We start from the raw sequence: 288,358 nt of genomic DNA, 5'->3' as shown, positions 1-288,358 counted from the left end.
GCTTTGCAGCAACTTTTTGTGCCTTCATTTATCCCAGCACACCAGTAAAACTTTAACTTGGTAATGTTTGTTCAAAAGAAGTACCTGATGGAAAAAACATGTCTCACATCACAGTCTTTTGAGAAAATGTGTTTAATGTCATTGTCATTAACGAGGCTCTTTGCTTGAATGCAGTAAGTGATCCCAGTGGAGTTGCCCTTTTACTACAGCACATGATTATTCCATGGAATAATTCCATTAGGAATTAGTTCAGTCCATTAGGGTTTTTGTAAGTTGCACCAGAGTGAATTATCTTTAGAGCTCTGACCCACATGACTCTTGTGCCCTTTCAAAACTGAGTGCAAACTTTTGTTATTTAGGGAATTGTGTCTGTGAACTAGAACTTCATCTGTCAACATAATTAAAGCCATTTTTCTACATTTGGATAAAGTTTGTCCCTCTATGTTACAAACTTATAAATGGTGAATAAATCCAGCACCTTTATAAGTAAAGAATTCCAATTTACAGTTACTGTTATAAAAGGTTTCTGGGTGCATCTACGCTTTCCACACAACATTAACACCACTTCATGGTTTTAATATAAAAATATTATCTGGTTTTTAGAAAGATATTATCAACTAATAAATGCAGAAGAATCATTGTGGGTTATACACTTGCAAGTGGTTAAAGTCAGCTCCACCTTCACTTACCTTACCTTTGACCCTTATTTTTTATTAATTACTTTAAATTTGACATAATTAGCATGAGTAATGAGTATTGTTTAAATAGATTGTTTTTTAGTAGAGTACTTTCATTTTTGTACTTTAAATAAAATGTAAATAATCTGTTTAGAACTTTCTTTTGTAAAATATTCGATGTGGTACTTGTAGTGGAGAATTTGTTTTAGGCCAGTGCTTTCTTTTACTTGGGCATTGAGTTGACCTGACCCTTGTTGCCAGGTGTTGTTACAGGTTCTTCCTTCTTCCCCAAAACAACACATCATTCAGATGTGAAAACCTTACTTTTTTATTCTGTGCTGTAATACAGGGATTCATCAGACAAATACAAAATGATAACAAATATACAGGCATTCAAATATAAATATGGTATAACCTTGTGGTTGTCTTTTATTATACAAAAACACATGAGTTAGAACATCAAAATGGGTGAGGTGACCGTATTAATTTACATACATGTCATGAATAAGTGAAGCAGATGTAAACATTTTCTTTTCACACATTATATGTTTAACTATAGGACAGAATATAGGAGGTGCAGAGTGAAGAACAATGTATTAACTAAGGGGTAAATACTACAGACCACAGCCTTAGTGAATAGTGATAGTTTGTTGTTCCCTTTTTTAATTCAAACTCAATCAAAATGTTTCTACAAGAATAACATGATTGATTTATTTTTTCAATGAAAATGGATCAAATAAATCTAATTGGGAGTGGTTAAAACACTTCATCTTTCCTATTCCTGTTCTCTCCCCTCCAAATTCTTTATCGGCTATTCTACTGCTGGTAAAAACAAAACAAAAACAAAATCAGTTATAAATACATCATATTTAACATATTTCAAGTATAAATAGGGCACTAAAAGAACAGAAAAGCGTGTTAATGAATGACCACTGTTTGATGGTTTCAGTGAATGTTATATGTAACATCTAGTACAATGGATACAGCAAGTTTAGATAATTAGCCAACATTTTTACAGACATCTCTGTGCATGTGACTACACAGATGTCATGTGACAGCATATATTACACGGAGGTCAATGACAAATGTTAGATACTCTCTTAAATTACACCCAATGCTGTTGGCACATGAATTTGTGTTTGCACTGAAAATGTTAGGGGTGGACAGATGTGGGGAACTTAAATAAAATTTTAACATTTGTTGGTTTTATAGGCATTTAAATAATTTTTTATTTTTTTTATTTATTTTTTTGCACAATAACATAGAGTTGGTAGTATTCTTTCTTTGTTACTTTTTAAGACAAAAGGTGGTTTACTTCAGAATTATGATTCTTCAGATTCAACAGAACTATTTAAGGCCACTGAGTTCTTTTGAAAAGACACTTTGGCTTTTGTGCATTAATTTGCAGGGTTCCTGATTTCTTCTTTAATAATCTTGCCACAATGTGGCGTCATAATCCTCCTCCATATCCTATTATTCTTCTCTTGTGTTGTAATCTCTGCGATAACCAGATCATTTCCTGGAGAGAAGCTGGTTTTCCAGCTCTTCGAGACGAGTAGTCATTGCAGCCAGTAGACATTAAATTAAGGAATAATAAGGATTCTAATTCTGTGTATTCATGGCTGAACTGCCAGCAAGTTCTTTTACAGGTTAAAATTACAAACTCCAAGTGCCCTGGTAGCCAAAATTACAGTTCGACATTATAACTGTAGTTTCCTATATTTGAGTCCAACTGGGGCCTTTTGTTGCATATCATACCTTGTCTCCTTGCTTGTGTTTTCTGTTCATATCTTCACTGCAAAATATAAAGGATAAAATGCCCCAAAAATAATTTTAATTAATTGTTGATATAATGTATGAAATTGGCCTCTGCGCTGGTTGCAAGACAAACCTAAAAATGCTTCTTGAGGCTCTGAGAAATTGAGATGTGTTTTGACATTTGGAGAGAACTTTAACTGATAAACAGAGACAAATAATCAACAGATGGAGTGATAATGACATAACTGAGAGTTGCAGCTCTAGGTAGAAGCTCTTTTTATTTTTTAAAGGATATGTTTCTGTGTGAACTTCTCCAGGCTGCTCATGGTGGCCTGCTGAAACTCCACCAGACTCTCACAGGCACACGGGTCCTTCACCTCAATCTCCCCCTGACTCTCCTCTGCTGAGGAACAGAGAGACAGGAGACAGAAAATTTTCACATTTTATTCACAGTAATCAAACATTTGGTCGCAATGATAATGTATTAATTTATGCTTTGTGACAGATATTACTGTCATTTCAACACATTTGCTTTAAAGATGCAGTTGTTAGGTACTAATTGGAGAAATGTATGTTGTAATTTATACTGTCCAGCAGTATGTGAGCAATTCAGCACTCTTTCTTTTCTAACAAATTTTCACACAGAAAGCAAGTAAAAGAAAATCTAAATTACTTTTATTTTCAATGAAGAGCTCTTATTAAATGTGGCTTTATAGTTTTAGTACTGTATGTTGTAATCTGAATGTTTTGTTTTGTACTTTTGTAATGTAATTGTGATGGTCCAGTTTTATCAGTAGATGGTGCTGAAGAACAAGCAGTCCACAGCAGAAGCCACTTGCTCTCACACTGGGAATGGATTTAACTTGAGTAACTGAGTTAACTTTAACGTGAGTAAATCTAAGTAAATGTCAAATGTTTAAGATAATTTAATATTATTAAAAGTAAACAAATACACTTTACACCGAGCATTAAGATCTTATTTCTGCTTTTTTGTAGTTTTTTGTTTTGTTTTACACACATTACTTATTCATTCAGTTACATCAAAATTGCACAGATGTTTAATACTTTACTTCCCCTCCACATTGGTACTTTTTGTTTGATGGTTTAGTAATGTTTTACTTTATACCAGGTACAATTTGAGTGCTTTCTATAAAACACAGGTATCAGCTGTTAATACTTTGGATTGAGGTGTTTTGCCCTTTATATGGCTTCTGTAAGTTGCTGTTAAGTGTTTTCTGCACAGACTGATCCATTTTTGTACCTGGACAAACATTAAGTTTGAGGTTCTCAGCAATGGTGCTAATGGCAGTAAAGTCAGTGGTGTAATAGAAATGTTTCTCCACAGGTTCAGATGCAATCTCACGAAGTTCATCTTCCACAGCTTTTCCAACACCAACAGCATACATGGTGATACCTGCACACAAGTGTCAGCATTACATCACAGTGAATAGATTCAGATAATTACATCAGCATTGTTTAGGTGGAAAAAACCCTACCACTGGTTCAGTCTTACCTGCTTCCTTGGCTTTCTTGGCGTACTCTGTAATGTCATCCTGCGAGCGTCCATCTGTGAAGACCAGTCCGACTCTGGGGATGTTGCGGCTGAAAGGACGAGCTCCCTCAGCCTCTGAGAAACTGTTCTCCAACATGTGTTTTAGGGCCAGACCTGTCATTGTACCTTTCTCCATGTAATCAACCTGGACAAGGGCAGTAGCAACCTTTTTGAGTTCTGTAGCTAAATTGTTAGATTCTTACTTTGTTAAGGTTGTTTGTTGGAATGCTTGAGTCCTTATTTATGTACACCAGCAGCAGGTAATGCATCTGCTATTAAGACATAATTTATTAATGAAGACGGACCAAAAACTAACATCTTACTTTCATTACTGCAGCTTTGATCTCATCGGCTGTGTGGTACATGTTAAGAGGGAACTCTGTCCTGACCCGGCTGGAGTACTGTACCAGACCGACTCTAGTACCATGGGCAGATACATCCAGAGAGTCCACAACCTGGAAGAGAGTGACAGAAGATGTGAAGATGTGACATTCACCACAAAAAGGTACTCCAAAAGGCTCTTCAATTATCATTAGTTTGTGTGTTGTAAATATGTTGCCGATCAAATATCTCAGATACATTTAATAACCTAAATGCAAAGCAAATGTACCTGAAAATGTAAATCCAATACTCTTCTAAATTCAAGAGTTATGATTTAGAAACACTTTAAATTTAATAACTGAACTCATAGCGTTAGACTGGAAGAAGATTTCTTGGCCCAATGAAGCAGTAAAAAGATATAAGAAATATGAAATTTAAGATTTCCTATTGCGGCATCAATCCAAGATAATTTGTTGTTGATACTGTATGTAAGGTCATGTGTAAATAATGAAGTCATGTCCCACCTGGTTGACAAACTTTTTGACCAGTTGAAAGTTCTGAGGCCGGACGCTCTTCGAGCCGTCAATCAGCAACACCAGGTCAATGTTGGCAGACTTGCAGGCTGAAGGAGAATATGCATTAGTATCAGCAAAACTGATTTCAATTTATCCCAAGCATTCAGACACACAATGCTTTGGAAGAAACATTTATCTCACAGCTTATGCTTGTGACATGAGCATTATTACCAAAACAAAAGATCATTGTGGCCAGTTAGAGAAGTGCTCCGCAAGTATAAATCTTGAATGGTTGATGAATGAGTCTACACTTCCACAAATCTCTGTATGGTCCATAAGGTTATTGGTAGAAACATCACAGAGGAAAAGAAAAATCAAGAAGAAGATCATATCTGTCCGGCCAGTTTCTCTGAGCCCTAACTGAGTTGCTTTTCTCATCGGAGTGAGGTTTGATTTCTATTCATCTTTATTTTATCTTCCGAGAAACAAAACACTCCTCTTTCTAACTCTGATCACAATCTGAACTATTGATTGACTTTTTCTTTTGTAAGGCTCAAACATTAACCTAGGTGTCACTGAAATGATCTGATTCCAGACAGATATGTGTCTTTTTGGATCAGTACATATCAAAGCTTAACAGCACAGGTTAGCTACAAACCAAACACAGTAATGATACACAGTTCACTGGAACAAATGTTCTTTCATCATCAGAAGGTGCAAAGCTAATCAAGTAATATATTTTTAAAAAAGTAATAAATATGTCTGTGCAAAAGTTTTTACTTTTGACTCAAAGACAAACGTGATGATGACACTGATTTCCTGCCTAAATCAGCACATACAATGATCAGCCACAAAATTAACACCAACTGGTGGCTTTAATATAGAAAAAATGATATGGTCCTAAATAGCAATGCTGTATTCTGAACAAATAAAAGCTGATGTATGATTCTGGGTTAACCTCCTGTTAGCACATGAATTGGTTAAAACAAAATGTAAAATCTAGATAATTTGCTTAGTACTCTTACTTAAGTAAAAGATTTGGAGTGGCACCCATGGAAGCTTTCTTTAGACCAGTACTTGACTTGACTTCACTTGAGTAGTGACTTTGTGTACTTCTACCACCTCTGCATACAGTGTATCACATGATGGTATGTAACTGCAGGGTATCAGACAGTTGACCTACTGCCACAGCTTTTGCCATCCTCTTGCAGCAGCTGTCCCTCAGGGCAGACACAGTAGTAAGATCCTGGGGTGCTTACACACTGATGATCACAGCCATGCTCCACTGTGTTACACATGTCCATGTCTGCAGACACACAGTTGATTAATACATACATTACACCTGCGCATATACACACTCACTTCAGCTAAATATAACATTTAATTATAATTTTTTTTAAGCTTTCAAAACCCAGAGACATTATACTGTGGATATAATTTCACGCATGTTTTCATGGATTTTCTATTTCACCCTTCTCATTCTACCTTTCTTCCACAAAATCAAGGTCTTTGCCAGCAAAACAAACTGCAAATTGCATTTTTGGTTTTTCCCATTCCAGTGATGACACACAAATGGACAATGTGGAAAGTTCACTAACTTGTGCAGGTCTTCCTGTCCTTGTTGAGTTTGAATCCTTTGTTGCAGTCGCAGCTGAAGACACCTGGTGCACTGACGCAGATTTGTTCACAGTCGTGCTTTCCCTCAGCGCACAGGTCAATGGCTAAATGACACACACACACACACACAGACAAATCTTTTTCTTCCTGTAATAATTATTGCAGTGGATCATGTGTGTATATATTTCAGAACTAATAGAAATTGTGATTTCTTTAGTTAATGAACATTCTCCATTTTCCAGGTGAGGTTTTCTAGTAATTGAGAAACAGCAACTGGACTTCTTTAATGTTATTTTAACATGTTTGACATGTTTGTAGCTTCTCCAGTCTGAAGAAAAATGAAGAAGATGATAATGCACATGTTTGGCACAGAAGATAGATGATGGAGAGAAGATTGATTGAAGCCATCTGCACCCAAGTCAAAAATCTTCCCCTTAGGAGAGGCGGAGGATTCAGACACAATCCCATTTTTCCTGCTGCACTTTCACCTATCACTTATGCCTAGGATGATTAAATCCACTTCACACATTCACTTAGAGGAGTTCTAGGAATCGAGAGGTAAATCACTTTCCTACCCAGACCCTCTTTTGATGACCCTATTCAGGTCAGGTGAGAAACCAACTGTACTCAGACTGTAAATTCTACTTGATGAGTAATATAACTTCTAGAACAACAAAATGTCCATTTGGCAGGACTGGATTACTTATTTAACAGACAGCAAGGAAAAAGAACATTTAGTGCTCCTGCTGTAGGACAGATGCATTTAGAACAATTTCCGTTCACGTGTTTGTCTGTTTGTGTACACCTGTGTTGGTGTGTATCTGTGTGAGGGCCTGACTAACGTGCGCAGGTCTTCTCGTCCTCATTGAGTGTGTATCCTTCGTTGCAGTCGCAGGTGAAGGTGCCCGTGGTGCTGACACAAATTTGTTCACAGTCATGTTTTCCCTCAGTGCACAGGTCAATGGCTAAATAACATACACACATTTAGTTAAAGTGTGTGTGAAAGACATGGCTGTTTCATTGAATCAATATTCAAATCAAAGAGCATTTTTTACAGTTGTTAGATTGAAAAACTTCCCCAGTTAGTTTTTAGAGTGAATTAAACAAATGGAATAAATAAACATGTTTCTTTGAATGAGAGAAAATTTTACTACAATAAGAAAAATATAAGGGATTCTTAAAAATAATTCTGTGATATTCAATGAGATGCCTTTTTCACTACAGACCTTTAACTCTGAAAATAGAGCTGTTTTTGAAAAGCTAAAATAGGAGCAGCAGTAATGTTGGTATATACTGTTTAACCTTTTATTATATAATGCTGTTGTGATATTTGGATTAAACAACAGAATTATAGTTTATGTAATTCAAACAGGTTGAATGTGTATAACTTCAAGCACAAAGCAAATCTTTGTTGTTATCTGGTTATAAATTACTATAAATTCGTACGTTTCCTATCAATAAGACCTTGTACTGCCGGTGTTACTGTGGGAAAGTTGTGCGAGATTGCTGTGTGTGCATCATGCATGAATATCTACAAATATGTTGGTCCCTTATTTTCCCATGCACACAACATGCACTATTGTTACTGTATTGTGATCACACATTATATTTGTTTCTATGTGACAGGAGTATGTTAAAACCCATATATCTCAATATTTAGAAGCTGAATCTACAATTTATTATAACTGCCTGTCGAGCCTGGTTTCTCTATAATTCAGTAAATTCTTCAAATTTTTACACAAAGTGCCTTGAGGTTTTTTCTTGTTTTTCACTGGGGTCTCAGCAGATCACAGCAAAGCTCTCTTTAAACATTGCACCAATAAAGGTGCAGGCAGACATAAACTGTCACTTTCAGTGATCAAAGAAATGTGTCAATGGATTATCCTTCTAGTATCCCTACACAATATTAACATCATTATTTGTTTAGGCCAAATGTCAGCGATGACGGAAGGTGAAATAATCGTCCTTAAATCATGCATGTGTGTTAGTTAACAGGCATCAGAAAACAAAAAATTATATATTTTGCATACATGGTCTTTGATGCTTCTCCCATGTATGAACAACTTACCTTGGCAGGTCCTGCCGTCATCCAGCAGCCTGTACCCCTCATTACAGATGCAGTGATAGCCGTTGAGCACACTCACGCACTTGTGATCACAACTGTGGTTCCCGAACGAACAGTAGTCGATCACTGAGGGGAGCAAAGCAGCGTGGCCATAAGCAGCAAAGTGTGAGGATTTGCATCTATGTTCTTATAGATCTTAACAAGTAAAAGTCCTCACTGAACTTTTACTTTAAGATAATAGTCTACAAGATGTATTTGTTGTTTATGACTAAATGATGAATGTAAATTAAGCTGTAAAGAATGAATCTGAATTTATGTTATTCTTGATGCACACAGTGTATTTGAATGTTTTCAAACGGAACTCTTCTCTTAGAATAGTAGGAGAATGGAAATTGAAATAGATGATTATTTTTGCAGAACAAAGTAATTGTTAAAGTATCTACAGGTACTTTTTTTCACAGAGTGCAGCAGTAGGAAAATAGTGCAAACCCACAATAAGGTTCGTGAAGAAGCAGAAAACTCAGGAGCTTGTGAAGGTCTGAATCCATTTCAGCATGAATAAACATGGCATGAATTCAACATGGGAAAACTAATTTTACATAGGAACTACAGCAGCTTCATCTGAATCAATCTAGACCAATGATAGATAAAATATACAGTATCAGAGACATACTGCTCTACTCTAATGCCACGACTGACCCTGTTAAATTTGTTCTGTTTTAATTTGCTATTTCTGACTTGGAGCTCTTCAATGTCACATCATTGGGAATGAAACTTCCCAGCGAATGAAGCAGAACAGGAGTTTTATATAATAATTTTACATGATCAGTGATGATGAGCCTGGAACAACGTTGCACAGTTTAGAATGTCCGACTTGAAACAAATGCAGACATACATTAAGATAAAAGGAATTTAGAACAAGAAAACAACAATGTTCTTAGGTGAGGCCCATTGTTTTGTGAAAGTAATATGACTGTGTGCGTCTTAGCACATGTGTGTGTGTGACACTAACTTGAGCAGGTCTTCTTGTCATCATTCAGTTTGTATCCTTTGTTGCAGTTGCAGGAGAAGGAACCAGGAGAGCTGACGCAGATTTGTTCACAGCCGTGTTTCCCCTCAGTGCACAAATTGACAGCTGAAACACACATATTGCAAGACACACAGTCAACACAACTGTTATGAGTAACTGTTGGATTAGAAACGATTTTTCTTTTTGTGAGTTTGTGTTGTCTTTAGGTTTCTTTTCTCCACTGCATGATTCACTGCAATGTGGTAACTATAACTAAATCTTATGAGTAATTTCCCCCTTTAGCCATGTCAGTAATGTCTTCTTCAATTGGTTGTTTTTTTATAGTTTAAATCACATTGTGAAAAGTACAAATGTTAAGAAGGGCATCCCCAGTCCAGTGAGGTTAAAAAAAAACAAAAACCCATACTTCAATGTTTCATGCCACAGCAACAGATTGTGCAGGAACACTAACACCAGGGCACATTGATGCCAGGTTTAAATATAATATAGATTTTCCTCCAGTTTCCTCCCACAGTCCAAAGACATCCATGTTAGGTTCATTGGTGACTCTAAATGCCAGTAGGTGTGAATCTTTGTCTCTCTGTGTTGGCCCTGAGACAGACTGGAAATGCAATGGATCTGACACAGGACTCTACTCACCTTCACCTTTTGGCCTTCCTTGTACCACTCACACACCCTACACTTTGTCAATTCTTATAGCAGCACTCCCCCTCTCTGTCCCTCCTTCTCTGTCTCTTCCTCTTTTCACATCAATCTCTGCTTTTCACTCTTGTTTCTTCTCTCGCCCTGTTTTCCACAGTCACTGCTGCCTGTTTTCCAGCTTTTATTTTGTTCCACTTCCTGTCATTTCAGCTACTTGGGGCGACTGTGGTGTAGAAAGGTAGAGCGGTCGTCCACCAATCTTGCAGTTGTTGGTTCGATCCCGACTCATCCGGTTACATGTTCAATTCAATTCAATTCAACTTTATTTATATAGCGCCAATTCACAACAAAGTCATCTCAGGGCACTTTACAGAATAAAGTCAAGATTATAAAGATATATAAAGAGAACCCAACAATTCCCCCTGGAGCAAGCCACAGGCAACAGTGGAGAGGAAAAACTCCCTTTAACGGAAGAAACCTCCAGCAGAACCAGGCTCAGGGTGGACGGCCATCTGCCTCGACCGGTTGGGGTGAGTGGAAAGGGGAGAGAGAAAAGAACAGAGCAACAAAAAGCAATAACAAAACATCGGGCAGATTGGTAGGACCAGTAGCTGCACGCTGGAAGACACACAGCTTCAAAGCCGGGGGACACCTGCAGAAAGGGACAGAGAGAGGGGGACAGAGGAGGACAAAGACAACTACGGGAGAGAACACACAGAGTTAATGACATACAGTGGTGAGAATTGCGGGGTGAGAGGAGAGGAGAGATGGTCAAGAGGAGGAAAGGAGCTCAGTGCATTGGGGGGTGGGTCCCCCAGCAGTCTAAGCCTATGTCAGCATAACTATAACTAACTATATGCTTTATTAAAGAGGAAGGTTTTAAGCTTAGACTTAAAAGTAGAGAGGGTGTCTGCTTCCCGAATCTGAACTGGGAGCTGGTTCCACAAGAGAGGAGCTTGATAGCTAAAGGCTCTACCTCCCATTCTACTTTTGGAAATTCTGGGAACCACAAGTAGGCCTGCATTCTGAGAGCGAGGTGGTCTACTGGGATGATATGGTGCTATGAGGTCTTCTATATATGATGGAGCCTGACCATTCAGAGCTTTATATGTAAGAAGCAGGGTTTTAAATTCTATTCTAAATTTAATGGGAAGCCAATGGAGAGAAGCTAGTGAAGGTGAAATATGATCTCTCTTGCTAGTTCCAGTCAGCACTCTTGCTGCAGCATTTTGGATTAATTGCAGGCTCTTTAGGGAGTTACTGGGGCATCCTGAAAGTAGGGAATTACAGTAGTCCAACCTAGAAGTAACAAATGCATGGACCAGTTTTTCTGCATCACTTTGAGACAGTATGCTCCTAATTTTGGCAATGTTCCGTAGGTGGAAGAAGGCTGTTCTAGAGATTTGTTTTATATGTGAGATAAAGGACAGATCCTGATCAAAAATAACTCCAAGGTTCCTTGCAGTAGTACTGGAGGCCAGACTTATGCCATCTAGGGTAACAATATGGTTGGACATCATATCTCTGATATTTTTGGGCCCAAATACTATGACTTCAGTTTTGTCTGAGTTTAAAAGTAAAAAATTGTGGGACATCCAGGCCTTTATGTCTTGTAGGCATGCTTGAAGCTTTATTAACTGATTATTTTCATCTGGTTCCATAGATAAATATAGCTGGGTATCATCAGCATAACAGTGGAAATTTATGGAGTGTTTTCTAATAATGTTGCCTAAAGGAGACATATATAAAGTAAAAAGTATTGGTCCTAACACAGAGCCTTGTGGAACTCCATAGCTAACCTTTGTGTGCATGGAGGATTCATCATTAACATGAACAAATTGAAATCTATCAGACAGATAGGATTTAAACCAACCTAGTGCAGTTCCTGTAATTCCAATTTCATGTTCCAGTCTCTGTAATAAAATGTTATGATCAATGGTATCAAATGCAGCACTAAGATCTAACAGAACAAGTATAGAGATGAGTCCATTATCTGAGGCCATGAGAAGATCGTTGGTGACTTTTACCAGTGCTGTTTCTGTACTATGATGAACTCTAAATCCTGACTGAAACTCTTCATACAAATTATTCCTATGGAGGTGATCACATAATTGTTTTGCGACTACTTTTTCAATTATTTTAGAAATAAAGGGGAGATTAGATATTGGTCTGTAATTGGCTAAAACACCTGGGTCAAGACAGGGTTTTTTAAGTAGTGGTTTAATTACAGCTACCTTATAGGCCTGTGGTACATAGCCTGTTTCTAAAGATAGATTGATGATATCTAATATGAACGTATCTATTAAGGGTAAAGCTTCCTTGAGCAGCTTAGTTGGAATAGGGTCTAGCAGACAGGTTGTTGGTTTAGACGAGGTAATAATTGAAGTTAGCTCAGAGAGATCTATGGGTAAAAAGCAGTCTAACAGGGAGTGGGGCCTTATCCATGATTCTAGCACTGCTGTACATGAAGATCTATCTGTAATTTTTGGGGGGAGGATCTGGTGAATACTTTCTCTAATAGCTACAATTTTATTCATAAAGAAGGTCATGAAGTCATTGCTGCTCAAAATTAAGGGAATAGTAGGCTCAACAGAACTATGGCTCTTAGTCAGCCTGGCTACAGTGCTGAACAGAAACCGGGGGTTGTTCTTGTTTTCTTCTATTAATGATGAATAATATGCTGTTCTGGCATCACTGAGAGCTTTTTTGTACGTTTTTAAACTATTTTTCCAGGCTAAATGAGATTCTTCTAACTTTCTGGAACGCCACTTCCTTTCTAACTTTCGTGTTTCCTGTTTTAAGGTGCGTGTTTGTGAACTATACCATGGAGATCGCCTCTGCTGATTTACTGCCTTCTTTTTTAGAGGGGCAACACTATCGAGTATTGTACGTAGTGAGGCTGCAGAATTGTCAACAAGATAATCTACTTGTGCAGGAGTAACATTAAGGAGACTACTTCCCATTGTATTAACATATGGTGAAGCAAATGATGAAGAAATAATTTCTTTAAATTTGTTGACAGCTTTTTCACTTAAGCATCTGCTCTAGTGGAATTTTTCCCTAACTGCTATATAGTCCGTTATTGTAAATTCAAATGTTATTAAAAAATGGTCAGACAGAAGAGAGTTGTGAGGACATATTGTTAAATTATCCGTTTCAATTCCATACGTAAGGACAAGGTCTAACGTGTGACTAAAACAGTGAGTGGGTTTATTTACATTTTGGGAAAAACCAATTGAATCTAATAATGAATTAAACGCAGTGCTCAGGCAGTTACTGTCAGCATCTACATGAATGTTAAAGTCACCCACTATAATGACTTTATCTGTACTAAGCACTAAATCAGCTAGAAAATCAGAAAATTCAATCAAAAACTCTGAATAAGGGACTGGAGGACGGTACACGATAACAAATAATAGCGGTTTTTGAGTTTTCCAGTTTGGGTGTGAAAGGCTAAGAGTAAGGCTCTCAAATGAGTTATAACTATGTTTAGGTCTAGGGTTTATTGATAAGCTACAATGGAAGATTGCTGCAACTCCTCCACCTCGGCCTGTGCTTCTAGGAACATGATAATTAATATGACTTGGGGGGGTTGACTCATTTAGACTGACATATTCTGACATGTCAAAGTGTCTTTGAGCAAGACACTGAACCCTAACTTAGTTTCTCCCGGTAAGCATTGGCCAGCTGCATAGTGGCTACCCCATCGGTGTGTGTGTGTGTGATTGTGAGTGTGTGAGAGCTATATACGTGCAGACCATTTACAATTTACTTCATCACTCCTCATTGCTTTTTTAAACCCTGCTCTCCCCACAGTCCCCTGCCAGATTGTCTCTCTGCACTCCCTATGATCCCGAACATTGTGGTTTCCTGTTTGAAACCATTCCTGCTTGTTTCTACCTGACTTCTGTTTGTGGACTCTCACTTTTGGTCTGAGGTTTGGATTTTGTTCATCTGTATCTGTCCGTCCGTGTGAAGTATTGGCGTATTTGATTGTTTGAGCTTTTGGTGGATTGTTTGAGCTTTTGGTGAATTGTTCCTCCCTGCTTGTCAGCTTCTGTTATCCCTGTTTGTTGACCTCTGTTTTAAGTTCTTAGTTTGTAATTTGGTGAATCCTTCCCATTGGTCTCTGTTCATGCACACCCTCACTCCTTTACTTGGGTTGATTTCTATTTCCTAGCTTCTCCTGCCTTGTGTCCTCTAACCATGGTTTTTGTTTAGTCATTTGGTTTGCATTAGTGCGCTTTCTGTCCATTTTAGGAGGGATTTTCTGTTTCCTTACCACTTAATTTTTATAAAATCTCTTCTACCATCAACCTTCCTCTCACCGTCTTGGGTCCTTATACAAACCCTCACAGGAGACCTGTCCAGGGTGGACAGCCTCTTGCCCTGCAATAATTATTAATTAATAATTAAATAAAAGTAGTTTTGATGGTACTGGATTCATCTTTAGCACGGTATAATTCCACTTTAATATGAATTTTTAAAAATGTTTTACAGAGAGAAGTACTTTAGATGAACGGATTTCAAATTTTAAAAAGTTACCGCTGCTGTGCCATGTGCATAACCTTTTTAAGTCACAGAGAAGAAGGTAATATGTTTGGTCAGTGTGAGACAATCCAAACCGAGACTTTCAAAAAAGTGAAAATTGCTTTTTTTTTTTTTTACCTGCACATGTTTTTCCGTCCTCATTCAGAGTGTATCCAGGCAGACACTGACAGCTGTAGGAGCCCGGAGAGCTCTCACAGATTTGCTCACAGCCATGATCTGACTCCAGACACAGGTCTACACCTACAGTACAGACAGTATCATCAGCAGCAGCCATACTGTAATGACTTTCAGTGTAATTAAACTAAAAGGCTCTTTGTTACAAAAATGACTTCTGTCATAACAAATAAAAACCATAACCAAAATATATCTTGTAGAATAACTTGTAGAGCCTGTAGAAAGGATTGATTTCAGGACATAATGTCACCAACTTTTGGAATATTTCCTGTGTATTTAGTCGTTTATGTTGTCTTCCTTCTCTTTTTCATGTCCTACAGAGATTTCATCCCAGTCTAGAGTAATAGCACCACAAGGAAATAGCACTTAAGAGAAAGCTGTTTTGAGAAAGTATTAGGTTCTGAGTTTTTTTTTTCTCTCCTTAGGCTTCATAGTGTTTTTAATTACATGAAGAATGTAGTGTTGTCCTGGATGAAGCCAACAAAATGAAGTTTTAGCTCCAGAGACGGGTTATGTTGTGGTACTTGAAAACTTAATCCATTGGTGAAATGAAACATATATTTTTAGATGGAAGTTTTAGAAAAATGCAACATCACATCCATAAAGAACTACTTTCTCATATTCACATTCTGTGTTTATGTGGTCTTTGTTTTCACATTTAATTTTGTACCATTTGTGCTCATCTGTATATATTCTCCCTTTTTCAGATAAAGTGCACTAAACCCGAAGCAAGTCGAAGTAAAGCTTAAATTGTTTTTGGTTGCGGTTAATTTGTGTTTCAACAGCCACTTTTTGGCATCCTGTTCATATTCAAAATTGCTTTTAGGAAACAAAAGAATTAGATTTTACATACATTGGTTATTTCCTGTTCTGCAGTCTTACCACATAGCTTGTCCTGGAACTGAAGTCCAAACTGATGAATGAGCTCGAACGACTCCACCTGGAATACGTGGTCTTCGAAGGGCGGGGATGCCATAGCCCTAAGTGATGTCATATCAGCTCGGGCTACCCCCACAGCGTAGATCTCAATGCCTTTCTCTCTGGCTTCAGCTGCCACCTCGGCAACACGGTCCTGAGGGCGTCCGTCTGTCACGATCACAGCCACATTAGGAACCTCAGGGTGAGAAAATCCCAGGATTGGAGATGAGGTTCATGGTACAGCTCAATTCAGAGAATCAGACTGAACTGCTTAAGTTATCAGGCAAAATAAATTAAGTATGCCAAAATGAAATTACAAAATAATCATGTCCCCGATTTTTATAAACATTTGTTTATAATGACTTTATATACACATGTTTAGTCATTCATTCGATCATTTCAGTTAATTTGTTGGGCAGCCTTTTAGCAAATCTTCATAAATGTAGGGCTGAATGGTGCCTCACCATCACGCCTGGTGGTTTTAATATAAAAATATATGTTTTTTAGGAACATATTGTGAACTCATAAATGCTTATGCATAATTATATGTTAACTATCCCTATTAACTGACCCATATTGTTTAAATAATTAACATGTTTTAAACAATTTTTTAATATAATGTTTTTATAGTGGATTACTTTTACTTTTGTACTCTGTGTAAATAATCTGCATTGTATTTTTATTTGAGTTGATTTATTTGAAGAATTTTTATTTGACCAATACTTGCACTTGAGTATTGAATTTGTGTTCTTCGACCATTGTTTTTGTTACTGTTTATGGTTTGCTTGCACCCTCTATATGCAGTTTCAGTACAAGAGGATGCAAACCTAACCCTAGACATAACATAATAAAAATTGTTAAAATCTATATTCAAACATATCAAACAATGAAAATTTAACGAGTGCAAATGTTTACATCCACTGTAATAAATGATTTTAAAATTAGCTGTAATTTCTGATGAAACATTTGTAATAACTGTTTACTACATTTTAATTTGATGGCAAATGGGCATTTTAATCTTTTTTTCCATTTTAAAACAAAGGTGTACTAACTCTTGCACATGAATGTATATGATATCAGGTCTTTAAAGGTATCTGACCTACTTCACAGCGTTCAATCGGATCTCAAAGCTTCCAGCAGTAGGATGTTACTACTACCACTGCAGAAAGGAAGGATATCAAATATACTGTGGGTGGACTGCACCGAATGCACACAGTGAGAAAGTTATCTCCCAGAAATTGAGCTGAATGTCTGTTTCAACTACTCCACAGAATATGGGTGCATACATGAATCACCAAGAAATAAATTCTAATGTATCAATACACTTTCCAGCGACATGTAAAATAGCATCAAAGAAAACACTGAAACTAGAACAAGGTAACAAAAACATGCAAAACAATTAGAGAAAAATAAGGAACAAATAGACCCAAAAAGAAACCAGAATAGGATGTTTAAAACTATGGGATTTCCTCCTCTGTTGGAGGGCTTTTACATGACTGTGCCTAGGGTCCATTGTCTAAATGATTTTCTGTAAATTGTTTTTTTTTCCAGTACCTTGGGCCTGTCTCCCTCCTCTTTGCTGAAGGCCACATTCATCACAAATCTGATGGCGAGCCCGGTCATGGTTCCCTGAGCGAGGGGAATGATCTGATTGATCCCTTTCACCATGCTGTCCAGGTTACTGTGGGTCTTCAGGGAGAACTCACTGCGGACCTGAAGAGGAAGGAAAAAAAGCAGAAAATAAAAGTCCATCTATTGTGTCTCTTTACTGTAGGCAGAGACAGGTATTGTCCTCACCTTCAACCTTAATTTAAAAAAAATTACCAGAAAAGTGAGGGAGTATTTCACTTTTTTTATATTTTGCTCAGCATTTTGTTGCAATAAATAACCGTTGGTTTAAAAAGGTTAATATAAAAGTTTAAAGGCAACTTCACCAATTTTCAACTTGCTATGCCTCTGGTTTAGGGTGTAAATGTATAGCGCCAATTCACAACAAAGTCATCTCAAGGCACTTTACAGAATAAAGTCAACACTATAACGATGTATAGAGAAAACCCAACAATTCCCCTTTGGGTAAGACCTAGGCAACAGTGGAGAGGAAAAACTCCCTTTAACGGAGAAAACTCCAGCAGAACCAGGCTTAGGGTGGACAGTCATCTGCCTTGACCGGTTGGGGTGAGTGGAAAGTGGAGAGAGAAAAGAAAAAGAGCAACAAAAGCAACAACAAAACATTGGGCAGGTTGGTGGGACCAGTAGCTGCACACTGGAAAACACACAGCTCCAAAACCAAGGACACCTGCTGGAAGGGACAGAGAGAGGAAGACAGAGAAGGAGAAAGACAACTACGGGAGAAAACACACAGTTAATGTCATACTGCAGTTACAATTGTGGAGTGAGAGGAGAGGAGACAAGGTCAGGACCGCCACCTAGATGGCCCTAGGTGGGGCCACATCTGGTGGGATGGGATTCGATCCTTCAACCTAATGCATCCCAACCTGATGCTCTCCCCATTGAGGGTGTGAATGTACATTAGCATTTTTAAACTTTGCCCTGAATTCCCTATATTTAAATATTTCTCTGCTTCTATCAGAAAAGCTTCTTCAGATGACATCACCCAGAGTTTTTCATCCTTAGGAGTTCAGATGATGTCAATTGGAGGAGCTCTGGAAAAAGGAGGTTGCTTGGGGTTACAAACTTTATAGTAACATGTACTGCTCAAATTAGAACCAAAATTTAGAAGTTCAGAGTCAGTGAAGCCATACTTTAAGGCTGTCTGCAGTCTGACAGCCTGACAGGTTGACCTGCTCATAGCATGTTGTATACAGTAAAAGAAAATGTCAACACAGAGATTGAATGGAGAAAGGTGAAAGGATAAAAAATGCTAAAGATGAATTTAAAAAAACTCTGCAGATGAATAATCAAAAACTTTAGCACATATAAAGATGTGTACCTGGCTGGAGTACTGGACCACTCCCACTCTGGTTGCTTCGAGTCCAATGTCGAGGGTGTTGAGGATATCAATCATAAACTTCCTCATGGTCTCAAACTCATGTGGCCTAACGCTGCGAGAGCTGTCAATGAGGAAGACCAGATCCACCGGACCAGACTTACATTTCTGATCTGGGCCTTGGAGAAAACAGAAAACCGTGGATGGTTAAATGATCATTGAGAAATTTATGCAGAATTCAGTGCTACTGGCAGGAAAATATTAGAAATCTCCATCCAAAAATATATATTCGATTCTCCGAGTGATTCATAATTGCCACTATGTCCCTTGATTAACACGAAAACACTATTTGTGACATAGTCCTGATTACACCATCTGGCAGAAAGAAACATGCATTAATCCGCTGCTAAATATAGTCTCCAAAAACTCCCCGCTCTATGAGAGTAACATTTGAGCGATGGTGACTAGAGGTTTGAGGAGGTAACTGAGCCTTTTTTTTTAAATGGAAAATACAAAGGTGCTACTTCACTTGTGAAGACTATTTTAGATACTATTCTTGACATGGAAAACTTTTTCTTTTCTGACGTCTGCCCATCCTTGTATGTGTGAGTGGTTTTCAATTTTACAGCTGAGGTCTTTCTCACACTCCGCCAGTGTAACTTTCACATTATTTACCACCTGAGCTCACTTCCCCATGACTTCATCTGCCACAAGGTGCCTGGTTTTGTCTTTAATGCTTCATCATCACTCTGTAACATCATATTGGTTAAAAAATAGCCGTCATAAATGAGGTTGAATGCAGTGTGGCTTTACGAGTTGGAAAGAAATTGTTCGATCAATGCACATCCAGAATTTAAATTGGAAATTAAAAAAGAAGAGACTGTGTCAGTGTAATTAAGCGAGTGAGATTGTTTTGGAAGAGAGTATACTCTTAGCTTCAAACAGACATGAGCAGCAGCTGCCTGTAAATAGGGCCACTTCGTTGTCTGGCCACATATATCAGGCAAACCTTCAGCTGCAGATACACAAAATACAAACTGAACACAAAAAGGAAAAAGTTCTCAAAACTTAAACCACTTGAATACTAAAGTGCGTGCTTGGTGTCATGATGTCGAGGAGGCAGACTGACCTGCTGTTGGCATGGCATTAGCGAGGACAGCCAGGGACAGCAGAATGAAGCCACACAATGCTCTGAGCTGTCTCATCTTCATCCTTATGATACCGATCTACCAGACAGGTCGCTCTGAGCTGGACTCGACTGGAAGTGGAACTGGGTCAGACTCTGAGGGGGGAGAGTTGGCGAGAAAGCAGAAAGAGGTTATTTGTGGTAACACGATGCTGTGTTTCATACAGAGCTAATATGTAGAAACAGGTTTGCTGAAGTCTTTCAGCGAGACACTGACCTAGTTTTGCTTTAATGGTTCTGTTATAACTGATTCTGATCCCTGATACAAGTTTTCATATAAACAAAAGGAAGCCAAATGTTTGAGACATCTATACTGCATTTACTATTGTTCACTAATGGCTGAATAAGAAGCAGTGTAAAGCGCTTTGAGTGCCAATTGGCAGAAAAGCACTGTATAAGTGCAGACCATTTACCATTTACCATTTACCATTTTCTGGAATGCTCTGCCTGAGAACCTAAGGGCACCACAGACTTTGGACCGTTTCAGGAAAGCATTTTAAAGTGATCATTACCATTTTTATATGTTTTTTTATGTTTTATTTTTGCTTTCAATCTGCTTGTGTAGCACTTTGAGATTTGTTGACAAATATAAATAAAATTATTTAATATTATTATTACTATTATTACTATCGTTATCATAGGTTTTAAGGGCTATGCAGAATTTATATATATTTTCTACTGTCCACCGAGAGACAGGTTTTAAACACTGGTTTGATTGAGTGACTCCGGGTGTAAGACAACTTTTAGGATGTAATTAAATTTAATATTTGAAAAAGGTGATAGAGTTACTTAGACTTTTGTGATTGTGCAAATATACAGGGATTTGCCTTTATTCCAAATTCAACTTTTTTTTATGGTCAGAACAGGAACAGACTGTCACGTATACGTATGAACTTCAAGTTTGGTAAAAACCAGCTTGAAATATCGTGAACTATTCTTTTAAGGCCTCCCTCCCGGTTCGGATTTGTTGGAACCCGCTGGGGGGCCGAGCAGAGCGGTGAGCCATGGGTGTAATATGAGAGCACAACTGTTTCCTTATTACATAGACCCAAAGCAGAGGTCAGTTTATGGACAGATGGCGTTTCTGCATAGGACTGACAAAAACTGTTTGGGAGGGTTCAGAGAAAGTCTGCAGGAGCTTTGCAAAATCCTCTTGACAGATCAAAGATACAAATTTTGTGATTTTGTATCATACAGACCCCCCAATATAAGTGTTAGGCTACATCTCAATGTGCAAAAACCATAATATGACTCCTTTACACATATGAGGGGCATTAGTTAAATTCTTAAATCAGCGATTAATAATAGGTTACTCACCAACCACGGTGGCTAGTAATTTTCCAAAGTTACTAGCCACTCAGCATTTTCACTAGCCACAATTTTGGAATACTTTAATATTACTTATCACAACCACCAAAGAGAGCCCCTGCTGTTCATTGTGCATTCAATGCAGCATATTATTTTGTGCATGTTCCTGAACTCCCTTAACCCCTCGCACCGAGCTGTTGTTTCTTTAATGTAAATCCCATGCACAAAGGGAAACAATCCACAAAGACAAAATGTCCACTCCAGAGAAATATTCTTTCAGCTGTTTGATTAGTTTTGATCAGCATCAGGCTTAAGGCACTCTGCAAAAACAATATTAAGGTCAGAAAACCTCAAAGTCATGTGCATATATCGTCTGATAAGTCAATAATGTAATTATTGTGACTATCTCTAGTTTGTTTGTTTATTTATTTATTTATTTATTTATATTTATTTATTTATTTTACACCTTTTATGTTTCTACAAATATCAGTTAACATCTCCACCATGTTCTGCACAGGGACGTCTTTTTTCACCACAGAGACACATGATATTTAGTTAATCAGTAGCCCAGAAGCACAAGGCAACAGGATTCAGGATCAACCAATGAGCAAACATTGTGTGTGGGTAGTGCTCATAGGTGTTTGAGTGTCTCGTTGCAATTTTTCAGGTGGATTACACCTGAAAAATTGGATCTTAGACCAACACTTTCAGTGTTGGTCCAGTATTCAATAACTTGGTCCATTGTATTGCACATATTTTTTTTTTCAAACGTTGTGATGCTGTTGTGAGTTTGTTGCAGTTTATACATTCATTTATTCCTGCCATATGTGTGTAAAGTGATAATGATGATGACAGGCTTGTGTTGCACAAAGACATTCCAGTCATTCCCTGTCGAAAAGATTCTCCAAACACCTGGATGAGGTGCGCAGCAATTTTTTCCTAACAAAAGGCTGTGTGTGTGTGTATACACACACACGCACACACAGACGCACACACAGAGAACCTAACCCGCTTGTGTGTGTGTAGCAGTTTTCCTGTAGCTCTCAGCAGATAATGATAATGTTTGGGAAAGTGTTTACATTCATGGTCAGTTCAAACAGGTTATGTGAAAGCTGCCTGTTCCTTAGAGATGGGGGTCCTACAGGGGTTTGTCTGTGTCTGACATGCAGCCAGAGCCTGTGATCATAACTGGCTCACGTTGGAGCAATGAGTCAACAAATGAAGTAGAGCACAAAGGCTCTTTTCTCCTTTTCTTTCCTTTCCCACTTTCTCTCATCTACTGCATCTCAGCCTCATGTTTTCAGGAGCATCTCTGTAGTGAACAGATGGTCAGCCAAACATTTGGAGCAGGTTATTCATGTTTTTATGTTTTTAAGAGTCATGTCTTAATACAGTTTGGTAATAATCTGTTTGGACTGTTTTGTCTATAGTAATACAGTGGACAGAGGTCCCATGCAACATTTATTCTTGATTTTCTTCTGTTTACTTCAAACAAAATATAGATTTAACTTTATCTTCACACCTATGTTTATATCTATAGACATTTTCTGTGCCAGACATCAGGAGGTTAGTTTACATTCAGATCCACACATTCTATTATTTTCTGAATATTGTGAATGTACAAAGAGCAAACAGTACACTTTTCTCCTCTTTTAAATCCTGTCTGAGCTCTAACCTAAACCCCTAAGCTACATCCTGCAGTCAGTCATATTGTTATTGGCATACAGTGATTTCTAAGAGTGCAAGTTCAGTTCTGTACAAATTCTCAGGAAACCATGAGAAACCCTGAGAATTTGTACTGAGAACCAAACCAAAAGATGTCCTACAGAGAGTAGAGAAAGGAATGATTCTGGAGAAAGAGAGAAAACCATCTGAACCTTGAGATCAAATAAAGACACAGGAAATGACTTCATTAGTAACTGTTTGACTACTGTTAAAGTGTGTTTTACTTAAAATACTACACATTATACTGAGAAACTACTGCATGAAATTATAGCCTAATTACCCGAAATTGAGAGAAAATGTGCTTAAGATTATAGATCACAAAGGAAAAGCACCTATGAACATGTAAGGGAGCAGTTTCATGCCACATACTAGACATTAACCACCCTCACAGTTTACAGAGCTACTTGTCAGAAAGGAGCAGGAGACGTTGTTGACGTTGGCATGAATGTGAGATTACAATGACAAGTGAGACACCTACTGATTCTCAAAATGTCTTTTCTAGTCCTGGCAGTAAAAATAAACCACTGTATTTCCTCTTTTTGTTGCAGCAGAGCTTCAGGTAGGGAAAAAGGTCAAATAGTACTCACTGCCTTTCAAACAGAATTAAAGAGTAAGGAACATTTTAATGCAACATTTAATGTGTGATGGTGGAGCACATTTCAATTATTTCCTGTAAACTTTATACTTATGCAAATGTTATGCACTGAGCATGTACGTAAGGAATAAAACCTGCTTTAACATTAAAAATCTCACTTGAAAGTATACTTAAGTACAACAGTGGGAAGTAATAAAATACATTTACTCAAATACTGTACTTATGTACAATTTGAGATGTATTTAAATTTTTCACTGTTCCACTACAATTTAGAGTAACGTATTATATGTTACTCAAGAGCTTTAGTTGCTCTTTGCAGATGTAGATACAAATATAATGATTGAATAAATACTGATTTGCTCAACACCAGGGAGATATTTTATCAATGTGCTGTTAATTTTTTCATTTTCCATGATTTTCACTTTTAAGGAGTTTTTAGAACAAATCTAGTTCATGTTAACATTCATGTTTTTACAAGCGTGTTTTCTTAATGAAGTACTTCTGTTACTTCTGAAGTACTTCTGTTGTTTAACTTTAGAGCATGTCCTTAGTACTTAAGCTTGACTAAAGAAGATGTGATATTTTTAGTCGGGTATTTTTTGGCAATTACTACTACTATTACGTTAGCACTTTTACTTTACTTTAATATTTAGTTTGTGCACTCCTAAAACCAAGGTTATTATAGTTGAAACTGAAGCTTAAACTGAAATTTTTCAAATGAAAAACTAAATGTATTAACTGATATTAAACAAAATTCTTTATAAAGACTAAAACAAAGCTATTAGGTCTTCAGCGATCAGCGATCAAAGGAACAGAGAAAAGACAAATCAACTGCATTTCACCAACTGGTGTTTGGTGTATCAGGCCCAATTACAACAACTTTAACAACAGCACATGTCAAACCTGGATTTCCTGTCAGTGCTGCCCCACAGGGAACAGAGCGTGTGGATGTATTCTGCAGATTTCCTCTGCACTGGCCCCCGATGTCCAGACAACAGCCAGTGGACAGAAGTACCTCTTACCCAGCATCAAATGTTATTCACACAAAAATTCTATCGTACAGCTTGGCACGATAAGCCACACGAGATGGAGAGTAATTTATCTGATTTGTCAGTTAAAGGACAAGTCTGCATCAGTAATCACTCCCCTTTACAGAAATACTATTCTGGTGTCATGTATCATCACCTCTCCTACAGCAGTGAGTGATGATACCAATATTTTAAAGTAGTCCCAATGAGTCTACTATCATGTATGTCTCTTAGGAGACTCCGAGTTCAGTCAAGAAAAAATACAAATCCGTCTGGAAAAACCTAAATTGTAAACTATTTGCACTCAAGATTTATTTGGAAAGTAGAGTTTTTCATCTGCTTTGTCCATCATTACAAGAATTCAGAATAATTTTTCCAAATTTGAATATTCAATTAAACAAATTTGATGTGACACGAAGGATAAATTTTCGTCATTAAACCAGGCAGTGCTCATGAGGTAGAGAGCCATCCTTTTTCAGTCAAAACAGATTATTTTTCAGCGTGTTTTGGATCAAAACACGCTGAAAAAAATAATCTTTCCTTCACTGCTCGATTGATCCTCTGACATCTCATGTCAACTGAAACTAAACAAAGCTCTTTTGCAGAGATTTTAAATCGCAGGTATTTCGCCATCTGTCAGAGTTGGCAGTAAGTAACACAAACTGTAGCTTATATCAGAAAAGGTCACAATGCCTGTTATTTTTCATTTTTCTAGCTGCTGACTGATAGAAAACACAGGCATCTTGTTGAGTCCCACTGTTTGCTTTCACCACATTGCAATGTTCCTTACAGCCTCTGTCAATGAATGGAAAACAGAACCCGTCATCCTCTGAGATAAAGGTGGCTGAAAATAAACACGAGTTTCTGCATCTCAGAGGGAACAAACCTACCCACTGTGTTACAGCCTTATCACAAACAGCAGGTCATGTAGTTGCCTATTTTCAGTGTGGGAAATTCACTTGTTTTCTCTTAGATTATACGGTGCAGCCGCCGGCCAGGTTATCCTAGCACAAAGACTGGAAAAAAGGAGAAGCAGTAAGTATGTCTCTGTCCAAAGATACTAAAATCCACCTACAAGAATCAGTAAAACTCACTACATGCCACTGTCATTTCTTTAATCTGTAACAGAAAAAAAAACTGTAAAGATAACAAAGCTGTATTTAGTGAAAGGTCAAAACAGCCGTTGGGATGCCCTTTGGCCACGTTATCATTCTATAACAGGGAGCACACACTTATGGCCAATTTAGATTCACAAATAAATTAAGTGTATGTCTCTGTGGGAGGAAATTGTTCAGTGGACAGGTTAGCAAATGTCCAATAGCCCTTTAAAAACAACCAGGAGTTGACCAAAGTGCTTTACAACAAATAAACACAATATCTAAGCAAGCAATTTACAAAAACATAAATACAAGTAAGTAATGAAAACAACGATGAAGACTTACTAATCAAGCAGAAGTTGTTGCTCTTCTCTTATTGGTTAGAATGGCGAGCCTCACCCTAAACTCTTTTAGAAGTTAAATAGCTCCACAACAGGAGAAAATCGAAGAAAACTGTTGAAAAATGCTGCAAACAGTATTTTAAAATAGAGCTGTAAGTCAGCAAGTAGACAACAGCAAGCAGGACTTTTACAGTTACTACATGCTTATATATCATTCAACAAGACTGTTGAGCTGTAGTCCTGTCCTCCATAATTACAAGACACTGCTGAGGATTAATGAAGAATGTCTTTGGGGGTATTGTGGATTTATTTTTCATCTGGTTTTTATGTGTATGTAGCGTCTACCAAGTTTTCTGAATAAATATTAATAAATAGGAAGAAGGAGCTGCCAAGCCACAAGAACAATAGTTTCTATTTTAGATCAATTGGATAAGTCAAAACACGGTGTCAAAGAAACGGTCTGCACATATCTGCAGTGTTTGCCACAGAGAGGTGTGTGTGAGAAAGTGGCAGTTTAGCAACAGGTGATTATCTCCTTAGCCACACAAACTGAGAGATACAGTACATGTACACACACCTATAGCAGTGGTGTGATAACAGATCCGGGATGGAGTGCAAACATATCTTTTTAATCTCTCTCTCTCTTTAATCTTTAGTCTCTCTTACTGTAGACTGGGTGTAATGCACCCAGGAAACATTGAGCTCTGTGGTTGATTAATTGACTGATGGACTCATGTTTTAACTTTTCCAGTTGAAATCAGAGATGAAAGCAAAACCTCCTGCAAGCTAACTGAGCATTACTGCAGAATTTGGAACATGTGGATGGACAAAGGAGAATCTTAGCCAAGAAGCTACAGGATGACAAATTATTGTTAAGGTCAGCTTCCAGTAAGAGCAATTATTTGTTACTATTAAGTGAATGTTATAAAGTTTGATTCATTAACTGGCATTTTCTCTTGTTGTTACCTCATGGTAATGTTGTCCTGGTCTGTAAACAATTAACAAATAAAAATATGTGTTTGTTAATTGTGTTTGGGATGAGTTTATACAGATAGTGGACCCAACAGCTGAGAAGAGTCTGATCTCAACAGACCATCAAGCTGCAACACAAAGCCAACTTGATGTTAAAATTGTGTGTTTGTTAGTCCAAATAAGTCAACATCACCCTTATTGTGTAGTGAGTTATTGTGCAGCCCTATGGGCTGTTTCACCATTAACTCTGCAGTTGCTTTACAAACAGCTGTGAATGCAGAGTGACCATGAGTGACCCCCTTATAATATCTGCAGAGACGACATCATCATGGATGAGCTGGACACTGTGGACGATGGCAGGAAAGGTGAGAGAATGAGGATTTTGTTATTGATTTAATAGAATTATAAGAAAATGTAATTAATCTTTATCTGAAAAACATCTGGTGGACATATTTTTAACAAATGTTGGCCTACATGCTCTGAATCAGCATTTCTTTGTCCCGCGGCCACTCATCTGCACAGGTGGTCAATATAGACAATATTTATATGAACCATGTGTTTTGGAATCATGGATGGTGTGTCTGACTGATGGATTTTTAATTGGTTTTGGACACCAACAGAGGTCTTTGCACATGCAAGAACAGCTGTCAGTGCAGCTCTGCTGGAAGATGCATCTCTAATGATGTTTCTGGTGCTGATAAAGCATCATTCAAATATTCTCACAAATGCTGCAAATGCAACATAAGACAGAGTCAATGAAATCTGACACCCTCACTTAATGCTTTTAAGATTTAAGCTTCAATTTGTCCCATCAAAACCAGTCTGTTTATCAGATCTTTGTTGCGTAAACCCCAAAACAAAGGCCGAGCTCATCATGAATCAGAACTGTAAACTGGTTTACAGAGGTGGTTGTTAGGATTCTGTCTATAACACAGTTCATGATGGTGAAAATATCCAGTCTCCACAGACAGAGCAACTTTGCTCACTGTGGATGTTGGAGTAGCAATGGGTCATGAATGCCTTATGTGCATTGTTAACCCTCCTTGCTGTTTAGGTCTATCTGCAGTGGCTCCCCAAACTGAGTAATAAACCTGACTGAAATGGACCATACCAGTTTTAAAACTGTATTCTGGGGAAAACAAAGGAATTTAAAAAAATTCCCACTGTTACCCTGTAGTGATTAATATCCAACACTCTACATGTATTTATATCCTATTTACTTGTGTATATTCTATACAGCCATGTGACTCATGACCCTTGAGAAGTGCCCAATGACCTCTTTCGGGGGTCATGACCTTGAGGTTTAGAAGCAGCGACAGATGACAGATTTATGAACCTGTTGTTCATGTCCTGTTGTAACATTTGTAGATCTCAATTTGTGAGAGGCAACATGACTAAGGCATGAACTAGGACCTAGGTAACACAATATTTCAGTCACTATGCACTAGTGTCAAGGCTGTACAGAGTTTGAGCCTGACAGCAGAGATCTTGTTCTGTTTCAGACAGTTTCATACTTTAACACATACTTTCTTGCACTGAAGAATGTGACATCATAACAGCCATACTAAGTATTGGACAAGTAGATGTGACTCTTAGTGTCATACTTTAAATACAGAAAACTCTGCTAGGTAGTAGGGTGGGGTGGAGGGTTGGAAATGGAAGCAGAGGGCCTTCAAGTGGGAGACAACATTTTGCTTCCAATTTAAACTGACAGTCGATGTTTGTACCATTTTGTTCAAACTCCTTTTCAAAAAGTACTGGGGATGAGTGTTTGCTAAATTAATCTGGAAGGCTATAAATTAATAGGTAGAAAAAGACACACATGTTCATCTGATGTTTGCTTTATAACTGTGCTAGTCACATGGCTCTGTGGATGGTAATGTTTACATCTCCATTTTGGTGTATTTTAAAAACTATTGAGGATGGACCTTACTGACTTTGGTTATTCCTTAACCTTTTCTATAGGATTAAAAGTTATTATTTATTGAAAGTAAATTAGGATAAAATCCATATTCCTCCTAAGACATTTGTGTCTCATGCTAATTAACAAAAATTTGTGCGCTAAGATGCAAAACTAAACATTGCAAGAAAACGATTAAGATTAAAGCAGCAACTGAGAGAGTGGGATGTGGAAAAATGAAGGAAAGAGTTATTCATACAGTGTAGTTTTACTCTATGTTTGATTGACATGCTGGATTCACACTGGGATAAAAATGCATCAGCTTTGTAGCTGAGAAGTTATGGAGACAGACACATGAAGACCATATGTTAATTTACATGAAAATCATCAAGTTCTCTCTGATGCTCTCTAATATCGGATACAAGCTGAAGGGGCATCTTCAAAGATCCTGCCCCAAAGCAGGAAGTGCTGTGCTTGAAGAGGGAAACAAACAGCCGCCTCCTAAGTCTCTTATTTTTACTCACATGACTGCCTTTTGTGGTCCTGTCATAACCACTACAGCCACTAGTGGGCACCTAAAAGTACCACGTTTGTAGTTAAATGCTTGCACGGACTTAGTGAAGCTGCAAATATGAGTAGATGTCTCTAAATGTAGATCTGATGACATTTAATGTTCTTGAAAGCCTATTTACCCTCATTTAGCTACATGTTAGCTTCAACCTTTTCAAAGACACTGAGAAGCTAAAGAAAATGTATTTTCAGCCACTGACAGTGGGAACGAATCAGACACAGCCGCTAAACCTGCAGAAACTACAAATTTTCACTCATAGCATAAATAGTGAAAATCTTTTGACCCTCACAGACCTTATTTTAGGCCTTTAAAGCATGCATTCAAAAAATGCATTGATTTAACAAACGAAGGGGGGCCAAAATGCTAACTGATTTCTGGGTTTGGGGACTCATTTCTGGGGCACACACTAAGGGTCTGTAGGTAAATTGGGGTTTTTGAGTGACAGCTGGAGCCTCACTGAGATGAATACAAAGCACTTCTTGTTAGTAGCTTCAGATTGGAACCAGATGTGGACTCTGCTACTGTTCGACTGACTGTCTGACACCTTCCTGCCTGTCTCACTGACCGGCTTCCTGTATGTCTGACTGACTCTCACTGTTTGACTGCTTGTCTGTATGTCTGGGTGGGTGTCTCAGACAAAGTTTTACTATTATTTCATTTCACAATACAAAAAAAAAACTGCAGCAGCAGATGAAAGTCTCAGAGCAGAGCTGAGAAGCTGTAAAAGGAAAAACCACAAAGCCACAAATCATTGTCATTCCATTATTGACCTCTCTGGCTGTCAACAGCTGTCATTCACTGTCACCATGGAAACATGTCTTTTTGGCACTTTACTGTGAAACTTGCATTGGACAGAGAGCAACATTTAGCCTGTCCTGACCTTAAACACCACTGTAAAACGTCTTTGTAGTAGACTGTACACCTACCTGTCTGTCCGCACAGAGCTTCACCTCCAGCCAGCCAGTGTGAACCCAAAGCATCTCTAACTCACATTCACATCTATTTGTTTCAACAGATATTTTTCGAGTTTTTATTGTCTCTTATTGGTTTTCTTCGGTGAAAGTCTATCATTATTTCACTTTATTGCAGACACTCAAAGAAGCAGCAGAGCAGAAAGGTCAAAAATAAAAAATAATAATTGATAGGACTAGTTCTAGTTCTGAACCACGCAGGACTGGGCTGTGAAATATAGTAAAAAGTGGCACCGAATGTCTAAAGATCAGTTTATTGTCATTGAAGACAGAGGAAACAGGAAATCATCGAGCGATTAATATTGACTTAAAACATGAGGAACTAATTAAGTTTCTGCTGATCGATTAATCAGTCAACACAGGGCGACCATCTAACGGTGAGATCGAACTCACATGACTCTGCTGATTTAAACAGCTGCTTCACTTAAAGACTTCTGGTAAATTAATGGTCATTATACGTATTTTCCAAATTGTCCCTTTCACTCTCGATCTGCCAGAAACGATGCACCAGCCAGGATTGTCCCAGGCAGACGCGGCGCTGGTATACCCCCCTCCTGTGTCCCCTGACCCGGTCAGCCCTCTGACTCACCTGGGGACGCTGCTGTCCGGACACGACGCAGCGAGCACCGGTGGATGGAACAGGTAGGACCTCCGCAACAAAACAAGTCACAGTGTCTTGATATAGACAGATGATGTCACGGTGTGCAGATAGTTTGTGCAAAGACGCCCCTACCGAGCTGTGAGCAGCTTCGATGTGAAAATGCGTTCAGGGTCGCTCCGTGACCTTTCCTCGGTTTAGCTCACTGGTGGAATGAGGTGGTGGAGGAATGAGGTTGCAGGTATTAAAAGAGCAGGAGGAGAAGTATTTGAGAAGACTGAGACCCCACCCCCACCGCATTTGTAGGCAAACTTGTGGAGAATTTTTGAGAGATGAGGTGGGGGCCAAATGTCTCTTTAACAAAGTCTTACATTTTATCCTATTGCACCCAGTTGTTCTCAAAACGCTGGGTACGTTGAGTGTTGGTTTAATCCTCTTCAGTCATTGTAACACTGCTTCATTCAACACAGTTCAGCCATGTTGAGTTGTTTGTGTCCCCTCATTATTACTTTACATCAAAATGAGCCACAGAATCTTCAGCCACAGACAGAAAAAAATGCTTTTAAATCTACAGTTCTACCCAAAACATTATAATCAGCATCTGGTTGTGGATATGTTACAATTTTTGTATGAGACAATTTATCGTTAGTCTGTGTTTGTTTTCACTAAAGTTTTCAGCCTTTATTCAAACAGGTGCTGCTTACTGTGATAACTTGTTCAGGTTTACATTGGTAATCACTGACAGTGAGAATATATTCGATGGAGCAGAATCGATAACCATCCGTTCAGATGATTTCACGTGGAGGATCTGGACAACCAGACAACATCATCTGATCTGGAGGCGGTTTTTAGCCAAAAGCACAGAGACATTTTAATACAGGGAAGTTTAACAGCATTTACTCCTCAACCGGAGGAATGTTGGCACATGGTGAATCTCTGTACAGAGGACAGAGTTCCATACACTTAATAAATTAGTCAAAGAGGAGGATGCTGTAAATATATGTTGATCTGCTAGTTTTAATTCAGGACATAAATGATCTTGGATGCTTTGTGTGAGGCAGCAATTTCCTTTGAAAATTACGACTTTTGTAATTAAACAGCAGTATCCATTACATAGCAGATGTTTGTTATGACTTTATTGAGACAGATGGACTTGCTTACCATGGGAGTGATAGTGAGTGTCCCTCATGGCCACCAGGGTCACTGATTACGGCTTGAGTGTCAAAATGTGTTTTAAAATCAGCCTGTGTAAGAACAGAAAGCACTCATGTGCAAAAAAAGTCATAGCAGACATTTACCTAAACGTTTGATAAGAGTTTTAGTGTAGAACATGATCCAAACAACACTTTCTGTCTGACAGGGGGCGAGGACAGGTTGGAGTATTCACTTACTTTGACAGTTTGTCTCAGGTGTTGAACGCTTTACAGTGTCTTATCCCTTTTACATTTTTAGAGCACAGAGACCTGTTAAAAGATGTTCACTAACAAACAAAATGAAAACTGTAATTATTACACTTTCCACCACAACCGCCAAAACAAGTTTGGATCAGAGGAACATTCCTGTCCTCCTGGTCTGTCCTCAGTCTGTCCTGTGTTCCCAGTGTAAAATACCACAGAACTCCTGACACACTGACCTTTGACCTGTGACCTTTAGAGAGAAGGTCCAATTTAGAGTACTGATGGCACCCCCATACACACACACACGGAGTCTGTATAGTGTGAGCTGTAGAGGTGTGTGCAGGGTCAGTGAGATCACACCCAACCCTCCATAGAGCTGAGGGGAGCTGCAGCTGATTATTCTCTCTGGGTTCAGCAGGTTCACATAGTACATACCCTGGTTTGCTATACAATATTGTTTGCTTCAAATAAATAGTTTGTCATTTCAGGAAAGGTGTGGATTCAATCTGTGACAAAAAGTTAAATGAGAATGATATTTATATGGGAAATATGAAGCTGCATCATAAAACCGATTCTCTCCAAAAGGCACAAAATCCAAATGAGCAAATTAAAAGGTGTAACAATAAGTTCAGTTTGCATGCATATTAGAGACTTGCAGGGAACCATTCAGATTTAATAATAACCTGTGTGTCAGCTCAAATAGAAGCAACATAAAAGAGGAAAACAATACTTAGTAGATCAAGAGTTTAAATGTATCAGGCCAAGTAACTAAAAACAGCGAGCTGAAGCCTGTTTTACATATGAACTCTGGTAATGTCAGGAAAATTCAGCCTCGGACATTGTCTGAGTGAGACGTGTCCTCCTGTTTGCTTTCAGCGCGGGTTCACAAATCTGAGCCGTGCATATTTAAAAAAACAAATGTTATATCACTTGACTACAATGGCAATCGTGTGACAGAAGTGTCAACATGCCCATTTGATCGCTTTGAATCCGCCTGACAATTTGGCACAGAGCATGCACCATAATATGGACATTGTACTAGAACACAGTTGGGAGCATCTTACTCAGAAATTTGGATTCTTGCTCTTTTCTAGTTAAGTCAGGAGAATTTCAGGATTCCTGTGCATGTGTGAAAGGGGCTTGAGAGATAGAATGGGACACAGAAGAAGGGCCTTTTGTAGGTGGACCAGCTGCTACTGATTGGTCAGGAGAATGTAAACCGCTGTATGTCTACATGTCTCCTTCCAGTCCTCTTCTTCCAGCCCTGGGGCAGTGACTCTGTGTCGGAGCTGCTCATTACGTGGTCACTGCTGAGAGAAAACACACTTCATGTGACAGCTGCTATTGTCAGCAGAGGTCCTTCACCTGCTCCTCAGCTGAATATTCAAAATTTAATCACACAGATTCTGTTTGACTCTAATCACCAACACAAAGTTTTCCCACATTCAAACAAATACACAAACATGTTTTTAATGTCTAATAATATGTGTGTTTAGACTTATGAGTTATTAACTCATTTGACAATTTCTGTTATTTTCTTGGTAAATTATATAAAATCTAGCAAGAAAAGAAAAGGTTTTTGTACATGTCATATTTGTAATAGAACAGCTGTGAATTTGTATCTTCAATGTGTCAGAAAAAAGAGAAGCGAGAAGCCGAATAATAGTATAAGTTCTAAAAATTACTGTTTAATATGTGAGTAATACAGTCCTGTCGTATCCTTCCATTTACCCATTGGAAACTGTCTTTATTTATCTCTCACTTCTGCTGATGGCTGGAGTGTGTGGAGATGATACTGTGACTGTGACTGTCTCAGGTGTTCTGTGCCAACCTTAAAAAAACTGATACGTACACTGAACTCAGGTTTGCTCGTGTTAAATCAGTTAATCTTTGATTATCTCTATCATCATGTAACGGACATGATCATTGGGATTAAAATAGAAAACAAAACAAAATTAACAGATTCACGTTAAATTCCTCTGCAAACCAGCTCAGGTCACCCTGACCTTTGACCTCTTGCAATCACAATCAGTTCATCTTTGAGTTTGAGTTGACATCTGGACTTCCTTAAAATATAATGCCTCAGTCTGCTGCTGTCACCAGCACGGCGAGAGGCACAGGCTCCAAAAAGAATCAGGTTTAAGGAAATAGTAAAAGATTATGTTTAGGGAAAGATATTTTAATGATATGTGGACATTAGAAATTTGGTTCAGAAATTCATGTTCCTAACTTTTACGTTCCATAAATGTTTTAGTCCCTTCATCATCTCCAATATCCAAGTTTTAATGAGAAATGTTGGATGTTAACAGAGCAAACATTAGCCAGACATTATCCTGCCATCAGCTAGTTCAAAGCACCACTGTCACCAAACACAACCTTAGCTGCTGCACACACTGATGTAAATGGTAAACGGCCTGCACTTATAAAGTACTTTTCTACTTATTGGTACTCAACGCGCTTTACACTGCTTCTCATTTACACTCACAAAAACACACACACTCACAGAGAAGCTGCTATGCAGCTGGCCAACTCTCGTCTGTAACAACTGAGTTGGGGTTCAGTGTCTTGCTCAAGGCCACTTCGACATGTGACCAGCGCTGCAGGGAATCAAACTAAGAATTGCGGGATTGGTGGATAACCGCTCTACTTTCCTGCACCACAGTTGCCCCACAGCTGATGTAGAAATGCCAGCTCTCTTAATGCCTCCATAACCCCTTAAAATACACTTTATTAACTGCTTTTGTTTGTAACCAATATCAGAAGACTGGATTCAGCTTTTCAAGGCAGTCAGTTGCTGGTAACAACAAGGGAACCAGCGAGAGAAGCCAACGCAGACCAGAGCGTGATTATCCTACACGCCAAGGTGGCTCAAAAGTCCTACGGCAACGAGAAAAGGTTAGGTGACACTTCACGCCCAACACAAAACTTAATAGATATAAATGTGAAACATCCAGTTTTTACAAGAGATGCAATCTAAAGGTCACATCAAGTATGGATTAATCTTTAGTTTGTTTGGTCAATTAATCGATGAATTGTTTAATCTATAAAGTATTAGCTCATGTAACATCCAGTACCCAAACATTTACTGAATGTCTTTAATGCTGTAGTTTAAATGTTTCATTGCCTCCAGGTTCTTCTGCCCTCCTCCTTGTGTTTACATCAGAGGCCATGGATGGAGAATCATGCAGGACCATCTGAAAGGTTCAGAAACTCTTTCGAGTTATTCCATACTTGTTCCGTTCTCTGTTTCTCTGTTGGCTTTCACACGTTCTGTTGATTTGTTTTCCTCCCATTCTCCCATCATTCCTCTCCTCCTGGCGTTTTCCTCCAGCCGCTGGTTGTGGGGACTCTGTGTATGGACTGTGTGGCTACATGTGTCTGGACAGCTCCAGTCAGTCTCAGGCAGACATGTTCAAACTAGTCTTCGATGAACAGCCAAACTCCAGGGTGAGAGACCTTTTATGTGTCTGATGTGTCTGTCATGTTCCACAACTGTCTGCTGTGTTTTCCTGGATAGTTTTTGTCAAAATCTATTTCCTGAAATGATAGAAATACCACTTTTTTTAAAGTTTAAACTGGCTCTATTATTATTATTATTATTATTATTATTATTGTTGTTGTTGTTTTTGTCTTTATTTCTTTTCAGGCAACAGTAAATGAGTGATGGGTTATGCAGTAAGTTTATGGTTATGGGACCTTCTTGTTCCCAAACAGTGGATGAAATCACATCCTCATGCATGAAATAGGTCTTTAGCGTAGGAATTTAGGGTTTTAAGAGCCAATGAGCTTGTAGCGGTGTGTTCTGCACACAAAGCCACATTCGCACAGCTGATATGTCTGACAAGAAGTTACAGATGTTCTTGCCATTCTTAAAACTGTGGTCTCTTATCATGCACTGATTCGCTAAGCTGAATAGTCAAGGGTCTCTCTCACTAACAGACTGATGGTGATTCAACATATTGAATTGTCCGAAAAAACAACGAAGGGGGGTCCAGTGAGTGCCAGCTTTGGCACTCATTGGACCCCCCTTCGTTGTTTTTTTCAGGACCTCAAGGGATCATCTGAGGGCCATGAATGTTCCAACTATGCCATATATACAAGCATAGTACTACTCACTACTAATGGTTTGTGGAAAGACTGTAACAGATTTGTTAACATTCAGAATGTTTTTGATAGAGATGTTTGTATAAATGATAAACCAAGTTAAATTCCAAATAGCACCAGTCTTTCGGACATCATGTTTCTAAAGTGACAACATAGTTCTTTTATTCTCACAAATGTGGGATTTATTTCTGCACCCCGAACCAGGTTAACAATAATTAGAACAACTATTATTGTTTCTAAATGTGGAACCAGTAGCTGCAGTTGAGATAGTGATGATAAACTGCTGCTAAACTCAGACCTTAAGCCTGCTATGTGTGTTTTCCTAGACAAGACCTCCTTTATTGCTGTCGACTATTGACTCGAAAAACAGTCACACAGTAAACACAATGTGTGTTCGCTGCTGTGCTGCTTTTTTACTTCATGGGAGAAGAAACTGACGTCTGCATTATTATTCTGTGCATCAGTCTCAATGTCATTCAAATACTGAAAAAGGTGAAGTAAAACTGGGGAAAATAACTAGTTTGTTGATATAACCTTTACAAAATTTAATCTTCTCATCTGCCCAGTACGTTTACATTTACATTCAGTCATTTGTCAGACGTTTTAAATCAAAGCAACTTACAAGTGAGGTGCAAATGCAAGAACGAGCAGCAAGTTGTTTTTCTTTTGATAGATTGAAGCGCATAAGGGCGGAAGAGTTTACTGTTTAAAGTATTTCTGAAGTCTCCTTCTTCTCATTCTCAGTTTCACTCAGACTTGGATTAAAGTTTCAACTGAGATGACACGTCCTGCCCCCTGCCTCATACACACTGTCTCTTTGTGTCTCTGCAGCAGATGTTTGCCTGTGCCAAGTCCCTGTTCATCTCTGATCAGGACAAGAGGAAACATTTCCGCCTGCTGCTGCAGCTTTTCTTGGGCAACAGACGGGAAGTGGGTTCTTTCCAGAGTCGGATGATCAAAGTCATCTCCAAGCCCTCGCAGAAGAGACAGTCTATGAAAAATGCAGACTGTGAGGGACATTCATAATGTTTTAGGAGTTATTTAGTCGGTTTGTAATTAACTTTTAATGCAACATGAATGATAAAATTTGCATCTGTTAAGTGGTGCATCAGCCAGTAAAATGCACATTCTTGCAGGTAAAAACCACGTTGTGCATTGTGTTTCACTTTTCTCTGTTCTGTGTTTTCAGTGTGTATTTCTTCATGCTCTAGAGTAGCTCTGTTCAACCGTTTACGCTCGCAGACGGTCAGCACTCGTTACCTGTCGGTGGACAGAGGAGTCTTCATAGCCAGTGCCCGGCAGTGGACAGCTCTCACCATAACCATGGGTAAACATGCACAGACACAGCTTGTGTGTGGACTCTGTGTGCACAGTTACTCATTCGCATGTAGATGTATGCCTCCGACTGATCGCACTGAGCTTCACAGTACTCAGAAACTTTATCACATTGCTGAATATTAGTTCACATAAATAAGAGTTTGGATGGACTCGAATTGTCCTCTGCTCTTTTCAAGTTAGGTCTGTCTTTTCTTGGATCCCCCTCAGATTGGGTTTGTCTTTTTCAGGAAGTCAGGTTTGCACAGGTTTTCAGAATAGTTAAGATGCTGGAATCAGTGTCTTTCTGCAGCAGGAGTCAAAGAAACTGATATATGAATGATTAGTGGCATCCAAGTTTTAACTCCACCACACGACCACCCTGCATAAATCCAGTCACTGTGCCAGTGTTCAGTATTCACCAGTGTTTCCCTCATACACATCTGAAAAAGCCTGTTCAGTGATCTGTAAGCCTATTTATTTAACACAGTTCTCAGTGTCCACGGACCCCACACTACTAAGACCCAAACCTCACCCGTTCGTCTGTCTACACTCGCTGCTCTCTGTAGGCAGGCCCACACAAACCACACAAATACACACTTTTTTTGCCTTCATTCATCTGTTGGTTTGAATGTTGAGTCTGTAATGACTTTCTGTTGAGAGATCTAAGATACCCATTAATATACAGTCTATGAATATTCATACAGAGGTGTGTGTGTGTTTGTGTGTGTGTGTGTGTGTGTGTGTGTGCGTGCGCGTGTGTGTCTGTGTGTGTGTTTCATCAGTCGAGGACCATCATTCAGACCTTGGGGACTTTGTGCTGAGCGAAGGTTTTGTCTGTTACGGCTGTGTGGTCCGGTTAGTGTGCACTGAGTCTGGAGTAGCTCTGCCACCTATGGTAACACACACACACACACACCTACATGCATTAAACACAAATGTGCAGTTTGTGTTGTTTATGTCCAGGTCAGAATAATTTTGCCTGTTTGCTTAGAATCTGTTAAGCCCCCATGTCTTTGAAGGGAAAGCCCTGATATGATGACAACATGCTAAACTTCTACCACTGACTGTAATTTCCAGGCACAGCTTTAATCAGTACTGGATTTGAATCCTGTTAGAAATGCTGTGCTGTTGCTTCTTCCCACAGAAGATCACTTCCTGTAGCTGTCTGGCCTGATTATTTTATGTGGTTAAATCGCAGCTCTGATCCTTTATGACTTACAGATGTGATCCTAAAATGTTGTTACTGTTGAGCTCGTCCTGATCTTGAAGTTCCACTTGGACTAAGCTTTTTGCAGAATTCCTCACATTTTGCTGAGTAGACCCTTCTCTGTACCCTCTCCAGTTGAGGAGATGAAGGCATATCTGCACTCTAAAGCTTTATATGTTTTTGTAGTTGAGGCCCATTGCTTTGTTTGAAGACAAAAACCTTTTAACTTGCGTGCTGAGCATTTTGATTCGATGGTTTGACCACGGTGAATGTAGACGTACAGAAAAACCGCCTCAGCTGAATCAGCTGCTGCACAATTACCTAAACATGAGAATACAGGGTGTGTCAGAGCATCTGAATGTTTAGATCAGCTCCAGGGCTGGATAAATAATCCGTTATACAACCTTCTGCAATGAAGCGACCACGCTGTTCATACATAAAGTATTTATATCAAAATGGCTCAGCAGTAACTTCCAGTTGTCAGCATGCTGTAGGAGGCTGTATCTCACACAATTGGCATGTGTTTGATTTAAATTGCATTCCATAAATTTTCTAAGGTGCAGTAGCTTTGCGGCTTTGTTATTTTAACCGCCCGACTGCTTTCACTTCACTTGCTCTTAATATAACTTCATGAAAGAAGTCACTTAGACTTCTTTCATGAAGTTATTTTCATAGTCTTACAGTCATTGTTTTATAAACTGTTAGAGGAGTTGTGTTTTTTAAAGAGACAATACAGACTGAGTGTCGGGCAAATATTTTTCATGACTGAACCATGTGAGTAAACTCCCATATTACCATATGAACATGTTCCTCAGAAGGGAGACTCCCCATTCTTGATCTATTATCCCTTATGTGCTGTCAGTTCATTTGCTTTAAAAAACTAAACTCTAATAGTGTTTGCATATTGATAATTAAATTCTAAGTATTTCAATAAACTGGGGTTCAAGGGCAAATGTTTCTTAGGAGATCGAAAATCATAAGGCACAAATAAGCCAAACTCAGTGTATTGGAAGCTGACTGAACAAAACCTGACTGAAAAAAATCACCAAGTGCAAAATGCCACTACAAAACTAATAATTATCATCAAGGTGTGAGGCAATGGATATACTATAAGTACTATATACTTAAGATACAAGTTGGATGGACTAGATGGAGAGGACAAGAGGGGAGGGATGATGAGTAGTAGGAGGAGGCGACTAAGGGGAACTGCAAGATTCAGGTGAGTGATGTCAATGATCAGACCGATGTAAGTAGCCGTGATGTCAGTAGCCCGGCGTCCAGAAATCCACAGTCCAACACCCGGTACTGTCTGTCCTATGATCCAGTCCAGTCATAATACTAAACGGGAATTATGAAAAGTTGGGAACATAAAGTGAAGTTGTGATCACAACACAAAAAAAATATAATTGATTATGCTCATAAATTATGTTTGCATTCCTTTGATTTCTAGTTATTTGTTTTCGTGACTCTTGTTTTTTTATTTTAAAATTTTACCAGGTGATTTGTAAGGTCAACAAGCAGCACGCAATCTTAGACGTGGACGAGCCGGTTTCTCAGCTGCACAAGTGCGCCTTCCAGTTCAAGGACGACCCACATGTCTTCCTGTGTTTATCCAGCGACACCATTGTAAAGTACCAGGTGAAGCTGCCTCACTCTGTCCCTCTTTCTGTTCTTCACTTCCTTTTTCCATTCATCAACATCCTCCCTCTCTTACTTGTTCTTCCTCTGTCCCTCTTTTGAACATTTTCTTCTCCTTCCCTGCAGGCTCAGCCCAGTAACAAAGACCCTGGCAGAGTGGTGCTGAATGATGGAGCCTGTTGGACCATTATCGGAGTGGAAGCAGTTGAGTTCACTTTTAATCAGGGTACAGCCTTCATCCAGACACCAGTTAGTCCTTTTCCCATCATCACTGGGTTAGAGGTGAGTTTTACAAACTTTGCTGTTAAGCAAGTCTAATTTAGAAACACCAAGCAAACTATTGTTTCCTGCATTGAAGGTTCTGTGTGTGTGTGTTTGTGTGTGTGTGTGTGTGTGTGTGTGTGTGTGTGTTACTGCAGGTGAATGGTGGAGGACATGTTGCCATGCTAGAGATCAGTGGAGAAAACTTCAACCCTCATCTCAAAGTCTGGTTTGGAAACAACGAGGCTGAGACCATGTTCAAGTGAGTAAAATGGAGACAGAAAGAAGATGGTGTGAAAGGAAATGAGGAGGAAGTCTGCAAAAGTCTGGTGGACAGAGACTAAAGATGAAAAGAGGGAAAGAGGTTAGAGTCTTATGTTGTAGTCATAAGTTAGGAGACGGTCATGCTGGCTTACAGGAACCGTCCTCTCTCTAACTCCTGTGTGGGAGTCTGGGAGTTAAAGAGGGGGAACTGCAGAGACTTGTCCCCTCACAGAATCTCATGTGCATCATGAAGAAAAACAGTGTCTATGACGTCAGAGTCCACCTCAGATCCCACACCTGAAGTGCTGCGATATCATAAGTCAGCGTCTCTGACTAGAAGCCGCTCACCACAACGTTCTCCAAATATTCTTTCCATCTGCAGCAGCTTGGCACCGTAGAGCAGAGCTGTGTTTGTGTTACACAACGTGCTGTTTGTGAGAGAGGCTGCAGAAAATTAGGAACATGATACTTCTCTGGAGTGCAGGTCAGAGTGAAATACCTATATACAAGGTGGAGTATATAGAAGGGCACTAAAAATGTCTGCTAGTCAGTCACAGAGTTAATTAAGAATTTACAGTTTTTTAGTTTTAGAAAAGCCAAAATAAAGTGTGGATTATTCAGTTTAACCTTTAGCAAATATTTTGTCATGCCAGCAAAACAAAGCATGTTCTGTAAATTAGCAATCAGTTACATTTCTTACAACAAGCCATAAACAGAGAAAATTAGCTCCTATGTTCATCACAATATTAATAAAAGTTTAGTGAATCTCATTAAAAACGTGATTCAGTGTTATTCAGACGGACCTTTTAGTCAACAAATAATCTGTAATTCTTTGGATTGTGGAAAGTCCACGTAGGAAGGCTTCAGGCAGGTCAGAGCCCTGTTCCTATAGAACTTCCTGCTGGAAGTTCTGTTGGGTCATTGTGTAGTTTTGTCCTTAATTGAGGACATTATTTTTTTTATTTAATTTTTTTATTGATTTTGTAACATGAGACAGGGACGTATCAGAGGAATCAGTTCTGAACTTGAGATGATGTTTTCTGTAGGTTGTGGTGGATCAGTAGTTAGCACAGTTCTCCTGCAATTAGAAGGTCTAAGGTTCAATACCAATTCATCCATCCAATCATTGAGTCTTTCCCAGCTGCCATTGGGGGAGAGGCAAGGTCCACAGGAGGAAACCCACACAAGCACAGGGAGAACATGTAAACTCCACATGGAAAAGCTTCAGACAGTCATGGAAACAAACCTGAAACTTGCTGTGAGTCAGCACTGTCCAGTCCACCCTGCTGCTTCCCAAAATTAATTTTCTGTTGTTTCTAGCAGCCAATTACTCAGAAACAGCAAAATTCCACTAAATGTTTTTTCTAATAAAATCAAAAACTTTTGCAGAGAGAACTTGCAGAGTCTGTGACAATTGGCTTTGGATTCATCACTGAGGGACTTCTTTAATGTTTGACTAGTCATGTGATCATGTGTTTAGGACTTACACTGTGATTCTTACTCAGACCAGTGGACGAACGACTCACCTTCAACAGATTGTTTCATGTTCTGACTGTCTTCTTCTTTGTTCTTAGGTCTCCTAAATCTCTGCTCTGCGTTGTTCCTGACGTGTCGGTCTTTAGTGATGGCTGGCGCTGTCTGCGTCGCAACGTCACTGTCCCTCTGTCTCTCATCCGGTCAGATGGCCTGACTTATCGCACATCCTTCAGCTTCACCTACACCCCCGAGCTCCACCTGCCTCTGTCGGTCCGTGGAGCAGCAGCAGGAGTTGGGAGGACGGTAGGGGGGATGGACGAAGGACAGGAGGACGACGCCCTGTTAGAGACCATCCACCAGGAGTTCACTAGAGCCAATTATCACCTCTTCATGCAGAGTTAGATGAGCTGTCCTCATGGAGGTTTGGATTCTGATCATCAGGTTGAGATTACAGATTTGTGTGTATCTGTGCTGCTCCTGCATCTGGGAACCGTTTGCATGTTTAGACTGAACTTTAAAGGCTTATGTCTGGATCAAGATGACTCTTTAACACTTTAAGGCACAGGAAACTATATTACAAGAAAATTATGAGACATGGAACATGGTCATTTGTGCCTGAGTGGTAAGCAAGGGCCTACATGTAGACCGTCCAGACAATCTCAACAATCAATATCTTCATTGATAATTGTCACTTTATCCATTTAATACCATGAAGGAAACACATTTCACATGTTTGTTTAAACTCCAAGATTAAATCCTACATAAGCTGTTATAGAACAAATGGCTTGTTGTGGTTCTAAACTGAAACAGTAATTTGATGCTGACATCTTGCTCTGCATTTGTTTCTTTTTAAGCTTTAATATCAGGTGTTTTCTTTGTCTTGTTGGAACTCGTCATTCTGCCGTGCATCTATCAGAAATCTAAACTATTTCCATTGTGACCTTTATTATTTTTATAAATCTTGTTTTCAAGACAGACCTGCCCAAGATTCACTCATCTATGGCAAAACAGCTGTTTTAAAACATTAAGAGAAACCAAAATGAAGTTAAAAACAATGGTTTCAAGTTCCCCATTATCCAAAATCTCTTTAGACTCAACCACACTTACTTTCTTTTTTATTTTAATTTCCTCTTGAAGTTTATTCCAAGTAACAGGAGCAGAAATCTTAAAAGCTGTTTTACCAAATTCAGTGTGAGTCTTTGGGACTTTAAACAAGAAAAAAAGATCATATCAATAACCAGCACAAACAGTCTTTATAAGGACCCCCAGATACGAAGGCAACATCTTTATGATGGCCTCATATCCAAACATCAGCAAGTGATGGTCAACCAACCAAAGAAAAGACAGCTGTCACTGGGTAAACCATGGGGAACATTCAGGACAGGCTGCCAGTCTGTGTTAGCTCATATCTACTGTATCTTTACCAAATGTGGGCTTTTGCTTTCTGCCTGTTTTGTATTGGCATATTTTGTTACACGACCGACTTCCTGTTGTCATATTTGATAAATGTGCAGCAGAGCTGAAAATTATCTGTCAAGTTATCAGCCTTGTCGACCAGTCGCCTTTTTTTCTGCCATTTCCATTCTTTTGCTACTGCTATTAAAATACTGTAGGTTTCCACTACATGTTTTATGTCAGTTGCATCAAACCCTTTGTGCACTTGCCCTTTTCCTGTCTTCCACACCATGATTTCATGGCAGCATAACTTCAGTGGGGATTGTTTCTTGTGCAGGACTCTTTGTAGAACAGATTAAGCTCAGGAAATACTTGAACCTGCTGCTTGAAAGCTTTGAGAAGTGAAAAAACGACACTGAAGAACATGGTACTGTACCTCAGCTGTGGGACTCTATCCCTGAGCAGAGTGGGTTTAAAGCATTTGTGCTGGAACACCACTGGGCCAGACACTGCTCTCCACACCCAGACCTGCTCTATTTGCTCATTGTCGTTAAAAACAAATTACATATAGTGCAATGAATATTATACAGTAAGTTTGTGACTCTTCACTCACCACTGTTGCACCACTGGAACCAGAGGAACAACATGAATATATGGTCCAGTTTAACACTGGACGATGAACTGTGAATGCTCCAAAGTAAAAACAGACCTACAGAGGCTTAAAGTGTTAGTGATGGACAGAGTTAATGCAGAGAGCTGGAGGATGTTTTTTCTGCCGCACAACGAACACGTGAGCTGAGTCTTGTGAGAGAAGGCAGCAGTCAAATGGCTTCTCATTCAATTCTTTGTAAAGAGATGGAAGCTGAGGGCTAACGTGTGTGTGTGTGTGCGTGTGTGTGTGTGAATGTGAATGTCACTCTACTCTAACTGCAATAATCTATGTGGGTTTACAGTGAAACAGCAGCACGGGCTTCTCCCAGATGATATCTGTGAATGTTTAAATTACATGAACATCAGCACTTTAACAAGTGATGGAAGAGTGAGTAGATTTCTAGTTTATTGAGTGTAGTCAAAATGCTGAAAAGTTAAGAAACAAAATTAAAGAAATTGTCTAATTGTGAGGACAAGAGAAAACAGTGCACATTTAAAATGTATGGAAATGTTATGTTTCTAAAATATTTATTTTAGAAATTTGTTTTCATCCTTTATTAGAAAATTCCAACAGTAGATAATGCAGAAATGTTCTGTTGTGAGGTTTATTATCTGCTTCTAAAAGTGACACAAGTTGTTCAGGAGATAAAGCTTTTAAAAGTAATTGTACTTAAAGTAACTTGAGCTTCCTTTCAGGAATCAAAGGTTTCTTTGTATTTGGCTTCGTCTTTTTAGTCTGTTTATCACATATGTGATAAAGTGCTGGTTGCAAAGCAGTGTTGACAGAAATCCTCTGGTTCTTGTCCCAAACACCAACACTTCATTTCAACTATGTCCCTTTAAACCTTATCATGTTTATCCAGTGACTCAAAGTTTCTGCGGAGAAACTCAACAAACCAACAATGTGGATATCACCCGACTTTTCCACACTTGTGTTTGATCTTTGTAAGTTAACAGTAATTAGGTTTGTGGCCAAAAGCAGAGGCAAAGAGCTTTTTTTGTTCTGACCAAGTGAAGCAGGAGATAATCACAGCAGCATGACAGAACATCCCAATTGGAGGCTCTATAATAAAACCAAATCTCTACTCATACTTGTCATTATTTACATGGACACTTATCTTCAGTGCAGTTGTGTTTCTGCAGGTTTGTGGACTTTATTTTATTGTAATGATCATTAAAAATAGATCAGTGATATTTCGTGATTCAGTACACAAAGCTCACCTGTCCTGACTGATTTACCTTTCTCTGAATACATTGGCAGACTCGTGAAAAACTGCGGACTTTAGAAGAAAACCAGAGAAAATCCACACAAGCACAGGGAGAACTGCAAAGTCCACACAGAAAGGCTGGGATTTGAACCAGGGACCTTTTAGCTGCGAGGTGGCTGTACTACCCCCTCCATCACTGTGCAGCCTGCCTCAATAGAATGTCTTTTAGGACAAATTCATTCTGATCCAGACCTGTCTGTAAAAGTTGGGACAGTATCAGGATTTAATTGTTTATATTAATTTACAAGCCAAGTAAAGTAGTCTTTTTTAGTCTTTTTTAGTCTTTATCCAAACTTTGAAGTATAATTTTTTTAAATATCTGGTCGCTCATCCAGCCAAACCTCCAACTGCTGCTGCGTTTCTTCACCTTCTTTTGAGACCTCATGTGTCTGATATTCTGAGGGGAACAGAAATGGCATGCTTCCCCTTCTTCCTACACACTTTCTCCTCTTCCTCCTCATCTCAACAAAACAAACGTGTGAGAGGAAGGAGACGGGTAGAAACACAAGGCCATACGATCGCTGGGGTCCTAATCTCTATCATGTGGGAGAAAGTTCACACTGAGAGGTTCACGTGCCCAAAATATCAACGCCCACCACATCTTCCCCTCCATCCTGCTGAACGAGGAGCTAAATGAAAGAGGCCATTCTTAGGTCTCCATCTATAAGAACACACTCATTCTTCATTCAGACTCTTGACCTCTTTCCACTCTGATACATACAGAAAGCTGCTGTTTGAATGCAGTCTTTCTTTACCATGTTAGAGAAGGAAAATCTGTCAGCTCAAAGTCAAGAAAACTTTTAGGATTGTTATCTGTCAATCAAAATGAAAAAAACCTACAGTATTTAAACGACAGTTCTGATCCTTTAGTAAAATCCAACATGTAGATCATATTCATGTTTGATCTACAGACTTTACCTTGGTATAAATGGAAAAATTAAAATCTGTATCTTTGATCGTCCTCATTTGAATCTGTTTGTTAGGATTTATCAGTTTTACATGAAAAATCAAGTAAATGAACTAAATGAACTAGACTGAATGTGGAATGTGGGAGAATTATCCATATTACTGCATCTGCCCCCGGTCTGTGATCTCAGGCTTTTAACTCACCTTTAATTGTAAATGGCTGCTTATCTAAAGCACTTGTTGCTACTCATTTACTCACTCACACACTGATGGCGGTGCTATGCGTGAACCCATAAAGTGACACTGGTGGATAAAAGTTTTTCTTTGCTGTTAATGGGTTTTAGAGCGATGTTTCATGAAATACATAGAAGAGTTTCATCTTGGAATTCATTTTAGGATTTTCAGTCAGACAACTAAGATTAAAATTCCTCAAAGTCCTCAGAGAGAAAACTCACATTCTTCTCTCTGAGTCTGTTTACAGGAGCAGGTTTATACGCGGCCTCGACCTCCCTGCAGATTCAGCACTCAAATCCTTCGCACTGTGCTTGAGGGGGCCCCTGTCTCTCTGGGTCCTCTTTGTCCATTAAAGCAGGATAAAGGAGTCCACTGTCCAACTCTGCTCTGCTTTACCTCAATCCTCTTCCTGTGTGTCATCACCTCAGCATGGCTGTAATGGACAGAGAAGGCTTGGAAGTAAAGTCAAAGTTATAAGAAAGGACTAAAGTCCTCAGGACAAGTAGGTGAGAGCAGTGTCAAGCTTGTATAACAGCCAGATAAGACAAGTGCAGACAGTAAGACACTGTTTGTCCAGCCAGAGATCAGCATGACATCAATGAACGACCGGTTTGTCCTCAGAGACAAAGACAGAGCTCATCAGTGGGCGTCTGCAGTTTGCAGGTGTTGGGCTGCCGGTGGTGACAGCAGCTGCCAGAGAGGAATCCTACTGCCAGCAGAAGGAGAAACATGAGCAGAATGCTAATAGAGAGGAGCTAAAGGAGCATGGGAAATATGGAAGGAATGCTAATGATGCTTAATAGAGATTATACCCAGGTGGTGGCAGTAGACGTGTCCTGGAACAAACCAGTACTGGGCGAAGATGATGGGAAACCTTTTTCAATGAAACTGTTCTGGGACTGACTGGTAAAAGCTGTTTTTCCTGGACTCAGCTTCACTTTAACCTGCTGCTCCTCTCAAATAGTCTGTTGAGAGGTGACACACATGTAACAGCATCAAATGTGCTTAACATTGTCCACTCACAGCAATGAAGTTCTGTGCTGCTGTTACCTTTACATATGTAAACGTGGCATTATGTTGCTATTGAAGAACGTGATTAGACCTGTCAGCAACATAAAAAAATGAAATTTATTTTGTTCTACATTGTCCAAAAGAAGATACTTTAGTTTGGAAGATATGCATATTTAGAAAATGCTTTTTGAGTCAGTTTATCAGAGTATTCAGATAATGTTTGGTCTTTAGGAATACAAATTTGATTTGACATTCATATTTTTATTGGTTAATCTGCTGGTAGCTGTTGGTGTCTTGTATGTCATGTAATCCTATACGGAATTAACCATTTTGATGGTACGATGCAAAAATAAAAAAATCATATCCTGTGATTCATACAGTCATGTGCAAAAGTTATTATAAGTCCTAATCATGTTATTTTCTGTAAAAACCTGAAAAAATGATCTAATCATAGCAGGTCTCAGATAAACAACAACATTTATTTATTTTCACTGTGCCATTATTTATTCAACAAAAATGAAGCAAAGAACACAAAAACACATCCAGCATTCCAGGAAGACCCTCCTCACTATTTCCATAAGGTTCAGGAGGGAAAGTTGCAGCCATGTGCTGCTGATCATCAGCCTTTGATGAACTGATCATTAGCAGGTCTGAAGAGTTTTGTCAGTTTGCAGGTCCGGACCATTCAGGTGTGTGTTACCACGATGTCAAGAGGGGGGGGGGGGGGGGGGGGGGGGGGGGATTGTGTAAATCAGAGGAAGTCAGGCTCATGTGCAGAGTGAGATTTTGAGTAGAAAGAACTCACCTGAGTGTACGACCTGGTCAGCATTAGGCCTAAGGGTGAGATGTGTTGCTGTGTTTGTTACATAATGTTTCCACCAGCTGCAGCTCACAAAGTCTCTGTGCACAGTTTTGATTGTTTGCATAAATGTTCACTGTTTGAAAACCTTTGAAATCTGGTTGCTTGTGGTAAAATCCAACAGAATCCTCAAAGATTGAATGATAACTGTAAAATCCTGTCAGTGGACACAAAGGGCAAGGCGTCGTCTGGCAAACAGATGTTTCTGAGGAAAACGTTTAATATGTCTCATTGTCGATCAATTTTTGTTTTTAAACTGCATTAAGTTATGGTTTATGACGACACTAACAGTTCAGAAACATGCACATTACAAAACACAGTGACAATGACAAACAGTAAAAACACAAAACCACATTTTGACAGCGTCTGTAGGACAGTGTGTGTTTGAGTGTTGCAATGACTTTTGACCTGCAGTGGAGTTGCCGAACTTCACATCCTCTTGCAACCTGCCAACTGAATACCACACACACACACACACACACACACACAAGGACAGAGGACAATCACAGATAGACACTGATATAACCAGATACACATCCACAAGTGAACTCGGACTGAATCTACACACACACACACACACACAAAGAAAAACAGAATACACACACAGAAAACACAGAACAGTGTGTTCCCAGTGGAGCATCTGGAAACATACAATCCAACAACAAGAGTTCAGGTGAGTGCAGGGTGAGTTAAATGTAAACTCAGGCTCACAGCCAGATGGATCAGTACAGTACATGTTCCTTCAGCCCTGCATTCAGCTTCATGGTGGTGTGAGTTTAGAGGCTTGTGCTGAGGATCAGAGGAATATTTTTCATAACTGAATTACACACACTAAGCATAAACTGGCCTCAACGTTCATTGTATGTGTGTGTAGAAAAGTATTTATCCAGTGCTGATCCAAAATGATCAAATTAGCATAAGCATCAGCATCTAACTTCAGTAGTACCACAAACTGCAAACCCATGTGTGTCAAAAAGTTTAAGCTGTAAGAAATAATCTAAACCAATTTTCTTGTGTTGCACTGATATGAGTGATGCTGTGTTTTGTGTTATTTATTAGGTTTATAGTTCAAACAGTTTTAAACCACAGGTTTGTGTTTCTGGTTGAAGTAAAATCCAAAGTAAAGTTTGAGTGTTGATTTTCTGTTCCTCTCTCACACTGACATCCTATCTTCTTCCTTCCTTCTCTCTACACCAGTGATGCATAGATTCCAGATTTTAAAAAGGTGGAGACCTGTATCACCTGAGACACACGTTTAAGTGGATTAATCATTATGGTGTAGAGAAAAACTATCAGAGTTCTAAGTGGATTAATAGTGTGGAGTATTGTAGGAGGAGTGGGACAGACTGGAGGTCAGAGGAAGAAGTTGGGGGGGGTGATGCTGGACAGGAGGGGAGGAGCTGAAGGCAGAGTGGGCTTGTTAAAGGAGGTTCTGAGGCCAGCTTGGGACTGCCAGGAGGTGCCTGTGTGGAGGGTATGACCTCAAACCAGGTTTTTCCTGTGCAGTTCATTCTGACAACAGCTTCAGTTCTTCATCTTTGTTTCTATTTTTTTTATTGTGTTTTAAATGTTTGGTAAAATCAAGGCAAGATTGACAAAGTATATTCATTTACCCCCTGAATAGCAAGCAGGAAAGATGGTCACTGACGGCTCCACAGGTTTTCTTCCTAAAGATGTGTTTTAAATGATGTTAAAGCTCTTTGTGGTGGAGGTCACTGTACACCAACTGTGACATGTCTGAGGCTGCTCAGTGAAATAAACTGAAAGTCACTGAGCCCAAATATGTGTTAGAGATGTGGATCTGATGGTGTGTGCAATAGTGGGGGTGAGTAGTTAGACAGAACCACAACCAAAAAAGAAAAAAATCCATCCCGCATGACGGTGTCATCAAATGATGTGACTGAAGCCTTTAGAGAGACGTGTTTGTCTTCAGTATGTCAGTGCATCTACAACACAGAGTGGACAAAATGTCATAACACAATACATTTATGTTCCAACATCTGCTACTCTCTTAAACAGTTTAAACAGAAACTCAGCTCTCTTGGATTAGACTGATTTAGATTTAGCTGCTGTACCTAATAAACTGCAGTGGGTGTGACAGTACACTGTGGTTGGGGGACGAGCGGCTCACACGTAGATTTGCCAGAAAGACACAAGTGTGTTTGTGATATTGTGTGTTTAACACCTGCTACAGCTCTATCCTCACACACACACACACAAACAAACACACACTCACTGGTTCTCTGCAGGAGACTTTGCTCACATGACCACCCTGATGCTGCTCCACCTGACAGAAATAAAGCGCTAAATAAATTTGTGTGATTGAGCTGAAGGAAGAACACACTGACCGTCTCATTGGGGTGTTGGAGTGCACGTGTTTGGGATAAGGAGGCTGTTGCTGCTTTTTTTTCACAGTTTTTCTGTAGCTCCTTTCTGTAGCTTCCAGGTTCTGGTCTTATCTTGTCTTGATTACTGCAACGCCCTGTTAATGGGGTTACCAGTATCCACAATATAACTCTTGCAGATGATCAAAAACACGGCAGCTCGCCTCATTTTTAATCAGCCAAAAATGATTCATGTCACACCACTGTTCAGATCTCTACACTGCCTTCCTGTAGCTGCTCGCATCAGGTTCAAAGCTCTGTCTCTTGGCTGTGATCACGTCAACAGCTCCTGCTGACCTAAACACCCTCATTCAGTTCTACAATCCGGACGGGAAGGACTGTCTCCATCAGTGAATGATTCAATAAAAGCACCAGTTCCCACACAGTATGAGCACATGAATTGAACTTTACATAACCCGATATAACTCACAGAGACACAGTTTGGATGGACAAATCATCCAGAACTTGCCTATGTATCGTCTTAGACACTGATGTTAAACATCTGATGAGGTCTAGTTCTCAGACGTCACAAATAAAAATAAAATTCACAAAAATAAGACAGTGGTTATTGGAAATACAGTGTGTGGTTTACGCGCAGAGACTTGTTTTCCTTGTGTATTTTCTATTTGAAAACATTGATGAAGTGAAGGCTCGTTTTAGAAATTCTTTAAAATAATTAAATAATTAACAGTATTTGTTTATGACCATTCACTCCTGAGTGTTTCAATGACCCACTCTGAGCTGATGCCAGTGGAGATTCATCCAACCAATGACAGAAGTGAAACGATGGAGAAGAGGATGGAAAGTGTGTTGTTTGTGTGCAGAACTGAGGTTGGACACAAATAAAGAGCCGCGTGGAAGCAGAGACCCTAAAGTGTGAGTTGGCTGATCAGGGTAAGTTGTAACTGTCCTGTTCGTGTGTTTAGTTGATTTATTTCCTGTCCTTGATTTTTATTTTGTTGCCCTTGCTGTTTGGTATCTTCACCTTCCTCGCTTGTCCTGACTTGTTTCACCTGTTCCCTTGTTCTTTTCTACCCAGTTCTCCCCACTGTTCTATGCCAGTTCTTTTTGTATTCTTGGTCTGTGTTTTAGTTACTCCTTTTTGTTATGTTGTTGCCTTAGTTTATCCTCCACCTGTCTGTTTAGTTCCTGCTCCCTGTATTGGTTAACTCTTGTTTATTTCTCTCTGCCTTACATTTAGTTGGTTATTATTTATCCTGTCTGTTTGTTTCTGTTCGGTTCTGTTCATTAGTCCTCGTTTCTTTATCCTTTCACTTGTGTGTTAATGTTAGTTACGGTTTTGTCTGGTCCCTGGGTTAACTCTACATCTAGTTCTCTCTAGTCTGTGTCCTGCTTGATCAGTATGTGTGCACCCCCATAGGTTTAGTAGGGGTTGTGTCAGATGTCCTCCTTGTATGTGTATAGTCTGTTTTCGTTGGTCCCCTAGCATAGTCCCAGACGAAGTTGTCCTCCCCTTTTGGGTATTTTGTATTGGGTATTAAAATCCATTTTCTTTGAAGATTCAACTCTTTGATTATTTCAGTTATTCCAAGTGTATATTTGAAATGTTTGTACAAATTAGTATTTAACTTCATTTAAAAATGTTATTTCCTCACTATAATAAACAGTTTGGTCATTGAACAGAACTGATCTAATTTCTCTAAGTTTGCTTAAGATGAGATCATGTGGCAAAAAGTGTTTGTGAACATCAGCATTAAAACTTTAAAATAATTAATAAACAATATGTAAAAAATATGGGCTAAATAATAAAATGCAGTATATTATAAAAACAAATGAAGAAGAATATATCATACAGTGGAGGTGACAGTCCGTGCTAAGCTTAAAGGTTTTTAGTCTAATTTAAAAAATGACTCTAAAAGAGGGAGATTATTAATTATTAAGGTTAATCCAAAAGTGCTCGATATGAATAGGCTCTTCAAGCAGCTGATCTTCTCTTGACTCTATAGTATACAGAACAGTCCTGAAGACTGAGAGCGGATGAGTCCAGATGGACTGAACAGGTCTGAGCTTTACATATGTTTAGTTGTTTCATCGTTTGCATGTTGTCATGTTAATGATGATCAACACAACATTCTGCATTATCTCATCACCTGTGGATCACAGGAAGAGAAGGAATTCTTAACTCATCTTCACGTACAAACTAGTGCTGCACACAGTTGCTCCTTGTAAAGCTTCTTTTCTTTAAGTGACAAGTGAGCTGAGCCTAAGGCAGTAAAAAAGAAAGTTGTGTTTAAATCTTGTAGTAAAACAGTCAGACTCAGTTATCGACTGTGGAACTGCTAAAAATCATTTTCTCACATCTTTAAAATGTCAGGATCTGCCCCTGAACACAGCACCAAGTTCAGCTGGATTCAGTTTTCATATTATTATTGAATCATTTACCTCACTTATACCTCACTTGTAAGTCGCTTTGGGTAAAAATGTGTGCTAAATGACTAAATGTAAATGTAAAAGTAAATCTTAATGACAATAGTTTACATTACCTAAAATTTACTGAAGACTTCATGAGTTCAGACACTTCACAAACCCCCTACAACACTTTAGTAGAACTTGGTATTGGTGAGTACTAAAATATAAGTACTTGTACTCTTGTAGTCTGGGAAATCAAGACATATCTAGTGGTTTTGATGGATCTTTGTGTTCACTTTTTTTTGTGGTGTTTCCATTTCTGAGGTGGTAGAATAATGTAATACCTGCTTATTTCATCCTGATTGTCAGTCACTGTCACAAATATGAACCTCGTTATGACCCATTTACCTATGTTCAGTTTGACTCTGATCGAGTGTTTGTTTGCATCATTAAAGCAGTAAATTCATCAGTGTGTTTGTTGTTCATCAGGATAATTCAGAACTTAATTTACAAAGTTAAAAATTGGACGTAAGTCTGGTTTGTTTTGTGTCCTGGCTGGGGGGGTTTGTGCCTGATAAGGCGTCGCCCTCTGCTGATAAATCACTAACATTACAGTTGTGTAAAATGGTTCACACTGCACAGAGGCTCAGACAAAATGTTTTAATACTTTAATCCTGGACAAGACAAAAATGCGAAGCAGGTATCAGTATAATGTGCTCCAGCACATAATGTGCTCCTTCAACAGCAAACTGGGTCTTCACTTGTTTAACTTATTTCCATTTAGACTTTTTTCTGGATATTTTCCCAGTAACTTAAGTCAACTTTTTATGTCTTTGTAATGTTTTTATTAATTGCAGTAGGTGATTTGCTGTATAATGACTTTCTAACTTTCTCTTATTTAAACAGGTTCACTTAGACTTTAAAACTCATTTTCATAAGAGAGCAGCATAAAGAACTCAGTCACAACACAAAACAAACTCATACATTCACCAGGTTTCCCAGGTTTATTTATGCCCTTGGCTTGATCCTCCTGTCCCACTTCCTGTTAGTCTGTTCTGGTGTCTTTATCTCCCTCGTTTGTCCTGATTGTTTCACCTGCTCCCCTGACCTTTTATACCCAGCTCTCCCCACTGTTGCTCACGCTCCTGGATCTTACCTGTTTGGACACTGATCTCGCTGCGGTGCAGTTTAGTTCCCCTTTTGTTACATTGTTGCCTTAGCTTATCCTCACCTGTCTATTTATATCTTGCTCCCTGTATTGGTTTAGTTCCCTCTGCCTTACACTTAGTTTGATTATTATTTATCCTTGTCTGTCAGCTTCTTTTTAGTTGGGTTCATTAGTCCTTGTTAATTTATCCTTTTACCTGTGTGTTAATGTTAGTTACAGGTTTGTCTGGCCCCTGGGTGTACTTTATATGTAGTCCTGTCTAGTCTCTATTCTGTCTGTCTTGAATGTGTGCACCCTGTTGGTATAGTAGCTGTTCTGACGTTTTGCCTGTATGTCTATAGTCTATTTCCCTGCTCCCCTGGCACAGTCCCAATCTAAGTTGTCCTCCCCTTTTGGGTATTTAAGTTTACATTTGGATTTATGTTGTTTAGTTACTTTGTGTTCTCTTATTCCATCTTTGAAGTCATTGTCCTCCTTACATGTCTTCCTGTGGAGTGATTTTTAGTTTTTCACCCCTCCTTAGTTCCTTATAATAAATAACCCTTTTATGCTGTACCTCTACTTGCCGTCTCCTTACTTGGGTCCATGAAACCAAATTACCTGATTGTGACACTGCACTATTTCAGCACAAATACCAAACTTACTATTTAAGCAGAAATAAGTGAAATTCTCTCAGTGGTCCAAACAAATTTTTTTGGACAGAATATCTCGGCACAGATGTGTATGAGTCTGTATCATGTGTGTCAGACTTTCTTCACAATAAGATACACTGTAGCTTTAATTGAGACTTCGCCTGTGTGTCATCAGGGAGAGTGAAGAAACCAGTTTTTGTTTTGTTTCAAAAAGGTGCTGAGACAGACAGGAAGAGACATCTTCAGCCACTGACAATTAAAGCTCCTTTACACAGATGAATATCCCTGCTGTCAGTGTGGGAGCCTGAATTTGTCAAAATAGTTTAGTTGTTCTCCAGTCTTTACTTAGATTCCCTCCATGGTTCAATCAACCACAAAATAAAAGATAATTTTTATAGATAGAAGATAATTTTATTCAGTCTGGTGTCAGAAGTAGGAACCTTAGTTCATTAGTTTGTTTGATAGGGAAAATGCACACTGAACATCTGTATTGATACAACAGCAGATTAGAAGATGCTGGATCCTCTCAGTCCCCTCTGGAGGAGACTCTCGTCCTGATGCCACTGTGAATCCGCGGTTTAAAACAGTCAGACATGGGAGGTGGAGCGAGTTCATTTGGCACCTTATAAATGAAGCAGGCACATTTAAAATTTAAAAATTCTTAAAGCTCAACACATCATGTTTGATTTCACCAGTGAAACATTTTAATTAAAGTGTTTTTCATTATTGTAAAGTGATTCTATTATTTATTATGTGTATTTACACCTGTTACTTAATATGTCACAGACATTCTAGCAGCTCCACATGTTAAAAGTTGTGAGAAGTTATTTTTCCTGTTGTTTCACATGATTTTTCATATTTATCAGATCCTTTGTGTGTAATTGAACATAAACTGTAATGTAATTCCTCCCCCTCCTCAGAGCATTGAATCTCGTGTTCACATGGGCTTGATGAGATTTTATGATTCCAGAACTGTCAGGAGGACCTGCTGGACCTGAGGGGGTCATCAGGTTCACCAGGTTCTGAGTCAGTTCAGTTGGATCCACATCGTCCTCTTGTTCCTGAATCTACCTCTTGTCTTCTGACATGGTGTAGTTCTTAGACTCAAGCACTGGGTGGTGCTGGTGCGTGGAGGGAGGAGACAAACTGTCTTCACCTGAGGATGAAAGTGCACAGAGAGGGGTGAAATTATTGTAGTGGTTAATGTATAATATATGTTAATTATAATTAATCTATAATATAACATATACATTGTATTACATGTAGGACTGTAGGAGCACCTTTAATTTGTATGCTTGTAGCTTGTTTATTGGAGACGGGAAGGGTATGTGTGTTAGTGATAACAGAAAAGGCCTGGCTTATGTCCCAAAGTTAAACAGTTCTCACGTATTACTGGTAAAACAATACAGATATAGAACCTTTGGCCTAGAATAGTATAAAAACAGGATAGGGTGTTTGTCCCTGAAAACTTTTGCTAAGGAGGAGAAAGTTGGAGGAGGGGCAGTTCAAGTATGTGGGAGTAGAAGTTGGAAGAACTGGGAAAATAATAGGATGTGTTGTGACCTGAAGGATATTTTTGGTTAAGAGTATAAGAGTCTTGGTTTCTGTTGGGGAGGCGGCTCTATTTGCTCTCTATTTGCTTTTCTTCGCTCTTTTGCTTTTTTCATCGTGTCTGATTACAAACTGGAACCTCTGTGTTCCATTGTACAATAAATCTATTTTGTTAATATATGGACACAACAACAGGTAATTAATGATGATGGTCCAGAACCATCATCACCAGTATAGGAATTTGGTGCGTGTGTGTGTGTGTGTGTGTGTGTGTGTGTGTGTGTGTGTGTGTGTGTGTGTGTGTGTGTGTGTGTGTGTGTGTGCGTGTGTGCGTGTGTGTGTAATGAAAAAACTGCATTACTTTTCATTTCTGTAATACCAAAAAAAAAACTCCTCGACAAAAACATCAGATTGAAAATAAATGTGAATAAAAATAACTTTTTTGTCTCTATTGGGAGAAATTTGGCTTGGGCAGAGGGAATGCTGCATAACATTTAAACAGTATGGTGAGGACAGGACGTAAAACAAACATAAAATATGTAACATAAACAACCTCAATACATAAAATGCTCAAAATGCAGTACAGTTAATAATGATGGGCTTGTGCGAATTTCCAATTCATATTCCGAATCTATGCACACGCTCCCACCCATCAGTCCCACACCAACCTCCCACAACCCTTCCCCCACCCTTCCCCCCACCACACACACTCACTGCACACACAAAAAATGCTTTCACTTCTGGTCATTTAAAAGTTTAACTGAAAGAGGGATTAAGCATTTTAGCTCTAGTGTATTATTTCTTCTTTTACTTGTTCTTGTGTTTAATCAGTGAGTGTCAGCTTTCAGATAAAAATGTGCTGATAAGAAACTGTGAGCTTGTATCAATAAATGTTTCTGAGGAAATCTAAAATGAGGGAGTGCTGCTGCTGCCTCAGGTTAATGTTTACATGTCAGCGCCTGACTGTAGATCGGATGTTTGCCATCGGCTTCACCCACTCAGATTAATGAAATGTTAATGTTTTTATTACTTCAGCAGACACAGATCCTCAAGTTTCTTCAGTAGGAAACAAAAACATGTAATTTGAACTAAATCAAAGATAACATGTCATTCATTTATCCATTTTACACACCCAAATGCAAAAATTTAAACCTTGTGTTTGTGAAGTTTTGTATTTATTTGAAACTATGGCATCCAGGGTCTGAGGCTGTTGCTCAGTCTGAGACAGAAAGACAAGTCCACATGAACCTCAGTGCAGAGCTGAACAGAAGCACTTTAGAAGTGTGTGGTGAATCAATGAAACAGCAAAGCAGGAGATCATTTAATTTAAATAAAATCAATCAAACAACACTGAGTTCAAGAGACTAAAATGAACCAGAGACGTTCAGTTCAGGTTGAAAGGGCTCAGACCATGAATATTCCGCAGCTACAATGAGAAATAATGTCTTTTTTAATGTTATGGATGCTGTTTCTGAAAAGCATGTTTATTCTTTCTTGTCTTAAGAACCTGAACCACAATCTATAAACTATATAACTATAATCTGTAGTTGTTAAGTACTTTCATTGTTCTTAACTTGGAGCCTGTCGTGTTATTCCAGGGAGCGTTCACAGTAATATTATCTATTTACGTGTTTGAGTACAACACAAACACTTAATTTTAAATGTCTCTGTGTTTTTCAGATAAGGTTTATTATACATTACATACAAGATTTTATGATGACATGTGACAACAGGTAGTTCTGAGGAAATGTAAAGCAGGGAGTGGCTGCTATTCTCAACCGTTAATGTTTGCAGAGTTCTAATAAAGGGTGTGTTTACTTCCTAAGTGTAGATCTGTTTTTTGTTTGATGTCTGAGACTTTTCATGCATCACCGGTCGCATGTTGATCCTCGTTTCTGTAAGGGGTTTGGTCTCATCAGCACAGGGAGAAGATCACCAATGTTTCAGCTCCTTCAGTGTGTAAAGCAAAGTTTGAATTAAATCATCTTGACAAAGTTCTACATCTTTAACATTTTTCCATCTGTTTTTTCTTATTGACATCACGGTCCCTCAGTCTCTCAGTCTGTATGATGGAGACCTTCCTCTCTCCTTCTCCTCCCAGTCCTCTCCTCATTTCATGAACCATCTACATTCTCACCATCTAATCAAATGTTGGAGTCACGATGGCTCATAGTGACTGACAGTCATGCACGGAGAGGATGGAGAGACAACACAAACTGATAGATCTGACTGATCTATGAGGACCTGCAAGGTCTCATTTTTGTTAATGTAGAAGTTGTTGTGCACAGATCAGCTACATCTCATCACATGAATTCAGAGCAAACATGACAGGCCTACTGAGGATTAGCCCCATTCACTATTCTGTAGAATTTGATGCTTTTGCCAATAAAATTGTCCAAATTGAGGCGGGGATCAGTGTCTTGCTCAAGGACACTTTGATATGTGACCGGAGGAGCCGGGGATTGAACCAATAACTGCGAGATTGGTAGACAACCGCTCTACCTTCATGCACCATAGTCGCCCTAAAAGTTAAAGTCCTCAAACACATTTTACACACAACAGCTGTGACTCAGCTGCAGTTGTCCATGAATCACAGAGCACAGGGTCAATGGTTCAACTCCAGGCTCCTCATGGTTACACATGTCCATGGGTAAGACAGTGAACCTAACGTGACCCCTGTGTGTGCTCCTCACTTTGTAAAAGCATTTGGTAAAATGTTTAACTGTAATCTGAACTTTTGCTCACTGACACTTTAAAAATTATTTTGTATTTTGGCCTAATCACAGCCTCTTTTTCATTACTTTACATCCAACAATAGAGTTTTAGTTGTTATCTGGGTCCATCTGTGAAATATGATTCAACTGTGTTCAGTTCACATATCTCAGTGCCCTCTACTGTAGCTGGTTTATGAATGTGATAGTGGTAAAAGTATTTAGCATCAGCTTTGATTCTGTTCAAGCTGTTTCATCACGGTCTGAACTGCCTCAGAGGTGAATATACATGTAAAGAGTGCACATCGGGTTTGATTCAGATTTGGAGAGCAGCGCTGCCGACCAGGAAACTGGTACAGGCTGAATGTTTGGTAACTGTGGCTCTGAGTTTGGCTCCTCTGGGTCCATATATGCAGAGGAACATGTGGCTGTGAATGTGACATCATGTGTAAACCTGCATTAGCCTGGAGCCTGAGACTAGTTTGGCTGCTGCGTGGTTTACTGGGAGATTGGAAGACACCACTTTAACTACAGTATGTAGCTACTTTCAGTTAGAACGACAACAAACACCAAACATGTCCTATAGTGTGGGTTATATGTTTCTTCACATGTGAATCATATTTCAGATAATCTCTCTGTGCCAGTTCTAGGCCCAGATAAATGTGGAGGGTTGTGATAATAGGACATCCGGTGTAAAACCTGTGCCAACTCAACTATGCGTGTAGATTTCCTCAGATTTCCTGTTCACGTGTCAGTTTAGTGTCAGCAGTGTTCACACATGAGCTGAACCATGACCACATAAAGATCTGCTCTGACATTTGAAGAAATCTTTAGGGTTTTAAATGTGAACGCAGCCTCAGAACAATATTTATCAGTTTATCACTTTAGTCTTGTGCAAAATATTTGCTATATAATATTTTCTATATGTCAGGAGCGTCAGATTTGAGTAAGATCACCGTAGTAATAAATAATATTTACATCTCAGACAACCTGATTTTATGTTAGGATTAATTTATGTGCTGCAGGAGCCAAACATTCATCAACTGTTTTTTGTTGTACTGTATATATTTAGTCATAATACTCAGTATTTGGTAAAACAAAAAAAGAAAGTGTCAAACAAAAAGACATCAGTATGATCCTCCCCCACACCTTCCTGTTTTCACCACCGCTGTCTTCAGCTTTCTGAAACTAACTCTTCTTGCAGTAAGTGGCCCTCTGTGCATAGCTCAGATGTGGATTCCTCTCTGCTGATGACTTTTTCTGTTTGCACTGAAAACACTTTAGATAAATCCAATCTGTGATATATGTGTCTGAAATTGCTCTAAAAAATTGTTCTAGAAACGAATGAAAGAAAAAGGAATTTTTTGTTGTACAATAGACCAAAATCAGGTTTCATTAGGTGATTTGAAAAAACTAGGAGCACCAGACTGAGGATTTCTGACTGATCTGTGGCTCAGAAAAGAACTTCAGTATGAATTTGGTCAAATTATATATTAAAGAAGAGACTGCTTGGTGTCATCTGAGCTTTATTACTCTTTAATCATCTCAATGAAATATATCAGTACATTGTCTGCATTATAATATTTCAAAATGTTTAAGTAGTTCAGCTAAAGATCAATAATTACCCATTTCAATGATACCTGAAGGATATGATTTGGTTCATTTGTCATTTTAAGGATGTTTCTGCATTATAATCAAAGTTTCCTGTCTTGTAAAATATCCAATTACATCATTATGTAGTTCACCATTTTACATGTTGGTCTCTGGGTCTGTAGATAAATCTAAGTGGGTTTTCATTGTGTGCACTGTGTTTGATAGATATGTGTAATGCTCTAATTCACAGAACGGAACTGGGGTCTCTACAGGCCTTCACACCTTTTAATCCGTATGTCTGATGGTAGTTCATCATTTAGGTAAAAGACTCTGTGAATAGCAAAATGTTACTATTTGTATAAGTATTCTGATTCTTTTTTACATGTATTTTTATAATACAATATTTCCTTTTTTTTTTTAATGTTGCTTGATGTGATTAGAGTTCCCAGCAATCTAATCAGTACTAATCAATGTTAAATAACCGTCCTTCACAGCTCAGGTGGAGGCAGTGAATGCAGCATCCGTCTGATTCCTCATATGCTGGAACAGACCTGCACAGTTTTTCTGCATCATCAGTGTTGATCATCTGTGGAAGTTGTTGGTGCTGCAGATAAACAGGGCGTCGTCTCCATCCTGTTGTCTGAAGGTAGATCATGATGCTGCAGACGTTTCTGTGCATGAACTAAAGTAAAACTGAGCAGTAAATATGTTTCTGTCTAAGACCCACAAAAATGTATGTTATAGTAAAGAACAGTAAAAACAGAACTGTGCAGTGAATCTATTGCTAAAAAAGTGCATCTTTTTTCCTTTACATGTACATTTCAAATGTTAAATGTTAGACATCTTAACAGTTGTGTGAAACACTCGTCAGTAAATATGCGTCAAGTCGCTTTACCTGAGAAGGAAGCGACTTTTACTTTGAAATACTGTTCCTTTTATCTTGTTCTAGGCGTGGCGAAAGACACAAATCGAAACCGAAGTAATTGAGCGTTGTGTGAGGAGCGTCAGAAGCTGATACATCCAGATGTTAAACTGATGCTTATGATTAATGCTGAGATGTCTTCACCAAGTATGGAGCTTGTTCCTCTGCTGTGTCTCTGTCTCCTGACTCGGTCTGGATCAGTGTTTGCTGATGGAAACGGTAAGAAGAAGAATTATTACCGATAATCAGATCGAATTAGATCCATTAGAGATTTTAGTTGAAGTGAAACCTGCAGCGGACTGAAGCATGGAGACAGTTTAGCTGCTGCGTAGTTTAGTAGGAGGAAAACGGAAGAAGCTACAACGGTGTCATCATCATTTAGACACGTTTTAAATCAATGGTACAGCTACAGTTTGATTTACGTCTGACATTGATCTCAATAATCAGTACATACCAATGTTAAATTATCATCCTCAGTGAATGCAGCATCCGTCTGATTCCTCAAATGCTGCAACAGACCTGCGCAGTTTTCCTGCATCATCAGCGCTGTTGTCGTTTATTCTAGTTTATCATCTGCAGTTCCAAGTTGTTGGTGCTGCAGAAGAACAGGGCGTCATCTCCATCCCGTTGATCGGAGATGGTGCTGCAGGCGTTTCTCTGTTCACCACAAACTCTGATCAAACCTGAATGAGCTGCAGAAGTTTAGAGACTGGATTTTCTGTTTCTAATGAGATATAAACATGCCTGCAAGTAATCCTAGAAAAAAAGCAGTATGGTGGCAGCTGGACTTGCTTTTAGTTTTCAAAGACATTTCGCCCACCATCTTGGAGGCTTCTCAGTTCGGTTTAACTGGGGGCAGGTTTATGGGGCATCGTTGGTTTTGCCTCCCGTTTTTGTTGGAGACTCATGCCATGATCTGTAAACGGCTGTGGAACCATCTCAGAAGTGATGAATTCTGAATTAATTTGAATTTGAATGAATGAATTTTTCTGCAAATGTGTGATAAGTGGTGTATTAGTCTGTCATAAATTGCTTTCTTAATGGTAAATGGTAAATAGTCGCTTATATAGCGCTTTTGTCCAAAGTGCTTTACAATGTGGAATCCAATTCACCCATTCACACACACACTCACACTCACACACCAATATTTTATTTTTATTTAAAAGTGATCACCTATGAATAAGAAGAAGAAAAAAGAGGCATATTTTTCTTCAACACTCTTTTGTGGCCATGCAAGGTGCTCACCTGACCCACCGGGAGCAACTTTCAGTGTGGTTCAGTGTCTTGCCCAAGGACACATGTAGCAGGGAGTAGGGATTGAACCACAGACCCTGTGGTACATGGTCAACTGCCTTACCAACTGAGCTACAGCTGCCCATTTTGCTCATTCAAAAGTAATGGTCCTCCCTGTCAAGAATGCAGACAATTGCTGTCCTCAAAGGTGTTAACCTTGTCTTTTAGATGCAAACAGAGGTGTCCTGTGGAGCAGACTCTCCTCTGTTGTGCCATGTGTTTGTGAAGTTATGAAATGTATAAACCAGCCTCCCTCCTATCACTTCTGTGCTGGTTCCACAGCAATTTACAGACCAAGGCATGTGTCTCTAACAAAAAGGGGGGCAAACTTTTTGTACTTTTGTACTCAATAAAACATATAATGTTTGTTCTTTTTATTTTTATTTTAAAATGATCACCTATGAATAAGAACAAGAAAAAAGAGACATCTTTTTCTTCAACACTGTTTTGTGTAGCTTCCTCTTTCTTTGTCACACACTTTTATCACTTTTACCAAGCGGAAATTTGTGAGGTTGCACTTATATGAGTGCAGAGAAAAAATGCTAAACCAAATACATTTGGTTTCATTTCTACTGTAGCACAGTGATAGGAGGAATTACATCTTATTTTATTCAATGAACTCCAGTTGTAGGGGCTCAAGCGTCTTTCAGCAGATAACTGCTCAGCAGTTCCATGTCCAGCTGTGTGTTTCTTATTAAGTTATTCACAAGTGAAAAGATAAAAGTTCTAAAGTTTATTTAAAGTATGAAGAGATTAAAGTAATCTCTTGTTGTTGTGATTAACCAGAGAACTTTAGTTGTGTTCACACCAACCACAGAAAATAACTGAGGTGGATGAAACAAGAATTCTTGCTTAATTCTCCAGTGAAGCAAAAACTCTTGAAAACAGTTGACCTGATCAAGGGCAGCCTCCAGGAGGTCAACATACCTTTGTCAAAGCCGACAATCAAGAGAAGATTTTGCAAAGACAGAGAATTTACCTCATGCTTGAAACTATTTGTAAACCTTAAAAACAGGAAGGCATTCTTAAATCCAACTAAGCTGTATATAAGTTGGTGAAAAACACACTAAAAACAGACAGCAGAAGGCCTGACAGAACATCACCATAGAAACAAACAGTATCTGCAGCTGCCAGGCAGGAGGTCTAGAGGAAGACCACACCTGAGAACAGCCGAAAGGAAAAGAAGAAGAGGCATTTTAGGCATTTGATGTGAAACATGAGTAAACATAAATGTGTTAAAAGAGAAATCTTACTAGTCACTACTCCCTTAATTGTTTCTGTGCATGTTTTTGTTTGTCTCCCAGGATCAGATGGCCCCCTTATAGTGAGAGAAGGGGATGATGCAATTTTACCTTGTTCCCTCAGCACTAAGGAAAACATTGTAAAAAAGCTGTTTGACTGGAAGAAAGATGGTCAGAAGGAGGTGTTCATGTATGATTCTGGTGATCATTACAACAATGGTCGTGCAGGTCAAGATGACCAGTTCAAAGGTCGAGTCTTACATTTTCCTGAACAACTGGATTTTGGTAATGCCTCCATAACCATCAGAAACACCAAGGTGATTGACAGTGGAAACTACACCTGCGATTTCCCACGTCTTCAGCCAAGACAAACATGCCACATTAAGCTGGTTGTTGGTGAGTTGTTCAATAAACAATTATAATGATGCCTGTTCACTTATAGACTGTTTCAAGTATTTCATATTGGCTCAAGTCAATTTGTCATTAAATATTCATAACACATCTGTTATGGACACATTTTTACATGTTTTTCAGGTATAAGCCACTATTTTATTGCTGTGTTCATGACAAATAGTTTTAACCCAGGGACCTGGAAAGTAAAAAAAAAAACTTTCACCTTGTTCTCCTACTTGTAGCTGAAGAGTTACAGACCTCAACCAGTGTTTTCAAATGAACCACAGCTGATTTACTTCAAAGTAAAATCCAACATTTACATTAATACGGTACATTTATACACATAAGTTTATGTAGGAGCCCTAAGTTAATGAAATGAACATAAAGTATAGTTGGTGCAATTACTCATCATTAATGCTATTTCCTAAACCAGCTGGAAAAATCCCATAGAATTTACTCAGTAGGCAGAGGAGGAGTTTGTGCCAGATGTGTTTTCTGAATTTTGGACTATAGCTTATACAGGGTCTACTCATATCTATCTAATAAACAGGGTAACAAGTTTTCCCTTTATTACCTGTCTGCAAAGTTGATAACATCACCCTCTAACATATTTTTCTCTTTTAGGTCCTGTTTTAACCTTATAGGGCTCATTTTTATTGTGAGCATTTTTGTCTGTTAATACCTACACATTCCAAACTGTGTATATTATTGACATCACACAAGGCATTAAATATTTCCATTGTATCACTGTAAAACAAACATTCAGAAGTTGCAACTTGTGTGTCCATCTTACTTGCAGCTCTGAGTATAACTTGATACAGCATGAACAAGAAAAAAATTAAGGGTTTCTTTTCAAAATTTATTTACTTCATATTTGAAAATACAACACTTAAGTAAAAATTAGGGCTTTTCGGGTAACATTTTAAGGATTATTCCTTTACATATAAGTCTGTACCAAATTCATGTTGGATGCGGGCTAGAGAGCGTTAAGAAACTGCAGTTCAGAGAATCACCAGCAGATGACAACAGACCCCAAAAAAATCTCCAAAGTTAACAACTAACGATGAAAAGTCTCATTTTAATGAAAAACATTCCTAATTAATAACACTGACTATTAAAAGATGTTCTCAACATTTAGATAATAATTAACATATATAATATCATTACATCATGTCTACTTTCACAGTTAAAACTGTTATATGATTGTCCCACTGCCACAGGAAGTCAAACCGCATTAACTTCCATATATGGTCAGGCAGGTACCCATATCGGCCATAACTCACAGGAGTATATTGGTACTGACTTTCTATTGGATAAAATCAGCTGTAACTAGGACATGTGATGCTAGGGTAAAAATGCTCTTCTATGATTGGCTGATGGAGTTAACAGTTTGTTAGTTACATCATCTTTGATCGTAGAAAGATACTGATTGGTTGGGTTTGTTCGTTACTTTTTCCTGATTTAAGAGCTACTAAATGTGATTGGTCAGTTAATTTTTCGAGACCTTTTAATTGACCGAAATAATGTTTTGTAAGTTTTTAGGAGCAGTTTCAAATCTAACCACTTAATAATAATCGTTTTTTTCTTCTGCATTAATTCAGACAAACTTGATTTATTCGGTTGATTGTTTTTCTTCTAAATGAACCTTTTCTTTTTCAAACGTGTTTTAACTGCAACGAATTGGGTTAGCATGTAAGTTGCTACCTGTTTGATGTTACTGTCGTAAAGTAAGTTGTGCCGTAAATCGTTTATTGGGTTCCGGTTCTCTTGAAACAAAGAACATTAACGTTTTAATCAAGGTAAAATGTGTCCAAATCGACGTATACAATCAACATGGGACTATATATTCTGTATATACATACATATTTGTTTTTATTAGTCATATATCTCGGGTCGCACCCAACCTCCGCGCCTCAAAACATTAAAAGATAGAACGGAGGAGAATATCCCAGGTAAGTGTGTATTTTTGTGGACTTGACACATACATCTGTTGTAATTTACATTAGTCTAATTAAAAAATATATGGGAGTAAGCTGTAGTAATAGCGGTTACAACTTGTGCAAATTTTGTGCTCATTTTCTAGATGATTTTTTAAATTTTGTTACTGAATTTTTTTAGGTGACCTTGTTGCTTAGCGACTTTGGGTAATGTTTTGGGATCGATGCATTATGAGAGTGTGCATGGAAAGAGGGTTCGGTGGGAAAAAAAACACATAGTCGGGCTTAAGTTTTATCAGTGACAGTTCATTAGCTAAACGTGAGAAGGACCAATGTCAGAAATGTTTAATTAATTTGTGTTTATTACTGAGTATATACAGACATAACAGAAAGATCCGAGGTGAGTCCTGATTTTGATGATCTAAGGCTTTATATAAAGCTCCAATTTACAAACAATGTTCAGTGCAATTAATAATATCTGCTATTCTATAAGCTATTATAAATACGTTTGTTTAAATTTTAAGAGTACTCTATTGTTCTCGGTTGTGTACAATAAACATTTATTTTAAAAAAATTAAGTTTTATACTTGTCTTGAGGAAACCTTGCTGTATTTTCATATAAGTCAACTGTCACACAGTTTGTGTGTTTCTAGCCAACCATAGCTAATGTGGTAAATAGGGTGGCTACAAAAACAATTCAAGAGTAAGAATAATTGGGATTGGCTAAACATAAATGTTTGTGTTCAGTCTGAAATTACTTTTATTTGTGTGAGCCATCACCATGTCTTCACTTTACTGATCTGACTGAAGGTCAGCTCTATAGAGATAATGACAAACACAGGACCATGTCCTGTAGTGAAAAATAAAAAATGAAATAAAAAACAATACAATTTGTCCATTTTTACCACTCAGTCCCCCTCCTTTTTAGAGAAGAGGGATGAGTTGAACAGTTTAATAGCCACTGGGAGAAAGGATCTCCTGTGTTGTTCTGTGGAGCACTTGACTGAGATCAGTCTCTGGCTGAAAGTACTCTTTCTGTGCAGCCAGCACACAGTGGAGTGGGTGGGAGGGATTGTCCAGGATTGAGAGGAGTTTGGACGACAGTCTCCTCTAAGCCACAACATGCAGAGGTTCCAGCTCCTCCCCCAGAACAGAACCAGCCCTCCTCATTAGTTTGTCCAGTCTGTTACTGTCTGCCACCTTCATATTGCTGCCTCAGCAAACCACAGCAAAGAAGATGGAGCTGGCTAACACAGACTCAAAACATTTGCAGCAAGGTGCTGTAGATGTTGAAGGACCTTAGTCTCCTTAGAAAATTCAGCCTGCTGTGTTTTTTCCTGTATATTGATGCTGCATTAACTGACGAGTCCAGTTTATGGTCTAGGTGAACACCCAGGTATTTGTACTCCGCAACAGCTTCCACCCCCTCTCCCTGTACAGAGACAGGAGTCACAGATATCTTGAAGTCCACCACCAGTTCTTTTGTTTCACTGATGTTGAGCTGGAGTTTACAAAAAAACTAGGTTGTTGCTTTAGTAGCTTTTATGATATAGGTAAAATATTTTCCCATTTGAATCTTTATGTTGTGTGTTTTAGGATGTTGGATGAATTTAAATCATAATCCTTTAACGAACATGTAGTTATACATGTTAATTCAAAACACTGAATGGCACTTGGGTACATCTGAATTATATACTGCAATTAAGTACAACCTGTCTGTCATAAATTCAACCTTTTAAGTAGAAAATGTGACATTTCCTTCGTATATCCCCCAGTCACAGTTAAAAGTTGTTTACTTTTTTTATTCTTCCCATTTATTAACATGAGGGTGGGGGAACACTACTGAAAATCAAGACTCCAATACAAACATCATTATTAACTAACCTCAGTGTTAAAATATATAATTTAATTGGGTCTGTGTCAAAGACTGAACATTGCAGGCTTCCTAAAAGTTGACATTATGGCAGAATAGTTTTATTATATCGCCTGCATGTATCACAGAGCTAACTTAGTTAAATGAGTTAAGTTAATAACAGAAATATATAAACTTTTAAAGACTTTTTAATTGCTTTTAAATTTTACACATTTTTGCAGTTTATTTTTTCTGCACAACAAATGTAGCATAAAGTTTGAAAGTTTGTTCTAGCCTCTTTACTGTTTAGGTATCTCTGTCATGATGAAAAATGGTGTTTGCAGTGTTAAATAGTTGTAGAACCTTTTGGTAAAAGTCTAAAGTAATTAACATATTGCTTTTTGTCAAACTCAGGACAGTCCAACCAATGCACATATTTTTTTTTCTCTTACTGTGTTATTGGCTATTCATCAATATATAAAATCAGAGAAGGGAAGAATAAAATGAATACGCGTTCTTTATAAATTCTGCTAATGGCCACAGGTGCAGCTCCGGAGCCATCTGTCACGTCACTTAAAGTCACAAAGGACTGGGGACTGCTGCAGTGTTTGGTTCGAGGTGCTTCTCCAAAACCTAAACTCCAGTGGCTGGACAGTTCTGGAAACATTGTTCCTCCTAAAGAACTAAATGTCACAGAAAGAGGAGGCAGCTATGACCTAATCCTCCAAACTGCTGTGAACAAGACTGACAACTATCGCTGTGTAGCCACACAGAAGGAAATCAACCATCAGACTGATGCTGCGATCCATGTGTACATTCACGGTACTGGGTTTCTTTCTGTTATTTCTATGTTTATATTGTTTAAATTGTGCATGTTTAATTAGTTTTCCAGGATCTTTACCTGTTTTAGACTGAAAACTTATCAAATTGTGTTTAAAGGAAAAATAAGTTCAAAATATGTTCACAAGTTGAAAATGTTCAGAAAGTCAGGTTTGTAGTGAGTCTATATTACATTATTAGCCTACTAACAGATTTAGAAAGAGTTGGTACAGCCTGATCCTGAGGATTGACATGACATTTACATTTAGTCATCTGGCAGATGTTTTTATCCAAAGCGACTCACAAGTAAGGTAGGGAGCAAAAATCTAAGTCAAGGAGAAAACATGAAAGCAAAGTCTTGTCAGAAGAAGTGGTTTTTTTTTTTTTTTTTTCATGAAATGCAAGTGCAAGAAAGAGTAGAAAGGAAGTTGTGTTTTGTTTTGTTTTTTGTATAGGAAGGTGCGGAAGAGTTCTGTTTTCAGCAGTTTCAGCAGAGTGAGGTTGCTAAGCATGCAGTGTGGTAGCTTGTTCCACCATCTTGGGATCACTGTGTTTTGCTTAGACGTAAGGGATTGTAGACCTGAATGAGGGAGTTGAGGTAAGCAGGAGCTGTTGAGTTGATCACCCTGTAGGCAAGAAACAGAGCTTTGAACCTGATGTGAGCAGCTACAGTAGGCATGGTAGAGACCTGAAGAGTGGTGTGACATGAGTCATTTTTGGCTGATTAGAAAAGGGGCCTGCTGCTGCATTTTGGATCACCTGCAAGGGTTTAAATGTGCATATTGGTAACCATTACCAAAGTGTTGCAGTAATCAAGATGAGATATGACCAGCGCCTGTAAAATGGGCTGTACATTCTGTGAGGTAGGGTCTGATCTTCCTTATGTTGTAGAGGGCAAATCTGCATGCCTTAGAGACTGAGGAGATGTGGTCCTTAAAGCTCAGTTAGTCGTCGATGATGACCCCCATGATGATGGCCGACTTAGTGGGGACAATCACTGTAGGTCCGATGTTGAGGCAGATGTTGTGTTGTGTTGAAGGTCTGGCTGGGAAGACAAGTACTTAGGACTTGGAGAGGTTGAGCTGAAGATGTCTCTCTTTTATCCAGACAGAGATGTCTGAGAGACAGGCAGATATGTGTGATAAAACAGTGGAGTCATCCAATGGAAAGGGCAGGAAGAGCTGTATATCAGCACAGCAGTGATAGGAATGGCAATGTGAGTGGATGATAGAACCCAGGGATGTAGTATAGACAGAAAAAAGAAGAGGACCAAGAACTGAACCCTGGGGCATACCCCTGCCAGAATACCTTGAAGATTCGTCCCGATAGGTAAGACCGAAGCCAGACTAGAGCTGATCCAGAGATGCCCAAGTCAGAGAGTGTGGACATCTAATGGTTCATAGTGTCAAAGGCTGCAGATAGATCAAGTAGGATTAAGACAAAAGACTAACCTGTGGCTTTTGAAGCTCGAAGAGATTCCACGACAGTTAGGAGTGCCGTTTCTGTGGAGTGACCCCTCTTGAAGCCAGACTGTTGACATCAAGGAGGTTGTTCTTGAAAAGAAAGTCTGGGAGTTGATTGAAGACTACTCGTTCCATTATCTTGGCCAGAAGTGGAAGAAGAGAGACAGGTCGGTAAAAAGAGAGGGATCAAGAGACCTGCTTGAATGAGGTTGGAAAAGTGCCTATTGTGAGAGATGAGTTGATGATTTGGTTAATAGCTGGCATTAATGCAGGCGCAACTGCTTGAAGGAGAGTGGAAGGGGTCAGATCCAGAGAGCAGGTGGTCGGATGGTTAGAGAGGAGGAGGGTGGATACATCATCCTCAGTCAGAGTTGAAAACAATGAGAGCGTTGTAGTGTTGGAAGAAGTTAGCAGGATGTCATCATCTGGAGGAGAGAACTGTGAGTTGTGAGGCTGCCACCTTATTAGTAAAGAAGCCGGCAAAGTTGTTGTCAGTGAGAGAGGTAGATGGCGGAGGTGGAGGTGGGTAGATGAGTGATTTGAAAGGGGAGAACAGCTTTCTGGTGTCTGTGGTGTTGCTGAGGTTGATGCCAGCTCTGTGGGTTGGAGGAGGGGAGACCAGTCTCAGGTCAAATGTGTTTAGTAGACCAAACACTTTAACTGCCTGAGGTTTGTCCAGGTGGATGTTCAGGTCTCCCATGACAATGAGGAGTGCCATCTTCAGGAAAATGGGACAGCAACATGTCAAGCTCATCGCAATCACATGGATTGTAATCAGTGCTGTGATCCTACCAGCATGATATTCCAGAGATGACAGATTGTTGAGCGGTGCTGTCTGGGAAAACTTTCAGGTGTCATTGATGAGAAGTCCAGTCCCACCCGCCCGACCTGATGAGCGAGGAGTGTGAGAGAAGGGAAATTTGGTGGTCAGTGCAGTTGGGGTGGCCGTGTTCTGTATTGTTATCCAGGTTTCTGTAAGTGCAAGCAGATGAACAGCTAATTGTTTAGCAAAAGCTAGAATGAAGTCGGGCTTGTTCACTGCAGATTGCCAGTTACAAAAGGCAAGAGAAAAAGAGGCTGGTTACAAAGTGGTCCGTGGTGAGGGTGCGCAACTGGGAAAAATGTTGTCTAGTAGGGCGTTATGTCCTGCGTCTGCGAAGGAGAACAGGGATCTGCTGAAAACACATGGCGACACAAAGAAACTGGCTTTCCGGAGTAGAAAGGATAATAATGTGAAGTTGGAAATAAAGTGTGTTTTAATGTCCTCGCAGCACAGGTAGACTCGCTCTTCTTTACACAGTCTTCACACAAGGAGGCCTGAACAAGAGATACTCTAGCCCAACAGGTGCCTTATATATGGTCTTAATTGACTACAGCTGAAACCACCCCCTCGTTGAAACCAAACTAATTTGTGTGCCTTTGTTAGGTCCAAGGTGTGAACGCTCTGTGATTACTAAGTTGAAACTACCACCAATAACAGACCAAATTTCAAACTTCACTAGAAGAGCAAATCTTTTTACCTACAGTTCTTAACTGTATTAAAAACAGACTAAATCAGTAGACTCAAGAGAAGTGACAGAAACTCAGCTACCTCTGAAACTAACAAACAAATTTCAAACAGCCCTTACTTGTTGAGTATATATCCTGTCCTAGTTTGGTGCTTGTCAACAGTAATGGTTTCCTTTGTTTCATTTTTTCTTCTTTCCTTTCTTTGTAGCATGCATTTATTTCAGCCATCCTTGATTCGTCCATTTCCTCTTTTCTATTATCTTTTCTTACTTTCTTTTTTCTGTACTCCTTTCCTTCTTTTCTTTCTACCTTGTTTGCTTTGCATCCTTCCTGTACTTTTCTTATTTTGTTTTTTGTTTTCCTGGTTTTGTTCCATCTATTACCCTTTTAACCAATTCTACTCCCTTCTATCCTTTCTGGCTTCTTTCTTCCTGTCTTCTATCCTCCCTTAATTTCTTTTCTGCTGTCCTAAATCCTCCTTTCTCACATTCTTTTCCTTCTTTTTTTTCATTTGTTTCTTTTATTCCGTTTAGTCCTTCCTACCCCTTGTTTCCCTTTTTTCCTTTCTTTCCTCTTCCCTCCTTTCCAATTAAAATCTTCTTTTCTTTCGGCTGTTCCCTTTCAGGGGTCGCCAAAGCGATCATGTGCCTCCATCTAACCCTGTCCTCTGCATCCTCTTCACTCACACCAACTAACTTCATGTCCTCTCTCACTACATCCATAAATCTACTCTTGGGTCTTCCTCTAGACCTCCTGCCTGGCAGCTCCAACCTCAGCATCCTTCTACCGATATATTCACAGTTTCTCCTCTGAACATGTCCAAACCACCTCAATCTGGCCTCTCTGACTTTATCTCCAAAACATCTAACATGAGTTGTCCCATTGATATCCTCATTCCTGATACTGTCCATCCTCATCACTCCCAAAGAGAACCTCAACATCTTAAGCTCTGCTACCTCCAGCTCTGCCTCCTGTCTTTTCTTCAGTGCCACTGTCTCTAAGCCGAACAACATCACTGCTCTCACCACCGTCTTGAACACCTTTCCTTTCATTCTTGCTGATATTCTTTTATCACACAACACACCTGACACTTTTCTCCACCCGTACCAACCTGCCTGCACTCGCCTCTTCACCTCTTTTCCACACTCTCCGTGGCTCTGAACCGTTGACCCTAAGTACTTAAAGTCCTGCACCTTCTTCACCTCTGCTCCCTGTAACCTCACTGTTCTACCTGGGTCCCTCTCATTGACACACATGTAGTCTGTCTGGCTAAGCTTCATTCCTCTGTTTTCCAGAGCAGACCTCCACCTCTCTAGATTTTCCTCCACCTGCTCCCTGCTCTCACTACAAATCACAATGTCATCTGCAAACATCATAGTCCATGGAGATTCCTGTCTAACCTCATCTGTCAGCCTGTCCATCACCAGAGCAAACAAGAAGGGGCTCAGAGCCGATCCTTGATGCAGACCCACCTCCACTTTGAACTCCTCTGTCACACCTACAGCACACCTCACCACGGTCTTACAGCTCTCATACATGTCCTGCACCACTCTAACATACCTGCCACAACAGACTTCCTCATAAGATACCACAGCTGGTCATAGTCATACGCTTTCTCTAAACCTACAAAGACAAAATGCAACTCCCTATGACCTTCTCTTTACTTCTCCATCAGCATCCTCAAAGCAAATACTGCATCTGTTGTACTCTTTCTAGGCATGAAACCACATTGCTATTCACAAATCCTCACCTCTGCCCTTAGCCTAGCTTCCACTACTCTTTCCCACAACTTCATTGTGTGGCTCATGAGCTTTATTCCTCTGTAGTTGTCACAGCTCTGCACATCTCCCTTGTTCTTAAAAATTGGCACTAGTACACTTCTCCTCCAGTCCTCGGGCATCCTCTCATTCTCCAAGATCTTGTTAAACAAACTAGTCAGAAACTCTACTGCCACCTCTCCTAGACACTTCCGTACCTCCACAGGTATGTCATCCAGACCAACTGCCTTTCCACTGTTCATCCTCTTCAACGTCCTCCTCACTTCACTCTTACTAATCTTTGCTACTTTCTGCTCCACACCAGTCACCTCTTCTACTCTTCGTTCCCTTTCATTTTCCTCATTCATCAACTCTTCAAAGTTCTCCTTCCATCTTCCCATCACACTCCTGGCACCTGTCAATACATTTCCATCCTTATCTTTAATCACCCTAACCTGCATCTCCCTGTTCTCCTGTCTACTCTCTTCCATTTTCTCAGTGTCCCACTTCTTCTTAGCTAACTTCTTTTCCGGTATACAGTCCTTAACTTCCTCGTTCCACCACCAAGTCCCCTTGTCCACTTTCCCCTTTCCAGATGACACACAGAGTACCCTCCTACCTGTCTCATTTACGTTACATTTACATTTAGTCATTTAGCAGACGCTTTTATCCAAAGCGACTTACAAGTGAGGTACAAGGCAAGCAAAAATCTAAGTCAAGGTGAAAACATCAAAGCAAAGTCCTATCAGAAAAGTGTTCACAGTTCACGAGATACAAGTGCAAGAGAGCAGAAAAGTTTTTTTTTTTTTAAAGATTTAAGTGCATAGGAAGATGCGGAAGAGTTCAGTTTTCAGCAGTTTTTTAAATATTGGGAGAGAATCAGCTGAGCGTGCAGCGTTTGGTAGCTCGTTCCACCATCGTAGGATCATTGCGCTGAACAGTTTTGCTTGGTGTCTTCTATGCGGTGCTGGGACCACCAGACGTCATTCGTTGGCAGACCGCAGCGGGCGAGAAGGATTGTAGACTTGAATGAGTGAGTTGAGGTAAGCGGGAGCTGTCGAGTTAACAACCCTGTAAGCAAGAGACAGAGCTTTGAACCTGATGCGAGCAGCTACAGGAAGCCAGTGTAGAGATCTAAAAAGTGGTGTGACATGGGTCTTTTTTGGCTGAATAAAAATTAGGCGAGCTGCCGCATTGTGGATCATCTGCAAGGGTTTGATTGTGGATATCGGTAACGCCATCAACAAAGCGTTGCAGTAATCAAGACGAGATGTGACCAGCGCCTGTACAATGAGTCTGGTTGTATATTCCGTGATGTAGGGTCTGATCTTCGTGATGTTGTAAAGAGCAAATCTGGAAGCCCTAGAGACTGAGGAGATGTGGTCCCTAAAGCTCAGTTGGCCGAATTAGTGGGGACAATCACTGTAGATCCAATGTTGATGCTGATGTTGTGTTGCATCAAAGGTCTGGCTGGGAAGACAAGGATTTCGGTCTTGGAGAGGTGGAGTTGAAGGTGTCTCTCACTCATCCAGGCTGAGATGTCTGAGAGACAGGCAGAAATGCGCGATGAGACAGTGGAGTCGTCCGGTGGAAAGGACAGGAAGAGCTGTGTGTCATCAGCGTTGCAGTGATAGGAAAGACCATGTGAGTGAATGATGGCACCTAGGGATGAAGTATAGATAGAAAAGAGGAGAGGACGAAGAACTGAGCCCTGCGGCACACCGGTAGAGAGGCTATGAGAGTTAGAAAGATGCCCCCTCCCCTACCAACACTTTACAGTCACTGATCTCTACACACAAGTCTACACAAGATGTCGTCCACCTGAGTGCTTCTACCTCCACTCTTACATGTCACCCTATGTTCCTGCCTCTTCTGGAAGAAAGTTTTCACTACAGCCATTTCCATCCTCTTTGCAAAGTCTACCACCATATGCCCTTCTGCGTTCCTGTTCTGAAGACCAAACCTGCCCATCACATTCTCATCACCTCTGTTCCCTTCACCTACATGCCCATTGAAATCTGCCCCAATCACCACTCTCTAACCTATGGGGATGCTCTGAATCACTTCATCTAACTCACTCCAGAATTTCTCCTTCGCTTCTAACTCACATCCTACCTGTGGGGCATAACCACTAATAACAATGAACATTACGCCTTCAATTTCCAGCTTCAGACTCATCAGCCTGTCTGATACTCTATTCGCCTCTAGAACATTCCTCACAATCTCCTCTTTCAGGATAACTCCTACTCCATTTCTCTTCCTATCTGACCCATGGTTAAAAAAACTTGAACCCTGCTCCTAAGCTTCTAGCCTTGCTACCTTTCCACCTGGTCTCCTGGACACACAGTATGTCCACCTTCCTTCTCCGCATCATGTCAATCAACTCTCTAGCCTTCCCTGTCATAGTCCGAACATTCAAAGTCCCTATTGTTAGTCCTACATTCTTAGCTTTCCTCTTCTCTCTCTGCCTACGAACACACCTTCCTCCTCTCCTTCTTCGACCAACAGTAGTCCAATTTCCACCGGTACCCTGTAGGTCAACAGCATCGATGGTGGTCGTTGTTAACCCGGGCCCCGACCGATCCGGTATGGAAGTCATTGTCACGATTCACATGTTTAATTTGGCATGTGTTTTACGTCGGATTCCCTTCCTGACAAAACCCTCTGCATTTATCCAGACTTGGGACTGGCACAAGAAGACACTGGCTTGTGCCCCCTTGCTCTCGCATTCCTTTCCAGTTAAAATGAAACCAGTACATTTTATGTTTTACATGATTCTCTTCTAATTCATTTATTTTAACTCGGCTGGTATTCCTTGAATATTACTGACTGTGTTTACATCCATTTAAGAAACCGGGGTACTCAGAGAGATCAGCTTTCTTGTGTAATCAGGGAACAGTGTTTCCATGCACCGAAGAAACCTAGTTACTGTAAATCTGTGTATATATGCAGCAGAATAGTAGCCTGATTTCTCCTCCGCCTCTGACCTATTTAGAAAGCCTGGCTCACAGATTCTAACTATATAGTAACAGAAAACACTACCCTCTGATTTTTCTCTGTGTGTGTGTGTGTGTATTGCAGCAGAGTGACATGCACAGGGGGAGAGAAAGGATAATAAAAATAATCTTTGCGAACATTTTTATTTTATTTTTTATTAGATTTTAGCAGGATGGACACCTTTCATTGTAAGAAATGACTAATGTGCTCTTTATGGTATACATTTACATTCTGATGGTTACATTGCAATATTTTTCTGTGTTTCAGGAAAAGGAACAAAAGTTCATCCAGCACAGTGGTTGTTCCATGGGTTATTTGTGATGATTTATTTCCTGCTCTAACTTACTGTAGGTTAATCCTCCAGAAGTTACAAGATAGGTAACTTGAATTTACTGAAAATATGAAATTTGTTGTTTGTTAATCCATTCTATTAAATTTCTTTAAACAGATATGTCAACATTATTCACTTCCATTCATATATTTATCATATCAGTATATATTTATTTATGCAAAAACCAGACTGTTTTTTCCTAAAACCAGACTGGCTAGCATTATTGAATGATGTGTCAATTGCCATTTGCTGACACAGCTGGTGTGTAGCTAAGTTGTCAGGGTTTTTCTTCTAAAAGTGGCTACAGACAGGCTCCATGACTTTCTTCATGATGTCTGATAGCCTCTGTGCTATAGGTCTGTAGCACGCTCTTAATCTTAGGGGCTTTTTTCCAGGCTGGTGGCTCCTCTGTTGATTCAGATTTATTCAATTATTCATCTTGTTTTCCAGGGATAAGGGTGACACAGCTGATTTAGTCCATGTATGTTTGTAATCCTGCTGTTGAATGCTGTTGTGATCCCTCTCCATCTTGACTTCCTTTTGTAATACAAGCCTTAGGAATTATTTCCTCAGGATCTCTGTCAAGACTAGTTTTCCACTTTACTGTAGTGCAGTGTGGGTTTTGACTACCAGATCTCAGGCCACTTTGACAACAGTAATGTAATATTACAGTAGTGTAGTTGTTTCTTGTAAGAACAGCAGGTGAAGCTTGAATACGTATGTGGTGACAGTGAATAAATATATTCAATTTCAATTCAACTTTATTTATATAGCGGCAATTCACAAAAAGTCATCTCAAAGCACTTTACAGAATAATGTCAAGACTATAAAGATGTATAGAGAGAACCCAACAATTCCCCCTTGAGCAAGCCCTAGGCAACAGTGGAGAGGAAAAACTCCCTTTAACAGAAGAAACCTCCCGCAGAACCAGGCTCATAGTGGGCGAACCTCTGCCTTGGCCAGTTGGGGTGAGTGGAAAGTGGAGAGAGAAAAGTAAAGAGCAACAAAACATCGGGCAGGTTGGTAGGACCAGTAGCTGCACACTGGAAAACACACAGCTTTAAAGCCTGGGACACCTGCAGAAAGGGACAGAGAGAGGGAGACAGAGAAGGACAAAGACAACTACAGGAGAAAACCCACAGAGTTAATGTCATGCAGTGGTGACAATTGTGGGGTTAGAGGAGAGGAGAGAGGGTCAAGAGGAGGAAAGGAGCTCAGTGCATTGGCGGGTGGGTCCCCCAGCAGTCTAAGCCTATAGCAGCATGACTATAACTTAGTCATATTAAAGAGGAAGGTTTTAAGCCTAGACTTAAAAGTAGAGAGGGTGTCTGGTTCCTGAATCTGAACTGGGAGCTGGTTCCGCAGGAGAGGAGCTTGATAGCTAAAGGCTCTACCTCCCATTCTACTTTTGGAAATTCTGGGAACCACAAGTAGGCCTGCATTCTGACAACGAAGTGGTCTACTGGGATGATAAATGGTGCTATAAGGTTTTGTATATACTGTATGATGGAGCCTGACCATTCAGAGTTTTATATGTAGAAGCATGGTTTAAATTCTATTCTAGATTTTATGGGAAGCCAATGAAAAGAAGCTATTGAAGTTGAAATATGATCTCTCTTGCTAGTTCCTGTCAGCACTCAGCTATATATTAGTTTCAGTTATTCGCTTGGGATCATTGTTGTAGTTCATTGTGTATGTGTTTAAATTTTTATGTCTTTGTTTAATGATTTATGGTTGTTAGTCCTTTCAGCCCTCTAGTTTTTGTCTATTCATCCCTTTGTTAATCTCCTAGTGTTTCAGTTTGAGTCTAATCCTTGTTTTTCTAGTCTTGTAGTCATCCCTCTGGGATTTACCAGTTTTTCCTCCTTCATAGGAGTGAATTTTGGTTGGTTGTCTTTTTCCCTGTACTGCGTTGGAATCACCCAGTTCAGTTTCAGGAAGCAGACACCCTCTCTACTTTTAAGTCTAGGAATAAAACCTTCCTCTTTAGTAAAGCTTGTAGTTAGTTATAGTCATGACTGTTTAAGGGACCCCCCTTCCCTGCCCGAAGTGCAATGAGCTCGTCTCCTCTCTCTATACATGTATTTGTTACCACTGTATGACATTTACTCTGTGTTTTCTCCCATAGTTGTCTTTCTCCTTCTGTCTCCCTCTCTGTTCCTTTCTGCAGGTGTCCCCAGCAACTTTAGAGCTGTGTGACTTCCAGTATGCAGCTACTGGTCCTACCAACCTGCCCGATCAAAACTGATCAAGGCAGATGGCCGCCCACCCTGAGCCTGGTTCTGCTGGACGTTTCTTCCGTTAAAGGGAGTTTTTCCTCTCCACTGTTGCCTAGGGCTTGTTCAAGGGGGAATTGTTGAGTTTTCGCTATACATCTTTATAGTCATGACTTTATTCTGTAAAGTGCCTTGAGATGACTTTGTTGTGAATTGGCGCTATATAAATAAAGTTGAATTGAATTTGTGGCTTGTGATCTCTTACGAAAAGTTGTGTACAGTTTGGTATTCTTCTCATGTTTCAGGTGTCTGTGAGTTAATTGTAATTTCATTAGAGAAACATTTCCCCTCTGCATTAAAGCAGAACTTTTTGTTTTAGTTGTTTTGTCCCAGGATGATTTTTCGAGTTTATCTTGTGATCTTTGAAGGGACTCATCCCCTAGGATCAGAACCACTGGATAAGATCACCTAATCCCATATCAGTAGCTTTTCTGTGGAAGAAACTGTACTGTATATATAATTGTGCAGCATGACCAATTTGATCAATTGAAAATTTTTTTAATATAATTTTGTGTTCTGTCCACAGGCAGAAATGGAGAACAGGAGTTTTTTCCAGTTCAGCATGACTTAAACTTGGCTGCATTAGGTCTGTGTACGCTTTGTTTTAAAGGATTTTTAGATTGTGATGACGTTCTGGCCAGTCCTCTTTTTTTTTTTTTTTTAATGGTTTAAGGACAGAAGCTAAATTAAGCATTTATAATTCCCTGGGGGAGGGGGAAATGTTAAATGATTTTAAAATTTCTTGACAATATGTAACTGCCAGGTCATTTCGTAATGCTGCAGAATAGCAAGGAAACACAGAGTGTGGAAACCCAAAAAGGGAAATTTAATGCCAAAAACCTGAAATACTTGAAATCTTCCAGTATTTTAGGGAGAGATCATTACTGTGATCATGTGAGTAAAGTGGGGAAAAAAATGCACAACATTCATGTATTGTTTAAAGACATCGTGATTTTTGCAGAATTGCCTAGTTTCAATTATTGGTCTTGTGATGAGAATGGTCCATTATTTAATTCACGAGATTGCTTCTTTTTATTACTTTCTCAGTTTACTTAATATAGATTAGGTATCTTAATAGAAATTGCTGTAAATGTGCTAAAAAAAATGCCAAAACACAATTAATCCACAGTTTTCGATGATAAATGGAAAATCCAAAATTAATAAAAACTTAAAATATGGTACAAGTGCATAAAAAAACATACAGTTGATAAATAAACTGAGGTCCCAAATCCTGAGAGTTAAAGATATTTTCATATTATCTAGAAAATAAGAAATATTGAGGAACATCTGACATCCAAAAAAAAATATGAACTTCACTTTCTGATTTACTGTACTTTAGTTCAAAAGTCAAACTAAAGCTAAGTCTTTTGTACAAAGCTGATTACAAATAATTAAACTTTCAATTTTGAGGTTTACATGCAAATATCATAGACTTTTCATGTGGTCTTAGACTTTTGGACCCCACTGTATGCACATTAGAAAGAAACGTGGAATTCAATAAATGTTCAGTGTTCGTCATACAACAATCTCTGGAGTAGATAATTGTTGGATTTCCAGATACAAGTAAGATTACCTCTACAAGCGAAAGTTTTCATAGGTTGGAAACAAAGGAGGGATTTCTGGTTAATTTCTAAAAAAATATAATTGTTGTAGTTCAAACAGAATTATATAAAAAACATTTGTTGATTATTTTTGGCTGATATAGTATATGATTGTGTGACTGTATGTGTAATGCTCAGTTATAAGCATGTGGATTTGTTAATCAGAGTTGATCGTTTAATTCCTGATTTCTCCTGTATAATAGGCAACCCCAAGTCTTTTCTGATGGTCTCAACAAACAAACAACTCACTCCCACCAGTTTTTGAGTGTAAAGCAAATGGTACATTTCTTTGAATAAAAGATTTATACAAATGCATCCATCAGACAGATATTATCAAACTGCATGTTGTACTTTACTGTATCTCTATCTTGGGTTTTAACCGGACAGTTGGAACAGACAACAATCCACTGTCTGAATTTCATAATGGCACATATGGAATTAAAAGATCAGAAATATAGGATGGCGCTAAACCATGCAGTGCTTTATAAGTAATCAGTCAAATCTTAAAATTGATCCTAAGATTAACAGGAAGCCAATGTAGAGATGCAAGACAAGGAGTGATGTGGCTGAACCTCCCGGTTCTAGTCAGGAGCCCAGCTGCTGAATTCTGAACAATTTGTAGGCGTTTCAGGTCCTTTTGGTGAAGTGAGGAAAATAGGCTATTGCAAAATTCTAGATGAGAGGAGATAAAAGCATTAATAATAGTCTCAGCATCATTAAAAATGTTGCAATGTTCCTAAGATGATAAAAGCATGACTGAACTAGTTTAGTGATGTGATGCTCAAAACTAAAGTTGCAGTCAAATAAAACACCAAGATTTCTGGCAACTGGCTTAATGAATTTTAATAGAGACCCTAAGGATTTTATATTATTGGAAAATATATTACTAGAAAAATTGGGGAGGGTTGCGCAAGGAAGGGCATCCGGCGCAAGGAAGGGCATCCGGCGTAAAAACTGTGCCAAATCAACATGCGGACAATCCGCTGTGGCGACACTGAACTCACGGGAAAAGCCGAAAGGACCAAAAAATAAATATTACTGGAAAAATTGTGAGAATTTCTGATTTATTTGAATTTAATTGAAGAAAATTTAAGGAAATCCAGTTTCTAATATCGGACATACAATCTTATAGAGAACCCAGCCTACTATGGTAGGGAGATACAGCTGAGTGTCATTGGCAAAACAATGAAATTAAATATTATGTCTGCGTATAACATCACCCAGTGGAAGCATGTAGATTAAGAAAAGAATTGGGCCAAGTGTCGATCCCTGGTGGTACACCATACTCAGAGGGGGACAAGTATGACATATAATTGTCAGTGGAAACACAAATTTCCTATTAGACAAATATGAAGCAAACCAGTTTAACGTTGTGCCTGATTTACCCACCCAGTGGTTTAGTCTGTCCAACACAATATTATGATCTACTGTGTAAAATGCAGCACTTAAATCCAACAGCACTAGGATAGAGCACAAGTCAGAGTCAGCATTACTTAGAAGGTCATTTGTGACACGTAGAAGAGCTGTCTCTGTGCTGTGGTTTTTGTGAAAAGCTGATTACAACTTTTCAAAACTGTCAGCAACTTCTGTGACCAATTTTTCTAGAATTTTAGAGACAAATGGTTATTCGGAAATGGGGTGGTAGCTCCCCAGGATAGAAGGGTTAAGATCACGTTTCTTTAAAATGGGCTGTATGCATGAAACTTATATAATATAGAAATAATATAGAAGTTGGAGTTATACAGTCTAAACTTACAGTAAAAATTTTGTTGGAATAATGTCAAGTGGACTAGTTGATGCTTTCATATGAGTTATTGTAGGTTAGACAGTGTAATGGGAGAGAAATAAGTCAGGGAGCTCCAATAAGGACAGACTAAATCCAGAAATGAAGTATTTTGAGTGATTCACCCCTAATTTTCTCCACTTTGGAAACAAAGTGTGATAAAACCTTTTAAACCAGCCTATCAACGGTATGAAATAGAAATCTGGGATTTTGACAATTGGCATAGATGAGTTGTGAGAAGTAAGCGGCTCTGGCATCCTTCACCATCGTATTAAAAAGTAATACATTTTCTTTCATTATAATGTACTGTAAGACCAGATTTCTTCCATTTACGCTCAACCTTTCTACATATTCGTTTACAATTCCTATGTTCTCATTAATCTATGTTTGCTTCCTGGTCAATGGATCAGGTCTGTTTCTTAAAGTAGCTATACAGTCTAAGGTTGACATGCAAAGTTAGTTAAAAGAATCAAACATTTTATTAGTGCAGGTGGAGTCAAGGAATGCCATGTCCGTAGAAGTAAAAACAATACAAAACTTAATGGCACAATGCTTGTTGAACACACGTGAACACTTGGGACGTGGAGAGTCCCTAACAATCTGTAATTCACAGCTAAAAACAATAGGCTTATGGTCTGATACAGACAAATGCAAAATGTTCAGTTCTGAAATCTCAAGACCCCGACTAAAAACAAGATCAAGAGCGTGCCCACAAGAATGAGTTTCACCAGCTACATGTTGCTGAAAATTAAGAGTTCAGAATTTAAAAATTCTGTAGCATGATTATTAGAAAAATTGTCAGCGTGAATATTGAAGTCACCTAAAGAACAACTTCTATCATATTTAAGATAAAAAATCTGAAATTTCCAACAAGAAGGATCTAGCTGTTCCTGCGGAGCAATAAAAGACAGCCAATAAAACTGAGGAGGGCCCACTAAGTTTAAACAGGAGCCCTTTAAAGGAAGAGAATTCACTAGCTGATCACTGTTTACATTTAAGGAATTTCCTTTAAGTAGCAACAAGTCCGCCACCACGTCCACTGGCTCTGGGTAGTCATAATCGGGTGGGCACACTCAGCCGTGCTTACCCAGTCGTAGCCAGGTCCATAGAGGTGATGAAATCATTAAGAATGAAAGTCTTATTAGAGAGAGATTTCACATTAGTACCAGCACCTACATGTTGCATTAATGTAGGTGCTGGCGCTTTAGTCAAAATCTTTATGAGGTTATTATTGCAGTTTTCTGAGTTTATCTTTATATGTTTCACATTCCTATTAGTATTTTTAAGTGGGATACCAAGATTATCTGAAAGAGAACTATTCAATTCAACTTTATTTATATAGCACCAATTCACAACAAGGTCATCTCAAGGCACTTTACAGAATAAAGTCAAGACTATAAAGATGTATAAAGAACCCAACAATTCCCCCTTGAGCCCTAGGCAACAGTAGAGAGGAAAAAACTCCTTTTAATGGAAGAAACCTCCAGCAGAACCAGGCTCAGTGTGCGCGGCCATCTGCCTTGATCAGTTGGGGAACTAGTGGGGCCAGCAAGTTAAAAGGTAGAGGAGAAGAAATGACCTGGTGAGCAGGTTAATTCAGGAAGTGAACAGCAGGAGGAGCTGTTAACATTCGTGGCAGGTTTGTTTACCAGTGGTAATCTGGAATGAGCATGGCTGGTAGCAGGTGGGAGTGGACCTAGATCGGTAGGAAACACAAATTCATGACTGCAAATTTGAGAGAGCGGATATAGATCTATGACGTAGACATAAAGCTGAGGAGACTTTTAAGTGTCGAGGTAGTCAATAATGTGGGGTGAACCAAACAGCATGCTGAATATTAGCAGCAAGTGTTCGGCTGCCCAGTCTGTTAGGGTGGATCCCATCACTCCTGAGAAAGGAGGATCTGCCCCATAAGAGATTAAAATTGTCAATATAACCCAAATCATGAGACCTGCAAGCAGACTGGAGCAAAGTCTGGAGGCTGAGGATTCTGCTGAAACGCCCTATTCCTCTATGTAACATGGGAATGGGGCCATAAATAAAGGCAGACTTGCCAGAGGTACTGAGAAAGGTGAACATGTCTATAAAGTCCCTTTTTGTCTGCTCAGACTGTTGACGGGAAGTGTAACGACCCCACATGGGCAATCACTCGAATACTTTGCTGCAGGTGCTAAACCAGATTTGGTCAGGCACACTTATTATCTGAACTATTAACTATGTTTAATATGATGTGATTTTGATATTCAGATTATTCATAAACTTTACATTTATGCTGTTGAGTGATGGTTTACTTTTAGTTTAATGTAATATCAGATGGTGTTTAATCATTTCTGTCCTGATATTTAAATTAAATATGAAAATTTAAACTGTGTTTTGTCAGTTCTTGATGTTTCTTGTAGACTTTCCTTAAAAAAATAAACTGATTAAAACTTTATACTTACCAGATTCAGATCATTGATTGCAGACACGTAGACTTGTTGAAGAAGCTGGCAACAAGTCACCAATATGTTTTAAACTAAAGTTATTCCAGTGCAAGTTTTCTTAACCTTAGGGTAATGCTCCTCCAAAGACTGATGTAATGAGTAAAGAAGAAAAAGACTAACATCTGCTGCATTGACTTGTATTATTGTTTTGGGCTTTATCTTGAATGATTTGTCTTCTTTTAGCATAAAGCAATTATTACATCGGAAATGTGACAATATATTTACAGAAGCCAGAACAGTGGGGAACCAGCTGTTTAATCTTTAAAAATGATGATATCTCTTTTTGTCAGCATTCTGAAAATTACTGCCCTCTAGTCTACAAAATCTATATTTCACATTGTGTCAGTTTCAGTTAAACGTATTAGGCCTTTATATTAGTGGCCCACCTTAGTATAATAGTAATTATTCAAGTTAGTATCACTGAAAGTTCAGAGGTATTGATGTCCCACAAAACATTTGTGAGAAGGGGCCCCGATGGCCTGTTGGATTGGCATATTTTGCAATGACATCTATAAAACCCCTTAAACCCCACATAATGAAATTATACAGCCACTCCCCTACAAGTGCCCAAGTAGGGTCCCTTCCAAGCTACTACGGAGCCCCCAATGTCTAGGAATACCACTGGTTATTAAGTGATCTTGAACAGATTTAAAGGATCATGTTTTAGCTCTAAATACAAAACAAAGGTCTGTGTATTTAAACAATGTGTCGCTTTTGTAGTGTTACTTGTAAATGGTCTGCGCTATATACTATAAAGCGCTTTTCTACCTATTGTCACTCAAAGTGCTTTACACTGCTTCTCATTTACCCATTTCACACTCACAATCACACACACTAATACACCGATGGGGGAGCTGCTTTGCAGCTGGCCAACACTCACCAGGAGCAACTAAGTTGGGGTTCAGTGTCTTGCTCAAGGACACTTCGACATGTGACCAGAGGAGCCGGAGCCCAATTTGTGGAATTGTTATTTTGAAAAACTTAAATTAATGAAGACATAGTTTTTTGATAAAAACATTCAAAAGTAATCTAAACGCTTCTAGATAAATCTAAACCATTTCATAAAATTACAAGTAATTTTTATGTAGGTTCTCTCTTTAAAAGTCAGAATGAGATACTCTATATTGTTGCAATTCATTTATTAAAAAAACATATAGTTCTAGAGATATTATTCAATCTAGTTTTTAAGTAAAGTGTTCCTGGCAGGGTTAATAGGATTAAGACAGAAGACACTGTAACTGGAGAGAATGATTTTGACATGTTACGGAACTCATTTTGCTGACAAATCAAATCAATATAGTTGGTTTTCGATCAGCCATAAAACAGGAAATTACGTTAATTCAATTAATTCAAACTGTTAATTCAAACTGTTAATTCAAGTTAATTCAAACTGCTGAGCTGCGTTAGTCTGTGAGATGACTGAATGTGAAGTAAAGTGTTTAAACCCAAATGTAGGAGTGTATTAATGTATAAATACACTGTGATCTGAGGAGTTATGGCTGGTTGGTGAAACTGTAAAGAGAACTGAGTGTGGAGACGCCGATTGACAAGAATAGAGGTAAGAGAAGTGCGATGCTGAGAAACACTGAGAGGAAATAACAGTTTTAATCTAATAAATGTACACATTGTAAAGTATATTGTGTATTCACCAAAGAAAATAATTATGACATAGAAAGTCACAATTATGTGATAAAGTTTGATATTTTAGAGTGGGTGTTATATATTTTTTTGAATCCGATGCTGCCTTACCTTTTTTATGGGAGTAGAAAATCTTTGTACACGTACAAATATTTTTGCTACTATTCGACTGTCACCCCTGTTGATACTATGTAGAAGAAACGGTCAGTATCCAGCCAGGCTGCTGAGCTAATGACATGTTTTGGTTTTGTACTGACATTGATATGCGTTCACGTACTGTTGTAGGTACAATGCCTGTTAAAGTACATTGACCGGTGATGGGTTCACTTAGCCTCGTACATTTGAATCACAGACATTTTCATCCATCACTGTACAAGTTAATTAACTGGCAATGCCTAAACCCCAGGCGATTGTTCTAGCTTTATACATCTTAGAAGGTTACTGGTCTCCACTTATATAGCGCTTTTCTACTGCCATTCACATTCACACTCACAATCACACTCACACACCGATGGGGAAGCTGCTTATGCAGCTGGGCAACACTCACCAGAAGCAACTAAGTTGGGGTTCAGTGTCTTGCTCAAGGACACTTCAACACATGACAGTCCCAGTCTTACCCAGGCATTAGGTAGCTCAAAACTAACCATAGCTTGTATATCATAAAGAAAGAAAACATGTTAGTCATTTAACATTAGCAAATACAGAACAACAAGCTAATATGGTATTATTTTTACAGACACACACAGTCATAGTAACTTGTAACAATATTTTATTAGTATAAACAAAATAACACATTCATCAGCAATTCTGTAGTTTATGGATAATCCAACAATTTCAAGTCATAACTCTTTTAATACCACATGAGAGATGCTTCCTTCACTTTCTGCTGATGTGGTGCTGCTGGTGTTTCAAATGTACCCGTGACCACGTTAGCTAGTGACTGACTTCCGAATACGGCAGCTGTTGAAACAATGAAGACAACACATTAGTCGCCCTCGTTTATGCCAGTTTGTCTGTTGTTCATCACAATATCAAAATAAGGAATAAATAAAGTAGCGACATGGGGAATGAAGTGGAGCTTTAGGTTTTCAACTGAAGACAAAAGTAATGGTGATCACAGCAAAGAGGGTGAGAGAGAAGTATCCATTAAAGGTGTATGGATTTAGAACAAGTAGATTAGGATGTAAGGCTAACATGGAGGGAGCATATTATTAACCATGTTACAGTTAAGAGCAGTAGTGTCTGGTATTAGATCAGGTACATCAACATGACGGCCAGACTTATTGATGGAAGCATTCATGATACACTCTGCAATAGTAAGACAAGGAACAGATGTAACATTAATCTGGGTCCTTGCCCACATAGAAATTGTAGGGAATGAGAGAGTGGATAAGATGGCAAAGCAAGCTGTTAAACAGTTAAATATGGAAGTCAATATTAAACTTTCGAAGGTGGAAGGAAAGAACATTGTATGGGAAGAAATCAATAAAGAGTGGCAGCAGTACTGGGATCAGGAAAAGAAGGGTAGACAATTGTACTCCATCTAAAACAATTTTAGATTCAGAAGGAGAAAGGGAGGAAATAGAAAGGAGGAGGTGGTAATGACCAGGCTATGAATAGGGGACAGTAATTTAAATAGTACTTTTCACTTAATAGACAAATATCTGGGCTTTGTGAAGAATGTCAGAAGTTAGAAAGGGTGGAGCATGTTATATTAAACTGTAGGAAGTACATAGCTGAGGGAGAGGCCATGATCAGAATCAGAAACTGTTTATTGCCAGGCACAGTTAAAAACACCTAACAGTACTAGGAATTTGTCTTGCCGTCAGGTGCAATCACATAATCTAAAATATATAGTTGACACAACAAATATAAAGTTTTTACTTGATGGGTGAGGGAGAGGTGGCCAGCAGATGGCAGTATTTCAAATCCGGCTGCCATTATACCCCAAGGTAGAAGAAGAATCTGTTTGCTTCCGGGTATTCTTAAACGAAGCTGGTTATCTTAGGGTTGATATAATTCATCACTTCATCATGTTTAAAGTTATAATGAAGTCGATGACTTCGGCACATTTGTGGTTGTTTTACCCTGTTCTGTACCTGTCTGCAGTACCGTTGGTAGTTGGAATAATGAATGGTAAGAAATGTAGCGTTAATGTTTACTACGTAGCATCAATGCTAACATTATTTGTTTGTTTAGATTTAACATTATGTATTTGTTTATTCTTTAACATTATTTATTAGATTTTTTGAGGCACGAACTCTGATAGAATACGCCTATGTCAAAGGGGTTTAACATTAAATCGCTAGGTTGCAGTCATATAGTTGTTTGGTGAATCAAACAATTATTTTCACTTTTAGCTTGTTAAATATCACATCATAACGTGTGAAAAGGTGAATAAGAAGCAACACTGTAAAGCGCTGTGTAAGCTACCATAGTGTGGGTTTGTCAGCATGTCAGGAGCTGCTCTAAACCTGAGTAAAGCAATGACAGTGAGTCTTTTTATTTTACATTTACTGTGCTGAACAAAATGTAGGTTTTGGGCTACCAGCTGATTTGCAGTTTACTAGTATCATGTGAATCAAAGAGGATATTTATGGATGTAGTGAGAGAGGACATGAAGTTAGTTGGTGTGAGTGAAGAGGATGCAGAGGACAGAGTTAGATGGAGGCACATGATTCGCTGTGGCGACCCCTGAAAGGGAACAGCCCAAAGGAAAAGAAGATGAATGAGCACAACAGCTGAATTTGAGTAACTACCCTTGACAACTGTAATAGCTTTTTGGGCCTATTATATATTTTTTTACTTTATAGTACCTGGCAACTCAACCTCAACCATACCTAAATCTAGATGGCAAATTCAGTCATCTTAAAATGAGTACTTTTATACCCACAATGAGCTGTGTTGAAACAGCTGCGCATGGAACATTTATTAGTTGTTGTTGTTCTTTTCGGCTTATCCCGTGAGTTCAGGGTCGCCACAGTGGAACATTTATTAGTGAAGGGTCGAATTACATTTGAAATCCTAAACTTTAGGAACTATCTGTAAAAGGGTTATAATCCCAAACAAAGTCTTCAAACTGAAGATGTTAAAATACAATAATGCTACTCTTTGGAGAAATCTACTTTGCTTAACTACAAATTTCATTTCCAGAAAAGGCGACAAAAGTATAAACAAAATATCTTTTTGTTTTATGATGATCGTCACTTGACTTTTGTTTATGTTAATGGCCTGTTGTGCTAGTTACTGAAGTTAGTTACTGAACTCTAAAAATTAGGACACCCCGTTAAATATTCAGTTCTTTATTAAGAAATATTCACATGTCGATGTCTAATCTTGTTTTTATTTATTCCTGGAAAATAGTGATTTAATTAGAGTTAAACAACAAATATCAACTGTGGTTTACTTTTAAAATAAACGATACCTACAAAATGCGTGTTCTAAATTCGGAATAAGTTAGGACACACTTCCTCCTAATGTTTAACCCCTTTGGCTGAAACTTAACTAAGACACTTAGCCATCTACCAGTCTCTGACATCAGTCTGAAGAAAGTATGGGCCAATCCTCAATGCAGAATTCTATCAGCTATGAGATGTTTGAGGGGTTTCTTGCATGTATCACCAATTTCAAATCACCCAACAGCATCTCCTCAGAGATTAAAATCTTGGTTTTGAATCGCCAATTCCAGGATTCTCCATTTCTTAGTTTTTAGTCAGTCCTTGTTGGATATACTGGTATCTTTTGGGTCATTGTAATTTTTATACAGATGGTCTCACATGTTCCTCAAGCACCCTCTAATACACAGAATAATTCATGGTGGAGTCTATGATGGTGAGCAGGCCAGGTCTTAATGCAGCAAAGCATCCCCATATTTTAACACTTCCGCCTCCATGCTTCACAGGTGGTATGTGGCTCTTGCTTGGACATCTAGACCTGGGCAAGTTGGCAGTTGTTTTGATGTCCTCCACTTGTAGACTATTTCTCGGACAGGGCAATAGCTGATTTCATATTCTTTTTTATTCTTTTTAAGTCCTTTACCAGACGCATAAGCTGTCACAATCTTCTTTCTGAAGTTCTCAGACAGCTCTTTCTATCTCACCATGGTGTTCACTCTCACTTAAACAGTCAGAAGCACACCAAACTAAATGTCTGATGTTTAAATAGCATCCTTCAAAATGCTGAGAGTAACTGTGGCACAGAGAGAAGGGAGAGTGGTTCACCAATCCCCCAATTTAGTGGCTCCTGGTGAGTGTTGGCCAGCTGCATAGCAGCTCCCCCATCGGTAGTGTAGAAGTAGTGTGAAGCGTTTAGAGTATTTGAGTAATGATGTTTTAATCATGTGCACCTAATTTGATATAGTGTGTGTGTGAGAGAGAGAGAGAGAGATAAAAAATAAATAAATGTAGGGATGTCATAATTTGTTCCTCAACAGAAACGGCATTTTTTTATTACATTTTACAGAAAGTTTTAAAAAGGCTTTTTTTCCGTATTAATTGTTTAGTTATATTACTTTTATGTTTAGATTAGATATCCATATCTCCAAATATGTTAAAAACACACACACATGCTTTCATAGGGTATCTTAGTTTTGTCAAATGAAAAAATGTGCATTGTTTTAAGTTATTCTTCCCCCCCCATCAATGCAATATTTTGGCTCAGAAACATGGCAAGATGCTCTTCTGGCTCTATCAGGTCTGTGAAATTTTTTCCTGCTTCTTCAAATATGGTTTCAACATATTTGAAAAATTATTGAAGCCCAGTACTTTAAATGAATTTTCACAAAAATGAAGATGTCTTCATGTCTCTCTGGGAAGTGAGCAGACCTTTTTGCAGACAATGTCCTCTAATATGGAGAACACTTCAGTGTCAGGCACAGCATTGTATCATCAAGTAATTGTGGTAATATGAGGGCAATATATTTTATACCATTCTTATTTATTTAAATTTGATAATGACACATACGCGTGGAGCTGTGCAGCAGGGCTCGAAATTAACACTGTCCCATTGTTGTGCGGACAGTAAAAACAACATAATATTAATGTAGCAGCTGTAGCTGTCAGCAGAGATCAGTGACAGGGACGGATGTGGGGAATTTGTTGTTGTAGATGTTGATGAATAAATTCCCACTCAGTTGTAAGTTTATTGGAATCAAGCTAAGCCATTCTAATCCAACAGTCCTGCAGTAAATCCTCCTTCATGAAGGTGATAATCTTCAGTTTGTGTTCACACTCAGAGGAGTTGATTCAGTTTTGGAGACTTCAATTTTTGGGCTGCTGTTGAACTGTAGTGCAGACAGGAGATTTTGTTATGTAGCCAGTCCTTACTGTAAGTAAATGTCAGTATTCATATTTTGTCAGGTGTGTTTTAATTTTCACCACTTCACTGTGTTTGGTACAATGTTTGTCTGCAGAAAAACTGTTTCTGGTGTCAAAAAAATGCAAAATGTTAATGGCAGGCACTGGCAAGTCCAAAATACAACCCCAATTCAAAAAAAATTGGGACTATGTATAAAATGTAAATAAAAACAGAATGCAATGATTTGCAAATCTTAACCCATATTTTCTTCACAATAGAACATAAACAACATATCAGATGTTGAAACTGAGACATTTGACCATTTCATAGAAAATATTAGCTAATTTTGAGTTTGATGGCAGGGGAAGGGTTAGGGTCCAACCCAAAAAAGTTGGAAGAGGGGCAAAAAAAAGGCTGGAGGAGTAATTGCTGCAAATCAAAAACAAATGGAGGAGCATTTGACAACTAACTGGGTTAAGTGGCAACAGGTCAGTAACATGACTGGGTATAAAAGGAGAATTTCATGAAGGTAGAGCCTCTCTGGACAGAGGTTCACAAGTCTGTGAGAAATTGTGTCTAAAACTTGTGGAACAATTTCAGAAAACTTTTCCTTAAAATTGCAACAACTTTGAAGATCCCACCATCTACATTAAATAATATGAACAAAAAATTCAGAGAATAAGAAGGAATGTCTGTACAAAAAGGACAAGGCCAAAGGTCAAAACTGGATGCAAGTGATCTTCGGGCCCTCAGGCGGCACTGCATTAAAAACAGGAATGATTCTCTACTGGACATCACTGCATGGGCTCAGGAACACTTCCAGAAATCACTGTCTGTGAACACAGTTCACTGTACAATCCACAAATGTAAAGCTTTATCATGCAAAGAAAAAACCATGTCCTGTGTATTAATAAGCTGGTCCCTCTCCTCTTTATCAGCAGACTGTTCTAATGCCTGCGTATCTGATGGTATGGGATTTAGGGTTGCTTTAGTACCTATAGGGTGCGCAGCTTACACATCTGGAAAGGCTCCATCCATGTTAAAAAGTACGTAGAGGTTTTAGAGCACCATATGCTCCCATCCAGACAACGTCTCTTTCAGGGAAGACCTTGCATATTTCAGCAAGACAATGCTAATCAAAATACTGCATCTATCACGACAGCATGGCTTCACAGGAGAAATGTCCAGGTGCTGAACTGACCTGTCTGCAGTCCAGACCTTTCATCAATAGAAAACATTTGGTGCATCATAAAACAAAAAATCCGGAAACAAAGGCCCAGGACTGCTAAATCAGACAAGAATGGGACAACATTCCTCTGCTAAAACTCCAGCAACTGGTCTCCTCACTTCCTATAAATTTACAGATAGTTGTTAAAAGAGGGGATGCTACACAACACAAGCATGCATTACACAAGCATGCTTTTCCAAATTTTTCGACATGATTTTGATATTAAGAAAAAAATCTGTTCTGGAATGGGACTTATGACGGTGAGAGAAACGTTTGTACTCTCCTGTGGGTTTGCCAGTCACTAAATATCATCCATTAATAAATGAATGGCTGCCCCATCTCTTGGTATTGAGAACTTTTTCATGAATTCTTGTCTAACATGGCATCTATGACAGGTTAAAATCTTCACCTATATTCACTTGCCCTTCCTTTTCCCCCACAATTTTATTAATCTTGTTAGTAAACTCAGGGTCCTTCTTATTAGGGGCATAGATGTTACACAAAACCAGTCTTATTCCATTGAGGATAGCCTCAATACACACAACCATCCCTGCATCATCTTTAAATCTGTTGAGCATGACAAAATCCAGCCTCTTATTAACCAAGATCGTGATTCTGTTTAGATGGAACAAGATAAATGGGCCACGTGCTCAACCAAGTCCCTTCTAAACTTTAATGCTTCATTTGCTGATAGATGTGATTCTTGTATAAAAGCCACATAAACCCTCTTATTCTTAAGATATGACAAAACCCTCCTCCTCTTTGGGTTACTATAAGCATTGATATTCCAGGAAATAAATTTAACAACCTAATAGCCCTCATGCCCAATCATATCTAGTGTGTATAGTAATGCCTTGTGAGTGACTGTAAAGTAAATAACTGAACAGCAGCTTAGTTTAACATACCTGTTATTCCAAGCTGATATAACATAAAAACATAGTGGGGGAAAAAAAACGAAAAGGTGAACAGTTGCTGTTTTTGGGCCAGGTGTTTTTTGTTTTCTAGCTTAACCTGATTACTCCACCATAATCCTTAATGATTGTATTATGCTTCTTTTTCAGAGCCAAATGTTGTCACAGTGGTCAGTAAAGAAGGGAATGATGCTGTCTTACCCTGCTCCCTGAACACCAGGGAGAACATTGTTCAGACAGTCTTTGACTGGAAGAAGGATGACAAGAAAGAGGTTTTTCTGTATGATGCTGGTATTCATTACAACATTGGTCGTACAGGTCAAGATCAGCAATTTAAAGGACGAGTCTCACATTTTCCAGGGCAATTGATGTTTGGCAACGCTTCCATACTTATCCAAAATTCAACAGTGACGGACAGTGGCAATTACTCTTGCATTTTTCCACATAGTAAACCACATCCTCAAATTTTTAAAATTGAACTTTATGTGGGTGAGTACTTTTCTTGATTTAGAAATAACTTTTTCTGTCATTTTAGGTTAGATTTTCATGCAGTCTTCATGCAGTATACCAGAAATAATAATACGTTTAAAGTACGGCACACTGCAAAGCATTTAGGTATTAGTCATTATTAAGTTACAATAAAGAATAAGCTGCAGAACTAATCAAGCAGAGTTCAATTCAATTCAACTTTATATAGCGCCAATTGACAACAAAGTCATCACAATGCACTTGAGAATAAAGCACAGAATAAAATCAAGACTATAAAGATGTATAGAGAGAACCCAACAATTCCCCTTGAGCAAGCCCTGGGCAGCAGTGCCTTGACTGGTTGGGCTGAGTCGAAAGTGAAGAAAGATAAGAACAGAGCAACAAAAAGCAAAAACAAATCATCGGGCAGGTTGGTAGGACCAGTAGCTGCACGCTGGAAGACACACAGCTTCAAAGCTGGGGACACCTGCAGAAAGGGACAGAGAGAGGGGGGCAGAGAAGGTCAAAGACAACTATGGGAGAGAACACACAGAATTAATGTCATACAGTAGTGACAATTTTGAAGTGAGAGGAGTGGAGAGAGTGACAGGAGGAGGGGGGCCCCAGCAATCTAAGCCTATAGCAGCATAACTATAACTAAGTATAAGGTTTATCAAAGAGGATGGTTTTGAGCCTAGACTTAAAAGTAGAGAGGGTGTCTGCTTCCCGAATCTGAACTGGGAGCAGATCGTTGGTGAATCTTACCAGTGCTGTTTCTGTACTTTGATGAACTCTAAATCCTGACTGAAAGTCTTCATACAAATGATTCCTGTAAAGGTGATCACATTTGCCACTACTTTTTCAAGGATTTTACAAATAAAGGGAAGATTAGATATTGGTCTTTAATTGGCTAAAACACTTTGGTCACGACAGGGTTTTTTAAGTATTGGTTTAATTACAGCTACCTTATAGGCCTGTGGTACATAGCCTGTTTTTAAAGATAGATTGATGATATCTAATACGAACGTATCTATTAAGGGTAAAGCTTCCTTGAGCAGTCTAGTTGGAATAGGGTCTAGCAGCAGAACACCATTTCCTTTCTAACTTTCGTGTTGCCTGTTTAAGGTTGCGTGTTTGTGAACTATACCATGGAGATCACCTCTTCTGATTTACTGCCTTCTTTTTCAGAGGGGCAACACTATCGAGTATTGTACGTAGTGAGGCTGCAGAATTGTCAACAAGATAATCTGCAGCCTGCAGGAGTAACATTAAGGTGGCTACTTTCCATTGTATTGACAAATGGTGAAGCAAATGATGAAAGAATAATTTATTTAAATTTTTTGACAGCTTTTTTACTTAAGCATCTGCTATAGTGGATTTTTTCCCTAACTGCCGTATTTGTAGTTATTGTAAATTCAAATGTTATTAAAAAATGGTCAGACAGAAGAGAGTTGTGAGGAAACATTGTTAAATTATCCGTTTCAATTTCATACGTAAGGACAAGGTCTAATGTGTGACTAAAACAGTGAGTGGGTTTATTTACATTTTGAGAAAAAACAATTAAATCTTATAATGAATTAAACGCAGTGCTCAGGCAGTTACTGTCAGCATCTACGTGAATGTTAAAGTCACCCACTATAATGACTTTATCTTTACTAAGCACTAAATCAGATAGAAAATCAGAAAATTCAATTAAAAATTCTAAATAAGGTACTGGAGGACGGTACACGATAACAAATAATATTTTGGGATGATATGATGATATACGTTTTTGAATTTTCCAGTTTAGGTGTGAAAGGTTAAGAGTAAGGCTCTCAAATTAGTTATAACTATGTTTAGGTCTAGGGTTTATTGATAAGCTAGAATGGAAGATTGCTGCAACTCCTCCACCTCGGCCTGTGCTTCTAGGAACATGATAATTTATATGACTTGGGGGGGTTGACTCATTTAAACTGACATATTCTTCCTGCTGCAACCAAGTTTCAGTGAGACAAAATAAATCAAATTGATTATCGCTTATTAAGTCATTTACTAACAGAGATTTGGAAGAGAGAGATCTGATATGTAATAATCCACATTTAATAGTTTTGGGTTTTTGTTTTGGAAGAGGAATAGTCTTAACTTTTATTAGGTTATCATGATTAACTCCTCTTGTTGTCGTTTTTAGTTTATGTAATTTAGTTGGTCAGGGAACAGACACAGTCTCTATAGGTATGTGGGAGTTGTAGGGGGGTGACGGTTGTAAGGGCACTGCAGAGAGGCGTGTAGGACTGGATCTCTGCATCCTAGGCTCAACTCTAGATTGTCATTCTTTTGGTTGTCTAATAAAACCAGCCATATTTCTGGATAAGAAAGCTGCACCATCTAAAGTAGGATGGATGCCATCTCTCCTAATCAGCCTAGGTTTTCCCCAAAAACGTTTCCAATTGTCTATGTAGCCCACATCGTTTGCTGGACACCACCTAGACGCCCAGCGGTTGAATGACGACATGTGGGTGTACATGTCGTCACTGGTCAGATTTGGCAGGAGTCCAGAGAAAACTACGGAGTCCGACATTGTATTGGCAAAGTTACACATTGATTCAACGTTCATTTTAGTGACCTCTGATTTGTGTAATCGGGAGGCATTAACCCTCGTGTGAATAATAATCTTACCATATGTACGTTTATCTTTAGCCAGGAGTTTCAAATATGATTCAACGTCGCCCGCTCTGGCCCCAGGGAGGCATTTGACTACGTCCGCTGCAGTCTTTAACTTCACGTTTCTGACTATAGAGCTGCCAATTTTTCGCTGAGTGGGGAAAATTGATTAAAAAACGTGAACCGACTGGTGGTGAACCTCGGGCGTCCTTTTAGCAATATATGTCTTACCAACCCTCACCCAGCCGGACTGGCTTCCCAGCTGCTCGGGAACTGCTGGGAGATAGCTAACAGGGGCTACGCTAGGTTGGCCTGCTCCAGCTACCGGGGCCTGACTAGCTGAATTGTTTTCCATGGTGCAGAGCCGCAATTCCAATTCCGTGAGCCTCGCATCCAAAGCTGCAAAAACTTTACACTTGTTACATATACAATTATCACTAAAGGAGGCAGAGGAAAAACTGAACATGAGACACAACGAGCAAGTGAGAGAAGGAGAGACAGAGGGAGACAGAGAAGCCATTGCTAACAGATAACTGCTAAGCTAGCGAAGCTAATATAGGTGAAATGTGGAATTTGTAAACGTTAGCTGGTTATGTTTTACAAGAGCAGGTGTTTGTGTAATACAAGCTTATGTTACGACGATGTGGTCCTTAAAGCTCAGTTGGTCGTTGATGATGACCCCCAGATTTTTGGCCAATTTAGTGGGGACAATCACTGTAGATCCCATGTTGATGCTGATGTTGTGTTGTGTCGAAGGTCTGGCTAGGAAGACAAGGACTTCGGTCTTAGAGAGGTTGAGTTGAAGATGTCTCTCACTCATCCAGGCTGAGATGTCTGAGAGACATGCAGAAATGCGCGATGAGACAGGGGAGTCGTCCGGTGGAAAGGACAGGAAGAGCTGTGTGTCATCAGCGTAGCGGTGATAGGAAAGACCATGTGAGTAAATGTAAATGTTCTGCACTTATATAGCGCTTTTCTACCTATTGGCACTCAAAGCGCTTTACACTGCTTCTTATTTACCCATTCACACTCACAATCACACACACATTCATACACCGATGGGGGAGCTGCTATGCAGCTGGCCAACACTCACCGGGAGCAACTAAGTTGGGGTTCAGTGTCTTGCGTCAAGGACACTTCGACATGTGACCGGAGGAGCCGGGGATTGAACCAACAATTGTGAGATTGGTGGACAACCGCTCTACCTTCCTGCGCCACAGTCGCCCACAGTCGTGAGTGAATGATGGAACCTAGGGATAAATTATAGATAGAAAAGAGAAAACGACCAAGAACTGTGTCCTGCGGCACACCGGTAGAGAGGCGATGAGACTGAGAAAGATGCCCCCGCCAGGATATCTGGAAAGTTCATCCCGATAGGTAAGAACAGTCAGGAGTGCAGTTTCTGTTGAGTGACCCCTCTTAAAGCCAGACTGGTTTACATCGAGGAAGTTGTTCTTGGAAAGGAAGTCTGAGTTGGTTGAAGACTGCTCGTTCCATTGTCTTGGCCAGAAAAGGAAGGAGGGAGACAGGTCTGTAGTTCTCCACTACAGAGGGATCAAGGCTTCTTGCGCAGTGGGGTAATCAAGGCCTGCTTGAAAGAGGTTGGAAAAGTCCCTTTTTTGAGAGATGTGTTGGTGACTTGTGTAATAGCTGGCATTAGCGTGGGTGCAACTGCTTGAAGAAGAGTGGAAGGGATTGGATCCAGAGTGCAGAGAGGAAGAAGGTGGATACATCATCCTCAGTCAGAATTGCAAATGATGAGAGCAATGCAGTGTTGGAAGAAGTTAGACGGATGTCATCATCTGGAGGAGAGAACTGTGAGCTGATGGCTGCCACCTTGTTGGTAAAGAAGTTGAAAGAGGTGCCAGCTTTGTGGGTCGGAGGAGTGGAGACCAGACTCAGGTCAAATGTGTTTAGAACAGCAAACAAATCAGCCGCATTGTCCAGGTGGATGTTCAGGTCTCCCATGACGTAAGAGGAGTGCCATGTTCCGGGAAGGGGGACAGCAACATGTCCAGTTCATCACAGAAGTTCCCCAGCTGGCCGCAGTGGTCGATATATCACAATCACCTGGATTGCAATCGGTGCCATGATCCTAACGGCATGATATTCCAGAGAAGACAGATTGCTGAGTGGTGCTGTCGAGGAAAACTTCCAGGTGTCATTGATGAGAAGTCCAGTCCCACAACCCCGACCTGATGAGCGAGGAGTGTGAGAGAATGAAAAATTGGCAGAGAGTGCAGCTGGGGTGGCCGTGTTCTGTGCCATGATCCAGGTTTCTGTAAGTCCAAGTAGGTGAACAGCTGACTTTGTAGCAAAAGCTGGAATTAAGTCGGCCTTGTTCACTGCAGACTGGCAGTTCCACAGGGCAAGAGAAAAAGAGGCTGGTGACAAAGTGGTCTGGGTGAGAGTGCGCAGGTGAGAAACATGTCGTCCCCTAGTAGGACGCCATGTCCTCCGTCTGCGGAGGAGAACAGGGATCTGCTGAAAAGAACACATGGTAAAACAAAGAAAAAGGCTTTCTGGAGTATAAAGGGTTAACGTAAGGCTTATAGTTTATTATAGTTATTCTGCTATAGGCTTAGACTGCTGGGGGACCCACCCCCCGATGAGCTCCTTTCATCCTATTGACCCTCTCTCCTCTCCTCTCACCCCACAATTGTCACAACTGTATATTATTAACTCTGTGTGTTTTCTCCCATAGTTGTCTTTGTCCTTCTCGCTATTGGGGCTATATAAATAAAGTTGAATTGAATTGAAATCCTCAGCATTTTGCACCAACTTCAAAGTTTATAATAGTTTTGTCATTATGTTGATTTAAATTTCTTTAATTTAACAATTTTTATTTTTTGTCTTTCAGGAAGTAAATTAATAGATCGGTCAAAATCTGTATTAGGTGAGACTCCGCCTAAATCTATTAAAAAAAAAACTTCCTTTCTGCTCTTTCTTGCAGTTGCATCTCGTGAAAGTTGAACACTTTTCTGATAGGATTTTGCTTTGATGTTTTCTCCTTGACTTAGATTCTTGCTTGCTTTGTACCGCACTTGTAACCTGCTTTGGATAAAATCGTCTGCTTAGTGAATATTTTACTGATCATGAAGTTAAATGTGTTCTGCCGTTCCCTAAGCGCTAGTGCCATACAGTCCATTGGTGGTATACCTTGTTTTGTTTATTTACATTAAGTGTTTTGCATATCTAGGCTCAAACACATTGTAATGTTTGTAATAATTACTTTCCCACAAAGTAGACGTTTTGTCCACTATCCAGCCTTAAGTGAATACAAGAAGTACAAGTGTAGACACGCAATATTGAGATGTAACATGTTTATTCCTAATGAGTAAAAGTCACAGCAAAGATCAGTTTCTGGAGCTTAATATTATTATTGGAGAATTGCAGTTAATTAAAACATTGTTTGCTACATTGTCTGAAAATCAACTTGAAGCTACTCAAATCTAAATGACAATAGGCTTTAGAGAACTGTAACACACACTTCACATAATGATCGTTAAAATCTTTACTCACCTATAATTCAATCCATCTTAAAAGGTAAAAAGTATTGGTCTTAACAAAGAGCCTTGTGGAACTCTATTACTAACCTTTGTGTGCATGGAGGATTCATCATTGACATGAACAAATTGAAATCTATAGAGATAGTATAGAGACTAGCCCATTATCTGATGCCATGAGAAGATTGTTGGTGACTTTTACCAGTGCTGTTTCTGTACTATGATGATCTCTAAATCCTGACTGAAAGTCTTCATACAAATTATTCTTATGAAGGTGGTCACATAATTGTTTTGCAACTACTTTTTCAATTATTTTAGAAATAAAGGGGAGATTTGTTATTGGTCTGTAATAGGCTAAAACACCTGAGTCAAGACAGGGTTTTTTAAGTAATGGTTTAATTACAGCTACCTTATAGGCCTGTGGTACATAGCCTGTTTCTAAAAATAGATTTATGATATCTAATATGAATGTATCTATTAAGGGTAAAGCTTCCTTTCAACTTTTATACTCAACATTTATATAGCGCCAATTTACAACAAAGTAATCTCAGGGCACTTTACAGAATAAAGTCAAGATTATAAAGATGTATAGAGAGAACCCAAAAATTCCCCCTGGAGCAAGCCATAGGCAACAGTGGAGAGGAAAAACTCCTTTTAACGGAAGAAACCTCCAGCAGAACCAGGCTCAGGGTGGACGGCCATCTGCCTTGACCGGTTGGAGTGAGTCGAAATAAAGAGAGAAAAGAACAGAGCAACAAAAAGCAAGAGGAAAACACTAGGCAGATTGGTAGGACCAGTAGCTGCACGCTGGAAGACACACAGCTTCAAAGCCAGGGAAACATGCAGAAAGGGACAGAGAGAGGGGGACAGAGAAGGACAAAGACAATTACGGGAGAGAACACACAGAGTTAATGACATACAGTTGTGATAATTGTGGGGAGAGAGGGTCAAGAGGAGGAAAGGAGCTCAGTGCATCGGGGGGTGGGTCCCCCAGCAGTCTAAGCCTATAGCAGCATAACTATAACTAACTATATGCTTTATTTAAGAGGAAGGTTTTAGGCCTAGACTTAAAAGTAGTGAGGGTGTCTGCTTCCCGAATCTGAACTGCGAGCTGGTTCCACAGGAGAGGAGCTTGATAGCTAAAAGCTCTACCTCCCATTCTACCTTTGGAAATTCTGGGAACCACAAGTAGGCCTGCATTCTGAAAATGAAGTGGTATACTGGGATGATATGGTGCTATGAGATCTTCTATATATGATGGAGCCTGACCAGTCAGAGATTTATATGTAAGAAGCAGGGATTTAAATTATATTCTAGATTTAATGGGAAGCCAATGGAGAGAAGCTAGTGAAGGTGAAATATGGTCTCTCTTGCTAGTTCCAGTCAGCACTCTTGCTGCCTCATTTTGGATTAATTGCAGGCTCTTTAGGGAGTTACTGGGGCATCCTGAAAGTTGGGAATTACAGTAGTCCAACCTAGAGGTAACAAATGCATGGACCACTTTTTCGGCATCACTTTGAGACAGGATGCTCCTAATTTTGGCAATGTTCCGTAGGTGGAAGAAGGCTATTCTAGAGATTTGTTTTATATGTCAGGTAAAGGACAAATCCTGGTCAAAAATAACTCCAGGGTTCCTTGCAGTAGTACTTTAGGCCAGACTTAAGCCATCTAGTGTAACGATATGGTTGGACATCATATCTCTGAGATTTTTGGGCCCAAATACTATGACTTAAGTTTTGTCTGAGTTTAGAAGTAAAAAATTGTGGGACATCCAGGCCTTTATGTCTTGTAGGCATGCTTGAAGCTTTATTAACTGAATATTTTCATCTGGTTCCATAGATAAATATGGCTGAGTATTATCAGCATAGCAGTGGAAATTTATGGAGTGTTTTCTAATAATGTTGCCTAAAGGAGACATATATAAAGTAACAAGTATTGGTCCTAACACAGAGCCTTGTGGAACTCAATAGCTAACCTTTGTGTGCATGGAGGATTCATAATTAACATGAACAAATTGAAGCCTATCAGATAGATAAGATTTAAACCAACCTAGTGGATTTTCTTTAATCCCAATTTCATGTTCCAGTCTATGTAATAAAATGTTGTGATCAATGGTATCAAATGCTGCACTAAGATCTAACGGAACAAGTATAGAGACAAGCCCATTATACTGAGGCCACGAGAAGATCATTGGTGATTTTTACCAGATCCTGACTGAAAGTCTTCCATCAAATTATTCCTGTACAGGTGGTCACATAGTTGTTTTGCAACTACTTTTTAAGGATTTTAGAAATAAATGGGAGATTAGATATTGGTCTGTAATTGGCTAAAACACCTTGGTCACGACAGGGTTTTTTAAGTAGTGGTTTAATTACAGCTACCTTATAGGCCTGTGGTACATAGCCTGCTATCTAAAGATAGATTGATGATATCTAATATGAACCTATCTATTAAGAGTAAAGCTTCCTTGATTAGCCTAGTTAGAATAGGGTCTAGCAGACAGGTTGTTGGTTTAAACCAGTGAGGCTGCAGAATTGTCAACAAGATAATCTACTTGTGCAGGAGTAACATTAAGGTGGCTACTTTCCATTGTATTAACATATGGTGAAGCAAATGATGAAAGAATAATTTCTTTAAATTTGTTGACAGCTTTTTTTCTTAAGCATCTGCTATAGTGGATTTTTCCCTAACTGTTGTATTGTCCGTTATTGTAAATTCAAATGTTATTAAAAAATGGTCAGACAGAAGAGAGTTGTGAGGAAATATTGTTAAATTATCCGTTTCAATTCCACACGTAAGGACAAGGTCTAACGTGTGACTAAAACAGTGAGTGGGTTTATTTACATTTTGAGAAAAAACAATTAAATCTAATAATGAATTAAACGCAGTGCTCAGGCAGTTACTGTCAGCATCTACATGAATGTTAAAGTTACCCACTATCATGACTTTATCTGTACATAAGTCAGATAGAAAATCTGAAAATTCAATCAAAAACTCTGAATAAAGGACTGGAGGACGGTACACGATAACAAATAATAGTGGTTTTTGAGTTTTCCAGTTTGGGTGTGAAAGGCTAAGAGTAAGGCTCTCAAATGAGTTATAACTATGTTTAGGTCTAGGGTTTATTGATAAGCTACAATGGAAGATTGCTGCAACTCCTCCACCTCGGCCTGTGCTTCTAGGAACATGATAATTAATATGACTTGGGGGGGTTGACTCATTTAAACTGACATATTCTTCCTGCTGCAACCAAGTTTCAGTGAGACAGAATAAATCGAATTGATGATCACTTATTAAGTCATTTACTAACAGAGATCTGATATTTAATAATCCACATTTAATAGTTTTGGGGTTTTGTTCTGTAAGAGGAGTAGTCTTAACTTTTATTAGGTTATTATGATTAACTCCTCTTGTTGTCATATTTACTTTATGTAATTTAGGTCGGGGAACAGACACAGTCTCTATAGGTATGTGGGAGTTGTAGGGGGGTGACGGTTGTAAGGACACTGCAGAGAGGCGTGTAGGACTGGATCTCTGCATCCTAGGCTCAACTCTAGATTGTCATTCTTTTGGTTGTTTAATAAAACCACCCATATTTCTGGATAAGAAAGCTGCACCATCTAAAGTAGGATGGATGCCATCTCTCCTAATCAGCCTAGGTTTTCCCCAAAAACGTTTCCAATTGTCTATGTAGCCCACATCGTTTGCTGGGCACCACCTAGACAGCCAGCGGTTGAATGACTACATGCGGGTGTACATGTCGTCACTGGTCAGATTTGGTCCAGAGAAAACTACGGAGTCTGACATTGTATTGGCAAAGTTACACATCGATTCAACGTTCTTTTTAGTGACCTCTGATTTGTGTAATCGGGCGTCATTAACTCTCGGTTGAATAATAATATTACTGTATTTACGTTTATTTTTACCCAGGAGTTTCAAATATGATTCACGCTCGCTCTGGCCCCAGGGAGGCATTTGACTACGGCCGCTGGAGTCTCTAACTTCACCTTTCTGACTATAGAGCTGCCAATTACCAGAGTTGGTTTCTCAGTGAGTGTGTCACTGAGTGGAAATAAATAGATTAGAAACGTGAATCTCGGGTGTCTGTTTAGCATTAGATCTCTTACGAACCGTCACCCAGCCGGACTGGCTTCACGGCTGCTCGGGAACTGCCGGGGGACAGCTAACAGGGGCTACGCTAGGTTGGCCTGCTCCAGCTACCGGGGCCTGACTAGCTGAATTGTTTTCCATGGTGCAGAGCCGCACTTCCAATTCCGTGAGCCTCGCCTCCAAAGCTGCAAAAACTTTACACTTGTTACATATACAATTATCACTAAAGCAGTTGAGCAGTTTAGTTGGAATACGGTCAGACAGGTTGTTAGTTTAGATGAGTTAATAATTAAAGTTAGCTCAGTGAGATCTATGGGTAAAAAGCAGTCTGAGAGATTGGGGCCAATCAAAACTAACGCATCACTAATTAATAATCATTAAGTGCAGGTGGGACAGAAATAGTCTGCTCACTAATGTCAATTCATCTGCAGTGTTTGTGTTAATAAGACATCACTCTGATGTGTGCAGACAGCTGTTTGCTCATTAGCTACGTTTAGCTCCCCACCAGGAACAAACTGAATACAATCTAATTCAGACACTTTTCATTCGAATTGTAGCGCTTCAAGTCTTGTCACCAAGCGATAATTTCTCTTCATTAACTAACGGACAGTTCAGAACAGAACTGTTTTTAGTTTTTTTTTCTATTTTCAATAATTACTAAATTTTCTGTTTCACCTTGTCCGTAGCCCCTTAATATTAAGGGAAAGCACCCAGCATACATGTTTTTCATAAACTAAGGTTTATGTGTTTACAGGTTCAGCCCAACAACCACATATCAAGATACTTAATTACACCAAAAATGGAATTCTCTTAAAGTGTGAGGTTCAAGCTGCTTATCCACAACCTAAAGTGGAGTGGCAGGACAGTGATGGAAATGTCCTTCCAGCTGAGAAGCCAGTGGTCTCGTACAAAGGGGGTCGCTACTTTGTCACCCTCATCACCACTGTGACCAAGACGACAACAAGCCGGTTCTACTGTATAGTCACACAGGAGGACATCAACCACATGATTGAGGATGACATCTATTTGCCTTTCTTTGGTGAGAATGTATATGACACTATAGACAGTTTACTTCTCTTCAGATATTTTTTATTTGTCATGTGTTTTTAGGTTTCATAGATCACTAGCCCTTTTTGTTGTTTTGTGTAGTCTGTGGCTAGTGTATTGCACATGACATGCAGTTACACTGTGTTTCATTAAATTACTGTAATGTCTTTCAGATAAATCATTTGAGGACAAACCCTGTAAATCAGCCTGCCTGCTAACTAGTGGGTGGGTTTCTGGAGTTCTAACTGTTGGTGCACCTCTAGCTGTGTATTTAATAATAAAGCACATCAAGCATCGAAAGACTGGTACGTTTAAATACATCACAATACAGACATTTATGGACATCAACATGGCAGATACTTTGATCTAGTCCTGTTCATTTGGTATCAGATTCAGATTCTAAACTGTGAGATTCATTTTACGCGACAAGTAAGCATATATATGAGATTTTGATGCATTTTCTCCTGAGGTAAAAACGGGAAATTAAATTGAAGCTAATAAAATTAAACAGCGCTCTTCTTCTTCTTCTTCTTCTTCTTCTTTCACACCAACTAACTTTATGTCGTCTCTCACTACATCAATAAATCTCCTCTTTCGTCTTCCTCTGGATCTTTTGCCTGGCAGCTCCAACCTCAGCATCCTTCTACCGATTTTTCACAGTCTCTCCTCAGAACATGTCCAAATCACCTCAATCTGACTCAAAAAGTCAGACAGGCCAGCTGACTTTATCTCCAAAACATCTAACATGAGCTGCCCCTCTGATGTATTCATTCCTGATCCTGTCCATCCTCGTCACTCCCAAAGAGAACCTCGACATCTTAAGCTCTGCTACCTCCAGTTCATTCCAGACTTCCTCATACAATACCACATCTCCTCTCTCGGCACCCTGTCATACGCTTTCTCTAAGTCTACAAAAACACAATGCAACTCCCTATGACCTTCTCTGTACTTCACATCAGCATCCTCAAGCAGATACTGCATCTGTTGGACTCTTTCTAGGCATGAAACCATATTGCTGCTCACAAATGCTCACCTCTGTCCTTAGCCTAGCTTCCACTACTCTTTCCCACAACTTCATTATTTGGCTCATCAACTTTATTCCTCTGTAGTTGCCACAGCTCTGCTCATCTCCCTTGTTCTTAAAAATGGGCACCAGTACACTATCTCTTTGTCTGGCCAACCTGTACAAATCCACCTCTCCCTCTTTAGTGTCCAACCTAACATACAAGTCCTCATATGCTCTTTGTTTGGCCTTTGCCATCTCTACCTTCACCTTACGCTGCATCTCCCTGTACTCCTGTCTACTCTCTTCAGTCCTCTCAGTGTCCCACTTCTTCTTAGCTAACCTCTTTCCCTGTATACACTCATGAACTTTCTCGTTCAAGTCTCCTTGTCCACTTTCCTCTTTCCCGATGACACAACAAGTACTCTCCTGGTCTCCTTGATCACATTAGCTGTAGTGCTCTAGTTGTCTGGAAGCGCCTCCTGACATCCTTATATGTCACCCTATGTTCCTTCAGGAAGAAAGTGAAATGTGCACAAATCACTACTCTCTTACCACTGGGGATGCTCTGAATCCCTTCATCTAACTCACTCCAGAATTTCTCTCATCTCTTCTAACTCACATCCTACCTGTGGGGCATAACCACTCACAACCTTGAACATCATGCCTTGAATTTCCAGCTTCAGACTGGTCAACTTCATCTCTTCATCTCTAGAACATTCTTCACCAACTCCTCTTTCAGAATAACTCCTATTCCATTTCTCTTCCTATCTGACCCATGGTAGAACAACTTGAACCCTGCTCCTAAGCTTTTAGCCTTTCTACCTTTCCACCTGGTCTCCTGGACACACAGTATATCCACCTTCCTTCTGTGCATAATGTCAACCAACTCTCTAGCCTTCCCTGTCATAGTCCCAACATTCAAAGTCCCTACTGTCAATCCTACACTCTTGGATTTCCTCTTCACGCTCTGCCTATGAACACCCTTTCCTCCTCTCCGTCTTTGACCAACAGTAGCCCAATTTCCACCGGCGCCCTGTTGGTCAGCAGCAGCAATTGTCTTGGTTTTCCAGTTAACAAATATAACATTCCAAACTTAAATGTGCATTAACAATGTTTCCCACCAGATTTCCTCAGACTTTGTTGAGTGAACTTGGGACCCTGTAGAGGGGTTTGGGGGGCATGTTCACTGTACCCTCTATAGTGGTTAAATGCATCCCTCAGGTGCACTTTGTGAAATTAAGAGGCTATATCTATGAAGAAATGGGTGCTCTTGTAAACATTTACTATCTAAAGTAGTATTTTTAATCATATAAATATACTGGCTGTATAGATAGGAAAGGTGAGATGGCAAAACAGTCTATATGTTTACATTTAATTTAAGGGGCACTGGGATCAATAAAGGTGATTATAAATGGCTACAGAAGATCAAATATTGCCTAAATATTTGTACATTAACACCTACCACTGCTTTAAAGTAACTTTAAAGTAAAAATTGACAGTCCTGACTAAAATAAGATATAGCAGCTAATGGGATATTATTCTGCTTTTGAACTACAACAACAGTGTCTGTAAAAGGACCATGTCTGTGTAATGATGAACTGTAACATTAGTAATTTTGTTAGAAATAACAAAATGACGACACTCAACCCCTTGCTTGTCTTAACACATACAATAAGTGCCCGGAGAGAAATTTCTCTATAAGTGATATTCGAAGTGTTTTTTTTTCTCTCCCCACTTAACTGTTTCACTGGTGCTAAAATCCACCACGTGTAATCCATTCATGATTTTTCAACACCTTTTCTGATGATGCACCTTGTTGCTAGTGTCGCCAGCCACAGCTAGTCTTTGATCTGCTTTTAAAATAAAAAAAAATTTAAACCAGAAAACTTCTCTGCTTTTACGTCTTAATGCTCCATCTGTTTACTATTTTGCAATCTACAACAGCAATGTAGCAAAGCCTCTTCCAGCTGTAAGTGCATAGTTACTGTACATCACGACAATGTCTTGTTAAAAGGAGTAAGCTGTGGACAATTATGTGTTTTATAAATTTAAATGTTAGATCTTGGACATTAAAAGTATGAATTATCCCCAAGAATAAGTCAATCAACAGGATCCCCCTCTTCACACATTGAACAGCCCATCTATTGGGGAATAATATAATGCGCTTTAGTACCAAATGATTACAAATAGTGGATGATTTATGTGACTGTATAGTAGTATATGAAAAACGTATTTCGTCCATAAAATGCTGCCACCACATTAACCAGTGTACTACCCAACATTAACAAATACTTTCATTTATCAAATGGTCAGTGACTAATGCCTACGTATTCATAATCTTTATGTTGTGGTCAGAGTTGGAAACTAAAATTATTACACTGATACACTGAAAAAACTAATTAATTTTTAATTTTTTTTATTTTGGCAGGTTATCTTCAAGGACCATCTGAGGGACCAAATCTTGCACAGCTGTTGTAAATGATAAATGGTCTGCATTTGTATAGCGCTTGGCTACATATTGACACTCTTATTCACTCATTCGCACTCGCACACACTATGCTCACCAGAAGTTGGGGTGTGTGTTGCTCAAGGACTTTTAGATATGTGACCTGAGGACTCTACCATATTAGGGGAATTGTTTGGGCTCTTGCCAATTTACTGAACTGTATTTTGCCTTAATATTATTATTATTAGTGTGATTGCTGAAAGCTACTGAAAGCAATCACACTATTGTTGTTTCCAGTATTTAATTTTATTATTATTATTATTATTATTATTATTACGGATTCTTCCATTTGTCTAGTACTGTCCCATGATGAAGTGCTTCACATGTTACAGCAAGGGCTCTCTAGCACCATCGTGTGGTCATTTATATAACTCGTTTTTTAACTCCAAAAAAAAAAAAAAAATTCTGATTTCACTTCTATATTATGCCAGTGCCTTTATTACTATTACTAGTACGTTGGCGGTACTGCAGTTTTTTTGATCTTTTTTTTTTTAAGCTAATGCAATGACTGACTTGAATGAAACTTTACACATACATGCAGGACACTGCCCTGAACACACAGATCAATTTCACGTTGTTTCCCTACTGGGGGGCGATATGGTGGGTGCTTTTATTTTTGTCATTTTATATTCAGAACTTCATTAGTGTTGAAGGGCAAGATGGCAACAGTTGATTCCTTTGGACAGGCTGCCATCTGCTGGAGAGTCGGTGAATAGCAATTGAAAACTTAATTGTTTCATGTGCTGTCACTTCTAAATAGTTCAATATCTCAAAAACTACACATGCTAACGTGATGGATCTTTGTGGACAGCTGCCCCATGATGAAATGCTTCACATGTTACAGTGTTGCCTCTATTGCTCCGCTGTACATACTGCAAAGGATTTTTATTGTTCGAGTGCTGTCGCTTCTACAATGTTCACACGCATTTTCGGTAGGAAATGCCCATTCTAGTTATTATTATTATAGAGCGTTCTTTGGTCACTATCTATTCCTAGACAGTTTGTCGTAGAAACTTCGTTCCACTTCCTAAACGTAGGTCCCTTTAGGACATGGGGGTTATTACTTTTCTCATTAATAACTTTTATACTTTTTGTTATATTTCAGTTTTTATCAATTTTTCTTCCCATAGAAAATGAATGGAAGGGACTTAAAACTTCCCTTCAACTTGCTTCTTTTGATCTGCCTTTTCTATCGTCATACTTTGAAGTAGAAACTTCATTTAAAGTTTATACAGGTCTAGTCCCTTTCAACTTTTTCTGTGTTTCTGTGAATAATTGCAGTTTTAGTTTTAGGCACCTTTGGAGCTTTTTCAACTTTTCCATTAGTGTTTATTGCGTAATGTTGGAGCAGCTAGAGTGAGTGACATCACACGCAACTTTTTTACTTCTTTTCCATCTTCAGTCAACTTTAATCTTACATAAACAAACTATACATCAAAACGTATGTATTTTTGTGTTCTTTCAGGAAATGTAACTCTCATAGTGACAAGACTGATGAATCTTTCTGTAAGGGTCCAGAAGCAGAGAGTGTCGTCTGAAACTCCCATTGGAGCCCATTATAAAAGAGGTTCTGAAATTCTCATCAAATCACAAACGGGGGCTGTTTTAAAATAGCCACCACGCCTTCATTTTATAGAGTATCTTCAAATAAAGTACATCAGTGTATTCGTTGAAGCCTCAGTTTTTGAATTTTTTTGATAGGACTAATACTTTTTCATATTTTGAGAATTTGGCGAGGCATAGTCTCCGCACTGTCCCACCCTGCCTTTGCATTTGGCTCACATGACTCAGCAGGCAGGCAGCAGTCATTGTCATGGTAACGGACACAGCTGCATGAGATCATGTGATCAGCCTCAGAGCTGTGTCCACACACTTTACCTGAGTTTTTCTCCCTCAACATACACAGTGGAGACAAACTCCCTCACAGGCAGGAAACACCCTTTCAAAATAAAAGCCTTTCATAATATTTTATCCACTTTTTAGCATTTAAATGCTAAAATGACTTTGTGGTGAAGTCTCCCTACACACACACACACACCCTCACAGACAGGAAACACACTTTCAAATTAAAAGCTCTTTTCAACTTTTTAACAGTTTTTCAGCATTAAAATGGTTCCTTCATTTCTAAGTAGTTACTTCTAGCTTTTTTCTTTACACTTTTATTAGCAACTTACTTTGCTTCTTTCTTTGTTTCTTTTAACTTTGAATATTTACCTTTTTCCTTTGTTTCTTACTACTTTTAACTTTTGTTATTTCAACTTGTTACTTTTTCACTTCTTCCTTTTTTCTTTACACTTTTAATAGCAACTTTTTACTTTGCTTCTTTTTTTGTTTCTTTACACTTTAAATATTAACTTTTTACTTATTTACTTTATTTTATTTACTTTTATTTACTTTTTTACTTTTTTTTATTTTCTGAATTCAACTTCCCCTGGACTTTAGTTTTTTTATTTTTACTGTCATCTTCTTTGTTTCTCCTTTTGTTCGTATTTATGTCTTCGGCGTTTTCGGCTTTGAACGTGCGAAAACCTCCGCTCCCTGCAGTTTCGGAGCAGTCGGCCTCTACCGGCGACTTAACAGCTCTCCCACGTAATTTCCTCGGAAATTGCCTTTTCTAGTTATTAGTATTATTATTATTATTATTATTATTATTATTATTCTGACAACTGCAAATGAACCAAATTAAGTCATTGCTTTCAGTTTTTTAAAAAGGTCATTGCAAAGCTATTTTGTTTTTATGTATTGGAACATAAAATTTGTATATAGAAAGATACAAACGTGTAAATTGTTAGTAAACTTGTAAAGGTGTGACCCTGTGTAACCTGTATATATGTGTGTACATACAGAAACTAGTGTAGTTATAGTTTGTGTATTATAGTTTCAAAATGTATATACTATGCACATATGTGTGGAAAGGGTTATGTTAACAATTATGTATTTGTGATGTTTCACTTAGATTGAAATAATCTGGTTTCTCAGTTTAAATATTACTCTGTAAACTAACCAATAATTTTTATGTTCAGTCTTGTTTGGTTTTGAGCTTTGAAATATGCTATCAAATAAGCTATCAAATATGGAAATTGCTTTTTATTTCTTTATAAATGTTTGATGAAGAGGATTTTAAGTATTTTATAAGATATGAACATCCAGCCTTCAATGGCAGCTGTAAATCTTTGTGTATTGTTTTGAATAAATACATTTGTACAATACCATTTGTCACCTCTCTCCCCTGATTTTTCTTTCTTTCTTTAATATATACTTTTTTGGTTATAGAATAATTTGCAACTTTACAAATCCAACACCTTTTTCCCCCTTTATTTCTAAAATTCTTGAAAAGTTCATCATACAGAAACAGCACTGGTAAAAGTCACCAACGATCTTCTCATGGCATCAGATAATGGACTAATCTCTATACTATCTCTATAGATTTCAATTCGTTCATGTTAATGACGAATTGTATATATGTCTCCTTTAGGCAACATTATTAGAAAACACTCCATAAATTTCCATTGCTATCCTGATGATACCCAGCTATATCTATCTATGGAACCAGATGAAAATAATCAGTAATTCAAACTTCAAGCCTACTAGACATAAAGGCCTGGATGTACCACAATTTGTTACTTCTAAACTTGGGCAAAACTGAAGTTATAGTATTTGGGCCTAAAAATCTCAGAGACATGACGTCCAACCATATTGTTACTCTAGATGGCATAAGTCTGGCCTCCAGTACTACTGCAAGGAACCTTGGAGTTATTTTTGACCAGGATTTGTCCTTTAACTCTCATAAAACAAATCTCTAGAACAGCCTTCTTCCACCTACGGCCAAAATTAGCATCCTCTCTAAAAGTGATGCTGAAAAAGTAGTCCATGTATTTGTTACTTGTAGGTTGGACTACTGTAATTCCCTACTTTCAGGATGCCCCAGTTACTCCCTAAAGAGCCTGCAATTAATCCAAAATGCTGCAGCAAGAGTGCTGACTGGAACTAGCAAAAGAGATCATATTTTATATATTATAACCTTCACTAGCTTCCCTCCATTGGCTTCCCATTAAATCTAGAATAGAATTTAAAACCCTGCTTCTTACATATAAAGCTCTGAATGGTCAGGCTCCATCATATATATAAGATCTCATAGCAACATATCATCCCAGTAGACCACTTCGATCTCAGAATGCAGGTCTACTTGTGGTTCCCAGAATTTCCAAAGGTAGAATGGGAGACAGAGCTTTTAGCTATCAAGCTCCTCTCCTGTGGAACCAGCTCGCAGTTCAGATTCGGGAAGCAGACACCCTCTCTACTTTTAAGTCTAGGCTTAAAACCTTCCTCTTTGATAAAGCTTATAGTTAGTTATAGTTATGCTGTTATAGGCTTAGACTGCTGGGGGACCCACCCCCGATGCACTGAGCTCCTTTCCTCCTATTGTCCCTCTCGCCTCTCCTTTCACCCCACAATTGTCTCTGTCTCCCTCTCTCTGTCCCTTTCTGCAGGTGTCCCGGCTTTGGAGCTGTGTGTCTTCCAGCGTGCAGCTACTGGTCCTACCAACCTGTATAATGTTTTGTTTTTGCTTTTGTTGCTCTTTTCTTTTCTCTCTCCCCTTTCCACTATCCCCAACCGGTCGAGGCAGATGGTCGTCCACCCTGAGCCTGGTTCTGCTGGAGGTTTCTTCTGTTAAAGGGAGTTTTTCCTCTCCACTGTTGTCTAGGGCTTAATCAAGGGGGAATTGTTGGGTTCTCTCTATACATCTTTATAGTCTTGACTTTATTCTGTAAAGTGCTTTGAGATGACTTTGTTGTGCATGGCGCTATATAAATAAAGTTGAATTGAATTGAATATTTTCTAGCTTTAAAGTAATAGGAAATTCTTCTGAACCTCAGTTAAGGCTGGACCTCAAATCACAAAAACGAGATAATTATACAATAAAATAGGTTGAGCAATTTATCTTTGAACAAAGGATTAATTGATAAGATTTAAGCTTTTATGAAAAAATAGAAGTCGTCCTCCACTAAAATTTGATTCTGCAGCATTACCAAACCACACAGTAGCGGGCGCTGCAACAAACACTAAACGTCAAACGCTTAAACCCCCGGCAGCAGCAGAAGAAAAAAGTCAAATCAGTTCAGTTCTAAGATACACGCCGCAGTAACAGAAACGGAAAAGAGAGAAGTGGAATCGTGGAGGTTGGAACACTGGAATAAGAAAAGAACTGGACCATGAGGACGAAATGGAGGTGGGGACATAGAAGGTTTACTGAGAATCCTGGACAGGTTTCTTCTTTATATCTTTACGTAAATTAATTCTTTTTTTTAAATAACACTATATACATTGATCAGGCATAACAAAGTAAACACAGTTGAATTATCACATATCTGACAGTTTTAACCTAAAAACTTAGAACTTAGTAAGTTGTAAAATTAGAAATTATTGCAGAGCTGCTGTATTGGATTAGACTAAATTGCATAGGTGTTCATAATGTTTTGCGTGGTCGTTGTGAACAGCACCAACGACGTGTGAGCACCAATTACAATACACAACAATTACAGCAGAAATTAGACAGACTAAATAAAAACAAAATAATAAATCACACACAACAGAAGATTTTAAAGCTAACAGCCTATTGTCCATTAATAAAAACAATAAAAGCTGAGAAATTGAGCTCATGACGTTAGAGGTCGATCTGCTTTTATTATCCACGCATTATAAATTATTAACAATGTCAGTCATATATAAGGTAAATGATGGTATTCTACCGTTATAGTTTAAAGATATCGTATTTTCCCATAATATTGTGATAAATCAGCTCAGAAATTTTGGATGGGTTAGGGTTATAAGATTCAAATATTTGAACCTCTTCAATTCCAAGAGATGCTCTTTCCAAAATTGATGAAATGTTCGTGGCTCTCGAGTGACAGTATTGTGAATGAATAAAAAAAGTGATTGAGCTCCATCACTGCAAAATGCAAACGTTTTACACTATATAATGTGTAATTTGAATATAAGTAAATTTAAATTTCTATCAACTGAATTAAATTAACACATTATAAATGTAGCTGAATTATTTTTGTATCAAATTGTAGCCCATGTTTCATATGTATGGAATTGTTTGAGAGGGAGAGAGTCCTACACATATTGGGGCGACTGTGGCGCAGGAAGGTACAGCGGTTGTCCACCAATCTCACAGTTGTTTGTTCAATCCTCAGCTCCTCCGGTCACATGTCGAAGTGTCCTTGAGCAAGACACTGAATCCCAACTTAGTTGCTCCCTGTAAGTGTTGGCCAGCTGCATAGCAGCTCCCCCATTGGTGTATGAGTGTGTGTGTGATTGTTAGTGTGAATGGGTGAATAAGAAGCAGTGTAAAGCGCTTTGAGTGCCAATAGGTAGAAAAGTGCTATATAAGTGCAGAACATTTACCATATTCAGAATATTATTTTTGAACAAGGACATTCAGACATCAAGGAATAAAAAGGATACATATTAATATTAAATAGCATGCAACTTTTATTTTAATATTTGTTACATTTATTATATACTAATATTAGATACTATGTATATATTGTGAGACATATTTCTGATTTGACCCTAAAAATAATGAAAAAACATGTTTTGGTATTTTCTATGTAAAAGTACTCAGATTGTGATCTGGATCTTAAAAAAGTTGATCAGGGCATCTCTACTACATACCTCTATTATATGTTATTCATACTACAAATAAACTACTAATAATAATGGAATAATACTCATAGATGCAAGTCTGGATATCATCACATTAACCCTGGTTAAATACTACACAATATTTACCAGTCAAACACACACAGTGAATAAAACATAACTGTTTATTGTTTGTCATTATTCACGAATCCACAGCACAGAAGTTTGTTTAGTGAGTAGGAAAAATGTGAGTATTTACATCTACTGTCGTACACGTCATAGTTTATACCCATGCTAACACAAAAGACTTTTATATACAAGAAATACTTATTAGCATCATTGTACAAAGAAGTACCATCTTAGTATCTGAAATTGTCATGGATGCAAAATACACAAATAATAATAATAAACCTCCATCAGCTGCTCATCATGTTCAAAGGAACTTGTGTTGTTGGCTGTTTAAAAACAGTTTTACATAAGTTAGACATAAGTTTTGCTCTTTGTACAGAGGGAGTATCTATACTGATCAGAGTATTGACCTTTACTTTGCATCCATCATTTGATCGACTGCAGCATTTACACAAAGAACTACACACTGTGTTTAGTTGTTTTTCTGTCACACCGTGCACAGGACAGTCTGTCAATCAGCTCATGATCATTTCTCAATCACATTTTTAAAAAAAACTTAAAAAAATGGATCAGTGGGCAGAGGTGGAAGAAGACCTTTTACTTAAAAGTATAATAACAATTTTACAAATACTTGTGTACAAGTATCTACTTGTACACAAGTATTTATACCCATTATTAGCAAAAGTACACATTATATTGAAGAATGACTCATTTTCACAGTAATGTATATTCAGCTATTGCATTGTAATTCAATTCAATTCAATTCAACTTTATTTATATAGCGCCAATTCACAACAAAGTCATCTCAGGGCACTTTACAGAATAAAGTCAAGATTATAAAGATGTATAAAGAGAACCCAACAATTCCCCCTGGAGCAAGCCACAGGCAACAGTGGAGAGGAAAAACTCCCTTTAACGGAAGAAACCTCTAGCAGAACCAGGCTCAGGGTGGACGGCCATCTGCCTCGACCGGTTGGGGTGAGTGGAAAGGGGAGAGAGAAAAGAACAGAGCAACAAAAAGCAACAACAAAACATCGGGCAGATTGGTAGGACCAGTAGCTTCACGCTGGAAGACACACAGCTTCAAAGCCGGGGGACACCTGCAGAAAGGGACAGAGAGAGGGGGACAGAGGAGGACAAAGACAACTACGGGAGAGAACACACAGAGTTAATGACATACAGTGGTGACAATTGCGGGGTGAGAGGAGAGATGGTCAAGAGGAGGAAAGGAGCTCAGTGCATTGGGGGGTGGGTCCCCCAGCGGTCTAAGCCTATGGCAGCATAACTATAACTAACTATATGCTTGATTAAAGAGGAAGGTTTTAAGCCTAGACTTAAAAGTAGAGAGGGTGTCTGCTTCCCGAATCGTAACTGGGAGCTGGTTCCACAAGAGAGGAGCTTGATAGCTAAAGGCTCTACCTCCCATTCTACTTTTGGAAATTCTGGGAACCACAAGTAGGCCTGCATTCTGAGAGCGAAGTGGTCTACTGGGATGATATGGTGCTTCGAGGTCTTCTATATATGATGGAGCCTGACCATTCAGAGCTTTATATGTAAGAAGCAGGGTTTTAAATTCTATTCTAGATTTAATGGGAAGCCAATGGAGGGAAGCTAGTGAAGGTTATAATATATAAAATATGATCTCTTTTGCTAGTTCCAGTCAGCACTCTTGCTGCAGCATTTTGGATTAATTGCAGGCTCTTTAGGGAGTAACTGGGGCATCCTGAAAGTAGGGAATTACAGTAGTCCAACCTACAAGTAACAAATACATGGACTACTTTTTCAGCATCACTTTTAGAGAGGATGCTAATTTTGGCCGTAGGTGGAAGAAGGCTGTTCTAGAGATTTGTTTTATGAGAGTTAAAGGACAAATCCTGGTCAAAAATAACTCCAAGGTTCCTTGCAGTAGTACTGGAGGCCAGACTTATGCCATCTAGAGTAACAATATGGTTGGACGTCATGTCTCTGAGATTTTTAGGCCCAAATACTATAACTTCAGTTTTGCCCAAGTTTAGAAGTAACAAATTGTGGTACATCCAGGCCTTTATGTCTAGTAGGCTTGAAGTTTGAATTACTGATTATTTTCATCTGGTTCCATAGATAGATATAGCTGGGTATCATCAGGATAGCAATGGAAATTTATGGAGTGTTTTCTAATAATGTTGCCTAAAGGAGACATATATACAATTCGTCATTCGAAGATCGAAGTGGTCTACTGGGATGATATGTTGCTATGAGATCTTATATATATTTCTTATATATTTTAAATTCTATTCTAGATTTAATGGGAAGCCAATGGAGGGAAGCTAGTGAAGGTTATAATATATAAAATATGATCTCTTTTGCTAGTTCCAGTCAGCACTCTTGCTGCAGCATTTTGGATTAATTGCAGGCTCTTTAGGGAGTAACTGGGGCATCCTGAAAGTAGGGAATTATAGTAGTCCAACCTAGAAGTAACAAATGCATGGAGTTTTTCAGCATCACTTTGAGACAGGATGCTTCTAATTTTGGCAATGTTCCGTAGGTGGAAGAAGGCTGTTCTAGAGATTTGTTTTGTGAGTTAAAGGACAGATCCTGATCAAAAATAACTCCAAGGTTCCTTGCAGTAGTACTGGAGACCAGACTTATGCCAGCTAGAGTAACAGAACCGAAACCGGGGGTTGTTCTTGTTTTCTTCTACTAATGATGAATAATATGCTGTTCTGGCATCACTGAGAGCTTTTTGTACATTTTTAAACTATTTTTCCAGGCTAAAGGAGATTCTTCTAAATTTCTGGAACGCCAATTCCTTTCCAACCTTCGTGTTTCCTGTTTTAGGTTGCGTGTTTGTGAACTATACCATGGAGATGCCTCTTCTGGTTTACTTTAGAATTGTTCGTAGTGAGGCTGCAGAATTGTCAACAAGATAATCTACTTGTGCAGGAGTAACATTAAGGTGGCTACTTTCCATTGTATTAACATATGGTGAAGCAAATGATGAAAGAATGATTTCTTTAAATTTGTTGACAGCTTTTTCACTTAAGCATCTGCTATATTTTTCCCTAACTGCTGTATAGTCCGTTATTGTAAATTCAAATGTTATTAAAAAATGGTCAGACAGAAGAGAGTTGTGAGGAAATATGGTTAAATTATCCACTTCAATTCCATATGTAAGGACAAGGTCTAACGTGTGACTAAAACAGTGAGTGGTTTTATTTACATTTTGGGAAAAACCAATTGAATCTAATAATGAATTAAATGCAGTGCTCAGACAGTTACTGTCAGCATCTACAGTCACCCACTATAATGACTTTATCTGTACTAAGCACTAAATCAGATAGAAAATAAGAAAATTCAATCAAAAACTCTGAGTAAGGGACTGGAGGACGGTACACGATAACAAATAATAGTGGTTTTTGAGTTTTCCAGTTTGGGTGTGAAAGGTTAAGGCCCTCAAATGAGTTATAACTATGTTTAGGTCTAGGGTTTATTAATAAGCTAGAATGGAAGATTGCTGCAACTCCTCCACCTCAGCCTGTGCATCTAGGAACATGATAATTAATATGACTTGGGGGGGTTGACTCATTTAAACTGACATATTCTTCCTGCTGCAACCAAGTTTCAGTGAGACAAAATAAATCGAATTGATGATCACTTATTAAGTCATTTACTAACAGAGATTTAGAAGAGAGAGATCTGATATTTAATAATCCACAATTAATAGTTTTGGGGTTTTGTTCTGTAAGAGGAGTAGTCTTAACTTTTATTAGGTTATTATGATTAACTCCTCTTGTTGTCATATTTACTTTATGTAATTTAGGTCGGGGAACAGAGACATTTTATATTGGGAATGTTCCATTTGAGTCTTTTTTGGCTTGATCTCATTTAACACTGTACATCTGCAGTTTTGATTTGATTTAGTAATTTATCCACAGTAAATGTTTGTTAGATTTGTATCTGGCACATTTAACAAACAGCTGTATCCTAATTATTTAAAATTATGGATATAAGTCAAGAATAATTGGGAGAATTTGACGTGACAGGATGAGGAAAGATGTATTACTGTGTCAAACAGTGACTCTCAGCCCAGTAACTCTTGTACAGTGATGTTACAGAGTGGAGCATCTTCCCTCACAAACAATCTTTGTCTGAGTACTGACACTTTAACAGGCAGCTCACAGAATTAAAGTTCATTAGTGAAGCTGAAACCATGTTTTTCATATTTTGACATATGTTCATGATGAATAATTCAGAGTTCAGAGTGAAAATCTGAAATCTAAAATTTGTCTGAACTTGTTGGTTTGCCAAGAATATTCAGACGTACTCAATCTCTTGTTATTGTTTATTACTGATTCATTAATCTGTTCACCTCTGTAATGTTGCAGCTGGTAAAAGAGAGAATTTGATTCTATAAACTACTGAGTAGTTTGTTGATCTATTCACAGGGATCAAACTATCTTTACCTATAATGCATTTATTACATTTTTATGATTACTCTGAATATTTAAGTTAACTATTACTTTCAGACAGTTGTGTACCTCATAATTAGCACTTGAGTAAATGTACTTAGGTACTTCCCACTATTGTCTGTAGGATTAATGAGGACTGAGTATACAGATGCTCACTGAGCTTATTAAATAGCCTGGAACATGATGTAATGCAGTTCGTTCTCCCTCTGTGTTAAATCTTTGTGGTAATAAAAAAAATCAAGTTGTGAGAATAATCACACTGCTGTGACTGTGTTAATAACATTAACATAAGTACAAATTACCAACATAAATTAGCTCTAAACCTTCACTGAACGAAAGCCTCTTAATACTGTATGAGGACAAACATTAACCACAATTGTATGAGGTCTTAAAGGTTCAGGACACTTTAAAGATGCGAAACAATAAGTTGTTGTAGTATATTTTTGATTCAGTTCTACTCAGTATAAACTACAAAGCACAGAACATGAATGGTCTTTAATCAAACTGAGTCTTAAATGTGCACCAAACTCAAAGATGTTAAACAGCTGGGAATAAAATCTGATGCTGTTGTTACAGTTCATCATGATAAATGTTTCCTCTCTGTTTGCAGTCAGAACCTGATCCGGCTTTGAGCAGAAACAGGTGTGACAGTTAACCAGATAAACCAAGTGAGTCATCAGCCGTTCAGTGTCAAATAAAACACAGACAAGTGATTAGGTTGATTATGGGATGGACACATTTGAAAAGAAAAGTGATCCTTCACTGTACTTTTTACACATCTGACATATTTTACAGTCCCTCAGTGGTTCGACTTTATACAATTTAAAGACGTCAGTGCAGATTTTCCTCCAGTGCTTCTCCATCATTCACAGTCTCTGCTGAAGCTGAATGAACATGCACACAAAACATTACCCTGATAAAAATAGTACAGTAAAGTACAGTTCATTACACTCACATAAAAAAAATGGCAAAAAGTGGATAATTGTTCTAATCAATGCTTCTATAAATGACACTTTCCTTCACACATCAACAGCTAAAAAAACAAAGCATCACAACTCACCATTTTCAGGAGCTGAGACGTTAACACGACGTCTTCGTGTTTGTGATATCATCCTTTTAAACATCATGTATCAGCAGCTACTAAAGACTCAGGGAGCCTCAACTTGCATATTTCTACTCAGGATTCACCTTCAGTCAAAACTTAGGGATTAAATATAAATTATATTTATATATTTCTGTGTCGCGTTACATTTATGAAAAATGATCCTTTAGTTGGAAAATACAAATACCTTCAGCCTTGTGGAGACAGTTTGTTGATTTACTGATGAGGATTTAGTTGTTCCTCACCTCTTCATGGAATATCAATAATAATTGATTATTTGATGTTCCCCAGTGGACGAACTGACTTCATGTCTCATTGCACTTTAACCTTTGGTCTCATGTTTTTACATTTTTGCATTATTTAAATCCTTAGCTCCAACTCAGTCTCTGGAAACTGTCTCTGCTTTAAACATTCTGCATTTATAAAGATATGACTAATTATTGTTCCTATAAGTTTATTTACTGTTTCTTGTCACAAAGGGCGACTCCATTACATTCTGTTTGGTTGCTTGGATGTTTATGAATGAAACTGTCCTCTGCCGTCCCTGCAGTCAAATATTCTCCAGCTTCTGTCTGATAAATTACCAAATCTACAGCTTCCAACTGGACGATATCAGCTCAGCTAAGCTGAACTATCAGCTACAAACAAAGGTAAGTTAAAGGATCATTTTGGACATTTTCTAACTCAATGCTATTTGCAACAGTTCCCACAGAGACACTGTGCACTGGGTGATATGTTTCTCCATTACACAACATGTGGTATAGAAACTGTTAAAAAATGTTGCCCCAAATTCTCTAAATCACAGTTTTTCCTATAAAGAAACAGGCAGATGCTTTGGAATGATGTCACCTGTTGGAGCTTGTGTCCCACTGATGTTTTTTATTCGTGGCACAGCAGAATAAATCATCCAGGCTGTAGAGTCACCTACATAACCTCTGGGTAAAGACAATTGATCTGTGTTTTTGGTGTCTTTGTGGATTTTTGAAGATACATTTAATTTAATTTAAATATATATATCTTGCTGCTTCTAGCTGAAAAACTTCCATAAACCAGATGATCTCAGGTGAACTAAGGAAATCTGGAAGCGTTTTCAGCTGGAAGTGGAGAGAGGGCAGACAGATGTACATGTCAGAGTCTGTGAAGTCACTCATTCTTCTGGGCGAGGTATCAACAACATATTCTGATTGTTATCAATATACTCTAACGTTGAATTTGTGCAGTTTCAATAAGGGGGCGACATAGTGTGTATATGAATTGTGTTCTATACTGTGACAAAACCATGTGTGTGTTTACATACGATGGCGGTTTTGTCTCTGTACATGACATCATTCATAAACACCAGTCTCCAACGCCTGCTGGTGGTATAAAAGTACATGTGCCACACACTGAACTGCAGGGAGGATGACTTGTGAATGTTTTAGTTCTGAGATGTTGAGGACACAGAGCTGAGGACGGGATATGATCACTTTAACTTACAGCGTTTACTGACTGCTTTAGTTAGTGTCCCGGGACAGGTGGGGGAAATCAAACTCCTTCTCTCGAGTTCATGAATCACACACACACACACAAAATGCATGTACCTCACTTGTAAGTCGCTTTGGATAAAAGCATCTGACAAATGATTAAATGTAAATGGTTGAAAGTGTCAAAGTGCATCAACAGGTGTTGCCCTACAGGGGAGACACAGCAGGACTGACTGAGAGAGATGCATGTACACCTGGGGGGGGGGACACAAGATCAGTGGGGAGGAAGCAGGGGGACTAGGAGGAAAGTGTTTTTATGACAGCTCTGACCATGTGACATTAATCCAGTTATTTTGTTTGTGATGCTCAGGATCAGTATTTGTGTCCTAACAGCTGCCTCATTATTCCAACACTGCTCAGTTATTCTTTATGTTACTGGAATTAACCTTCATCTTATGTTAGTAAACTATGATTCACATCACATAGTAGACAGGAACATTTCTGACACAGCAAACACACACTGAAGGATGCAAACACTAAAGCACAAGTTTAGACACTTTACACACACTGATCTGTGAAGTCGTACCATGAGGGAGGCTGCGGGGGGGAACAGGAGGCGCAAGGACACTGCCAACATGTGCAGGGAGGAAGGGGAGAGCTTCCCTGGTTCCACTGTCCAAACTCCAACTACTGGGAGTGGTGAGGACTGGAGGAGAGACGGAGGAGTGTGTGAATGAACAGTATTGGAGATGAGGTGGAAGAAAATGTGAGAGGAGGTGGGAAAACAAGACAGGGAGAAGAGAAGAAGGGAGGGAGGAAAAAGTAGAGGAGAGAGAGAGAGACGAGGGGGATAATAAAAGAGAGAAAGGACAAGATAAAAAAAGTAGATGAAGTTGAGGAAGAGGAAAAAGCAGAAACAAATGGAGAAGGAAAACGTGGATGGGGACAGTAAAGGAGGACAGGAGATAAAGAGTAGGACAGTAGAATAAGAAGAAGGAAAAGATGAGAGCATTAAAGCTGGTTGAATCAGGGAGTGAGATGAATAACACTTTGTACTGTGAAGGAGCTGACTGACCTTTCTCAGCCACAGACAGGTTGGGGTCACTGCAGGGTTTACACGGACCAATCACCTGGTGGAACAACGCTCGCTGGAAGTTCACAGGCTGCAGAGAAACAAACATGTTTCTCAGCCCAAAACACTTCAGACACCAGAGCAAAGACTTTCTGATTTATGCGTCTCATAAAGTTCATCCTGCTGACAGTGAGAGATTCACGAGGTTTTTGAACATTAGTTTTAGTCAATTTTTTCTGGTTTTGATCCTGACGACATCCAGAAAAACACAGGTTCAAACCTTAAACTTAAAAGCATCTGTCAGTGTGACTCCCACACGTCGTACCTGTCCATTCTCGATCACGTTGGTGTACATCGCGCTGCTCGGCCGGTCTTTGTGCGGCGGCAGCAGCATCAGCATCTCTCTGTTGTGTCTGTACTTGTCAGGCAGAGATGGAGAGCCGACTGCCGAGGGACAGACAGGAAAGAAAAATTTGTCTTATAACAGATTACAGCAAAAATGTTTTAAATATTCCATATCAGCTAAACAAACATGTAGAAAATGACATAAAATCTGACGTAATCTGAATGAACATTTAAAACAAATGAAGGAAAACATGGAGGTAATGGATTCATATATTTATGAATGGATTAGTTTGTAGATAAACAAAAACTGTTGAAACAAGCTGTAAAACCTCTTTATCATTAACAGCCCTAAAGAATCCAGAAACCACTGACACACTTGATGTTTTCCCGCAGCTTTACCTGTGCTGACTGAGCCACTCACCTCTGATGGTGGAGGGGGCAGAGTTCATCATCTGAGAGGGTGCAGAGTGTGTGGAGCTCAGGCTGGAGGAGGAGGGACTGGCCTGCAGCAACAACGGTGAGAGAAAAATGAGTAAGTGTGTAAAACAGCAGAGTAAGTGATACATTTCTATCTAACCTTTTCCATGTCACTAAATTCCATTTAGTCCCAGAAAATCAAACACAGTTCATGTGTGATTCTTATTTCTCATGTGGCTCTGTCCAGAAAATGTAATTCAGTCAAATATGACATAAAAACAGTACTTAGGCATTACAAATAACTGTATTTAATGAAGACAAATACACCCTGTTTTTGGTAAAGTGTCAAACATTAAATCGTTAGATTATACTCTTGTATTATTATATATACACACACAGTTTTACTGATGCAGTTGGTTAAGGTGGAGAAATTTTTTTCACATAGAACTGTCTTCAGTTTCAATTATCTACTTTTTTAATTGAAGGTTTGTTTAGTTGTTTAGTTTGGTTTGTACAAATGCCGTCAAACTAACCCAGTCATCACAATACTTCATTTTCTTAAAGTAGAAGCACCAAATACTCACATCTGACTAGTGGAGCTCTATTTTTACTTCAAAGATGATGAAAGACTTTAACTATTTCCAGAATATTTAATACATTTTTGCTCACTACTACTTCAGTTAAAAACCACCAAATAAAGAACTTCAAACTGAGTTCAAAATTCAGTACAGTCTAGTGTTTGAGTTAATGTACTTAACTAGCAGTGATTTTAGAAGTACTGCTAAGTCCACGCCAGACTTGAGCACCTCGTATGTTTGTATTACTATATTTAGTAGATTGGTATTAGTACATTAAAAAACAAACGCGGTTTAACACACATGCTGTGTATTTCATTACTGGTGCAGACACTCTTTAAACTACTTTCAGTTTTTTGCCACTAATGAGAAATCTTTTCAGGCTGCACCTTTTATATATGAACAACCTAAACAATGCACACGTTTAAAATAGTTGTTGTGGGTGTAGCTTTTAAATGTCATTTACCTAATTATTTTTCTCTTTGTTACTTTTAATGTTTTTTGGAGTATTTGGATCAAGGATTAAATAGCGTGCAACTTTTATTTTAATATTTGATGATGGTGATAATAATAATACAATTCATTTATAGGCGCCTTTCTCAACACTCAAGGTCACCTTACAGACACAATATAAAGAAGTAGTAGAAAACCAACATAACATAACATAACCAGTTGAACAAAGCAGATTGATTATTGATTTTAGTTGGAATAAGTAAGACTGAAAAGGTGAGTTTTAAGACGGGATTTAAACATGGGGGGCAGAGCGACTGAATGCTCTACCCCCCATAGAGGAAAGGTGAGCTTGTGGAGTGGACAGAAGGTGGGCTGAGCATGAAGGTAGGTAGCGTGAGGGTGGATTTGACTGAAGGAGGTCTGAGGTGCATGGGGCTGAAGGTTATGGAGGCCTTGAACGTTAGAAGTAAAATCTTAGAGTTAATGTGGAGATGGACCGGGAGCCAATGGAGGTGTCTGAGGATGGGGGTAACATGATCTGTGAAGGGGTATCTAGTGAGAAAATAGGCAGCCGAGTTCGGAACTAGTTGGACAGGTACAGTTGTGTGTCATGTACATAACAGTGGGACTGGATGTTATTTTTGTTCTAAATATTGGACCATGGGGAAGTAGGTATATGATGAAGTGGAGGAGGCCAAGCACTAAGCCCTGAGGGACACCAGTATTGACAGTGGCAGGTTGAGATGATTGGTTCTGTAATTAAACTAAGTGAGAGTGGCTAGAGATGTAGGATGTGAACCAGTTGTGTACAGTGTCTGTGATGCCAATAGACGTTAAAACGGTTAGGGTAGGAAAGTGTGTCAAATGCTGCAGTAAGGTCGAGGAGGATATGAATGGTGAGCAGTCCGAAATCTGCAGCTAACAGGAGATCGTTTGTGATCTTTACCAGGGTTGTCTCTGTGCTATGAACTGAACCTGCCCGATGTTCTGTTGTTGCTTATGTTGCTCTGTTCTGTTCTCTCTTCACTTTCCACTAACCCCAACCGGTCAAGACAGATGGCCGTCCACCCTGAGGTTGGTGATAAAAGTAGACAAGAAGGGAGACAAGCTTCAACCAGGGTTGTGGGCAGGGAATCAAGTGAACACGGAGGGTTTCAATTAATGGATGATGATCGAGACATCGTTAGGGGTTGGAAGTTGAAAGCTTGAGAGAAAAGAACAGGGAGAAATAGGTGACAGTGAACAGGACAAAACTATAACAAACAGCAGAGGAAATTATACAGTATTGTTCAAAATAATACCAGTACAATGTGACTAACCAGAATAATCCAGGTTTTTAGTATATTAAGTATATAACAAGTTGCCAGTAGGTAACTAGATTCTCACAAAACAAACACACCAAAGACCTAGCATTCATGATGTGCACGCTCTTAAGGCTGTGCAATTGGGCCATTAGTTAAAAGGGGTGTGTTCAAAAAAATAGCAGTGTCTGCCGTTGACTGTACAAACTCAAAATTATTTTGTACAAACGTTTGTGTTTCTGGGATTTAGCATCCTGTGAATCACTAAACTAATATTTAGTTGTATGACCACATTTTTTAAAAACTGCTTCACATCTGTGTGGCATGGAGTCAACCAAATTGTGGCACCTCTCAGCTGTTATTCCACTCCATGATGCCCATATCATGATGCTTGCACCATCAGGCTTCACTGTCTTCACTGTCTACTGTGGCTTGAATTCAGAGTTTGGGGGTCGTCTCACAAACTGTCTGTGGCCCTTGGACCCAAAAAGAACAATTTTACTCTCATCAGTCCACAAAATGTTCCTCCATTTCTCTTTAGGCCAGTTGATGTGTTCTTTGGCAGATTGTAACCTCTTCTGCACATGTCTTTTTTTTACGAGAGGGACTTTGTGGGGGATTCTTGAAAATAGATTAGCTTCACACAGACGTCTTCTAATTGTCACAGTACTTACAGGTAACTCCAGACTGTCTTTGATGATCCTGGAGCTGATCATTGGCTGAGCCTTTGCCATTCTAGTCTTCCGTTTTCTTCCACGTCTCTCTGGTTTTGTTCTCCATTTTAAGGCATTGGAGATCATTTTAGCTGAACAGCCTATAATTGTTTGCACCTCTTTATAGGTTTCCCCTCTCCAGTCAACTTTTTATTCAAAGTAGGCTGTTCTTCTGAACAATGTCTTGAACGACCCATTTTCCTCAGGCTTTCAAATGCATGTTCAACAAGTGCTGGCTTCATCCTTAAATAGGGGGCCACCTGATTCACACCTGTTTTTTCACTAAATTGATGACCTCAGTGATTGAATGCCACACTATTTATTTGAACACACCCCTTTCAACTAATTGCCCAATTGCACAGCCTTACGAGTGCACATATCATGAATGCTGGGTCTTGTTTGTTTTCTAAGAATCTACTGCACCTGCTGGTAAATTGTTTGACACGTAGAAATAAAAAATTTAATAAAAACCTGGATTATTCAGATTAGTCACATTGTACTACTATTATTTTGAACAATACCGTAGGTGTGATGTGGCTGGTGTCTGTCTGTTGTCTTCATGTGAGTGGCTGCGAAGCTATGGTCTGGAGTCCGAATGCTTAGGCCAGATAAATGTCCAGTAATTGGAGTGTTGGGAGCACTGGAAATGCAGAAGCCATGTATTGACCTGTTGGTAAAATAAATAAAGACAGAGTAGAACGGTTGCCCTCGTCTGCCTCCTTCCTTCTTCACTACGGAATCAACCCACATCGTTAAGCTAGTTACCGGCTACGAGTCAAATGGTCAAGCCCAGAGGGCTTCCCAGCTACGGTTCGGAGGCGTGTCCTGGACAGAAGGTAACACTTGTGAATAGTGAGACCAGTTTTTGTTGTACAAACTTTCCAGGTGGCCTTTGGTTTTGAGCTGATGAAGGGCGGGGGTGCACCATGGAGCAGAGCGGGAGAAAAACAGTCTGGGTTTTAAGACGAGCCAGTGAATTACATTTATTAGATACTAATATTAGATACTATGTGCCTGGGGGCTCAGTGGTAGAGCATTGGTGTTGGGATGCAGAAGGCAGCAGGTTCAAATCCCACCCCACCAAGTGTGGTGCCACCAAACCACCAAGGACCTCCTTAGTGCCGGTCCCGAGCCCAGATAAAAACAAATAAAACTTCCTTTAAATTGATGTCACCTATATAAACGTTCTGATTGTCATCTGGACTGGGGCATCTGTACTACACATCTCTATTATGTTATTAATATTTTTAAATAATCTAATCTAGTAATAATAATAATGGAATAGATGCAAGGCTTGATATTTTCACATTGCTTAATTACCACTTCAACTTGATTACATACTAAACTGCATTTACCAGTCAAACACACACAGTGAATAAAACAAATGTTTATTGTTTTTCATTATTCATGAATCCACAGCACAGGAGTTTGTTTAGTGAGTAGGAAAAATGTGAGTATTTACATCTACTGTCGTGCACGTCACAGTTTATACACATGCTAACACAAAAGACTTTTATATACAAGAAATACTTATTAGCATCGTTGTACTAAGAAGTACCAGCTTAGAATCTGAAATTGTCATTGATGCAAAATACACAAATAATAATTATAATAATAAACCTCCATCAGCTGCTCATCATGTTTAAAGGAACTTGTGTTGTAGGGTGTTTAAAAACATCAGAAAGTACAAGATGATCACAATCTACAACAAGTTTTGCCCTTGTGATCAGTATAAATACTCCCTCTGTACAGAGTATTGGCCTTTGCTTCATATCCATCATTGCAGCATTTACACAAAGAACTAAACACTGTGTTCAGGGGTTTTTCTGTCACACTGTGCTCTGTCAATCAGCTCATGATCATTTCTCCATCACATTTTAAAACAGTTAACAAAAGAAGAAAGTAGAAAAATGGAAGAGGTGGAAAAAATCTTTTACTTAAAGTATCATTACAATAGTGTATAAATACTCTGGTACACTTAGATGTCCTACATTCAAATATTAGCAAAGGTACACATATCAAAGTGACTTATCACGATAATGTAAATTCAGCTATTGCATTTTATATTGGGAATGTTCCATTTTAGTCTTTTTTGGCTCGAAGTCATTTAACACTGTACATCTGCAGATTTTATTTAATTTAGTAATTCATCCACAGTAAATGTTTGTTAGATTTGTATCTGACACATTTAACAAACAGCTGTATCTTAATTATTTAAAACGACGGATATAATGCAAGAATGTGATGTGACAGGATCAGGGAAGATGTATCGCAGTGACTCTCAGCCCAGTAACTGTTGTACAGTTATGTTACAGAGTGGAGCATCTTCCCTCACAAACAATCTTTGTCTGAGTACTGACACTTTAACAGGCTCGTCACAGAATTAAGGTTCATTAGTGAAGCAGAAACCACTTTTTTTTCATTAGTTCATGTTGAATATTCAGAGTTCAGGGGGAATCTCTGCATTTTGTCTAAACTCAGTTGGTTTGCCCAGAATATTTATTATTATCTGACTAGTTATTATTTATTATTGATGCCTTAACGTGTTCACCGCTGTAACGTCGCACCTCATAAGTGGAGTGGAGATAACTTTAATTATTCTATAAACCTCTGAGTAGATAATTGATCAAACAATCTTTACCTATAATGCATTTATTACATTTTTATGATTACACTGAATATTTAAGGTAACTATTACTTTCAGACAGTTGTGTACCTCATAATTAGCACTTGAGTACATGTACTTAGTTACTTCCCACTACGTCTTACAGATACTCACTTATTACTTGAAACATGATGTAATGCATTTCGCTCTCCCTGTGTGTTAACTCTTTGTGATAATAAAAAATCAAATTGTGAGAATAATCACACTGCTGTGACTGTTAATAACATTAACATAAGTCCAATTTGAGGTACTTGAATTCCCTTTTACTTCATACTTTTGCTGTACTACAGTTAATAAGAAAACATTGTACTTGTACTTAGTTCATTGGTCACATTTCAAAGAGTTTAGAGGAGAATACTGTTAATATTGATATTACTGCATTTATCTGACAGCTTTTAGTTACAAATTACCAACATAAATTAGCTCTAAACCTTCACTGAACCAAAGCCTCTTAATACTGTATGAGGACAAACATTAACCACAATTGTTTTGAGGTATTAAAGGTTCAGGACACTTTAAAGATGTGAAACTAAAATCTAAATGTGATTAAAATCTGATGCTGTTGTTAAAGTTCATCATGATAAATGTTTCCTCTCTGCAGTAAGAACCGGATCCGGCTAAGAGCAGAAACAGAGACAGGTGTGACAGGTTAACCAGATAAACCAGGTGAGTCATCAGCTGTTCACAGTGTAAAGTAAAACACAGAGAAGTGATTAGGTTGATTATGGGATGGACACATTTGAAAAGAAAAAAAAATTTGATCCTTCACTGTACTTTTTACACTGACCTATTTTACAGTCCCTCAGTGGTTTGACTTTATACAATGATTTAAAGTCCTCAGTCCAGATTTTCCTCCAGTGCTTCTCCATCATTCACAGTCTCTGCTGAAGCTGAATGAACATGCACACAAAACATTACCCTGATAAAAATAGTACCGTACAGTAAAGTACAGTTCATTTACACTCATAAAAAATGTCAAAAAGTGGATAATTGTTGTAGTCACTGCTTCTGTAAATTACACTTTCTTCCCTTCACACATCAACATCTAAAAAACAAAAAGTCCTTTTCAGCATCACAACTCAACATTTTCAGGAGCTGAGACGTTAATACGACGTCTTCGTGTTTGTGACATCGTCCTTATAAACAAGTGTGGCAGCCAGTAAAGGCTCAGGGACCCTCAACATGCATATTTCTATTCAGGATTCACCTTCAGTCAACACTTAGGGATTAAATATAAATTATATTTATATATTTCTGTACCGTGTTGTGGAAAATACAAATATTTTTTGTACAGTTTGTTGATTTACGGATGAGGATTTAGTTTTTCTTCACCTTATCATGGAATATTAATAATAATTAGTTGCTGTTCAGCGGTGGAAGAACTGACTTCATGTCTCATTACACTTCCAGGGGTATTTGTTATTGGTGTGTATATGAATGGTGTTCTGTATTGTGACAAATCCGTGTGTGTGTTCACATACGATGTCTCTGTACATGACGTCATTCATAAACACCAGTCTTCAACGCCTGCTGTTGGTATAGAAGTACAGGTGCCACACACTGAACTGCAGGGAGGATGACTTGTGAATGTTTTAGTTCTGAGACATTTCTGAGATGTTGAGGACACAGAGCTGAGGACGGGATATGATCACTTTAACTTCCAGCGTTTATTGACTGCTTTAGTTAGTGTAGTGGGACAGGTGGGGGAAATCAAACTTCTCTCGAGTTCTTGACTCCTGTACTCATTTGTCTCACTTTCTGTCCTCTGAACAGTTAACTTTCTCGTTAACTTCCGACTGGTCTCCTTCTGTCTCACTCCTCACTGATGCCGTGCTCCCACGCCACTTTAGCCTGCTCGTCCTTGGCGGCTGCGATTATGGGCTGGGAGATCTTGCGTGGCATGGGTCGGGGTGCAGGGGGTGGTGGTGGAGACTGGGGGTTGAGGGGGTCCTCTTCAGGGATACACCCCTCTCTGAGGTATTTGGGGGGCAGGGCTGGGGGAGGCTCGTGGAGGTGGTAAAGAGGCGGGTGGTGGGGGATGTAGTGTGGGTGGAAGTGGTGCTGGTAGTAGAGGTGTTGGGGCTGTGGTTGTGGCAGAGCTCCCACAGAGGCTAAACCTGGGATCTGGGGCTGGATTAGGGCCCCTGCTTGGGTCGGGGTGACACCTCCTGGGGCGGAGTGGCTGCGGCAGGGTGGGGGCTTGACTACATCCAGGACGTCAGGCTCAGAGATGCTGTACCTGACTGGCTGATAAGGAGAGTCCAGGTCTTCCTGATCAGTGGTCCAAGCTTGGCTGCTGGGGACGGACTCCAGGGTGTTGGTGCGGCTGGCCGGGGGGTCAGACGATGAGGGGGGGCCGCCAAAGTTGCTCTCACTGAGGGAGGAGACACCAGAGCTGGCACTGCCTGACAAGGTGGAGTTACTGCCATCCAGGATGGACTGTGGACTGGTGGGTGAGGCAGGTATAGGGTGGAGGGGAGACTTGGGGGGAGACAGCACAGTACAGTTAAATGTATTAGCTGTAATCGAGCCGATGATGGAAGCTAATTTATGTTTTATTTTAGACATTAAATAATAAAACACGTTGTTTCATTTAGTTCACAGCCAAACACACACGAGTTCTATGTGGGGGTGCAGACAGACAATCATCCAGACTAACAACAGGAGTGAGGAAGAGGAGGAGGAGGAGGAGGAGGAGGGTACCTTTCTTAAGGAGCGCGCGGGGAGAGCTGGAGGGAGGTCGCTGACCTGGTGGTGGAAAGCGTCAAAGTGCATCAACAGGTGTTGCCCTACAGGGGAGACACAGCAGGACTGACTGAGAGAGATGCATGTACACCTGGGGGGGGGGACACAAGATCAGTGGGGAGGAAGCAGGGGGACTAGGAGGAAAGTGTTTTTATGACAGCTCTGACCATGTGACATTAATCCAGTTATTTTGTTTGTGATGCTCAGGATCAGTATTTGTGTCCTAACAGCTGCCTCATTATTCCAACACTGCTCAGTTATTCTTTATGTTACTGGAATTAACCTTCATCTTATGTTAGTAAACTATGATTCACATCACATAGTAGACAGGAACATTTCTGACACAGCAAACACACACTGAAGGATGCAAACACTAAAGCACAAGTTTAGACACTTTACACACACTGATCTGTGAAGTCGTACCATGAGGGAGGCTGCGGGGGGGAACAGGAGGCGCAAGGACACTGCCAACATGTGCAGAGAGGAAGGGGAGAGCTTCCCTGGTTCCACTGTCCAAACTCCAACTACTGGGAGTGGTGAGGACTGGAGGAGAGACGGAGGAGTGTGTGAATGAACAGTATTGGAGATGAGGTGGAAGAAAATGTGAGAGGAGGTGGGAAAACAAGACAGGGAGAAGAGAAGAAGGGAGGGAGGAAAAAGTAGAGGAGAGAGAGAGAGACGAGGGGGATAATAAAAGAGAGAAAGGACACGAAAAGAAAAGTAGATGAAGTTGAGGAAGAGGAAAAAGCAGAAACAAATGGAGAAGGAAAACGTGGATGGGGACAGTAAAGGAGGACAGGAGATAAAGAGGAGGACAGTAGAATAAGAAGAAGGAAAAGATGAGAGCATTAAAGCTGGTTGAATCAGGGAGTGAGATGAATAACACTTTGTACTGTGAAGGAGCTGACTGACCTTTCTCAGCCACAGACAGGTTGGGGTCACTGCAGGGTTTACACGGACCAATCACCTGGTGGAACAACGCTCGCTGGAAGTTCACAGGCTGCAGAGAAACAAACATGTTTCTCAGCCCAAAACACTTCAGACACCAGAGCAAAGACTTTCTGATTTATGCGTCTCATAAAGTTCATCCTGCTGACAGTGAGAGATTCACGAGGTTTTTGAACATTAGTTTTAGTCAATTTTTTCTGGTTTTGATCCTGACGACATCCAGAAAAACACAGGTTCAAACCTTAAACTTAAAAGCATCTGTCAGTGTGACTCCCACACGTCGTACCTGTCCATTCTCGATCACGTTGGTGTACATCGCGCTGCTCGGCCGGTCTTTGTGCGGCGGCAGCAGCATCAGCATCTCTCTGTTGTGTCTGTACTTGTCAGGCAGAGATGGAGAGCCGACTGCCGAGGGACAGACAGGAAAGAAAAATTTGTCTTATAACAGATTACAGCAAAAATGTTTTAAATATTCCATATCAGCTAAACAAACATGTAGAAAATGACATAAAATCTGACGTAATCTGAATGAACATTTAAAACAAATGAAGGAAAACATGGAGGTAATGGATTCATATATTTATGAATGGATTAGTTTGTAGATAAACAAAAACTGTTGAAACGAGCTGTAAAACCTCTTTATCATTAACAGCCCTAAAGAATCCAGAAACCACTGACACACTTGATGTTTTCCCGCAGCTTTACCTGTGCTGACTCTGAGCCACTCACCTCTGATGGTGGAGGGGGCAGAGTTCATCATCTGAGAGGGTGCAGAGTGTGTGGAGCTCAGGCTGGAGGAGGAGGGACTGGCCTGCAGCAACAACGGTGAGAGAAAAATGAGTAAGTGTGTAAAACAGCAGAGTAAGTGATACATTTCTATCTAACCTTTTCCATGTCACTAAATTCCATTTAGTCCCAGCAAATAAAACACAATTCATGTGTGTTTATGATACACAACTATTCATATTTCTCATGTGGTTCTGTCCAGAAAAGGTTAAGATGTACTTCAGTCCTGGATGCAAATATGACACGAGTAAAAGTATATTCATTAAAAAAGTACTTAGGTACTAAAAGTAATAGTATTTAATGCATAGAAATACATCATGTTAATGGTAAAGTATTAAACATTAACTCATTAGATTATGATGGAGTTGGTTAAGGTGGAGAAAAGTTTCTCACATTGAACTGTCTTTAGTTTCTATTATCTACTTTTTTAATTGAAGGTTTGATAGTTTGGTTTGTGCAAATGCCATCAAACTAACCCAGATCACAATACTTCATTTTCTTAAAGGAGAAGCACCAAATACTCCCATCTGACTAGTGAAGCTCTATTTTTACCTCAAAGATGGTGAAAGACTTCAACTATTTCTAAAATATATAATTTTTGGTCCATGTGTACAGTACTACAATACTCTGCTCACTACTACTTTGATCATAACTTCAAACTGATTTCAAAATGCAGTACAGTCTAGTGTTTGAGTTAATGTACTTAAGTAGCACTGATTTTAGAAGTACTGCTAAGTCCATGCCAGACTTGAGCAGCTTGTATGTTTGTATTACTATATCAAGTAGATTTTTTCTAGTACATTAAAAAACAAATAATGTTCAATACACATGCTGTGTTTTTCACTATTGCTGCGGAGACTTCACTTAAAACTACTTTCAGTTTGTTGCCACTAATAAGGAATTTTTTCAGACTGCACCTTTTATATCTGTGCATCCTAAACATTTAAAATAGTTGTCCTGAGTGTAGCTTTTAAATGTCATTTACCTAATTAATTAAGTTGTTTATTACTTTTAATTATTCTTTAGAAGCGTCTACGTCAAATCTGATCTGTTTCACAGCACTGACATCCACTGACCTGCATACGGTAGAAGTCCTCGGCGTGCTCCACCACCACACCATCAGCCAGGATCAGAAGGTTCCCAACGTTCTCCATCTCACTGGAGTTTTGAGAGGAGAGAGAGGAGGAGGAGTTTCGCACTGGAGTCAAAACAGCTGTGGGACTGGGAGCAGGTAAAGATAGGAACGAGGAGAGAGAGGGAATAGAGGCAAACAGAGGAGAGAAAAAGAGGGAGGAAGGAAAGGAGGAATAAAACGGACAGAGAACAACCAAAAACAGGAAGAAAGAGTCCAGGTAACAACCAAACATGCACGAGGTGGTTTGGTGGGAATGAACAGAAGTTTGCACAAAGTAAGATGCAGAGTGATATGATGGGAAAGAAAGAAAGAGAGGAAGAGAAGGAAAATGGTAGAACTTTAGTGCAGTAAACACAAATTAGCAAAGTGTTGTGAAAAACTATGGAGAAGCCAGTGAGAAGATGTGTGTAGAAGGTAAAGTGTGGATAGATGAAGGTCACAATGTGACTGTGTGTGTGCTGCTGACCTGTGCCGGTGCACGAGTTTGAAGCTGTCAGGGCTCATGGGGCTGTGAGAAGCCAGGATCCCTCTGGAGGTGTTGGCTCCTGAAGTAGCTTTGTCCAAACCAGGCAGACCCTGTAACACCATGTAGAAACACTGCTCTGAATATTCACACTGCCCTCAGATATATGCACACTGTGTTTCTGAGAAGGTCCAATTTTAATCTCTACAAAAAGATGGAATGTTGAATGTTCAGACTTGTAGCTGCAGCAGAAGCATAACAACATGCTCTTTAACCTATCTGCACTTTATGTTAATCACACTTTGGCTCCCGCCATCGTTCCTGAGCAGTCACCTTGTGCATGTTTGTTCAGAAAGCATGAAGGTTTTCCTGCACTCACGTGGCAGAGGCTGCTCCTCATCATCTGGAACTGATCGATCAGCTTCTTGTGCAGGGGACGCATTTCTGGGTGCACCAGCTTCTCGTGCACGGCCAGGCCGACTCCAAGGATGTGAACCTGTGGGAAACCAGGGAAACAACAGGATGAGAGCGTCAGTGTGCAGAGAACGTGGATGTTACTTCTTTATGTCCTGGCTTGACCACAGCAGCTTTTGAAGGACGTTCATGGTCAACAGCAGATGATTATGTAGCACCTGGATCAAAAACATCCCCTGATAAAGCAGGCTGATGTATTTTAGAAACTATTGACCAGATTTTAATCAATTGCCACTGTCAGGTAAGAGATTTGATACCTTCATGCTTTTAAGCGTTAACACATTAGAATGTGATGTTTATTTTGACCAAACGAGCAGTTTTTAGTCAGAACTTTTTGGTAAATCAACATAAACGTTACAAAAACACCTACATTTAAATAAGAATACCTGTAATGTAATGTAAATAATGTAGATTTAAATAAAATGCATACTGCATGATCTAAGCAGCTTAGAAGGTAAAAAAGGTGAAAGAAATCTGTCTAATCTGCTGCTTTGTGAAATTCTATATGTTTTATGTGATCTCTCATCCTCTGACAAGTTTGAGCCAACACTGGTAAATAATACCTCGGCTCTTGTCTCCTGCAGATGTTTTGCTGATTATATTTGTGGAGTTTTGCACTTTGCCAAAGTATCTACCTCTCAGTTATGTGTCATGCTAAACTGTAACAAACATTTTTAAACTGCTGTGTTTACTGTGTACTGGCTGTGCCCCTGTGAATGAAATCCCATGAAGAGCTGCATCATCTCACCTGCTCCTGCATCAGATCTTTGAGCTGTGTGATCTTCTCTGTGTCCTCAGGGTGGCTGGTGATGTACTCCTTATCAAAGAAAGCCTGGAGACGGACACAAACCACGAATTTTATAAAACATTATCAGCAATTTACCAGATAAAATTGTGTTTACAGTCGAATTCATCTTTACCACATGGAAACAATTAGTTTACTGTTATATACATCAATCTGAACTGTCAGATCATTAAATCAGATTACTGTCATTTATTCTCACACTAACCAAAACTGAAATCTTGTTGAATTCAGTTTGAATCTGCAGCTTTTTCAAATCCATTTTAACTGTAACTCCACATAATATTTAACACCATCTGTCTGACCTCCTGGTATCTGGCGATGCCTCCGTTCACAGCAGCGTCGATGACCCCGTTCAGGGTCATGCTGAGCAGGTTGATGTTTCCGTGCAGCTGCTTGTGTTGGTACTGGCTGATCAGAGTCCGCAGCTCCTGGTTCTTATTCTCTACCACAGAGACGGCGTTTTCTAATGGACTCACCTCCACCTGAGTGACAGTAAAGGTGAAAAAGACTTTCACAATCAGAATCTACAGAGGCTGAGAGTAAAGGTGAACTAATGCAGTGAAATGACCAGGTACTGGAAACAGGAAGCAGCAAACCTGACATTTATGTAAACATGTAACTTGTGTAATAGTATAGTTTGTACTTGATGAACCTTTGAATATAAAAACATCTGTTCATCGACTCACCAGCTCTCTCTTCTCCACCTCAAACCAGCGTGAAATTCCAGGCAGAGGGTGAGTGAGGATCAGAGTCGTCCGCTCAATCCAGAGACTCTGAAACGCAGCGAGCGAACAAAGTGTTTTACCCAAACAACAGCAGTAAACTAAGGATTGTCTGAAATAAACAGATCATCCATTAAAAAACGTGCGTTGGGGGGACGTTACTACACTGTAATTTACTGTCCTACATTTTTATTCCTTCAGAGTTTTGCTGAATTTTCTTAATACTCCTGATCTGCTTTGATGCAAAGAGAATAAAGCATCACGAAGGACAGAATTCAGATGATTAATAACCAGGTTATAAAACCTATTCTCCCTCTCACCTTGAACTCATTGTCTCTGTCTTTGGGGCCTTTGTGAAAAGGCCGGTCGTAACGGAAACGCAGAACGTTGTTGACTCTGTAGAAGCTCTTGATGCGGTCTGGTACTCTGTCCATTTGGAGGACGCCAATGCTGTCCGGCACCGGCGTGACTGCGTAGATTTGGAGGTCTGAGCCAAGGATGTCAAAGAAGGAACTAAATAAATGGGGGACACAGACTCAGACTGGTTTGATTTGACTGGTACTGATCAATAAACCCTGCTGACACAAATGCAGACGTGAGAAAGGCGGCTGAGTTTATAAGAGATGTTACAGAATAATTTGTTTCCTGTTGTCATGATGGAAATGTGAGTGGATGATGTGAAGGATACACTGTGCATCACACTGCAGAATGGCCTCGTCTGGCTGATTCGGGTGCTGCATCGCAATGGCTTGTGGGAATTCTCCCAGCATCCTTTGCTGGAAGGCCTCTAACCTTTCGTAGTCGTGGCCTCGACACACAAACTCTTTGTTCTGGGGATGAATCAAAAGCAGACAAAAAAGCTGAAGAATAATGGATAATTTTATAGAGAAATATATATTTTGTGTGTGTTAGAAAGACTTCAGTTTTAAATTGGACAGAAGGAAAAGACTATATAGAATCTGTAAAACGTTTGTATTTTTATGAGTATTTTATATTATCTATTTTGGAAGCAGTGCTTCACCTGCACATTGACCTTCACATTTATCACATATTCAGCAGTGTAAACGCGGAAAAGTCAGTAATCTTCAGTTAACAGTTGGTTTCAGGGTGGATGAAGTTTCTTGTTGGTTTCTCATTATAGTGTGTATTTATCTGACATGGTTATCAAATACTGTCCATTCTGTCTTAAGCATGAAGCGGTGTCTGTTTGTAACTTACAATGTCACATGTTAGGTTGTTTTCTATGTGACTGTTTCTGCAGTAACTGCAGTAGGTTTATCATTGGTTACAGCTTAAACAATGGTCTACATGCTCTTTATATCCCATATTGTCCTATTATGATTCTACATTAAAAACCCATTTTATTCTGGTTTTCATATTACAAGAAAGAGACATAGGAATTACCACTAAATCTGATTACAAAAAAACAACTCGTTCACTGTTTACAGACATATTTGATTGATTATAATATTGCTGTGCAGTATATGCACTGTTTATGGATTATATTTTATTTTTCTGTTTTTGTTCTTATATTAAAGAACAAACCATTATTCTGTTTTATAAATGACAGAAGAAAAGAAAAATTTACACTGGCATTGGTGCCCATTAAAAATAACATTAAACTATTACATATGTAAAAAGTAAATGTTCAACTCACTCTGAGGAAGAAGGGGAACTTCCTGCCGTAGAACCCGACCCTGAAGAACTCGGGCTCCAGACGCTGCTGCTCCATAATGTTGTCGTAATACGCTGCCTCCATTTTCTACACACACACAAATTAATTGTTTCTATTTGTTCCTCAGTCAGCAGAACACAAGCTGATTAATAAAGAACACAAAGCTGTAGAATTACAATTAAATCTGGTTCTTTATTTCTTCCTTTTAGATCATTGTGCCTGTTCATTTGTTTTTTAAATCATGTCAGAGTTGAGACATATTTAACTGAGGACAAAGTTGATGTTAAAGCTGTTGCTGAGTTCTGTGGATGTTTCTGAGTCACTAACAGGTGGCTCACCCGTATCCAGCTGAGGCTCTGGTAGTCATACAGGGACTCATACTGGAAGGCCAGCTCCCTGCACAGAGGAATACCATACTCCCAACACTGGAGGAAAAACACACACACACACACACACACACACACACACACACACACACAGGGTTTGGTCCAGTTCATAAAATATGGCAGAAAAGTGACTTTATACTACATCCCCGAGTTTAGATAAAATCCCCCCTAAAAGTGGGTGTGACAGAAGATAGTCATGCACAGTTTTTCTTCCTCGCATGTATAAGTTGATACAGGTCTGACGTTTGATCACACATGCTTTTTGCCTGTGGAATAATATTGAATGACTTGGATCATTTTAATGTACTTTTGTTCTAATTTGAGTTTATTGCTGTATTTTAAGACTCCTCACAATCTTGTATTGTTGTACAATACTACATTACTGTGTGTAGGTGTGCGTACCTGTGTACTTCCTACCTTGCCCTTGTTGAAATAGTGGATGACCTTGCGGCAGAGCCCCTCTTTGCGGTGCCATTCAGTCTGAGCGGGATAATGCAGGAACTCTTTGAGAGGCCGCTCGTCCCAGTGTAGCAGCTCCCAGTACAGCAGCAGAGTGAACGCAGCCTCTGTGCACAAACAGCAGCACAGCTACAGTCTGACTCCTTTCACTGTGTATGAGCACTTCTATTTAGTACCTAGTACAAGGACTTTTTGTCAGCACTAACAAGTTTGAGGGTTAAGACCTGAATTTGGAAAGGATAGAGGGGGTAGCTGTAAATGTGTCAAAGTGTGTGTGTGTGTGTGTGTGTGTGTGTGCCAGTACAGTACCTGTGTAGTTCTCAGCCTGCAGATGCATGTCGCACAGTTTGTGGATGTAGCGAATGTACATCTCCTCCTTGTTGATCTCTGACTTGTAAAAGTTCTGAGAAGAAATGAAATAGAGAAAAGATCGTCCCAAAAAAAGGTCCAGGCTGTGTTCACTAAACTCAGCTAAAATAAAACGATGAAACAGGTGGCACATCCAAATCCACAGTGCTGTAGAGGGCAAAGCTGAAACAGTTTAGCTTTTCTTTCCACAGTGTCTCAGAATTTAAAAATAAATACAAGAAAACCCCAGCAGATCCATCCTTTTTAATACAAAAGAGACACTGAAAATTCACTGTTTACACGTTAAACCTCTACATCACAGGTCAAATCCTAAATCTCTCAGTCTTCAGCAGAGATGTTTTTGTGTATTCTGGCAGCTTTTCCCCAAAGCTACAAAGATTTCTCAGGTTCAGCTGTTACAGTGAAGTGTAGATTAATCTTACCAGGAGGTTCACAGTGCAGCCAATCTTCTTGTTCTCCGTCTCATCTCCCTTCATACAGTCCCTAAAGACATGGATCCAGTTAATGCACCATCATCATGCATCATGCCCCCACCCTCTGAAACTCTCCCCATGGACAAACACTGTCCTCACTGTGCTTTTATAAGCTGGTCGTTTTCTCTTTCATCACATTTGTTACTTGTTTTCACTTTGCACCCACCTGTTGGGAATTGTTGCTTTCCTGCTGCTCTCATTGTGTATCTCCTTTTGGATGATTGTTTATTTACTGCATATAAAAAATCTGTATAAATAAGATGTCTAATGAACTAATGTCATCACTCTCTAACTGACTAATCCAACCTGAGTTTTTCTTAATTACTGACAGTAAGTTTGTGAGTGCGTATTCAACAACAACAAGAAGCATGGCAACATGTTCGAGGGTCGAGGTTAGAATCAGGTTGTATCAGTACTGTATGTTACCTGTAGTCCAGCAGCCGCTCCATCAACCGTGTGACCGAGGTGACAAAGGAAATCCCCGTCTCTCTCCACGTCTCCTGCTCGATCTTCTCCAACAGACTTTAAACAGGAAATATTAGACGTCTTACTACAGTATGCTCAACACCGGAGACATCAAGTGGTTAAAATCGGCTCCACCTTTACCAACAGTGACCTTTGACCTTTGAACAGTTTTTATTCATTCCTGGAAATTTTTGCCATAATTACTACAACGAGTATTATTGAAAGCACAGTTTTCTTAGTGGAGTAGTTTTACTTTTGTACTTTAAGTAAAATGTAATAATAATAATAATAATGAAATAATAATCTGCTTACTACTTTGCTTGAATAAAAGATTTGAAGTTGTACTTGTAGAAGAAAATCTATTTAAAAACAATGCTTGCACTTTTACTTGAGTATTAAGTTTGTGTACTTCTACCACCTCTGTACACAGTGTATCCCATGTTGCTGTGTAGCTGCAGAGTGGATATGCTGACCCTGGTCCTCAATGACAGTAAATAAGACCACCACACTGATTGGAGCCAACCAGACTGGCTTCTATTTTCCTGACGAGTTAACTTGGTTTTGTTGAGAAACAACAGTGAGGTTAATGTCACAGAGCAGCAGTGGGGAGAGAACTCAGATCCTTAACTTAAGTTAAAGCTGAACTACCACAATGAAAAAAACACTGTTACACATAAAGAATGACACATTATATATAAATATGAAGTGTGTCATTCTGCACAAAGACTACTTTCACTTTTGCTAATGATTTTCATCATAATTACTGATGCATTAATGTATATATTCATTTAATGCTGAAGCTGCTAAAGGTGGAGCAGATTTCAACAACCTTATTCACTGTTTTAATAAATTATATTGTTTTCAATCTAAATATAATGATGTACATTATTTTACACACTGAAGATGATATTATATACTATATATAACGTTTATTAATCTGAATACAGTATGAAGTGGATTACTGCCTCTGAGAAAGGTAGAAATGCACCCAAGTAGAGAATTTGAATTAGCTGTAGAATATAACTTGTTAGCAGCTGAGAGAGTGAACACGAGCCAGTTATCTCACATGGCCACAAGTTTGAACACTGAATCCTCCATGAGAATGTTGTATGCAAAAAGGGATTTTAATGGAAAAAACTATGAGCGAACCTGGTCCTTAGGGACCATCAGGGAGGTCCGGCAACTCCGGTTGCATTAAGTCAGAAATCCATCACACAGGCACAGAAAAACACTGACCACCAGCTGATCCACCATTTTTCCAAATGTAAAATTTGTCTCACTGTGACCGTGTGTCATACCTGGGGTAGGGCCCAAACAGCTGGGTTCTAGTCCCGCAGCACAGAGCAGTGTTAGAGCAGAAACTGAGAGTTAATCAGTGTTAGTCAACCAGTCACAGCAGTTTAAAACAGAAAAAGAGAAAGAAGGAAGTTAGAGGCAAATGGAGAAAGAAGGAATGTGATGAGAAAAATCCTCGGATTTAGCTTCTTACAGCAAACCGAAGAGTTCTCTGTAGTTCTCGTCCCCTTTCCCCTCGGAAACTAAACTGTCCAGTTTGTCAATGAGCTCAGCCTCCACCTGTGCGCACACACGCACACACACACAGACACACACACACACAAAAAGCATTATTGCACTTAATCGTGTGAAACACTCATCTGTAAACATAATGACAGACCGAATCATGCGGAACTTTTGAAAACAACAACAACAACAAAAGAGAACAAAATAACAATAATACAAAGTCATAAACAATAACCATACAAATTCATACTTTGGGTTGGTTTGTGTACCTGTTTAAAGTTTCCATTCTTTCGCTGCTCCCAGTCCATCATGTCGTGGAAGATGGGGATCATGATGTTTCGAACCTCGACCTGAGGAACCAACGTCACTCCCAGGAACGGGCCGATCATCCCGGGGATGAAATGGATCTTATTCTCACCTAAAACCAGGCCACAAGCCAAAAACACATGTTGAATCACATCTGTGCAATAACCAATTTAAACTAGCCAGGAAAGAAATGAGCCTCATGCTCAGTAGTTACAAACATTTGTTAGTACATAGGTTAATCAAAGCCTCTAGTAAGGAAGTAAATGTTCTGCACTTATATAGCGCTTTTCTACCTATTGGCACTCAAAGCGGTTTACACTGCTTCTCATTTACCCATTCACTCACAATCACACACCGATGAGGGAGCTGCTATGCCGGCCAACGCTCACCGGGAGCAACTAACTTGGGGTTCAGTGTCTTGCTCAAGGACACTTTGAAATGTGATTGAACCACATGGGGACTGAACCAACAACTGCAAGATTGGTGGATAACCTCTCTACCTTCCTTAGGCTGGACTAAACTCTTTGGAGAGTGTAGAAGAAAACTGACCCAGGTTCTGCCACATGCTGAACAGCTCATACGTCATCATCACCCTCATGTCACCGTACCTGCAGACCGACAAATGAAAAGTGAAATAATTACAAACACTGCAGAGTCTACGAGTTTGGACTATTAGTGTCAGAGATCTAGGAGCTTCTTTAAACTGATATTTATTATGTAGCTTCACATCTTCACTCATCTAAAGCAAGCGAAAGTTCAGGTGAACAAGACAAAGAAGGAAACAAACAAATCAAAATCATAATTTACCTTTCTGTTGCAAAGTGATTTCATAAAAAATACAGAAATTACCAGAAATAATATTAAATTAACAGATCACAAATACATGATCCAGGTTTTCTTACCATCCTGCTCACTTTATTATCCACACTGGTCTAAAACTTCCTAAATTCCCAGAGCTGTGGAAGCTTTTAGAGCCCGAGGACATTTACTGACTTTACTGTCTGAGGTTTCCTCGTCTAATCGATGTGACGTCCTTACAGAGAGAGAAGTGAGCTTTCTTGGAGTGAAGGAGGTGAAAAGTAGGTTGTTTGCTGCTAAACTTCAAAGGGGAAAATTAGTTCTTTCTACTTCTGACTCTCACCATTTAGTGCTGATGACATGTAGTAAACAAAACCCCTCAGGATGGGATCAATTATGGGAATATGTTTTTTAAGTTGTGTGTGACCAGACAAACAAACATTAATGTGATTTGTGTGTGTGTGTGTGTGTATTACTTACTTGTCTAAAATTTTCTTTCTCTTGGCAGAACTCAGGTTTTCCAGCTGTAAACTGGGCTGGTTGATGTACAGAACCGCCAGACTGAAGTAAGAGTTCCACACCTGCTCTCCACCACACACACACACACACACACACACATTTTGACAAGTTTATCCATATTTACAGTGGATGTAAAACTATTCACATCGGAGGTTTTCACCTTTTATTTCTTTGATAACCAAATGTGTCTTTTAAAAAAATGATCAAGAAAAAATCTGGTACTTCAGTATAAATATTTAATTACCATATTTACGTTAACTGGATGTCTACATTTAACAAAATGTAAACATTTCTTTTAGCAATACATGATAAACAAGTTAAACCATTCACCCCTCCCCTTTATATTCAGATCGTATGATCCTCGTCTGTCATCACAGCTGACTAATGGAAGAGCAGGAACATTAACACAACATTCAGTCAGTGCACAGAGCAGTGTAGCTAAAAAAAACAATCCTGATATTCTGTCTGGTACTAATTATTATGAATATTAAATTAAAAACAAAACTAAAAATACATTGGCTCTCAGATTTCTTTCTTCTTTTCAGACTGAGCTTCCTGGAGTAAAGGAGGTGAAAAGTAGGTAGTTTGCTGCTGCTTCCACTAAACTGTGTTTTAGTGTGAAAATAGAATAGTGAGCCACATATTCATGATTCACTGTTTTCTCTCTTGGTGGCAAATGAGTGTCAGGAAGTCCGGTGCCTGTGGTCTTCTGAGCCCAAAATTCAAACAGCTTTTTGTCTCGGTAAATTATCTGCCATTAGCTCACTGTTACACTGTTTAGAGTGGGGATATGATTTGACACTGCTGGTGACAGTTCGTGGCTTACGGGCGAGTGGCTGCATGTAGCCTGCAGTAAAGTACCTTGAAGTCAAATTCTGCTTCTGTGAAGTTTTTGTGCAAAGCGGGAGACAAATACTGAGCCGTGGTCAGGATGATGCTGCAGAGAGAAACACACAGTTGTTGGTTGTTAGTCAGCTGTGCACAGCATGTGCCCAAACTGTGGGTGTGTGTGTGTCTTACTTGCTGGTGAGGAGTCTCATCACATTCCAGTCGCGGGGGAAAATACTGAGCTTCATCAGATTTCTAAACACACATAGAATCTTCAACAAGAACTCCTGGAGACAGAGTCCAAAAGAAGAGGAAGGAGTAGTGGTTTACCAAAAAAGTATTCATGTTTTCCTATAGTCTTAAATTCTTTAGGAACCTCCTTAGGAACCTTATCTGTGTTGCACACGACTGGAAGTGTCTTCACTCATGCAGTGTCCCGTACCTTGAGCTCGTCTTTGCTCTGAAAGTTTTCCATCAGGTGTTGGAAGTGGATGTCAGTCATCTGGCGGAGGAGGGACAGGAGACAGGACACATACTCTCCCTGCCAATAAGAAACAGGGAACAGACACGTGAGCTGATCACATGGAAGTAGGTAGCAGCAAGGACACAATAAGAGGTGATGACGGCAGGATAAAATTTTACAAACTGAGGCTTTTATCATCATCCAATGTGAGGAGAAAAAGTTTTTATCTCCACTTTACACTATCTGGAATAAAAGTACACAAGTGCGCTCAGTGAATCCCATAAGGTAAAAACACTCCCAGCAAGTCCAGGTGAAGTAGAGACAAACTAACTAACGCAGACACTGTTCTCCAGAAATCAATGTAATAAAGACGGTCGGTGACAGGATGAACAGATGGACGGATGAGGGCAGGGCAATATGGACAAAAACATTCAAAAATCACACATTTAATATAGCTCAATGAATCCCAATGAATCAATTTGTTTTTAAGGAATGAAAATCATACATGTACAGTTCATTTGTGTTTTTAGTTAAAATTTTACTTCCTGTTGTTAATCAGACATGTTAGTAAAAAGGAGTATGATAAACAATGTGACAATACTGCCCAGCCCTAGGATGGAATGAGAGGTGGATAAAGAAATGCAGTTGGGGGAGAAGTAGTAGTTGTAGTAGTAGTAGTAGTAGTATTGTTAGTTACTAACAGTGATCTCCGCGGTGCACTGTGGACAGCGTTGACCCCTTACCGCCTCCTGCGACTGGCTCTTGCTCATGATCGACAGCAGCGTCTGCAGGAGGACGTCCAACAGAGACTCCACCATCATCTCCACCTCCTCCTGAACTGAGGTGTCCTGGAGGAAAGGAAGAGAGACGGTGAAAGGGGGAGTCAAAGAAAAGGAGACGTACAAAGTATTTGAGTAAATGTGTTTATTTATATTTTAATATAAATTGGGGGAAAAATAACTTTTTAAAATCTGCTGTAGCTGATGACAAAATGATGTGTAAAACTCTACTTCTCATGAAAAAAAAAGTTTATTATGTGCATAAAGAACACTGCAGGCTTTTAGGCAAAACTACTGTAAATGTTGAAAAAGATGTGGAAAAAAATCTGCTGTTGCCTTCCAGAACCTCCAGAATAATAGTCTGAAGAACATCTACACCTCACCACATATTTCTAGAAAATACAGAACAGGATTTTTAGCAACTTGTCCCAGATGTCGCCATGGGGATTTATTGTATGTGGGACCATGACAAAATTCAGATATTGTGGAGGGCAGTATGCAAGAATGGAATCGTCCCTGACTCTAAAGGCAATCATGAAAAAGTGATTTAATCAATGTTGATAAGGGAAGCCAGGAAAGGGTGGAGTGGGTCGCGTTAACTTTGATTTATGAGGTTGTGACTTTGGAAAAGCTACAGCACCATATTAGAGGGAAGACTTGTGTTTTAATGCAGGAATGTAAGACGCTGCTGGAATCTCTGAGATTCAACGTAATCTGGATCTAAGTGGGTAAAGATGCTGGAGATTGGACAAAGTGCAGATGTTAAGCAATTACTTAATTCATACACCGAGATGTGTGTAAATGTCTTTGTCTTGTTGTGTTTGTGTGTGTTTGTGTGTGGACCTATTATGTATTGTTATGTCATAGTACTGAATGTATGTTCTGTTGGCTTTTAAAATTTTTTTTTTTACTAAAAACAAAAATTGGAAAGAGTCAAATCCACAAAGTTTCTGTTTCATTGGCTCGGCTGCAAAAACAAAACACTGTATTCTTCTCGTGCTGGTCCCATGCGTGAATAAATGCGGACAGTTGCATCAGGAAGGGCCGAATCAAATATGCAGATAACTAATCAGATTTCCAAACCAGGGCCTTTAAGGCCTGGGTTACCGATGACCGCCAATGGTACTGTTCAGCTACAGGGTACCAGTGGAAGAGGGGGTCCAGAAGTAGCAGGGGGTGACAAGGATGGAGAAGATTAGGAATGCGTATATAAGAGGGACAGCACATGTAGGACCAATCTTGACCATTCTTTTATTTTTATTTCCTGTATATTTGTCTGTGTTACCAGTGAACTGGTCTTGATGATGGAGAATATGGAACTGAGTATTCCAGAGCAGATCAGCAGCTCTTTCTGTTGCCTCAAATGGAGATGGATGTGATGGAGGACCACAGGAAGTAGGATCCTCCGAGACTCTGAGGAAACGCATGAAAACACACACACAGGCAAAGATTTTCGTTAACATAATTATCTGAATAACTTGCGATATTTTTAAAATTAGTAGTTAAGTGCTTTACAGGTATTTATATTTCCCCTGTTTTATCTTTAAGTAGCAGTTCTGTTCAGCAGCAGTTTAACTAATTGTTTGACGGCAATGATTCACCAGGTACTTTACACTGTTTATTATAGCTGCTCAGTGATGATATTGCGCACAGTGGACACAGGGACATTAAGATCTCTGGAGATGGACTTGTAGCCATGTGTCCATGTTTTTCCTGGCCTGTTACTTGCCACAGGTGTGTCTAAATACTAATTACAGGAGCATCACATGCTTGAAAAGCAAGTGTCATCTTCACAACATGTCTGACCATCCCCACTTCTGTTTTAAACCAACACCTAACAGATTCCAAAGAAGTCAAAAACTAATTAGTCTAACTGCAGGTGTTTCAATCCTTCAATTACAGGCCATTTCATAGGGAGCAGTTTAAATAATTCTGACATTATATCATGATGTGAACAGTACTGCACTCAGTTTGTAGTTTTCATGTCCGAGCTGACATGTAAACATAGTAATGTAATGTACATTTATACTTTCTTTTCTACATAGCTTTATGTGGTCTGTTTCGTCATTGTTTCACTAAATTTGTCCCCACACGTCCAGTCCTGTCAAACTCACAAACTACATCCCTCCTCACTGTTAACTAATGCTACATTAAATCAGGTCACTTGTGCACTGAGCTAGGTGACAAATAGCTGGCTAACAACTGAAACATACAGTATAAACACAGTTTGCTAATATGTGTAGCTAGTATTGGAAAAATCTCTTTAGGTGAGGAATGAAGGTATTTTTAAGAGTTTTGTTACAGAGGCACATCGCTAACGCTAGTTAACTAGCTTTGCTAGCGCCACTTAATGTAACTTTCTGCTTCTTTTCCAAGTGCCAATAAAGGTTCAAAGTGGACCTAGCTGTCTAAGTCATTGTGCTGTTGGAGAATTCTGTTCTTTAGTCTAATTTTATTAAAAATGATTTAACTGACATTTTCCCAGAATTATGAGTGTAGGGGGCAGGGAGGTGAGACAGAGAATAATATCCAATCAGAAATAAGTGAAGTAATTGGCTGCATTTTACATCAAATCACAGTAAATTCTCAGGCTATTTCAGTGATCTTGCCAGAGTTGTGGTCTTGACAGATTTTGAAAAGAATCTTGAGTATGCTCTGAGAGTATGCTCTGTCTGAGACAACGTCAAGACCAATTGAAAGTGTGGCTGAGACCTTTAAAAAGTGGTCTTAAGACCGGTCTCAAGTACTACAACACTGCTGAGAAGGCTGTGTATGCAGTGGTGTGAACGTTTAGTTGTGCAATCAGCACGACCCTGTGCTTGTTTTCCAACTAGCCCTGCATTACGCACTGCTAATTACTTGGATCAGTTGTGTTCAGCCAATCAGAAGCTGGAAGATACCAATTCACTTTGTTTTCCTGTGATCTACCTTCAGTTGAGGTGGTATCTTTCAGCTCCTAAAAATACCTGATGCCAGTAATCAGCAGTGGGTAGTTGGAAAACAAGCAGAGCAGGTTGTTAAAGACCAGGATTGAGAACCACAGATTTAGAGGACTCAGGTTTCGTAAATGTAGAACTTGGAGAAGATAGTCAGCTGTAAACAGATGCCAATCTGAAAACTGTGTTGCAACTACCTGGGAAGGAGAAGAGCCTGCTGTCCACAGTCCTGGCTATGGACTGCAGTTTGACCACATCCATGGACTGTCCTATGTGCACCGTGGACGGCATGCTGCCAAGAGTGCCACGCACAAACTCTGCCACTTCCTGCACCGTGAACATCTGGAGCAGCTCATCAAAAATAGCTGGGAAGGAGTTCAACAGAGCAGCCTGAGGAGGAGGAGGAGGAGGAAGAGAGTGAGGGAGGATTTCCAGGAACACAAATATGGAAGTTGGGAAGAAGAAAGTTGAAATATGGAAAGACTGAGTGACATCGTAATGTTAGTGACCATGACTTCATTTAGTGACAACAGAGCAGCTGATTAAAACTAAATTTCAAAATAACCACTAAAACATTGCATCACCCACACACAGGAAGTGTAATCAATTATTATCAGAGTCTGATCGTTTTACTGCAGAATCTATTCTGTTAATTTATGCTCAGCTCAGTGTGTTTCAAGGGCAAACTATGCTTTGTTATGCATCTTGGTTGCTTGAGCTAAAGGCAGCGGAATTCAGTTGGGCACAAATATGAAGACACATTTGTGCCCAAACACATCTATTCCTGTGAGATTTTTCTGATCATATTCTTAATAGATCAACAGCTTTCTGCTTGTCCCTTCAGGGGTCGCTACAACGGAACATGTTCGACATGTTGATTTGGCATGTGTTCATTTTTTGTTTTGTTTTTTTAACACCAGATGCCCTTCCTGCTGCAACCCTCCCATTTTTATCCGGGCTCAAACCCACAGCCTTCTGCATCCAAACCCAATGCTCTACCACCAGGCCGCCTTGATCATATTCTTAATGAACTGATTAATTTCTTTGACTATAAAATGTCAGAAAAAGATAAAAGTTGCCACAATGTGATGTCATGATTTTACTTATTTAGTTTATCAAGTGCAAAAAGAAAAACTCACTTAAACTTACCCTGACTTCACTTAAAAATAATCAACTAAACAAACAGACAAAGAAGCAGGCAAGAGGCATAGAAATGAGTTATTTCCTCTTAACATGTGAATTTAAAGTGTTTAACTACAACAGTAGGTGTGGTGTGTGTAAGGGGGGGGGGGGGGGGGATGATGCTCTGAACCACATGTGTTTCCAGGCAGTGAGGGCAGGTCACGTGAGGACGGTGTCCTGGTGTGGTTGGAAGCAGTCAGGATGTAGATGGACACTGGTCACTGGAGTTTGTGACTTTGAATTAAGGCTCACAAACTTCCGAAGAGGCTGAAGAATGCACACGAGGGATTATTGTGGTTTTTATTCAGTTGTCTACTTACTGACAGTGGGGGCGACCGCAGAGCGCTGGAGCTCCAGGCCTGAGTGCAGTTGGCTTGCCCGCTGCCAACAGCCTGTCCTGGGGAAGGGGGTTGGGCTTGATACAGGGTGGGGGCTAATGCTAACGGAGCAGCAGCAGGGCCAGCACAGGGGCCCGGGGCCTGAATGGTGCCTGGACAAGGCTGGGATCCCTGTGGTCCACGAGTGTGGAGGGAAGAGGGCCAGGAGGAATTATAGGGAACCAAAGGAGCAAAGATTTGTGGGAGAGTGAAAGAGAAGTTTGGAAAGGAAGCAAGGAAAGGTCCGAGGAACAAGTGGGAAAAGGTACATGAAGGAGGTAAGAGTCAGATTAAAGGAGCTACTGTAAACAAAGCTAAACTAATAGGAAATACTATCACATCATTATGGGATTAGCTGTGATAAAAACACACATCTCCTCTAAACCACCAAGGCCCAAACTGCAGTTACATTTCAGCTGAGGCAACAGGAGAATACTGCAACAGGGAAGGACATCAGATGCTTGTTTTACAAGAAAAAAGCCAAATAACAATCTCTGTTCTGTGTTCACCTGTGTGAAGATGAGAGTCTCTGAGTTGCGGCTGTCCAGACTGAGGACAAAGCGGATCGACTGAAACAGTTCCTGGATGCTGGTGCGAAACTGCTCTTCCTCCATCCCACAGGTGGCCCGAGAGTAAAGGATCCGAGATTGGACGATAAACTTAAACAAGTATTCCAGGGCCTGATGGTGACGTTAGTGAGAGAGAAAACAGAAGTGCTGTAAAGTGTAAATATGTTTTAAAAAGTACAAACATGGTCAGGATTATAAGGATTTAAGCTCTATGTGTATTAAGAGGATATGGCTGCTTTTTATAATGAAATATAATATATAACTATCAATTAAACAAAATGTTAAACACATCTCTCACGTGTCCTTTCTCACAAAGGTCCATCAAATCGGGCCAATATTTGTTTAAAATTTTAAAACAACCATATGCCATTGATTTCATTTTTCAAACAGAACAGATAATAAATGTGTTTTTTCTTTTGAGTGAATGACGAAAGTAGTCTATAATAAAAAAAAAAGCTCAGATCCAAACCCAAAGCTGCAGCGTGTCTCAAACCTATCAATAAGTCAGTTTTCAGTGACAGCGTGGCCCATTTCACATCAATATTTGAACCTGATAAATATTTTAAAAGTGCTCAGCAACATGTGGTACATCCTGTACATCTGCAACATCTATGCTGAACATTTTAGAGCTTTTTGTCAGTAGACAGAAAGTCAAAGTAGAAAGTTAAAAGGGGGATTAACAAAGATATTGATTCAAGCTGTTTAATTTTAAATGTTTGTGCAGATAAATCTTTGAAGAGAAGGAGTAAAGCAAAGAGGTTATCAGAGAGAAGATGTTTCCAGTTAGAACAAATGTCTGGTTTTGTTTAAACTAAATGACCCTTAAAAAAAAAGGAAAGTGTAAAATTACAAATGTGCAAAAAGTGTAGAAATACAGAAAAAGAAATGCATAAAGAGCATGACAGAAATAATAAGACCCACTATAATATCACATGCAGACATTTACTTTAGTGTCTGATCTTGTGTGTAGTTTTCTGTCTTTCTCCTAAATGACTCATTACTGGATGTTAGTTTCTTGTGTTGCTGTAGTTTTTTCCTATCAGATTCAAACTATTTACCCTCAACTTAGAGATAAAGCTGGGACAAAAAACACTGCAGACCTTGTTTAGAAAGTCAATGGTGGACACAGTCATTATGGGGGGCGGGGGCGGCGGCGGCGGCGGTCTTACCCTCATGGCTTCTTGAATGTGGTCCTGCCGGACCACCTCTGCAGAGCGGTCCATGTACCACTTCAGACAGCGGATCAATTCCCTGAAACCCAAAACACTGCAGTCAAAGCTCCTGTCACACGAGTCACAGAGGATTGGAACCTTGATCTGCCCGACTTTTAAAAAACCACCTCTAAATTTAATGTGTGTCAGAGTAAAACACTCACTTGTAGGCCAGTGCACCAGCAAAGTGCTTCTGTATGTACGTGTCCATCACAGGCCTGAAGTGGTAGTATTTACTGTCCCTGAGCAGGTTTATAATGAACACCTGAGACAAACGGAGTCAGAGGGAAATGTTAAAAAGCAACCTTATATGGATTTATATTTTTCTAGTTTTGTTTTTTATTGTTGCAAAAGCAAATTAACTTGATTGTTCAAAAACAAACTGTATTACTCAATAGTTTTTTCATGTCCCATTCACAGTCTCCAGAAAATTTCCAGAAAAGAGAAAGGGAACTACTTAGAGACACGGTCCCATATCTCCACAGTTTAACTAATGTTTTTATACCGAGTCATGGTGACACGGGGCGTTTCCAACCGCAGGAACCCCTTAGCGATGTGGAAACATGAGGGACACCCCTAGATTCTCCCCAGCCTCCCCACCTTCCAAGACTCTTTCTGTTTGGTTAAAAACAGTCTTTGTGGTCATGATGTTACATTTTTTAACAGCCATTTGAAATGCTACAGCAATACTAACAGTCCACTGATGCTGCTCCAGTGTTTAACGATGACAAAAATGTGTCAGTGGTCACTGGGGGTGGAGCTAAAGGACCGAACCGATATGTAGTTACAGGAGAAATTGCATCTTGTATTTACTGGCTGTAGCTCACTTGGTACTACAGGGTCAGTGGTTTGATCCCCGTTCATGTCAAAGTGTTCTTGGGCAAGACCCCAAGTTTCTCCCGGTGGGTCAGGTGAGCACTGTGCGTGGCAGCCGCTGCCATCGGTGTGTGAGTGTGTTTGTGAATGGGTGAATGTGAATCAACATTGTAAAGGATTATATAAGTGGCATTTTACCATTTACTGGACAGCAGTCGTCCCTAACGCCCCTTGTTTCAGGTTCTGTTCTGCATTGCAGACACAGTCTAAGAACCAAACTTTGTTCCACCTTACTTTAGGTTATGTGCCTGTGGGGCTATCACCTGTGACTCCTTTCACACATATAGTTGTAAACAGCAGTGAACACAAAAGAAAAAAGCAAGAACTCAGTGGAAAGACAAACCAGAACTGACCACCTTTAGCCTACATGTTCAAGTTATGGTTCAGTTAAAGTTCCTGCGGCTAAAAACCCCATCAGTCACTGAGAAAACTCTGTATTTGGTGCAAACACTTACCAGTGACTGGAACACCAGTGGTCCATATTTATCTGTGTTGTCATCCAAGATGGAGAATAAGGTGTCGAGAATATCTTGGAGAAACTGTCACACACAAACACAGTCAGTTATCACCACATCTGGTGACGTTTACTTTAGCATTTGGGCAGCCAGAGACTGATCACAGTCAACTGCTCCACAGAACGCCACGGGAGATCCTTTCTCCCAGTGGCCATTAAACTGTTCAACTCATCCCCAAATGGACAATTAATATTGTTTTTATTTCATTTATTATTTTTACTTTTTTAGCTGGGTTTTTTCTTATTATTGATCAGTAGTTTGTATTTGTTTATTGTCTTGGTTTGGTGGATGTTCTTTTCCTTTCTTTCTACTTTCATGCTGAGAGCAGCTGTAACAAGGCAACACACTTTCCCTATGGGATCAAAAAAGTTGTTGAATCTTGAATTACCTAAAATAGGCAGCACATTTTTAACCCACCGTCATTAATGTAAAAAAGAAAAAAATTAACTATTTAAAATAAAATTAGTTTTAAGGTCCTTTTGACCTGTAAGTATGAGATGTGCCTAGATTTGTTCCAAGATTTGATCCAGAGGTTTATCAGGTTTTAAACTCACTCACCTTGACAATCTCCTCTCCACTGACGTGTCGTAGCCGGCCGAGGATGTCCATGACCCGGTCTGGATGGGCCTTCCATTTAAGCAGGGCCAGGAGGTCCACTAGAAGACAACAGCCATGTCAACTACTGCAAAAACACATGGACTAAAATGTTGTAAAACCTTACAGTGAAAAGCATTCATCAGGCATCACCACCAGGGTTCAAACTTGTGTAAACGAATGAATCTATGAATGAGATGTTCTGTGTTATTTTTTATGTTTCATTCTTGGTCAAAGCTTTCCCTTCTAACAGATACTTTGACTGATTTCTGTTTGAATGTGAATGATACTGGAAAGCTGTGTAGAGCATGGTGAACAGTAGCAGATGGTAGCAGGGCACAGAAGAGCAGGGAGGGTGAGACCCAGGCGAAGCTGAATAGACTGATTGAGTCTCATTCTATTGCAAATTCAGAGATTCCTTTATGTAACTATAATCCTAACATAGCCATTTGTTTACATCATCTAAGATTGTTCATGCATATTAAAGACTTCATAAAAAACAGGGTTTAGTTTAACAACACGAGAAAAGACTTAACAATGAAGGAAATAATGCTGGATCGGCTGTACCGTTCTGTGTGAGTTTGGTGGATGAGAGCTGTGTGGAGATCCAGAAAGTCTCCTTGGTGCTGCGCTGGAAAATAAGGCTGGAGGGGATGCTGGGACAGCTGTTAAAGTCGTCCTTACAGCAGGGCAGGCCCAGGTAGAGAGCGTGGTTACTGAAGGTTGTGTTCTCATCACACTGAAGGCAAGAGAGACCACGAGGGAGGAGGAGATAATAATTCTTAACATCTTATGACTGAATAGTTCTCGTATACCTGTGGCATATTGCCAAAGCTTTTGTAAAAAATCAATTACAAATATGTCACAGAGTGGTGACAACAAAGGAGGATCAGGCCACAGGTGAACAACCATTTACAATATGTGTAGTTTAAAAAATGACTGACGTTATCTCCTTTAGGTAACATCTCCACCTCCACAAACTTTCAAGTGGTAACACAGTATAGCAGCCTGTATTTCACTGTGGAATTATTATACAGGTACAGCTACAACTGGGATGTCACACTGCATGTAAACACATTATTCTGTAAATAAATGTGCCACCCGCTGACCACACCAGTTGAAGACAATAAGTGGAAGTTAAAAAGCAGTTATTAAGTAGTGAAGGTTGAGAGTCAGACAAAAACAAAAAGGGCAAACAGGAAATGAATAATGCAAACCGAAGAGCAGAAACACAAGAACACTGTCCGACCTTGTAAACGTAAAGTTCATGGCTCTCATCTGAAAGAGTGGTTCCATCTTCTCTCATCAGAGGAGTGAAGGCAAAACCAAATAGCTTCTTCTCTCCTTTGTCCTTTGCTGCAGAGTAAAAGGAATAAAAAAAATGGAGGAAAAAGCAAGAGAGAGAAAGACGTCCAGACAGAGAAAAGGAAAGATGAAGAAAAAAAGACAGGATGGAAGATCATCTTAAAAGTGTTATCAGCTGGTTTCACTCTTTCAACACAATCAAGATCGACGAGACAATGTAATTTAGAGACTATATTAACTACAGCTGCAACATATTATTATGCAATAGTTAATAATTTTAACTTTACTGCAGCAGCTCATCTTTGCACACAGGTCAGACAATAAGAATATATCACTGTCAGCAAAGCACAGGCTTGAGCTGCACTGCATTCATAGATAAGCAGGGACAAAATTCCAGAATTCAATCGTAGGATGGGAGTGGACGGCTGAAGAAGCAGGGATGTGCTGTGTGCCCTGCATCATCTTCCTTAGCTTCGGGGTTTTGGTGCCATTTTGATGTTTTGCGTGTTCTCTCCAAAATTAAAATCTGAATTTGTCACACAAACACAACCTCACAGAAAAGCACAGTTACTCACTGGAGCAGTGTCTGAACTCGAAGCGTAGGTGGGAACCTCGGAAACGATCGATGGGAATCGGCAGTTTAATAACTTCGCTCCATCGAGGGCTGTTGTTATGATAAAGCACGAAGGAGCGGTGCTCTGGGATGCTGGGCTCACCTGAACCCAGACAGATGCAGTCCTGCAGAGAGAAAATTCATTCATGTGCTCACCAGACTAGAAATGTAATCACGTATGTGCAGTAGATGTCACAGGCCTGAATTACGCATGTTAGCTTGAGTTGTAACTTCACACCCTCTGTCTCTAAATGTCTCTTACTCAGTCCTTTGACAGACTGGTGGAACGTCCTGGGTCGAATGTCCCTGGGACCAACTGGGACTGCCTCCAGCACCCCCATGACCCATACAGATAAGTTAATGATGCTTGGATGTTTTCTGGCAACATCTGTTCACAAACTTGTGTTGTCACCACTAAAATGTTTTATTATTATATATTCTACTATTATCAGCAGTTGATTATCTTGTTGACAATTCTGCAGCCTCAATACGTACAATACTCGATAGTGTTGCCCCTCTGAAAACGAAGGCAGTAACCATATTGTTACTCTAGATGGCAATAAGTCTGGCCTCCAGTGCTACTGCAAGGAACCTTGGAGTTACTTTTGACCAGGATTTGTCCTTTACCTCCAAAGGAATTTCCAAAGGTAGAATGGGAGGCAGAGCCTTTAGCTATCAAGCTCCTCTCCTGTGGAACCAGCTCCCAGTTCAGATTCAGGAAGCAGACATGCTCTCTACTTTTAAGTCCAGGCTCAATACCTTCCTCTTTGATAAAGTTTATAGTTAGTTATAGTCATGCTGCTACAGGCTTAGACTGTTGGGGGATCCACCCCCCAATGCACTGAGCTCCTTTTCTTTTCCCATCCCCCTCTCCTCTTCTCTCACCCTGCATCTATATGCCACCCATGTATGACATTAACTTTGTGTCTTCTTTCTCCCGTAGTTGTCTGTCTCCTTCTCTGTCTCTGTCTCTCTGTCCCTTCCTGCAGGTGTCTGTGGCTTTGAATCTGTGTGTTTTCCAGTGTGCAGCTACTGGTCCTACCAACCTGCCAGATGTTTTGTTGTTGCTCTTTTATTTTCTCTCTCCATTTTACACTCACCCCAACCAGTCAAGGCAGATGGTCGCCCACCCTGAGCCTGGTTCTGCTGGAGGAGTTTTTCCTCCCCAGTCTTGCCCAGGGCTTGCTTAAGGGGGATTTGTTGGGTTTTCTCAACATACATATATGTAGAATCTTAACTTTATTCTATAAAGTCCCTTGAGATGTTCTGAACTGGCACTACAAATAAAGTTGAGTTGAATTGAATTGCACTGAAAATTAAAAGCTCAGAAAAAGCGGCAGTGTGTAAACACAGTCTGCACCTGAGGTTTTCCACACCTTGATCGAGGTTGATTGGTTGATCGAGCCCCTTCCCTGACATGTTGCTGCAGCCCTCAGAGTTGAGAGCCTGTAATTGGTGCAGACTGAAGAAACTACTTGGATGAGTAGTGAAATGTTTATATCTACAGTAAGTCAGGACAAACATCCTCTTTTCCTTTGACTGTAACTGCTGCTGTTATATTTTATCAATAGTTTTATTTAATTATTTCTCTAAATAAAATAATGAACATTTTAGTGGTGTTTAGCTGGGTACAAGGGGTATGTAGTTGCAAACCTTGAGTATTTCTCCATCAGCGTAGAGCACGTAAACTGTAACTTCAATGTTCTTCTGAACGCTCTTCCCTCCTCTCTCAAAGTCTCCTCGCTCCAGAGTCAGGTAAAGGTCATTTCGGACGTCACCTGAGATAGAGATGGACACATTCAGCAAACAAAACGCTGTTTCCTCCACATTTCACCTACTCTGGGGTATTTTAAACGAGGCATCATTCATCAAAAAATAATCTCACATTTCCAGATGCACAAACAACCTTCTTCCCTTCAGGCTTCTCTTTTATAAACAGAGCAAACAAAAACCTGGTTAGTGGGTATATATGAAGAAACATACTGTACATGTCCACAAACACACACTGTCTCACACACATTTAAAGCTGAACACCTCTGACATGCAAAAACTAGATAGTCGTGTTTGTGTGTTTATTTCTACTGTGTTTCAGTTAAGGAGTTAATAAATGAGTCTTTGAGATAATTATAGTGTAGCCCACAGGATAAACATAACATTTTTAAATAGGTTTACGTATTATAAAAATTAAGTATATAAATGCTGTATTATAATGACCCAGGTAATGGCATACGGTGGCTGAAAACCTGGGTTTTCATGCAGTGTAATATCTTGTGTTAACATGTGTGGATTAATTTATCATTTCAGCTCGTCCTTGAAGAGGCAGTTAAATACACCATCACTGCCCGAGGGGGAGGAGTGTGTGATATGCATGGTTAATGTATATGAAAGACCTCTGCACAGGGTATTTGCCTGGTGTTATATCAGTTTTAAAGGGGAATTTAAGGGTAAATGTTTATCTTATTGGTTATTAAGAGATTAAGTATTTTCAAGTATACGAGCATGTGAATATATATATTACTTTATATTTCCTAGGCACTGCAACGTTCCCTCATACAGACTTGTCTATCATCTTTTAACTAACGTCTGCTTTAACCACAAAACTGGGGCTGAACGTATGACCCACCGGGCATTATAACATCAGGGAAGCCCAGTTTACGTGTGACGGCCACCCCCCTGCTGAAAATGAGCGGGTTCTCTCTGCGGACCTGCTCCATGTCCCCCCTCAGCAGCTGCAGGGAGATGATCAGACCTGAAGAGATAAAGGGAGAAACAGAAATAGAGGAAACAAAGGATGAGAGCCATAACTGGAGAGAGACAAGTTGATTGACAAGCAGAAAATAGGAATATTATTCTCTGCTGCCTACTTTGGTAAACTTCCTCCTTGCTCTAATGTAAATGTACAGTACGTGAACTGTGCAACTTGCAGTACAACTTCATTTTTCAGAAACAGAATGAAACATGTTAGTGTGTTTTGTATATAGTGGATTAATGCTGCTCGTACAGAAGAACGCTTCGCCCTGAAAACATAACACACATGATGGTTATTTTAAAAATACACTCAATAGAGCCATGAACTACAGCACTTTTGGAGCTGTTCACAGACTTTGACACGGGGGTGTAGGAGGCTGAGAATCCTCTACAGTGACACTAATTAAGATCTAAAGTGATGACATGTACCTGACAGTCACAATCTGGAAGGTGTTTGTTTCCTAACAAGCTGTCATGGTCACCAGCCTGCTGACCTGCCTCCTCTGCTTCAGCCCTCAGTACTGAGAGTTTTTGACTAATTATCTGATTCCCTGAAACTCGGGATTCTGAGCTCTCTGTCTCCACCTGCTTTTGGACTAGCTGACTATATATTTCAGAAGCTGGATTTGGATTCTGTTTGGATTTGGACTTTATTGTTTTTTAAAGCTGGAATTGGACTGGACTGGATACAGGCCATAGACTTCATCTGGCCTTTCTCTGTATGTTGTAATTATATTTTGGATGCAGAATTATTCTGTAAATTCTTTGCTTGTAAAACTAATGTGGAAGAACCTCGTTGCCATCAGAGATATACACTGAACCCTATGCTCCTCCTTATCTGCTATTACTGGCAGCTCTGCTGTGTCTCCCTGTCATTCTCTCATGTCAACAGCCACATTGAGGAAACGTGATGTGGCCATCTTGCTCTACTTTTCCACCTCGACTCAGCCCCACATTCCTCCCAGGTTCTGCTGGTTTTTTGGAAACCAATAAGACTGAAATTTTTATTTATGTTTACTTACCTATAATTCCTGATGTCCACTAGATATTTACCTTTGGCCTCTTTTGTAGATCTAAGCAACAGTGCCTCCTAGTGAGCTGGAGAAACCCCTGTGACTACTTCCACCTGTTTGTTAACCTTCTCCTCTCTCAACTTTGAATACACTGAAGGGCTTTTGTCTGACGTATCATTGGATCATTTTTACTTCCACATCCTAACACAAATTCATGATTTCTGTTTGTGGGTTTAGTTGGTGATTAATAAAAAACTCAATGTTTTGAGGAAATTTTACAGCTGACAGCGGCTGGATGAATTCTTTCACGTATTTAACATATAAATCCAAAAACGGGCATCTTCAAAAACTTTCTCAAAACAGTTTTGGTTTGTCATACCAATGAATCACATCTTATCACAGTCAGTCGTACCATAGTTGGTGCTAGGAGCGGTGTATTTGGTGCTGGACTTGCGGATGATGTTCTCGTGGATTTGGTGCCATTCGTTTTCATTGTTACACCTGAAAAAAAAAAAAAAACACTTTTTACTTATTGACGAGAGATATAAAAACGTTTTAAACAGGATTGTTTGTGTGTACTGTCCTGTTTTCTAAAGTAGTACACTAAACACTTCCAACTAATCCTCCCAATATGCTGGAAGAAAGACAAACAGCAGCAGAGCTCCAGCATCCACACTAAGCTTGACAATAAGAATGCACAATGTGGTTTTTATTATCCCTTTGTCACAGACTAATTTTAACATGTTGCTGTTTTTAGGAGGAGGAACAGGCCTGAGGTATATGGAGAGGAGCTCATAAAGCCTGAAACATCCTCAGGAGTTCAGCTGAAGGCATCACACACACACAAATACACACATACACACGCAGCAACTGTTGCATCATATTGTGACTGTGAGCACTGCAGGGCTCCGGGAGGCAAGTCTTAAGAAACTTTTGCCGATGGGGAATCCTTCACATCTGTATGTGAGAGTGTGTGTGTGTGGGGGGCTGATGGCATTTTAGGGCTGAAAGAGGCAACTCTATGGTGAACAGTCAATATCTCACATCTGCTCTGTTTTTTCTCATTTACTAAATAAATTGTCAGAGAGAAGAAAGTGAAGTAAAGCGTAAAAAGAGAAAGAAAAAGGAGGAATAAAGACTTATTTTTCCTTTTTTTCTTTCTCAGTCATATTAAATAAAAATTCATATTTATTATAAATGGAATTGTACATACATAAAAAATGTCAAAGTGTCTGTTTATGTTTGCATGTGAATCAGCAAAGAGAGACAGAGAGAAACTGCTTTGGCAGTTCCACAATAAATGTTCCATAACCATATCTCTGTGTGTGTCTGCGTGTGTGTGTGTCTGTGTGTGTGTGTGTGTGTGTGTACAGCCACTTACGTGTATACTTTCAGGACAAAGTCTTTCTCCTCCTTGAGCTCAGAGATGGTCTGCAGTACATCACTCATGGCCAGGACAGAACAGCCGTAGGGTCGGCGGTACTGAACATGCGGGGGACCCTTCTTACTGTCATTCAACAGCATACGGCCTGAAACAGGGGGGTTGTCGTCACAAACTGAGAAATACAGCATATAACAATGCTCCACCGTACATTTCTGTAGCAGGATGCGAACATGACGTGGTTTCCAGATCAGAGTATGTATTGTCTTACCTGTTCTGATGACTTGTGAGACAATGTACAGATCTCTCTTCATGTCTTTATTGCTCAGGTCCTGCACAATTTAAGATAAAGAAAAAACACACAGGTTAATAAAAACACGTTTTACACTAAAAATCCATTAAACAAGAAACAATGTGTAAAAAGAAAAAAAGATGGCAGGTGATCCCTCGGGATTTTCTCTGCAGAACTTTTTGCGTCACAGAATAATACTGAACTGAACCTAAGTGATGGACATCACATCACATCAATTTAAAGAAATTAAGAAATGCTTTTTTATGTTTAGGGAATCTATTGCCTTAAATAATCCAGCAGAGTGGACAGATACAACAGAGATCTCAGACTCGTCGGACTCAGACACTCCATCTTGCATTCAGCTACATCACTTCTCCTGTGGAGGGTTGTCTGGTGAACCAAGAGGACACTGGATGAGACAGGCTGGCAGATTATCACAGGGCTGATTCACAGATGGCTACGAGTCACCACATTCTATCTGAAAGTCATATTGTCCATTAAACCCAAGGAGCTTCTTAACTGACTATTTTAAATGTTGTTTACATTGTTTTCTTCTGCTTAATATTGTGAATCTCCAACTGAGCAACAGGGGGCAGTGCCTCCTAACTTTTGTATCCTGTCTCTCAGTTTGTTCCTGCATTCTGCTTGTACTGTACCAAGTAGCTGTATTTTAAAGTGTGTGTGTGTGTGTGTGTGTGTGTGTGTGTGTGTGTGTGTGTGTGTTACCGTGAAGAGGGCACACAGCCTGTCCACCTTCTCTGGGTTCTTTGGTCCTCCATTCTTGTTCAGTCTCACCATGAACTTCTCACTGGGAAAAACACACAGTAACAGCTCTCTGTAACTAATGTTTGATCCCTCATCCTCGAGCTTCCACCAGGTGATGCTCTGTAGCCGAAACTTGACTTATGAAAAACAAATATTTTGTGGGTCTGCCTTAAAATGACAGGACACACTAATCTGGAGATTAACCTTAAAATGTAATGTCTTTATATCAGGCAAACAGCATCATGTCAGTGTTAGCAAGCAGCATCTTCTTCTTCATTTCATACTCATCCCGACTCCAAGGCTAAGAAACTGCTGTGCCTGCTCACAGTTTAGCCTGGTTTCCGTCACTGAGTCTCCTCGGGGGAGTTCTGAAAGAGATCCGATTCTTTCAGATTTACCTTCCTGCCTCTTCTCTTCTCCCCCTGGAGAGCCAGCAATAACAACTTTTAAAGCAGCCTGTATCAGCCTTCTTTTACTTCAGGGACAAGCAGAGTATTATCTGCTGGTGTGTGTATTTATCCAGGGGAATGTGATTGAGACTTGCTTTTATTCAATAATGACGTGTTAATACAGTTAAGGCTCAGATGCATTTGAAGATTTCCCCAATCATAAGAGTCTGAAACACACACTCATACAGGGACACTTGCTGATTTTTCAGGCTCTGTGATACAAACACAACATCTGGCTTTAAAGAAGATCCATGTGGAAACAGAACTGAGCTGTTTCTTAGTTTCTCCCTGTTGATATTTTAATATATTTTATAGTAAAATAATCTTTGACCTGCGGGACACAAATAAGAGAGGTGAAGTTGTTAATCTGTTTAAAAACCTGCACATACCTCAGAATAGTTCCTCAATAAATCATGTTTAAGTGATGTTGTTTATCTGAGGTGGGCAGCTCTTAACAGTCACTACATTCTAGGAATATACATAAATGTATCTATTATGAATTATTCTTTTATCTACCACATCACATTTAGGTTTTTAATTTAAAACAAACTGGGGGTGATAAGGCTTTCACATTCAGTAGTAGCCCGTTTTGCTTTTCTTGGTTGTTTTTTTTGTAGAGTGATTCACTGAGAGACAGAGACACACACAGCAGATGCATATTGTACTGTATATATACACACACAGTCATTTGTAACCATCATATCGGTGACAGCAGAAAAAAAACATACAACACACTTATGCACAAACATCAGTGCACACATGCTCGATGGGATGAATCCAAGAGGTCAAACACACAAAACCAGAGTCGATTATGCATAATGTTGACAACAATGTGAGAGAGGACACAGAAACAATGCAGATGCAATTAGAAAGTGTCCTGCTTCAGAAAAATGTGCGACAAAACATGCAGATTCTAGCATTTCTGTATGGACACACACGTGAGATTGTACTGCAGAGTCGTATGCTTGGATGTTTTCTGTCACATGAAAACAATATGTACAGAGAGATGCACCAACTTCCACACATTCACACTTTTATGCGGTTTCCACAGCACTGCCATTCATCCTTAAATCATCGCATCACCAAAAACAGATGCAGAAATTAGAAGTTGTCCAAACACTTAGACTGCTCACGCACTGCTCACTCACACATGAGACCTGTGCAGACCTTTACATCCTTCACAGTCTCCAACAGAAATGATCTGGGTTTTAGATCTTATGAGAATTTGAGAACATGAATTGTTCTCACATTTCCACCTGATCAGGGGATTTAAACCAGCAACTTCACTGACTAATGTTGTCTGTCACACACACTGTCCCCTGACTGTCCCTCATCATTCCAGCCTCTGTACTTCACACTAGGACTTAAAAGAAATAATGTTGGACTTCTTAACATGCCATCTAGTCAGGCTTCTGTATAAATATGGTGCAAATCTAAACTGAATTTCTAGAAAATCAGCAAAGGAAAAAGTGAATTAATGCGCGTTTCCATCCACCTCCATAATGCAAATTTCAGCACAGTGAGATTCAAAGCTTGCAGGAGCAGAGGGTTTAATGAGAGCACCAGTCAAATCTCAGACAGTGGAATCTTATGTTTGTTGCATGCCTTAATGTAAGGACGTCTACAGTCGGTTTTCCTCTGCTGTTATTTTTCATCTTTCAGCTGACATTAAAAGTCACACGCTTCATGTAGCTCATAAATTACTGCAAAGTGTCTTATTTCTATAAACCTGCACATAAATGCACATACAAAGAGAGAGAAAGATGGATGGAAACACACTTACTGTATGTGAAACTGGGCTATGTGAAAAAATATAAATTAATTTACCTCACAAATATTTAAGAAAATATAGTGGATGGATTCTGTCTGCCACTAAATTAACAGCATTTGAATACTGTGTGATACAGTTTCCCCTTGAAAAACCTGCCGTTCCATAAACTCATGACACAGGTGAATTATCTTCTATTAGTTCTACCAAGTTCACTGGACTGAAGACGTTTCAATTTTCCTTTAATTCAACACTTGGCGGCTTTACATTACAGCCAATGAAGCTGCACAAACGAGTCCTCTCACTACACCTTGGATGGAGTTAATCACTGTTATTTTGGACTTTCAGCTGACCATCAATGAAGAAGAAACAGCTGGTTTTCCATGACTGCACTCATTAAAAAGAACATGCTCTCAGTGAAGTATCAGTGCCCTGATCTTGGGAAAAGGATAGGGGGGATAGGGGAAATTTAAAAACTCTAGAGAAAAGGTTCATGTTTCCTTGATGTTTAGGAAATTATGATTAAAAAAGATCGAGGAATGTTCTGATTGATTGAGATGAGTTTCAAAGCCATTGACAGAACAGTGGCAGTATTCTGAACAAGTTCTCATGCAACACCGCAACATAATGACGCTTCCTAAGGCATCAAATTGCGCCGCATTTTGAAGTCCCTTGGCGTATCACATTGGCAGCCTTTGGTGTTAGTATATGACACCACTGGAATGACTTTATATACTAAATATTTCTATATTTAGGGTTAGGCAAACCAACTTCAGCCTAATGTTACGTTAAGAGACAACATGGGTTGGAGTTAGGGTTAGGCACAAAAAGTTCAGGGTAAGGTTAATTTACAAGATAGTTTACTTAAAAATCAAACACCACAAACATTAACGTAACACATCAATTTCCTTACTATAGTAACCATGGCACAGCGTTGTGTTTCGATCATCAACAAAGTGCAAATCGTCTCACACTAGAGTCAAGCTCTGGTATCCTGTGATAAAGTCCTGTGTCTTCATGTACAATTCACCACTTTTTCACTTTATATTCTATGTAGTTTATTTGGATGTCAAGTACTGAAACAAACAGGTTCCTTAAGCATCCGCATGAAATACAACAGGACTGGACAAAAGAGAGCTTTTGGACGCCTCTGGAATGAGAGGAGCCTGGTATTCTCCTGTAATGTCTGCTGAGAAGCCTGAAAGCTGAAGTTCATGTACTTTCTTACATAGTGAAAATTGAGTGAAGTTTAGCTTTGCATTATACAAACCTCATAATAAAAGCAGGATTATAATGTGAACACATACTGTCATTCATGAATGTGTCTCTAATGTAGGTTCAACACTTGTGGTTGTGGTATATCTGGTTATCTGTGTTGCCTCATTTTAGCACAATTATTTACAAAAGCCTAGTGAAATTCACTAATCTGTGACATAACTAAACTAGGCTGGTAATACTTTGCTGAACCTGCTTATGGTGAAGACAAAGGTTTGTTTCCAAAAACAGCAGCCCACTGTGTCCAAAAACTGCTCTGACAGCGTAACATAGCAGCAAAAGTATGAACCAGAATCAGAAGACAAGAGAAACAAGAAATTGAATGTGAGAGGGGAGGAGAAACCTCAGCTTCCTCTAAGTTTTCTCCACAGAAGAAGGAAAGAAAAGAAAGGCAGAAATCACCTGCTAACATCCAACTTCATCACCAAACTCTTAAAATATCTTTTAACTCTACTGGGATCATGGACACACACACACACAAAACAATAACTGTCAGAGGCAGGACTGCTCCAGTGGGAATCTCAGTGGGACAATCCTCTCCTTTCCTCGTTTCCTCTCCTTCTCCTCATCCCCTTACCTCCTTCACCCCTCCTGCCTTCCTCTCCTATCCCCTTCATCATCTCCTCCCCCTTCCTCGTCTCCTCTCCTTCATCCACTCTCCCTTCCTGTCCTCTCCTGACATCTGAGCGCCTCAGAGGAGCAACTCTTGACATTAGACTCTGATGCTGAGTCAGACTAAACAAGCTACCAAGGTCAACAGTGTTTGTGTTTTATGAGAGGACAGAGACTTGAGCTGGTCTGGAGCTCAGAGAAAAAGGTGTAATATCCTCATCTTTTAACTGCCACACACACACACACACCACAGTTGGTCTGCATCAACCTCATTAGGGACATCAGTGATTCCTTATCTGTTAGCAACATGATAACTCTACCAATACATAACTGATGGGCATTTACAGTGGTGGTGGTGGTGGTATGGGGGAGGGTGTGAATGCGGGTGGGGATCATGTATTATTCAGAGCAGTTCTGTGTGGCCACTTGGCACTATTTGTCCCACCTTATAAAGCTACTATGTGTCCAGGTATGAGCTAGACAGAGAGAGAAATACTGGGCAAAGAGCAGGTCACAGGTTTTGTAGAGAGCAAGAAGAGAAACAGGCTTTGGTTGATCAGGCCAAGAAACAGGTCTGAATCTGAAATAAACTGTGTTCTACTTACAATATTTCTCATGATTAGTTCATAACTTAAAACCTTGGAGCCTGGACCCAATGACCCACACTTTGTTTTCTAATTGGGGAATCATACATTTATAATTCCTGATAAGCATTAAAACCCCTGGTACAGTTCACTTTCACTACTCTCACTTGTCTTGTATCTTTTGATGCAGTAGATTTTACTGTTCTAATTAACAACATTCATGATGTACAATTCCTGTGCAACTAAACAAAGTTCTCTATTTTTCTTGCATAACCCACTTGATGGATTATGTTCTGATCCAATGCATTGTTTGAATGAATGAAACTTCACATATATTAAGAGTAAGTGAGCTCAGCAGGTGTTGGACAGCCAGAGCACAGACTCGAGATTCTCATCTGTAACTGGGTTTAGGAGACAAAAGCATTTAGCTAAAGTTAGAGAGAGATTGTGGTTTGATTATAGGTTACATATTTTGGTTCTGAAGTGACATCTTTCCTCAAATAATCCAAACCACAAGCTTTCTCTACTGTAGTTTGTTCTTTAACTTGGCAAAGCAGGATTGCACAAAATGCATACACTGGTTTAATGGGATTTCAGAGACAAGTGGAACTTGACATTTTAGAACAACACACTGTTTTATTGCTGTATTTGTATTTGGTTTTGAATATCTGTGCTGAGACTTTTGGAGCAATCAGTAATTCATCACAGGCAGAGGCACAGCAAGACTCCATGAATCACTAAAGTAAAACTACCACTTGAAATTCATGATGTCTGGAACCAAGAAGAGAAATGATTGATTTTGTGTTCTGCTTTGGCGAGTCATCCTGCTTTACAGTCACAGCAGCAAAGTCTTTAAAACCAGAAGGGAGAAAGTAGAAGAAAAAACAATGAGTCTGTGTGATCATTCTGTGTGTTTTCCCACCTGATGGTCTTTCCCTCTCGCAGGTCGTACAGAGAGAAGAAGATGTCAGTGTCCTCTCCGATGCTGTTGTAGGTGAAGCTCTTCAGGTTGACCAGCAGGTGGTGTGGTACTGGAACTCTGCAGGGTTCCCCGTGTCGCCGGGTGCTGTCCCCCTGGAAGCCCACGACCAAAAACAAGCAGTTTTGGAGAACTAATGCTAACAAAGGACCACATCGACTTACATGATGTAATCACATAGTGTAAATCACCTTTTAATAATTCTGTTTCTGTGTGATTTAGTTTTGGGCAACAACATTAAGAAGTATTAATGAGAAAACCCACTTCAGCAATGAAGTAGAAATACTGTTAAAGTATTATGTGTCGACAAAGTCAGGTAGATTTGGCATAAATACTACATCTGCTGCTGTGTTGTTGAAGCAATCATCAGGGTGACTCAGGGTGACACTGTACAGTACATTGAGCTACTAATATTTTACTTCAGAATTCCACATGACATGAATTAATATACTACATGTAACTGAAATGCTAACAAACGTTACCTGTGTGGTGCTCTGCTGGACACTGTGTCTGCTGGACAGATGCTGTGGAGAAGAGAGAACATTAAGGATGATGTTCATCTCCTCTGTCCTGGTTTTCTAACCATATGCTGTACCTACTTTGCATCCTTTCCTTGATTCCTTTCATCTTTACCTTTTCACAAGGCCCCTGCTCATCTCCTCGTCTTTGTTTCCTAACAGACTCATTTCCTTTAATCAGTTGCTTTACTTTCTTCTCACCTCATCTGCCTTCTACTTGTCGATTCTTTGTTTTCTCTCCTCTACCCTTTTACCATCATTGTTCCTTCCACTGGTTCTCTCATCCCCCTATTCTTATTTCTTTTTATTATTCTTTCTCACTTATTTCCTTTCATGTGTTCCCTCCTCTTTGCCCCCATGCTTCTTCTCCTCTCCTTGTATCCTCTCTCCTCACTTTCTCTCCTCTGCTCTTTGCTCAACCCATCGTTTCCTCTCTTCCCTCCTTTGCTTATTCATCCTCTCTATCATATTCCCTTCTGTTCTCTTCAGATTTCTCCTCAGGTGATAAAAATGCTTCAACACCCCAGAGACTCATTACCTAGACTTGTCTCTCTAAATCTCCTGAGCAGCTGTGTGAGGAGAGAGGGAGCAAGAAGTGAAAACCCGTTTGATGAATTGAAGTAATGACTGTCAAATGCACAACATCCGCAAATATTACACCCTGAGCAGAAAATTAACACTGGCCTAGATCTACTTTCTCCACAAACACTCAGTTCTGCCAGGTAGCGAATCACAAATGTCGAGCTGCTTCACCGTGAACAGCTGGTGAAAGAAAATTATGATGCAGCGACCTTCATGGGCACTGAGTCACGCAAATATAAAACAAACATTTGAACATTACGGGTGTGGTTTATAACAGGGAATCCCCCATTGCATTTGATTTTCTGTCATACCTGCATCACTTCACTATCTATACTGGTAGAGGGAGCTATGCATTGACAGTGCGGTAGGTCTGTATACTTTGGTATTGTATAGATGTAACATCCATAAAAATATTCAGATGATCTGATGCTGATTAAACGTAAAACAAAGCTAATAAGTTGATGTGATCAAAAAGCATCAAATCCCCACATATGAAAACATTTAGCTATTCAGCTAAAATGATTAATTTTCAAAACAGCTGCTGTGGCCAACAAATAATTTAACAGACAAGAGTGATGATCATCCCACAGCGTCAGATGGTTTTTTACGTCTTTTGTTGTATCACATGTACGCGCAGGTACGCGTTGGTGTTACTATTGGACAGGAGCACTACCACTGTACTACACTGAAAGCTCAGAGCATCGATCACCTATAGAAAGAGGCACCTGAGCGTCAGCATGTAACGCAGAAAGACAAAAGATGTTTTTGAAGCCTCGGAAATGAGAAAGAACCATTTTGTAGACCAACCAGGAAGATTTTCCACTGGCTTTTGCAACAAACAAAACAAAACATGACTTTTGGAGTAAGAGTATGAATGCAGATGGTTTTATGATTTTATTATATTTTATTATAATAAAATATATTATATAAATATTTTATTATGAAATAAAAAGCTACTGGATATAAACAAACAACAATTTCATGACTACATCATCATCACCACCATAAAACGTCTGATTTGTTATTTGATTTAGCAGCTTCTAAAAAAGCCTTTGCTCGTGTGTGATTTACTATCCTCACATTGTTCTTCCAGGACAACTGTAATGTGTGGATGGTGCTGTGATGTTTAACAACCTCTGGAGTCTTTAGGTACAAAATCATGTGCAGCATATTTACTGACCAATTTTATGTTGTAGAAAACCTACAAATTTCCTGACTTAACCACAGGGCGTATTTTAGGACTCCAACCAAAAAAATTTACAGCAAATGATCATGCAATCCATTGTTTTCTTACTGTGTAATGTTGGACAGTTTTTTGTCATGTACTTTGTTTTCCTTCAAATTTTGACCTTTTTTTGTTCAAATTCATTATTCAATTGAACAACTGAGACTGGCAAATGTAAAAAACAAAATTCTTATTAGAGTGCAAAATTAACAATTGGCAGCTGAATCAAACAGAGTAGCTGTACTTCGTTCTTGTGACTGTCTTCAGTGTAAACTTGTATGCAGCAAAAAAAGGTCATTATATTTGTTTGTAATATTTATTTCTGTTTTTGCATCAGCAGCTGCCATCCTACCATCTATCAACTTTATCTCTGTCTTTCTCTTCCTCTCCTCCCGTCTCTAGGCAACAGAACAAAGGGGGATCGTTGTGACTATAGTGTTTTCCTGGTACAGCTCAGCTATTTAAAGCTCCACTGATGTAAGGCGGAACATCAAGTATCACTAAGAATCCATGAACAATCAAGAATTGTTCTCGTGCTGCAACAACTTACACTTATATGTTGTGTAGCTCCAGCTTTTTTATCCTTAGTATTTAGCATAGATTTACCACATTGTCAGGTAGTATTACAAGAGGCACAACCAAAAATAAATAACTACCAGTAGCTAGTAACAAAGTTTCAAAATGTGTCACTCTGCATCTTGTAAACAAACTTTTGACATTTGTCTTGCCTTGTTCTTCTCTCATAACAATATATTATATTCAGCTGCCAGTTTATTAATTATATCTGTACAGAATGTTTCCTTAACTCTTTATTTGCATTCTAATTCAGCAGTCCTGCAGTAAATCCTACTTCATGATGTCCAGTGTCTGTTCAAACTGTTTCAGAGGAGTTGATCCAGCTATGTGATCTTTGTAGAGGCTGTGGTTTTTGCTGCTGCTGAACCGAATAGTTTAATTCAGTGGTGTGTGTGTGTGTGCGCGTGTGTTATTTCAACCCTCAGTGTGTTTAGATGGACTTAAGTAACAAGTTTACAGTCGTCTTTCTTTGGAAAGCAGATTCCTTAAGCTAAGGTTTCTGAAATCGGGGTTGGGGATTAGGGAAACCAGTTGTCCCCAGGGCTCTGGTTGAGAATCTCAACAATTTCTCTGCCATGTATGTGTGTAACCAGGTTTCTTATCAGCTTTCTCCAACAGAGCATGTGTGTAAAAAAAGGCTGCGGAGGGGAACACAATCTTTATTTAACCGTAACCAGTTTTCCATGAAAGTCTAAAAACAAGCACTTTAAAGTTTATTAAAGCTGTAGTCAGGCAAACTACATGTTGTTCTGTAAAATCCAATTTTTCGGTGCACAAAAAATGTTGTGGTGTCACAAAAAAACGAAGAATATGTCTTAGTGTTCTGGTTTTTGGCACCTTGGGAATAAGAACGGTCTGAAACCGTGCAGCAGCAACACAAACCAGAGCCTCTCGAGTGATCGTCCAGCTCCTCTCTGAAACAATCTGAACAAAAAATGAACATTATGACATTAACACTTGAGTGAGTGTTGACTTACTAATTGGTTTTTAAATTGGCATAATGAAGCCGAAAGTTGAGAACTGTGATTGTACTGGGAGCCTCCCCAGTGAGAAAGTGAATGTACTAGAATTAAACACGGAGGCTTGTTAGGCTACGTTTTACACATAATAGCAGGAAAAAAAAACCCATGTAATGAAGTGTACTGTTGAAGGCTTCTTCAAAATGGGGTGAAAGCATGTGTTGGTGGAGGTTAAATCAGGTTTGAAGGTTATCCAAAAGAATGAGGGGTAAATAACAGATGAAATGAGCATGAGCAGCAGGAGAAAGACTTCAAACTTTCACTTAGCTACCAACTCTATATTATTAATTTCTTTTTAATTCACTTCTTTTTAATTCACTTAATTCAAAGCAGATAACCAAGGAAGAACAAGTGAAGTAAAGGAAGCTGTTGATCTGCACCAATCACTCCATGATTACGGCACCAGCTATTGAAGCTCATCTGTCTCCGGCCTGCAGCCTGATTTAAAACTAAAACTCCCACCAGCTGTAATTTAAAATAATTCCAAGCCATCAAGATGAAACCAACACAGCTGAAAATCCTCTTCGTCAAAAAAACATTGTGGCACACACTCTACAAGCAAACATTGGGTTGGAAAAAACCTGGTCCAAAGGTTGTGTTAAACGCTTGGAGTTATGGCAATGTCGGGTAAAATTAAGTGGAAGAAACAAAGTACAGTGTGTAAAGGGAATTAGTCTTTTAGCTAGAAATACATTTTCATTCACAGTCCACTTAATTACTGACCTTATAAACAAATGTTTTTTAATTTGCCTATTCATAAATATTACAGTAAGTTGCTTCAAATAGATGTTTCCAATTAATGTTTTGATTGAAGTAAAAGCTCTAACACAATTTCTCTCCCTCTGGCACAAATAAAAAGCTTCTCTAGCTTAAGAAAATTCACAAAGGGCAAAGATGTAAAAAACTTTTCTGATAGGACTTTGCTTTGATGTTTGCTACTTGACTTAGATTTTTGCTGCCTTGTACCTCACTTGTAAGTCGCTATGGATAAAAGCTTCTGCTAAATGACTAAATGTAAATGTAAAGATGGTCAGTGTGCAGGCTAAATACAACCATCACTGTGTGTATGGGACAACACATCCTGTCAGGTTTGTGAGCCAGTGTTGCTTTTTATTTATCAGGTGACTAGAACTGTACCCAGCTATATTTATCTATGGAACCAGATGAAAATAATCAGTTAATAAAGCTTCAAGCATGCCTACAAGACCTAAACGCCTGGATGTCCCACAATTTTTTACTTTTAAACTCAGACAAAACTGAAGTCATAGTATTTGGGCCCAAAAATCTCAGAGATATGATGTCCAACCATATTGTCACACTAGATGGCATAAGTCTGGCCTCCAGTACTACTGCAAGGAGCCTTGGAGTTATTTTTGATCAGGATCTGTCCTTTAACTCACATATAAAACAAATCTCTAGAACAGCCTTCTTCCACCTACGGAACATTGCCAAAATTAGGAGCATCCTGTCTCAAAGTGATGCCGAAAAACTGGTCCATGCATTTGTTACCTCTAGGTTGGACTACTGTAATTCCCTACTTTCAGGATGCCCCAGTAACTCCCTAAAGAGCCTGCAATTAATCCAAAATGCTGCAGCAAGAGTGCTGACGGCAACTAGCAAGAGAGATCATATTTCACCTTCACTAGCTTCTCTCCATTGGCTTCCCATTAAATGTAGAATAGAATTTAAAACCCTGCTTCTTACATATAAAGCTCTGAATGGTCAGGCTCCATCATATTTAGAAGACCTCATAGCACCATATCATCCCAGTAGACCACTTCGCTCTCAGAATGCAGGCCTACTTGTGGTTCCCAGAATTTCCAAAAGTACAATGGGAGGTAGAGCCTTTAGCTATCAAGCTCCTCTCCTGTGGAACCAGCTCCCAGTTCAGATTCGGGAAGCAGACACCCTCTCTACTTTTAAGTCTAGGCTTAAAACCTTCCTTTTTAATAAAGCATATAGTTAGTTATAGTTATGCTGCCATAGGCTTAGACTGCTGGGGGACCCACCCCCCAATGCACTGAGCTCCTTTCCTCCTCTTGACCATCTCTCCTCTCCTCTCATCCAGCAATTGTCACCACTGTATGTCATTAACTCTGTGTGTTCTCTCCCGTAGTTGTCTTTGTCCTCCTCTGTCCCCCTCTCTCTGTCCCTTTCTGCAGGTGTCCCCCGGCTTTGAAGCTGTGTGTCTTCCAGTGTGCAGCTACTGATCCTACCAATCTGCCAGATGTTTTGTTGTTGCTTTTGTTGCTCTGTTCTTTTCTCTCTCCCCTTTCCACTCACCCCAACCGGTCGAGGCAGATGACCGTCCACCCTGAGCCTGGTTCTGCTGGAGGTTTCTTCCGTTAAAGGGAGTTTTTCCTCTCCACTGTTGCCTATGGCTTGCTCCAGGGGGAATTGTTGGGTTCTCTTTATATATCTTTATAATCTTGACTTTATTCTGTAAAGTGCCCTGAGATGACTTTGTTGTGAATTGGCGCTATATAAATAAAGTTGAATTGAATTGAATAGAACTGTAGGTTATAAGACAAAATTTCTTTGTAAAGCTAATCATTTTCCACTTGAAAATGTCTTTTAAATCTCTGTGCCATGTACAGCAGCTTCTGTAACACACAGTGTCTACTTGTTTTGTATACTAGAATGAAAGACCACAACACAAGAATGAAATATGTTGTAAGACATGTAAAATACAATTGAATCTGTGACATCGGTGAATGCAGAAATTTTGAGTGAACGTGACAAATATAACTTGCTGGAATTATTTTAGCATAACTCATGAAAAGAGAACTCTTCCGCAAATTCCTCTGCAGTTAAATCTAAATTAAAAAAATTTAAAAAACTAATGCTCTTTCTTGCATCTCATGAAATGTAAACCCTTTTCTGATAGGACTTTGCTTTGATGTTTTCTCCTTGACTTAAATATTTGCTGCCTTGTACCTCACTTGTAATTCGCTTTGGATAAAAGCGTCTGCTAAATGACTAAATGTACATTTTAAAGTAAAGTGTTTAAACCAGTAAAAAATAAGAGGCAACCTCACCTTTATTGCTGTATTGCTCTTTTTTTTTGCTCTTGTTTTTTTATTTTATTTGTATTGTACTTTCTTTCTATTTTTCTTTTACTTTACTGTATGACATTTAGTGTGGACGGCAAAGTAAGAACTTCATTGTGCAGGGAAACATGCTTTCTGTCTGTGCATATGACAATAAACACTGAATGTTGAATTTAAACAGTAAATTTAAACATGTATTTCATTGTGTGGTGGTAAAATCCTGAATGACTTTTTAGAGTGCAGTGACACATTTTTGTCAGATCTAAATTTAAAACAATATGTATTTATTGTTTTACTGTAAGTCGTTGGTGTTATGACCGACAGGACTACTTCCATAACTCACTTAATGAAGATTTTTGATCTTTGTTCTAATTTGCATTAACCTGCTGCACCTTCAGGACTGGCTTTAGGGAATGAGAGAAAGCTCCTGCAGTGGACATCCACTCATGTTACCCTCAGAATAGAGGTGTAGCCTGGGATTACTGGGTGCTTCAGGTGTGTTCGCCTGACATGTTTATACGTCAGCTTCCAAACTAGAATTAAGAGAAAACTTCTCATCGTTACCTACCATTTTATAAAGGTCTGAGACGCTTATCTGGTCTTCGTCCACCATCTCAAATTCTTTTCTTGGCACCAAGTCCAGACCCAGATGTCTGAGAGAGAGACAGAGAGAGGATCAGTGTCTTTTTTATACCCTTCAAACAAACCTAAAAGAAACCAACCCACACGTTACTATCCCCCCTAACTATAATAAAATATTAATGTTGTGTTAAAGCCCACGGCTTCACATCGCTATGCACGAAAGGCAACTCTGCACAATACATAAGTTACGCTTATTTCTAATAGAAGCTTCTTGTTTTCCTCTCATGCTACATTTCAGCATGAATTAGCTTTCAGGCGGTAAAAGCACTGCCGTCTGGACTGCTCCTCGTGTTTGTCTGACACAATACATCTGTTGCCATCTGTGGACTGAATTAGCACTGATCTGCAGAACCTGGTTAAGGTGATCCTTAAAACCATGCTTGTTACATGCTTACACCCCAAAGTTCCCTCAATATTACTGTTAATATAATAGAGATGACACCAACAATCTTCCTGCTCGTTTAGACTGATTTCCCCCCCAGACAGCAGTGCAGAGCATTTAAAAACCTGCCCATCTTTCATTTTTCCAGTATTTTCGCAGATCAGCATCTACACAACTTAGGCTGACTTAGGCTTTTTAGAATTGAACCCATCATAGGTTACGTTCACATTACAGCTGAAGGGAAACAGGCAGAATCCACTTATTGTGTCTAGGCATATACAATAACTTCAGAGTGCATATAAAAATGTTATTAGAGCCTCTATAACTGTGACAACCAGGCAAAGTCGATAAGATGTGTATGATTTGACTGAAAGCTCCAGAACATCCACTAAATGAACCATGTGATGAGATTCTTTCTAATGTACCAGTGGAAGTTTTGCAGCCAGTGTGTTTGTGTATGTTCTCACTCGTTGCCCCAGTCCAGTCTGACAGTGATGTGTCTCTTGACGTCTCGGCTCTGGTCCTGCGTCAGGTGACCTGACAGAAGCTGCCTCCTCAGATCGATCAGCTCCATCATCACGTGGCGTACCTTGTAGAACAGGTCTACCTTGTGTTTCTGATGGACAGACAAAGAGACAAACCAACAAAAGGATGATTCATCTGTTGTTCAGCACAGATGTCATGAAGGAGCTGAGTAAGCCATTATCCTTTGGCAGCCACCAGGCCAGCATAAACCCTTTGACACGGCGTTTTATTAAAAGCGCTGGCACTGAAACAACAGGTCACACTGTAATGCAGTTAAGGTGACTGAGTTCATTGTTTTAGCAGCTTATTTAGCCGATCGAAGGTTGTGCCAGCATTTACTGGCCATAAAGCAGAGGAACAGATCACTTATATACATTCACAGAGTCACGTTTATCTGCCTCACAGGTGCTCTGGACCTGTAGTGGAAAGCCACCACAGAGTCAGTAGTGAACCTCTGGACCTTGTTGTTTAAGACAAAGAAATGGGGGGGGGGGGGGGGGGTGAGTTGGGAGGTAAAACATTTAAGATACTTTAATATTAATTTCATATTTAACAAGACAATGGAACTGCAAGGGGACACAAGCCAGTGTCTTCTTGTGCCAGTCCCAGAGAGTTGTGTCAGGAAGGGAATCCGACGTAAAACACATGCCAAATTAAACATGGGAATCTTGACTTTCACACCGAAAATGCCTTATATACCAGATCGGTCGGGGCCCAGGTTAACAACGACAGCCACCGGTGCTGTTGACCTGCAGGGTACCGGTGGAAATTGGACTACTGTTGGTCGAAGGAGGAGAGGAGGAAGGTGTGTTCGTAGGCAGAGAGAGAAGAGGAAAGCTAAGAATGTAGGACTGACAGTAGGGACTTTGAATGTTGGGACTATGACAGGGAAGGCTAGAGAGTTGATTGACATGATGCAGAGAAGGAAGGTGGACATACTGTCGGTCCAGAAGACCAGGTGGAAAGGTAGCAAGTCCAGAAGCTTAGGAGCAGGGTTCAAGATTCAAAGATTCAAAGTGTTTATTGTCATTTTCACAGACAGAAAGCATGTTTCCCTGCACAATGAAATTCTTACTTGTTGTTCTACCATGGGTCAGACAGGAAGAGAAATGTTGTAGGAGTTATCCTGTAAGAGCAGTTTGTGAGGAATGTTCCCGAGTGAAAAGAGTATCAGACAGGTTGATGAGTCTGAAGCTGGAAATTGAAGGCGTAATGTTCATTGTTATTAGTGGTTATGCCCCACAGGTAGGATGTCAGTTAGAAGAAAAGGAGGAAATTCTGGAGTGAGTTAGATGAAGTGATGCAGAGCCTCTCCAGAGGTGAGAGAGTGGTGATTGGGGCAGATTTTAATGGACATGTAGGTGAAGGGAACAGAGGTGATGAGAATGTGATGGGCAGGTTTGGTCTTCAGGACAGGAACACAGAAGGACAGATGGTTGTAGACTTTGCAAAGAGGATGGAAATGGCTGTAATGAACTTTCTTCCAGAAGAGGCAGGAACATAGGGTGACGTATAAAAGCGAAGGTAGCAGCACTCAGGTGGACTACATCTTGTGTAGACGTTGTAATCTGAAAGAGATCAGTGACTGTAAAGTGTTGGTAGGGGAGAGTGTAGCCACACAAAACAGGATGGTGGTGTGTAAAATGACTCTGGTGGTGAGGAATATGAAGAGGACAAAGGCAGAGAAGAGGAGGAAGTGGTGAAAGTTGAAAAAGGAAGAATGTTGTGTAGTTTTCAGGGAGGAGCTGACTCTGGGTGGTTTGGAGGTGCTTCCAGATGACTGGACCACTACAGCTAATTTGATCAGGGAGACAGGTAGGAGGGTACTTGGTGTGTCATCTGGAAAGAGGAAAGCGGACAAGGAGACTTGGTGGTGGAACGAGGAAGTTCAGGAGTGTATACAGGAGTTCAGGAGTGTTGTTGCTTTTTGGTTCTCTGTTCTTTTCTCTCTCCCCTTTCCACTCACCCCAACCGGTCGAGGCAGATGGCCGTCCACCCTGATCCTGGTTCTGCTGGAGGTTTCTTCCGTTAAAGGGAGTTTTTCCTCTCCACTGTTGCCTATGGCTTGCTCCAGGGGGAATTGTTGGGTTCTCTTTATATATCTTTATAATCTTGACTTTATTCTGTAAAGTGCCCTGAGATGACTTTGTTGTGAACTGGCGCTATATAAATAAAGTTGAATAAAGAATACAGGGAAAGAGGTCAGCTAAGAAGAAGTGGGACACTGAGAGGACTGAAGAGAGTAGACAGGTTGGCCAGACAAAGAGATAGAGATGGGAAGGATGTGCAGCATGTTAGTGTGATTAAAGATAAGGATGGAAATGTATTGACAGGTGCCAAGAGTGTGATGGGAAGATGGAAGGAGAACTTTGAAGAGTTGATGAATGAGGAAAATGAAAGGGAATGAAGAGTAGAAGAGGTGACTGGTGTGGAGCAGGAAGTAGCAAAGATTAGTAAGAGTGAAGTGAGGAGGACGTTGAAGAGGATGAAGAGTGGAAAGGCAGTTGGTCCTGATGACAAACCTGTGAAGGTATGGAAGTGTCTAGGAGAGGTGACAGTAGAGTTTCTGACTAGTTTCTTTAACAAGATCTTGGAGAGTGAGAGGATGCCAGAGGACTGGAGGAGAAGTGTACTGGTAACAATTTTTAAGAACAAGGGAGATGTGCAGAGCTGTGGCAACTACAGAGGAATAAAGGTGATGAGCCAAACAGCGAAGTTGTGGGAAAGAGTAGTGGAAGCTCGGCTAAGGGCAGAGGTGAACATTTGTGAGCAGCAATATGGTTTCATGCCTAGAAAGAATCCAACAGATGCAGTATTTGCTTTGAGGATGCTGATGGAGAAGTACAGAGAAGGTCAGAGGGAGTTGCATTGTGTCTTTGTAGATTTAGAGAAAGCGTATGACAGGGTGCCGATAGAGGAGCTGTGGTATTGTATGATGACGTCTGGAGCGGCAGAGAAGTATGTTAGAGTGGTGCAGGACATGTATGCGAGCTGTAAGACAGTGGTGAGGTGCTATAGGTGTGACCGAGGAGTTCAAGGTGGAGGAAAGAAGCTTAGCCGCAGTAAGACAGAATACATGTGTGTCAATGAGAGGGACCCAGGTGGAACAGTGAGGTTACAGGGAGCAGAGGTGAAGAAGGTGCAGGACTTGTATGTAAGAAGTGTGCAGGAAGTGTGTAGCTTATAGCACTAATGGAGGACTTAAAATCAGTCCCCTCTGCTCAGGCTTCCTTCTTCCAATCAATCAAAAAAATGCTGGGAGAAAAGTGTCAGGTGTGTTGAGTGATAAAAGAGTATCAGCGAGAATGAATGGAAAGATGTTCAAGATGGTGGTGAGACCAGAGATGCTGTTCGGCTTAGAGACAGTGGCACTGAAGAAAAGACAGGAGGCAGAGTTGGAGGTAGCAGAGCTTAAGATGTTAAGGTTCTCTTTGGGAGTGACGAGGATGGACAGGATCAGGAGGACATCAGAGGGACAGCTCATGTTAGATGTTTTGGAAATGTAAATGGTCACTTATACAGCGCTTTTGTCCAAAGCACTTTACAGAGTTGATTCCCATTCACCCATTCACACACACCAATGGCGGTGGCTGCCATGCAAGGTGCTCACCTGACCCACCGGGAGCAACTTGGGGTTCAGTGTCTTGCCCTAGGACACTTTGACATGTAGCCGGAAGCGGGCATCGAACCACTGACCCTAAGTTCCATGAACAAATGCGTTACAAACTGAGCTACAGCCACTGAACTAAAGTGCCTCAGCAACTAAAGGATGCTGAGGTTGGAGCTGCCAGGCAGGAGGTCTAGAGGAAGACCAAAGAGGAGATTTATGGATGTAGTGAGAGAAAAGGATGAAGAGGATGGGGTTAGATGGAGGCAGATGATTCGCTGTGGAGATCCCTGAAAGGTAACAACCCAAAGAAAAAGAAGAACCAAGCTCATAAACAATCAGGTGTATTCAGTTCAGTTATTTATTGTAACAAACACAGGTTCTCGTTACAGTAACTTTATGTTCTCGAGGGCCTCAGGCTCTAAAGGATCCTCTGAAAATGATGGCAGCAGTGTGGAACAGTTTTAATGGATGACATCAGCGTTATTGCTCATGCTCGAGGTGTTCAGTTTAGAGTATAGGTCAAATTTGCTGAGTTGATTATTTGGTAAAATTCCAAAGTAGTGCAGAACTCACTGGGCAGACACACACACGAGGGTCTGAATAACATCAGGAATGTGTTGGTGACCCATGCGATGGCGAAGACAAGAAAATGGTTGCAGTAAGAGGCAACAGACGAAGCAAAACAGTGAATCAGCAGACAGCCGTAAATAAGTAAAGAAATCAACAGCAACTGTGGGTTTTTATATGGAAGACCAAAGGGATTGTGCAAAACAAATGATGCAGAGAAGGAAGTAATAATTACATCTAGAAAAACAACCAAGACCAGGGTTAAATTAAGAAGAGCGCACATACTGGGACCCGACAGAAACAGCAAACACTAAAACAAAAAACAAAATCAATGAACAGTAACCAACAGATAAATAGCCAAACCTCAAACCACAAATTACAGAAAACAGAGTCCAAAAACTAGAGTCAGGTGAAGTCAGAAATTCACACAGGAGGCAACACTGATAATCTGGCCAAAAAACAGTGTGGAAAGCTGGGTTTAACTAGACAAGGACCCAGCTCAAACTAATCTGGACTAATGAGGTGTTTGAACGCAATAACTATAGACAGGAAGTGGGACTGGGAGGACTATAAAATAAAATGGAAATAGGAAGCAGAAGAAACGGAGTGAGTGAAGTGTATGTATAGAATGTGGAACAGACAAAATGAATGTACTTTGTCACATTTGTTTTTTAAGGTGCTATGAGGCGTCTGTGGTGCAGGAAGTAAAGCGGCCGTCCACCTCCGGTCACATGTCGAAGTGTCTTTGAGCAAGACACTGAACCCCCAAATTAGTTGCTCCCAGTGAGCGTTGGCCAGTTGCATAGCAGCTCCCCCATCAGTATGTAAATGTGTGTGTGTGAAGGGTGAATAAGAAGCAGTGTAAAGCGCTTTGAGTGCCAATAGGTAGAAAAGCACTATATAAGTGCAGATGATTTACCGTTTACCATGAAGAATTAAGAAAAAGGGTCAAGAAGTATACAAAAGAAGTTATAGTAAAATAATGAAGATTACATTGGTGCAAACATTTCTGATTATCCGAATGTGCATTATATATTATTGTGTTGAAAAAAAACCTTAATTTTACTCTTCTTGACATTTCAAAAAAAGGTGGTGAAAACTAACTAACTAACTAACAACCCCCTGGATTTCATTCTGCTTGTAATTTGCACACTTTTGTTACTTTCCCTCCTACATTTCAATTCATACAATTCATACATACAAATACATTTTTGACTTCGTTTAGAAAAGGAATTCACCCAACATTTAGTCATTTAGGCCTATTGTGCTGAACCTTGTCTGATCTCTGTTTCCAGGGTGGCTTACTGACTTTTTAAGTTGATATTTATAAAACCAGTTCCCTGCTGTAACAGTAATTTATACATCATAATCCAACTCAGAGGAAATGTGTCCACAAGGAAAACCTTTTCACAGCACTGGCATCTATTTCTCAGTAGCTCCCGTTGGGAACCCTGTTGCACCAGCCCAACAGTGCTGAGTGATTAGCATGATGTTAGCGCTCAGGGTTAAAAATAGTGCAACTTTTAGCCAAAGAGTGCCATATTTCAAATGGATTTTCAGTAGTTGCTTGGCAACAGAAGTCACGCACAGCAGCTCCCCTCAGCATCTGTTTAGCATTTGTTTTTAAGGAGAAGCCCGGTGGACACAGACGCTAATGCTCTTTGATACACATTCTCCGTGAGAGTCCGTATTAACATTCTGCCAAAAATGTACCTGTTAGTGATGCAGGAAAATCCCTCAGTCTGCAAGCTTTTACATGTCATTGTGCAAAAGTAATTAATCCCCATTAATATTACCTAATACATATTTTTTCTTACTAATTAAGTGATAAAGGGATGAAAACAAACAAACTGACAAACTAATTATCAGTCACCATTTTATTCAAAGAAGCACTACACTCATGTCACAGCACAGATGCCACGAATGAATAACTGACGAATAAATCAAGGAAAACATAAAAGATGAGCAGCATGATTATGTAATTTACATCAGCTGATATGTAAAATTTGAGTTAACTTCCTTCACACTACACGGACCCAATATATGTAATAACATTGTGAGCTGCGTGTTGTGACATGTAAAGTGAGGAACTGCCCGAGTGCAATTACAGATTCTTCATTTCTTTTAGGGAAAATTAACTGACACACATTTAAAATGGATCATCAGGATGATTCAGTCGCTATATGGATATAACAGAAATAAATATCTAATGTAAGAGGTTTTTTGGGTTTAATCACTGACAGTGTACTGCATATTAAGGCTAATATTCAACCATGTATAATCATGTTTAGCTTCAATGCCAGCTCTCAATCAAAGCAGCAGCTCAGCCAGTGCCCCTGGTGTTTCACAGACCAGAAGTCAGCAGCTCCATCAGCAGGATAAAGGACACACAATACACACAATTTTATTTACAGCTGTAGGCCGAGAGATCAGCTGCACCAGGAGCAGGGTTCACACACACACACATTTACACCAGAGAGCTGCCCACCACTAACTGTCTATTGTCAGTCCCTGCATCTGCTGGGGGAAACTAAAGTAAGTGCTTGGCTCGAGTTCACCTGAGTGGAAGTACACAGCTTGTCAGTCACTCTCCTTTAGTGCTACAGACACAAAGGGAAAATGTCTGACGTCCTGGCATCAGAGGAGCACAAACTGGATTAAATTCAGCTGAAGGCTCGAGGGGTGTATAGCTGTGACCTGCAGCAGCAACTTTTAGCAGAACTAATGGTTCTTATTAAACAACTCCACTCCCAGTTACCAAGCGAATAAAACCTATTCAATAAACTCCTATGAACTGAGAGTGGATGCACATCCATATGGAGGAACTGCTGCCTCAGCTGATCAACTGTGAAAGTCATTTTTCACTGAGGTACAGCAGATAATTCGACTCTAGAAACACGTGTTTCAAAAACACATGTGGCACAACATTCAGTTCACAGACAGTATTGGAATGCAGTCACAGCCATTCAAGGCTAAATTACATATCCAGAGAAATAGGGAAGAGGCCTTTCCAGTTCTTAAACCAATTTTGTTTAATATAAATATAAATCTGTTTTTAACGCTACAATGTGCAAACAAAGGTAGTTGTTAGCATGAGACTCCCTGCTCTGCTATATGCTCGTCATTATTAAATTAGATTACATTAGAAAGTGTGGAGAAAAAAATTTCTGCTCAAAAAAGATTTTAGTAAACATTTCAGTAACTGTAAATTGCTAATTTTATCATGTAAGACAAAATGGCTGGTGGAATTTGGTTTAGTCTGTACGTGGACGGAGCGATGATGATAAGCCATTTTTATGATACTTGTGAAGTGCAGTTTGTATATTTGCTGTTTACTGATAAACTATGGAGAATGACAGATACGGTTGTGTGACAGAGCCAAATTTTGAATCTCTGAGACAGAAAAGTTAAGAGCACAAAAATAATGGAAGAATTACTAAAATCAACCTATTTTCAACAAGCATGAAGTCACAGTACAGTGGCCGTGTTTGAGCTCAGTGGAAGCATCACAGTCAGTGCCATCTGTACTTCCTGTGCCCTGGATAAAAATCTGCTTTAAATCCATGACTGGAGATTTAATTGGGACATCTGGCAGTCCCAGTCAGTGGGTGGATGTGTGCTGACCTTTGACCCCCTTATGAGTCAATCAACTAGATTCGGAACAGGTGCAAGACAGGAGGGAACTGACACTCCTCTCATCCTCTAGCTGGCTACGTCCCCACACTCACACACAACAGATTTATGGTGCTTTGACAGGAAGCCACTTAATCCATCTGTCTTTAAGGGAAACTCCACAATCACACAGGTACGACGGAGCTGCAGAGAGGAAATCTCTTTTGTGTTGACTATTTGTGGATTTAGTCCCCCTCCTCTACCTTCCTCCGGCTAGAGTAATCACACCTTCACATCCGGCGGGAACGAATACACAAACACACACGCTAACACCGTTTAACACGTCTTTACCACTTCGGCTCCGTTAAAAACCAGCCGAGCACTTCTCAGATAACGAAGTGCTTTGTAGAAGCTATCCTGATAGTCAGAGCAGCTTCATATCAGCGAAGCAAAGCCCGATGATGCACATAACGATTTCAGTGAAGCAACTGTGTCTGTGTCGCACAGAAGAAGTGTAAAGGGCAACAGCAAGCGAGAGAGAAAACAGTTCCTCGTGTTGAGCCCTACATGGCAGCTTCCTGCAGGGCTGCAGCATTTTCCACTGTCGACTAAATCAAACATTTACTTTCCTCTTTATTGCTTCATTGGCCTTTTGCTTTTCAGACTTACAGAGGCATAATATGAAGATCTTAATCACTCTGACAGCCCGCAAACTGGAGAGGCCCACCATACCAATCCCTCCCAATAACAAACACCCACACATTTTCTACCAGAACATAAAAGTACATCAGTGTTTTTTCAAGCTGTGGGTTGGGGACCAAAGGTGGCCCTCAGAGACTGTCACAGCTTGGCAAAAATATATAATAATGGCACTTTTAGTCAACCCGACAGCTCTGATATCTTTGGGGACATTTGCAACACCTCTTTTCCATTAGCAACATCCTGCTGGAGTTTCACACCTGAGAAACAAATGAGGAAAAACATGTGGCACGTTTTCAAGTTACATTTGGTTTTACCGGAGATTGGGAGCATGTGGCTGTGTAACCGGCAAGGTTTGAACATTGTATTAGCATATTAAACTCCTAAAATATAACAGCAGGACACAATTTTAATGGGCTGAAGCAATGGTGCAGTTAGACTGAGCAAAATGAGCTGAAAGATGCTAAAACTCTGTATGTGGCTACAAGTCCAGGTCCAGTATTCAGACACATCGTGTCCTCTGACATCTGCCTTACTTTTTGCCTTGTAGTAATTGCAGTATAGTACCTGCTGGTAAACATCTGTTAGCTCCAACTTGACAAAATGTGCTCAGTTTAAGCCGAAAAAAAAATAAGGAAAAACGTACTCACTGTAGTGAATATCCACCACAACCTTGTTGATGTAAATGCAGCGTAACACACACCAACACACAATGATAAATGTTTAAAAATGTGCCGCTGTTTTGAATGATTCTGCAGCATAATTACACTCTTTATGTAAACGTGCCGCTGTATGACTGTTCTCCTGTCGCTGCATTATAATACTGAACAGTAATTTCCTCTGACAGGTTGTGCTGCAAATGTAATGAGGTCATCTGTAATGTGTAACTGATTACTTTCAGGCAGTTACCACTTTGAGGCCTCTTGCATTAATAGGAAGTGAGTCAACCTGGCACCTCTCAAATCAGGGGGGACACTCACAACAACTGATCCATTAGCAAACGTCCTGCCTCATTGTCACGCCTGTCAAAGCGGCTGCAGCATTACTGAAAACAAAAGTGCTGAGGCAAATCACCAGGGAGCACAAACAAAGAGCCTCTGAATTTCCTTCTCCTCTCCACGACTCAGCTGTTAGTGTAGAATGCGGCCTCAGCTTCGCCTGGATAAATCTGAGCAAGAAGAGACGTTTCTCGAAAATGTATGTTTCAACCAGACTCACCAATGATGTTTGTCATCTTTGCCCGTAACTTTTCACTGAGGTAAGGATCTTTAAGGTGAAGATGCTGAACAAATATGTCCTCGGAGCATTGGAAATGTACTTCAATTTTATTAACCGTTTAAGCTTCAAAACATTGAAAAACTGTCTCACCTCAATAAACATTGGATGCTTTATTTCATCCTATCCTGACTATTGTAACACCCTTTTCACCTGTCTTAGCAACACATCCCTTGTTGCAGCTATGTTCTCCAAGCTCTCATGTTCCCCCCATTTTCTTTTCTTTACACTGGCTTCCAATCAAATTCAGAATCCAGTGCAAATTGAAATTGTTATTACTTTTCAAGCCTTGTATGGTCATGGCTCCAGCAGCCATATATGATAGTTGTCCCTATGTCTTTGGAATTCACTGGATAAGTAACTGGAACTGACTCATTGGATCATTTAAGTTTTTCTTCTTTCTGCTTCTTTACACCAGCACAGGCAAATAGAAATGTAGTGTTATTAAATCACATCTTACTCTGGAATGTGCATTGACAATGAATAAATGAAATGACTTTCAAGCTGTGAAAACTCGTTTTTTTTTTCACAGCAGTGTGTCTTCTGGTTGTAATGGAGCTAAACCTGGTAAAAAACTACTGGGGTCACTGAACAGCAAAGTTGTTTTCATGGAAAAAATAATCAGTGCTCAGTGACTTTGAGGGAACTATATAAATGTTTGGAAACACAATACAATTTTATGTACATTTTCTAATGTTAGCACAGAGACTTTGAGTAAAAAAAGTCTTCAGTATGAATGAATCTCCAGCAAATCCCTGATCTGCAGGTGGAAGTAAATATTAACTCAGACAGAGCTCCTGTTAACTAAAGATCACAGGCAACATCAATAAAACTATAAATGTCCAGAAAATTAAAAAAGATGTTTCTAGCTCGGGTTTAAGTACAATGTAGGTTGCTTGTGTGTTTGTTAGACAGCTCTACGCCCCATCCTAAATGCTGCCCTGACCTCGTGTGAACTCTGCTTGGTGACACGCAACAGCAGACAGACACCCACATCCACAAGCACAGGGCTGCCATTTCCCCTGCTGTGGTTTGTACAGGAGCTGGACAGAGAAGCGATAGTTTCCTCTCTGACTGTAAGAAACATTTTCACCATCTGGTACAAGAGTCACAAATAATAGGATGAATAATTTGTTATGAAGGTAAAAGTACACAGAATGAAGTATTTTCAGAGTAGTCTGGATCCATGGAACATGTGAAAATAAATCACACAGGAATTTGTGTCAACATAACCTGCTCACATCACACAGAGTTTTACGTTTTCTGGTGAAAAAGGTGTCATTCTCCTCAATTTTCAATGAAAAATGGAAGAAGTGACATGAAGAAGTACCCTAACTCACGCCTCGATGTACTAACAGGTGATTAATCTACGATAACAAATCAGCCTTTGTTAGTTGATTATATTTTTATAAAAACACAGATCTTCAACTTAAGCTGTAAAATAAATGTAGGACGGAAATGAAAAGCTCAATATTTCTAGCCGAATCTTTGTAATGAATGTAAAATGTAAATACTCCAGTAAAGTCAAAGTATCTCAAAATGGTCCTTGCATGCAGTACTTGACTAAATGTACTCAGTTACTTACCAACTCTGCCATCACTCAGTAGTACAGAACTTTTAGGAACCAGCTTCCTCACTGGAACTCGAACACACGATCGTTTAACCCATATGTTCCTGGATGTCACACAACTCGTCCAGCCGAAACAACCGAGGCAAATTAAAATATCTTTTTATAGGCTTCACACTGTACACCAACAATGGCCCCGTCACCATGGCAACGGTAGGTGACTCACCACGGTCAACATATGACGCTGCGCTTATCGAAGGCTATATGTCCTGTACGTACAAACAGCTTCAATCCACAAGTGTTTCTCTCTCTCTCTCACACACACAAACACCTGACAGAATGACAGAAACACACCTTACGTCCAACGAAGAAGATGATAGTAGCTATTTCCAGGTGTGACAGAATAATAAATCCGCTCGTACCTCTGCTCGTTTTCCTCCCCTCTCTTCCTGTTTCTCTGATTGTAGCGCTGCCAAGCCACTAACCATCCATTCGAGCAGCAGATGAGGAGAAAATCACAGCCTGTCAACAGAGATCCAGTCACATTGTACTGTAGCAGCACTGCTGCGCTCTCTCTCTGCCTGTATCTACGGGTGTGTATCTAAGCCTTATTCTGCCTCGCTCCCTCTTCCTCTGACCTGCTCCCAGTCTCCATCTTTCTTCCTCTGTATCTCTCAGCCGCCCACCCACCCACGGGCCAGTCTGCAGCACTGAGCTCCCCTCCACTTTTGCAATGTTAGGAAGAGTGCACAAAGCTGAGCACAGGCACAGTGAGTGCTGTTTTAGGTAATATACAGCACACTTGATGATAAAGACGTTTGACAGCAGAGCCTATATCCTGAGGCTGGTGCCCTTAGAGAGACACGGAATAACGTGTGAGGTGAAAGATGGAAAGACAGAGAGATGAGGGGATCAATGGAGTGATGAGCCTTACATTTCCTCTGGGCAAAGTACAAACACCTTGTTGTCATCTAGTTAATTGGAGCAACACTTGGGTCTCGACACCAGAAAAAAAGGACAGTGTTACAGCACGTATTGTTGAGACAGACAAAAAAGTGGGAAAAAGATTAAGAAAGTTTGACAGAAAGTGTTCCAACTACAATGTCGATCTTGGCTAAAGTCACCTTATAAACTATGTTATTATGAGGCCTCATCCGACTAAAGGACACAGACCAGCTTCCTGGTGTTTGCTGGCTGAGCAGTGGTGGAGGCAAAATAACACACATAGACAATTTAGAAGTAAAAAGAATAGATACTTAAATAAGGTTCAGGTAAACTCTGAAGTATTTTTCATCAAACAGCTTTGTTTGATTACAGTGACCAAAACCTGCTTAAATGGAGACACAATTTACTTTGCCTAATTGTGAAAGACATGCTCAAATTGCAGAGTAACTGCAACCAGCTTCCATTTGCTATTAACAGAATGATGATACGCTGCTTAAAAACAGATCATATCAACCTTTAAACCTGCTTCCTCTACATTATGCTCATCATTTCCAGGAGACAGGGTACCTGGTACATCAGCTATGTGATTGTCTGCTTCAGCACCACTTCAGGCCGATGATGAGAGGATGTGGGCTTTCTTATGTAACACTTTCTACACAAGAGTTTCTGCCTTTACCACAGGACAAATATACTTTAAGGACTCAGCACCACACACCTACCTATCCACACTCCTCTCTCCCTGCATTTTAACACATAGCGGAAAACAGAGTGCGAGAGACATGAGTCAAAGGCCAAAACCTGAGGTTGCGTTTCACCACCGTGCTGTTAGCTTCACTACGCTGGGCTGTCAGTCAGTTGATCCAATAAGTGACAGAGAGCTGCAGGGGAGAAGACACATCACACAGTAACAGTGACACAATCAGTGTCCAAATAAAGTATAAGTTAACTCTCTGACTGTAAATGCTTTACCTGCCTGGTTACAGGAAGTCCATGTATACGTGCAGCAGCAGAGTAACCTGATCTTGGTCTCCGACAGTGGAAACCAGGTTTTCCTAATCCTCTACCCCGATTTCAGAAAACAGCTTTTCTGTTTACATGACACTTTACAGATTCATATTACAAATTACAATTAAATGCATCATTCATCTAATGTAAAAAATATGTTTTCATCAAGCTGAAAGTCTGATGTTTATCTATCATCAACCTCCCATGGTGCATCACTGTAACCCTCTTATTCTTTCCCAGTGTGTGCTTACTGTAAAAATACAAGCTCACTTTACACGAAATAATTTTTTAATTAAACTTGTAGAAATAGTTTGAAAGTTTGTGGAGCAGTTCGACTGGAAACAGGAAGAAGCAGCTTGTTCTCCACCACTAAAAGCATTTTTCTAACTAACTATTTTTAAAACACAATTAAAAAAAGGACAGTTTATGGTCAAACCAGAGAAAAAAGTGTTTGTTGACAGTCACTTTGGTGGTGTATAAATAGCTTGATCTGAAAGTTCACTGCTCCACCTTTTCCTGATCTCACTGGCTTTCAGCGAGATTTCAGAGCTGCAGTAAGAACAATAAGAAGTTTAGGCTATAATTTTATGTCCCGCACAGGACACAAAACAATAGCCTAAACTAATAAAAACAGAAAGACAGCCTAGTGCTGTTATGCTCTATATCAGTACTAACTGTTGCATTCTAAGTTATATACCATACACATGAAGGTAAAATTAAATATTCACATAATTACACTCCAGTTATGGTTTTAAAAGACACAGATGAACACACACACACATACCACAAGGTCAAACCAACATTAAGACAAGAAATCACTAGCTGCAAAGCTGCACAACATAATGCCCTATCAAGCATGCAGCTGTTTTATAGGAAAATATTCAACAAGTTTCTAACAATAACTGCTGAAAGATCAGTTATGAACTATAAAATCTCCTCATATCCCCCACCATCAACAAAGTCTGTACATTTTAGCCTCAAATACTTTGCTGTGTGTTTGTGTGTTTGCATTCACTTGTTTGTGCACATTTGTACTGTGTAGCTACAGAAAATGTCATTTCTTTGTGAAGCTAAAAGTGCTGGATGAAGACAAATTCCACGCCTCCGCCTCCTCCTACTGCATTTCTTTCTTGTCATTCCTTTTTTTTGTCTTCCTCCCATCTTGCCTTGACACACACATGCAAACAGATACACACACACCTGGACATTTAACAGCAAAGAAGTGTGTTGTTTCACATCCCTCTATCATTGTTCAGTCACATGTCACTGCTCCTTCTCCTCCCTGTTCACGTCCCCCCCCCCCCCCCACACACACACACACGCAGCTGCACATTCAATTAGTCCATACTCTCATCTCCAGCATGGCTGAGACAGTCATGTATACACTTGATTCTCAATCTGGGTTCTTCACCGTATTTGCTTTCTCACGGACTTGTGAAATGTTATCAGTCAAAGCCCAAATACTGTTCCAATTCAAAGTTCACATGTAACCAATTACAGATCAAATACCTGAAAGTGTTCTCGCTTCGCCTGTTTTATTGAGTATACTTTGTGAGCTGATTTGTGTGAACTTGCGGTAAACAGATATCCCAGAATTTGGATGTCCGGCGTACTCTGTATTGAGTGCACAGCACTGTTTACACCACCAACATTACACCAGAGAGCAGAGCAAGTGTGTGCACATCAAGAAAGGACAGCGAAAGACAAAGACGTAACCACTTTGAGGCCATGCAGCAAAGCACACGTTAGTGCAGTACATGTATGTATGTGCACCTGTGTGTTTGTTAGTGTGTGTCACTCGACCTTTCTGCTCTGCTGCATCTGTCACCTCTACAGGCTTCGGAGCCTCCAAACATCCATTTACTGAATATTCAGCCTGTCACTTTGTATCTTTACAGCATGGCCTCATCTGTGTGTCACTGCATGACGTGAACGCTAGGGCTGGTTATCAGCAAAGCTTTATCCAATACTATGACTTTGACATCAATTTCAGATAAATACTTTTATAAAAAGAGAAACTACATTTTGATACAAATCTTTTTTACTTTTCAGCCCCATAGCTTTTTGGTTGGTGCCATAAAAGCAGAAGTTCAACACCCAGCCCAAGCGCACGCTGTGTGTTGGCTTGTGGGAAATACTGTGATTTGGGTTGAAATGCCAAAACCAACATTTCCTGTTTGTTTGATTTGGGACACAAACTGCTGTCTACCTGTTCAAAGTCCTCACATCCACACCAACCTCCTAATGTGGACTTTCTCTTTGAACTACAACACCACCTCATTTTTGCTTCTGTCATTTTGCCAAATTCCTGGGCTTATGGATGATAATTAAACTACTGAAAGGTAGAACGCAACCTACTGGAGCATAATTATGGGCTTATAACAACTGGATAGTGTTAATACAGTCAAATTTGTGATTTTTCCATAGGAGAACAAACTGACAAAACATCTCTAAATGGTGCAAAGTGCACTCTTATCTTATGTGGCTTCTTTGTGGAGTTGCAGTTTATATAGATTGAGAAATTCAAGTGATGTGTGAACTTGTTTTCATTTCCAGTCCCTCCAATTACACTATGATTATTTTTTCATGCCAGTCCTAATCACTGTCATGGCATCGATGTCAGTTGTCAACACAAAAATAATCATTTAAATACTGTCTACATACTGTGACATGTGACAGGTAAATGCTAGTTTTCACATGAAAACATCGAGGTAGAAACCTTTACAGTTTTCACTCTTGTGGTCCCTTAAAATAAACCACAACTTGCATCTGTTTGTAACCATTATGTCTTCATCACTCCCTCAGGTTAGTGTCACATTATGTCATATAAATCTCTCTCTTATATAAATCTTATCTTATATAAATCTCTCAACTTTTTACCATCCATCCTCACATAACAAAACACCAGCTTTAAGGTAACATTTGCTTTTTCAGTGACAAAGCAGAGACACTAATGTGAGGTCTGTCAGGATGGAATCAGGAAATTTGTCAGGCAGAACCAGACAAAGACAGTTTTGTCTTTCATCTCCTCAACTCTGGCAGGGAGCAAAGACAAAAAGTCTGTTAACTCTGAATAAAAGCTCGACAGGACTGGCAGGACATGAGGAAGATGAGTGATGAAAATAACTGTCAGAGCAGAGACAGCAGAGAGAAGACAGTGACAAATTTAGAGTGTGAGCAAAGCAGGTTTAAACCACAGAATCGCCATCCGTATGCATTTCCATAAAGAGATGTCCAATAAATCCATATGAATGTGACACGGCAAAATCACAAGCAAGATGGCAAGAAGATAGATGTCATGAATAAAAGTCTAAAGTAGAAGAGCATCATTTGGTGTGAGAACATTACACAGCGTGTTTCCCAACAGGAAGCCACAGGATATTTCACAGATGTAAGAAAAAACTGAAAGCAAAGGAATTAGCAACAACATCTATATCTGCAAAATGTCTTTCACAAATGCCTCTAAAATCTTAGCATGTGGTGTAAGAGTGAGTAAAAAGGCCCCAGTGAGTGACATAATGTGACCATTTAGAGTTTCTTTCCCTACAAACACCAACATCCACCAAGCAGCTGCTGTGGATCTCGTCAATGGGAACTGATGAAACAACATCTGCAGGAACCATTAAAGCTGTGAAGCTATGGAGCGCCAACGGGAACACGGAACAACTGCACAGCATGGGCCTGGATTTAGAACCTGCAACGTGCTTGTTTCTGAATGTCAAAAATAGGTTTCTATATATATATAGGAACTGAAGAAAAGGCTTAAGACTTTTGTAAAACACTGTCAGATTACTGAAACACTGCAAAAGGTTTCTCCATGTCCACTGATCAACAGCTGACAAATATATAAAGTGACCCTAAGAGCTCACAGTACAGCAAACAGACAAAACACAAGCAATTCTCAAATTATACGAAAAAGCTACTACAAAACCAAATGCTACCAAATACTACACAAATGCGCTGCAAGGAGGACAGACAGGAATGTCTCCAGAAGCAACTAAAAAGCCTCTGTCAACCCTGCCAACTATGCACATATAGATTTTGTCGGATTTAGAAAGTCAGCATGATAGTAATTTGCAAAATGCTAACACTAGGTTATCCATCAGCGATTTAGTTAAAAAACAAAAGAAAAGTTTTGTGCATCACTTTGTTTTCCCCCTGAACCAGACAACTGTCATATGTGAACAGCAATGTCTTCAGAGGCCACTTAAAACTGACGGAATTTCATCTTTGTAGATGAATCTTTAGTGTCTACATTTCTGTTGTGTTTTTTTTGCAGTGCATTTCCTAGTGCTGCACCTGTTTTGTCAAATTGTTGAGGTCATTTTTTTGTTTGCTTGCATTCTGTTTATGTGTTAAGTGTTTTTTTTTTATAATCGCAGTTCTATGTGGGTCTCAATTGAATGAGGATCATCAAAGGAACATTTGCTGATTAAAGTATTAATGATTCATGAACTGATTATGCATAACACAGCTCATCTGCCTTTTGTAGACTGCTTCTTCTGTATTTGGCTGATATGTGCAAGACATGGCAGTAAACAACACATAACCCTCTGCAACGACTAAGAATAATTAGTGTTTCTTACCACATAGAGCTGCTTCCACAGTAAGGCCCACTCCTGTAGTGTTGATGTCACCTCAGTTACTATGGGGTCCTCCAGGGGCACCACAGTTTCATTTGGCCTAAAGAGTGATGAGAGAGACAAATACACAACAGCTGGAGGTTAATAATGGTTTGAGCAAAGTTACTTTGATATTGTGTTCACCTGCACAGAGGCATTAAATAGGAGACAAAAAGTTATAAAATACCTGTAAAATCTTGGCAAAAACACAAATTTAATTTACAGTAAGAAATATGCTACATTTATCTTAATTTGGAGACAGCAGTGCAGAGATATTCTCATCTAAATGTGTTTTCAATGGGGCTCCCCCTACTGACCAATCAGAGAAGAGCAATTATTTTTGGTTGATAAGCATTTTCAATATTTTATTTGTGTGCATTTGTCTCACTGTCCTATACTCTCATGTTCTTTTGTGTTATTGCTCTTGTTTTATTCTGCTTCTACATTATTACTATTATTATTACTACTACAACTAACTTCATGTCCTCTCACTACATCCATAAATCTCCTCTTTGTTCTTCCTCTAGACCTCCTGCCTGGCAGCTCCAACCTCAGCATCCTTCTACCGATATATTCACAGTTTCTCCTCTGAACATGTCCAAACCACCTCAATCTGGCCTCTCTGACTTTATCTCCAAAACATCTAACATGAGCTGTCCCTCTGATGTCCTCATTCCTGATCCTGTTCATCCTCGTCACTCCCAAAGAAAACCTCAACATCTTAAGCTCTGCTACCTCCAGCTCTGCCTCCTGTCTTTTCTTCAGTGCCACTGTCTCTAAGCCGAACAACATCTCTGGTCTCACCACAGTCTTGAACACCTTTCCTTTCATTCTCGCTGATACTCTCATCACACAACACAACTGACACTTTTAGTATTTTTTGATTGATTGGAAGAAGGAAGCCTGAGCAGAAGGGACTGAAAGTCCTCCATTAGCGCTATAAGCTCCACACTTTAACTGTAAAAAATGTTGATGATAACAAATATAATAATTGTGTGACCTTACTTGTTTGGAGGAGACAAATGTCCCTTTAGGCAGGTTTAATTTAATTATTTTAAAATTCTAGATGCATAAATAAAAGAAAGATAAATGAATGAAGTGAACAGCGAAAATAACTTCCAATCTGCTGTCAAAGCTGTTGTGAGTCTGACTTCACTTGCCAGAAACTCTTCACATTATTATAAGTTATGGAAAACATTTCTAATAAAAAACTAAAATTATCAGAAAACCTCTTCCCCCACTTTGTGTAATCAGACATTGCTGCTTTAATAATGTGCATTCACCCAGTTAAACCCAGAGTAAAGCTGGAAAGCTACAGCAGCTGAAGGACCTCTTCACCTCACTGACAGAACAAATCTTCATCCTGTGTTTCCAACCTCTCGTATACATAATTTTGACCACAGGGGATTTGTTTGCTAAAACTGAAAGCTGAATCACAGTCTCAAGCCTGGAGTCAGGAATATCAGAGCTCTCCTCTCTGCCTCACACACACATTTTATGGATGTCCTTCCCCGCACAGGTTTTACTCTGCTTCTCACATTCTTTCCTTTCTCCTTCTCATAAGTGATTAATTAATAAATGCCAGCGTGCTACATTAGCTGATCTCCCAGCTGAGCTGTAGCTGCCAGCTGCCTTGTGATTTCACCCACATTAGTTACACTTGTATCTTAGAAGCTTCTCCTCCTCCTCTGTTCTACTATTCTCCCAGTCCTCACTTTCCATCACATTTTTCCATCACATTTCTGTCATTCCTTTGTGCTTCTCTCAGGGCTCTTCGCTTTCTCCTCTCCTCTCTTCTCTTTTTCCTTTTCTCTCCATTCCACTATTTGCTTTCTCTTTTTTTCTCCATTTCCTTCATCCCAGCGACTCCGTCTCTCTTCCCAAACAAAAAGGAAAGGAGAAGATTTCTTGTTGGGGGAATTCACAAAAGATTTAAAGCCCACAGCTGTTCCAAAACTTTAAAGTCATGGCTTATTCTGTTTCTTGCTTATTTGAATTGATTTAGTTTCAATACAAACCCAGTGATTAGATAATGATTTGATAATTTGCGGTTGATACAGTTTTTAGGGCAGTACTTCTTCATGTATCAATGCCAAACTGTTGTCCTGGAACATTTATGAAAGGTGAAATCATTGTTCAGCTTGTAACAGAAAAGGACAGTGTGAAGAGGAAGTTCTTTCTTTCTCTGCAGACCTGTTTCTAAGTAGCTAATGAGATGATTCAGACCAGTTTTTTATTTGACTTTAATGTGAAGGAAATAAACTGGTTCACAAACACAACTGAATGTAAACCTTTAGTGAGTGGCCGTGGTGAGATGAAACTCTTTACAGGTCTCTCTACACGCAGACACACACAGTCTTACGGCTGTGGCTGTATGTGTTGTTTTTTGTGTGACAGTTTTTGAATGAGATTGAGTGTTTTTCTTGTTGTATGGATCTGTGTGTTTGAGTTATAGGTGCCCTGCCTGATTGGCTGGATTGGGGGGCAGTACTGGAAGCTGACTGGTCCATCCTACACTTCCTGGAGTTTAAAAAGTATGATTCCCAACAGCCAGACTGGCTTCTCTGGCAGCCGCACCTTTTCTCTGTCCTTGGCCTCCAAACCTTTTTGGATTGTTAGGCTTTGTATAGTTATTGTATATTCTGTAAACAGTGTTACTCCTCACCATTGCCACCTTGTATATACTTGTATATAGTATTGAATCTTTAGGGGTGAACTGCCATTTTCTTTCGACTGTTTTCTCTTGTTTTCACATTAGGGAGGGTTAGTGACTGTCTTTTTGTTTGTTTCTTCCTAGAAGCTAGCTGGCACTTTCTTTGGGAAATAGCTTATTTGGTTTATTATTTTGCCCTTGGTTCACCCTGAGTTATAGTGTTATGTTTGTATGATATTTTTCTTTTGTGTAAAATAAATGTTGTACTTTTGGAACATTTGGATCCTGGATTTTGGTTTGGGGACCAGAGAGGGAACAGCCTTATTTTTTATCTTTGTATGTTGGTCACATTTTCAAACCAGTGAACACATGGGCTGAAACAGAAGCTCACTGCCCAAAATGGCACATTGTGTTTGCAAAATATTCTCACCCAAACAATATAAGTAATAAAAACATGCAACAAAAGCAGATTTTACCCTCAATAAACAAAACATATGGTCAAACCTTTACACCCTTTCATCATTCACACAGTAGACAACAAAATACAAAATAAATCAATATCTTAATACACCATGGTCATTTTACTAGAGAACAAACCCTGATGCTCTCTGGACCTCAACTTTCTTAAGATTAGTTGTTTAAAAAAAAAAAAAAAAAAAAAAAGAGAGAGAGATTAATTCTTGTGTGCTGGTCTTTCTGCATCTAACTGTCTTTGACATGCAGGACCTATAGTCTAGACATCTAGAATGGACTAATTCAGACAGTCCGTATGTCAAAGCATTTGTACTGTTTTCCAGATTAAGAGAAAACAAAACCTTTTTTTACTGCATTGCATCAGATTTCATTATGATTTTAATTTAATAAAGAAAAGCTGAACACTTTTAAAAAACTAAAGAGAAAATACAATAAAATAAAAAGAAATCAAATGAAACCTGTGGGCGGAAGTGTCCTAAAAATCTAAATGAAGACATTAAATACTGTGATTTTAAATTTAGTCCATCTTGCTCCTGTCAATCAGGCCACAGCTTCTCATAAACATCACACTGACTGGTTCCCTTCGTCTTTGATCCAGAATTCCAACTTCACCACAACCCTGCGAGACCAAAGTATCACTTTGTGTCGAGATAATACAGGTTTAAAGAGGTTATTTCAGTCAGTTTCTATTTATGGAAACTTTGACGGGCTCATGGGAAGAAAACTGAGCAGGAATTTTTTTTGTAAGACAACTTTGTTGTAATGTTGTCAAGTTTGTTTGTGGTGAACAGGCACATTACATCAGACATGACTGCTGTAGAAACCAGATTACATCGTAAATTCTACAGTCACACTATTTTTTACCGGGGCTATAACATATCTTTATGTCAGCCCGTCTGCAAAATATTAAAGTAAGCATATGAACAAATTGTCTGCGGGAAAGATAATGTTTGTTCGGTAGCAGCTGAATTTGCTGGTTTGGAGAAAATATTACCAATATAATAATAAACGGTACATAGCAGTGTAAGAATTTTTATTTTTGTGTGGTACCATCAAAATGATCAATTCCTTTTAGGATTAGCTAAAACACAATTAACCAACTAGAAAAGGCAATTTCCAAGGAAATTACGTGGGAGAGCTGTTAAGTCGCCCGGTAGAGGCCGACCGCTCAGAAGCTGCTGAGAGCAGAGGCGTTTGCACGTTCAAAGCCGCAAACGCTGAAGAGAGATAAATACGAACAAAAAGAGAAAGAAAGAAGATGACAATAAAAGGAAAAAATCCAATATCCCAAGAAAAGTTGAATTCAGAAAAAGAAAAAAAAAAGTAGAAAGTAACAATGGAGGAAGTAAATAAGTAAAAAGTTGATATTTAAAGTGTAAAGAAACAGAAAAAGAAGCAAAGTAAAAAGTTGCTATTGAAAGTGTAAAGAAAAAAGTAAGAAGTGAAAAAGCAACAACTTGATTAACAAAAGTGGAAAGAAGTAGTAAGAAACAAAGGAAAAGGTAAATATTCCCAAAGGTAAAAGAAACAAAGAAAGAAGCAAAGTAAAAAAGTTGCTATTAAAGTGTAAAGAAAAAAGCTAGAAGTAACTACTTAGAAATGAAGGAACCATTTTAATGCTGAAAAACTGTTGAAAAAAAAAAGTTGAAAAGAGCTTTTAATTTGAAAGTGTGTTTCCTGTCTGTGTCTGTGTGGTAGTTTGTGTGTCCACTGTAGGGAGACTTCAAAACAAACTCATTTTAGCATTTAAATGATAAATAATTAAAATAAGAATGATAAAAGGCTTTTATTCTGAAAGTGTGTTTCCTATCTGTGAGGGTGTGTGTGTAGGGAAACTTCACCACAAAGTCATTTTAGCATTTAAATGCTAAAAAGTGGATAAAATATTATGAAAGGCTTTTATTTTGAAAGGGTATTTCCTGTCTGTGAGGGTGTGTGTCTGTGTGTGTCTCCACTGTGTATGTTGAGGGAGAAAAACTCAGGTAAAGTGTGTGGACACAGCTCTGAGGCTGATTACATGACGTCATGCAGCTGTGTCCGTTACCATGACAATGACTGCTGCCCGCTGCCCGCCTGCTGAGTCATGTGAGCCAAATGCAAAGGCAGGCTGGAAAAGTACTGAGACTATGCCTCGCAAAATGCTCAAAATATGAAAAAGTATTAGTCCTATCGAAACAATTCAAAAACTGTGAGTGACAAAAGGCTTCAATGAACACACTGATGTACTTTATTTGAAGATACTCCATAAAATGAAGGCGTGGTGGCGATTTTAAAACAGCCCCCCGTTTGTGATTTGATTAGAATTTAAGAACCTCTGTTATAATGGGCTCCAATGGGAGTTTTGACGGCACTCTCTCTGCTTCTGGACACTTGGAGAAAGAACCGTCAGTCCTGTGACTATGAGAGTTACATTTACTGAAAGAACACAAAAATACCTACATTCTGATGTATAGTTTGTTTATGTAAGATTAAAGTTGACTGAAGGAAAGAAGGAAAAGAAGGAAAAAAGTTGCTAAAAGTGGAAGCTGAAAAGTTAGAGTGCGTGTGATGTCACCCACTCTAGCTGCTCCAACATTCCGCAATACACACTAATGGAAAAGTTGAAAAAGCTCCAAAAGTTGCCTAAAACTAAAACTGCGATTATTCAAAAAGTATAAAAGATACAAAGAAGCTGATCAACACAGAAAAAGTTGAAAGGGACTAGACCTGTATAAACTTTAAATGAAGTTTCTACGTAAAACTATGAAGCTACAAGAAGCAGTTAAAAAGAGGCAAGTTGAAGGGAAATTTTAAGTGCCTTCCATTCATTTTCTATGGGAAAAAAAATTCATAAAAAGTGAAATATAATAAAAAGTATAAAAGTTATTAATGAGAAAAGTAATACCACCCCTGTCCTAAAAGGGACCTACGTTTAGGAAGTGGAACGAAGTTTCTACGACAAACCGTCTAGGACTAGATAGCGACCGAAAAACGAGCTATAATAATAATAATAATAATAATAAAGAAAAGGATCTCAATAGTGTGAGAGCTGTGCTTACAGCTCTCCCACTAATGAGAGCTGTGCTTACAGCTCTCCCACTAATGAGAGCTGTGCTTACAGCTCTCCCACTAATTATTATTCTTAAAGACAAAGCATTATCTAAATACTCGAACGTATGCTTCCAAAAAGCTTTTTAAAAATTTATTGTTCCATGCTAAAGGAATTGATTTTCCAAATAATCCACTTCTCTTTGAACAACTGAAAAACACTTTCTTTAATCAAATGAATATTAACTCAACTGAACTGAACATCCTGCCTCCTGCCTTCCTCACATCCTCCTTTTTGAAAGGGCTGCATATTCTGCTCATGGGCCCAACGTCTGTGTCCCCCACATAAGAATTTCCTTACACATGTGTAATACCTGAATTAACTCCAGATTTAACATATCCTCAGAACTACATTCAGTCATTTCATAAGAATTTATTTCGAGTCTTGACAATTAAATGAACATTCCTCATTCATATCGTTGCATCTTTGTACAATTTAGAGTCAGTGTTATTCTATAGGATACTTAATATTTTCTCAATGAGACCAAAAGGGAGCAGGCTGAAGCTAATTTAAGCTTATTTATAACCCTGCCCCCTTTTATTAACATACACATTTACTGTTCTAATCCTTCCAAATAAGAAATACAATACGTAAACATATCTAATAATTCTCAGGCAATATTAAAACTAACAAAAAGAAGAAGACATCTTTTTACTGAACTACTTGTTACCTCCAGATACAAAGTCATATCATACTAATTTCTTGAACTTGTTCAACACATTAATTTTAAACATATTCTGTAAACCAATAACAGTTTTGCATGTTTTTACTTCATCCTCAAGTTGGTTCCATAAGTTCACTCCTCTAACTGAAACACATCTGGTTTTTAAGCTGTTCCAGCTCTAATTTTTTTTTTTTTACATAAAGGCTCCTTTGAGATTGTAACAACTCTTCTCTCTCCTGAAATATATTTTTATGGTGTTTGGTAGCAATTCCCTTGCTTTATACAATATCTGAACAAGACGGTTTGAGGGTTCTCCATAAGAACATCTACTGATAACTCTTACAGCTCTCTCCTGTAAAATGTACATTTTCCACAGGTGGATCTTCCACACTCACCACGTCTTGTATGGAAAGATGGTGGTGGTGATGGTGGTGGTGGTGGTGGTGGTGGGGGGGATCTTTAAAGTCATTCTCACTGTACTTTATTTTTAGAGCTCTGCTGCTAATCAACCAACTACCTCTGCTTCTGATCACATCCAAATTCTCATAATGACATCAGTTAAACCAGACCTGTGCCACATATTCAAACAGAATACTGGAAACCCGGTTTAGAAAACAAATTTTACTTTTTAGGTTTTAAAGGCATTTGTTAAACTGGAAAATCCTTTTGTACTCTTATAAAACGTTTTTTTGTTTAGTGTTAATAATATTTGCTCCCATTTCACAAAATAATTCTTCACTTCGCAGTAACTCTGTGAGCTTGTCTTTCACTGTCTGCTGTCGCCAAAACCTCCCACAGCGTTACCTCTGTTTGATCTGGAAGGATATTACCATCTTCCTCTGTTCCAGTAATACTTTTTCGCCAAGAATAAATCCAAAAAACTGGATTGTAGATAGTGGAATAACAGTTTGTCTTTGTTGCTTTTATTTTCAGGGGCATCAAACATACTGAATCAGAAAGCAAAAAAAGGTCTCATTACCACAGATAAATGCTTATAGTATTAAAATGAAATAAAAATCTAACAACCAATTTAAAACTAATACATCGTTACAATATTTGAGCTACCCAGTCTAAACACAAAATATACCATTAAAATACTGTAAGACAGATAAGAAAACACAAACCAATTAATAAATAGAAAAATATAAACAGATGAATGAATAAATTAATAAATATGGTGTCTTACTGCTCCATTAAATGAAACATGCTTAAAAAGATTTGTTTTGAGTTCTGATTTAAAAGACATTAAATCTGGGGCCAGACGGATTTGTAGTGGAAGATTGTTCCAGAGAGTAGGTACTACTACAAAGAAAGCACGGTCACCCCAACATCCCAACTAATGCCCACGCGCAGTTTTTTGTGTAAAGCTTATCCTCTCTGATCATGCGGTTGGAGGGAGTTTTTAATCATTGTTTTTATCATCGTGGGACTTTTTCTGCTTGAAGCTGTGACCAGCACGCAAAAGTTGTATGGAACTGGAGCCGCTCCTTTGTTTACAGTCAGGACCAGCTGATCGGGCTGCAGCAGACTGGCACCGTGCATTTAAGTTTCGTTCGGACTTTAAACATACCGGTAGAAATAAGGAGGAAAACAGCGGGAGGTTGTAGAGCTGGTAAAAAGGGGAGGGGTGGAAAGGAAAACAGGAGAGCGATGAAGTGGAAGAATCAAGCTGCATCTCCCATCTCTTATTATGGGCAATGTGAGGTCTCTAGAGAACAAGGTGGACCACTTGACTGCACTGGTGAGGAAGGAAAATATCTCTCAAGTGTGTTTCCGAGAGACATGGCTGCAGGACTGCGTGTCTGACACATGCATCAGTATTGACGGCTTTAGCACAGTGCGGCCGGATCGGAGGAGAGAGGAAAGCGGAAAGATGAAAGGAAGGGGCCTGGTCATGTACATCAGCAACAGGTGGTGTCATACTGGTCATGTTACTGTGAAAGAAAGAGTCTGTTGCCCAGACATCAAACTGTTGGCGCTGGGTGACAACAGTTGATCGCCGTCTATATTACTTTCCTATACCTATTCGCGCATGTTAGGTCATACACTCGGTTGTAGCGAGACTCCAGACCTGCCATCCTGATGGGCTTTTTATGATCTCTGGTGACTTTAAGCATGCAACCGTCTCCAAGACCCTCCCCACCTTAACACAGTAAATGGATTGTCACACCAGAGGGAGAAGACACTGGACTACATGTACTCAAATGTTAAAGAGGCCTACAGCTCTTCTGCCCTTCCGCCCCTGGGCAGGTCTGACCACAACCCGATCCACCTCCTGCCTGTGTACAAGATCCTGGTTCAAAGGAAGCCTCCCACCACCAAAACAGTAAAAAGATGGAACTGAGGGGGACACAAATGCCCTGCAGGGATGTTTTGAGGACACAGATTGGAAAACACTCTGTGTGAAACACGGTGAGGACATTGATGGACTGATAGGCTGTATTACAGATTACATCCACTCCTGTGTTGACATCTGTACACCAACAAAAACTGTCCACTGCTTCCCAAATAACAAGCCATGGGTCACCAAAGACAATGACAAGAAGGCAGCGTTCAGGTCAGGTGACAGGGAAGCAGTGATGGAGGTCCAGAGACTGTTGGTAAAGATCAAAGAAAGGAAGGAGGTTTGCAGGAGGAAGTCTGAACAGAGGCTCCAACAGAAAGACACCAGAGCAGTTTAGAGTGGAATGAAAAGCCTCACTGGATTTAAGAGCAGCAGCCAGAGGAAAAAGGGGAGTGTGGATAGAGCTAATGGTTTTAACACCTTTTCAATAGGTTTGAAGTGCCTCATATCCTCATAATATACAATATATGGACATGACTTTAATGGGCTTGGGCAAGCTAATCAAATAGCTGGTTTACTGACATTTACTGGTAGTTGGAGTGCACATTTCCTCTCTTCTTGTTTTAACTGATCATTTCCCTTTGTTCGTGGGGTTTACGTTGAAGAAACACTGCGTTTGACAGGTGAGGTGTGCTCAGGGACACCTGTGTGAGGGTCTCCAAGCAGTCCAGGGACAGTGCCCCCCACCCATCCTTTTTTTTTTTTTTTTGTCCTTTCGGCTTATCCCGTGACTTCAGGGTCGCTACAGCGGATCACTGTTCGCATGTTGATTTGGCACAGTTTTTACGCTAGGTGCCCTTCCTAATGCAACCCTGCCCAATTTCTACCGGGGAGGGACAGCTGGGGAAGGGTTAGTGGTTCAGTGTCTTGCATAGAGACACTTCAACATATAGCCGGGACCGATGACTGCCTTACGCCCCCCACCCATCCTAACCCCCTATTATATTGTACTGGACTGTAGGATGGACGGTGAAGAACACGTGAAGGAGAGTAACCAAACCAAACTGTGGCCAATGAAAATGCTGATGGAGAGTATGTTTGGCTGGTGGCCAAAACATTTAAAGTCAATTGCTATTCACAGTAGTAAGACTAAGGGGAGGGACTTCAGTATGTTCTGTGTAAAGACTGCAGTATGCAGTAAGTAAAAAGTAAAGTAAAAAAACAAAATACTGAAAATGTGGGATCATATGGCTCCACTTGTTCCGCTTGGTCATCCATGAAAGTGCAAATTGTGAACATGACCCATGATATTTATCATGATACAGTAAGCTGTGGAACTCTGTCTATGATCATTAAAAACCACCACACAGCACTTATTTTGCTACTCCAACTGGAAATTGGAGTAGTGAGACTAGTGTTAGTGTGACAGTGGAATTTGCTAACACACGCTGTGTTTTAATAATTTTAGGCACGACTCCCCACAAAGGCTCTAAATGAATGTGACCTCTCATACCTCAGCACGCCAATGCTCTTTTTTATCTTAGACACACTGCTACAAACATTTGTACAGCACACACACACACACGCACGCACGCACGCACACGCACATACACACACACACACACACACACACACCTTTCATACCTAGTTGGCCAACAGTCCCAAATTACACAAGTTATTGTGCACCAGCCTCCTTTAAGGATAAAACACACCTTCCAGCCACAACATTAAAGCCAAGTAAAGTAAATAAGATGTTATTAATATGTTTAATAGGTTTTAAGGGTAGGGCACATTAGTCAGCAAGTGAACAATGGGCACGCATGCATGGAGTCATCGCCCAGCCTGGTTTGATAAATCTCATATTCTTTAACATCATGTGGATGCCCAGAAGTAGGCAAGCTACTCTGGGCAGTGTTCTTCTGGTAATCCTTAGATCCTGGCATCCATGTGGATGTTACTTTGATATGTACCACCTACTTCAACACTGCTGCTAACAGAGTACACTCCTTCACCTGCAGTATTTATGAACATGAATTGTTTACTGAAGTTTGGTCCATGGAGGTCCCACATCACAAAATAATCTGCTGCTGATTTCTTGGTGCCAGATACCAGAAGACACCTTCAGAGGTCTTGAGGAGTCCTTGACAACAATGGGCAGGTGGCTTTAATGTTTTGGTTGACTGGTGTAAATACTTCTTCTCTTTGCCCTGGAGATCTTCTTGAAACAGTAAAGGATTCACTAATTCCAATTAATTTACTCTCCCTGCCTTTAATTAAAAAACTATTATGCAAATCAAGACACGCTATGTAACTCTGATTAATCTGAAGTAAAAAATAAATAAATAAATAAAAAGCTTTTCCAATCATTATGCAAATGTATTAAAATATGTACCCTTGAACTTGGAATAGAGTCAGAAACAAGCAGGGTCATTCCTTTTTAGAGAGAATGGGTCTCGAAACAACTGATCCAAACAGAAAACAGGATTTCATCAAATTATCCCATAAATGGGTTAAGCTAAAAGAAGAATAAAAGCCCTCCAGCACTGTGCAAAATCAAGTACACTCAACAGTGGCATCATCACAGATAGACGAGAAAAACTTGGGCTGTAGAGTTACAGCTCATCAAATAAATGGTGCAGTGACTAAAGGAGGTTGACATATTGTACAATAGCCAACTGCTGTTACAAGAAAACTGCTTTTACTGCACAGAGAACTTTGAGTCACAGCTTACGACATCAGTGAGAGTGGACAGGAGGAAAATGACCAAACAGATGCTGCGTTTGATGGCTGCCGAGGCCTGACTAACTCTATCTACTGAACCATTTGAAAACGCCACAAGGCAACAAATTCAACCATTTTGTTTGTGTTTGGTGGTTGCACACTTAGCGACTCTACTCCGAGCTCCTCTATATATGATGTGCTATCCACAAAAGCCATAACCTTAAACACCTAACAGCAGCAGTATAATGGTGCTGTGTGCAGTGCTTTGCATTTGGTCTTCAATTTTATCAACATGTTTTTCTTTATCTCATTCTCTAAAGTCAAACTCTCTCTCTTCACATTTAATTAAAATTAAATACACAATTATGTAAAACAGGTGAATTTGTGGCTGATCACCTATGGTCAGGTCACTCCACCCCGATTTTAAAACTAGTAAAAAAAAAACTAAGTGTTGCTGTGTTAAGACTGTAGTATTGTAAACTTAACAGCCTTGCTCAACTTGCTCAGCGTCATCCATTGTGTAGTTAAAATGCTCCAAACTGCAAGGAGGTTTACTAATCAGTCAGTGCACAAGTAAAAATACTTTGAAAGTTACTACATACATTTTATTACTGTGTGCCTTTACTCCATGTGCTGACAATAGTGTAGCTTCTTCAGAGGTGTGTGAGGTGGTCTTTGAGGCTGGTAAACTTACCCTCGGTTGACGACGATTGCTTTCTTCAAGTGGACGTAGCTGACTGGGAAAACTCCCTACAGAGACAGAGACAAAAAGTTCAGATTTCCTTTAATGCCATGACACAATCAGTGGCTCTGCAGCATGTGTGTAGTCCCACCCTCACCCTGTGTGGCAGGGTGATAATCAGTATTCTTACTTTCTTTGTACACAGAAAACAATAAATAAAGCATTCTCACTAAAACCCAGAGTTTGTGTCAAATATTCTTACTGACAAAAGAGAAAAAAAAATTGTATCAAAAAGCAAATTAGCTTTCGCTGTACACTGAGGTATAATATTTATTCTATCAAAGGTTTCAGTGAGAAAAGGAGGAATGGTGGGGGGGGTACCCTTATTTGGAGATTGTATGTGTGAGTACTTATATTACTACGTACTTACTTAATACAGTAATTCAATGGTACAGATTCTAAGTGGGACTGTAGCTCCTTGTGGCATAATGCAAAATAGACCACTGTCCTTTGAGCAACTTTTCACCCATTTTGCCTGTCGACAGTTATATTCTGCAGCACCTGTCAAAAAACTTGTTAGGGTCAAACATCACATAATAAAACACAGGGGAGCACTTTCCTCTGAATTTTTTTTTGGAAGTCGGCTGTCAGAGACAGACCCACAAAGACAGGAAGAAACAAGAACAGTGAGGAGTCATTGTGAATAGCCATGCATAAAGGAGAGGCTCAGAGGTGTCGGTTCTGCCTCCAGGGAAATCATTCAATTACCTGTCTATTCAGAGACAAACACTCACAGTTTAAAAAATGCGCTCCCTCTTCTGTGGTCACACTGGCCTCACAGCCCTCCATTTTCACAAAACCCTGAACTTCTCTGGATTTTACCCATATGAGGACACAGCTGTAGAGTCAGAGGGTCTGGCGTTACCCAGACTTTACTGTGAGCCCCGTGGTACAAAGTCTAATGCGAGTGATCCTATGTGTGAATAATAACACGGCTCTCTCCTAAATTGGGTGGAGAATATAAAATGAGCAAATGGGCATGTCGATGGGCTTTCTATCAGGTGACTGCAATGGATTTTTATTCTTTTTTGACTGTCTACCATTCACATCCTGTAAACAAAACAGTGTTAACCCAGAGTTGAACAACGTATGTGAAAAAGGCTTAAAGACTCTCTGTAATACAACACCAATTCCAAAAAAGTTGAAAAGATGTGTAAAACATAAATAATAGAACAGAATGCAATGCAATAAACAGAATGTAATGATTTGCAATTTCATCAACACATATTTTATTCACAATAGAACATAAACATATCAGATGTTGAAACAGACATTTTACAAATTCATGGAAAATAATAGTTCATTTTTAAGTTGATGGCAACAACACATCTCAAGGTGGAACAGGATTTCTGGAAGTGTTCCTGAGACCATGCAGTGATTTCCAGGATGGCATCATGCCTGTTTTTAATGCAGTACTGCCTGAAGATCACGAGCATCCGGTTTTGACCTTCAGCCTTGTCCCTTGCACACAGAGATTCCTCCTGATTCTCTGAATCTTTTAATATTATATAGTGCAGATAGTGGAATATTTAAAGTCTTTGCAATTTTACATTGAAGAACATTTTTCTGAAATTGTTACAGAATTTTTAGATGCAGTCACAGATTGGTGAACCTCTACCAATCTTTACATTCAAGAGGCTCTGCCTCTCTCAAATGCTCCTTTTATACCCAGTCATGTTACTGATCTGTTGCCAATTAACCTAATTAGTTGTCAAATGCTCCTCCATTTGTTTTTGATTTATGGCAATTACTTTTCCAGTCTTTTGTTGCCCCTCTTCCACCTTTTTAATATGTGTTTTTGCCATCAAATTCAAAATGAGCTAATATTTTCCATGAAATGTTAAAATGTCTCAGTTCCAACATCTAATATGTTGTTTATGTTCTACAGTCAATAAAATATGGGTTGTTAAGATTTGCAACTCTGTTCTGTTCTCATTTATATTTTACACATCATTCCAATTTTTTTAATAGGGGTTATACAGTAAAAGCTCAGTAGGAAAAAAAGGGAAAATGTAGTACAGTGGAAAAATTGATAATTTTTATAAAAAAGACCTGTCATGCAGAGGGTCAACTGCTGCCAAACTGTCTGCTAACAGACAGACAAGGACTGCTAACACCTCCGCTTTCCAGAAACAGTCAGGAGCTTGGACATCCTCTGTGAAAAATAACCCATTTGACATATTTAATTTCACGGATTATTACTTGAATAGGATCTAGCTGTGCTTACGCAACTCACTGATCATTTAAATTAAGGATGTCAACCCTCTGAGAGGTCTCATAATAAAAAATGTTTAATGTTAGGACCAGTAATTGATGGAAAGTACAAACTCTTTTTGTGCCTTTAGTTCAACCTCTGACATTAGACAGCTGAACACCTGGGCCCAGTCTGTACACGTGACCAAACATATCACCTGTTGATGTTACAATTTTACATTTAACAGACGCTTTAATCTAAAGCGATTTACAAGAGAAGTACAAGGCAGCAATAATCTAAGTCAATGAGAAAACAGCAAAGCAAAGTCCTATCAGAAAAGTGTTCACATTTTACGAGATGCAAAAAAGAGCATATTTTTAATAGATTTAACATAGATTTAAGAATAGATTTTAACAATATTAGTCTGTAAGTTATAAAAAAGGTCCAGTTTGGAGAATATTCTTCAATGTTCACGTTAGAAATGTAGCGTGGAGATTATACAAATGAACACTGTCTTATCCGTCAAGCAGTCAATGACAGTTTGTTTAAAGTACTATAAACTATATTATCAAAAATATTTTTTAAATTAATAAAAAAAAAAAACAATCAACAAATACTCCTATTCAGTGTCTCCCCTACATTGGTACAAGCATGGTGGCCTGCCATGCCTACAAGACAGGCAAAAAATATTTCTATATCTAGTGATGTTACGAACACGACCCAATCTGATTCTTTTTAATATCTCGTGGATAGGTGAAGGGATCCGAGAGCCTTTCTTTTTAATGCTCATTCCAAATTTCACTGCCTGTTCTACATCCTTCCTTCTTGGCTTACTAAAGGTGGAATGGTTTGTCCATAGCTATCCTTAAATGCACCATTTCATTGTCCCATCCTCTCCAGCTTGCTAAGATCATGAGTGCAGCGGGCTTTTCTGACTGTAACCCAGCGGTTACGTTCCAAAACACAAACCAACAACCATTCACACCCCCACACAACCCTGCAGGACACAAACTTAAGTGCACATTTCTCTTCTCTGCTCTTCAACTGCTTTCGGTGAGTGTTGGCCAGCTGCATAGCAGCTACCCCATCGATGTATGAGTGTGTGTGAGTGTGAGTGTGAATGGGTGAATGAGAAGCAGTGTAAAGTGCTTTGAGTGCAAATAGTTAGAAAAGTGTAGACCATTTACCATTTATCACGGTTAAACATTGTCTTTCATAACTGGAAGGATTGGCAGGAATATTTTGTTGTATATGCCATCAGCATAAACAGCCTGTTAGAAAGGGAACATCCCAGAGGACTTTTATTGAGGCCCCCAGAGAGACATACAGGAGAAATTATTTATTACTTATTATTATAAATACATCTTAATAACACTCACTTTGCTTTGCTTGACCCTTATATGTAATTTAGCAACCAAAGTTGCTGCATCCCAATGATCCCAATGACCTAAAACTAACTTTACAGCCCCTTTAAACCTCAATTCAACAACTTCGTTGACCCACCACACGCACTCACACAAGCAGGCAACCAAAAGATATTCCGGCCTGGACGACTGCACAAAACGTAGTGGCCAAAAACGCCGCAGCCCTTTTACTTGGACTGGTGCAAACGAAAGCTGGAGTACTCACACGTAAACAGTCAATGTCACTGTCCGACCGCGGCCCCTTCACGCTGTGGAAGAACGGAGCCATTAACAGTCCGCAGAAATGTCACTGCACAAATCAGTCCATCCAAAGAGGCGAAGTCTGCCTTTCTCCCTCCTTGGCAGTGGAGCTACGAGGCTTTCTCCTGGTAACCTGCAGCAAGTTAGCATGTCCCGCTAACCCAAGCTCGTCAGGCTGCTTCATCAACGGTTCCTCCGCCAACACACATAAAACTGTCCAACATTATGCAGTGAGTACAACAACAGGAGTCTCAATCACTAGCAACACAATACAAATCACACTTTTTCCAACTTTGTTGTCACGTAATTGTCCGTAACCAGTTACACCAGAGCAGTCCGCCACTACCTCGCGCTCTCCTTTGCTCCCGCCCCACAGCCAATCACATTCCTCGAACATCGAGACGACATCTTAAATTCCAAACTGTTTACAACGAAGACAACAACATTAAAGTATTTAACGCAAGAGCATGACACAGTACATTTCAACCAAACTACGTAATGCAGGTATCGGCATTTTAATAAAAATAGATAATCTCTAAAAACCAAAGCATAACACAATAGACCTGCATAAATGTAACACAACAGAAAAGACTGCTTATATATTTAAAACGAGTTAGTGGACTATATTTAGTAACATGGCCTTTATAGGGGCTACATTTGTTTTAAGAAAACTAAACCTAAAAACTTCAATCTTATTCCCAACACTTGAACAGTCTGAGGTCAACCAGGTGCCTCCTTGTCTGAAAACAATTATGTTCCCATACAACTAAACTGCTAATGTGAGTTTTATTTTTGTAGTTATTCATTATGTTCTGATGCAATATATTTTTTAATGAATTAAAAGGTACTTTTTAAGGGAAAGGGAGCTGCCAGGAGGTGGTTGGGTAGGGATTACAAAGCATATGACTGTCAAACCAAAGACCCAAGTCTTGTGACTGGTTCGGTTTTGGCAAGGAAAGCACCAACGTTACAGTTAGAGAAAGATCACCCTAACCCACATCAAATGTTGACAAATCGTTGACAGATTGGAAGTAAATGCTGGCTTAATTAGACGAGGGGGTTTCAGTGAACCAGCAGCCCTCAGAAACACAACGCACGCATACATAGACACAGTTAGTTTACTCGCAGCATCCCATCTTAATTCAGACAGGTAGAGCTGGGCTTCAGAACATATGGTGCTGTTCTTTAAGTCAAACCCTTAAAGACACAGTGAAATGTCCTAGATTGTAAAAATCAGAGGCAGATCTGATGTGTTTTAGTTCTGTCATAATATCAGGAACAGAACATTAGAGTGCAGCCTGACTGTGGGTGGTGGCCACTTAGACATGGCAGAGAATTAAGCTTATATCATATTAAAAACACTTTAAAAACACTGGGTTGGGTGTAAAGCACTGTATTAACTCCCATCGAAGCCACAGAGCACACAGCCATCAAACCCTGCACCAAAGTTCACTACAAACCGGCTTAATGCGCTGGTTTCACTCGTGTAGCTCACTCATCTCATCATGACCTCTTAGCATCAGTGGGCGAGATGGAGCTCCTGGCTCATATGCTACGAACACATGGAGGTCAGTGTGTGAAGTGCTAAGGAAAAAACTTATCTTATACTTTAATATTATTTTCTGCTCCCTCCTCCTTCATCAGATCAACTTTTGTGTCATAAAAGGGAAAAATGTGGCTATTCCACCTCCCACAGTGATTTAATTCACAGGTCTTCTGCTCCTCTTTTTGACTGCTGTACATTAATTACATTTTTTGTTTCATTCGTATCACACTTGCTGATGGCCTTTTGGGAAACTGTCGTTCACTGTGTTGCAGTCGGTTCTGTCCCAAGGTGAAAACAGAGAGAAGCTGTAGTTGTTTCACTCTGTTTTCCTTAACCGTACAATGTAAAGCACTTTGGTCAAACCGGTTGTTTTTTAAATGTGCCTTATAAATAGTGGATTGGATTGGATGTAGTCTGCTCTCCTCTCACTGTGTCTGTTGTATTCTGCTCCGTTCATTGTCCTTGTTGGAAGGAAGAAGCGGTATTGTGTAATTCCCCACATCGGTGTTCATGCAGCATCATCATGTGCTCTGCTCTATAATTTCACACAGCAGTTCTGACTCTGTCTGGATGATAAAATAACAGTGATTACATCACAACTGCAGAGCTGTGCGACTTTGTCTTTTCTTGTTCCCATTACTGCTCAACAATGAGCATCTTCCTAAATGTCCTGAGAAGGAGAACGCAGTGAAATTGTGCTATTAACTTCATAAAAGGCTGTGAACCATAATGAATGCATGTGTATACAGATCGCCTCCGTTAGTTTTTACACTGCAGAGCATCGTGTTCAATTTCCTGCTCATGGAAGACATGAACTGACAGCACTGTCCAAAAGACACATCTGCTCTGTGGGACAACAATTAACAGTTTGTAGCTACATCTTTCCTGCTGGTTTCCAGAATATTCAAATGTCTCCTAAAAAACAGCCAATGCACTATTTCACTTGTGTTAACTTATGTGTGTCAACTTATGTCCATACTGACCACACAAAGCTGTTTACACTGTCACAACCATGTCTGTCGTCTGGACTGAAGTGACAACAAAACCAATGTGAGCAACTAAATACAATTCACATCTGTAACCGAGTGGTTATCACTTCTCTGCCACAAACTCACAACTCTGATGCGTTTCAGTTTCTGCCGTGACCTGCACCCATAAACGCAGCCCGTTCTCCTTTCCGAGGCGTCAAAAAGTGTCGCCTTGTCCTGTCTCTTCTGCATTGCATGCTGAAAATAAGAGACCTGTTTGTGTTGGTGAGTGAGTTCAGTTTGATACCAAGGAAACCCAGAAAAAAAGTTTCATAGTGTCAACAACACTTTTCGCACAGGTGCGAGACACAACGGGGCACATGTGGTAACTACAGTATAGTAAGGACGTACATGTGACACTGTCGCTGTTAGAAGTGTTTTGTTCTTATGTAATTTATCTTGTAACTCAACGCTAGCATAAAGTTTTTGTTCCTAATCCTAACACAGTCTTCTGTATACATAAAGTTGTTGTTGGAGCGTCCAATAGTAACAAGCCAGTGGAGGCTACATCGATATGATACGCCAAAGGACGTGGAGTGCGTTCAGTGATTCTTTCTTTATTATTACTATTACTGTTTGTCATTTAGAAGATGCTTTTATCCAAAGTGATTTACATGTCAATAGCTCAAGCTAGGGGCAACTTGGGGTTCAACGTGTTGCCCATGTAGCCAGGAGTCGAACCACTAATCTTGTGTTTTATAGATTACTGCTTTACAGTTGCCATTATGCTCTCTACAAATTTACATTTGCAGTTCAGCTACACATATTTCTTAGAGATGGAGTTGGAATAAAATACATTGATGAGTAAAAATAAAACACAAAGCATCTCCTAGAGTTTAATGATCATCTGTCAAAATGCCAAAAATACAAGATAAACAACTAAAACTGCAGAAGAAAATTAGTTGAAGCGCTTCCAAAGTAAGTCTTAATGGTGTCAGTGAGTTCAAACTTCTTGTTTTATTGATTTTTCATCATTCAGTTCTGGAAAAAAAAATTTTTTTAGATCTGTTTAAATTTCTGGATGTTTTTTGTTTTTGCCAAACAGGAGCTGGACAATCAGAGTTAAGAGAAGTAAACTGCTGAATATGAGAATCACCTCAGATCATTTTGTTCCTCAGCCTTCTGAGACGGAGGAACTCCATCTTTACACACTTTACATTCCTTTGTTTTGTGATTGTTCAATTGTTGGGTCAGATTAGCTCCTCACTAAAACAACCTGCACAGTCCTGGGGGAGGTCTCTCTGCAGTCAGGTGTCGTTTTACACTCTGCGGCAGCAGCAGGGTCATCATTTCTTAAAGTTGTACATGTACAAGTCACCAGTCTACAGCTTTTTTTTCTTGTCACTTTATTTCTTTACTGTCTAACTTACAAACAATCATATCCAGACAGTATCAGGTTATATTTGTACTGTGTTACAGGGTTTTTCTGTGCATTTTTTAATGTCAATACTTTGTATTCAGCTTGTGATACAGGAGACACTTCACCTCCTTTGTATTAGGTTTTATTTGTAAAGCTCTTTGTAGAGAGAAAGACTTTTAAAATATTGATATTAAAATCAAGTGTATCAGCTATCAGTGTACAAATGATAGAAACAAAATGCAAATATTGACAAAGATACACAGCCTCACATCCTTTAGCACACAGTGTAGTGCGTTAAAATAAAAGGACCAGACAGTCGACACAGTTTCAGTGAAGATTTCCACCCTAACAGCATATGTTAGTGAGACTGCCTTTGTTTCTGTGCTATTTTGCATCTTTAATGATCTGACTTTGGTCCATGCTGAGTTTAAACCATCCAAAACCAAATAAACTTTCCATTCAGTACTTTCCTGACTGTCAGTTGGACAAAACAAAGCAAACTTTTCCCACACATTGTCAATAAAATTTTTACAGTGGAAAATCGATTGTTCTTAGCTCCTGTTGGTCCTTAGACTTTACATTTACAAATGATTTCTATGAAAACAGCTCGTGGCTGATAAATAAAACGGTTGCCTGTAGGAACATTTCCACTTTTATTTCAGAACAGTGTGTCCTGACATTTAATGTGTGTTTTAAAAAGCTCAGCATATCGGCCGCTGAAATATCACACACTGCTCAAACACCTGAAGCTTTTTAAATCATATCTGCATTTGTATTTCAAATGTTAACGACATGTTTGATGCTCTTTAATCTTTGAAAGCTGCTGATTCTGTCAAAATAATTTCACTTAATAAACAATCAGATGAACTTTGTAGATTGTATCTTTAAGGGCAATAGAAAAGCAGTTAAACATTTAAGATCATTGTTCATATGTCAGTGTGACACTCTAGCTTGATAAACCTGAAACAAAATCTAATATGAATCATTTACATTTAAGTTTAGTCATTTAGCAGACGCTTTTATCCAAAGCGACTTACAAGTGAGGTACAAGGCAGCAAGAATCTAAGTCAAGGTGAAAACATCAAAGCAAAGTCCTATCAGAAAAGTTCACGAGATACAAGTGCAAGAGAGCAGAAAGGATTTTTTATTTTTTTTATTATTTTTAAATGCATTTAAATGCATAGGAAGATGCGGAAGAGTTCAGTTTTCAGCAGTTTTTTGAATATTGGGAGAGAATCAGCTGAGCGTGCAGCATTTGGTAGCTCGTTCCACCATAGTGGGATCATTGCGCTAAACAGTTTTGCTTGGTGTCTTCTATGCTTTTTTGGCTGATTAAAAATGAGGCGAGCTGCTGGATTTTGGATCATCTGCAAGGGTTTGATTGTGGATATCGAATCAACAAAAGCTGCTCTGCCTGTTGTGTGAAGACAGTTAACACACACACATTTTTAAACGTCCCTCTGTAATGGAGTGGAGTCGTAATGGAATGCATTACAAGACGAAGTGGTTCTAATGTTTTGGCCCCCTCATTCAAAACATTAGAAGCTGAAACTAACTTTGCTCTCAGCGAGTGCGAGCTTCCCTCTCTGTGGCCCTGATGCTCAGGCTAATCTGAGCTCATGATGTTCTCAAAGTGTGAAGTTCTCTATTGTGCTGGCGGATTACAGCAGGAAGGCTTTTCCTGAGGGAGATGTGGTGATTCGTCTTGACCAGTGTGTCTGTTGTCGAGAAACCAAGTGATTAGGGTGGAACTAAAAGGATTGGGTGGATGCCTTGCTGCTAGGAGCAAGAGACAATGCACAGACATTTACATTTAGACACACACACAAAAGGTATGCAAAATTATGAATGTACTGTAAAACACATGTTGACATAATTACATTTTGTTCTTTGACACAATCAGACATAGTGGGTTTACTGTAACACACACTCACACATTGGTGTGTTTATATTTATATTTAGTCACATTTTACATTTAGTAATTTAGCAGACTTACAAGTGAGGTACAAGGCAGCAAGAATCTAAGTCAAGGAGAAAACATTAAAGCAAAGTCCTATCAGAAAAGTGTTCACATTTCATGAGATGCAAGAAAGAGAATCTTTTTAATAGATTTAAATGCATAGGTAGGTACGAAAGAGTTCTGTTTTCCGCAGTTTTTTGAATATTGGAAGATAGGTTGCTGAGCGTGCAGAGTTGGTAGCTAGTTCCACCATCGTGGGATCATAGCGCAGAAGAGTGGTTGGTTGGTTTCTTCTGTGCGGTACTGGGACCACCAGACGTCATTTGTTGGCAGACAGCAGCAGACAGGAAGGGTTGTAGACCTGAATGAGGGAGTTGAGGTAAGCAGGAGCTGTTGAGGTGATCACAGGCAAGAGACCGAGGTTTGAACCTGATGCAAGCAGTTGGTGAGTGGTGTGACATCAGTCCTTTTTGGGTGATTGAAAATAAGGCGTGCTGCCGCGTTTTGGATCATCTGCAAGGGTTTAAATGTGCATACCAGTAACCCCATTAACAAGGCTTTGCGGTAATCAAGACGAGATATGACCAGTGAGTGTACAATGAGTTCGGTTGTATATTCCCTGAGGTAGGGTCTGATCTTTCTGATGTTGTAGAGGGCAAATCTGCTGCCCTAGAAACTGAGGAGATGTGGTCCTTAAAGGTCAGTTGGTCATTGAAGATGATCCCCACATTTCTGGCCGACTTAGAAATCTGAAGAAGTGTGTTAGTTCTAAACACCTGTAGATCATTAAATAGACTTATAAGTAAAGTTGTGGTTTGCTGTATAATATTTTATCTTTTAAATACCCAGATGACAAATCTGTCAGTGTGTCCTGGTGCTTCAGCTCTCAAACGCTTTTTCTTCTGTTCTGTTGCTCAGTGACCAGATCTTGTGGTCTACAGTTAAGTGAAACTACAAAAACATAAAATTGTGACGTGCATTTGATCCTGTTGAGTTTTTTTTCAGCTTTAGCGTCTACTGTAATAAAAGGGAGGAGTTGCGGTACAGATGCAGGTACAGTGAATTCTTCACACCACTGTGACTGAGTTCTCTCCATTAAAATGATATTTGATTTGCTTGAAGAAACCTGAGATTCCACTCTCTCTCTCTTATTACACCTGCTGTGCTGCATCCCATTGCCCTTACTGTAACCTGGAGAAATGAATGGAAGCATGCCGCCCACAGCCAAGCTGTTATGTTAATCCATTGTAGGACAGGGTTTTCTCTGGAGGCGCAGCCTTGGAAGCTTTGAACAAAATGTGATTTTCACAAGCTTGTTTTCTTCAGAGTAAACCTGTTTGTACCTGTCTGCCACCTTTCCAGTTGAAGGGCCTGAAACAAACTGAGCTATTATAGAGGCACCGACCTCATTAAAGTAAAATCAGTCAAATCTGTCAAAGAACTGTGTCAGTGTCATCACGGTCTCGTGTGCCACACTTCAACACAGTCTGCTGCTTTGATGGGGTTTGAGAACATTTTGCTAAATTGTTCCTTTTGTGGCAGCAGGTGCTGCAGCCTGCCGTTTTTGTCCTGCAGAGACATCATGTTGGACACACACAACAGCCGCACAATGACTTTCTGCATGACTTTCACAAAGGTGATAGTCATAGACTAAATGACACAAGCTGCGTGAAAAACCTTCAATGTCAAACTTGAGGCTTTCTGGTTTGTTTTACATATATGTGGACATAATGAACTGCAGATATCAGGGTGAAGTTATCTGGCCATGTCAACTTGACCTCCTCCTTCTTAGGCTAAAATATTTTTCCATCCAAGCTTCCTTTTATTTGTAGCTACACTGCTTGGTCTTAATTTCATCAACAACAACTATGATGAAAAACATTTGCTGAACTAAACAAAAAAGAAAGTGTACTTGAAAACAAAAACTATGGCAAAATGTTATTAATTTTCTATTAGCAAATAATAATAAATTGAAGCTATGAAAGAGGAAAGAATGAATATGAAGGATTTTGAAAGAAATTTGCATAAATGATTACCTGTAATTATAATCAACCTGCAGTAACTGAAGAGTTACATCTGTGGCTCCTGATCAGTGAAACTGTTTCCTCCACTGCCCAAATTCTCTGGTTCAGGAACTGATACAACAGTATGCAGCACTATAAATCTGATGCCCTGAGACAGTCTGTGGCCTGTCCACTCCTGACTATAGTCATTTACATTTTTGCCAAAAGATTAAAACTAAATCAAAATGCCAAACAAACAGTGTTTTATCAGACATCAGACCCACAGAGCAGCACAGAGCAAAGAGGAATCAAATTCAGCAGAACAGGAAGAAACACAAAAGAGCTTCTTTTTTTAATTCCTAAAAACCCAGAAGCCTGTTAGCTTGTCATCCAGACATAAAAAAAGAGAGAGAGATGGATACTGTTAAGCTGTTAGCATGAATCATAGCCAGCACAAGGTCAGGAAGAATGCTTTAATAAAATCTGTTAGGGGGAGGATTACCTAATCACACTGCAACACTTTCTGAAAAAACGTCTGCAAGAACTCATGAACTCTGATAAGTTAATAAGAGCTGGAGACCGTTTCATTAATTTATTTATTGAAAGAATGTATTTATACTTATTAAAAGAATAGAAACGTTTGATGAATCATCAGTGATTTATGGTCGATGTAAATGCTCTGTACTTATATAGCACTTTTCTACCTATTGGCACTCAAAGCGCGTCTTATTCACCCATTCACACTCACAATCACACAATCACACACTGATGGGGGAGCTGCTATGCAGCTGGCCAACGCTCACCAGGAACATCTAAGTTGGGGTTCAATGTCTTGCTCAAGGACACTTCAACATGTGAGCAGAGGAGCCGGGGATCAAACCAACAGCTGTGAGATTGGCAGACAACCGCTCTACCTTCCTGCGCCACAGTCGCTGTGATTTTGTGATCTACTGATCACCTGAGGTAAAAGAAGGAGGTGGGACTTTCTCATCTTATTTGTTAAGTAAGACCTCATCGTTTGTGTCAAAATCGTCTGAATCAGAATCCGAGCTGTACATGTAAATAATGGTAAATCACAGGACATGAGAAAGTTTCATCTTTGCCTGGAAACACATCATTTGGTGAGACACATTTTGACTCAACTTCAAGTTCAAGTTTTTATAAGTTGTGCTACAAATTCATTTTCTGGTCCCTGGTTGTGAAACGTTTCACAAGTTGAGCTTCTAATCTGGGACAGACTGTGATAAAACAATAATCTGGGGTTCATTTCCCAGTGAGATTACCTGTGTCATATCCTGTAAACACAGACACAACTGTGACTCATCTCAGCATCAACCAGAGGATTTGTGTTAAAGCTGCGCTGACAATATGAAGCAGCAAGAATAATAACGTTCTTTTTGAGAGGATTGTTTGCTATTTTATGTCATCAATTAATTATTTTTGTTTATGCATTTAACAGTCCAACTTTTGTGGAAATTAGGTTTTTAAGAATCATTCACTATGGAGTGTCAAACCAAAAGTCTTCATTTCCTTCTATAAATTACTCCAGGTGCATTGAGCAGAACACAATAAGGGTTTGTTCTCCTCTAGAAACGCACAGCCGACAATGTGTGTGTCCTCTGGTCTAAGATTGATTGAAAGTTGAGCTCTATGTGGTCACGTTTATCTCAATGGCTTTAGAAATGAAAATGCACTAATGCCGGTCCATTGTGGAGAACGAAACACATGATGAGTAAAGTTTTGTTGAGTTTTGATGATGAACGTTAGGTTGGTGACAAATCATTGTGCTGAAACCCCCACACACCACAATGCATTGAATGAATGGGTCAGTGTTGAACAGTGTAATTTTAGATAACACATTTGGCCCCCGGAAAATCCAGACTCCTCCAGTAGCTAATTAGTCAGTGTGTAAGGCTAAATCTCTCCTTTCTTTCATTTGTAGAAGTTCCTGCAATTTCTGCTCCACAGGCAGAATTTTAGAAAGACGAGCGTGACGTCTCCTCCACGCTGCCTTTGGGGAAAACCAATGTTTTTACCCAGTGACAGTCTAAGAATGAATTTCATTATGTTTCATTTCCTCTCATGTTACATCTGATCATTGGATTATTCTCTCACTGCCTGTTCGTCCAGCACATTGTGTTCAGTGTAAAAAAGACACGTCTTCTGCTTTCAAGCTACAAAAACGCATTATGTGCTATCAAACTGAAGATCACTGTAAAAGTACATCACGTTGACATTTTCTGCCTGGTTGTTAAGATATAGCTCCTGGGAACATTTTATTTAACCGCTCCAGGATGTGGCTGTAAAAGGCAAAATATACAGCACAACAGGATCTGACAGAGCCGTGTTTGACAAAAGTTTTGACACAACCTAAGTTACTGAGTGTAACTAGTGTAACTGATGGTTCTCAGTCTCCTTAAAGACGCAAATCAGGTCTTTAAGTGCGACCGCCCCAGGTGGATGTGTGAAGGGGTTTTACCCTTCCTGAGAACAAATAAAATGGCAGCATGAAAAAGGTGGTGTCGCTCCTGCTGTGCAGAGCCCATTAGGACCATCCATTGTGGAGCTCTGAACACTTCTTTTTCGCTAACTGAGTGTGTTGCTGTGTTTCTTCGACACACAGATATAACTATTAGACCTGATATCAAAGAATGGGAGGAGCAACAAGAAGGACGTCCGATTGGCCCAACTCAACGTCAAAACTGTGTTCAGCTAAACTCTTCTTTTGAACAACTTCTACCACCATCAACCGCTGTGTGACGTTAAAAAGACGCAAAGAAACAAGTACAACAGAGGAAACAGAGGACAAGATATTTAAACAACCCTCCCTCATATTGGACATGGCACCACATAAAACTGTTTACCCAGTTTTTAACATCACTAAAGCAGACAAGAGCCAAAGTTTATTAAGAAGAAAGTGTGATTTAGAGAGAAAAGAGCTGAAAAGCAGAAGCTGTCAGTATCTCCTACCTTGACATTTGGCTTCCTCGTTGAGAATCCTCTGTACCATCCTGAAAGGAAGCACAAACACAGTCAACAGCTTCAATGTGCAAGCTGACGTCAGCAGGAACATTTTCCAACAAAAGAGAACTTTTATTTTTATAGAAAAATTAGAAACTATGTTGAAAAGAAACAAAGTGGTAACTGAAAATCAAAGCACACGTACGACAGCATCAGTGTTTTCAAAGACTGTTGCACTTTGCAGTTACTAGATGATGAATGTTACATATCGACATTTTAAAAAGTCAAACTGTTCTGTTAAAGAAGGAGTGGACATTTTCTGTCCTCAGGGGACACAGATATGCTTGTTTCCAACATGCCAAATTAACACAATACTAAAAATGAGCCATTATCTTCTTTGAAAAGTTGTCATCACACACACAGTCGACTTTAAATTTTTTACTTCGATCAGTGGTGTCATATACTTACAAAACCACATGTATCTACCATGTGTGCAGTACAAAGACTATAAGTTATACAGAACAGTGTACAATTATACACTGAAATCGTTTCACTGGAGGCTGCATCACATTGTCCAACAACAGGTCGACAGTCACATGAGACGTTACACTGGGACATGACATTTAGTCAGTAAAACAGGCTGTCGCTCTAAGAGGAGTTGTGTGTGTGTGTGTGTGTGTGTACACTTCTGTCAATGTGCGTGACAAAGCCAGACAGAGACAGTGATGGACTTAAAGAGACATTCGGTCACCAAGCCCTGTATGTGTTGTTTCTCCATCTCTATGAGGACCGATATGACAGCTTAACCCGCTGACTTCTACACTGAGAAATACATTTGCAAAAAAAAATGTATTAGTAAAATTCATTTAGCAACATTTCAAGTTTTATTTGTCAATCAGGAAGCAGATATGCAAGTCAACAATAATTTTACTCTTTACAGATGGTCATGTGAGTGATATAAATTTACTTATCTAACTAGTTTTGAGTAGTTGTGTGTGTGCATCAACCAGCGTATTGCAAACTGACTATTTTGACATATCATTATCAGAATGTTCACACAACTGTAAAGATGCATACAATAGAAATATTGAAGCTGTATGATGTATATTTTTTGAGCTATGACAATTTCTTCCTCAACAGTGCTCACCTATCAAATGAATGTCACTAATTTGCTATCCAGATGTGCATGGGTGGGTTCAGACAGCTCTATCTCAAAAAGTATAAAACCCACAGCTTAGATATTTACGCATATTAATTAGGATTCATATGTGTTATGTGTTCACAAGTAGGCAAACATTTCAATATAATTATGTCTTTGTGGCAATGGTTAGAAAATGGGTACAAAATGAGAAATTAGCGACTTGAGCGAGGCCGTTTACACTAACTGATAAACTGGCAACTCAATCAAGTAGTCAACCCTGTTTTCTAACAAATCATACATATACATTTTATTGTCTGATTTATGCCCTTTAACTAAAATATGTATTGTTTGGGTGTCTCAAAATTATATCTGAAAATTCCATTTTCTTTTTGTTCTTTATCGCAAAAGTTGGTTCATTTATTAAACATCGCCCAGGGCGACACAGGCTGGATTTGCTTAACTGCCATGGATTGATGATTTTACTGTCGTAACAACTCATTTTAGAATCAAAATACTTTGTAGTTTAGTATCTGTATTTGTACTCAAATGTAAGTATGTGTAGTCAGTCTGGGAAAAAGTGGTACTGGGATATCTCCAACATTGGTCTCTAACATGCTGTTAAAAGCCAGAGGTCATTTGTAGCGATTAAAAAGGTCCTATCAACCCACCAATCACATATTTTGTGTGACTCACTGCCTGTTTCATTGTAGAGTTTTATGGCACAGGCAAGTCTTTCATTATTGGTTTTCATTATTGTTGAGTCATTAGAACAGTTAAAACAAGCAAAATGTATGTAAAAATATCTCTAAATATCTCTGACAATTTTGACAAATGATATCTCGGTTTGTGTCATCATTGCAGATATATGCAGCAGGGTAAAGATATCCTAAAATATACTGCAAGATCTAGGTTCATACCACTACATAACCTGTGTGACACTGGCACATGACTATATCTGTGTGAGCTTGTCCAAGTTTCGGAGACCACAGCGCTTCCTTCCACATGAGTGAACATTCATAAGATGTCTCAGTGGAGTAGAAAGCTGTCATGACTGTTCAGTCAACTTGAAGAAAAACCTTGGCAGCTAAAAATGACTTGTACCTGGGGACTGAATGTGTACAGAAAAGCACCCGAACATTCTCACAGAGTTGGGAGACATCATTTGTGTTCAGCTGAGAGGAAATAGACTGCGAGGAAATAGATTGTGTCTTCAGCTTTTGGGTGACACCTGTCTCAGAGACATTTATTCGCATCAAAATGATGCAGTATCACTCTGTAGCCTGGCACAAAGCTCATTTATTATACTGTTATAAGAGTTAACATGGACATTATCTGAATCATCACTGACCCTTTTTCACCAAGCCAGATCTATAGAGGCCAGTGCCTAGTTTTAAAACAGTTCTATGTGTTTGGACAGGCAAAGAATAGGGTCAGCCAAGAAATTGGCTTAGGAGCATCAAGCTTTTTACTGGTCTGGAACCAAGAAGAATTTATATCAGGAGCTGGAAGCAGGATTATTATAGTGAACAAACTGGCACCTAGTCCCTGATGGTCAAACAGAGGTACATGATGAAAAAGTTTCCTTTTGACATTTCCTGTAAATGTGTAAAGTGACCCATATCCTCAAACAGTAATAACCCTGAGAAGCAAATATTACCAATACCTGATCAAACAATAAGAAAAACTATCAAGTGATACACTTATGAAGACTGTGTCAGCCTGGATTCTTCACATTAACCTTCATTTTATCTTCTTACAGAATTATGAGATCCATTTCTCAGTAGCTCTACATGATCTCATATAAATATGGAGATGGAAGCTTAATTGGACGGTTAATTAATAACCAATCAAGATTAATTTATCACCATCGTTAAGATGTCTGTGTTTTCTCCCTAGACTCTCATCTATATGATAATCAGACTGTGGCTGGACTGGCAGTGTCGGGGTCCATTTGCAAGGCTTGAGATAAGGAGGGTGTGTGTGCTTGTTTTCAATATGTTGTAGGGACTCAACTTCCTTTAGGGAACATAAAGCAAAGAATTATAGGATTTTAGGATGCTGTTTGTTTCAAAGTTTGGGTAAAGGTCAGTCAAGTGGTGGTTAAGTTAAGGTTAATTTTGTGTGCCTGGCTGGTTGAGTTTATTGCCTATATTAGTTAAAGCAGAGGGGACTGAGCTGAGTGTTTGTATGCAATTTACTGCATTGATGGCAACAACACAGGTGCAGACATTGTCCATTGTCACACAGTCTCTCTCTGAAGAGGAGTAATCATCATTCTTTCTGTCATCGTCTCCCCATCCAAACGGCCCGCTAAGTGGCTATTAGAATAATTATCTGGACTGTTATCACAATAATTCACAGTAATCACCACTGTAAATCATCTGTTAGTGGGAGGCACAACTCAAGGAGCCACTTTCGTTGAGTAAACGCTGCTTCAGCACGAAGCCATTAAGAATATGTGTTATACAAATGATTCAGGCTCCATCAAGCTATCAGAGGCGATTCCTGTGTCGTATCCCTGTAGAGCACACCCCGAGCTGGTTTATGAAAAAAGGAATTACAATGGACACTCTTGGGTGCTATTACTGGATCAACAAGCAATTACAGTTGTGAAGGTGATTGAATGCAAGCTGAGCTGCAGCTGAGCCACGAAGCCCCTCACTGTGGTCACAGCATCCTCACTTCATACAACACTGCTGATGCACAGGGGTCAAATCAGGTCACTGTGCAAATACGGATAAAAGGAGGAGAGGAAAAACACAGCTAATTACAGTGGGAGCACAGTTACTGCAGTGGTTACCATGGAAATAATAAGAAGAAATAATCCTGAAACAGAAATTGGATGCTTATATAAATACTTCACAACACTCAGCATCTGTAAAGGACCTGATGACATTTTTCAGACCTCTGCAAGAACGGTTCTTTTCGCAGGATGCTCTGCTGAGGTGTGGTCTACTGAACTCAATTTATCATGTGAAGTACAGTTTGGAAACTTTTTGGAAACAAAAAGTCATAAAATGAAATACACATATGAGACCCTGCTGCGTTCTAATAAAAGTTCAGCCTTTTATTAAACAGTGAAAGCAAAATGAACACACTGAAGACTGAATTAAATCAGCAGTACAGCAATAGAAAATATAAAACAACATATGTACTGTAAATATTATATAAATTCAATCTAGACAGATGAAGTGTTATGTTTCTTCGTCTACTTTTCCATTCTTCCCCTTTCGATCCTGCCTCCCAACATTATCCAGTCAGCTTGTTCGATGCACAATGCATTGATGAGATTTGGGAGGTTTGCACGTCGGGGCCTCTATGGCCTACGGTTACCCATAATTCCCATCTCAGAATAGGTCTGCGTTGACATGTTCGTGTAATGACGTAGTATTAATTTAGTAGTATTATTAGTAGTATTAAGTATTAATTTTCTGTGATTATGAACATTCACATGGATTCTGTTACCTTGTGCTAAAATGGTAGTTTACAAGGATGATAATTAGGACCAATCTGCCCCTGGTGGACACCATTTACTCATCCAGATAAAGTACACAAGCAAGTTTGAGACGAGCATGTTCACTGTTCTCAAATAGTGAATGTGTCCCAGCCCTTATCACTGTGAGCTGTAGACACTGGTAAAAATCTAATTTAACATAGACTTAGTCCAGAATGCTGCAGCCTGACTCGTGTTCCACCTCCTCAAGTTTTCAGACAACTCTTCTCCAGCAGTGGTGCTGACCTGCAGGGCAATGAAGGGAACTTCTTCTCTCTACCTCCAAGCTTCCCTGCATCCTGACCCAACCACTGCACTTGGATCACTCTGAGAACCCTCTGCTTGCTCATCTCACTCAGGAACTTCTTTGTTCTGGTTCCACACTGATGGAATTAACTCTCCATCGAGGTTAAAAGTACAGAATCACTCATCATGTTCTTCTGCAGGCTGAAAACACACTTTTTAGACGAGATCCTTATTCGCTTATAGGAAAAACACTCAGTTGTAATCAGTGTAGTTGTTGCTTTTATTAATGGATCGTGATCCCAGCTGTACAATCTCCTTTTCCCTAAACATTAAAAACAAGCAATGCAAAATATGTCCAAACAGCCTAGAGGTGGTGGGTAGTTCACCAAAAAATCTTTTAAAAAAAATGGGGATCAGAGTGTCAAAAACAATACAAAGAATGAAAACATAATTCCGACAATAGTCAGATGTCTATGAAGCATCTCAAATGTTGCCTCTCAGATCTGTAGTGTAGTAGATGTGCAACAAAAACAGTTTAAAATCATCCTGATCTCTGTCAGACATTAGTTGTGGTGTGTTACCTGTGGTGTGTGTCACAGTAAACTAAAACAGAAATTTTGCTTATTGAACCCTAGAAGTTTACTTCTTAAATTATCCACTTCACCCACATCGCAATCTAATGTCAGATTATCTTGTCTCAGTTTGATTGTTTAATATTTAAAGCTGTTATTCCCTGACAGCCGGCTCTCTCCACCATAATAGCAGAAGCTTGCTGCAGAAGATTTGTTATGGCTGAGAAGCCTCTTGAAAATAATGAGAGGCTGCTCTTAGATGGGACTATGGGTACTTCAATAACGCTGACAGTACTAAGAATGAAAGTCCCATACTTTAAAGTGCTGCTACACTCTTAATTGTACTCTAAGACTAAGTGTTATGGCTGCAATGTAAAATTTAAAAATGGAACATAAGGACTGCATTCGCACAGCTTGGCCGCCATTTCCATATCACTGACATTATAGCCATTGAGCTTGTGTCTGGAGAGGATAATTTGGTCTTAGTGCAGGCAGAGAAGTGGTAGCCTCTGTGGAGCAGGGAAAGACAATTTTAGGAAACATTTTCCTAACATATCTAACACTCAGTGTGCACTTTTGGATAAAATCTCTGCAGAAGCTCGATTTGCAACAATGGCTCACATACATATACACAGTCTGTTCAGGCAGGAATGGAAGTTCAGTAAAATCCTTAGAGAAAGAAGAGTAAAGGTAAAAGGAAAGGCAATAAAATGGTTGGTATAAGAAGCAGGTTTTTGCTGCTGGAGATGAAAAGTGTTGGCCTCATATCAAAAGCTACTCATTGCACAATCTCTCATAAATATCTTTTCTGCTCTGCTAAGCCAACCACTGTTTGAAGGGCATTTTCTGTGATGACGACAGGAGCTGAGGGAATCTAAACCTTGCAGTGGGGATTTTGGACAGAAGTTAACCGTGGTTTGCCCTGATAATCGCTGTGTGTTGGAGGGAAAGCCGTGCTACCATTTTGTTCCACAAGGGCTCAGATAATCACTCGTGTCCCTCTCTGGAAGGGTCGCTTCTCATAACAAGGGCGAATTAGAGGCTGATTGGATGTCACGAACTTACTGTAGCTCGGCCTTGAGCGTGTTGACAGTGAAAACAAAGCAAACGAGACAGAAGAGAGAACAATGTAGGAGCCAGGGAGGTGGAAGTAGAGGAGAATTTAGATGAGGAAGGGGAGGAAAGAATAGAACACTGGGGTGAGGAACTGACAGGGGGTAAGTGGAGGCAGAAAGAAAGAAGCAAAGTGAACCAACATTGTTCCATCCTTCCTGTCACATTTCCCTGTGTCTGACAAGCATCTTCCCCTCAGTACAGAAGAACGTCTGGCACTGTACCCGTGGTGCCGGCTCCCCCAGCTGTGGCCAATGTGGCACATACTCCCACGTTGTCTGCAAAACAACATTTCCTGGCTTTGGACTCATCCTGGCCTCACTTGCTAATTTCAGTGAAGCAAACCAGGAACAACAATGGGAGATACGCTGGTTAATAACTTGGGATCTCCTCCAGGCCTGCACTTGGCTATTACAGGCTGTTTGCACTCATTACTTGAGAGAACTACAGATGCGGCAGTATAACTTCTTTTTACTGTGCACTTTTGTGACAGCACTGCTGCAGCAACATTAATGTGAAAGCTTTTCTCTCTGGGGGAAATGGGCTTTAATTCACTGGGGCAAACGGCAGCTTCTGACGGCAGCTACTTCCACCAAAGATGGAGTGGAAATACCACAGACGAATCATGGTTCAGTACAGTGTGGGTGACATCAGGTGCTACAGAAGCCTCCAAAGCTCTATATTTATGGGCAGCTTTCAACAATTTGTAGAAACATGATAAATACTACATTTTGAGAGCGCACGTCTGAGCAGAGACGTTGTAGTAAGTTCAGTTTCCACAGTAACAGGACTGAATGCTTTAGACCTGGTTACACAGCAAAACAGTTGAAAAAACGAAACAAAAAGAAAACTTGAGCACTGATGACAGCTGTATGGTCAGAAACTCCTAAAAGAATTCAATCAGAGTTAGTTTGTACCATAAAAAAGCAGCACAGGAGCAAGTGTCTTTAGTCTTTAGTTACATCAAAGGTCCTAATTCAGATCTTTAAATCTGATTTTAGGTTGATGGTTGACATTCCTAACTGGCATTTATCTGACCACTTAGGCCTTTAACTGCTACACAGAATTGAAGATGTGTGACTCCACCAGTGGGAACATTTGCTTGAAACAACCCCTTCAGCTGTTAAGAGGCTGAACCATGGAAGTTCACTAAATAGCTATTTCACTACCAGCAAGAGCTGCATAGTGACATTAATTAGTGTTATTCATATCTGCTCTATATCGGTTTGAAATTCTGATTACAGGTTCTCAAGAACAGTTTTCTTTAGGGTTCTTAGGTTTGACAGTTAGGGTTACAACTTCTAGTAACCAATGCTAATTATAATAGGGTGCAAAGAAAAAATGAAAACAAAGCATTTCGATGAAGTTCCCAAACATTCCCCTCATCTTTTTTTGGTTTCTAATGAGATTTTGTCATTTTGGTGCAAATTACAACTGTATGCAAAGCACCGCTGTAGCCCAGTGATCCTTACCAAACTCAAAAGCTCTACCCCCAGAGTCGACCATCTAACCCTGGGCACTGCTACCACAGACAGATGTCAGTCTTACCTTCACATTTCTCCAGAATCTGAACCGTCTCTCCCACCTCCAGGGCCAAACCGTGAGTCACTGAGCCCCGGAAGCTGCAGATCACTGCAGAGAAAAGGGGAGAGAGGGAGAAAAAGATAGAAAATGTGAACATTGTAGCAACTGCACTGCTTTCTGTGGCACACATGCTGCCGTTACATTATTTAACAGCTCGTTCATTTTGCAGCATACATTAGGTCACAAATCCCACGAATATCATCTGCCTTCATCCCTTCCATCATCAGCAGCATGACGTTAGCATCAGAGCCTAAACACATCCACTGTCCTCGCTGTACCAGGCAGTGTTGATATTCATATTCCTCATGACTGCATCAGTGCACACACACAAAACAACAGACGTCAGTGCTTCTCCTACTGCTGTGGTCACTGTAAGTCCCTCTACACACGAGCTTGAAGTTAAATAAGTGTCACCTTCTGCACAATAGGGTGCATTTCTGGAAGAGTCTAACACCTTGAAAAGTGAGGTATTTCCAAGCCTCAATCACAGAGGAACTCATTCAGATCTTAGTCTCTAACCAAAAGGGGGAACTTCCAATCCCCAACACCGGTTGTGCCAAACAGGAAATAAGCCTTCCAGAAACAATCACACCAGTGAAGACACAAGTTCAACGAAATAGGCAGAACGATGGCCCCAGAGCTAAATGTAGACTTTGCCTTTTGAGAAGTTTCTCAAAAGGTTTCTGGTCCCTGGAAAAAGTTCACGTGGGTAAAAAGGGGCTTTAGTTTGTCGCCAAACACATGGAAATCACACTGTATTCAAAATAAAATATTGCAGCTTTGGGGTGTTGAGATCTATGGTGAAGATACTCCCCACTTGTCTGAACAAAGTCTTAATCTGCATATTTCACTCTGCACTTCCAATCCCTGCATAAACACGATAAGAATAACATGATCAGCAACCGCTTATAAAATATGAATGTAAATTGCTTTGCAGGAAGTCTGTGATAAAATCGCCTAAAGGTAAAGCAGCACTCTTCCCCAGTCTGTGGAATTGTTAGACTGGGCCAGGAAAAACTGTCTGTTCTGCTTTTATCTGTTAAACTGATTATTCGAATGAAGTCTCTTTGAGTTTGAAGACCAGACATGTTAAGGTCAGTGTATTTTATTTCTGCTATTAGATTCTCATCCACCATGTGGTGAATCAAGCTCAGAAACAAAGACTTTTTTGTCCTTTTGGCCAAAAGACGGTCACTGTGCTCGGGGCCCCATGACAGTCACTATCATCAATGCATAAAGCCGGGCTATTGCTACAACCTTTGTTTAAACCGTTTGTAAATGCAAACAAGTCCCTGGTGTTATCAAGGTTCACATTGTGTTATTTACTTTGTCTCTGACACTATTAATCATTGTTATTTGTTATACTTCATCTTTTGGCACAGAGCTCTTCTCTCTCATCCAACAGCGCACAGGCCTGAAGCAGTGCTGAATGTCTTCATTATGGCTCAAAACTATATTCACTAACTATATTCACACAGAGTCACTTCCAGAAGTTCTGTTGCTAAAGCGAAGCATAAAATTAAAACGGGATGTGAGTGGAGGCAAAATACTGATCAGTAATGGTTGTATTTCTACACTGAGAGCAGCTTTACAAAAGCTTTTGCAGTATATTTGCTCTAATTCCTAAGCTGGCAAAACATAAAAAGCAGTGAGAACATCATAACTCGACTGAAAAACAGCAATAATAATAAGTGAGCAACTTGAGGTTCAGTGTCTCACTCAGACTGGAGGGGCAGGGACTCAAACCACTGACCCTGTGGTCTGTTAACACCTCTCTTACCAACTTCTTATCTTTCTCCTGATTTTGTGCATGATAAGAGCCCACTGAAAATTGATTTTACTGCTGTGTGGCATGAGAGAAACCTAGTGAAACTACTAGGAGGTAGAAGGTCACCTGCTGAGCCATAATTATGTGGTGATAAAAGCTGGTAACAGCCCAGTGAAACGTGGTGCATCAAGCCAATGTTTAAAAGAAACTCCAACTAATCAGCAACAGAACCATAACAAACGTATTTTACTGTGTCCTGTGTTATGTGGAAAAGTACTGGCTCGGTGTGCACCATGAAATCGAAGGAGGTTTTAATTACTGACTGTGTTTCTTTGGCTGCACTGCAAACAGATACACCAACTGCCCCTGTGTTGGATTTCTGACAGAATAGCTCCTCAGAGATTGTTTGTAGGTAACAGAATTCTGTGATTTGTATTATTAAACTAAGCAGTAAGACTAAAATCTTTAAGAACTGAAACTCAACTTCAAAACTAAATGAAACCTACTGACCTCCAGCCACCAATTAAGAGATTGTGCCCATAACTTGCCTCTAATTGCTGAGTATGTACTGTTCTGTGCCTCACATTATGCAAACCACCCACACTCACGCAAAGATTCATCCAACAATCTGTGGCTGAGCTGCTGATCACAGTCTGATGCTTTGAGCTCACACCTCAAGGCTGCAGGATTGTTTGCATGTGTCTCTCTGTCAGTGTCATCAATCTCTCCCTCACGCTTCTGGACTCTATCTTTCTGTGTCTCTTTCATTTGTTCATTGTCACTTGCTGTCATCACAGTTACTTGGTTAGTGTCAGTCTGTTACAAAGACTGTATTCTCTTCCCATCCTGCTGTCCTGGCCTGTACTCAGACAAAATGTGGAAGAAGGGACGAGATGAGAATGCATTGCTCAAGTGGTGGTCGTATGTCCCACTGTGAGAAATGTTCAAAGATGGTACTGTGACAGTCTTGCAACCAAAGTTAGGACAAATTTGACTGCCACTACCACAGACTTACAACCAAAAGACCTGCAGCATCAAAGAAAGATCAGCACTACACTAACAAGATGAAGACAAAACAACAGAAAACTAACATCAAGTTCTCTTTGCAAAGTTGGCATATTTTTTCTAACCATGACCAGGCCCACACCCTCCTCCTCCTTTGATTGTTTTCCATACACAGAAACATCACTACTGCAAGGGCTCAGGAATTAGCGTCTTAGCTTAGATTCATTGTTTACAACAGGCAAAGAACATGGAAGACACATGCTGGTGACTTGTGTCATATCCTATGGTTCAGCAGTTGGCATCATTATACAGTCTACATCTACAAGTCCTCTAACTTTACCACCTCTATGTTCCAGTAACTGTTAGCTGAAACTGTTATGTAAAGTGGCACCTGTTAAAAATTACATCCCATTTGGCCTCACAAAACAAAATTGTGAATACTATTGCTTACAATGGAGCCAAAATGGCAGCCAATTTTACAGGCTAAACACAGGGTTCAGCACAAAAAAATCAGGGGTAGGTTAGGTTAGCGTTAGGCACCAAGTAAAGAGACTACTTAGTAAAAACATTCCCGGTCTGCCTTGAAAATCAGTACAATACATTAAAGTTGATGCTGCATCCAAGTTTATTACATCCATGTCCAACAGTATGGCTTTTAAAAATGTATTAGACTGGTGAAATCACTGTCTGAACTTCTAAGCTCTAAGTTAAACTCAGCGATGAGATAGGTAAACACAAATATTAATTGGAATCAACAGCTGTTTAGTCAAACTAACACATGAACAAAAGTCTTTGTGCAGAATGTCAAGCATTGCATCCAGTGACCAACAAATATTACAGGTAAATTCGCGGCGCAGTGAAGCCCCGTCTCCCACAAATACGACAAAACTGCAAATATGACAAAACTGCTCGATTATGTTCTCATGCAACATATCTTTAATTTGATGGCTTTGAGGGTGGATGTGGGTGTGACTGTCACACCACAACACACTGCTCCAACAACAATTCAATCAGTTTGATAAGCTGATTAAATTTTCATTATTTGAAACCAAAAGAACAAATCACAATAACTCATGTTTACCTTCAAGTGGACAATAACAAGAAAAAATGAGATTAATCTTCAGTTAAAAGGAAGAAGATTAGATTCATTAAGTCTGATCTTTATAAACTCACCACTCCATTCACATTGTGTCAAATCCAGAGATTAATGACGACGGAGATGCACCTTTCCAACAGTGACTACACAGTGCGAACCTTCATTTGTTTTCTTGGTGTGTACACAGAAGAGATATTTATGACTCCAAATTAAAAGTTTTACAGTTGTTAGAGTTAAATGTCTGTTAGTGGCTTTGCTTTCTGTGATTTATTGTAGCTGACAGCAGCTTGACCTTAATGCCTCATACTAGACCATAAATTATGGAGGCACTGCTGGTTTTAATGAAAGTGGGTTTTTGTGGGGACAAAATAGCAACTAGCAAGCTCCTGTGGATAAACAGTTTATTTTAACCTCCTGCTTAAAGAAAGAGAGAAATGCTACATTGGCTAGAACAGATGTTTAACATAGTAAAAGTATCTCATCCATGTCTTCAAAACACACGGAAAAATGTAGAAGACCTGACAACAGCTGAAAAACATAATCAGTGAGACATATTTCCACAGCGAACAAAATAAGCATTTCTATTTACAGAATCCCAGCTCCCTGTCAGACATGTATTACCTGATAGCACTGAATCAATCAAAGGCTAAAGACAAAAATCCCATCTTGATGAAAATGTTCTGTATTCATATCTCAGATTTAGCTTAATCCTAGAGCAGAATATAGATCCTGACCTCGCCTGTAAACCCTGAAACATCTTTGTATTACATGAAGTGTATTTATCTAAATAAAACCTTTGTGACTGGTATAAGCTACGTGGACGTCAGCACAAATCACTTCGTTCATAACCTTTTGCATTTGTTTGTTCACATTTTCCTTTTTTCCTTATTTGTTTCTTCCTCTAGTGAGATTGTCACCAAGCAGAGAGCTGTCCAGAGACAATAAGTCATGGAAGGACTCACAAACACTCACTCTGAGTGTCTGAATGTGTTTGTGAGAGGGAGGAAAAGCTCCCACAAATATGTCAAAAATAATGAATGTGTCTTTGTAGCTCAATGCTGCTCCAAGACAGGAAGATTGAATTTAGTGTATGAATTCTAAAGTTTGTTTTAATATCTAATTGCTGATCCAGAGTTTAACCAAAAGTGAATTGTGTGTATAATCACTGTGTATCATTAACAACTGCACATAACAGTGTTGGTTTGTTTAGCATGAGATTTGATTTGTGGGTGTTTGACCAAAAAAGATAAGCAAACAAATCAACACATGGTCAGAATGTTCAGGAGAGAAACTGCAGCCTCTTAGAAACTTTTATTGAGTGAAACACTGAAGGATGTCAACTCCAAACAGCACTAGGACAAAACACTAGATATGATTTTCTCTAATGATCATATCATTACTGAGTCACCCACTGACCCACAAGTATATGGAGAACTTTTGATCAGACAAATCAGCTGCTAAATTTTCAAAACCATCGTCCAGACAGTCAGAATTCCTCCTTAAAGCTGGCGAGAAGGCTGAAACTTGCATTAACATGCTCCCTTAATGTTAAGGTGGTTAGAGGTTAAGACCAAACTAAGGTGTCCGTACACGAATAAGAGGGTTCAGTGAGCAGGTGACGAAGGTGTAGACGGTTGGGGAATGATGGGGGAGGGACAAACAGATGTGACGACTGCCTGTAGGTTTGCAAACCCAGAGGAGCATCGTATGGGCTGCATGCAGCCAAACAGATTAAAACATACTTGGCAGGTGCTAGACGCCACAGCGTTGACGGGCCAACACAAAACTGGAGGCACTGTGGAGAAATCATCTACCATAACACAATATTTCAACAGTGAACTGTGTGGATGTCAGCATGAATACACGTAGGCTAATGTCCCTGTAAATGAACTAAATATGAATGTTTCACACACAAATCTAGTTATTTTCCTATACGAGGTTTCAGAACTTCAGGTGTGTGGTAAAGGCTCTTTACAAAAAGTATATGAACACACTAAATGTGGAAGGAGGAGGGAAACGTTAAATCAAACATTTATACAATATGAGTATCGAGAGGTCATTGGTTCATCAATTCAGCTGCATTTGTTAGTGCACGAACAGCCACGACCTTTGGGGGCAGAACGACGAGAGGTTTTGTCTGAAAACGAACTGTGACGACCTGACTCTATGCTTTATGAGATGATAAACACAATCCCATTTGTGCCATCGTCAGTCTGGTGTTTGATCATTTTCCTGATGATCTCCTTACATTTGAATTTACATTTCAATAAAATGTGTGTTTAAAGGCCAAATTCTAATCCAGTCATTATTATTGACTGTGGTTTTACTGTCAGTTCTTTTTTCAAATTCTCAAGTGTAAAGTGGTCCCTTTGCAAAGTCTGTTTAAACATGAGCATTCTAAGCCAATAATTCATAATACGGAGACATCAGAGAGACGGTTTACTGTTACATGTGATAAATCAGTGGCACCGATGACACAGACTTCGCTTCAATCAGTAAATCTTCTTCTTTTTCACGGTGCAGTGAGCACAAGTGTAATGATGCAGACTGGGGTTCATTGGTGTTTCTACTTCCATCCATAGACAATTTAGTGAGTGGAAATTAAGCTTTTAGGAAAATAAAGTTGAAATGTGTGAGTCCTGCCTTAAGCTTCTTAATTAATTCTCTCTTACTGTAAACAGGACTAATGCACAACTCGCTCCATAATGTTGATCTTAAGCCTCCCATCTGCCCAGTGCTGCAGAATGTGGCTGCCCAACATATTACACTCACATTTAGCTGTGTTCCATCCACAAGCATATGAAAGGGAATAGATGGGGATCCCTCGAGTGTGAGCCAGAGCTGCACTGAACCACAGGGAGTGTGTATGTGTGTAGATCTTCAGAGAAGGCTTAATTTTTCAAAGTACAAAACAGTTTGTGTTTGTGTGTTTGAGGGAGCTCATTCTCTATAAATGAGTTTCTGTGCATGTAATGGCATGTTCTGCATGTGTGAGTGTGTGCTGAGTGTCAACATGCCCTGCGAACAGATCTCATCTTAATTAAGACTTGAAGCCTGTCACTTTAACATCCTCCTCGATGCCTGCAGGCGCACGCAAATTCTCAAGTGCACTCGAATGGATGGAGTGTGTGTGTGTCTGTGTGTGTGTGTGTGAGAGAGATTTTCCCCATACCCCCTAGTTACTGCTGCTGCACAGCTGATGGAGAGGAAGAGGTTTTATAAGTGTGATGAGGTAGAAAAAAAATCAGTGCAGGAGCAGAGAGAGGAAGAGAGATTAGAAGCCAAATATGGTGATGAGAGAGAAAAGCAGCTTTTTTTTAAACATGTGTTCCTTTCTTTATTTGTACGCATGTAGAGTGATTGTGTGTGTGCACATGCAGATTTCCTAAAGCTTTTAAGCCACTAAAACAACCTACTGTAAGATGAAACATAGACGCTGAATAAAGAGGAATGGGCTGGAAAAAAAGGAACATGCAAACAGAGCAGTCTCTCAGCAGCAGCAGCAGAACTAGGACACCTCCATGAAGCGACAGCAGTGACTGGAACAGCACAGACAGCACTCACCAACCCACATACAGCTGAGACAAAGTGCACCGCACAGATGGGAAGCAGATCTCAGTTTGCTGAGCCTGGAGATCTGCTCCCTGCTATTAACAGGCTAAACAGGAAAAGTGTCTCCGTAATCAGGGGTTAGGGAGGTTGGTAAAGGGCGGCTCCCCCGAGATGATGTGTGTTGCTCATCAGCATGGACTACAGAGAAAAGATGTTGGGATGTCTGTTCCACAACACAGCCTTCAACTTTTTGTTGATGATTAGAAGGCAACTCAAACTGGATCCCAGAAGAGAGAAAACGGATGAATTTAAAGGCGGGATTTGTATTTTGGACCTTTTTTATTCCTAATTCAGCTACTTTCCACAAGGATGCCAAGTAGTTTTTTAGCCTGCTCAGAAAAAAGTCCTACAAGGTGTGGGTGTGCAGTCCTCTTAGTCCTGGGGTGTCCAAAGTCTGGCCTGTGTCCATATGTGGCACTAAGCCAGATATTATACGTCCCAAGGTTTCCTCCTTAAAATGTTTTTATGGCCTGTCAGCACTGTCCAACATAACTGTGTGTTACAAGTTAAACTTGCAGTGTCTCTTGCCACCTCAGGGTGGCAGCACCATTCTGCAGCACTGTCTGGGTGAACTTGGCGGTAAACTTATCGAAGGTAAAACCAATTTTGTACCATGGCCAAGACCTCAGTATTACCCCCATTAGTTCCAGTAAGTGACCTATGCCATCGTCTATGAAATTCATAATATATATTTTGTGCTACAGGGTTTTGAATTTGCAGTTGTTGACATTGTTGTGATACAGAATTTTATTACATCTATTTGTCAGCATTTTCACATTAGGGAATTTGACCCTGTTTAAAAAGTGTGGACACCCCTGGCTCAGGCTAAAGTAGGTGAAGTTACATGGCCGTCACCCACAGAGGCCCGCGAAGTTCTTCAGTACACCTGATCACATATTAGCCACCTCACCACAAACATTACTACGTAGTGTTTGTCTTGCAGACTCACTGCTGTCATCAGTTACACCTGCTGACGTGTTTGATTTATTTGACCTAATGAGGTCCGACTTTGCCAGAATCCAAAGATGCAATGGAAAATGTTCTTTTTTAAACAAGAGGAGGGCTGATAAGCTTTTATCCATCTATCATCTATGACAGAAACAACATTTAATTAATCCTCTGGCTCTGCAGAAGTTCGCATCTCAAGATATCAGATGTGTGGATGTTTTTTTCTTGTTTCATTTGCTCCTATGCGAACTAATTAAAAGCCAAAAATACAGATTCCAGATTTGATTTGAGAACAAGCTGCAAAGTGAAAAAACACTTGAATGTAATGATTACGCTGACCCGTGGCAGTGTGAGCTTTAACAAAGGTCACTAATTGAACACCGCTTACATCCATTAAGAGAGGAAACATTTAAATGTGTAAATGTCAGCATTTGGTTCTAATTATCTCTGTGAGGAGAAAGGCAAAGGTTTGACTGGATGAAGCTCCCAGCAGAACACACACACACACTTATCTTCTAACTGAAGTCCCCATCACACTAATGATGAAAGTTTAATGGAGTTAACGTCTTACAGGAAACAGGATTTAATTAAGTCCTTAATGGTCCTCAGGGAATGAAGAGTAGTGGAAGTTTAAGGACAGAGTCATCACTGCTCTCAAACCTTCCCTCGTCACCACTGTGTCAGCCGTGTTTAACAAGTGTGACTGTTGAACATAGACACATGGGTAGTAATAGGGTGGACAAAATAATAAAAACACCTGTCAGATTACATAGTACGAGTTAACAGCAGCACAATCTGCATCCTCCAAAATGATCAACACAACATTTGTTTGATCGACTCCTCTCTGAATCGAAGTTTGTGTAGCGGGTACATGATCAAAACAGATCAGATGCTTCAGTCGCTCAATATCCGATTGTTGTGTACCGTCCCCTTTCTTTGGGACTGTTACAAGCGACATTAAGTTCTCTTATTGCTGATTAGCTTGGAGGATGCTACACAGGTGTGTGTGGTTTTTCTGGAACGGCTACCAACTAAGAAAACTTCTTTAGTCTTCAGCAGATGAAGACACAAGTTTGGACTGTTTATGCCGAGCATGTTTTTAGTTGTTGTCTATTTCATGTGGGCATGTGTTTGAACAGAAGTGCAGTTTGGTTATTCTATTGTTTGTCTATATATAGTTGAAGAATTGCGTGTTAGAGGTTAAAGGGCAGGTAGTACCAGTAAAATAAACTGTTGAGATATTTGGCAAAAATAGTAACATGAAGTGAGTCATGTTGAAATTGTTGAGTATTTGATCCATTTCAGTTATTAAGAAGTCATACAGGGCTTTAAAAAGGGGGTGACCCTGAAAATAGCCACTTCAAGAAAACATTTTATTTCTTTATTTGTATTTGGATTATTAAATATCTAGATTATGGGTTTCATACATCTTCTTTGGTTGCTTACTGTTTATCCGTAGTGATGTACTTCAAAAGTGTAGTTAAGAAAGGGATTGGACACAGTCATACATTCATCCAAACACTTCTCTTATGTGTAGTCACATGTACAGGTTTGAAACATCCACCCACACGTTCTAAAAAACATCAGATTATTAGGTTTTATTGCTGCATTTTCATTGAATGTACAAAAACAATTTGCTGCAATCTGACATTATTAAATATCGACACCTACTATTTCTGACCAAGCAGATGAATCGATGGAGTCAGCAGCCGAACTAAATTATTATCACTTTAACCTCTTAACCTTTGCTTTCACCTCTGCTCTGTTCCACGAAAAAGACAATAAAAAATAAATTATATTCACCATTACACCTATTCGTCTGTACAAATCTGAAACACAAATCCCTCAGTACAGGCCTTTTTTTAATATGTGACACTGAGCCACACCTGACCATCACCAGCAGCAGCAGCAGCAGCCTTCAGCTAATGACCATGAGTGGCTCTACTGGAGCAGATGATGGAGCATTACTTTTAAATGTGACCTTCTGCTCCCAGGCCTGCTCCTCCTCCTCCCCCTCCTACCTCATGGCTGCCACTGATTTACTAAAACATCAGTGAAGGCTAAATGCTAAAGTTAGGGCCTGTAAAGATTAAACCACAGAGAAATGCACTCGTCATTCCACAATAAGAGTTTGTTTATATGTCAACTAACTGGCAATATAATAAAATCACATGGAGACATGTCTGTCATGGATCTGAGCCTGTTGCTGGTCCACATACTGTAGGTTGTAAAAATTTTTACATTGAGCAACAGTGTTTGGGACCAAACTTACGATAAGCACATGACCAGTTCCCCCCCCCCACCCCACACACACACACACACTACCATGTACACAAACTGATAACAACATGACATCAACTTTATATTCTCTCCTGTCACATTAAACTGATGCCAACTAATGTTTGTAGCTTACAGTAAAGCAGACAAACATTGTAGCCAGTCTATTGTTCAAACGTGTTCGGTAGATGAACAAACATGCACTCACACACACTGTGTAGTGGCTTAATTACTGGCATCGCTGTCTCTGACTTTGTGTAGATATTACAAGCAACAGTTTGCTTTTTGGGGTCAGAATAACTTAAAAAAATATTGTTACATATTGACGTGATTCTGTCAGAGTGGTTTGATCATGTTAATATCCTTAACATCCGCTGAACACTTTCTCGTCTGCACTTCAGATAATTAGCTGCAGAAACAGATGTTAAACTCTGCCCAGCCACTTTCACTAATTTAAAGCAGACTGCAGCTGCTGACACACAACATGCAAACACACACGTGCAAACACAGCTGTGAGTTCAAGAATCCTTCATGTGCAATGAGGAAACTACTCTCTGTGTCAAGGTGGGAAAGAAGAGACAGACCACTTTCTGTCCCCGGCGTTGTGTCCCAGATGTGCAGTAATTGATCAGTAAATGTCATGTTTCCCTCTTTTACACTGTGACTGATAATGAAGTAAAAAAAAAGAAAAGCACCTTGTTCATCTTCAGGCTGAGCTTAAACCTCTGCCCACGTTCAACATTTGTTCTACTTGGACACTGAAGCCTAAATGACGTTTGTTTACAGTCTTCTGAGTTGGACAAAGCAGCATGTGGAGCTCAGTGTTGTTTAGCAGCTGATAATGGTTTTCAGACGGCTGGAACAGTCGGATGCAATAACACATGGAGTGAAGGCAGAAAAACTAATCATCTAATGGTGGAGATTGATAATCAGTGGCAAGAAATTCCTCTACAGGTCTGTTAGCCAAAGGATCAGTTCAGTGAATTGTAAACTCAGTACAGGGGAAAGAAAGAGCTTGTTCAGGGAGAACAGCTTATGATACAAAGGCACTTTGAGTTAAAGACAATCCAGTGTCAAATATTATCATTTTTTGATGATTGTTAATATTTATCATATTAACAATCATTACTTTCCAAAACCACCCTGGCTGAGACGGCATCGTGTTTTAGAGGAACAGACCAGAAGGAAGATGGAATGCAGCTAAATACAGAGACCAGAAACTGAGACGACTGTCCACTTTTGGGGACGACAGTGACCTGCAGCAAACGTTCAGACAAAGGGACAAAGCCCAGACTTAAACCCCAACAGACTAACTAGAGAAAACTAGAGCTATATTTGGCACAGGTTCCTAACACACACACTGTCCCAGAAGACAAATTATAGGAGCACTTTGCAGTTGCTCAGACACACACCACGAAACCTGTGTTAAATTCAGGCAAAGAGAGGGGAATGTTTGGAGGAGATGGGAAACACTCCTGACTATATACTTTAAATAAAACATGACTGTATCTGACTAATGCTCTTTTCAGACCACGTTCTATCAAAAGCAACACGGCTCATGATATGTCTCCTCTTTCTGCTGTGTTTGTGAACATATGCACCAGGTCCCGTAGTGCACAACTTGAACCTGCTGACTGCCCTTTATTTTTATGGTGTGTGCTGTAGTGAAAGTCAGACAGTTTGCATCTTGTTTCAGCATTAATGAAATTGGAAAAACTCCTGTTCCACACGTAATGGTGTTCATACTGCACACACACCAAGAAATAGACAGCAGTCAGTGGCATGGATTCCACATGTGCCCATGTGGAGCTGCATTCAGAGCATTTGCACAGTGTTTAGAAACTCCCACAAGGAAACAGATATGAAACGCTGAATAACAGAAGCACACAAGCACAAACAAAAGCACAATCATCACAGGTTTAAATGTAATTCTCTTCTTTGTGGAGCCACTAACAGCTATCAGCTAATGTTCAGCGTTGATAACAGCAAACAATGATAATGTATCAATTACAAATGATATATTGGTAGGAAGATGTAGCACCTATATTCATTTATCTGAGCCACAGCCACCACTGAGCATCACAACATGTACGAATTAAACGTGAGCGGGTCATTAGTGTTTAATCTGTGATCATTTACAGCAGTAAACTAAGGCTCTCGGGCGTTCGCTCACATATTAATGATCATTATAACCATCCACTGTGATTATATACGCAGCGCGCTTCCACACAGATACACAAACCCTCCCATTCCTCAGCTGTGCTGCTACAGGAAATGATGCTGGCGTGGCAAAGAACTTGCATGTACACCAGTGCAAGCGTTCACACAGCCAGTGAAATCTAGAGCATGTCGTTCTCCATCTCTGCAGCACCGGGCATGATGCTGGCAGCTGGATGAACTGTTATGAGCATACGTACACATTAGCCATCTCCAAAACACATTGGAACAAACACAGTTTTCTGCTCATTTTTACAAATTTCCCTCTGTGTGTGTGTGTATCCTTCCTCTGACTCTCTACAATAGACACTAAGTGTGTTTGTTCTCTTTTTTTAGTTTTATTCAATTGTATTTGGTCCAGACACATCACTCACCAACATAACCACCACCTTTGACAGATTTCATGATGGAGTGGGGTTAAGATCATACTGAGTGAGAGAAAGGAAGATTTAAATAAATGAGAAGAAGAAAGATGTTTCCAGATCTGAGAAATGAGTCAGTGATTCTTGGTACAGGCAAGAGCTGAAAATACAACAAGGGACAAAGAGACAAAACAGAAATGTCCTTTCAGTTTACTGAGCTAATAATTCTAATAAATATTAAGCTAATAATTCATCCATCGGCTCCACAATGAGCTAATGAATGTTTAGGCCTAAAAACTGGAAAAATGTCCAGGGATTTAGATGTTCTGAGGGGAGGAAAAGAGGAGGGGACACAGAAAAGAGTCACCTGGTGATGAAATGACGGAGGACAAAAACAGGAGAGGGAGCAACTGATGTGCAGGCCTGAGCAATAAGCCAATGAAACTTGATATACAGTGACAACAACACTCGGGAATTATATGCCACTGGGATGGAGTGAGAGAGAAAGTGTGATGAAGGAGAGAAGAGAGAGAGAACATCAGGAATGATGTGTGAAAGGAAGAAGGGAGAGCATCAGAGTGGGGTCAGATAAAAAAAAAGATACATGAGACCTCTGTTCATAGGGTGTGATGCAACAAATTAGAAGATGAAAGTAACAGAAAGACGAGTGTATAGTAATGAGATGTTGCTACTTAGCTTCAGAAGGACACTGAAACTCAGTTGTCTCCAGCAAAGCAGCAGTTAGCTGAAAGAAACAGGGTGTAAGACAAAGGCAGAAGAGAGGGAACGAATGTTGTTCTGGATAAAAATCGAGTGCTGCTTTCATCTGAGAATATTATCCTGCGCCCATCTAGGACAAGGTCAGCCATGCTTTTATCTCTTCCCACTGAGATCACCATGCTCTCCCTGTCAAAAGTCAGTCAGGCTGCAGAATCCAGCTGGACTCGGCCTCTGGACTGGACCTGACTGAGGGCGGAGGGGGCGAGGTCTGAAGGAAACCGAGCAAGCTGAATGTGCCTGTGATCAAACTGCACTGGAGAAGGAGAGAGGGACCACAGCAGGAATATGGACATTAGGCCAAAAGGTCGCACACATACACAGAGAGAGAGAGAGAGAGAGAGAGCAGAGCAGATGAGAGAGGGAATGAAAGTGATAGAGACTGAGCAGAAAGTAAAAGATGAAAAGATTTGAGGACAAGTTCAGCGTGAAACCAGTGTGTGTTACGATCCTAATACTGCTTTATTCTGATTGTAAAGACCTGTGACAAACACTCACAGCTATGATCACCCCCCTCCCCCTCCCAGCAGACATACAGGGTGAAATGGCTTAAATATTAATCCTCTCAACAGTAGCAGACAACAGCCAAAACAGTTCAAAATGCCACAACAATAACCGAGCTGGACTGACCACCAACAAAACCTGCTATCAATCAGCACGATTTGGTGAATTAAACGGTCATTTGCTTCATAATATTGCACCAATCTGTATGATCACAGTCAGAGGGAGTAAAGCACCTGCTGTCAAATCCTTTATGCTTCCTACAGTTAAAGCGTGAAATCCAGTCTTTATCATTTCTTCATTCTTGTCATGCAGTGTTTTCCGTCTTGTTAATTTCGCTGCTTTTCAGAATTTCTTAATTGATAATTAGTGATGCTGCCTGATACTGCCTTTGAGTACTTGTACGCAAAAGTACTGTGTTTTTCTGCCATGTTTTGGCGAGTACTAAAACGTAAGTACATGATCAGTAACTGATCAGTCGTGTTTTTTTTAACTAACAAGATTTTACAAACTCCGCCTAATCGTATTTCTGAAAAGCTGATGAAGGAAGACCTTCACCGTAATATATCCCTTCTTCAGGGAAGATCTGCTGCGTCTCACATCTGGTTAAAGAGCTTCTTCACCTGACATCTGTTTGAGCTCCTACAGGTCGAAGACTCTTGTGGCCTGTTTTTAAAAGGATAACTATTATAAATAATTCCAAAAGACGTCTTACACATGTGTGCAGCTGTACTGTACGTTATGGTGCATTGTAGCATTCTGGAGACTTTGGAAATAAAGAAACATGACTGTGTTTTTAATCATTGTTGGAAAATAATGGAGGACTATGGTGCAGATAAATAAACTCATCCAGGCTGCTGAGTGACAATAAGCACGAGTAGACGCCATTTATTGTTACAGTTTAATTGCATCAAAGCCAACAACCAACATCTCTCTCTAACCTTAACTGCCACACTGTTGTTGCCTAAACGACACATGGGATTGGAGTCCAACTCAAGTGTGGGACATACCTGCTGTCCCCTGTATGGTCACATCTACCCAAACCACGTCCTTAAAACTCTTTCATTTATCACCGATTCAAAAAATACACGGTTGCAGTTTAGTGCCAGCTGAAAGGGATTTTTTAGGAGACAGGGCTGCACTGTATAAACAGTGGTGATCTGGATCTTGGAGGTCATGGTGGGTCAAGGTTACACTGAGGATTGAGTGAATTCACTTCTATATTCACCAGGTCAATGCTGGCTGTGCAACTTAATAAAATTGAAGCCGGGTGGAGAGTAGCATCACGGGCTGCAGGTTAAAATGTCGACAGGAGAAACTAATGATAGAGACAGAAAGTGTATGAATTCAAACCTAAAAAAACAGAAAATGAGGGACAGGTGTTGTACTGTAAATCTATCTCCCTTCATTTCTGTCGCTCTCGGTGTAACTGAACTCCCTTTCTGTATCAGTGGTCATTGTTTCTAAAGCTCAGAGACTTGTTAGTGGGTGTGTGTGTGCTGATTGTGAGTTAGGGGACATGAGTCCTCAGCAGTGTGTCATGCTCAACCATTACACACATGATCAGCACATTATACATGCTGCCTGTTACAACCTGCCTATAAGAAGTTCTGATAGCAGCTAGACCTACAATAAGCAGGTCAGGTGAGTTTGATCAGGTCTTTAAAGTTATATTTGAGAAGTATTTAATATTTATTCCAGGAACAAATAAAACACGGCCAAGAACACAACAAGAGCGACATCCTCTGGGTTCATTCAAAGAGCTACTGTAGGTTAAAAGGTTCAGACATGAAGAAATCAATGACTGTGTTCTACCTCTGCTGGCAGAGAGGATTTATTTCTTATCAGACGACCCTGGAAAAGTTGGTGAAAGCAGAAACCTCAGCGCACAGTGAAACGATCGTTGCCAACCTTTTTAATGCATCGAGTTCATCCTGATTCTAACAATAGAAAGAAGGTCTGATGGCTGCATCGATCGTACAGTGCATTAACAGAAGCGCCAGGGTTTGATTTAGGGGTGTTGGACGTTTACCTCCACACCGGCTGATGCTGAAGGATTTGGAAAATCTTTGCTTTAAAAACTTTCTGCCCATGTTCAGTTTGCATCAACTCAAAGGCAAATTCCAATTGTTCTGTTAGAGACAACTCAGTTGGTTCACATCTTTTTAAGCTTTTTGGAGGAAGTTTTGCAGATCAGCACTGATATGAATAATTCCTTTTATAAATAATTTCTTAATTGCGTTACAACACTTTTCATCACAGTTGTACCACAAACATACATATACATTAATAAGAGTGTTTCTATGATGCCCACAGCTAACTGCTTAAATATTAAATCAAATATTCATCTAAATATTAAACATTCTCACTATTCTGTGTTTGTGCTGATGGAAAAATGCACTGACATCATGAACTGACAACAATGCACATGGTGAGATTCACATTTGACTGGAGAGAAACTCAACAGGAATCACACACAAAGCTGTTGTAAGAGGTCAGCACGCTGTGGTAATGTGTGTGTGTGTGTGTGTGTGTGTGTGTGTGTGTGTGTGAGGCAGAGCTTCATCCATCTGAGAGCAGGGGATTTGACGAGTGAAATTGAAATATGAAATGGCTTCATAATCTCTCTCCCAGACAAAGGCAGGAGAGCCCGAGGTCAATCCCAATTCACACACACTCTTTGGTGGAAACAACTAATGAAATTTGGTCAACTAAGAAATAAAATTTAAATAAAAACTGGCCCACTCTGGGAAATAAAAGTTGGAGAAGGAAATGTTCTTCTGCTTCTGCTTCAACAGTGAAGTGCCCATTTATCTGGAGAGAGATGGATGGAAGGAGTGAGAGGGGGGAAGACATCAAATGAGGTGAAGGAGCCGTGATAAAGCAGGGACCACAGAGACAAATGAGGACGGGATGAGGGAGAAGGGTGGAAGCATGTTTTAAACTTGATAGAGATTCTAACAAAGACTGTGCACTTTGGTTGTTTGTCCATCGTCGTGGGGTGACAAAGTCCACATAGGGACAGGTGTAGGCTGGACAGGACCCTGGAACAGGGAAGGTAGCCCTCCCATAATGGACACCTAACCATTATTAAACCTGTCAACTAAAAGTCCAATTTGTATGCACTAACAAAAGAACTTATTTTATTTATTTATCACCAAAATGATGTCGATGCACACAAACAATTAACACACCACAGTCTTTCACTGATCTTGCATGGCTGCATGGACACACTTTTGCTGTACGCAGTGACTATCTGAGCCTTCACTGGTCATGAAAATCATGAGGTGGAGCATGAGGTTGGAGGATTGTTGCTCTATGTCCACCTGTATGTGTGACCTACACCTGCTAACTCCTCACACACTTCAAGCACAAACATCTGAAGAGACTTCGTCATGTGGTGAGAAAAGGCAGATTCACGTACAGCACTGTCTGTGTGGATCCTGGAGGAGGTAGACTGCAGGGTTAAAAGCAGGGGAACACAGAAATAAAAGCTGTTGTAGGACAAACGTGTACACAAGTACACACTCAAAAAGAAATTCTACTTTGTGTCAGTGTTTGTTTTTAAGATAAAATGTCTGGTGCTGTAAAATAACCTTAAAGCACTAAGACGTTAGAGGAAGTAGTTTGCATTAAAAATCACCTTTTTTCCCTCATTAATATTTAAATTTATGCAGCAAGGTGCTACAAAATGTAATTACATTTTCTACTCACACCAGGAGAATGTGGGTTTATTGTAGGCTGTTCTATTATGTTTGGTGTTTAAAGCTACACAATGCAGATTTTCTCTAGTTTTTCTCTCTCTCTCTCTATATATATATGTATATATACATATACATATATATACACACACACACACACACTCTATAGGTTATCTTATTGGGGAGCGGTGCTGTGGACACCTTCCATGACATAGGCTGACAGTGTGGAGATGTTTCATTCTTTATGAGTGAACAGACTGTGTGCAGACACATGCTGCCATAAGAACCTAATACTTTGTACAGTAAATGACCCCACAGAGGGAAACATACGACACTCAGTAAGTTCAGCAAAGAACCTATAAGCTTGAAATATTTAACACTGCATCGAGCAGGCTGTACTTTCCTGATTCCTGAGAGGTCACATTAAGCTCATGCTGTAAAGCCACGTACTCCTGTACACAGAAACATACTGCATGTTAATGTACTGTGGACAGTACACTACATACTTTGCTCTGTATGAGCTGGGCTGTGTTTAGGAGCCAGGTGAGGTTTCTTCCCTTATCCTCAGTCTGTAAACATCCGTGCATTTCGTGATTGGACATTGTTCTTTTTTCCCACATATGCACATATGCTGATTTTCTGCTTTAGTGTTTGTCCTGTTTTACATTTTAATGTCTTCGTAAGCAGCAGATGACTAATAGCTCAGGAGTAGATTCTTAATGTGCAGTTTATCATTTGCACCACATACAAAAATCAGCAGAGTTCTACTCTGAACGTACTTTGGATTAAAAACATTTATAATCAAGGAGCTACTTAGCATATGCAATGTGTGATGTGGCCATATTTAGAGACAACATCACACAAGGAAATGTCCATATTCTCTCTCAGCATAATCACTGCTCAGTAACTGGATATTTGTCTGTTCTACTTTCAGTTTTTTTTGGTTTGCATTTAGTGCTGGCTCTCTTTTAACCTGAAGTAGGGATGAATGGACTAGACTTTGACACAACAGAGATCTGGATTCTAAACCAAATACCAAATGATAGTTTATTACGTTTATTTCATATTTACAGGGCAAACAAGTGACCTGCTCCTTTCTATGTAACCTTTAGTTACATTGTGGCCAAATAAACATGCGCAACATGTTATGCAACCTGTTATACACATGTGAGTAGTTAGAAAGCACTGTCCCATTGACTCACTTGATTTAAATGTTTGATTCTACTTAATAATAATGAATGATTTGTTTGGCTTCGTGTTCCAGAAAAGCTTAGTACAGAAGCTTTTTCAGGAAATTATTTTAAATCTTTTTCATACAATCCAGGAACACTGTGGCTTTTGTTACTTTAGTTCTAACCCAAAAGAGAAGAACGTAGCACAGTATTTACTGCCTACATGACAGAGAACACTGGACTATGGCATTGAAATGCACTGCCCTTCACTCCGACGACCTTTGGACCAGCGGGGCTAGTGTTTGACTATTGGAAAGCTGACTCAGCAATCTGAATTAAACATGTGATGTGGGGATTGGAGGACGCTCTGAAGGACACTGTGACATGGACAAGTGCTTCACCCAAGCTAAATTGCTTCATATTTCTTTTTACTTCTTTTCCACCCTCTCCACTCTCCCATGCTTTACTTTTCTCACTCAATACATCAAACTGTGGGGTTGTACCGTGGTCTCACACAAATGACTTCTAGTCACGTTCAACACAGAACTGAATAGAAATCGATTTCTGGGCTATTTTTAACCGAACACTGCTCAACACACACCACATATGTCGCAGCAATCAACCATTTAAATTACAGCAAGTTATTACTACTACTACTATTATGTAGTCTACTACTTTTAACTCCTAATATTCATAAACAAATAATAACAACACAGCTGGGAGGAGGGAAAAACACAGTCCTTGGAGGAATAATCTGCCTGGATGCAACTGCTACACAATTATAATTTGAACATATGAAAAAACCTTAAATGTACATAACAATTCAATAATATGCATTTATTGTTATTTATTTATAATAAAGCTTGATTTATTAACATAAAAATTAAGGTTGTGTCAGAAAGAGCAGCCTCGAGTTTACAGGATAAGCCAAAAAAAAAACAACAACAACAAAACAAAGCCACAAATTAATCACAGAGCATATAATTCATAGTTTGAAAGCCCTAATTTAATTTTATACAGTATCTGTGTCACTTTTTTGAAATTCAGATCGAGAGGTCACTCGTTTTGTGCACGTTAAAGCATTTACAACAGCAGATGACTCCTGTAAACACACAAACAACCATTATCAGTTCACCTTTGGCCTTTGGGAGCTGCTGAACTAGAACCGAAGGATTTGAAATATTAAAGCTGTGGTGTTTCAGTCTAACTGCTGGTGTTTTCTGTTCTGTAATTTACACTGATGACACATTTTGTTAGCGTTTTGTGTTTTGGTGGAGAAACTGCTTCTTGCATCTCTTTAATTACACAGCAAAATTCACAGTTTCATTATTTGAACCAGACCTCTGACCTAAACGTGGATGGAGGAGGTTAGACAGATTATTTCCCTGAATTGGAATCAATAAGACACCACATTATCAATAAATTAAGCATCCGCAGACCCATTTCCATCTAATGGCTCCACACTGTGGTGTTCGATAAATGCTTCGGCCCAGAGAGCTGAGCGCAGTGCTTCATATTAAGTGGCTGAAATTTCAAGATGTAAGAGATAAATGACGCTGGACAAATGAGAGCAGGGTTCTCATCAGTGGAGAGTGAGAGAGGGCGGTGGAGGTAATGTGCCTCACCGCTTGCTGAAGCACTTTTAAATAGATTTTGTTGCTGATTATCTCTTTATATTTGAATCTCTCTCCCAGTCGTTGTGTCATTAATTAGGTGGGGACGGACAGTGATGGTGTGTATCAACACTAAAGTGGCTGTAATGCGTCAGTAATGTGTAACGTGATTCCTGTGAGACGCTGGGCCTCCAAAGTTCACACACAACACGATTAAACTAACACTTGACTGCATAACAGATATTAACGTGTGTTTTTAGCCAAAGTAAGAACACAGTCAGCCATGCGTTATTGCGGCTGGTAGCCTCCGGTGTTGCATTGAATCATTCATCAGCTTCTAAATTTGCGATTTACTGTAACCGGCGGCAGAGCGACTGCAGGCTTTGTCTTTTCCATTTGGGTCAGAGTGAAGCTCAGTGTTACATAAGCCCGGCCCTGTCTACAGCTAATTCCTACAACCCTGGGGTGGGGTTTGGGCTTCTTGGTGGAGGGAAAAGCATTACAACTGCACACCTCTGGGGTCATTAATGCACTTCAATAAAATTTTAAGCATCCATCCATCCTCTGAGCTAAAGATGGAGGGGGGGTGGGAAAATAGCAATAAAAGAGATGTGCAGCAGGATGAATCGAACCCCCGCAGTATGTAGAGTTGCGTAAGTGCATTAGCAGACGGAGGCCTTGGGACAGAGAAAACACTGAGCTCTATTCCTGTCTGTAAAAGCCCGACTCTGCTCGGACGGCTCGTGTTTACTGCTTGTTCAGGTAATAATAAAGGAAACACTGAGGGACCAGCATGTAATTCTACCGTGCATCTTTCTTCTCAAGTCATTTCTGAAGTTGTGTTTATATAAATGAATAAAACATGTAAGCCTGTAATACTGCACCTCTTCAGCTGTGGACAACAGAAATAACACAAAGCCAATAATAATAATAATAATAATGATGATAATAAAGAGAAAGCAGGACAGGACTCACTGTGTCACTCGTCCAATAAACTCAGAAAGCCGGAAGGTGTCTGGTGTCTTATAACGAGCAAAAACATTATAAGCCACTAACTCTCACAGCCTTAGGTACCGATGGGGCTGCATTAGTCTCTACGCCCTCTTCTTCTGTCACCGTGATAGTTATTTCATGGTGTGTCACTGCTCTGGTATTACAGTGGATGTGTTTAAACTACTAACTGTTAAAAACAAACATCCTTTTTTCTTTTAACGTTATAATTTATTGAACATATTTTATATTTATATATACACATAAATACATAGAATATTATTAGTTAAATATATTTATGTTCAAATTAGATTAAAGAATATTGATGATTCTACTTAGAATCTCTTTGATGACTCAATAAATAAACACGCTTATTGAATTTATGAAAGACTTGAAATTATGTAGAGTCAGTGGTGGATCTGTCTCCTTAATGACAACTATCCATCAGTGTCAAATAAAGGGTTGATTACATTCTGGTACCACATTCATGTATTATAATCAAGTCAGTTAAAGAGGCAGATTGTACTGAGTTAATTTCCATTAATTATTTTATTTCAGCATTGACCAATAGCACATGGAGTTGTCTGGATGTGCAGGATGTATTTAATAGGTCGTACAAAGATTTATGTAGCTGCATTTATGTGGAATTTAACACATTTACTAAATCACGTCAAATAGCTGAAAGAAAAAGGACATTTTATATTATAAAGAAACCTTTTGGGAATAATGAATTCCAGCATTTGTAGAGCTGAACATTTGTTTTAACAGTGTAAAAGCGAAACAGACTAAAGTCTTGCTGATGGATTTTAGAGAATATGAACAATTGCAGGTTGCAGGAAGTTGCAGGAAATATTAAGTTTGACATCAGAGGTCAAATGATACATATTGAAACAAATAATACATTAATCTACAAGATTTTTGGAATTAAACTAAAAAACTGGGCCAGATTAGAAGGTATTATTACATTTGTAATAAAGTATTAATATTTGCTGAGTCCTTTTATTGGTATATTTTTCTAATAAAAACCATAACAGTATGTTTACTGGCTGTTGAGGAGGTTTAGTGTGATTATTAAGCCAAAACTAAAGCATGAGGTATAGAAACTATGAGTATAATAAAAAAATAATTGATCAAAAGATCCTCAGCTTTTGCCTTGTCCCTGCAGGGGTCGCCTCAGTGGCATGAGTTTTTATGCCAGAGGACTTTCTTGACGCAACCCTCCCATTTTATCCGGGCTAGGGACCGCAGGATTTGAACCCGCTGTCTTCTGCATCCCAACCCAATGTTCTACCACTGAGCCGACAGGCCCCCTCAAAGAAACAATTGATAAAAACATTTAGGAGCATTTAGGAGTCAGGAATTCCACAGACCAGAGGAGCTGGAAGCTTCAGTTCCACAGCAAGTCACACAATGAAGCTGATGTGCTGACACTGAAAGCAGGTGGTCCAACAAGAACAAATGATCTCGTTCATAATTTGTCGTTAACAGCTGGCACAGCAGCTGTTAAGGACCAGGATTCCTGGTCCTTCACACGCAGAGTTAAAATAAAGCAAAAAGGCAGCAGACAGATGCTGTTTTATTGTGTTGGATAAAGCTGCTTTTGACAGACTTCACTCCGAAGAGCTCGGGAGCTTCACTAACTGCCTGTAGGGACATTTTCCACGATTACCAATGAAACCCAGAGATGGAGAAGCACAAAGTTCTTAGCTGCTAAAGCCCGGACTTGAGTCTGCTGATGTCCCTGGTTACTTTGTGGTTATTTCCTAATCCTACGACGGCAGCAGCAGCCATCGTCCACCTCATCCTGCACTAATTGATTTGTTTGTAGTCAGACAGGAGGAGAAAGAGGCCTGCTGGTGACGTGTCCCGGACAAAAGGAGCATTAGCCAGGATTAATTGGGATTAACGAGGAGAAATTCTGATGGACAGGACCCAAAAAATAAGCCCCCTCCGCACTCACTGTACTCCTCCTACACAGAGTCTAAACAGATTAAAAAGACATTTCCCTGGTGCTAATTGGCAGATGGAGGTTTCTGTTTGTGTGTGGTCCCATCGCTGGTTGTTTGTCTGCTGCTGTGTGTGTTGCTGTGTTTGTGCTCGTCACTTACTGTACATCAAGACCCCCCATCCCTGCACCCGTACGTCATTCTGCCCAATAAACTCAGATTCTGTTGCAACATTTCACTCTGGAATAGTTTTTTTTCATAACCCTGATGAAATCTGGTTATGGTTCATCCCTTATGTATAACTTGGTGTCTAAGAAACTTAGGAAGAAGTCTCTTCAGCAAAAATCTCCACCCATTTCTCAGTAAAGTTTAGTAAACACTGAGACATGAGCCACTGGTAGAAGAGGAGTTTGGAAGGTTATGAAATGCATTATTTATTCTTTTCTGACATTTTACAGACAAATCATTTTTCAATCGCCATAATTAGGAGCTAATTATTGATAATCAAAGTAATTAAAAAAGGCAGACTCCACTCATGATTATAAACTATTGTATTAAGTTTTTCCAATGTTGATTTGAATTTTTCTCTCATAATAAAACTGGTTAATTGCACCTGCACCAGGTTTATTATCTAATTCAGTTTAATGAAACCATCTGCAGCTGCGCTTTATTTTTTCCAGCACTGTAAAAACATCACACAGATATTTAGTGGAATCTGAGCTTTTCTAGGTAACTTTAATATTGTGTTAGCGACAATGAATTTAACCATGAACCATGAACTACTTCCTGTAGCAATTAAAAAAAACCCATCACAACAATGCATCACATTTCAGACTGCAGCAATTTCAAAAATGTCAGAGCGATACATATCTTTGCAGATCATATGACAAAGTAGTTCAGTCAACTAGTCAAGTTCAGTGAACTGTGATTCTCAAGTTCAGTTAACTTAGTTTTATTCATTCACAAAACTCAAACTGATGTTGAACTAACTATTAAACTTAAGTTCCACGTTGAACAAACTTAAGATGATTTACAATGAGCTGTTTTGACTTGGTTTAGTTATAGCCGGTAAAAACTGGGAACAGGTGCTGCTTCAATCTTCAGTCGCATTTTGAGAACCACGGATCAGCCCTTCCAGGAAGTAGCAATGTCAATGAAATGCAATGCAAATTCAACCAAACCCTGTGAGTTCTGCACAAGTTGTCTACCATTCTAAACTAATTAATTACATATTAATTAAAGCACATAGAATTATGAAAACCTGTGCACTAAGGCAAATGATAAGCCCACTTACAACTTACAAAGAGACCAAAAATCACTTATATATAATAAGTGCATAATATAATAATATTGTGCATAATTTGTGTATATTTTCAAGCATCGAGTTAATAAGAAGATGAGTACTCAGACTTCTTAGTGAAGATTCCCTGTGATACAACAATTGGGGGTAAATCGCGTCAATCGTTTCTATCACGAAACACCTGGAGAATGGCTGGAACACAAGGAACAAGTTGTCTTTGATTTGTAATAAATTAGAAAATTATTTAAATATTGCAACAACTTTTGCCTTTTCCACTTGCTCCCACAGTTTCATGTTGCACTGGCCTAAAAACAACCCCCCCAAATAAAAACAAAGGAGGAAGAAAGCAGTGATGGAGACAACTGAGGATGGAAAGAGAAATTACATGGACGGTAAGATGGACAGAAAACCAAGAAAAGACACAAAGGAATAAAAGGGTATTTCATAATAATGGGATGTGAGCTCTAACACTGCAGTGCGTGTTAGCTGTTTTCATTGCAGAAGAAAAGTGATCTGAGGGTCCTAATCTCATTGTGCCATTGTGCCATTCTGTGTGCCAGTCCAAAAAACTTAGACAGGCTGGTAGAAACAAAGAAAATGAGAACAAACAGATGTGCGTGATACAAAGAGGAAGACTGAAAGAATTATGACATGTCAAAAAGGAAGGAGAAGCAGAGAGAGAGAGAGAGAGAGAGAGAGAGAGAGAGAGAGGAGAGAGAGAGAGAGAGAGAGAGAGAGAGAGAGAGAGAGAGAGAGAGAGAGAGAGAGAGAGAGAGAGAGAGAGAGAGAGAGAGAGAGAGAGAGAGAGAGAGAGAGAGAGAGGAGAGAGAGAGAGAGAGACCCCCGGGCAGCTGTTCAACTGACTTAATCAGATCAACTTACTGACCTGGATAAACTCTGCTTGACTGGAACACAACTACTCACATAACAAACCACCTCTTGAGAGAGAGAGTGAGTGTGTGTCTCATTGTCCTGATGTGTGGATGTGTTGGGAAATTAGGGCTAAAAGGTAAGAAAATGACACCATACATACAAAGAATGTCATAAAATATGAAAAGCCCACACTTGGCCTCTAATGATGAGTTACAGAAAACAAAGAAGAGAAGAAAATTAGGTTGAGCAGGAAAAAAGAAAAGGAGAGAGAACAGATCTGGTAGCTATCCAGGGGGGGGGGGGGGTCCTCAAACTCTTTGTGTAGAGCATGTGAAGCAAAGCACAGGGCTACGAGTCACCTGATGTTCATGTACCTGAGTGCTTACAGGTGGTCTCCAAATATTAAAAATATTCTAAAAATATAATAATATTTTAAAAATAGTATCAGGTCCGTGGTACGTCAGACGTCTCTGGGCCTGTGTCTGGGGTCAAACCTCTGACTCTGAGCCAGAGTTCAGGTCTGTCTTCTCCACAAGCCACAGCTCTCTGTTGTGTTTGGAACAGAAAAGTTTGCTGATCCCTGCACAATAAAAACACAGCTAAGGCTGATGGGAACTAGTTTTGCAGTTATTTAATGATAAATTAAAGTTTGGACTAATTAATATTTTTACATGTTGAAACACGAAAACTCACCACAACCACTGTGTCACCTGAAACTTTAAACATACATTTATAAAACTAACCATCATAACATTTCTCTCTGACTTGTGAGAGCATAAACATAACTATAAAACTATTCGATGAATGTGACAGGATAATTTGGCAAAAGAAACACTGCATTTGACTGATATATTCAGTATCAACATTTGTAATTTATCATTTATATAAATCAACAACATCTGATGTTAATAGAAAACATGATCTGGTCACATTTGCATCACTATGACACATGTTTGTGTTTGCAATTTAGTCGAGCTGAAGCTTAGTGATCAGAAGACAGAGCCGAATGAAGTACAGACGTATTTATTGAGACTGGCGTCCTGTAAAATATGACCCAGAGAAACCAACATGGGGCGACATCGTTTGGTATTTACTTTGAATGGAGCAATAAGTTTAAACAAAACCACAACATTTTAGCTCAACTTCATCGTGTTCATTTAGTCTCTGTGACTGAATCAGGGTCCACACTATGGGACAATTGGCCTGAGCTTGTTTGTAAAATAAACCGCAGTGTGGAGGGAAGATTTCTCCTGATGCACGTCCACTTTAGTTTCCCCATCAGAGGAGACACAGCACCGATGAGCAGCGATAGGGACTTCAGGGCAAATCGAGCACTGAAGTCACGGAGAGTTGGTGCAAAGAAAGGTAGAGAAAAAAGAGGAACGAGGAAGCAAACGGAAAGAGGAGGGGAGGCTGATGGCGGATGGCAGGTTGAGTTCACTGGGTTCTCTACGCCTACTGTCTCTGTGCAGCTTCTACACATTTATTTTCTGGATCAGTGCATAATTGCATGTCTGTACACACGGGGGCGGGGGGGGTTGGGGGCGGGGGTCAGGTTAATGTGCCTGTCAGGTTTTTCTCAGTTTGCAGACCTGTTGTGCTGCTGCATTGTTCCAGGAGTCTCTTTTGTCCCGTGAGACCGACACATGCATTTCTGATGACACGGCAGCACAGATCCTCACGCCGTTACATCACATGGGGCCGTCGGGCCGAGGACTGAACTTAGTGCTCAGGCCAGGAACTGTGACATCATACACTAACTACATCAAGCTGCAACAGCAAAATCGTTTCTTATATAACAAACACAAAACATTTCACGTCCTTCCACTGAGACTGAAAGAGTCAGGTCCAAAATGTCTCTGCAAGCAGCAAGCTGCTCTGACATCTCACATTTACACACGTTACTGCCCTGTCTCCTAAACACTACATGTCTGCACAACTGCAACAGCAAACATTTTGTTGTGGGGAATGTAATCAGATTACATGCAGCGGTAACATAATGACAATATGTTGTTGGTTCATGTAAATGCTAAATGTGTTGATATGCTTCCATCTTATTTTCTTTGCAAAAACGGAACCAAACAAAGAGCGTCCCGTCATTTTCTGTCTTTTTTTGTAACTTTTGAGTCCTTTTCGCTTTTTTGTGGTTGTTGTTCATCTCTTTTTGGTGATTTAGTTTCTTGAGTAACTGAGCTTTTTCAAACTAAAAATAAGAACATTACCACCTGCACCCTGTGGTCCTCTTCAGCAGTCCACCCATGAACACAGGATGAACACACTTTGTCTCCTAATGTAGTAATTAGGAGACAAAGTTGCTCTTTGGTCTGTTTCCTTCATCATACAAGAGATGATGATGGTGTAAACAATAAAATGACAGTAAATTATTGGTTATGAGTTGCAATACATTCACAGCAAAGAGTAATATAATTACAGAATTACACACACTCACTTTAACTGCAATGTAACTGCTAAGTCTAATTCTTGAACACACATCTTTCTAATATTTTGTGATGCTGTTAAAACAATGACACCCCACACTGGACCTAAAGTTTGAAAAATACCATAAAAACACCATTGGATCTGAACAGACATCATGATTCATAAGACTTATTATTTCAAACCAGACCTGGCAGTGAGACCAGTTCAAGTTCTCTAATCCTAAGTGCACTTCATTAAAGTGACTTTCCTTTTATCCCACTATGGATGGCACCTTGGCCCTTTCAGGAAAACCTGCAACACCTGTGAAACCAATCAGGAGAATTTCTACTGAGCTGCTAAGAGCAGCTTTACATCTCCCCCAGAAACTCGTCACAAACAATGAGCTGGAGGTTTGGAGAGAGGTCTGTGTGTGAATGACACACACACTCGTTCACACTTCAACACAATTTAGCAGCACATAGCGAACACAGATGCATGAACACGGAAGACAGAGCTACAAACAGACAAATCTGTCTTCGGTCAGGTACCAAATTGTCCTCTGGCTCGTGCATTCGTCGGCTCTCAAAGAAGAAAAGTGTATGAGAAACAAATATGCAGTGAGTAATCGAGGCACAAATTCGCCTGCACAACTTCATACATTGTTGTTGTTGTGTTTTAACCTCCTAGTGTCACCCTGGGCAGAGCTGCTCAGGTGAAGGGATGAGGGATAAATCATGCACCTGGCAGTTTCTCTCCTGACTCACACTGAAATGATGTTTGAGTCAAGTTAATTCAGATGGAACCAGATTTTAATGTTCAAGCTGCTGCAGATGGAAGTAGGAGGAAATGATGACTAATTAAAAGAGAAAGAAAGAAGAAGTCAACGGGTTGAATCATATTTTTTTGTAATTGTAGAAGAAAGAACTGTGCACTGCTCTCTAATAAAAAAATATATCATGTTGTCATCTCATGTGGGAGAGAATCACAACAATGTTTCTTTATGGAGCTTTGATGCATCTTCTCCCACCTCCTTCCTGTGAGTGGGCATTGCTCCTTTCTAACTGCCTCCCTTCTCTCAAACACACACAAACACACACAGGCTTGTTAAGGCAGAAGAAATGCAGTAAACTCAAGCCCCCCAACAGAATCTGCTGTCAAGGCTATGTGAGAAATGAACACATACAGTAATATAAACTCATGCAACTGCACCAAGCAAACACACACACACACATGCATATACAGTAGATGGGTGTGTAGTGCACATGCCTTGGAAAAGAAATGAAACAAATGAAAATAACAAAGAGAATGAAATTAGAGGCACAGAGAACCTAATCTAACCCAGAAAACGAATCGTGGAGAGTCTTATGCTCAGTGGGGGGGGGGGGGACACCCAGGCTATGGAGAAATCTAATTGGCACCAAAATGGCAGCAGGAGGCAGGGTCTGTTAGATAGACCTGCAAACTTTAGTTTTTAGTTTAAATGGATGTGGATCATATGGCACATGCTCATTTATGATTACTGTGCAAGCTTGTAGCAGGTGCAGGAAAGAGAAGGCAAAATGGAGAGAGACTGAACAGAAGGATAAAAAATAGCAAGTGCAATACAGTTCACAATGTAAGGAGCAGGAAGAGGAGGTGAAAGCAGAGGGAAGGAAACGTGTCAGTCAGCCAGCTGCAATGGCTGGAAAGTGTGTGATAATTCCACCAAAAGCACTCATAGAATATGGGGTTACAGTAAATAACCAGCATTTTTCACTACAGTAAATGCTAAATAGTCTGCACTTCTTTTCATCAAACCATTTTGGTGAATAAAACTGCAAAGATTTGCCTACAACAGTAGTGAACTGTAGGAAAGAATAAAATAAACCAGATGCATTTTGGGAACTTCCAAAGTTGTCACCACTGTGCGAACAAACTCACGTATCCAAATGGCGTCGTTATGAAAGCGAGCAACTGAGAGAACGGTCGGGGTTCCATCCTCGACATCTGCCAATGGCACAAACAAGCAGCAGGAAGAACAAACAGAGCTTCCTGCTGGTTCCTGATGAAGGTTATCTGTGCTGCTGGAGGCTGTGGTGGCTTGAAAGACAGGACTTGATACTTTTTAAAAGCACACACTCTAAAGTGGACATATCTGAGCACTTTATCTTCAACGAGATGCTTTTCTAAAACAGACACTTCACAGACAAGAGCTGGTACTGTTGAAGCCCCATTAATCAAGTTTTCTGCAGCCTTCAGCTCCCTTTGCAGAGTAATGAAGGTGATTAACAGAGTCTGAACAGCTCACATTTGCTGAGGCTGATGAGACCTTAAAAAGTGCTGGTAATCATTTCATAACAAACATCCTCGGCAAAACAGTCGAGTTTGCAGTTAACATGCCTGGCTTTGGTGAATGCTTATGCCAGAGTTAAAAAAACTGCATCAAGGCATTTCTGTGATATAGCATTAACAAGAACGGGAGGGATGTGAAGTGTGTGGATGCTCCAATGTGTTGGATGGAAAGTAGTGGGGTTGAATGGATGAAAGAGGCAGATGTGAGGTCACAGTAACTGTGACTCCTAAAATGTAATCAGTCCATCTCAGAGTCCAGTTGGATGTTTCTATCAAATTCTCAGAAGTTCTCTTGAGGCATTCTTGTGATGTGACAGATGTGTCCATGCCATTTAACTTGACTTTTGAATCCCAAAATCTAATCAGTTCATCCTTGAGTGCAAGTGGAATTTTGTGCAAGTGGTCAGACGGGTACCCAAGAAGAAAAGAGTGACTTTCCTCTTAAGTTACTTACAATTAGCGAGAATAGAAGCAGAAATATTTTGTGATGAACATTTCATGCTGCTGCAGGGAAACTGGAGCAGCAGGTGACAGAGTGAACTAATAATGACCAGAATCCAGAGTTTTCTTGTTTCCCAAATGAAAAAGGAGCAAAAAGAGGCTACGCTTCCATTTAAGCATAAAGAGAAGACTTTTCAGAACTGACCTAAAAGCCTGAGTGTGATGCAGACAGGATGAGCACTGTGTCTTATTTAGCTACAGCCACAAGCAAGTTGTTCTTTCATTATGTGGCTGGAACTGTGCTAAGGTCAGGACAGGCTTTTGTTGGCATCGGTTTATGTAACTTTTATATTTATGTACTACTTTATTGCTAAAATTACAAAAGCGTGCAGGAAAAAAAAAAAGGCTTAAGTGACCAAAAATGGACATATTGCTACAAAAGCCAACTTGCTTTTCTAAAGCTGCACCTCCATGTTGTTCTGAATAACTCTTGACTCGATGCTGAAGCTTATAAATATTAAAAAGCCATGAGAGAAAGAAAGAGACGGGAAACTAACTCGTAAAGAATTAAAGGCATTTTACACCTAAAAGGTTAAACAACAGGAAAAAAACAGTGATGATGTTCACACAGAAAGAATTCTGCACCAAACCCACAAAACAGCTCCAGGTAAAAATGTGAGGGGTGCTGTGACCAAATGAACAGCATTTACCCTCTCTCCTCCTCCTCCTCCTCCTCCTGGATGCCGGCTATTCTGTGCCCTGTTAGCATGTCTTCTCTCCTCCCATCACTTTACTCCACAATCTGTCGGCTCAAACAGCCAAGCAACAAGACGACGGGAAAGAAGGAAAAAGAGGAGGAGGAGGAGGAGGAGGGAAGGAGTAATGAGGTCAGTAGCACTTATCTGCAGAGGCTGAGTGAGGGATGAGGAGGATGCTGTGGGCTTTCACTCCAACACTTCTGCCACGTTGATTTTAATTCTCGTCACCCTCTTACATGTCTGTGATGATGACTTTGGAAAGCCTCACTCTGTCTGTCCTCTTGTTGATCTTCTACCTCTTGAGTCTTAATCCTTTTTACTTTCCTTTTTTCATTCATTTGAGATTTCGTTTTTCTTCTTACTGTTGTTTTCACCTCCATCTTGTGATATTAAACCTCCTGCACTTCATTCTGGTTTATACTGTTGCTGCAGGATGCAGTTAACCTCTGACCTATGGGTCCTTCTTCAGTCCCAGTCTTGATCCACACTTTTTCCTTCCTCGTGACTCACTGATTTTCAATTGACTATAACAAATGCAAACTGCAGGAGGAGTCAGGGACACTTACACTTACAAATTATTCAACTTATTGTTGGTTATCTATAATTTGTATTTTTAAATTAACTTCCTGTAACAGGTGCACTTAAAGTAAATTGAAAAGTCCCACTGCTTGACTGAATCCTGTTGTCCCCGACCTCTATCGCGTATCTCCAGCTGGGCTGATGGGAATAAATGGAGCCCTCCTAAATGTCACAAATGCCAGAAATTTCCCATCTGGCAAATTGTTCTGGGTCTAGTAAACTGAAGGAGGAAATCAATGTATTCAAATGCACCAAACAGAAACCTACCAACACGTTGCTCACATTAAACCTCTGGCTCTGGTCTCTCAGTGTCAGGTAGAAAACAGAGCCGAGGGCTGTAGGTGTTCAGTGCACGGTGAACACGGTTTTCTTATCAACAACATTGGGGTGAAGTGCATGAGAGCCTCAGACTGGCCAGCAGATTTCAAACTACATCTTGCTGCTGTTTGGTGCTACTCCAGCTCTTGTCACAGTAGATCACTGCTGAACTATGACTAGTTCGCCTATAGCCCTTATGTGGATTAGGTCCCGAATCTAATATCATTTGTTGTTTGACTGATTGTCAAACAACAAATAGATCTAAATCACTCCTCATGGATTTAGCTTTGGCTTTTAGACTCTATCATTTGTCACTAGAATTATAACATCTGCCCAGGGACCTGCTGAATAAGTAAGAATTGATTCTTCAAAAATTCCCCCCCAATCATCCAAATGCAGAGTACCTGAATGAAACAAAGTGTAGCTTTCAGTCAGCGTTACATATTTCAACATTATGTCATAATGTTGTGGCCCACTGTAAGAAAGTGTCAACAAGTCCTAACAGCTTTCAGAGTTTCATGTTGTTTTCCTGGTTTTTGTCTTCTAACCGTGGTGTTTATCTTGCACCGGCATTATAGTTGACTAGTGTCCAGATGGCCGAGCCTGCCCTGAAAGTAGAGCACTGGGCTAAGCCTCCATTATACAGGATAGAAAACTCTCTAATCACCCAACAGCACTGTGCACTACTGCTGCTTTTAGAGGATGCAACCAGAATGTGTGTGTTTGATGATTGGGACATCATCATTGACTGTTTGCAGTAGTGTGCATGTTACATGTGTCCAATAATCAGTGTTAAATTGTTGTTAAATTATTAAATTGTCCTCTCTCTCAAAAGTAGAGGAACACGTGACCTTTAGATTTTCAGGTGAGTCTGAGGTTGACTGAGATTTTTTCTGCCTTGTACCTCACTTGTAAGTGGCTTTGGATAAAATTGTAAATGTAAACGAGTCCTGTGACACTGATTGTCTAACAACAAATAGCTCTAAATGACTCCTCTCAGCTTTAGCTGTGGGTTTTAGACTGTATTTGATTGTTAAAAATGATAAATCAACATGAAAACCAGAGAGCTGTCTATGGGGTTAAAGCAGCCAAGTGAGAGCTGAGAAGAAAAACACCAACAACCTCACAGAGCAGGACTGAAGGTACCACAGTGAAGCATCAGAAGAAAACCTCATGAGCAGGAAAAGTCCGACATCCAGGTTGGAACAAATTGGACTGATGAGACAAAGATGAACCTCCCCCAAAGTGAGGGAAAAAAGAATCCGCTCAAGATCTAAACCACACAAGCTCATCTGTGAAGCGCGATGGAGGTTTGTGCTGCATGGCTGCTTCATGAACAGGGTCACTGATCTTTGTAAATTTGCAGACAAAATGTTTGTGTTCACTTCTGAATTCATTCTGCTGCTGCCATCATGAGTTCATCATGTAATACAGTTATTGCCAACGAGGCATTAGGAACCAAATTTTACATTTTATCTACATTTAATTTATGTTAAAACTGTCTGTTCCAATACTTTTGGAAGATATAAAATGTGGGTGATGCAATAGAAAAGGTTCAATCTTCTATTATGCTTCTATGGAGGTGTGAATACCTTCAAATAAAGGCAGAAATTCAGAACTTTCGCGTCCATCCTTCGATCCTAAACCCAAACGTCTTCTTTCTAGAGCAAAACCAAATGCATTCGACCTGCTGTTCCAACACGTGCAATGACCATTTATAGCTGAGAAATAAACTATGGAGCTGCTGCAGTTTCATAACGCAGCTCTTTTCCACTTCAGCCCAACACTTTTAAAGTTCTGACGATATGAACCAGCGGTTTGAAGCCATCGACTCTTGGCAGCCTGTCTGCAATAGCACACATCAATTAACGTATTAATGTGCATGGCTGCAGGTCAGAGCGGAGAGATGCCGCCACGGGGAAACGCCCGCTCTGCACTGTGAAGCCTGTTGGCTTGAGGAGCTGCTGGCACTGCCAACCGTCATCTGCCAGTATCTAACTCAATGTGTGCGTGTCTATGTGGACGGTGCCAGGGCTGGTCTGACATCTTGGCTTGTGCAAAGCACCGTGTCAGTTTAACAGCTTTAAGCCCACGTGGGTTGATATCATGCAGTATAACTTACAAATGCATGGTCGAAATGAACTCAAGGCAAATACAAATTGGCATCAAATTTTACAAATGAACCATGCAGCATGTACCAGTGGTGTAGTGTGTTTTGTGCTATGTTCAATAGACTTTAAATTATTGCTCAACATTTCGGTTTAGAGACAGAACTGACAGAAGGACCAAGAGAAAGGATTCTGAAGAACAGCTTCCATTACTGCACAGAACCGTTCTTCAGTTTGTCTCTGATTGAGCAGGACCTGACTTGTGACCTGATTTTGGACCTGGACCTGGACCTTGGAGCATCAGGTCTGCTGATACACACAACTCTACACCAGTCACACAAAAACTCCCCGCACACATCACCGCACAGATGATGATTCACTCTGTGCACCAGCTATTCTGCTCGACTCTTTGTGTGTTTTTACATTCACATTGGATCAAACAACCAGGTGTCAAGCATAATTGAAAAACACTAAATAAAAACAAATTTATAACCTGAAAATGTGTTTTAACGTCATTGCTGCCTTCAGCCCATTTCCAACTACAATTACTATCTTGCAGTTGTAAACGTCTTTAACGAACTTAACATGCATATCTCTATGCATGTGGACAATGTGAAGCATAATGCCTCCAGTCACAGCAGACACATAAAAAGCTCAGCAGCAAAGTGCAGACACACACAGAGACGAGCTGGTGAACGTGGAGCATCTAGCAGCTAGAAGGTCAGATAATTCCCTCAGGAGTTGGTTGACACCAAAGGCAGAATCTGCTCCTGGAGCAGGAAGTAAATGAAAATATCTTGTACTTCTACAGCCCAGCTTTAGTAATAATACTCAAAATTAATTAAATCATTTCATAGTGATTCATCACCTCCTGCACTATCAAAGTGTGAACTTTCAACACTTTGAACAGTTTAACCAGTTCACATCCAGCAAACATAACAAGGCACTATGTCACAAATGAACAGGAATGTTAGAAAACGGCAAAATGAAAACTGAAATGGGATTTTCTTGCTGTAATCATTGCTCCTGCTCAGTGCCCATAAGGACTTTTAATACTAAAGGCATGTTAGTGCAAGTGATGGCGACTAAGTCCAGATTCCTCTTTCTGCACTTTGTCTACCTGAAGCTCTAATGAAGCTTCAGCAGTCTGGGTTCATTAAACAAAAAGGGAATATTGCATACTTTGGACTTTTCACAGTGAATTAAACACAATACAATATTGTTTTCATATATATCAGGATATAAACCAAATCACTACTTTGTCCAGCTTAAAGGTTTCTGTTTACTCTTAAGTGTGATGTGAAGACATAAGGTTTATTTTAGATTTATTATTCAATTTACAGAAAAACACTTAACTTGTTGATCAACTCCAAATCAAAAAGTAAAATCTTCATCTTAAAATCTTAAATGTAAAACTAAAACCAGGTTCTCTGCTCTCTGCTACCTGTTTGGTTCTATTGTCATTATTATTGGCTGTTTGATGAAATAAGTTCTTTTGATCGTTTTATGGCCCAGCGCCAGAGAAAATGAAACAGTTTGTCCTAAGTTTGTCCTAAAAAGAAGATTATTTTGCAGGACATTCACTTAAAGATTAATCTGAAAGTTGGAAGCCTTAGGTTGTTTCAGCTGCAACATTAATGATTCAGACTGACAGGAAGTGAGTGTTTTTACTCTGAATAAATGATGTACAGAGACCTTTGCCATTATTCGTCAGGTGCACAATGGAAGCAGAAACAAAGAGAATGACTTTTTTAAAGGTGACACTGTTTAAATAAGATATACTATGTATGTAGTGAGGGAGGACATGAAGTTAGTTGGTGTGAGTGAAGAGGATGCAGAGGATAGAGTTAGATGGATTGGTAGTGGTCAAAGCTGAGTCGACTAAATGCTCGAACCAGCTCACCATTCATCCCTTCAAAATAAAGGCCCCAGCTTTAAAAGTGAGAGCTATGACATGAATTATTCACGTTCATTCATGGTGGGCACGGTTTAGATTGTCCTTTAATGAGCACAGAGGCCACTCTCACCTGGCCTCAGAGTTTAAACTCGCAGCCTGATGTCTATAACTTCCCTCTGAAATCAATAAGTACTGGAGTATTTATTTTAACCCATTTCAATGTCATCTGATGAGGATCTGACTGGCACCACAGTGAAGCCCCAAGCGTCCTAACTTCCCCTTTTCTTTTCTTTTTTTTGTCCTTTTCAGTTTATCCCGTGAGTTCAGGGTCCCCACAGCAGATCATTGTCTGCATGTTGATTTGGTAGTTTTTCCTTTTCCTTCCTGATGCAACAGCTGGGGTTCAGTGCTGTTAGGGGTTCATTGTATTGCCCAGACATATAGCCGGGACCGGGGATCGAACCACTGACCCTGTGGTCCGTGCATGACTGCCTTATCAACTACAGTCACCCCCTAAGCTTCCCAACTTCCCCTGAATCAAAAACCATCACCTTTCACTGTTCCACCACACACAGGTAGCATGTTTAACCTGGTAAACAACCTGAATTTATTGGCTGAGATCATCACGGCAGACACTGATGATGTGTGATAACAGATCCGAGCAGCTCAGACCAGCTTTGGAGCGACCGACTCGGCTACATGATGCTCCACTGGTTGTGGTTACAAATCTGCTTCGTGGCCACAGCAATTTGTGATTTGGCTGCTCGTTACCTAAAGTTTCCAAGAAGAGAAGAAGTCGCTATAATCAGCTGTCGCTCCTGTTGCTAGGTAACTGAAAAACAAGTTGTTAACAGATGCTGGATTTCCTAACCTTAGGAGGATCACACAGGATTGTCAAAGTTAGGATTTGCTTCTGTAAAACCAACTTGTAAAAACCTGGTCTTATTCTCGTCTAGTTTTAAACTTATGGTAAGTTTGTGTAATATGGCAGAAAACAAACACTCAACATCTAAAGCTGCGCGCGAATAGACCATTGTCTGGCAGCACTTTGTGGGTGCGACCAGATCGACTCTGAAAAACTGCTCCTCGTCCATTAGCCTGAACTCCATCTCTGTTCCAGTACGGTTTGTTTCTCTCTCTCTGTCTGGATACAGTTTGTCTGCTCTGCCCAAAAACACTACAGACAGACACAACAGGCCTTTACTTTTAAGGTAGACTAAAGTCTGTAACATGAAATATTGCATCGACTATTAACTTCATTCATTCGGTGAGAAAGAAACTTTCCTCCTCTGATTGTTTTGTATTTCCCAGTGTTTACATCAGGTCCTATGACAGGAAGTGAGTTCAAACACTGTGGACCTTCAGTTCCAAGAAGACTCTAAAAGACGCCTGCAGTAAAGTGACCGATAACGGTGTGTCTGAACACAGCTTGTTCCCTACGTATACATGATGCTCTGCATATGTTGGCACTTTTTTTATACTTACACCCCCCACACGGAAATAACTGGAAACTGTGGCTCCACTCATGATGTTCATCTTCTAGAATTGACGACAGACTCGTGTTTCTAGCAGTCGTCTGTTCCAAGCTGCTGTGAATTACACTCAGTGCTACATGTTAATGTGACTATAGATCCTCTGTCTTGCTGTTATATGCAGCCTGAGGACACAATGTTGTATTTTAATAAAAGCTCCTGAAATAATAACTGTTGGAGGTCACTTAATGATATCATGTGTCAGTGTTACGCACCTCAACTGGTACGTGACATTTGTCACAAACAAAAGATAAAGAGCATTTAATACAGCGCTAACATTTGAAACACACACATAGAGTAAGGTAGACTGAACAGGGAAAGCTAGAACAAACCCTGCCTGCAGCGAGGCAGCAAACCCAGAGCCAGTCGCCCGTCTGCACACACTTCACTCTGTCACGCAAGCCTAGAAAACCTCACAGTTAGTCTTTGAGTGTGTGTGTGTGTGAGAGATTTAAAGACAGGGACAAGGACAAAGTGTGTGTAAATGTGACATATCACACCAGCATGACTGAGACGTCTTCACAGATCAACAGGAGGAGCACGGCCATGTCATGTCCTACATACGAATGAGGCCACATCCAGGCAGCGACAACATGAAAGTGTGACAAGACAATTTACTTCCGTCTTCTTTCCCTCAGTGTGTCATGTTTTGTTTTTTCCTGCACCGCGAGGCAAACGTCACCATGCAAACAGTCCTGGTAAGAATCTGCTTAAAGCCATGAAAGACACAGTCAGTTCAGGTTAGAGACACAAAAACAACGTGGAGGACGTTGACAATGAATTTCAACACTGTTGCCGACAAGTTGTGTTAATGTGACGATAAACTGGAAACTTTACTAATGAGGTCGGGGGGAATGCAGCACTTCACGGTGCAGCATTTGCGCACACACACACACACACACACACACACAGATCATAACGTTGGAATACTGTACTGTACAGTTTGGCCATTTAAACTGGCATCAACTGGCTCTTATATTAACACTGAATCCAATCACTCTGTGCATATCAGCAGAGCTTTTACATCACTGTATGACGACATCAGCACATTTTACACATTTTACACTTTGCCTAACATTTCACGTTTATTTTTGGTCAGTTTCTATATCATTATATTTCTTTTGCTCATTTTGTGGCTCCACACTTTGCTTTTAGGTCATTTTCCAACTCTCTATTGATCATTTAGCATCTTTTTACTGACATTTTTACTTTTAGAAGCTCACTACAGTTTTTTAATCCTGTAAAAAACCCAACCAGTGTGTTGTAAAAAAATAAAAAAAGGTTAACTTGGAGGAGGGCTTTAAAACGTTAGTGAGTGGATCAACCTCACAGTTTGAAAAAGAGATGATTGGTGGGTTAATCTCCAGAGAAGCAGCTGGCAGTGATGAGATACATAAACACAACACGGGACGCACTCACACCACCTAATCCACACATAAAAACCTTGACAGAAGCACACACAGTAACACACACAGTGAATACTAATGCTTTCAGCTCTCTGGAAGTCTTACACACATTAATTCACACCCTCGTGCTCTTGCTCTCTCCAGCCATTACTGCCAGAAAGGCCAGGCCTAATCAGGTCAATGCAAACGTCCGTCAGTCCATCGGCTGCAATTAGAAAGTCATGGGAAGGGTGGCGACGGTGGGAGGTGGGTGAGGAGTAAAGTGTGATGGGGATGGAGAGAGAGTGTGACAGTGTGAGACTTCAGAGGAGCCGAGGTAGAGCGGGAAGTAATGCATGGAAGGAGAAGGAAGCACACAATGATAAAATGTTTAAATGGGAGGATACGTGTTAAACTCTGACCGTGCAGGCTGCTCTCCTCTGCTCTCAGTGACAAAGACTCCAACTGTCTCCACCCGGCAGTGATACATACAGGCCTTGACATTAATGTTTTTGCTCATCAGCCATTGTGGCTAGTAGGTCTCCAAAGTTAATAGCCACTCAACATTTTCACTGAAGACAATATTGACATATTTTAAACTGGAAAGAGAGAGAAAATCCATCCACCACCATGCTGCCCTGATACAAAATCCCCACCCTAACAGACTCCCCCCTTCACCTGTTCACTACCTTAAATCCCACAATCAGTGCAGTCTGATATTATCCGGGTTTGAGGGTTGACATGTGTGACAACACACTGATGAGCTACACTTTGTAGTGTCCCTGAATGCACCCTCCCTGCAGTCGCTACACTAAACCCTGTTTACATGAAAGAGGTGGACAAAACATTAAAACCACCTCTTCCTACTCCACTCGACTTTTACCTCAATAATAAACATAGAAAATAGAATTCATGGCAGAGATGCTGTGTTGGATTGGATTGTACAGGTGTACCTAATAAAGTGGCTAGTGTATGAGAGCACCAGATTTACTGTAAATGTCTCTTACTGTGAAACTATTTTACATGTAGTCTGATGCAAAGCCCAATACCACTCCACCATCACATGCACACAAAAAGACACAACAGAGAGGATTCTTTTCCACAGACCTAATTATTAATATAACAGAAAAAAGTAATTACACAGTGAACTGCTGAACCAGGAAAAACAGGTCATAGGGTCGTTGTCATTGTTGGTGTGAAAGGGGCGAGTAATGATGGTGAAGAAAGTCGTATCTCTGTGTCGTGTGTCACAGAATCTACACCTGCACAAAGTCCAAAATGCCAACTGCATGATTTGGAGGAAACATGCAACATAAAAAATACACTGCACAGTGACAAACACAAACTCAGCTTGTGAAGAACTGTAATCATGCAGGTTTTTCTGTTTCTCCACTGGCCTGAAACAATCAGCAGCAATATTTCACCAACATATTGTGTTTCCAAGAGTCCCAGGAAGCAGAGTATATACTTCACACACAGCTTTTACCATTGGCAACTGGAAGCGGACGTTGCTGTAAACCAATCTGAGCCACACATGGAGAAGCTGAGAGCTCCAGAGCAGCTCGTTGACCTCTGGCTTGTCCCTGGTCCTTCCTCATTCACAACCACTCAGTAAGGCCCATTACCAGCCTATTACAGTGATTCAGTGGGATGTTGTCTGCATGGTTTCCTGGAGGCAGACACACACACACACACACACACTCCCAAAATGAGATGTTTTACATTTGCTGCAAATATAATTCTAGTTCATATTAAATTTTCACTGACGTTAGCAAATTTGATTTGGTTACTTTTCCAAAGAATTTCATGCTTGTAATTTTGAAGCAGTGCCCGATGAACACATGTAGTAAGTATTTATAAAATGTACCTTTAGTATGTGAGGTCTCTCTCTTTTTGCTCAGACTTGCTCTATCGCTGCAAATGAGAGGGTACAAATAATGGAAAGCCATGGTTTTACTCCTAAACAGATGTTGTACCCTAAAGACTGAGTCCCATGAGTTAACACTGAAGTACACTAGCATTAGCTTTCTTCAACATTACCTTGGAAACTGCCCCTTCTGGGACACAAAAACAGGAAACCATTTCAACATGTGAACGTTAAAAACCACTGCAGTGCTGTATGTTTCTCTGCAAAAAAAAAAAAAAAAAAAAAAAAAATCAAAGCTAATATTTATCTTTTGTTCTGTGCCATAAAAACTCTTCAATGTGCTGCAGTTTCTTTTGATTTCATCAGCAACGTCTCCGAGGTCCAATTTAGCCTTTGGTACTGCTGAGCAAACACACACACACACAGATACATGTGTTTAACCACACACACCAACTTTCCAAAGCTCCTTCAATCACACACACTCACACACACACACACACACTGAAGCCCAGGCTCAGTGGAAGAAAACCCACAGTGCATCCAACACTGACGTGCAGGGTGAAGAAGCTTTAATGGGTTAAAGGAGGATGTGTGAAGACCTCAGAGCCTCTAAGGTTCACAGTATCATGCACTGATTGGTAAGAGTGTGTCCTCAGCCCCCACGAGTGAGACAGCTCTTTGTACACACACTCAAAACAAAACGTACTAAAAAGTGACTAACAGGCTGTGTGAGTTTTATCATAATCAATGTTTGGGTATTTACTACAGAAAATATTTTTCTTACAGCTGTGAATGTGGACCATCACAGTACACATCATGTGTACTGTGATGGAAGCAAAATGTTAAAATGGGTCCACAGCCGAATGGTTTGTATGCAAAAATAACATCAGCAATACAGCAGCATATGCTGCCATTTTCAAACAATAGCTTTTTCAGTTTGTTGTAATGACAATGAAATTTTTTGCATGGAGCGCTCATATGATTGATACAGTTATTTCCATTCTGACTAATTATATCTGTATTATCCCAAGTCATAGCCTGGTCCCTGACAATCACAGACCAAATACACACAATGATTAGGCAATGAGTACACAGGAGCCCTGTTGAAATTAAAGTAACTCAACATTAACACATAACGTTAAAATGTTATATGTCAATCAATGATACAATGAGGCTACAGTCTATTTTAGTCTTGTTTTAGAGCACGTTTCTGCAGTTGTGCACAAACGTGCTGAAAGAGCACAGTTCAGTGAACATGCAACTGCAGTAAACAAAGCTGGATGAATGTGAGCAGCGCTCTCTGAATCATCTTCTGTACCCCTGTTCACTCCAAGTGTGTGTGAGGTGTTCAGGGACAGACGTACAGAGAGTAGGTCAGTTGTGTTTTGGAAACACTAAGAGCAGAACGGTTTACTGCCCTGCTGCCTTCAAATGGCATTCAAATCCAATCTGTGTAATCATTACGATGACCTGTGACCAATTCCAGTGAACCCAGCGTCCAGGGTGATGATAACGGAAAGTGACATGAAAGTCAACCTCATTCTGACAACTGAATAAAACCTGAGGATGAGAAAGTGGAGCTTGATGGATGGCGCACAGGACCCATGTCACATCCATAAATAGCATTTCTATGTGAAATATTCATCAGACTAAGTGAGAGACAGATAGATGTATGAAAGGGAGGGAGGGAAAATACAGATTTAAATGAGAGATGTGAAGTTGACAGAGAGCAAGACATTTACAGACAGAGCGATGTGGACAAGATGTCCTGTAACCTGTGTGGGAGAAACAGGGAGAGCACATAATTGGGCCATGGCATCTGCCCCCACGCCTGGGGGGCAGATCACCCATCATTTGTCTCCACTCCCATACAGAGAGAGCTAGAGAGGCTCAGGGCACAGAAAAAAAAACTACATAAAGGACAATGTTCTGTGTGAAACGCAGAAATAAATACAAATGTGGAAGAAAATGAGGAGGCGGTAAACTTTCTTCACCCTGCTGCTGGAATAAGTAATTGTTTCTCTCACCTTCAGGTGCGGCTCATTAAAAGTCGGCCCCGGCTTTGTGTGTGGAGACACTGTCGAGCGTGAGTCACTGCACAGAAAGCCCAGGAACACATGGTGGGCAGCGGACCAAAATGTACCGCGCAGTAGGCGGTGGGTCACGGATCATCTGGGATATGTCAGGAATTAAATAGACAACTGTTAAACTAACTTCTGCCCTGACATTTAGAGGATTTTTGTTTTCTCTCCCAAGCTTGGAGTGGTGATTTATTACTCAGTGTTTTTCCCTCAGATCCTCCCACAAGAAGAGGATTCAACACAAGTGGTCAATATGTGAAATGAAGCTTAATCAGGTGTTTTCAAACCTGACAGATGAGCAGACATCTTTTATTTTTCCTGAAAACTGTCTGTAAAAGCAAGAGCACAACTAAACTTGCAACTCTCATTCAGGTTCCACAAAATCACAGATTCAAATTTACACATTTCTTTTTCCTGAGTGAACCTGCTATGAACATCATTTGCCCTTAATGTAACCATCTACATAACTATATTGCAGGTCCATGTCTCAGCTGCAGGACTGCAAACATGATGAGCGCAGCCTTTTTAGGCACCAATCAATATGTGTCGAGACAGTCAGGCTGGCATTGCACTTTCAGGAAACTACGGTGGCTCAGAGAATTCAGGAAGAGCTGATGGTGCCGGTAAAAGGGGGAGGGGGGGTTGGAAAGAGCAAACGGTTGGACAGAAATGATAAGGACAAAAAGGAAACAAACACTATGATTATGACTATCGACACATGTAGAGTCTAATTAACGCACGACATTTAAAAACTATAATAAATTGATCCTCTTAGCATCCAAAAGTCTCTTTGACAGCATGTGAGCAGACTAAACATAAACATGGGACTTCTTTCCTCTGATCACACCAACTTAACATCTGCCCTGAATCCTGAAACAACTTTAATACAACTCTAAACTTTGTTTTGGGAGGTTAAGGCCAAAATGTGTGTTAGTGTGAGGCGCTGATCATGGAGACGCTGCTCTCTCCTCTGGATGGAGGCTGAGAAGTTGGGCGCGTTGTTATGGCGATAGTTTAAGCAGTCTTGGCCAGGGTGTCTGCGGAAACCGAGTGTAACCATAACGACGACGGAACTCTCCTCTAGAATGTTGCTGTGTTAACGCACACACAAAATCTGGACACCTGCCAGAGATTCAGTCCACATCCAAACCCAGAGCTCATCCACTGAAAAAAGAAAACTTTAACACCTCAAACACAAAGTTAAGTTTCAGATGTTTATTCTATTTCAAACTTGCACTTAAAAAACAAACACTGCTGTTTTAAAGGATGAGGCAGCTAAACACAACCCACTTCCCCAAAAACCAGAGCCACACAGGCTGAGAGAGGAAAGCAGATTAGAGAGAGACGTTGTTAGCCAGCGATATGAACTAAAACAACTAACCAATGTCACTTTGCGGACTTGTAAAGGTGATGGAGCATTCCATATAAATGTGAAACAAAAAAATTACACTGGCTGAATAAATTATTTGATTAAAAATCTTCATATTTTGTTGTGGAGCATCTCTTTAATCTGCACAGACTGCGTGGAGTAAATCGGGGCCACTGGAATGAGATTTAAGGGATGTTTCTATTTCTGAGACGGCCACTAGAAGTGAGGGGGGGGGTCCATCAGGAGGTTGTTGGTTTTCATATAAAGCCAAATAAAGACAGGAGGAGTTACAGATGGAGGCAGCAGACTGAGAGGCAGCATGACAGGGACAGGGATTAAAGTCTCAAGTCTAAAGATAATCTCTGAGTGGAGTTTAAAAAAAAGACCCTCTCAGAGTGTTGGGGGGGGCACACACATGCATACACACATAAATACATACAGCAGCCTGCATGTACACAGAGACACAATGAATCCACACTTTGAGTTCAGACCAGTTCAAGCAGTGAGATCCTTTATTTGAGGAGCTGTGTGTGAATAAGGAACTGCTTTAAACTCCACCATCACACTGCATCACGGCAGCTGCCGAACTTAGTTTCTGTAAGTGCCTGCTGTTCAAAAGGCAGCCTAATGTTCTAGGCTACACACTGCCTGGGGGGGGGGGGGGGGTGTCAGTGTTGTTGCCAGTTATTCACAGACTATGATGCACGATTCACCGTCACCGACCAAGCAGAGAGCTGGGAAAGGCGTGACGCACACACAGCGTAGAGCTGCTGGTTGGCTGCATGTGATGAACTCCAGCCTACGTTTGAAGACCCTCAGCTGCTCTGTCGTGACTTACTGTCCGCTGCTCCACAGCAGAAGGAAAAGAGTGGAGGCGAGGATGGAGTGAGAAGCTCTGCCTGGCTGGGTGTGTTTCAGAACCATGGACAGCAGCTCTCACGCTTCAGACTTCTGAGCTTTAAGCCTCCTCACATCACGTGTGATGGGGGGGTAATAGTGTTTGCTACTTTAATAGTACGGTCCCCACACACAGTAAGCTGTTTTGTGTTATAAAGACGTCTGCTCCTCCCCCGACACACACACAGACTGAGAAGAGCAATATTTAGACACAGCACCTGTCAGTGTTTAGACTGCCACACACATAATTGTATGTTAGCAAGTCAAACCATCCTCCTTTTCCTGCAGCCGACGATTTCACCCACCTATTGTGATCTGACACTTCCACAGTTATCAAGCATCTCTGCTGTTACAGGGTTAAGCTCATTAATGCTACTGCTGCTTATAACTACACTTCTTTTTCACAGCAAATAATAATTTGTGATGTAAAGACAAAAGAACATTGTGCTCAAACAAAAACAGGGTGCGCAAGTCAAACTCCACAGAACAAAGCCTGAACCTCAGTGCTGATGTCTGACATATTGAACTAAATCAAACGTTCACATCTCTAATTTGTGAACTTTAAGTGCAAATTTTTCTTGAGAGATATTTGATAAAGTCTGATTTGTTTGCATACATCTGGAGCTCACAGAGAAACTAATGTGAACCAGCTCATAGAGACGCGGCCTGGAAATGTGTCAGGATTTTCTCAGAGCTTAGATCTTTATTGAATTTTTCCCAAATACGATTCCAGAAAAAAAAAAAAGATTAGAGTTTGTCCCACTAAAGCCCAGGTAACTCACATGCTGCCTTTGAAGAACACAGATCGAAGCCAGTAACTAGAGCACAACACTGAACGAGCTAAATGTTCTACAGAAGTTCTGTTAGCTGGCAGTGAGTCTCAGCGACAACCATACATCCATGTTTGTCCATATTTAGTGTCCTCTGCTGGTCCTACAGCTACTCTGAGTCTAACTTTTAAATGAATAAACAGTTCTCTGACAGTGTGTCTGCAGAGACGACTTCACCTTCTGTTTAGCAGAACAATCTACATCTGGCAACACAATACCACCAACACACCAGCTCAGCATCTCTTCACCGTCTCATTAGGTCTCCCTGCAGCTTTTACTGACTCTGCTCTGTCCCTCTCTCAGCATAGCAAAGACTCACTATCGTTAGTATAAAATTTGCATTATATGTGTCATTCATCTACATCCAAACACATGTAAAGGCATCAGTTACCCAGACCTGTAAACCAGCGTGCAGCAGCACTAATGATACAGTTAGTCATGTAGTTACGGATGGAGAAAGTCGGCTTGGGTTGATTGCAATGTCCTTTAAGTCAAACCACAAATGTTTTTTTTACTAAACAAAGTAATTTTTGCGACCAAATTGTGACGTTTACATCAGTTGGACTGAAGTGTTTGAGTGTTTCCATGACAACAGAGTTGTTGTACACCCAAGAGACGGTCATTTAAGACGGAGGACAATAATCTAACACTCCAACATATTCTGCGGTACACTGTCAGTACCAGTGACTGATCAAACACGATGACATCTTGTCCCAATTAACAGCTGCTAAACAGCTCGCTGTGATTTTATCGTAATCAGAGCCGAGCAGGTGAGTGTTGAGATGCCTATTTAGAGACACTTCAGCCTGACAACAGCGACACACTGACATGTTAAAGCACATGAATCAGCACACAGTTGCACGAATGAAATATATCACATCACGTCATCCAAATGGAAATTTAAACACGAAAGGTGGTTAAACATCATCTTTTTTTTTATTAATTGAATAATCTATAAATATTTTCCCGTTAAGCTCTTTTTTATTCTTCAATTAATAACAGTCAAATTACCAAAAAATTTAATTTGAATTCATGAATCACTAAACTGCTAAATATCAGCAGCAGAGTCTGAGCGGTTCACAGCCTGTCTTCAGCAAATGTGAGTGACTCAGAAGGGTCGAAGCTGTTTTTTCAGCTTTGCTTGGAAAATCCTTTCAGCGCTGAAGCATTCACAGTGCAGGTTCTTTTTGGAAAGGCTTTTTCTATTATTCTCATTATTCACAGATCTTTTTCCCAAAATGTTGATTTTGCATGTTGTTCCTGGGAATTTCCTCAGACTGACTCCACAGTCTAAACACATATGTTGACCTCAGACCTGCACTATCCAGGTGACAAGACCAGGGTGTGCACTACCTCTTTACCAAGGCTGTTACAGGGGCCCTGTAGGACCTAAACAGGTTAAGTGGTTTATAAAATGGATCAAACTGTTAAGAAGAAAGAGTCAAATTGAACGGATAGGCTCTACGCCTTAGGGCTGATACGCTCTAATAGCTGTAATTTTATTTTAATGGCTACATTACAGCACACAACTATAAAAATCAGCATTGAATAGTATCAGTGAAGCTTTCCACGGTGCATGAAGGAATTAGAGAGGGAGGACAATTGCCCGATGCCCATGTCACCAAAGGGAGACTAGAGAATTACTATATAACATACAAACCTTTAAAAGACTAGATGACCAAATAGAACCTATGTGATATTTGCTGGTTAATTCGTTGCTTTGAGATGTGATTAAAAGGCCAAGCTCGCACCCCTGAGGAGCAGAGAAGAGGGAGTGTTGGAGCAGGAGCAGAAGCAATCAGCTCCATTTGCTTTCAGTTTCCATACACAACGTGGATATTTCAGCATGTGGGAGAATTCTGCTCGACTTAATCATGTGTCGGTGGGGGAGTCAGAGCAGAATTCCTCAGAGACGTCGCTCCTGGCACATAAAGCTTCAGGCAGGAGCATCAGAAAGTAACACTCTGCAGTGTTTGATGGATAAAAAAAAAACACATCAACACACACATTAAACCAGCTCTTTCTTACATCCTTATATTTTCTTTTATGGAGCTGTGCAACATTTTCGGAAAACCCATCTTTCTTTTAGTAACTTAGTACAGCCACAAACATTTTCCAGTCTACATTTTGGTCACCTGAAGATGCCTTGTAGCTACAGTTTACAGAATAAAAGCATCCAATTCTTGCTGAGATATGTAAAGATTCATCATAAAGTGGTGCTCGGTTATTGGTTTTCTCAACTCAGATCTCGTTTATCTTGAGTTCCATTTTGCAAAAGCTCACGGGAGTTTGCACAAAAAAGGTTTACAGCACAAAGAGCTAAATCAGGTCAAAGGATGGACGATTGTGCATCACACTTCAGTCACAGTGACAGAAAGAGTTTTTGAGAAAGAGGACTTCTCAGCCAAAAATGGGGAAACAAATGGGTTTATTCATTAAAGGTGATGAGCACATGCATCAATGAGGAGCTGTTTGTGATAAACAGCTAAGAAGAAAAAGACTTTCACTGTGACAGAGTTTTATCACAGTGCACACTGGTGAACGCCTGCTATGGTGAGAGGAGTGTGTGTGTGTGTGTGTATTTTCTAACATCTTAACAAGCATCAGAATTAGTGAAAGGCCCAATGTGTGTGTGTTTTAAGTCCCATCAAGTAGGATTCAACAAATCAAACTGTTCTGAGTTACATTAAGCAGAAATCTGGAAGCTTGGGACAAAGAACAGATTCAGCTTTCAATGTGTGATTTACAAACTTTCTCAAATAAAACATTTACTTTGGCTAATGGCATCGTTCAGCAGGTGTATTGCATAAGAAGTCTGTCTGTCTCTCGGTGCGTCTGTTTGTGTGTCTGTTTGCGTCCTGTGAGTGTGAGAACCGAGTGCTGAGCTGTGCAGCCCTGGGGGAGGTGAAGCTACATTCAGGGGCCTCTATGGGTGCCACAAAGCTGCATTCATCAAACTGAATAGCTGTTTTCTACAAGCAGGCACTGGTCAGCCCAGCTCCATTGGACGGCCTCTATGAGCTACCACTCTCCCTGCCTTGGTATGCAAAGCCGGGTCCAGCAAAAACACAAAGGGCTGGATTAACACAAAACACACTTACATGAAAACACTGAAGGGATACGTGACTCTCCACTTTCTACAGATTTCTAGACCTGAATTCTCATTCTTTACTTTTAAAAGGAACATTAAGGATTTCCTGTTTCCTTTCATCTTTTGTCTGTACCAGCTCCGCCATTGCTCAACGCTGATATGCCAACGATCATTTACTGTCACTCTGAAGACAAAGTACATGCAGCACTTTCTTCCAAATTGTTGCAATTTGAATACGTGTAGACAGATGATTGAAAAACAAAAACAAAAAAAAAACATGACAAAGTATCAGCAATTCACAGTAGTGAACTACAATCCACATCAACTACATGTGTAAATTCTTCTCTCCACTTTGTTCCTCTGTCCAGATCCAAATTACATTTTTACTCCCTGAAATGCAATTTTTCCAAAATGGATCCATAATGTATAAATATAAAAAATTAAATCACAAGGGGACATGAGCCATTGCCTTCTTCTGTCAGTCCCAAGTCCAGTTAAATACAGAGGGTTGTGTCAGGAAGGGCATCCGACAAATCTGACTTCCATATAGTTCACGGCTGGGGTTAACAACGACCAACACCGTCTGTCTGTATGACCCTAATAATCCTAGTTTAAAATTCAAAACTGAGAAGTATGAGCGGGAACTAGCTCATTTTAATCTCTGTGAGCTGAACTTGAAGCAGATTCTTTACATGAACTGCACAACACCGCTGACAACGGCGGCTTTGTGTTTTAGTGAGCACAGGGAAAATGGACATTTGTAGAAATGCTGTCATACTGGTTATCAAACTGATGGAGGCAGAAGTAAAAGCAGTTTCCATGCAGAAAGAAAACAGGTCCTGATTTAGTTCTTCCCAATTCTGTCCTGTAAACTGTTAATTCTATTTTATCATAGTTGATAAAATATAAACAATGTGATGTGCAGAAACAGAAATCCAGCCATTATCTGTAACCATTTATTCTATTTGGGTCATTGGAGGGCAGGAGTCTCTCAGCTGTCAGAGGACGGGGTCGACCCTGGACTAAACTCTAGTCTGTTTCAGAGAGACATTCACAGACAGACAATCATTCACACCTTTGGCCAATTTAGAGTCACTAGTTAACATAACATGCATGTTTTTGGACTGTGCGAGGAAATTGGAGGAAACCCACACAAGCCCTGGGAGAACATGTGAACACACAGACAGGCTGCACTTGGACCATGACCTAACCGTGAGGCAGCAGTGCTAACCACTGCACCAACACGTGGCTCCGTAATAATAATAATAATAATAATAAGTTTCAGGATCATTTCTGTCTTTACAGATTAAACAGATACCATCCCTCAGCACCCTGCAGAGTGAAGCCTGCCTCATATGAACACTGAATGTTCAGTGTGATCTAGTTAACAAAGAGCAATATTTAGAGCTGCCTTCCCACGCTGTGGCACCGTCACATTATCGTGACGCGGTCCTTGCATCATGTCTGTCAGCTTGCACTCTGAATCCTTGTGAGCTGTGGTGCAGTTCTGATTTTGGTGCTAAAGGCTGCTAGCAGAGTGAATCAAGACACCGCAGCAGTCAGCCACAGCTGGAGTCTGTTGAGGGAATCAAGCAGCCTCTCATTCAAATTCAGGTAATGTTTTTCTATCCAATTAAGTGTCTGCCAGAGTCATGATTCCCCACATTGACTTCCTGTCAGGACAGTCCCGACTCCCACCCCCCTCCACCGCAGATGCTGCTGGAGGGTTTTGCCTGATTGGTCACTTGGAAAGACCCGGCCAGCTGTCAGTCGATAGCACTGACTACTGGGGAGGAGGTCTGGCACCTCGCTTAAATCCTTATGCTAATTTTGTTGGACTGTGCAGGATTGTTTTTCACACTGCACTCGAGCTGCATAGGTGGTCTCACAGGCCCACTAATCAAAAACTGTTCGAGATTTTGGGTTCTCATCAAAACCCTTTCTCACACTGTTTTGGATGAGCAAAAGCAGCAAATACTAAACTATCGTGGGACTATATTCTCATGTCGTTAAAACAATAGGGAAGAACTGTGTGACTGTCTCCTGATGACCAAACAGAACAAGAGTTACGTCGTGATGCCCTGGGGATGTTTGCCTCTCTGACTACGTGATAAAATGGGCCACAACTGACAGCTGGAGGTGGTGGTGGATACAGTGCTTCACAATCTGAAAGCAACAAGATGAGACCAGTGTGCAGCAGCATTTCCTGTGAGATGTTACCTAACCTAACAGAGGTGTCAGGAAGGTCCATCCACACAGGGTGGTTCAGTATATGAAATTTAGATTTATGTCACAAACTGTCTCCAAGCTTGTAACCAATCAAACCAAGAAAGAAAACACTATCACTAATGGACTGTGTGCAGTGAATGGATGAGTGAAAGTGTGTGCAAGCTACCAAAGGAGGAAAAACTTAAACAAACCAAAACCTGGAAGTTTTGGTTATCAGGAGAGAATGAATAAGAGCGATGTAACCTCAACTGAACCCTTCACAGGTGTCACCATGAGGAAACGACCCTCCCTGCAGGAAGGACGGGCTAAAGGGGGAGGGGTTTAAATATACCTTACTGCACCATAATCAACAAGCAGTTCTGCTTTTCCCACTGCATCCCTCCAAAGTCCACAGGTGCAGGTTTAAGAGAGTAAGCAGAGGCAAAAGCCACTTTTCAAGTTCCTCAGTTTCCTTTACAAACACGCATGTGGAGGAAAAAACCTGCTGCAGGTGCAACAAGTTAATCACAACATGGACCAGGTCAGCAGATGTTACAGACAAGACAGGCGGACAGTTTTAAAGGACAACAGTGGGAGCAGTAATGGACACAAGGTGCGCAGACTGTGGAGGAAGAGAAACTTCGGCTCCTACTCCGAACACATTCACTTTCATTAGACCACAATAAATCACTGGTCAGCGACCTGCACTGCTCCTTCCCTCAGCATGTTAACATCCACTGTAACAGCTCGGCTCAGCTGACAGAAGAAGAGACGTCAGGGCTGAAACCTTGATGAAACCAGCACCAAAACGTCCACTATGGCCTAAAGCACCACGCACACGTCTCCATACTGAAACGGTTTTGGAGACCATAAAGTGAACCATGTCCCTGCAGAGTTCCACACACCCACATTTCCTCTCCACCTCACGATGTGGCACCAAGCATGAGAAGCGCAGACGGACCCTCAATAACGAAGTACAGTTTGACAGGCAAACATTAGGTCCAGGACAGCATGTACACAGGACATCCACACAAACACGGATGAACTCACCCACTCCGATTTTCTCGTCCTCCGTCGGCGTCCACATGATGTCCCCCTTGTTCAAAAAGCAAAGTCCACGAGAAACTACAATAACCCGACGCGTCGCTTCATGGGAATCCTACGTAGGGATCAACAGGAGAGGGGGAGAGACGGGAGGACCGGAGAGGAAAAGTTACTTCAGGTGTGTCAGGTGACACCAGGACCGGAATACAGATCACTGTTCAGTTGTTTTAGAGCTGGAGAAGAACAGGTGATGTTTCATGCCCAGCCAAGATGACGCGTGGCGCAGTGTGTTTGTCCACGTCCGTTGCCTCGCTGCGAGCATGAGACAGACTGAACACGCCTGTTTCCTAAAGCAGTGAGAGAATAAAGTGTTGTAGATTCAGAGACATGTTCTGTGTAGATGACGGAGGAGCTCTGCTATGGTAAAAAATACTATCAAACAACAGTTTCAGTTGGACGAAGCAGTCAAACTAAAAAACCGCGAGGACGTTTTGGGAATATTACGCATCGAAAGCGCACAAGAACGCGTCTGTCCAGTGAGAGGATAAAATCTGTGGTCGTGAAGGACTTCCCGTCCTCTCAGTGCAGCATCTCTCTCGCTCCGTGATGTCTTTATTCACTGCTACGTCTGTCCGACTCTCCTGCTGCAGCCCAACAAACTTGTTGAGATAAAATGCAGGAACCACCGACGGTCCAGTCCGGTCCGTTCCGCTCCGGTCAGTGCTCGGCGTCGGACGGGAGGGTGGTGCGGAGCCAGCAGCAGGGAAGCCTTCATCAGTTTAAGAGGATCAGGAGACTGGGAATCCTACAGAGAGGGAGGGTGGGGAGATAATGATTGTGAGTGGTTGAGAGTCGTTGGTCCGCTGCTCCACCCGATCATTACAGGTCGGTCACTGGAGACGTGACGCGCCCACAAAATTGGCACATTGTGCACTGAGGGACAACCGTGTGCGCACTCTCATTCCTCTGGTCATTCATGAGAGAGAGGGAGGTCGGACACATGAAATCGACGCTGCATGGAAGTGGTGTGCACCCCCCGCTCCAACCCAAAGCAAAAAGTCAATTAATTCTCGTGTGGAAGAATCCACTGTCAGAGAGAAGTGAAGGGCTTGGCTCAACACCTACTGTTCAGTGTGATACGGGGGGTGGTGCACTGCACAACAGCAGAACCTCAGACTCACACACATTCCGACGAAACCACCGACTTACGGATCCTGCAGACGTACTGCGCCACCATGCGTATATTCCTGAGCAACACACCATTTCACCTCTTAGTGTGGACACACAGTCCTGCTGCACACAGTGCAACTGGTTCATCGGGTAACCATGGTGATCTCCAGGGAATCTAATTAAGAAAGACACTGATATACTCGGGAACGGGTTTGCTCACCACTGTACTGCACTATGCAGAAGCTCCATCGTTGGTTCCATCATGGAAGCGTCCTCATCCATTCTGTGGCACAACAACGAGCTCAAACATCAAACAACTATGACCAGACACAGGAAGAACAAGGATCCCTGCTGCAGACTGTGTGCCACTCAAGTACAACACTGTAGGAATGGTTGGCGTTAGATCCCAAAGCTTGAGAGAGCTTTCTGAGCTACGTGAAATTTTCCCCCTATATCCTGTAAACATTACATGCACAATTCATTCAGTGTTACAGAGGAAAGTGAAGGGATCTTTTAGTATTAAATTATACATTGACAGTGTCAATCATCATCAGAACTTTTAAGGGTCAAAAATGACAGACTCAACCTCATGTGTCTTTGACCCCCACTCCCCAAAATACCAAGAAAATTATTACGTATTTTTATTGGTATAGGCTGATAAAAAAAGTAAATGAAATAAAAAATCAAATATTGTTTATGAGTCCTATGAGGAGTAATATTAGTAGTATACTGCAGTATATACTTGGTATACAATGATAATCCCTAACATGGAAATTTAATTTGACAGTAAAGAAGTAAAAAAAATGTGATGATGCTTTAATATCAAATTCTAATCAATAATTGCTGCATATCGTAAAGTAAGTAATTGATTAACCGTGTTACTGTAGGTTCATCACATTTAGAGGCAAATTCTTGTTAATATTAAACCTCAAACCAACAGTGAGAACTCGTGATAAATGCAGGTTTTACCAGGTTCTCTCGAAATAACATTTCCACAGTCTG

The 288,358-nt window shown here is 39.9% G+C and overlaps 6 protein-coding genes across 28 annotated transcripts; 3 read left to right on the top strand and 3 right to left on the bottom strand.

Moving 5' to 3' along the window:
- Positions 1 to 1,081: 1,081 nt before the first annotated feature.
- On the bottom strand, positions 1,082 to 31,300 carry matn4 (matrilin 4). 4 transcript variants are annotated; one of them, XM_067505127.1, is made up of 17 exons: positions 31,051 to 31,300; positions 19,897 to 20,049; positions 18,771 to 18,946; positions 17,375 to 17,533; positions 15,785 to 16,016; positions 14,846 to 14,968; positions 9,518 to 9,640; positions 8,509 to 8,631; positions 7,283 to 7,405; positions 6,422 to 6,544; positions 6,007 to 6,129; positions 4,833 to 4,930; positions 4,311 to 4,442; positions 3,949 to 4,132; positions 3,697 to 3,849; positions 2,733 to 2,835; positions 1,082 to 2,250 (listed from the first exon to the last, which is right to left on the bottom strand). In XM_067505127.1, exons 2-17 carry the CDS (start codon positions 19,976 to 19,978, stop codon positions 2,190 to 2,192), a joined length of 2,118 nt encoding a protein of 705 aa, XP_067361228.1. In that variant the 5' UTR covers positions 19,979 to 20,049; positions 31,051 to 31,300; the 3' UTR covers positions 1,082 to 2,189. The 4 variants fall into 4 exon arrangements, with proteins under 4 accessions (XP_067361228.1, XP_067361227.1, XP_067361229.1 ...); XM_067505126.1 differs by having other exon boundaries at positions 2,733 to 2,838; positions 31,051 to 31,299; XM_067505128.1 differs by lacking the exon at positions 7,283 to 7,405 and having other exon boundaries at positions 2,733 to 2,838; positions 31,051 to 31,298.
- On the top strand, positions 26,685 to 48,559 carry rbpjl (recombination signal binding protein for immunoglobulin kappa J region-like). Of its 5 annotated transcripts, none has more exons than XM_067505131.1 (13): positions 26,685 to 26,924; positions 27,335 to 27,384; positions 30,959 to 31,103; positions 35,217 to 35,351; positions 35,587 to 35,657; positions 35,788 to 35,903; positions 37,392 to 37,569; positions 37,750 to 37,887; positions 38,660 to 38,772; positions 40,582 to 40,722; positions 40,849 to 41,004; positions 41,142 to 41,245; positions 42,822 to 48,559. In XM_067505131.1, the coding sequence occupies exons 2-13, from the start codon at positions 27,348 to 27,350 to the stop codon at positions 43,123 to 43,125; spliced, it is 1,638 nt and encodes a 545-aa protein (XP_067361232.1). In that variant the 5' UTR covers positions 26,685 to 26,924; positions 27,335 to 27,347; the 3' UTR covers positions 43,126 to 48,559. The 5 variants fall into 5 exon arrangements, with proteins under 5 accessions (XP_067361232.1, XP_067361235.1, XP_067361231.1 ...); XM_067505134.1 differs by having other exon boundaries at positions 27,288 to 27,384; positions 37,395 to 37,569; XM_067505130.1 differs by having other exon boundaries at positions 27,288 to 27,384.
- A 13,814-nt stretch (positions 48,560 to 62,373) lies between these two features.
- LOC137128076 (butyrophilin-like protein 1) lies at positions 62,374 to 85,929 on the top strand. The gene is made up of 5 exons (XM_067505764.1): positions 62,374 to 62,597; positions 64,976 to 65,308; positions 69,638 to 69,916; positions 77,907 to 78,017; positions 80,773 to 85,929. Exons 1-4 carry the CDS (start codon positions 62,492 to 62,494, stop codon positions 77,978 to 77,980), a joined length of 792 nt encoding a protein of 263 aa, XP_067361865.1. The 5' UTR covers positions 62,374 to 62,491; the 3' UTR covers positions 77,981 to 78,017; positions 80,773 to 85,929.
- Positions 85,930 to 89,725: 3,796 nt separating this feature from the next.
- LOC137128241 (butyrophilin-like protein 10) lies at positions 89,726 to 113,625 on the top strand. Of its 2 annotated transcripts, XM_067506076.1 has the most exons (6): positions 89,726 to 89,887; positions 95,336 to 95,674; positions 101,154 to 101,189; positions 106,664 to 106,948; positions 107,130 to 107,261; positions 110,391 to 113,625. In XM_067506076.1, the coding sequence occupies exons 1-6, from the start codon at positions 89,785 to 89,787 to the stop codon at positions 110,438 to 110,440; spliced, it is 945 nt and encodes a 314-aa protein (XP_067362177.1). In that variant the 5' UTR covers positions 89,726 to 89,784; the 3' UTR covers positions 110,441 to 113,625. The 2 variants fall into 2 exon arrangements, with proteins under 2 accessions (XP_067362177.1, XP_067362178.1); XM_067506077.1 differs by lacking the exon at positions 101,154 to 101,189.
- An 8,847-nt stretch (positions 113,626 to 122,472) lies between these two features.
- LOC137127293 (dedicator of cytokinesis protein 3-like) lies at positions 122,473 to 287,269 on the bottom strand. 15 transcript variants are annotated; one of them, XR_010914404.1, is made up of 56 exons: positions 286,193 to 287,266; positions 232,839 to 232,922; positions 224,735 to 224,775; positions 209,962 to 210,017; positions 197,348 to 197,444; positions 179,424 to 179,572; positions 178,501 to 178,585; positions 171,445 to 171,486; positions 170,906 to 171,057; positions 165,257 to 165,338; positions 164,510 to 164,570; positions 164,239 to 164,386; positions 163,270 to 163,358; positions 161,720 to 161,845; positions 160,750 to 160,874; positions 159,059 to 159,221; positions 158,428 to 158,534; positions 157,746 to 157,917; positions 157,143 to 157,240; positions 156,525 to 156,608; positions 155,358 to 155,458; positions 155,152 to 155,233; positions 153,923 to 154,093; positions 152,052 to 152,244; positions 150,204 to 150,331; positions 148,841 to 148,987; positions 148,119 to 148,217; positions 147,869 to 147,963; positions 147,710 to 147,785; positions 146,810 to 146,910; positions 146,081 to 146,139; positions 145,495 to 145,643; positions 145,194 to 145,279; positions 145,003 to 145,029; positions 143,666 to 143,761; positions 143,189 to 143,249; positions 142,707 to 142,800; positions 142,356 to 142,504; positions 141,891 to 141,977; positions 141,535 to 141,639; positions 140,566 to 140,707; positions 140,198 to 140,364; positions 139,842 to 139,928; positions 139,458 to 139,637; positions 139,099 to 139,182; positions 138,256 to 138,372; positions 137,880 to 138,010; positions 137,355 to 137,499; positions 136,222 to 136,303; positions 135,779 to 135,897; positions 135,457 to 135,544; positions 134,968 to 135,087; positions 134,503 to 134,588; positions 133,281 to 134,280; positions 132,587 to 132,689; positions 130,506 to 132,416 (listed from the first exon to the last, which is right to left on the bottom strand). XR_010914404.1 is itself a non-coding variant. In XM_067504094.1 (54 exons), exons 1-54 carry the CDS (start codon positions 286,227 to 286,229, stop codon positions 122,560 to 122,562), a joined length of 5,670 nt encoding a protein of 1,889 aa, XP_067360195.1. In that variant the 5' UTR covers positions 286,230 to 287,269; the 3' UTR covers positions 122,473 to 122,559. The 15 variants fall into 15 exon arrangements, 11 of the variants coding, with proteins under 11 accessions (XP_067360195.1, XP_067360194.1, XP_067360185.1 ...); XR_010914405.1 differs by lacking the exon at positions 133,281 to 134,280 and having other exon boundaries at positions 286,193 to 287,269; XR_010914402.1 differs by having other exon boundaries at positions 132,587 to 134,280.
- LOC137127332 (dedicator of cytokinesis protein 3-like) lies at positions 124,377 to 126,196 on the bottom strand. The gene is made up of 5 exons (XM_067504191.1): positions 126,097 to 126,196; positions 125,656 to 125,774; positions 125,334 to 125,421; positions 124,845 to 124,964; positions 124,377 to 124,465 (listed from the first exon to the last, which is right to left on the bottom strand). The coding sequence occupies exons 1-5, from the start codon at positions 126,125 to 126,127 to the stop codon at positions 124,377 to 124,379; spliced, it is 447 nt and encodes a 148-aa protein (XP_067360292.1). The 5' UTR covers positions 126,128 to 126,196.
- Positions 287,270 to 288,358: the final 1,089 nt, after the last annotated feature.

Source organism: Channa argus, chromosome 5 (genome assembly GCF_033026475.1).
Source record: "Channa argus isolate prfri chromosome 5, Channa argus male v1.0, whole genome shotgun sequence".
NCBI classification, from domain to species: Eukaryota; Metazoa; Chordata; class Actinopteri; order Anabantiformes; family Channidae; genus Channa; species Channa argus.
The sequence above is the reverse complement of the archived record's forward strand: the minus strand, read 5'-3'. Positions and strand labels throughout refer to the sequence as shown.

What these genes read in the sequence shown, in the direction of transcription:
- matn4 (XM_067505126.1), bottom strand. Translation starts at nt 19,978, where the DNA reads ATGAAGATGAGACAGCTCAGAGCATTGTGTGGCTTCATTCTGCTGTCC. An exon ending in TGACGGCAGGACCTGCCAAG is followed by an intron (nt 7,406 to 8,508) that starts GTAAGTTGTTCA and finishes TATGTTATTTAG; the next exon opens with CCATTGACCTGTGCACTGAG. An exon ending in TCAAAGCTGCAGTAATGAAA is followed by an intron (nt 4,133 to 4,310) that starts GTAAGATGTTAG and finishes GCCCTTGTCCAG; the next exon opens with GTTGATTACATGGAGAAAGG.
- rbpjl (XM_067505131.1), top strand. Translation starts at nt 27,348, where the DNA reads ATGGATGAGCTGGACACTGTGGACGATGGCAGGAAAG. An exon ending in CATGCAGGACCATCTGAAAG is followed by an intron (nt 35,658 to 35,787) that starts GTTCAGAAACTC and finishes GTTTTCCTCCAG; the next exon opens with CCGCTGGTTGTGGGGACTCT. An exon ending in GAGGCTGAGACCATGTTCAA is followed by an intron (nt 41,246 to 42,821) that starts GTGAGTAAAATG and finishes CTTTGTTCTTAG; the next exon opens with GTCTCCTAAATCTCTGCTCT.
- LOC137128076 (XM_067505764.1), top strand. Translation starts at nt 62,492, where the DNA reads ATGCTTATGATTAATGCTGAGATGTCTTCACCAAGTATGGAGCTTGTT. An exon ending in AGTGTTTGCTGATGGAAACG is followed by an intron (nt 62,598 to 64,975) that starts GTAAGAAGAAGA and finishes TTTGTCTCCCAG; the next exon opens with GATCAGATGGCCCCCTTATA. An exon ending in CCACATTAAGCTGGTTGTTG is followed by an intron (nt 65,309 to 69,637) that starts GTGAGTTGTTCA and finishes TAATGGCCACAG; the next exon opens with GTGCAGCTCCGGAGCCATCT.
- LOC137128241 (XM_067506076.1), top strand. Translation starts at nt 89,785, where the DNA reads ATGTTTAAAGTTATAATGAAGTCGATGACTTCGGCACATTTGTGGTTG. An exon ending in TAAAATTGAACTTTATGTGG is followed by an intron (nt 95,675 to 101,153) that starts GTGAGTACTTTT and finishes TTTGTCTTTCAG; the next exon opens with GAAGTAAATTAATAGATCGG. An exon ending in CATCTATTTGCCTTTCTTTG is followed by an intron (nt 106,949 to 107,129) that starts GTGAGAATGTAT and finishes AATGTCTTTCAG; the next exon opens with ATAAATCATTTGAGGACAAA.
- LOC137127332 (XM_067504191.1), bottom strand. Translation starts at nt 126,127, where the DNA reads ATGATGAACTCTGCCCCCTCCACCATCAGAG. An exon ending in TGCCCCCTCCACCATCAGAG is followed by an intron (nt 125,775 to 126,096) that starts GTGAGTGGCTCA and finishes GTCCCTCGGCAG; the next exon opens with TCGGCTCTCCATCTCTGCCT. An exon ending in CCCCCGCAGCCTCCCTCATG is followed by an intron (nt 124,466 to 124,844) that starts GTACGACTTCAC and finishes TCTCCCCTGTAG; the next exon opens with GGCAACACCTGTTGATGCAC.
- LOC137127293 (XM_067504084.1), bottom strand. Translation starts at nt 286,229, where the DNA reads ATGTGGACGCCGACGGAGGACGAGAAAATCGGAGTGG. An exon ending in ATGAACTTTACGTTTACAAG is followed by an intron (nt 157,918 to 158,427) that starts GTCGGACAGTGT and finishes TCTTGCCTTCAG; the next exon opens with TGTGATGAGAACACAACCTT. An exon ending in CAGGCTCTTCTCCTTCCCAG is followed by an intron (nt 150,332 to 152,051) that starts GTAGTTGCAACA and finishes GCGTTTCCTCAG; the next exon opens with AGTCTCGGAGGATCCTACTT.